This window comes from Pan troglodytes, chromosome 13, assembly GCF_028858775.2.
Source record: "Pan troglodytes isolate AG18354 chromosome 13, NHGRI_mPanTro3-v2.0_pri, whole genome shotgun sequence".
Taxonomy (NCBI): domain Eukaryota; kingdom Metazoa; phylum Chordata; class Mammalia; order Primates; family Hominidae; genus Pan; species Pan troglodytes.
Window position 1 is genome coordinate 93,031,168 of NC_072411.2, and position 280,841 is coordinate 93,312,008.

Genomic DNA, 280,841 nt, shown 5'->3' on the forward strand with positions numbered 1-280,841 from the left:
CTCTTAGTCCTGCGCTGTTGTTCTACGTCCTACAACACTGATTATGCCCAGTATGGATAGAATATACATATTAGCTTATTCATATGCACTATCTCCTATTAGCTAAGGCCTCTCCTCTGCTGAGTTTTAGGCAGAGGCCTAAGTGCTAGAACAGAAAGTCCTGCAACATATAGTCAACTTCAGCTATATATATATATATATATATATATATATATATATATATATATATACACACACACACACACACACACACATCCATGGATAGGAGCAGGATATCAGTGCAGGCGCAACAAATGTGTGAATAATCCTAAATAGTGAATAGTTAGTTATTTTTATTCTTGATACAAGATCATTTTATTTTTGTATAACTTTTTTAGGAGTTGGGATAACCTTCCTAATTTTACTTGCTAATCCTCATAGTAAAATGAGTAAATTCATAAATCGTATACCAGATGGCCCAGGGAAGCAGCCCATGAATGTGTTAGGTGGCACTTATAAAAAGGCTTTTTGGGAAAGGATAATCTTATAGTTATGCAAGGAAATGATGTGATTCACTAGATTATATGTGTTTGGGGATGAGAAAGATTAGAAAATTAAGGCAGTTTTTTAAAAAGGAGGCGTGAGATACAGCAAAACAACTGGATGGAAGGCATTAAAGGCAGAGACTGGGGGGTTTTATTTCTATTCTGGAGAATGAACCAGACTCCAGGCCTGTGTGCGCCCCCACTGTACCCCTTGCTTCCTTTCCAAATAGCCAATAAAAGGCTGCTATGAAGTGTGTCTGACAAGCAGTCCCAATGGCAAAAGAATATCAAGACTGTTTCAGTTATGTAGAAGAAATGTGGAAAGGCTGCAAACAGACACTGACAGTAAGGTATTAAGGTGTTATAATAGCTTTCTGAAATTTTATAGGAGAATTCAGAGTTTGATAATAGGTATTTGACAGCTTTGTACCTCTTAGATAGCTTTCTGTTCTCTGTAGACTCAAGATAACGTTAATAAATAAGTTTAAGACTGCTTAAGTATGGCTCTGTTGTTGTTTTTTCCTTTTTACAATAAATCAAGCAAGGTGTTTAATTTCTCAGTGAGTATAGCAAACACATAAACCAAAGTGAGTTCACAAAAACTTGGAAGCTGAGGATTATCATTTAAGAGCAATATAAACTGATCTTAAAAAGCTCTAAAAGCAATATTGTCTTCAGCTTTCCTAAAACTGGTTTAAATGTCATTTCTTTGAAATTGTATTTTTTAAATATAACATTTACATTATTTGTAGCTTCTGGCTGTTTGCATCACAAAATCTTAAGTTTTAATAAGGTGATTGCACTAGAAGGTATGATCCAGTGTCTCAGAATATCTTAAGTTCCATAAAAGCAGGGATCTTTGATTTTGTTTACCAATGTTTCCCAAACATCTAGTATAATGCCTGGCTCATGGCAGGTGCTCTATATAAATCTGATGAATTAATTAATGAATGAATCATAACTAACCAAAGGAAGCCAGTCACACAAATGGTCCTTACTTTGTTAGTGTCCCAATTCAAAAGGTAAGCAGAAGAGTTTTCAAAACACTTTCTAGCTTTTTCCTGTCCTTTCCCTGGGTTAGTCAGTGACAGGACTGCTCTGTTCAGAAAGACTTGCCTTCATATTCCACTTTAGCTTTCAGGAAATAAATAGATTTCACTCATTTCATGCCATCTCAGAAAACCCTCTTTCCTTTAAAATGAGACATCTGTCCCCAGTAGCACACATAAGCTCTATGCTTATAAAACACTTTTCAAACTTACAAACACCACACGAGAAATACTCAAACACAAACAAATATCCCTTAAGTTAGGATCTACTCAGTGACTTCTTATAATGGTTAATTATGTAGAATACAAACTTACACTAGTTAGCCAGGGCATATTTACTTTACTCCTTGGAGAGAGACCACTCTCAGTGTTCACTATAAATAAGCTTTATATTTCCTAGATGTAAATACGAAGATATGGAGATGAGAATAATCATTCTGGTTATGATGCCAACATTCATTATCAGGGAATAACACTATTCCATGATAATAGCTAAATACAACTTGACAGACTATGCCTAACTTGGTAATTATGCCTCTTCTTACCCTTTTTTCCCCAATACACAGTGTATTTTACTTTGAGAAGACCTGGCCTTCTAGCTTTTGACATCTTTGGAAAAAAATGGCAGCTTTTTGTGTGGGTGCAATAACTTCTCAGTAATAACTCATCTAATCATGGGGGTGTAGATTTTAGATGACTGCTTTGGAGACAAGACAAAGTCCCATTTCTCATGTATTTTAAAATTAAAAACTGCTAATTTGGGGGTATTAGCAATACCCAGATTCATTTTAAAATAAGTGCTGAATCATTTGTATATTTGGGGACAGCTGTGGTCGCAAAGAACCAAAATACTTTTGTTTGTTTGCTTTTTATGGCACCTATTACAGCTGTTTCCAATAATATTACTCCTCTGACCTCTTCCATTGACATATCTTAATCTGCCATTGCAATTCTGAATATGTGTAGGGCAGGTAAGGACAACATTTAGGAAAATAGTGTTATTGATCTTATTTTAAAATAAGGATTGAGGTACATGAGAAAAGCATCAAACCAATTCATAATGTCAGTAATTTTAAGAATCTTTATATTAAATACTATTAATGAGAGATTAATAGAATTTTAGAATTTTAATACTTCTTAAAAGTAAAGTCTCTTGGCTAGTGCAGTAAAATGAAACCATGCCGAATTCCCAAAGGGCAAAAAGAACTGACAGCTAAACCTCAGCAATTAGAAACAATATTGTTTTAATGTTGTCTTCTTTGTTTTTTAGTCATTTCAATTGTAAAATCAACTGAAACTTAGGTTCTCGCCATCTATATAAAAACTGAGAGAGGAGGCCTCAGATTGTGTGCAGTGCCACGGAAAGCACTGTGTGCATATTATATTTAATGCAATACAGATACTTTAGCTTTAATTTTAAAACAAAACTCAAGAAATCTTTATCTCCACCAAAGAAGAATACAGCATTTGCATGATAATATAGTTGTGGTAGCAGTAGTGGAAAAACAAGATACAGCCACATAGACAGCAGTATGTAAAAGGGAAGAACCTTGTCAAACCCATCTCTTAATCTACTTTTTGTGTCAGTGACAAGGAAGGAAAAAGGTAAAAATACAGTATACTTCAAGAAACATCATCCACTCAAAAAAGTGTCTGGAAAAAGTACAGGAGAGATAATGGAACCATTCGCAAATGTGAAAAACACATATATCAGCGAAACATATGCAGTTCTCAATGCAGTTACATAGGAAATGAGTTTTGAAATGATCTGATTCTCATATTATCTCTGGTGAATTATTCAAGTTGTCAGTTACTGCTTTTTCTACTCCTTTCCCAATTTTGTGGCTAATAGACTAAATACCACCCTAATAACAAAAAGGACAAAGTAGCCCATTTAAGAAACATGAATTAAATTTCTGAGTTTATCTACATCTATGGTTAATTTCAACTTTTGAATGAGTGGTTGTGAATAGCCTAACTCCCTTGGTAGAACTGTAAAAATAATTGTATGTGACCAAGATGAAAGCAGAATATATTCAGCTTTGGATATCAAACACAACTTGTGAATTTGGAAATGTACATCCTTCTATTGATATTAGCTAGTGTCATTAAGCCATAACAAACAGTAAAGCTAATATTCTCTTCTTAAGAGACAGAATTTGTCTTTGTCTTTAAATAGCCAATGTGAAAGATGTAATAAAATACACATTGTCCCCCTACCAGATGCATGATGGCTACCTTTGAAAGAGGACTGATATAATTGTATATAAACTTGGCTTTGAACTATTTCACAGGTAAACCAATGGAAAACTGCCAGTTACACTTAAAGCAAAGAAAACATGTAAGAATTCTCCCACAGAAATTTACCGTTCCTACGTCAAGCCGTTCCCTAAATAACCACTGATTTATCCAACAACCTATAACAGTTGGGCACTGACTTTATGCATAACATCTGCTAGATGTTGCTTAACTTCTCCTTTCCCAAAGGACCCTCATTCTCGTCCTGATACTTTGGGTGTATCTGGATGTTTTTCACTTGTGAAACCCACTCTTCAGAGAATGCCTTTCAATTTTACCTTCAGTAAGATGCATGATGCCCTTCAGAGTAACTGATGTTTCTGAGTTAGAGAAAAATTCACTTGCTATCAACAGGTTGCAGCGAATTTGCTGGCCTTTCTTTCATTTCCCTAGAAACACAGGATGTGAAGGAACAGAGTAGCAGGAGGGAATCACAGATGAGAAGGAAAACTGTCGCCAGAGAAGATGAAAAAAATTCATGCTCTATACTGTGTTCATCTGTAAAAAGACAAAATGTGGTTAAGTTTATTACACTGATCTTGTGAAATGCAGACTCATACATTAAACATTGCTTGTCTATTCTAGAATGAAGTAGTAGGAAGATACTTGCAATGGCAAATAAATACCGTGGAATAAGAGGGCCTTCAGCATGTACTGTGTATTATCCTGGGCTAATCAAGACCTTTTATATCACCTAAGCTGACGGATTATTACTCTGCTGCCCACTGGCTTAATTTTGTGAATCCATCCAGACTGTATAAAGCTTTTTGCTGTTATGCAAGTCTGGGGACAGAGCAATGTGTCAAATCTGCTCATGTGAAACGGGTGAGGAAATGCTGAGCCATATGCCAGAGGGAGAGAGGAAGGAGAGGGAAATGATACACTTCCCCTAAAGGCCACTCAGTGGGTAAAATCAATGACTGTGTTTCAGGTACAGACTAAAGAAGCAGAATTACTAAGAACGCCTTCACCCTCCCCACCAGTGCCTTCTGCCCAGCTGCCTTGACCAGGACAACTTATAGTAAGTAAACTGTTCATCCAAAGGATACTAGCCTGCCAGTGACTTCCTGTCTGACTTCCACACTGGTCTTTCCCCTTAGACCAGATGCTTTCAATCGAGGATGATTCTGTCCCCTGGCAATGGCTGAAGACATTGCTGATTGTCCCATCTGGCTGTGAGGGTGCATGTGCTTACTGGTATCTATTTGGTAGAAGCCAGAGGTGTTGCTGAACCTCCTACGAAGCACAGGAAAGCTCCCCACCCCACCAATCCCCAACAAATAATTCTGAAGCCCCGAATACCAGTAGCACCAAGACTGAGACACATGGCACTAGACTGGAAAGCCTCTGGAGAACTTTTTTTTAATCCCAAGTGCTCAATAGTGTGTGGTACATAGTGGGCTCTTAGGAAAATTATTTTGGATTGAAAAGCACAGTGAAAGTGTTGCCCCTATGTTTCAGTCTAGCTGATGTTTCTCTTTTCTTTCTTTCTTTTTTTTTTTTTTTAATTGGAGACAGAGTCTTCCTCTGTTGCCCAGGCTGGAGTGCAGTGGCACCATCTTGGCTCACTGCAACCTCCACCTTCCAGGTTCAAGCGATCCTCCTGCTTCAGCCCCCCCAGTAGCTGGGATTACAGGCACACACCACCATGCCCGGCTAATTTTTGTATTTTTAGTAGAGATGGGGTTTCACCGTGTTGGCCAGGCTGGTCTCAAACTCCTGATCTCAGGTGATCCACCTGCCCCGGCCTCCCAAAATGTTGAGATTACAGGCGTGAGCCACCGCGCCCGGCCTGGCTGATGTTTCAAATGTGTGCTTAATAGGGTGGACCGTGGGGGTAAAGAGAGGGAGGGAGGGGGAGATAGATAGATAGAGGAAGAGAGGAAGCCCAGATTCAGATCCTGTCACTGCGTGACCAGGGCAAGTGGCTTAACCTCTCTAAATCTCAAAGTCTTCATCGATCAAAAGGGGATTAATAGTACCTAGCAGATAGGCTTGTTAAATTAGATGGCATACGTAAAATGTTTAGTATAGTAGACAGAAAGTAGTAGACAATTAATAGCTAGTCCTATCATTATGAGCTTTGGCTAAAGGCCTCTTGGAGAGTAGACTGGTTCTATTACAGTCCCAGAGGAAAACACTGATTACATAGGAAATCCAGACTAAACAAATGCCCAAGTCATACTGCAGAGAACACTGGTGCTCTGGCTCTCTTGGACAATTTCCTCAGGAGCCTATGGTCCTGTTGCTCCTGAGGCTGCACCAGGCGTTGGCCCCTGGTACCACCCTCTTTCAGAGCTGCAACCTCCAGACTTGGCAGAAGACAGCCAGCTTGGGGAGAGCTGCTTCTGTTTCAGAGTATACACCCTGATTCTAAGAGTAGATGCTGGATGGAAGTCATGGCCAAGGGGCAGCACAGCAAACCATTGTGAAGTCAATCCAATTTAGAGACTGATTCAACTGTTGTCTAACCAGTGCCGTGCCTATATTATGAACTCTTTTTCTTTTCTTTTCTTTTTTTTTTAATTATAGCCTCTTTTAGCTCTTTAAGCCTTCTATGGGTTTAATGGGAGACTTTAGTGGTGTGTAGAGGGTGTGTGTGTGTGTGTGTGTGTGTGAAATGGATTTATTTTATTCTACAAATGAAATGAATGAAATCATCTGAAATGGAATGGAATGGCTACAGCGAGTGTCCAAAGACCACAAAACTGTTTCCTGACATGTGCTTAGCATATTTAAATTGTTCTCACAGTATCATCCTGAGAGCACAGAGAGCAGTCCAACTGCTCCACAGGACTGCAGAGAGGGAACCAATCCATCTATTTTCTCAATAATGGTGATGACAGAGATGGAATGCTGATTGCCAAATCCCAAACACACACGGGCCTCTCACCCAAAGGCCATGATGCCTTTGTCTTAATAACAGAATAAACCCAATCCTGTACAAACAGCTTCTTCAGGGTGCATGTTTTGAATGGGGCAAAGATTAGCTTTTTGTGGGAGGCTTTCCAGGATACCGGACAAAAGCATGCACTAGAGACTCACTAGGTAGATTCAAATATTCTTTCTACCATTTACTAACTGCTTGATCTCAGTCAAGTTACATAAAAGGGGCTGTGTGGGGAGGAGGGGCTCTGTTCCCACATCTGTCAAAGTAGGAATAACAATAACACCTAACTCAGAAGGTGGCTGTGAGGACTGAATGAGTTACTACCTGTGAAGTACATGGTATACTGTAGGTGCTTAATGTCACCTATTAATGGTGGTGGTGATGATGATGTAATTTGCTCAGGAACAACAAAGGAGGTATAAAAAATCCCCCCATTTTACAGTTCCTGTGATGTAACATATTTTCTGAATAGGGCTTTATATTTATTCCATTTTTGTGCCAGGCCTATAAAGCCCTTTATACCTTTATAGCAGTGTTGGGAGCGACACTCTAGCAGGATCCTTCTTACACGCAGAAAAGGTTCATTTTACACTTGCCAATAGGAATGAAACTATTTCGCTGCCACAATAGCTAACTGTTTTTCTAAATGGCCTATTTCGTCAACAACAATCAGGAAAGTGTAAGAAGGTACAATCTCTAATGATTGTAGCCCGTGCTTAAGGTGAGGAAAAAAGTCAAAAAATTACACATGAGAAACCTGAATCCAGGCAGATCTTACTGAGGCCTTATCATCGCATTCCCCAAATGTCTGAAGAGTGACGCCCTCTCATTCTCGCTCACCTTTCCCCTCCCTGCCTTCCTCTCTCTGTTGAGCACCTACTTTTTGCCAGGCACCGGGTATACAATAAGGAAGAAAGGCCAGTAATAACTCAGGATATTTTTTGAAGCATTAAATAAATTTTAAAAAATGAGCTGGAATAGCTCCATGTGGAAAACAGCTTAAAATTAAACAGCATCAGCAAAAATCCAGCCAAGCAAGCACAATCTTTAAGAGGAAGGATTTTAGGCTGAAAGGCAAACAATACTAGTTGATATACTAAAAAACACCCTCCAAAAGGAAGATGTTCCCTTTTGTGGACAATCATATTCCCATTTCTATCATGAATCTCATTAACTATTTCACTCCTTGAACCTTTTACTCTTGGCAAGCCCTTCACAGCCCCAGGAGCTACTTGTACAAATTAGCTCTCAAATATAAGGCAGATGAAGTAATCTCATTGCTGCTAAAGTATAATTCTCTCTAATTATTGTAACTACCAAGGGTTAGTCCCTCCCTTTCTAAAAATAACACTCCCTCCCCTAGACACAGTGATGAAATCGCATTCCGAAGAAAAACATTTGCTTATCAAAGAAATCTTAGTTCCTTAATATATGAAATTTCTACATGGACAACTTTAAAGGGGAGAGGAGGAAACCTGAATATTAGAAACGTCACTTGTTTTTGGAAGGTGCTGAATGCGAGGAATAAAAATCCCACTGATGATGTAGGTGGTTTAAATCCAGCAGCTCCAACTTGTCATGGCTCATCTGAGCACTGCACTCTCCTTGGCTCCGCCAGGGCTCCCTCCCGCAGACAGGCCCGGGATCTACCATGGTGCCCTCCCTGCCTCTGAGCACACACACTTATTGAGAGCTACACACAGGCCAGCCGTGGTACTCACCATACTGTCGAATTCTACAGAGCCCACTATCCGAGACACCTCGTCAAACTCCTCAGGAGACATGGGGAGCAGGTTGTCTGTGGTCTGAAGTCTAGAAGGGTGACTAAAATGGGGAAAAAGAAAAGAGCAATGTCAACATCTGAGTGATGAAAGCACTAGTGCATACTTACACACTTTATCTTTTGTCTGTAATTGAATTATCACGTTATATTTTTATTTTGGGTAAGTGCATACACTTGTAAAATACATTTGCAAAAGTACAGCTCGTGGGAGGCTCATGTCCCCAGCCCAGCCCCTTGGGAAATGTTTCACACTCCAGGGATGTGATAAGCAATAGCCAGACTGGAATCTGTGCCACTTCTGCCTGGGTAAGCCTAGGTGTGAGCATGTGCGGTGCACTACCCTGAGATGACAATGCCTCGTGGCTTACCCTGGACAGAAAAGCACCAGAGAAATGTCTGGGGAGTCCCTCATCCCTACCTTGAGGTTTGAATGCAGATAAAGCTGCTCCACACAGTGTTTTTACATGAAGGCTACATCCATTCACCCCAAGACAGTGCTGCAGGCCAAATAACTGACAATGACATTTCCAAAATTTTTTCTACCTTTTATAAAATGAAACAACAAAATCAAAGCAAGTGGAGACAATGTATCTCAATCATTACTTTGGCCTTTTCTAGATTGAAAAGAACTACTTTCCCACTCTGATCAACTTTTGCTCATTTTATTTATACTTTTTCAAAGGGTATCAGTTTTGGGAAAATTTATATACCTTAAATACAAATTTGGTTTTTGGCTTTTTTTTTTTTTTTTAAAGTAGTAAAATGCTGATAGGCAGTAACACAGGGATCTCAACAAGTTCAGCTGTGATGGCGATAGCAATTACAATGGAAAAGTAAAATACAAGCATCTTCAACAGGCCCCAGCCAGGAGCAAGGCTGGCTTGAGGTTTGTAAACATGTCACTCTTCTGTGTTCACTTACACTTCAGACACAGAAATCAACTCAGTCTTGATATATCCAGTTCCTTTAGGGCCATCAAGTTCCATTGGCTCTGGTGCTAGAAATAAACACATTGTGTACGCTTTCCATCAACCGAAATTACTTCAGAATAGAACATCAACTTTTCGGGGGGATTAAAGTTCTCCTGTGTTTCTAGACAGCTTAGCCTCCTAAAACTTTAAGAAGCTATAACCTCCCTGCCTGAGTCACCTAAAATTCTAGTGGGAATGCAGAAGCAACGAGAAGAAGGATCTGAATTCAGTCTGGGAATAAGCTAGTGTTCAGCAGGACACTAGCTAGGAGCTTTCTCTTTACACAACTTGAAATCTTACAAGAAGTTTGAGCCCAAAATATGCAAAGTTCTATCCAGTTTATTGGCATTAGCCTGGCTAATGAATATTCAGAGCTGTCAAGGTAAGCTGGGGACATCTTCATTCCAAAGTAATTGTCCTAATATTGAGATTTCTGATTCTGAAAAACAGCTTTGTTGGTGTGTTCCAAACAAAATAGGTCTAATTCGAACTTTCTCAAATGCAATTCATTGACAACTGAGAAGCAAGAGACCTGTGTTCTCAGATGAGGCCTCCTCTTAATAATTATCGAATAAAAACAGGATCTAGTAAGTAATTGGGCCACCCTAAATGAACCACTTCACTTCTCCCAGGCCTCAGTTTCCTCAACTTTAACGTGAGCAAGATGCCTTCTGTTGGTTGACCACAGTTCCTTATTCTTTACCCCTTTTCATGTGGAAACAGTGATAGTAACAAATACACAAGACCAGCAATGGACTTTTCCAACAACCCTAAAATAGGAAATTGTCCATTCATTTCTTACTAGCTGTATCAGGCCAAATAATGCATTATGTTTCACCTGCACTGAGTTTATGCCATCTTTTGAAAGCCTACTCTTACCAATTCGAAAACAAAACACTGCATGGGTGGAGTTTCAGAATAATCACCCCCTCATCAGGAAAGACTGTGCCACGCTGTTACCACCTGCTTGCCCCACTTACCTTCCTTTGGCCTGGAGTAATACTTTCCAAAGGCATGGTCTTTGTCAATATTTGGATACAGATACTTCAGGGGATTCTCAGGAATATTCTCAGCAGCCATGACTTTGTAATTGCGAATGATGTCAGGGAAAGTAACAGCAGAAAGTTCTTTCTTCGTGTAGGGTTCAACCGCATGGAAGTCAGGTTCTAAAAAGGAGAAAAGCTAAGTAAATCCCATAGAACATCCCAAAATGAAAGAGGACAGAGAAATAAAACACTGCAGAGTTGATGAATTTGAGTGAACCTCATAAGAACTAATCACAATCTAAGCATTATAACACATACAGTAGACTGCTTTATTTCTAAATAAATTATAATACTGTCTCAGGGAAAATAAAGGGAGGTATTATTCTCAATAACATTCTATTTGCCATTATTTGCTTAGATTTATAAATCTGGGCAAAAAAGATTTATTAAAAACCTTTAAAAGCCTGCATCTTCAATGATGTGCTGCCCATAGGCACATAAATAACTCACTACTAAGTGGATCATCTTGGCTTAAGCCACAGATTTAAATTACTAGAGATAAACTCACTTTGTTTTTCTTTTCATATTGACAAATCTAATTTTTTATTAAAATTATGATATATAGAAAACAACATTTCAAATTAAAAATGATCCTATTTCCTACATTTCCCTGTAACCCTTAATGTAATAAACCATGGTTTAATTTACTCCCGTTCTTATTCCCAGACTGAATTCAGATCCTTCTTCCTAGCTGATACAGAATCTCCCTTTGGGTGTCGACCTTCCAGAGGCCACGGTTCAGGTGTTCTGGGGAGCCTGCTGTGGAACATGAGACTATGCTGCCATCCTAACCCTTCCTGGCTGGTAGTGTCCTGCTTGACCTTTCCTGGTTGCCAAGGGTTTTCTTCATCTCTGCTTGGTCTACTAAATCTGTCTCTCAGCTGGTTCAGGAAGGGAACAGGATAAGAGGAAAAGGGCAGGTTCCAATGACTACTGCCCATGCCAGACTCTCGTCTCAGCCTCCCTGCTTTTTCCTCAGAAGAAAAATAGAACAAGAAAAGTATTCCAGAAAAACAAATAGAACAAGAAGAGTATTCCAGAAAAACAAATAGAACAAGAAGGAATACCATTCCAGAAAAAAAAATAGAAGAAGAGTATTCCAGAAAAATAAACAGAACAAGGGTATTCCAGAAAAATAAATAGAACAAGAAGAGTATTCCAGAAAAAATAGAAGAAGAATATTCCAGAAAAATAAATAGAAGAAGAGTATTCCAGAAAAATAAATAGAACAAGGGTATTCCAGAAAAATAAATAGAACAAGAAGAGTATTCCGAAAAACAAATAGAACAGATGTATTCCAGAAAAATAAACAAGAGCATTCCACAAAAATAGAATATATTCCAGAAAAACAAATAGAACAAGAGTATTCCAGAAAAATAGAATAAGAAGAGTGTTCCAGAAAAATAGAACAAGAGTATTCCAGAAAAATAAATAGAACAAGAGTATTCCAGAAAAATAGAATATATTCCAGAAAAATAAACAGAGCAAGAGTATTCCAGAAAAACAAACAGAACAAGGAGGGCAGAAAAACAAATAGAATAAGAGTATTCCAGAAAAACAGGAGAAGAGGAATATTTCAGAAAAATAAATAGAACAAGAAGAGTATTCCATTTTGTGTCTACCCACTGAAAGTATAAAAATTACTAAAACAAATCAGTTTTTCCTCCTGTCCTTCAAACAGATCAAACTCTAAACAACAGTGAAAAGTAATCAGTTGGTCTTTATGATTTTTTCATTTACGCTGTTGAGCTTCACCCTCAGAAACCTGCTTCATAACACCAAGGTTTCTGGAGTCTTTTAGCCATGGACTCATTTGATTAAATAGAAACCCAATATATGATAAAGATAAATTTGCAGCTGCTCTGTTTGAAGGCAGGGTAGAGGCTGCCACTCGTCCCAACAGGTCCTGCATCAACTCCCTGGCTGATGATGTGTATGAAGTCTTCTCCCGAAGCCTGTCTCATCTGCACACTCTACTCTGGGATGACCCTAAGAGAATGTGGATGCTTACTCCTGTGGGAAATGTGATTCCTCCCAAGAACGGGTTGCAGATTACATTGACTCACATCCTTGGTCTGCAGATAACAAACCTGACGCAAAGGAAAGAATTGGCATTGTCTTTTCAAAACCATCATTTCCACAATATGTTCCAGAGAGTGAACTACAACCACAAACATTTGTGGTGGTTTATTAAATCCTATCAGGGGCTCATTTGGGGTAAGTATAAGATCTGCAATTTCATGTCCCAAACGCACTATGAGCTGACTGGCGGCAATGAAGAGGGACTTCACACACATGGAATGGTGGGACTATGTGCTCAAACTCCCACTCACCGCCTCCATTCTGGGACCGCTCCACCCATGTGAATGTGATGGCCCCTTCCCGGGAGCTCTCACTGAACCGCAGCAGGAAGGTCCCCGGCTGCTGGTCCTTCAACAGGGCACGCTCTCGCTCCTTGCTGATGAAGCCCATGATGCACCTGGATATCGAAGAGATGGACGGATGGGCTTTTAGTTCAATCATGATTTCCATTTTCATGCTAACTTACAAACCAAGAAAATGGCTGGAATGTGAGAAAAAAAACCTACGGTAAAAAACGTAGACTATTTTAAAATCTGTTCAGTTGACACTTAAGGAAGCATTTCACTTATACATGTCTATACTAAGGTTTTAAAAAAAGCGATATGAACATGGTGTCAGTAGGATGCTACAGATGCTCAATAACACGTGTGGGATTAATGAGCCTTTTATTGTTCCTTTATTATTTTAAAGGCCATAACAGTGTCTGAATTTATACATCTTTTTTACTGGAGAGGAAGACCTAGGCAATATATTTTCATATTCTAGCCCTTCTGATCAAGTTAAAGCTTTTGTTGAAATATCAGCCGATCCTGGCAATAAGTCAAGATAGAAATGATTTACCCAGTTAAAAGGGTTTTTCTTCCTTCCTAGGGGCCACATAGTAGGTGTTCAAAAAATTTTTGTTGAGTGAATGAATGCATGAATGGCACTCAAGAGTTTTTTTTTTTTTTTTTTTTTTTAATTTAGCTTTGCCAATACATATACTTGTACTAAGAAAGTGTAAGGTTAATGTTATGAGGTTCTACTCTTCTGAAGCCCTGAAGAGGCAGCCTATAAATGCGCACTCCTGTGAGATTCACACACGCCTAGTCAAATACTGAAGCTGGACTCAGGCCTTGTCTCAACCTCGCAGCACTAAAAATATGTTTCAAAATACATCTATTGGTGGCCCTTACCCATCATTCCAGAGAGGGAGCAGGTGTTTTTTAATGAGTTCTAGGATGCTTTCAATCCAAAGCCAGAAGGGAAAATTTTTATCATTTATATTTTCCTGAAAGTATACAAATGCAGACATTATGAACAAAAATCTAAAACAGTGACTTACCATGGCGCCTCCCACCATCATTTGTAAAGACTCCCCAGGTGCCAAGGATGGAACTGTCCCATTCAGCACAGCAATGGGATCCCTCCCCTGGCAGGGAATATCAAGTTCCCTCCCCGCTCTTATCAGCATTCAGACCAGGAGCTCTCCAGAGCTCTCCACTTCCCTGGGCCGGGCTCTGCTTCCCTTTCCAAACAGTAGCAAGCTAGCCTGGGGGTGACCTCCAGCGTGACTCACGGAAACACAAGCTGCCCCACACTAGCAAAATCCAGCAGTGCAAGCTGGTCCACACTGTCTGGTGACTCCAGCAGAATCTAAATGTTCCCCCCAGTGGGCCCCTCTGCTCGAGCAGGCCGTTAAACTCGTCTGGCTGGTCAGGCTGCGCCACCCAGCCCAGAACATACATTTCACACAGAAATGGCTAAAACACTGCTGGGCAGGGGTCCAGTGTGAGTGAACAGAAGCCTCTTTCAGATATGAAAGAATGTTATCACTCAGGCAGGTGCTTCCTGTCAGACTCCCGCTCGGAGACCAACCTCCTGCACTGAAGAAAAGTAAACAACTTGCCCGAGGGGCTCCTTGGCCAGAGAAGAACACGCCAAAATAAGCAAACAGTTAAGTAACTATCACAGCAAGAAACATGAGAACCTCAACCAAGAGCAAAAAGGACTTAGAGAGCATAAAACCCAGACAGTCCTCACCTTACAAAACCTCGTCCACGGAATGAGACCATCGGGGCTGGCGTTAGGACCTAAACAAATAAAAACCAGATTTTTCAGCAAACAGAAACTGATTCTAAAGCTTTGGTTGGACGGATGGCTCTTGTATTTGCTCTCAAGGAAAAGAGCCAAACACCCAACAAAGATTGTATGTACACAGTTGACATTTTCGGATACCTTAATGCCAAATTAACTGAGCAATGATAATACGTGCTGTAAGAGGGCGGAATTTAAATGGTCTAAAATATGTATATGTTGGTTTGAGTTTAATGGCAGAAAGGAATGGATGGCAGATTCCTGGGCACCACGATATGAGAGTTTTTAGGGAAAGCGGAAACATCACAAAGTCTTACCATCTGCTCTCTCCCTCCCCAGCCCCCCTTTTCCCTCCCTCTCCTCTAAAGAGAGGACAGTCCTTTTAATGCCCTCTTCATGTTACACTTCCTTCCAAGACCATCAGCTGACTTTGCCTTTTGCACTAAATCAAAGGTGTTCTGCTGGGCCTCCTAGAGAATCCTCCCTATCCAGTGCCTCTTCCCACTGCCTTCCTCTGCTGCTCAGCAGAGCCCCCTCTCCCAAGGACCCTACAGAATTTTTTTCAAAGTTCAACCTGTGCCCAAGATCACCCCTAGATCTTCAATGTAACTGATACTTGACTTTACAAGTTTATTTTAGACATTATTTAGGCATTTCCCTCAGCTTTCCTCCAAATAGGACATGGGCTCAGGGAGTCTGACGCAAATCAAAAACCAAGTGAGAGAAATGAGAGGAAGAAGCCCAGGGGTTATTAGCTACACAAATTAAAGCAGCCCGGGCGAGAAGAGGTGGTAAGCCCATTATCGGTCTTCAAAGAGAACTACAAATAAGCCATTACAGCTAGAAAAGATATTCTTCTTAACTCTCACCAAATAAAGAAATGGAATAAGGGGATTTTATACTTGTATTAAACAGCACAAGACCACCACTGTGACAGCTGCATAGCCAAGAAAAGAAGGCACTGTTGAAAGTCACTGAGTTAGGAAGAGCCTACTGCTGTTTGGAGTAAATGCAGTGCTGCTCTACAGAAAGCAAATCTGGATACAAGTTGTCCATGGATTTTTAAAGAAATAGTTCAGATAGCCTCACTCACTGAAAGATCTGACCTTGAGACTAGTGGATCTTTGATTTGTTTAGTATGAAGGACTAATAAATGCACTGACATTAACCACTGAAAGGGAATTATCTACCACTGTCTAGACTCTGTCCAATCAGGCAAAACTGCAGATCAAAAGAGGCATCCTCTTGTGAGGACGGCATCCCCTGCTACCTGGGCCCCACCTGAGGCAAAGGCCCTGGGTTTATGCTGCAGTGGGCAAGCCCCAGGACTTTATTCTCATCATGTCAGGGACTTCCTTTTTTCTCCCCAAGGTTAATGGTTAATAGGCCTTCATCTTTCTCATCCAGGAACTTATTTCAGCCACAAATAATATATTTTACATAATTCATAAAACTTTCCCTTGGGAATTCATCTCAGAAATCTTAATATGAGACAATGAGGAACAGATTCATTTAAATGTTATCAGGTCTATATTTCTTTCTAAGGTGACATATGATTCTCACTTAGCTATAATAAACTATAGCTTGAAAAGCTGACAGATTTTAGTACTTTTTTACCTTTAACAAAATAGCAGAGGGGAAAAGAGCAATTAGAGAGATATTTTTATGAATTTCAATTTTTATAAACATAACAAGTTAATATGCATATACCAAGAAGCTTCTCTCCCAACATGTTCAGCTGGTCCACATTGAGACCTCTTTTGGTGACAGAAGAAAACTGCCAACTGAGCACTTCTGAAAGCTGAGCCCATCGTGCACATGGTGGAGTCAGGAAGAAGGACAGATTCTAGAGAGAAAACACCCAAAATCTAAGGGTTACTACAGAGACACCAGTCACAAGTGTGGCACTAAAACATATGTCCATCCCAAAGTTCAATTCTAGTTTATATGACACACAGGTGCTTTCACAGTAGGGGAAGAGAAATACAGTCAATTTTCATTATTTACAGATGCACATTTGTGAACTTGTTTACTCACTAAAATTTACTTGTAACTCCAAAATCTAAATACATGGCATCTTTGGGGTCATTTGAAGACACACCCGTGCACACACAGCAGCACACAGCAGCAAAGAATTCGAGTCTCTTACCATGCTTCCAACTGAAGCCAAACAAAATGACACTCTCGTAAGAAAAACGTGTCCTTTTTGAAGCCTATTTAGCGCCATGTTTTTTGCATTTTGTGACTGCTGTTGGTGATCACTGTTTAAAATGGTGCCCGAGCATAGTGCCACAGTGTGGTCTACTGTTCCTAAGCATGGGAAGGCTGGGATGTGCCTTATGGAGAAAATACACGTGTGAGGCAAGCTTCACTCAGGCATGAGTTACAGTGATCCTAGCTATAGGTGTAATGTTAATGCCTCAACAAGTGTATTAGATAAGGTGTCTTTAAACAGAAACACACATAAACAATGTTATGCATTGATGGGTTGACAAAAATGTTGTGACCAGAGGCTCGAAGGAACCTAGCCTCGTAGTTCCCTTAGGAGCAACAATTCATTATTTGCTAGTTAAGTGTTCCTGGTGACTTTAAAAAACGTAAGTACTTTGAATAATTATAAATGACTGTAATTAATTAACAGTGAGTATCCACACTCTAAGAATGGAGCATGCTTGTTTAGTAGATGTATACATTTTAAAAATAATAACAATAAAGTGGTATGGAATCACTGACTGCCCTAGCTTACCCACATGGGAGAAAAATCATAATTCTCATTTCAAATACATATCCATGCTTCATATTCCCAGATTTACTCAAAAGCCTTAGAAATACCACAGGAGCTTTGTCACTTCTCCCTCAACAACTGGCCATTGGGGCTATTTCAGAGATGCAGCAGCGAGAGCATCGGGTCTCTGCTTAACCCTGGGACCAAAGCAAATGTGTTTTCCATACCCTGGGTTCCGCCACCAGCATGTTGTACCAAAGGATGGAGGCCCAACCGCTTGGGAGCTGGCTGACGTTGGAGATCACCACAACGGGCAGAGAGGTCGTCTAAAGGATGACAAAGACCTTGAAATCATCCGAATCACAGAAATGTCACCTTCAGATAACTGCTTAGCCTCAACTAAAAGCAGGGGATTATTTGTAAATTTGTACATATTTAATACTTGAAAATGAGAAATGTTAAGTTCTGTTCTTCTGTCCAGTTTAACTTGTCTTTGATGTATCTTTCAGTTAAGAAATAAGTCCCTAAAAATAATAATAGCTACAATAATTAATTAAGGGATATGCAATATGAGAAGATGAAAATTGTCACAATGAAAACATAAAATGTGGGGGGAGGGCAGAGCAAAATAATTAAGTCCCAATGCTTAATGTAAAAAAAAAATTAACATCAGCTATCTCAACTGGAACTTTTAAGTTATTGAATTTGAAGGTTAATTCAATTGTCTAGCTTTCTGGACCATAAATTAAGGTTAAGATAGTATTAGCTGAAAAAGATCATTTTAAAACAATTAGGTAAATACCTCTAAAACAAAAACTGAGAAATAAAAATACATGTAACAATTAAAAGTAAAAATGATGAAGTTTTCCAACTCGGGACCATAAAAGTCTTACCTCAAGGTCAATTACCAAACCAGGCTGGCACAATTGGGTTTCAAAACTAAGGGAGTGAAGCTCTTCAGTAACGATGAGAGGACCCTTGGAAGAGAAAAGGAAAGAAGAAAAGAATATAATTATTCACAGATCCTAAAACTTTCAAAAGCCCAATTAACATTGCAACAGGCCACAGAGATCCTGGGCCCAATCAGTGGCAAGTCTGAAGACTCAGTATTCAATCTCTCCCAGATTTAAGGATTCTTAGTATCTCAGTGTGCTCTGAAAGATAAGTGTCTGAAGTTACGGCAAGGGTTATAGATTCAGAGCAATGATTGTCAATGGGGAAAGAGCAACTAATGGCTTTGTGATCTAAGGCTTCTCGACCCTCAGCTCTGTCTGCCTGCCCAGTGTGGCTGCACATCTCAATGCAGATGGGTGGGGAGGAGGTGAGAGGGCTGGGAGTAAGTGCATACTTGTGACTGTCTACTGCCTACTGGAAGGGCTGACTCACATCAACTTGGCAGGTCACAAGTTGTCTTGGTTTCGGTAGAAATGGATAGATTTCAAAGTGCCTTCATAAACATTACCTCATGTGAGCCTCACAACTTAGAACTAGAGAGGTGCAATGGCTAGACCCAGGGAGGTCAAAACATAGTTCAGGCGCACACCAGGGCTAGAAGGCATCTTTGCACTGCCTGGGCCTGTGTTTGTCCCGCAGCTCCATGTGACCTCCACTGGTCCTGGTGTGGAAGGACTGCACACTGTGTGTGCATAAAGGACGAAAGTGTTCTCAACCAAAACAACTCCAGATATTTCATCCTTTGTCCATAGTTCATTTCTGAATGCATCACAAACCCAACTCCTTAAGGATCACGCTGTAGGAAGGAAACTGATGCAAGGCAATGCTTTTGGTAGGGGATGCAATGGCCGAAAAGCCCTCTTGGCACACAGCAAGGCAGTCATCAAAGTGGCCTCTCGTTCCAACTCTGACAGTAACTCTGTGCACCCTTAGCTAAATCCTGCAAACTTCTGTGACTCAATTTCTTCACCCGTAAGATGCGAAGAATACAAAAGCCCACAATAGCTACTCCACTGAGTTGTCCATGAGTGTCTAATGAATTTGTGTGCAAAATCGTTTGACAATAGTAAAGCACAAATGTGGTGTTTTTACTGTTGTCACAGATACACCAAGTACCCAGCTCCTTTGCCGCTCTTCCCTGATGGGTCTGAACTCCTCTGTGAGGTGTCCCCAGCCACCAACTGACCTGCCCTTGCTAGACAGACCTGCCTGATTTGGGCCCATTCACAACATAAAGGGACTCTCACCTCATTCGTTCTGGTGCCAGCATTTTTCTGTTCTTTCAATTGCTATAAAACAAATAATCATCTTAGTAAACACCATGGTAATGGTCAAAGTTGCTATCTTCATTTACAAATGAGAACAAAGTTAGGACTAGAAAGAATGACAGACGTGACTTTATCTTTAGAATGCAGAACATGGGACAAATTGGCCCTCGTTCAGGGTCCATGAGCAGAAGCACGTTTCCTCAGTGGCCTGATGGTGCGGACACCAGTCTGAAGGGATCTCTTGGAATCACAACCAGCTCGTCTCCTGCGTTCAAACTTTCCCTGAATGTTTCCCCATGCACCTTCGTTAACTGTTTCATGCCCTGAGGCTCAGGGGACAGCTTCTCCCTCCCCTTTCCCTCAGCAGAGTCCTCCAGGCTGGGCCCAGTGACTCCAGGTCCAACTGCCCTCAAGTGGACGTCAATCTCTGAGCTGTCAATCCCTGAGCTGATGAGGGAGCAGGCTGGGGCCCTGAGGGTGGCTCTGAATACCCTCAGGCACCTGAGTTGGGCTAAGCTTTCGAGTTAGGTAGAGCTTCCTAGCTACGAGGCTTGCTGGATCACAAAGTGGTCTCTAGTGAAAAAGGATGCCTTTAACCTCCTGCAGGTTCTGGGCCCAGAGAAAGCTTCAGACTCAGCACCCACAGAGCCTCACAGCAACTGGCAGCCCCCATGTTCACAGAGGAGGAAAGATGGTGCAGCCCACACAGAGCATCCCGCTGGGTCTCCACTGCCTGGCGAATGAGCCCTACTGCCCTGTAGAAAAGGTGGTAGAGTCAGGCTGGCGTGGAGGCAGGGGCTGTGGGCAGGGCCACCAGGAAGGGGAACACGGGGGCTGAGGAGTGAACCCTGGAGTACAGGACCACACTTGGATCACAGTCAGGACACGGGAGCCATAACCTTTGAGAAAACTGCAAGCGTCTACAGTGAGTGACCGTGGGGATCATGCAGGCAGCAAGTGCAAATCATTTACATAAACACAGGCTTAGGAAATATTTTTACTGCAAGTGATACAGCCCAGAAAACAGAGTGAACAGTCGTGGGATAAGGAGGAGAAACCAAAATGCCCCAAGTACTGGTGACAGGAAGACACCAGCCACAAAGTCTACAAACCCCAGCAGGGGGCGTCCTCCACATGGCAACATGCCAAAAAGGGCTGCTCTATTGTCAAAAGTCCTAAGAAACCAGAGACAACGTAGAGAGGAAACTGATGTCCCTACCAGGTGCCGAAATTCAGCCGCCAGACTGCCATTGGTGGACTCCTCCATGTTCATCACTTTTGTGTGCGTGCCCAAAATGTTGAACTTCCTAAATCTATACAATATAGGAAAGAAATGCTGAAAAGTCTTCCAACTATTAAATAAATAAAAATATAGCACAGTATAGCGTAAAGTATGTCACGTACCCTTTTACTGTATTTCTCTCATTCACATCTCTGCAAAAAAATATATATATAATCACATATGTGTATTTAAAATTTGAAATAAGCTTTAACAAAATTATAAGAGTATAAGAACATAAGAGTGTAAGTGAATGATAAATAAAAAATAAATCTACACCTGTGGATTTGCAGCCTTTCATTCACTCCCTGTTTCCATCTACCCATACTAGGTCTGGCAAGTATCACTGAATGACCTTTGGCAAATAAATGGTCTGGGCCTTACATTGTTCATTTGCACAACATACTAACAGTGCCAACATATAGGACATCATGAGGAATAAACTAGTTAATTCCTCACCAGTACACCCTCAATAAATGTAAGCACCAGCACCAGTACACCCTCAATAAATGTTTAAGCTATCATTATTGTTTATTGAGCAGCTACTTGGTGCGAGGCCCTGCACTAAGCACTGGGGATCCAGCCGACAGCACTGCCCAGTAGTCACAAAGCTCAGAGGACTGCCAATGTGACCATTTAATTCTCATTTTTATTCTCTATGATCTTTAATGCTCTCATGAAAGTACCAGAAAAGTCAGTTATCTGGGGAAAGTGGCAAGTTTAAGTTTTAAGTCTGAGGTTAAAATTTTGAAAGACCTTGCACTTCTATATCCAGTGATTACTTTGTCATGTTCTGGCCAAATAATGTATCCGTGAGTGTCCTAGATATAGACTAGAAATCATGGGCTCACTCACAGATCTATTAGTTCCCCTTCCTTTCCAATCTCAACCAGAACTTCAATGCTTTTGTGAATGACAATCACCATTAGCTATGGAAGGGACCTATTTTCCCATTTGGAAAAAAAAGAATTTAAAATAAAAGGGATAGTATGATAAAAGCTGACTTGTCAAAGCTAAGAAGACCATCAGAGCTGGAACCGACAGAAAAGACACAAGGGCCTGAAGCAGCTGAGAGGAGCTGAGCTGACGCAGAAGATGGTAAACTGCAATGGCAACACAACTTTTGTGCTTCCTCCGTTTAGGAAGTAGGATATATTTCCCCCTCCCCCGAATCTCAGCTGGCCTTGATTTGCTTTTAGCAACAGGATGGAAGGGAGTGATGCTATAGATGTTCCAAGGCTAGCACTCACAGGCCTTGTTCACTTGGAACACTGTCACCATGGGAAAAGCCCAGGCTAGCCTTTTTGAGATGCATGAAGAAGGACCTGGTTATCCCAGCTGAGTCCCAGTCATGCAATAAGGCCTTGCTAGAGCACCTGGCTCCAACCACACTAGCCCAGACCAGGACAACCTACAACTCACAGAATATGAGAAATAATGAGTTTTTGAGTTTTTAGCCACTAAGTTTTTGTTCATTTGTTTTTAGACAGAGTCTCACTCTGTCACCCAGGCTGGAGTGCAGTGGCATGATCTCAGCTCACTGCAACCTCTGCCTCCCAGGTTCAAGCAATTCTCCTGCCTCGGCCTCCCAAGTAGCTGTGATTACAGGTGCACACCACCACACCTGGCTAATTTTTTGTATTTTTCGTAGAGACGGGGTTTCGCCATGTTGGCCAGGCTGGTCTCAAACTCTGGCTTCATGGGATCTGCCTGCCTCGGCCTCCCAAAGTGCTGGGATTACAGGTGTGAGCCACTGCACCTGGCCTAGCCACTAAGTTTTGGGAGTGGTTTGTTAGGAAGCAAAAGCTAACCGATATACCAAAGATGATGGCAGGGAAGACAAGGCACAGACCATGCTATGAGGAAGAATATTCTTATAGGAGTGGGAAAAAGCAAAAAGCCAGAGGAAAATGATCTGAATGATCATAAATCATTTTTGAAACTTGCCAAAACAGTATGTGACACAAGCTAACAAAAACATTAAATATGGGAGGGGTGGGGGGGAGCCATCTTGTTCCTTAATGAGAGTGGCCAAGTTAGTGCCAGTCCAGGTCTAGGGTCTCAGGGCAAAATAGGATGAGGCTGCTCCACCTGGACCCCCAAGAGAGATGCCCATTCCTGGGTTCCCACTGCCCAGAAGAGACAAGAGTGAATCCCACAGGCTCCACACAGTCTCCCCAAGATGCTGCTGACCTCGCTCCAGAAAAAAACCCCCAAATGACCACAGAATCATGGCAGCCTGGACGTTCAGCCTCGGGTTGGATCAGGGGCCTCTCCTTTGGGGCTGACCTAGAAGGAAGGGGTAGCATGCCAAGTCCAGCCACTTTGAGACTTGCTGATTACAATCTCATATGCACAAAGAGACACTCACTCTTTTGTTCATTTATAGTCTAAAAAGGCACAGGAATGTTGATACCAGCTCCAGGGGAAGCTCCCAACATCCACCAAGGGAGCTGCTGATTTAAATCTGCTGGGATCGTTTGTGATGGCCCTGGTGGATCTGACTAGAAGTCTCTGCTCAAGCGCAGCATTGTCAGGACTCTGGGTTCAGCCCTGGGGCCCTAGGGAGGCAAACTTCCACCCAGTATAGACCCTTCCACAGCTAGTGAATCTGCTTATTTAGTGGAGGAATCTGTGCTTGAGTAACAAAATCAACATTTCAATAGTACATGTATGTTATATAATGTTAAAGATATCTTACTTATCAAATAAGACTTTGACTTTCAAATTATAATTCAGCTCTTGCAATTTCACCAACAGTCTGGAAAGAAAAATAAAAGCCATTACTTAAAAAAAATTATCTGTTACAATTTATTTATTATGCCAATTCCCTATTAACGTTTAGATAAACTACTCCCCCTCCAGTTTTAGGGTATTACTAACAAAAAAACTGACAGTTTTGTAGATCTACTTAAATTTTTGTAAGTGTATTTGTAAGAATAAATTCCTAGCTGTGGAACTGCTTAGGAAAAATTGTAACACTAATTCTGACAGGATGCAGCCCTGATTTTACATTCCCACCAAAAGTTAATGAGGGTAGCTGTTTACCTCTATAACCTTGCCAATATTGAGTTTCATCACAATTTCGACCTTTGGCCAATTTATATGGGTAAAATAGCAAACATTACTTTCTATTAAAACTTGTATCTAATCTTTGTCCTGTTGGGAGACAATAAAAACTATTGCCCATAAGCAGAAAAAATAGCGTCACATCTATAGTCACCCCAGGGTAGCGTGGAAAGATGGAGGGCAGGTGAGAGGGTGTGCCTCTGCTCCACTGAGCTGGAGACTTTGAGAAGGAGACCCCGGGGCTCTGTCTGCTCCGTTCAGTGGAGCAGGTGGATGGGATCAGATTTCTACTGTCCCTTCCAGCTGTTGAGTTCTAAAATTCCACGAGGGCTTCAGTGTGACATTGTACCTACCAGCCAGGGAGGGTTAACCACAGACTTAAATCAGCAACACCCCAGAAAAAGGACCCGGGCCAACTATGAAGGCCAGTCCAGTTCTTCAGCGTCTAGCTACTCATCATAAGAAGAATGCTTAAAGCAATGCGGCCATTCAATAGAAGAAAGTAAAGCCACATATTCCTGGAAACACTTCTACAATTATTATCGAGGAGAAAGACTACAAAACAATGTATGTAGCCTACTCCGAGTTTTTAAAAAAGAAATATGTCATATTTGTGTGTGTGTGTCTCTATATGAAATATTTGTGTAGACATGGAATCCTAATTTTTTAAAAAGGAAACATTATGTCATATTTGTGCGTGTGTGTTTTCATATGAAATATATATTTGTGTAGACATGGACAAAATCCTGGGAGGACAGACACTAGGCCATTTACTGTGGTGGTCCACAGATATTTATATCACGGACTGCTTTGAGAATCTGAAGAAAGCTATAAATCCATCCATCAGAAAAATGTACATGTTATAAATCCACATTCATACAGCTTCTGGGGTTCATAAGGCTCAGGTTATGAGCCTATGCCCAAGAGGGGTGAGGCAGCCAGGAACTTTTACTCTCTATTACACACATTTCTGCAATTTGGAATTCTGTTTTCCTGTGAACACGCATTACACTTATGATTGGAAAAAAACCAGGAGTGTGTACATATATGTATATCAGTTACATTTCTACTATGAATATATTAATAAAAGACTCTCAGATATTCTCAGTAAGAGTTCATATTAAAGTGCCCCCTGAAAAATTATTTCCTCAAAAGCACCCTATATAACAGTTTTTATAAAAGGAAACTAGGGGTACAAACTACGTGACAGGTGATGTATGGGATGCCATCTTTCCCTTGTTACCTCAACTTCACAGTGAACTGGACTCCGGTCTTCAAGACCAGCGGCCTCTGAGGGTGCGTTGGCATGCAGGGCTGTCTTTCCACCACAAACGAGCTGCAAATACCCAGCAAAGGATAGATAAGTGAGCATTTCCATTAAGGTTGAGGCAATTACAATGATTTTCCTGAAAGAAAAAAGGGGGTTAGAGAGTACGACCTAAAAAATAGTTTGAAAGATTCTGACAAGTTGGATGAACAAAGCGATATTTTCTAATTAGTAAAGAAATCCCAAAACCTAATAGGGACTTAACAGAAACAGAATAACTGTAATGATCTGTGAAACTATTACACTGAAACAAACATACAATGAAGGCTAGGCACAGTGGCCCATGTCTGTAATCCCAGCACTTTAAGAGGCTGAGGTGTGAAGATTGCTTGAGCCCAGGAGTTCAAGACCAGCTTAGGCAACATAGTGAGACCGTATCTTTACAAATTTTTGTTGTTGTTTTTTTTTTTAATTAGCCAGGCATGGCAAATTAGTCCCAACTACTGGAGGGCTGAAGTGGGAAGATCACTTGAGCCCAGGAGGTGGAGGCTGAAGTGAGCCATGATCACACCACTGCACTCCAGCCTGGATGACAGAGTGAGGCCCTGTCTCAAAAATAAAAAATAAAAACCCCGTATTTAATTATGTTCATTTACATGTCAGAATTAAGAATAAAATGTGCACTCAAAGTACAAGTAATGTTTTTAAATTTTAAAAAACCCAACATACAGGACTTCTTGTTTGAACATTAGCCATAGGGAACCAAGTACATTTTTTAAAATATTACTTCCAATAAGTACAATATTTATTAAACATATCTTCAGTTGTTTTGTTACATAGTATGCAACAAATTACAATATTCTGCAGCCACAAATTATATGCAGAGTATGAAGAAGCTATTAATCAGATAGTGTAATCTTTCCATTTATAACTCTACAAGGAAGAACTAGCAAATCAGATCTTACATATAACATCTCACTAAACTTTATGCATGGAAAGTGACAGACACTGCTTGTGCTGTTTGATATAAAATGGCTGAACTTCATCTTCAGAAGACTAGACCTGACATCTAAACACGCCAATATAAACATCAAAACAAAATATATTCTAACCAACCACGAGAAAACAGTCTGATATCAGGAAAATACATTATTTTATAAACCAGCACACAAAGGTTTAAGACAGTTCTGAAAATGAAGTTAGCTGTCTTGAGTCAAGGGAATAAAAAAAAAGTCAGTATTGACCATTTACAATCTCTGACCTCTGTGGATATGGTAAGAATCTGCTGTAGTGCAGCTACATACAGTACAATTCAGGCAATTTTGTTGCTTCACTTGGGTTCAGATTGCAAATTTATTACTGTGAGAAAAGGATGGAGGCAAATTTTAGCAGGAACCTCCACCTGACTGCTTGACCAGAGTGCTGTGAATTTTAACACTGGACTTCTCAGCACCACCAGCTGATGCTCCAGGACCCATTAGCTTTTTAATCTCAGCTGCCATCATCATGGAAGACAGTTCTACATTCATTGCATTCTTTTTTTTTTTTTTTTTTTTTTTTTGAGACAGAGTCTTGCTCCGTCTCCTAGGCTGGAGTGCAATGGCGCAATCTCGGCTCACTGCAACCTCCGCCACCTGGGTTTAAGCAATTCTCCTGCCTCAGCCTCCCAAGTAGCTGGGATTACAGGTGCCTGCCACCATGCCTGGCTAATTTTTGTATTTTTAGTAGGGATGGGGTTTCATCATGTTGGCCAGGCTGCTCTCGAACTCCTGACCTCAGGTGATCCACCCACCTCGGCCTCCCAAAGTGCTGGGATTACAGGCATGAGCCACCGTGCCGGGCCTTGTTGCATTCCTAGCACTAGTTTCCAAAAACAGAATTCCAAGGGAATCAGCAAATTCCTTGGCTGTTGTGTAGTCTACTACTTTCTCTGTGGTCAGATCACACTTGTTCCCTACCAACAATTTGTTGATGTTTTCACTGGGATAACGATCTATTTTCTGCAGTCACTGTTTAATATTATTGAAGGACTCCTGATCTGTCACATCATACACCACTAGGATACCATTGGCTCCTCTGTAATAACTGGAGATGACTGTTCGAAACCTTTCCTGTTCTGCTGTGTTCCATATTTGAAGCTTGATTGTTTTCCCGTCTAACTCTATAGTTCTTATTTTGAAATCCATACCAATTGTGCTGATGTAGCTTTCTGTATATGTTATCATCTGCAAACCTAAGAAGGAGGCAAGACTTTCCAACCCCAGAGTCGCCAATCAGAAGTAATTTGAATAAATAATCAATTTGGGATTCATGCTGGACATGTCACTGTAGCTGCCACCGGTGCCACGGCCACCCTTGCTGCTACAGCTGCTGCCCTGACTCTCTGCACCACGGGTAACTGAAGGAAAGGAATGAGATAGGCTGTTCTGGGAGAGCAAATGTCTTCCCCCACTCTGTCCCCTGGAACACAATCAGCAGCCGCTGCCACTCAGCTATTGCTTCCACCCAAAATCAAGTACATTTTTATCATGTCAAGTTTGCATTAAAAAAAAAAAACTTGCAATATGAACCCTTCTTTTCCACTCAGTGACATTTATCTATCTACTAAGTGTGTCTAGAGCGCCTACTGTTCACAAGGCACTGCGCTAGGTCCTGCTGGGGGAAAAGGGTGACAAAGGCATGTCTCTGCCTTCCAGAACTTTATGATATTCAAGAAATATAAAGAAATACATAACAACTATATAACAAAAGGCAGAGTAGGAAAGGAACGAAGGGTGACTGTAGGCCACGAAGGGAGACAACATCTGTTTGGGAAATCTGGGAAGATTAAATGATGAGATACAAGGTGAAGCTTTCGGGATGATACAATTTTGAAAGCAGGTACACGAAAAGAAGGCTCTGAGGAAGAGGAAGTATCCTCAGGAGAGCCACAGAAAAGCAAGTATGCGGCATGGCCCCTACAGGAATCAGCAAGAGGTCAAGTTTGCCTAGAAAGGGGCGTGTGTGGACGTGAAGTGTGGAGTGGTCAGCTAGGTCCAGGCTGCAGAAGGGGGGCCGTGAATGCCCAGTTGGACATTCACTTGGATCAGCAGGTGATGAGGAACCAGAATGGAACTCTGCTCTGGGATAGCACTGGTCACAGGGAGGAAGGACTGGGAAGGAGGACTGGTGGGGAGGCTGGGGAAGAGTCCAGAAAGGAGGATTTGAGAGCCTGAGACATGAGGAGGGGAGAGGAGGAGGTGAGGCATGTTAGGGTCATGGCGGAGACTCAGCCAAAGGGGAAGGAGGAGTGGAAGGTTACTACAGCTTCCAGCCTAGCTGGCCACAAGAGTGAAGAACCACTGGTATAACCAAATAATTCAGGAAGAGTCATTGTCATTAAAAAATTTGAGGCCAGGCACAGTGGCTCACGCCTGTAATCCCAGCACTTTGGGAGGCCGAGGAGGGCAGATCACCTGAGGTCAGGAGTTGGAGACCAGCCTGGCCAACATGGCGAAACCCAGTCTCTACTAAAAAAAATTAGCCAGGTGGGGTGGCATGCGCCTGTAGTCCCAGCTACTTGGGAGGCTGAGGCAGGAGGATTGCTTGAACTTGGGAGGTGGAGGTTGCAGTGAGCCAAGATCATGCCACTGCACTCTAGCCTGGGTGATAGGTGAGACTCTATCTCAAAAAAAAAAAAAAATTATATATATATATATATATATATATATATATATAAAACACCTATTAAACCCTTGTAAATCATCTGAATTACGGTAAAATGTTCCTCTGTATAGACTGATTACAGAAGGTACAAATAAATGTCCCTTGAGTTACCTCTGAATGAGCTGCTGGAAAAGACTGAAGGTGCGGTCCCATAACACTTGTTTGTTTTTTGTGATAGGGTCATGTTCATAGGTGTATTTCTGTTCCAATTCCTCCAACTTTTTAAGCTGCTGCCGAACTTGCTGCAGACTCTCCGCAACTATAGTGAACCTGGGAAGACACAAGACACAGATGTCTCTTTGAGAAACAGTCCAGAAGCAGCCTGGATTAAAGGGAATCACGGTATATTAGTCCATTCTCATGCTGCTAATAAAGACATACTCGAGACTGGGGAATTTATAAAGGAAAGAGGTTTAATTGACACATAGTTCCACATGGCTGAGGAGGCCCCACAATCATGGCAGAAGGCAAATGAGGAGCAAAGTCACATCTTACATGGTGGCAGGCAAGAGAGTTTGTGGAGGGAAATTCCCACTTATAAAACCATCAGATCTCGTGAGACTTACTCACTACCATGAGAACAGTATTGGGGGAACCACCCCCATGATTCAATTATCTCCACCTGGCCCTGCCCTTGACACATGGGGATTATTACAATTCAAGGTGAGATTTGGGTGGGGACGCGGCCAAACCATATGGCATGGAAACCAACAAGTGGTTATATGCAACATAAAATGTCACCTAGGATGCCATGCTCTGCCCTCTAGGGAAAAACAAAGGGAATGAGGCTTGTGCCAGCAGTAGAAGCTTTGTTATTTGAGGAGTAAAACTAACATGCACTGAATGATTACAGCCTAGATCAAAAACTTCTACACACCACTGAGGCCTATGTGAGGAGAGATGGGTGGAGGCAGGGCTTCTAGGTGATCTGTGACTGGTGCAGGGCAAAGAGGAGGCCAGAGGCAGGGAAAACAGCAAAGCAGGTTCTTCCAGGTGATGCAAGAGGCAGCAAGGAGCCACTGCAGGTTCTGTCAAGAGAGTGGCATCAGCAAGCAGTGTCTCGGCAGGACCAGTCAGAGATGTGGGGCAGAGGGGCAGGAGGAGAGACAGAGAGGGGAGGCAAGGCCGGGGACAGGAAGAGAGGAAGGAACGATGATTCTGGTTTCACTCAACTGAAAGGAGAAGGCAGTATGCTCAGTCTAGACCCTAAACATAAAAAGCCAATGAGTAAACCCAGTGATTGCTCTTAGTCTTCCTTCCTTACAGTCAACTGCTAACAGCAACACAGGCTGGGGAAACGCTGTTTTATTCACTTGCAGTAAATGACAGAAGAAAACCTTTTAAAAGTGTCTTCTTCCCTGGGAAAAGTATCTACTTCACTTTCTGATTTTACTCGATTCCAGTTCAAAGCCCTGACAGCAGCCCTTCATCAGGAAAGGAGAAGACAGGATAACTGCTGGCTGAGTTCCAGAGAAGCTAAACCAGTGTCCCCAACTCTGCTTGCACACGGAGAAAATGACAATCCTTAGACAGCACAGTGGGAAAACTAGAGGGCATGTGTGTCCCTACAAGAGGCTCCTGTGGTCTAGGAGGACCACTAGGGGGCTCTAGACACCCCAGGGCCTCCCTGGCCACCTGAAGGGCTTTAGGGTTGTATGTATCCCTCAAGGCACATGGGGTTCACTGGGCTCAGAAGCTCTGCTCTAACCCACAAGAAATCTGGGGTACCTACAGGCAATTCACAGAACAAAAATAAATGGCTGAATATTAATTGTGATTTTTTTAAAAACTGGCAATATAGAAAATAACCTCGTGAGATCTCTGGTCCTTGGACCCTTAGCAATTGTCCCAGGCCACCTTCCCTCATGTTCACTCTGTGATCCCAAGTTCAGCTCCTGTTGCCCCTCACCTGGACCACACTAATATGCTAATAGTATTCCAACTGGTCTTTCTGTCTCTATCCTATCCTCCAGGCTGTGGCCAGAGTGCCCTTTCTAAATCAAAGATCAGAGAAATACATCTCCTGCTTAAGAAAAAAGCCTGCCTTGGCTCAGCAGTACAGCTGCGTACATCCCCCATTCCTAGCATGGTGCTGAGAACCTGCACCATCAGGCTCCAGCATCTCCCACCGGGTCTACTTTCCTTCCCATCTCCCTGGACACCCCACTCTCCAGCCACCCAATACAGTCCCTGCAGTCTCCCACATGTGTGCCTTTGCACATGCTATGCTCTGTGCTGGAAAGCACTTCCCCTTGATCTACGTGGAGTAATCCTAGTGACTTTTGAGTCAGCACAAGGCCACTTCCTCTATGAAACCTTCCCTGGAGATGCTTTCCTTTGTCCTCCACAGAATTCTGATGGCCTTTTGCTAGAGCACCTGAATACTTTTACCACACGGAATTATTACCATGTCTACATCCCCCACTCCACACTGAGAACTCCTTGTTGGCAAGGGCCAAGAATCACTCATCCTTGTGTGCCCAGGTCCTACAGTGCCTGGCACACAGTAGGCATTTAATAAGTATTACTGGATGGATGACTGAATGTTTCCTAAAAAACTATTCTGTAAGCCTAGAAAAATGCCTCAAGCTATCTTGTTTTTAAGGAAACATTAAGAGTCAAGTCGTTAAATGTGTTCTATAATGACCATGTCACTGATGTTTTGTACAGTCAAATGACACATCCCATGGTACAGGAGTGCTCCAAACCAAGCAGACGTGGCTGAACGTGGCGAGAGTCATGAATAACACTATGCTTTCCAAGGGAGTGTTTCCAGGGTAAGCAGAAGCTGGACTATGTCAAACTCTATACTAACATTTTGACAGGGTCCATTCAACTAACACAGCTCAAAGGTACATTTATGTGTTTATGTGGTTAGCCAGTCAGCTGCCAGTTTTCCGCTTTGGAGAATCTTACCAGTTCTGCAGCTGATCCAAGCAAGCATTGGGCGGCCCCCCAATACATGCGCTCTGCTGTCTCCGCTTCCACTCTACTAGTTCATCATTAATCAGGGCATTCTGGGTAAGTTCAGTGACATTCAGCAACTCTATTATTTTGTGAACTACTTCCTAAAGGCAATAGAAGAAACAAAGTGAAATAAATTCATTTTTAATCACTGAATTTTAAAATATTTTTTAAAAGAAAAGCAAATATCATTTCATTCTCAACTGGGGCTCTAAGCCAGGTGGCTATAAAAATAATTTTTCCTCTCTTCTAAACTTTGAGTCCATTATTTACAGTGTATAACAAAAGTGGCATGCTATTCTGGAAAGTAAATAACTACCTTTCTCTTATTGTCAAGCATTAAATACATCTTCTTGAGTAACAGCTGTTCTTGTTTCTGATCACTCTTTGCCACACCATTGGTCTCGTGTTCTATAAATCGAGAGACAGCCAGTAAATATATTTATATAAAGACGACAAAACCAACAAAAGCCAAGATTCATATAAATTTAGGATAAATACGACACAAATGCTGCCTAGTGACAGGTCAAAGTTTGGCTTTCTTCGATCTTTAATGAACATGAAAAAAAGTCCTAAGTATAACAACTAGACACACTGAAACAAAATACTTGTTTTCAAAAATTAGCCGGGCGCAGTGGTAGGCGCCTGTAGTCCCAGCTACTCGGGAGGCTGAGGCAGGAGAACAGCATGAACCTGGGAGGTGGAGCTTGGAGTGAGCCGAGATCTCGCCACTGCATTCTAGCCTGGGCAACAGAGCGAGACTCCGTCTCCAAAAAAAAAAAAAAAAAAAAAAAATACTTGTTTTCAGTGACCCATGTAAATCAGACATAGTAGTATCTGCCACTTAAGACACTGTCAGGTAATTACCTAAATAAATGTAAATAACAGAATTCAGAACTTCAGATAAAAAATGTATACAAAGCATAGCTGTAGCTTTCAAAGAGAAGTAGATGAGTAGGAAGTGGTAGCTGAAGTTGCTGTCTCTCATACTTTCTACCCAAATCATACTGAAAACCTCTGCCTATGAACCATGGTATACCCCAGATGATGAATACAATAACAGCAGTACCCTACGTGTTCTACACAATGTACATTCTTGAGATCTTTTCTGTTGCTACTCTCAATAAAAACACGCAACAGTAAGAAAATACAGTAAAACTGCTTTAAAACATGAGAAAAATACTGAGCTTATCTGCTGTGTATACACGTGGACCTGCAACGTTTGAAGAAACCTGAGATACTAGGGCAGGGGAACTCCACATAACTATCGCTCTGTGTCAGTCAGTGGGCTAGGCGCAATAAATACGGTGAGTAACACATAACCAGTGGTTATCAAGTAGGGGTCACTGACCCCTAGGGGACTTTTGGCAATCTCTGGAGACAGTTTTGGTTGTCACTAGTGAGGGCTCCTGGGTAGTGCTACTGGCATCTGGTGGGTAAAAGTCAGGGATGCTGTTAAACACGCTACAATGCCAGGACAGCCCCAACAACAAACTAGCCCGAAATGTCAATAGTATTGGATGTTGAGAAACCCTGGTCTGGGTTATCAAGGAAGAATTCAGAGTCATAAAATACTCGGCAAATAGAAAGGAGTAATCTTCTTCATTGTCTAGTGTGAACAGAAAAAACTGCAGCCAACGGGCACCACTTCCGTTGTGAACCCTTACCTCTGTTCTGCAAGGTTTTGCATTTGAAGTCATATTCATCTTGTAAATCTTCCAGGCTCTTGATTTCATGCTCTATACACTACAAATAAAGATGTAAACATGTTTTCTACTGATCAGCAACTTCCAAAGACTTTAGGCAACAGAGTATTGCTTCTATGGAACCCAGAGAAACATGAAAACAATTCCAGCTCCCCCAAAAAGAGATTGGACTTGGACAGTTCTAATCATATACATGAAATAATTTTTGTTTCATTACTAAGTATGTCATAACATTTTTAAAAAAGCAAATGTACAATAATTCTCAAACTGATTTGTATGTCCTTAACCTGGTTCCAGCGCCTAAATTTTGATTCTTCCTCATCATTTTTGAGACTACCTCTGAGATATGATTTAAGAACTCCACTGTGAAGCCCACAGCAGCGGGGGAAAAAGCTCACAGAAAATTTCCTCATTCCTTCCAAGTAAGAAAAGTGACCATACATCCCTGCTTTACCGGGATAGACCTGGTTTCACACTTGCTGTAATTATAAACAGTGCCCTCTTGGCGGCTCAAATGCATCTCCATCTGGACAATAAATTGTATGTTCATTCTACAAATAAGCCTCATTTGTTTGGGATTTGGTCACATTTCCACATATTCTTCTCTGGATTTCCATGGCTATTTCTGGACTGGGCTCACTCTGTTTCTACTTTAATGAAATGTTTCCCTAGGAGACCGCAGGATGAAGTTGCTCCAAAGAATGTGGAGTTTGGAAAGATGCTGCCTGAAGCATGTAAGTCAAGGCCATACTGGTATTACCCAGAGATCCACAGAGGACCAAACCCCTAAGCTGGAAGGCCTTTTCCACAAACACGGGCCTCTGTGAAAAAGAACTCCTCAAACCCTCCCCACACCAGCCCTAACAGTGGAGAGGAGTAAATGCGCGCCATCGAGGACGCCAGAGCAGCCCTCTGCTTCCATAAATTGACTTGGAAGTTGTATCCTAAAATTGCTGTGGATGTCTTAATCAGAAATGTATCCAAATTTCTTTCAATAAAATGTATTTTTGTTCCTCTTCCAAGTCTTAGGATAAAACAGATGACTGGGAAGGATGGGCCATGTTTATCCTGGGGCACTGTGATTTGAGAGGTGTGGACATAAAGGCCCATTTAGAGCAGCAACATCTCATTTACTGGGTACTGGGCAAAGTCAACATTTACTGCATGATCTTTCAGGGAAGAAAAAGATAAACTCAGTGTTTGGCAGTTATAAGAGGCCATTCAAAAAGTCTATCTGGTCATTGATTTTACCAATTTGTTTACTTATAGCTTGAGACCTTCTGCAAAATTTTTCTTCCCAACTACTTAAAAGACTGAACTCAGTTACGAGGTTTACACCCCAAGCAATTGAAACCTTTTTTCCCCTACAGAAAGTTTCAGAATAAATGCATGTGTTTACTCAATACTCACCATAACCTTGTCCTTCACATTTCTGACTTTACTGTCAAGCTCTTTCTGTTTGTCTAACATCACTGTGCTCTGAATATTCCCCGACTGAGCCTGTAATGGGAAGGGCATGATTATAGCCATCGTTTTCTCCAGGGTGTGTACTTGCTGGTTACACTCCAAAGTCAAGTCCCCACCTGCCTTCCAGACCTTCTGACATGTACTACAGGCTTCCTGCTTATGTGTCAATATGAAATTTTTCCCAAGGCCCTGGAAAATGCTGGCAAACTGTTAACAAGGTTACAAAAAAACTAGGCTCAATTCATGTCTAAAATAAACAGTATTTCTGGGAGTTTCCATTAATTCATACAGTTGAATGGTACCACGTTGGAATTTAGTTCACGGTTTCTCAGATACTATACACAAGATTACTCTCATTAACTCTGTCCTTATTTATCTTAAAGCTTTCTGATTCAAAGTGTGGTCCTCAGACCAGCAGCATCTCACCACCTAGGATCTTGTTGGAAAATCTCAAGGGCTAATATGATTAGGGAATCAGAAGACCCTATTTTAACACAATTCCGGGTGATCCAGAGGTATACTGAAATATGAAATCACTCCATTAAGGCCATCAATGAAAATCTGCTACTATAAAGTCAATAATGAATATAAACCCAGACTTGCCTGGGAGTATTCAGTCCTATTTTTGATAATCAGAACACTCAGAAGTGACAGGGTCTCTACTTGCTTCATACACCAGATGTACCCTGCACATACTAGGTACTAAGTAAATGTCAGGCAATGCTCTAGGCTCGGGTGTTAGAGTGGTAACCAGTGGTCCCTGTTCTCATAGAGATTAAATTCTAGAAAGATGTTTTTTTTTTAAGAGTTAAATCCCCCACACAGCAAAAACTGTGCTTGTCAACCTTTCTTACACAGTGCCCTATACAGCACAGATTCTACGGGGGTGTTTTTATATGTGCAATTGTATCATCTTTTCTTCATGTCTGCAATTTTCCTTATATTAGAAAGCCTTTCCCTATTGACATTACATCATTCACTCATTTCCCTAGCACTTGCAAGGTTTCCTTTTTTTCTTTTTAACTTTTAGATCGCTGATATATTTGTTTATTCTCATGATCAGAGTGAAGTATGGGTCCACTTTTTGCTTTCACTTTCTTTCCAATTAGCTTTCCATTTGTCTTAACAGCATTTACTGAAAAGTCCATTATTTTCCCCAGTGCTCTGAGCTGCCAACTTTATCACATGAATTTCCATATGCACACGGGTTTCCTTCTAGATTTTTCTCTTCTTTCCCATTGGCCTTTTTATTCATAAGCCTGAACCCTTGAAGGATGTTTGACTATAGAGGATTTATAGTCTATCTAGTAGGGCCAGTCCCATTTCATTGCTCTACTTGTTCAGAAGTTGCCTCGCTACTCTTGCATGTTTATTTTTTATAAATTTCAGAACCAATTTGTGTAGCTCCAGAAAACAACTTGTTGGTATTTTTATTGGAATCACATTAAAATTACAGATTAACTCAGGGAGAGCTAATATCTTTATGATGTTGTTTTTAATTCTTATGCTTCTAATGGTTTTCTCTTGTCTAATTGCATTGGCCAATACCACCAATACGATGCTAAATAGCAGTGGAAACACAGCATCCTTGCTGTGTTTCTGACTTACTGGAGTTTTCCCAGTTAGGTAAGATACTGTCTCTAGAATGGAGATATATATATTTTTGTATGTTAAAGAGGTACCCATCAATTCCTACCTTATTCAGTGTTTTTATCAGGAATGAGTATTGAATTCTGTCAGATCTTTTCAGCTTCTGTGGAAGGAAGCTTTTTTCTCCTTGTAGCTATTAATTTAGTGAATTGCATTAATAGGTTGCCCAGTCATGGACTACCCTTGTAACCTATAATAAATCATATTTGGTCATGTCCTTTCTTAATGTAGTATTTAATTCTGATCCCTAATATCTTATTGAGGACTTTTATATTGATACTCATAAGTAAAATTGGTCCATAATTTTTTGTTTTATCTTTATCAGGCATACGTCATCAAAGTTATTCTCTCTTCATACGAAGTTTTCCTTCATGTTATATATTCTCCAACAGCAGAAGTTCAAAGCATGTGAATTGTATCAGCTGTAAAGTGTGTATTAGAAATACATGAATGTTACTGGTATCCTCTGTAAGTCCAAGGTGCCACATATCACTCAGTGACAAAAGGGGTTTCTCTGGGCGGTTGGAATAAGTTGTCACTTTGAGGAGTTCCATACAGCTTTCTGCCTGTGCAGGGAAATCTTTGCTGTTGTCTAATTCTGACATGGTTTGGATCTGCGTCCCCAACCAAATCTCATGAATTGTAATCCCCATTATTGGAGGTGGGGCCTGGTGGAAGGTGACTGGATCACGGGGCCGGTTTCTCATGAATAGTTTAGCACCATCCTCTTGGTACTATCCTTGTGATCACGAGTTCTCACAAGATCTGGTTAAGTGTGGAGCACCTCTCCCCTGCTTCCTCCTGCTCTGGCCATGTGATATGTGTGCTTCCCCTTCACCTTCTGCTATGACTGTAAGTTTCCTGAGGCCTCCCCAGAAACTGAGCAGATGCCAGCACCATGCTTCCTGTACAGCCTGCAGAACCATAAGTCAATTAAACCTCTTTTCTTATAAATTACCCAGTCTCAGGTATTTCTTTATAGCCATGCAAGAACAGACTAATACAACTTCTAAGCCAGCAGGATGTGGGCATGGTGTTCTGTGGGCTTTGTAACAGCTGGGACACTACACCTAGAGAGAGGGACCAGGCCACTGGAGAATTCTGACTTCCCAGGCGTCCTCCCAAATGACCAAGGCTCAGTTTAGAGAACAGGGATATAAACAATGGCTGTAAAACAGCAGCTACATCCCCAGCTTCTACATCCTCTTTCTACTGACTTGCTGGGAGATGCTTGGTGGAAAAACCTGGTGAAGGTGGCAGGGCTTAAGAAACCTCCTGCTTCCAACTTGGGCAGTAGTCCCTCCAAGTCACTCAAACCCTTGGTGCTCTCTTACCCCTTCCATTCATTCCTCCCTGCTTCCCTCCACCCTGCCCCCATCTACTAAGCAGATGCTTGGCTGCTCCTGTACACTTTAGTACTGATACCACTTTCACAGTGAGTCCTTAACTTTTTAACTTTCTAAGAAACCAGGAGTACTGAAACCACAGGAATTTCAAACACTGAAGTTGGAAGGGACTTCGGCTGTCATTGACTCTTACTTTCTCGTTTCACTACTGTACCTCTAGAGACCTTGTTTGGATGGGAACTTGGTTACTCCAGACCCCAGACCAAAGAAAAGTCTTCTGCTCAGGAAGGGGGTCCTTTTCAATAGAATGAGCAGTTGTCCAAGTAAGGGAATAGGCACTCCATGGGTGTGAGAAGTTCCAGCCAGAAAGCCCTCATATCCCATCCCACAGATTAGAAAACTGAAGAGTGACTTCTCCAGTGAACTAGTTTTAGAGTTGGACAATACTGGGTTTAAATTCCAAACCTACTTCTCATTAGCTCTGTGGCCCTGAGTGAAGTACCTGACCTCTAAACCTTAGTTTTCTCATCTTTAAAATGGGGATAAGAATACCTAACTTCAGTGATAGTTTCGAAAGTATTTACTCAAATGAAATAATGTTTATAAACTGCTTAGCACAGGGCCTGAAACATGATAAGCACTCAGCATATGGTAACCATTAGTCCTTAAGAACACAAAGATGGAACAGCAAAGGAAGCTTAGAATCCACCTCATGTCTTTCCCTCCCACCTGAAAGAAATTCTCCCCATCCCTTCAGACCCTATGGACCTAAATTTTTGTCCAGACATGCAATTAGCTTTTTCACCACAAAGAAAAAAAGAAAGAAAAAAACGTAGTGTGCTGTAAGACAGCACACGAAACATTTATAGTCTACTACAGTGTGTATAGCATAATATTCTCTTAAATGTATTTTCTAAAAGCTCTTATATTAAAAAACAATGGGAACAATAATTTCCCATCTCGGCATGTCTATAGAATTTTGTGGTCTCTAAATGATCTGAACTAACTCGGAATTTTGCATGTTTTTAACTTGTTGAATCTGTTGAATCCCCATGTACCTATCACAGTTTCAACAATTAGCATTCATGGACAGCCTTGTTTCATCCCTATTCTCCTTACTCTTCTAGTCCCCAAATGGGGTTATTTGAAGCAAATACCAGACATCACATCATTCCATACACAAATACTTAAGCATGAATAGAATATACACAGTCATGTACCACATAACAATGGTTCAGTCAACGATGGACCGCGTATATGACAGTGGCCCCATAAGATTAGAATGGAGCTTTATGGGGGTACCATCTTTTATCTTTTACACACTATCTGTACTGTACCTTTTCTATGTTTAGATACACAAATAACATTGTGTTACAATTGCCCATAGCGTTCAGTACAACTTCATATTGTACAGGTTTGTAGCCTAGGAGCAATAGGCTTTACCATATAGTGTAGGTGTATAGTACGTTATACCACCTGGCTTTGTGTAAGTGCACTCTATAATGTTTGCACAAAAACGCGATCACCTACTGATGCATTTCTCAGAATGTATCTGTGTCATTAAGTGATGCATGACTGTATTAATAAAATAAAGTTACTTCAACAAGGGGGGAAATGGTGAAGAAATGTTTCTGACCTACCTAGCCAATAGTTGGCTGGATAACTTTGGAAAGGAGGCACCTATTGTGCCTTTTCCCTTTCCCTGACATCCCCAGACACCCAGAAACTTCCCTCACACCCTAAGAAGGCTTTGCAAAGGTGTTCACGGACTCAGGTGTCCTCTGAGAGGCTCAAAACAATCCCCAGATTACCTACATTTTTAATGGGGAGGGAGCTCAAAAGCTGGTAAACCTTCAAGATCCAAAGCCAGGGGATGGGGTTCATGTGGGAGAGCAGGGGTCACCTACTCTGCTGCCAATGCCAACTCTGGGCCAAGGGGCCAAAAGTGAGGACGACATGCTTGCAGCTGGGGGAAACAGGTTGTCCTTCTGCCCATCTTTGCTCCTGGCTGTCCTTTCAAGTCTATTAGAAATACAGAGGAGGCCCACGCATACTACTTTTAGGATGGAAGCCCCATATAATCAAAACTGCCGGCTGAAAATCTCCCAGGTATATGCCAGGTTAGAGACAGGCACACCTCTTTCAGAGGAGACAACCTGGCCAGCTTCTCCTCCAGCGTTGATATACACCTTTGTTCCCTAGGCTGGGTACCAGATGAGTTAGCCAGCTTGAGTTTAGAATAAGCAATACGTATCTTTACATGCTCAGTTCAGCAAGATGCTATCAGTGTGACAAGAAGATGGGAACTATACGCCTAGGGAAGTGACAGGATTATAAGGACTGGGACAAATGCTCAGGCAGTGTGTGGAGAATGGCATCCTCCACCACACCTAAACTCCCTCCCTCTCCACTGTCGCACAGTTCACTTCGCTAGTTATTTGTTGGTGAAATGCACACAGGATGCATACTGTGTCCTCTGGCATCCATATAGGAATGGGCTCCTCCAGAACAATCCATAACATGGTGGCTTCACACTGCCTGCCTGTTGGCTTGTTGTCACCACCCCAGTGCTCAAGAAAGGAATACTAAATGCCATAGCAAATTCAAAACTCTGCTGAACCCTGACAACTAGGAAGGTTTGTATTAGGATTAATAAAACAATGATCAAAATTCTTGATACTAGTACAACTCTGACTCATTTACTGTTTGATGTCTTGAATATTTAATAGGTATCTTGATCTTGCTCAAAACAAAGCCCTTGATTTTCCCATCAGCCTCCTTTTCTCTCCACAAACCTACTGTGTCCTACAAAACTCCTGCCCCTGCCCCCTCCTTGCCTTCCCAGCTCCGTGAACAGCATTACCATTTTTCAAGGGGTTCTAGTAGCTGCTACAGAGCCATCCTTGACTTTCTGCTCTCACTCCTGCATCTAATCCTTCAATATAAGGATCCTTCTATACTGGTATCACATCCAAAGCATACCCTGAATCTGTCCACCTCTTCCTACCTCCACTGATTCTACTGAGCGCAAGCTTCCACTGCCTCTACCTTGGACAGCTGCAAGAACCCTCTATCTGCCTGCTTCCATTCCTGTGCCAGCAACTCAGAGGCCTTTCCTGACCCTGATCTAAAGGAACAACCCCACTCCCAGCCACTCCATGAATTCAGCATGTTATTTTCTCAGCACTTTATGCTACCCAGAAGTATCTTGTTTATATGTTCTCTCTCCTCATTAGAACTTAATTCCATTAGATTAGGATCCTTCTTAAAGCCTGGTTCTATAAAATCTCTAAATCTGATTCTCCCACTTCTTGGGGCTATAAAATTAGAGAGATATTCATCATTGCTTTGACATGGGCCTCAATAGTATTTGATGAATGAATACATTTTTATTTTATTACAGTTTTTGTGTTCAATGAGAAAAAAGTACCTGATTAAATCTCTGGGCGTTTTCCAGAATTTTCCTTTCTTCCTTCAGACAGCTGTAAATGATCATAGACATCTGGATTGGGTCTTCCTGAAAATTATCCTAGATTTGAGTGGTTAGAACAAAAATAAATTAAAATGCAGAATGTTTACTTTATTGTGTATTGTAAGTTGATATGAATTTGTTTATATTCTCCGGGAAACCTCATCTCTCATCTATTAAATTCTATATAAGCTATGTTTGTTAAAATCAAAATATTTCTTTCACGAATTATGACAAAAATTGCTTCAACTTTCTAAGTGCAGGTACCTAAAGTACTTTTTGATTTAAAAACAAGTATTTTCACATATGGTTCACATAATATTTTTACTTTAATATCTTTCCATATTTCTTAAGGCCAATTATCTTCTGTTAGGATCCCCAGACAATGCAAATGATATAAAAACTATACATGACATTCCTCAATGAATGCATCTGTTGGTCTAAGCTTTGAACTAGACCAAAGATATTCATCTAGGGTTTTCTGTTGCCATTGTCAAAGCTAGTTTGCAAAACACTAGCAATAGCAATAATGGCTCTTTATACAGGTACATTCATGCAAGGTCTGTATGAGAACAAATTTCTGTAAAGTTAATTTGATTTCCCCACTCACTAGTAAATAAAATCATAAATACATTCACAAAGGAAAAAAAAAAACTTCCAATTACCTAAGCTGAAAAGTTCAGTTGTATTGTATGAAAGAAGAAAATGATAGCTTTCACCTCCATTAAAACAGAAAAGTTCTGTTATTACACGACATAAATATGATAGCCACCCCAAGGGCATGCTGGGAGTACATTTGAAGAACCCCTAAAACTCTATAGCACGTTCTCTCATGTCTAGATCTTTCTTTGACTTTCTCTTCCAGGAGAGGCCAACTCCACCAGAAGCAAGGCAAGGTGGAGTCTAGTTCCTGAAGTCACCTGACTTCCTTAGGTGAAAGTCAAATCTTTCCGGTTTTATTCTTCATTTGCATAGCAAGGACCTGAACCTAACCACTAACGTTCCCTGGAGCTTTAATGTATTACTATAGATCATTGCTCTTAAAATGTAGCCCCTTTTCTTTGGTTTAAATATTGACAATTTTTAGTAAAACAAAATTATAGCATCACATTTTTCTCAGGATTACTGATACCTAAGAGGTGATACATTTAACCCTAAAAATTCCTTCTGTGTTTATAAAATAAATTGGTATCTTATTTTACTTATGCTATATTTACTGATGCTGTAGATAACATAAATGGAGTTAGTCTCTATTACTTCTCTAAATACCAATAAATGTGTGCTCAATTGTATTTGCTGAATGAAGAAAACTGCCTTCCGTAAACATGAGAACATTTCAACTAAAATACAAAAACCAGGTCATACCTGAAGATTACGCTTGCTTTTCCTTATGTTATGCTGTAGCAAGAAGTTATTCTCCAAAGAAAAGCGACTATATTGATCATCCAGCTGTGACAGGAGGTCATGAAAACGGATGGTGGCAAATGAAACATCATTGGCAGCGTGCTCCCTAGGAGATTTAACATTTACACATTTCATTCTAGAACTAAATGTCTATGTAAAACAGACAAAACAAATGTTGGTTTCCTTATTGAAATTATTAAAAATAATTTAAGTATTTTCTTAGGTTTATTTTCTTCTTTTGAAACTGACATTGCTTTTAGCAGCAGTTTATGTGGTATTTCTCTTACGTGCAATTAGCACAAAAAATTCTAAACTCTAAGAGATTGTGCATGACAGTGTTCATGGTGACTACCTCTGAAGGGGGAAAAGTCAACAGGGGACCCTTCACTTTCTATGTCAAATACTTTCAGGACGTTTTTAAATTAGCAAATAATAAATTTTAAAGTAGAACACCTATCAGTTAAAAAAAATCCCCTTAATTTTACTACCTTCTTCATATTTCTAATCAATGTTTAACCATTAATTTGGCTTTATTTCTTTTAAATTACTTCTTTCTATAGTCTGGATCCTAAGTTGGAAAATAATCGGTGTCAGTATTCCGTAACTTGTCCAAAGCATTTAGGAGTATCTATCATAAATTAAATTTGGCAAAACTGTATAAAAGTGCTTAGTGACTAATATACTTAACTTTGTTGAGACACTTTTTGACTCAACTTTGTTGAGTCATTTTTTAAATCAACAAACTTTTCTACAACAAATAATTCCAGTGGCCATTGATGGAATTCATCTTCCAGTAAACATGGCCCCAACTCACTTAATCAACCAGTACTTTTAAGGTGTAAACTTCTTCTTCTGTCTAGTGAATTTTCCTTACCAGTCTTGCTTTTCTAACCACTGTGCCAGGTACTGTCTGATTTCCATGGGAAAACTGTCATCATAAAGCTGGTGAACCTGCTCCAGGAATTTTGAGTCAAGCTGCTGAAGTTCGTACCACTGAGACATCCTACAAGGAAAAAGAATATACATTCTTTCTATGTATATGGAAACCATAGCTCCAAAGAAAGCCTTCCTGGCATCAGCTTGTACTCTTAAATATCTTGCTTAATCCAAAACATAGTTTTTCCCAGGAATATTTTATTTAAATGGCATTTATAGTCTAAAGCCTGTTTTTAATTGAGTTTGGGGATGAACTTTTTTTCTCCTCCACGAAACACATCTTCATGTCTTTGCTTATTGTCAACATATCAGGGCAGCCTTCTCTGGCCTCTTTATTTAAACTGCAACCACCTCCCACCTGGAAACATGCTCTCTCTTTTCCCTGGTTTATTTTTCTTCATAGTACTTACACCACCATCTGACCTACCACATATTTTATTTTCATTATTGTCTGTTTTCACCACTTGAAGGGATGGATGTTGGTGGAGGATTCTGTGCACTGGTGTATCCCTAGAACAATGTCAACCACATAGTAGGTATCCAATAAATATGCCTTTAAAATGAGTTTGTGATTTTATCAAATAAATACATGAAAAACATTATTTTAATTAGACTTGCTTTAAGACAAATCACAAGACTCTCCCAAAATTGCTCTCCTACAAATCACAGTACATTTGTAATTTAACTCAAATATTTTCAAACTTCTATTTTATATTTATGATTCATATGGTAAAATTCATTATTTTTCTTATACACATTTAAAAAGATATATTTTCTTCTTTGCCTACTACAAACAATAAATCTGGCATAAAGAAGTAATGATTTTTAAAGATTAAAACATCATTAAATGTAATTTAAAAGGATAAAGTAACACTTAGCTTTTTGGGTAACTGTTAAGTCCATTTTTATATAGTGATCCTAAAGATTCAAAATCACAACAAAAACTTGATATAAGCAAGTGCTAAAATTCATTAGGAAAACGGAGAGTCTCCCATGACCATCATGTAACTTAGGATTTATATCAGCACACAGGTGGCAATATGCAGAGCAGACACAAGTGAATCTTGTCCTGCCAGACCTCTGGGGAAGGAGTCTGGATTTTCAAGTAGGGCATGGAAGAGTGTGTATGCATACTTGTAGCCGAGCACATGTATGCAGGCATGAGGTCACGCCTACTCCACAAATGTCCTTCCAAAGGAGTGTGAGGAAATGTCTGGACTATAAAGCTAGTTATCATCATATATACCAGTAGAAACGGACCCAAGCCCAGCCCCTTGGCACTCCTGCTGAAGCAATTTGATTTTTCAATTCAGTTTTATTTTACCTGAGTGGAAAAATCTGTGGCCGTCTCCCTCCCTGCTTGGTAACTAATAAGGATGTACCTAAAGCAGATATGCTGGACCGTCAGGCAATGGGAGCTGCAACGCCTCTTATTAGCCAAGCGAACCCAGGTAACTTACTCCCCTATCAACAAGGTGTGTGTGTGTGTGTTTAGTAGACAGGAACTTGCTCTGTCATCCAGGTTGGAGCGCAGTGGCAGTGGAGCGCAGTTCACTGCAGCCTCCAACCCCTGGACTAGAGCAATCCTCCCACCTCAGCCTCCCAAGGAGCTCAGACTGCAAGTGATATGGTTTGGCTCTATTTCCCCACCCAAATCTTACCTCGAATTGTAATATAATTCCCACGTGTTAAGGGCGGGACCAGTGGAGGTAACTGAATCATGGGGGCAGTCTCCCCCATGCTGTTCTCGTGATAATGAGTGAGCCTCATGACATCTGATGGTTTTATAAGCCACTGGCATTTCCCCTGCTTGCATCTATTCTCTCTCCTGCTGCCCCGTGAAGAGATGCCTTCTGCCATGCAGAACTGTGAGTCAATTAAACCTCTTCACTTTATAAATTACCTAGTCTCGGGCAGTTCTTTATAGCAGCATGAGAACAGGCTAATACCATAAACACGAGCCAAGAAGCCTGGCTAATTTTTAAATTTTCTGTAGAGACAGCCTCTCGTTATGTTTCTGAGGCTGGTCTCAAACACCTGACCTCAGGCAATCCTTCCACCTCAGCCTCCCAAAGTGCTGGGATTACAGGCGTGAGCTTCCGCACCCTGCCACAGTTGGTTCTTAAGGCTGGTTGAGCTAGTACATATGTAGCACCTGGCACAGAAGAGGTGAATTAATAAGCTCATGTTTGGGCGGGCCAGGTGGCTCACGCCTGTAATCCCAGCACTTTGGGAGGCCAAGATGGGCGGATTGCCTGAGCTCCGGAGTTCAAGACCAGCCTGGGCAACGTGGTGAAACCTTGTCTCTACTAAAATACAAAAAAAAATTAGCAGGGCATGGCGGTGTGCACCTGTAGTCCCAACTACTCGTGAGGCTGAGGCAGGGGAATTGCTTGAACCCAGGAGGCAGAGGTTGCAGTGAGCTGAGATCGCGCCACTGTACTCCAGCCTGGGAAACAGAGAGAGACTCTGTCTCTAAAGAAAAAACAATGAATAAATAAGCTCATGTTCACAAATCTGGAGTCAGTCTCATCTACTCACAAAACCTGTTACCAACTCAGGGAGTGGCATGGCCATCTCCCAGTCACTGAGCTCAAATCTCAGATTTAGGGTTGATTCCTTCCACTCCATCCCAAGACCTGCTCCTTCCTGTCTCCAACATTCTACCTTCCCAATCCAGCCTCTGCTGCCCACAGATTGGACCACATCAATCTCCTGTGCAAAAATCCTATGATCTGTCCATTCCTAGGCAGATTTCCACCCCACCCCATCTTCATCCATCAACAAAGCAACCCAGTCACCAAATCATTTACTGTTTTTCAACTGTGCCCAACATTTCTGCTTTGCTCCAGCTACTCGCCCTTGGAAACAGCCTCTCCACAAATTTTTGCGTCTCTAAATCCTATAGCATTCAAAGCTATGTACAAAAGCCCCTTCTTTCATAAAGTTGTCTGAGACTTACTCACAATTAAGCTTTCTTTGACTTGCGTCTCACTGAATTCTGTACCTCTATTAGAGCATCGGTTCCAGTTTTCCTTGTAAAGCTCTGTGATGCCTCCAGAGTCCCTGGCGGGGGAAGGTGGGTGGGGAGGGGGTGGAGTAGTGGGGTATTTTGCTTTTTAACATCTTATGGACCTTGGACAGTGCCCTGCATATACTATGTGCTCAAAACAGTTTGTTGAATTGAAATTATGTATATTTCAGATGGAATTAGAAAGTAAAAAGCAAACCATATTATGATCTCACAAGTGTGAGTCCAGCATCCTCATTAAGTAATGGTCGCACAATGGACTGTGCTGGAGGCTCAAGTCCTGTTTCTGTTCTATGAAAATAACTCCTTATCTATACAAACAACATTCAAAGCACAATCAACCACACCTCTGCGTACCTACCCCAGAACTCTTCAGTACCGGCCAGAAATTTTTTAAAGACTATATTATTTTGGGGTGGGGGGTCTGCAAAAACTAAACATCACTTTTAAACTCTAGGAAGACATTAAGCCCTTCCATCTTTGAACACAGAAACATAATTAAGATTCCGAAGTCATGTACTCATTCATCTGATTCCATGAACATTTACTGACCTGCCACCTTGTGCCCCAACAAGGGCCTGGGGATTCAACCAAAGGAGCAGCTACGCACAGCACGTTAGGTGCCAAGACTGTCGAGGTTATATACACAGAGTGCGAACGTTAACCTAGACAGCTCTCGAGGATGGCATACAGCAAATGAAACTTTCTGCGAAAAGAAGAAAACGTGACTGATGGAAAGGGGTGGAAACGGGAGAAAGTGACGGTAAATGGGAAGGTGCAGTGCCTTCTAGAGGAAAATTATATTTCACAAGTCCTCTTCACTGCCAGAGCACGACTGGCAAGGACAATCGTGCTGAGCAGTGCCATCTCCGAGAACAGGTGGCACTGCTCGCACTTGGAATACTCAGGACGCGTTCTTTCTCTGGGATCACTATTCGCGGGTCAGCACAGACGGCCCGTCCTCGCCCGGCGTCCAACTGCACGGCCCGAGGACTCTGTCCCTGCGCGTCCCACCCCCGGCACCCGGAACCTCACGGCCACTCACTCTGCGCGCAGGATCCGGAAGGGCTAGGCGGGGGCGCGGCGGTGCAGCCTCTCCCGAGCGCGCCGGGTCGCCTCTGCTCGGTCTGGGGTCTGCCAGGCGCGATCCCCCCGGTGCAGCCGAGCCCCTCCGCACACTCTGCGCAGGAAAGCGAAACTACCCTGCAGGAGAAAAGGCAGCGCTGGCGCCCGGCCCCCTTCCACCCCCACCAATCACCGGGCGGCTCCGCGCTCAGCCAATTAGACGCGGCTGTTCCGTGGGCGCCACCGCCTCCCTCTGCGAGCCGCTGCTCCGCCCACGCGCTGGGGTGTTTCCTCCGGCTTCCGGCGGGGGCCGCCGGCTGGGTGAGCTGCAGCCCAGTCCCTTGTTGCCACGCTGGGAACTGGCGTTCTGTTTACATATCTTAGAGAACGACCAGAAGGACGTGCTGTGTTTGGAGAAGCCCAAACTTGGAGGTCTCTGTAGTAGCTTCATCGCCGAGAATCCAGGCAGAGGACAGATTTGGCGACGTCGTCATTCTAGAAGCTCCCTTTAGCAACTGACCTCCGTGTTGCTAAACCCAGAGAACGCTTTTCCGTTTTTCTCACTTTACTTGACAGCTCGGAAGCATGGGGCACAGTTGACGCCTTTGTTCTTGAAACACGTTTCTTCCTTGGTCATGATGATAACACATCCTCCTTGCTTTTTCCTGCCTCTGGCATTCTTTCTACATTGCCTCCACCTCCACTATCAAACCATTATATGTTAAGGTTGTCAGGGTCCAGACATTCGTCAGCTTCTTTACCTGGGCTTCTCCTAAACGCTGTGCTGTGATGACCTCACCCACAGCTTCAGTTTCCTTCTAGATGGAGGAGTCTTAAATGCTTATCCCGTCCACACCTCTCCTCTGGGCTTCACCACCTACAACTCCCACTTGCCTCTCCACTTGTATGTGCAGTGAGCTCTACAAACTATGTTCAGAACCAAACTCATCTTTCTCCACAAACGTGCTCTTTTTCTGGAAATGGCACATGACAGATACCTAGGATTCATAGTTGACATTGCCTTCTCCCTCACCTCGCAACACCTGATCCTCAAATCTTAATTGATTCTTCCTCCTAAATATTTCTCAAGTCTCATTTACTCTGCTCCATCTCTTCTGCTGCCTCCTTCTGCAGCAGATTCCCGAATGGCTGCCTCACTTCAGCCCTTATCTCCCTTTTAATCCATTCTCCATACAAGAGTGTGAGTGTTTTTTTTTTTTTAATTGAAAAGCAGATCATGTCATTTGCCAACCTGAAAATCCTTCCATGGCTTTTCTTTGCTCTTATAAAATTCAGTTTCTTAATACATACTATAAAGCCCTGGTTTCCCGATCTCTTTGTCCAACCCCATAATGTGCCACTCTGCTTTGCTTACTTCAGCACTTAGTTCTTCAAATAAACCACACTCCCCAAACTCAGGGACTTCTCACCAGCGACTGTTTGGAAAACCCCTTGAGCCAACATCTGCTTCACCCAACTCTTTGCTGGCTAACTCATCTTTTAGATCTTAGTTAAAAAATCTCAGCTTAAATGTCACTTCTCCAGGTAGGCATTGCTGAAGCCAGACAAACTAAATCTTTTTGGACTATATGCTCATAAAATCAATTAGTTCCTTCAAGTAGACGGGATTTGAGTCAAGCCTTGAATAATTAGGCACTTTGGGGTAGGAGAAGGATCTGAATAATTTCCCATGGATATGCCTATATGTGTGTGTATGAGTTTTTTTTCTTTGCACATCTATTTGTTCTTCTTGTCACAAATGCACCCTCACAAAGCAAGTTAGCAGTGAAATTAGACTTCTCTGCCAAGAGATGCCACGGCACCAAAAGGGTCCCTTCTGCTCTTACTCACCCAAGGACCAAGACAATGTTTTACTGTTCTCTGAAAAAAGCTGTATTAATCCATTTTTAACGCTGCTAATAAAGACCTGAGACTGGGCAATTTACAAAATAAAGAGGTTTAATGGACTTACAGTTCCACATGGCTGGGGAGGCCTCACAATCATGGCAGGAGGCAAGGAGGAACAAGTCACATCTTTCATTGATGGCAGCAGGCAAAAAGCTTGTGCAGGGAAACTCCCATTTTTAAAATGATCAGATCCTCGAGACTCATTCACTGTCACAAAAACAGCGCAGGAAAGTCTCGCCCCCATAATTTAATCACCTCCCACCAGTTTCCTCCCATGACAGGTGGGAATTGTGGGAGTTATCATTCAAGATGAGATTTGGATGGGGACGCAGCCAAACCATATCAAAAGTTGACTCTAGGAAGGGTAGATTACACGTTAAAATTTTTTTTTCTGGTACTATAAAACTTGCACAGATATTAGCTTCAATATTGATGAAGGAATGAAATAATCCTAACATCTGCAAATAGGATTATTTGGCACTCCAAATCCCAATTTGGATCATCAAGATCTGTGGATGCTTCCTTCCCTACCCCCCCTTTATTTTAGCATCCACAACAATACCTACCATAGGCCTTCATCACTTGAGAATTGGAATGCTATGCTAATCTCTAGGTATACTACCTTTTTCTTGTCTCTTTCTCCTTCACTATATTTGCCAAATTCAATTCCTTAAAATACTGCATTGATATAGTCATTCCCTGCTCAAAAGCCTTAACAACTCTCCTTGCACATATGATAAACACAAATGTTGTCTGCTAGTCTGGATCCTCCACAAAATGTCTCTTTCCTTCTTTCCAGCCTTTTCTGTCATTGTCGCATTTCCCAACTAACCTCGTCTAGCTCCAGCACTCCCCCCATGCTTTTAATTCCCTGATTTCTGCCCCTTTGTACACACCGAATGGCAAGTCTTGCCCCTTACTCTCTTCACTTACCAAATTCTTATTCACCTGTTAAATCCCAGCCCAAATACTATATTCTCTTTCTAGAACCACCTCAACCTGTAGCAATTAATCTGGGGTCTCTGAATGACCAAATAATATATGTGTCTCTATTTATTTGGACAATAACTATACACTCTCTAATATTATGGTTTTTGAAGTGTCCAATCCTTATGCCTCCAAGATTCAATATTCCTGAAAGATAAACTATTTATATTTTCTTACTGTGTAACATATTGACTGCTTCAAAAAGCAATCAAACCAAAGCCAAACAAAAACCTAGAAATCCAGAATTTGACAGATACAAATGTGTGACGGTTGCCTTATAACAGTCAGCTTGGAAAGCTATATCTCTATATCAACAATGCCAAATTTGCAAAAGACACAAAACTAGAAAAAACAGCTAACACTATGTCTGTAGACTGTATTATTTTCAAATCTCTTCTGTCCCTTCCCACTGCTTGCCATGGTTCACTAAGGGTGGAGTATACCTCTCTGTGTGCTGTAACTCTGACCTTGGCCATGTGACTTGTTCTGGATAAAGGAATATGAACAGTTGTGATGTATATACCATCTGTCCTGAAACTGCGTGTTCTTTGTAATCAACTTGTTCTTGTGTGCTCCTTTCCTCTGCTAGGAGACAGCATGCCTCAGGTTCCCACGCTAAATCAAAATTCTAAATAATCTAAATATTCTAACGGACTGCTGCTGGTCTGAAACCAACTGGATACTATGTATGTATGTATATATGTATGTATGTATGTATTGATGACAGAGGCTCGCTCTGTCGCCCAGGCTGGAGTGCATTGGTGCAATCTCGGCTCACTGCAATCACCGCCTCCTGAGTTCAAGTGATTCTCATTCCTCAGCCTCCCAAGTAGCTGGGATTATAGGCCTACGTCACCAAACCCGGCAAATTTTTTATATTTTTAGTAGAGTCAGGGTTTTGCCATGTTGGCCAGACTGGTCTCACACTCCCGGCCTCAGGTGATCTGTCTGCCTTGACCTCCCAAAGTGCTGGGATTACAGGTGTGAACCACTGTGCCTGGCCTCAACTGGATAACTTTTTTTTTTTTTGAGACCAAGTGTCACTCTGTCGCCCAGGCTGGAGTGCAGTGGCGCGATCTTGGCTCCCTGCAACCTCCCCCTCCTAGGTTCAAACGATTCTCCTGCCTCAGCCTCCCATCAACTGGACAACATTTAAAACAATAAATGCAACTACTTGTATTGGATTTAAAAGAGCAACAAATGACAGGGTACACTTTGTCACCAGCAATCAATCAGAAGCAACAGGTAAGGTGAAATTTCCTATTTGCCACCCCTGAACTGGTGTACAGACAAAGGAGAGTCAAGGACAGTGAGGAATCCAGAAAATACTATCATATGATGAGTAACTGATGTGAAGTCACCGGAGTAACTCATAAGTTCACATGATGTTACAGTAGAAAGACTTAAGAACTACTCCACACTTCCCATTTGGAGAAACTGTATTTTGCTTGGAGAAAAGACAGTATCATTCCTATTCTTCACTCACTGTTTCTTTTATACCCAAATCATCCAGTTGTATTTACTTAGTTTATCTGCCTTGTTGCACAAAGCATTTTAAAGCAACTTATAGCAGAAATATCTACAATAACTAGATAAAGAATACAGTACAGCCTGCAAACCAGGGCAAAAAGATATCAGTTATGTAGTTTTCATTATATGAAACTGAAACTAAGAAGGCTCTCCTGATCAATGATTTTCAATAATGGCCACATTATTCCCTGCTCTGTTACTTCCCCGCCTTGCAGCAGATGTGACATTGTGACATTTAGAGTCTAGGCCTCAAGAGGCCTTACACACTTCGCTCTCAAAACCCTGCCCAGCCTCCATGAGAAGTCCGGCTAGCTTGCAGGAGCATGAGAGACCACACAGACCACAGTTGAATCACAGTAGTTGTTCAAGTTTAGACCTCAGATTTATGAGAGAACCCAGGCAAGATAAAGTGGGGGCCTGACCCAGGTGAACTGAACTCCCCAGCATACCCTAGATTCACAAGCACTGATAAATGGTTGATGTTTTACCAAAGTTTTGGGAATAGTTTCGTCTGTTATGCAGCAATAGATCACTCATAAAGAATTTATGAAATGAAGCAAAACATCCTACAACTGAATTCTAAAACAAGTAAGTGGAACTTAATTAAGTGGAACAGGTCCATTGCCCTTCCCAACCATGGGAATTTCCCCTGGAGTCTCTCATCCTTAAGGAATACTTTATCTGTGTCCTTACCACATTCCTATTAAAAAATACTTACTGGCTCTGTGCATTCTTTACAGCCTTGATCTATTTCAAAATGACAGCTACAAATCTGATGAACCAATCTATAGTAATATGTTTTAACTTTCCCTCTCCTTCCAGCTACCATTTTGCATTTCAGCTATATTGTCCCAATGTTTCTAATAATGTTATAAGCTAAATATCTGATAGTAGGAATTTCTAAAAATTCCAGTCAATGCCTCTTCACTTCTCCTCCTTTCTGTAAGGCTTGCTATTATACTGTGAATGTCACTTCATCAGTGTAAACTGTATTTGTTCATCTGTAATATAATAGAATTGAAATAAAAGATTTCTATCATTTCTTGTAGTTCTCTGGATTTGGGTTTTGTACAGTCACTTACCTGTCTTGGTGTGTGTATTTTCTTTCCAGTTAATAAGTACAAGAGGCCTCCTACATAGCAGCTGGTTAAAATGCAGGGATGCATATCACGGTTTGAACAAAACTGCAATATGTACATGACATATTTCATCCCAATATGGAGGAAAGCTATGAATACTTTTAGGAAAATGGCCATATGCAAGCAAGCTGTGTTCTTTACATGAAGGAAAAATAACACATCTACCAGAATTATATTGACGATTATAATGTAGGGAACACAATCTTTTTTTGGAAGTTTTTATAATATTCTTGAACTTACGGAAATCTGCTATAAGGAAGTGATCAGATATAGATGAAAGATTTATGCAGAATGATGTTCATAGCAGCTTCATTAGTAACAGTGAAAAATCAGAAACTGAATTTTCCAACTGACAGTTAAAGCACAATTCATATAGTAGAATATCAAAGTTAGGCTCTCAAAGACTATTTAATTTCACATTGGAAAATATCCACGTATAAAATTAAATGAAAATGACGGAAAGAAAACATAGTATTATCTTATTATTGTAATAATATATAGAAATGTAAATAAATGGAAACAGAGAGGGAGAAAGGAAAAATATTCTAAAATGTTAATGTGTCTGGGTAGTAAGTTATGTCTATGTAATTTATTTTCAGTGTTTACCATAAGCACTATCACATTCGCGGTCAAAAACCGCTCAGGAACGCTTTGGAGCCCTAGCTTTCCGAACGCAGGTAGAGCAGCCCGGGCCCGCCCACGCCCCTGGCTTTGCGCGGTGCAGTTTGAACCGCTTCGGAAACAGCTGGCCCGGCGCGCGCGGCGGGAGGGACGCGAGTGCTCGGAAGAGCCGCCCCACGTGCTTTCGGGGAAACTGCCCGGGAGCGAGAAGGACTGGGATTGAGAGGAAACCGAAAAGCGAAAGTTAGAGCCTGCGGGAGCAGTACGCAGGCGCAGCGGGGCTTTCCGGCAGCCCGCTTCCTCCCAACGGTTTCTGCCTGGCGGCGGGCGCACTGCTCGCACGCTCGCCCTGGGGCTGCAGATCGGCTTGCGGGACGGGGTCCCAGAGAGGCCGGTCCACGCGGCCCGCACGCGCGAGTGTTAGCTCTGCACACGACGGAAGGCGGAGGCGCGAGTGGCTGCCATTTCACCTTAGAGGGAGGGAGGGAAACGTGTCCTGATTTCTGCACCTAAGGTGCTGGAAACCTTACCCTTGCACTTCCACCGTTTCTTTGCTTGTCCTGAAAAGGTCTCTTTTACCCGCTTCACTTCGCTATCTACACAGTTTGCACTTGCACTAACTCAGATCTTGTCCTGTCTGGTAAGCTGTGACCCTCAGCCAGCCTGGGTAGCTGCCCTTGAACCAGAGGTTGGGGTCTGGCAGTTTCTATAGGCGTCCTTAGGCTCGGTCTGCAAGGGGCTTGCCTCTTTCTTCTGGGGTCTTCTCGCCCCCATGCCTTCTCAGTTGTGGTGATTATACCAGAAGGAACGTGGGAGAAGTATAACGGAGAATGCTTAGTCACTGGACAATGATTTCGAAAGTTCGGCTGGCCGAGGAAACAAGAGTTTTGGGTAATGTCTGTGACTTACTCAATGGTTCTAGGAGGCACGAGACTGAGTTTCTTTGGGCTCTGCTCGCCTACTCTTAAGGGGCTCTACCTTCTTAGGGTGAACTCGGCACCCACCTAGAACCTCCAGTGTGTGAAAGGGCCTACCTACCTCATTGGGCCCCAACCTCCAGCCTCTTGTGAGAGTGACGACCAGCCCCAAAATGGCTGCACACAAACAAGACCCTAAGGTACAGAGTCCTACTATGCAAATAGACGTTTATTTTCCCCTGTTAGAACAACACAGGACCAGCTATGTAATTTGCAGGGAGGGCCCGTTGCAAAATGAAAATGTGGGGTCCCTTACTCAAAATTAATGAAGAATTTCAAGAAGGCAACAGGAGAGCATGAAGCCAAGCGTGGAGCCCTTCTGAGTGCCTGCCCTGTGGAAGCCAGACCTAGGTGGGGAATTTGGGGGCATTTCTTGTATAGCAACCTTGTTCGATGTTCACTTAAATGAAGAAACAAATTTTATAACACCACTCACCTGTTTAAAAGCCTCTGCTGGCTTCAATTTGCAATAAGAATCCAGGGCCCGCCAATTTGGGCTCACCTACCCCTCTTACTCATCTTATCTCACCCCATACTTCACTAGGCTCCCCTCAATCCCCTTAGCCTCTTTCTGTTCCTCAGATACCCCAAGTTTTTACCTGCCTGAGCCCTATGCATACATACACTGGTCTTTTGGGATGCTGTTTTCCTGACTGTGTTCATGGACTGCCTCCTTCCCATTCTCTAGGTCTCAGTTCAGTCATCATCTCCTCAAAGACACCCTCATTGATTGCTTCTTCCAGTGACTGTATCACACTTGCAATCCTCATAACACTTGTTAAACCTATCCCTGTTTATTATTTGTCTGTTTTCATCTCTCCTCGCCAGCGTGTAAGTTCACAACAGGAGGGAGTTTGTTCTGTGTTACAGCCTTTTCCATCCAGTATTCCATGAGACAATTCAGTCTAATCCCCCAGGGTATCTATGTGTGTAATGAATTCCCTGCTCTCCTGTATATCTAGAATGTCACTGTATGCCATCCCTGGGAGAACTGAGAAAATCGTCAAGCAAATCACTTTCTGTGTCTTGTGGTTCAGAAACCCTGGTTAAGCAAAGCAATGCCTGATACAGGCATTTTCAAATATTTCAAAAATATTTTTTGAATGAATAAATGAACGTCACTGACCAACACTGAGATCAGGAATCACAGGTTAATTCAGCCATTCAGATCTCAGCACTGGCTCTAAGACCTATCGAGCCACAATTGAGGGGGGAAGAGAATAATGAGCATGCATAGCGCAAAAAACTTCCCTAAAGGATTTTTAATGAGAGCTCTACTCCTTCACACCCCTTCCAACCTCTCCCCTCTCTCTGCCCTCTCTGGACGGCAGAGTTCTTTCCGTTTGCAGCAGTCTATCAGTCTGTGAGATGTCTAAGAAGATGACTGTCAAGCCTGACATAAGAGTGTTGTGGAGGACTTTTTTTTTTTTGAGTCGGAGTCTTGCTCTGTCGCCCAGCCTGTAGTGCAGTGGTGCCATCTCGGCTCACTGCAAGCTCTGCCTCTCAGGTTCATGCCATTCTTTGTGGAGGACTTTTACTAGGGGCAGAAGTAGTAATGCCCTTGAGTGTAATGGAGAGTTTAGGGGAAATTTCAGGAACACTTGGTTCATCTATGAGTAGGTAGATGTCTAGGATGTTAGGCATGCATGAGATAATACCTAGCATCAAAGAGAAGTTAGAGTGAGCTTATAAACTGTAATTCTAGACAATGTCTATTGGAAGTTCAGGGTGAGGTAGGGAGGAAGTCCTCTCTGTGTGATCAAAAGCAAGTGTGTTTTGGTTAATCAGGATGAAGCATAACATTGGGGGCTGTTTCATGATTTTAGAGTTTGGAGCTGTTAGGAAGAGAATTTCAGCTTAGTTTTGCAGGCAGCCCAAGGAGCAAAGGAAAGGAAGGAACTAATGACTGTTCTCGATGTGTCCAAACACCAAATCATTAATAAATATTTATTCAGGGCCAGATTGTACTAGATTCCAGGGATATAACTGTGAGCAGGGCTGTCTTGGTCCGTGTACATACAGAGCTTGCTTAGAGTCTATTGAGGAAAATAGATGATATCATTTACACCAAAGGAGATAAGCACTGTGCCGGGGATGTAGAGGATGCTATGGAGGAAGCGTGGCATGACCTGAGCCATGCGCACACATGCGTGTGTGTGTGTGTGTGTGTGTGTATGTGTGTGTGTTTGGCAGGAAGGCTTTCCAGAGCCTGAAGAATGCGTAAACATTATCCAGGTGCAGGGATATATGGGATGGGGTTGGAGAATTGAGAGGATGTAGCAGGGGAAACAGAGAGAACATGGGCCATCAAAGAAACTGAAAGTAGTTCAGTCAGTCTTGTGTGCAGATGTTTTGGTGGATAAGAAGCTGTTGGGGAGGAGTGAAGAGAGATGAGTTGAAGACTAAGAGGGGACTAAATAATACGTGACTTTGGAAAGATCTGATGCGAATTGTGGTCTTTATCCAAAGCTGGGATTCTTAACTAGTTTTTGTGACATGGACCTCTTTGGCAGTCTGATGAAACCTGTAAGTTTTTCAGAAAATAATGTTTTTAGTTGAATAAGATAAGATGCATAAGATTCAAAAGAAAACCAATTACATTGAAATACTGATATCGAGCCAACTTTGTGATATATTAAAACCAACTTTGTGATATAGTAATATAAATGATTCTTTTTTTTGAGACAGAGTCTCACTCTGTCACCCAGGCTGGAGTGAAGTGGCATGAGCACGGTTGGCTGCAGCCAAGACCTCCTGGGCGATCCTCTCACCTCAGCCTCCAGAGTAGCTGGGACCACAGGTGCATACCACCACACCTGGCTAATTTAAAAAAAAAATTATATATATTCTGAGTAGAGATGGGGTCTCCTTGTGTTTCCTGGACTGGTCTCAAACCCTGAGGCTCAAGTGATCCTCCCACCTCAGCCTCCTAAAGTGTTGGAATTACAGGCATGAGCCACTGCACCTAGCCATGCACTTATTTACTAATGGCATTAAATAATAGGATTTAGCAGTGGGTCCAATTAATGCAATTTCAAAATTGTGCTTAGCATAAACAATATTTTGAGATGACTTTAATAATTATAATATGATATAAATGTGGTATGGGTTATGGTTTGCTGCCCATATAATTGAAGGAAATTAACTGTAGTTAGAAGTTAGTGGAAGTAAAACTGTAACTTTTGCCATCTAAATTCATGAGCCCTTTGAATTCTGTCCATACACCCCAGACAAGAACTGCTAATGCAGAGCATCATGAGCCGTTCAAAAATTTTAAGTAGGGAGTGAAATTATCCAATTTAAGTAGAGCCCTCTGTCTACATATGAAGCTGCATGAAATTGTTTTTTATATTTACTGTAAGGAAAGAGAGAATGTCCTTCCCCATGTTTTTATGGCATCCTCTTTGTGAGTGCTCTTGTAGAAATCTTCTGTCTTATAGTGGTGGTTATACAACTATATGAGTTTGTCAGAATTCATAGGCTGACACACCCAAAAGGGTGAATTTTACTGTATGTAAATTATATGCCGATAAACCAGACTTTAAAAAGTGCATCAATAAAATCAATAAATGTTCCTGGTCAATTTGGAAAAAAAGATATCTTTACTCTGTGTCAGAAATTGGAGTGTGTGTGCACAGAGGCCAAATGCTAAGCATGGACTGTCTGTCTACAGCTAGAGCAGAATACTGGGATGGCTTGACCTTTAATTCTGTTTCTTTTACTGTGGAGAGTTGCATGGGCCTCCCAAACTGCATGAGGTAAAGAAAGATCCCTTGAATTTGCCAGAGGTATATTCATTCTTTATGATTCTTTGGTGGGGTGGGGTTCTTGCCACCTTAGATTTTGATGAAATTCATTGGCTAGTTGCCTTCTTTCAGCATTTATTACAGATGAAGGCGCTGATAATCAGAACAATTAGTTAAAGTGATTCTTTAAAATAAATTTGAAAAGTCATTAGCAAAATATGTATCTGTGATTGATCTGGGATGGGTGAAAGGAGAGGTGAAAATGTGATTAATATTTTGAAACTAAGTTTCAAATATTTTGAAATTAAGAAAACCACGTGCCTTCCCTACTCCTTCTTGCTTCCTCTCTCACCATGTGATCTCTGCATATCCCAGCTTCCCTTCCCCTTCCTCCATAAGTGGAATCAGCCTAAGGCCTTCATCAGATGCAGGTACCAGTGCCATGCTTCTTGTAGAGCCTGCAGAACCATAAGCAAAATAAAGCTCTATTGTTTATAAGTTACCTAGCTTTGGGTATTCCTTTAGAGTAACACAACACAGACTAAGACAGAAAATTGGTACTGAGGACTGGGGGTTGCATTAAGGATACTTGCAAATGTGAAAGTGGCTTGAAACTGAATAACGGGCAGAGGTTTGGAAGAGTTTGGAGGACTCAGAGGAAGTTTGGAACTTCTTCTTTTTTTCTTTTTTTTCAGATGGAGTCTCGCTCTGTTGCCAGGCTGGAGTGCAGTGGCACGATTTTGGCTCACTGCAACCTCTGCCTCCTGGGTTCAAGTGATCCTCCTGCCTCAGACTCCCAAGACTGAGACTACAGCTGTGCACTACCACGCCTGGCTAATTTTTGTATTTTTTAGTAGAGACAGGGTTTCACCATGTTGGCCAGGATAGTCTCGATCTCCTGACCTCATGATGCACCCGTCTCGGCCTCCCAAAGTGCTGGGATTACAGGTGTGAGCCACCGTATCTGGTTGGAACTTCTTAGAGATTGATTTAGTGGTTGTGACCAAAATGCTGATAGAAATATAGACAATAAAGGTCATGCTGAGGAAGTCTCAGATGGAAATGAAGAACTTATTGAAAACTGGAGCAAAGGTCACCCTTGTTAAACAGTAGCAAAGAAGTTGGCTGCATTGTGTCTAGGCCCTATGGCTTTATAGAAGGCTGAACTTAAGAATGATGACCTAGGGTATCTGGCAGAAGAAATTGCTAAGCAACAAAGTACTCAAGAAGTGGTGTGGCTACTTTTAAAAGCCTATGCTAAATTATGGGAGCTAAGGAATGAATAGAAAGTGGAATTTATAATTAAAAGGGAAGCAAAGTGTAAAAATTTGGAAATTTCATAGCCTGGCCATGTGATAGAGAAGGAAAGAGCATTTGTAGGCAAGGAATCCAAGGGTTTGAGGAATCTGAGGGTGCTACAGAGCAACCATTGCTAAAGAGATTAGTGTGACTAAACCAGAGCCAAGTGTTACTAGTCAAGACGATGAGAAAAAGGCCCTGAAGGCATTTCAGAAACCTTTGAGGCTGACCCCTCCATCATAGGCCTAGAATCCTAGGATGACAGAATGGTTTGGGTAGAGGACAGGCCTAGAGACTGCTCCCTGTGACTAGTCTGCTGCTTCCTGTATCCCCACCACTCCAGATGGCACAGCCATGGCTCACATGGCCTCAGTGGCCCCAGGTGTGAGTCATGTCACAGCTCTGGAGGGCATAAGCCATAAGCCTTGCTGGTGTCTACACAGTATTAAGTCTGCAGGTGCCCAGAATGCAAAAGTCATGGAGGCTTGGCAGCTTCCACTTAGATTTCAGAGGATGTATTGGAAAGCCTGGATGCCCAGGCAGAAGTCTGCTGCGGGAGCAGAGCCAACACAGAGTGTCCTCCCTGGGGTAATGCCTAGTGGAGCCATGGGATTGGGGCTGCTGCTGCAAGGACCCAAGAATTATAGTCATCAGCAGTGTGCAGCCTCAGCCTGGAAAAGCCATGGGCATTCAACTCCAACCTGTGAGAGCAGCCAGTGGCCTTGGGAGTAGGGCTGCTTGAGACTGTGGGAGTCCACTCCTCATACCAGTGTACCCAGGATGCAAGACATGCAGTCAAGGATTATTTTGGAGTTTTAAAATTTAACATCTGTCCTGCTGGGTTTTGGACTTGATGGGGACTGTTACTCCTTTTTTTTGGAATGATTTCTCCCTTTTGGGATGGGACTGTTTATCCAATACATGTACCACCATTGTATCTTGGAAGGAAACAACTTGTTTTTGATTTCACAGTTAATTCGCCTTGAGTCTCAGATGGGACTTTGGATTTTGAAGTTGATGCTGGAACAAGTTAAGACTTTTGGAGCTATTGAGAAGGGATGATTATATTTTGCAGCATGAAGAAGACATGAGTTTTGGGGGGCCAGGGGAGGAATGCTATGGTTTGGATGTTTGTCTCCCCAAATCACATGTTGAAATTTGATCCCAATGTTAGAGGTGAGACCTAGTGGCGGGTGTTTGAGTCAGAGGGTGGACTTATGAATAGATTAATACCCTCCTATGGTGCAGGGCATGAATAAAATTCTTACTCTGTTGGTTCTTTTAAGAGCTGGTTGTTATAAAGAGCCTGGCACCTCCCCACTCTCTCTCTTGCTTCGCTTCTTGCCATGTGATCTCTACATACACCGGCTTCCCTTTGCCTTCTGCCATGAGTAGAAGCAGCCTAAGGGCCTCACATGCAGATGCAGGTTCCATGCTTCTTGTGCACTCTGCAAAACCAAATAAATCTCTTTATGAATTACCCAGCCTCGGGTATTCCTTTATAGCAACACAAAATGAAATAAGACACCCCCACAAAAATGATTTTTGGAGTACAAGATTCACAATCTTGAGAAATAACTCTTAACTCTGGGGTCAATAATTTAGTTTTGATTTTCTGAATCTAAATAAAAATAGCCACTTATTGAACTTTTATAACGTGGCCATTGTCCATATTATGGAAAATGAACTACAGATGTCCTTCATTTTCTACCCCCAAATAACAATGATGACTGTGATCACATAGAAAACCTTGGCAGTCTGCTACCAGGCTCTAAATTGACAAGTTTTTAAAACTTGTAGGAGTCCATTGTACTTTTGATAAATTCCAGGGAGCAAAGAGCTTCTGCAACCTATTTTGTCTAAATCCAATTGTTTAAGAGCACTTCCTGGTAGGAAATTACTTCTTTAAAGATAAAACTGTAATAGTCATGCTCCAGTTTAAATTATTTCATCCAATTCTGCTGCCAGTTGATACACATGTGTCAGACAAATTTTAGAAAACCGGGTTTTGTGGAGAGAAGTAGAGACTGGGAGGATGCACCTCCAGTTAGATGCACCCTTCCATCAAACAGATGCCTCCACCCTAAAAGCATTTAGGCGCTCACAAAGGAGTAAAGGAACTGGCCTTGGGGCAGGTGGAGAGTTTGTTCCATAGGAATAATCTAGGAGCCAGTTGGGCACATGTGGGTGTGATGAGATTGCTCAGATGGAATCTCTCTAAGGGAAAGGGCAGGTTATAGTAAAAGCTTTTTTTCCTTTGAACTCTTTTCCATCAAACATTAGCCTCTGCCTATTTGGTTTGCCTGGAGGACAGGAGGTGGGCAGAAGGAATGAAATAAGAGCCCTTCGGAGGGGGCTGCCATCTCTGACTTTGCAGTCAGGGCTCACCTTGAAACCTGGTTCTGGATTTTTCTGCAGCTGGCATGGCAGATGCCTCAGTAGCCTTACTTCCTCAACGGATTCAGCAGCATCCCCAGGGCTCAGCAGGCATAGAGAGCTCTCCAGGTCTTGAGCACTGGAGAGCTCCATGCTATTACTAAGGACAGCAGCTGGGCAATGGCACCACTAAACATCCAGTAGGGGTGAGGCAAGGACCAAAATAGACTTGCAATTCACATACATTACTATCCAGGAAACCAACTACCCTTCCTCTTTACTAGAGAAAATTGAAGGAATGGAACATCTCATCCTAAACCTCTTTCCCCAGTCTCAGGTTGGATTCTTAGGACCAGAGAGACTATTAGAGCTGGGAAAGATCATAGAACCCACATAGTCTTACCTCTTCTAGAGATGAAGAATGAGCAACCTATGAATAAAATCAGTTACCCAAGGCCAGAGTTGTTATTCTCCTAGTCCTCATTTCATCCTCCTAGTCCTCATGAGTTTTTTTTAATTATTATTTTTTTAACCCATGTGTCTGCTTACAATACCTGTAAAATCAGTGCAGTTTGCCCAAGATACCACCAGGAATGCCTCTGGATCCCTCCTCCTTTGGAACCAGCAGCTGTTGAACCCCATAGTTGGAATAACATTGACATGGCACTAAGGAGGCTTCATAATTCAACCCTGGATGCCCCGTGAATTTCTGCTAATGTCCCATCACGACTTTCCTCTTGGATCTACTGTGATCACCATGCCTGCTAGCGTTCATCATACTGATTGGCTGATTTGGCTTTTCCCTCACGCCTTCTTGCTGAGGTGTAGGTGTGACTTTATTATTCTTGACCTACCCTGAAACATTAACACTTACATCTTCTAGCTAAAATCGTAGTAACACCAGAGAGACAAAATCAGAAATAAACCAAACACAGGCAAGCGAGTCTTCTGTTAATATTGTTATTAACACTGGTTTCTTAAAGTTGTCTTATCTTGCAAGTTTATCTGAAGCTTTGGTTTCAAGCATTTCAGTCACAACACTCCCAATTGGGGAGTGCCACGGGAGTGTGAAGAGAGCTTCAGATGTCAAACATTTCCTAGAACGTGGTATTTACAAAGCTGAAGAAATAAAATGTGGTTATTGGGCAAAGAACAGTCTTTAAACTTTTTCATTTGCTTCCTTTCTTGGTGTGTCAGAGTTTATCCTGTCATTCAGCAGAATAAGGAGACTTCATCTAAAATTAAAAATGAAAATAATCTTTGAGGAAACTACTGGTTTTCAAATCAATCACTATTTCTTGTGCAAATAAACGTCCTCTTTTCTATGAATTACTCCATAATTTTTCTATTACCTAGTTAAAATACTTAAACTAAGTATTTCCAAAAGTAATTGGGGTTGATCAGTCTGAAATAAAAGGTACCTTTCAAGGAGACAGAAAAGTGTTTTAAGAAAAAGGCCTGTTTATCCACCAAAAACATAATGAGGAAATGGGTGCAAAATGTAGCAAATGTTCAGTTAGACATAAATAACTTGACGATTTAAGGGAACTAACATTAGAATAAGCTATCAAAGGAAAGTGAATTTTTCATCTATGGAGATCTTCAAGAGAAGGACTAAAAGCCAGCCAGATAAAAATTTTTTGAGGCTTAGGGTCTCTCCAAGTTTCTATTATATTATTCTGATGTATGTTCACTTTCATGTAAATTGGGGGTTTGAACCCATTGACAGTATTGGTGGATAAGAGCAAATAGCATGCATCCCAAATAACATTATTGCATTAAAGATTATGACTCATTTCTCAAAAAGGAGAGCATTATTATGCCATTGACTGTTATTCATATATTATTGATGAGGCTCCGGGTTCTAGAAATGCAAGTCACAATCAAGAAAAATTGCAATTTGTGATGTTTGCACTGTTAAGATAGCAAACTGGGTTTACTAGATAGTAAGTAACTAGTAAACTAGATAGTATACTAGGTTTATAAATATTGACCAATAAATGCTGTTTGCTAAAGTAGAGAGTGGTGGGGAGTGAGGGGGCCCATGGTGCAAGTAGGGATAGTGTGCTTGAGTAGGGTATAGGAATATTTTGCCCTCTGGTGGTTTCTGGTGGAAACAACGTAAAGCAGTTTAAGTAAGTGAAGGTGTCTGCTTTCAATACCCATAATATCAGCAACACGCAGGACCATCCAGACACCTTTTGTGTTATGCTCATGAATTTGTTCCAATAAATGTGTTTTCTCCCTACCCAGGCAGTATTTCAGCCCCTTTGATTCACACACCACCTTTGCATCATTGGAAACACCTTTGACCAGCAATGGAAAATAAAGGGAACATACTGCAGTTTCAATTGTTGTGGGACTCAGGTTTTCTCTCAACACCGCATACACACTTGGAGACATGGGAAGAAGGTCTGATGGAGAATGTGGCTCCGTTGAATCACTTCGGCTTAAAGAGATAACAAGGTCAATATGGACAAGGATTAAAAAATAATAATAGCTCACGGTGACTTACTATGTCAGGAACTCATTTCTAGGGCTTCATCTATTTGTGACACTGAGTTATCTAATTCATCATTTCATATCAGAACACTCAACTTACTGTGGCATATATGGCATATAAAAGGGGAATTTTATAATTTTAGGCACAATAGATTGTGGTAAGTGTGCCCTGAAGGCTAGCTTTATGTATTAAAGGAAATGGGACATTGCACATTACAATGCTTTGTTCTCAGTTATGTGTACTCTGCTCTACCTTTAAATCTCCTATAGGAAAGCTTTTTATAAAAATATTTCACATGTGACTAACATTACTCACATTGTTGAGATGGGGATAAAAACAGAAGGAACATAACCTTTGTCACCCCTTTCTGTTGGTCTTGAAACTGGAAAACAAAAAGGCACAATGTTGGGGAAAAAAATGTCAATATTATCAATACAACTGGGGAAAAAAGAGTCTAGAAAAATATTAACAATGATAAGAGGAAGAGAGATAACGCAGTTGTTCGGTGATACACAAAAATGTTTTGTTAAATAGGGGACACAATCTTTTAGATAAGCATAAAATGTGCAAGAAGAGAAAAACAAATCTCTTGGCAGGCCTAATCTGACTTTACATATTAATGCCTCTAAACTGTGTGGGAAAAATTGAGAATCAACTCTATTACCTGTTTTCTACGTTTCATTTATGTTTGATTATAAGGACTGATTGAGTCATGTTTTGGGAGATAACCCAAACATAATAACCCAGTTCTTTTCATTGAAATTGACACCAATCAGAATCTTATGATTGCAAACGTTCTTGAAGTACAGACGTCAGTGTTCCCAAAAGTATCATTGTACTGTAGTAACAGTCATGTGCAAACCTCACCTTGGAAAAATTCCCCAAACTTCTCTGGTATACCATGTTGAACTAGTATTTGTTCCAATTTTCCAACCCTAATTTGTTGCATTGATATTTGTTATTTCATTTTTATCAGTTGTTGAAAGTCACTGAAAAGCCACAGGTTTGTTTGATTTTATTTTCTTTTGTATTTTTGTTTATTTCAGAGGGCATGAAGTCAGGTGGCTGCAAGTCTGTAAGTGACAACTGTAGGATATTCTACATGATGGTGCCCAAAGATTTAGTGCTATAGATGAAGATTTTTATGGATTGTATACACTTTCGTTAAAGAAACAGAATGGTGAACGTACCTTAAAATTGCATAGTAATTTAACAAATTTTCTTTTATGTATTCAACAAATATTTACTGAATGCCTGTTTTAGCCAGACATTGCTCTAGGTCCTAGGATACAACTAGGAAAGGTAGGCTGGGAGTGTGAGGGAGGGAGAGGATGAAGCAGAGATCCACAGGTCCCCTCCCTGGCAAATGAACAAATACCCTGAGTTGTAAGACTACAGTAAGGTTAAAAATATAAAACTTATAAACCCTGGGGTTCCTTTGCAATATACAGACTTGTTTTACTATTAAAAGCTTCTCATCATTACCCCCTCTTTCTTTTCCTTTCCCTCAGTCATAGACATGAAGCCTGCACCACTTCTGTCTTACAAAGGAGAAAACTGAAGCTCTCCAAGTGGCTATGAGAGGCCCCCATGGCCATGGTGAAGTTTAGTTACAGCTGCTTACTCTGCTAGTGTTAGAAAGCCCAGCGGTGCCTTTTCAGGAACTGCTGACATACCGCTTCATTTCTAAGGCTTTGACCTCCACATGCCCTTAGATCTTACAGAAATCAGAGTAAACAAGAAGGGGAACTTCATTTACTTTGCTCCAATATGAGGTTATTTTCCAAAATCTTAAGGAAAAAACAAAAACAAAAACAAACAGAAAAACCTAACCTTCGCAAGGCTGAGAGCTGTAGTGTTTACCGAAGGCTTTGTCTTTGGGAATGTCAGGATATAGATACTTCAGAGGGTTTTCAGGAATGTTTTCAGCCATAATAACTTTGTAGTCTCGCAGGATGTCAGCGAATGGCAGAGCAGACAACCGGCCTTTATTGTAGGGTTCTACAGAGTGGAATCTCACTTCCCCTTGAAAAACAGAAATTGGAGAAATATACAGGTTCCTGTACACATTCCTTGTGACCATTTCTTCCCTGCCCACATTATCTTCATGCCACTGGAGTGACTTGTCAGTTCATGTCACTTCAATGTCAGACCTTCTGCTGTCTGGACAGTATAGATTGTGCATACGATAGACTTTTTGGAATTCATAGGTGCCCTGTTCTGAGACAACTGCAACTACTAATATTCAAGCCCACTGAATACATCACAAACAGATCAACACACCATACACTTCCAAAAACTGAAATCCCAGTAACCAAATTTAAGAAAACTAATTTCACATGAATAAACATTAGTGAGTATATACCACTTTCAGAATGGTCCACCCAGGTGAAAGTTATTCCTCCGAGATGGCTTTCACTGAATCTTAATAAAAAGGTGCCAGGCATTTTATCCTTTAGCAACAGCCGTTCCTTCTCTTTGCTAACAAAGCCCATGACATACCTAAAAATAGAACATGCATTATTTCATCTGATCATTATTGGATTTTCACTTATTGCATTTACAAAGACCTACAGTTTGTTTTGGGTGTAATCAAAAGTCATTCTTACCTGAAATACTCTTATATAGATTAATATACATAGTGCTACTCCACAAAGAATAAGAAATTGCAACTTTTTTTTTCTGTGGTACTAAACATGCTTAAGAGAAAAAGAAAGAAGAAAACCAATAACAACAGAAAAAAAGAACATAATTAACTCATATGAAAAATATAGCCTATAACTTACCCATCAATCCAAAGGGGAAGAATGTGTTTCTTAATTAGATCCAATATTGCTTCAAGCCATGTCCAAAAGGTAAATGATTTACCAGGTAAATGTTCCTACAGGAATAGACAAGCACATTAAGACGATGATTATTTAAGTAATAATGTTGATATAATAATTTAAGTTCAATTTTTCACCAAAATATTATCTTTAAACTGGACAACACCTTAATTTCTTTAAAAAATATTCTTGGCCTGGTGTGGTGGCTCACGCCTGTAATCCCAGCACTTTGGGAGGCCAAGGCGGGCAGATTATGAGGTCAGGAGATTGAGACCATCCTGACTAACATGGTGAAACCCCATCTCTACTAAAAATATGAAAAAATTAGCCGGGCGTGGTGGTGGGTGCCTGTAGTCCCAGCTAATCAGGAGGCTGAGGCAGGAGAATGGCATGAACCCGGCAGGCAGAGCTTGCAGTGAGCCGAGATTGTGCCACTGCACTCCAGCCTGGGTAACAGAGCAAGACTCTATCTCAAAAAAAAAAAAAAAAAAAATTATTATCTGGGAAATTCTCAAAACCCCACATAGTAATAGACTTAGAAAGGAACATTGTATTAAAAAAATGTATCTAAATGATGTTTCCCCGACCGTTTGTACCTTGCAGAACTTGGCCCAGGTGAGGTGACCATCACTGTAGCTAGATTGGACTGAAATGAAAGAAAAGAATGAAATTTTTCACTGGACAATGAGATGCTTCGATTTTGTGCTCAATTTAGATATTTTGCCTCTTCCCTTTCAAGCATTTCTTAAGCACTTGATATGGGTTTGCAATGTACTGAGTGCTAGGTACAGTACAAATACAAGACATCATCCTTGTTCCTAAGAAATTTATTATCTAGAAAATAAGCTTTTTGGTGGAGGAGCTAACAATGGCTTTAGAAAGCAGGTGGGTATCTAGGATATGTATGGGTAGAATATAAATTGTCAGAGGAGATGAAGGAGGCCACTCCAGAGAGCAAGAGTAATATAGGACGAAGCATGATGGATATGGAGAAGGCTCATGTTGGAGACAGGAAGAGCTGCCTAATGTCGGTAAATGAACATTATAAAACAAATTTGTGTAAGTCAGGTATAGCTAGATTACCAGGAATGTTGCCTATTAAGATGGAAAGAATGGACTAGAAATCTATTAGATAGTAGCCATTGGCTGTTTTGATCCACAGCAGTGAAAGGATGCAAGAGTTTCCATCTAAATTTTTAAGGACATTATACTCATAAGAATAATTTGATAAAGGTCTGAAAGGATATGGTTTCTATCTATACTACATGTTTAAAAGCTTTAGTCACTCTAACAAATGTTTATTGAATGCTATTGCTGCTTATGAATTAAATAAGGATCAAAACATGTATTTCCATTAAGTAAATTTTGTGATATTTTCCAAAGTCCTAATGTATTTAGGTACCTATTGATCCAAGAGTAGATGCAAGTGGCAAGCATCCCAGCACCATGTGAGTCAAGCTTAAATCACACATGATTCTACTTCTGCACAAATGGATCTTTGGCCCTAATTTAACTAGAAATGCATATAGATCTAATTTTAACTCTTTTTTTGGTGTTAAATATGTTAAACCCCGACTTGTCAAAATACAGATCTCTTAGAGACTTTTTAGAAAATGTTTGGATTATAGTTGGCACATGTAGTACCAGTGACTCTATTTTGCAAACTTTAGAAATCTCAGTCAAAGCTGAAACTTTCTTGGTATGCAGAATTAAGTATTGCCCAGGTGGTTTAAAACTTCTATTACATTTCCTAGACCTAGTGAAGAAATCAGTCATTTTCCAGTTGGTTAATGTCAATTGAGACGTTCGTATGAATGATCATATGAGGCACCATTAAGGGTTCACCTCATATTTAGTGGAAATATACCCTGGAGACTGGGGTGGGGAATAGACAAGGAGGGGCTTTAGACCTGGACAGGTCTGGCCTGCGGCTTGGTGCTGCTGTGTACTAGCCATGCAGCCGTGGCAAGTCACTTGACTTCTGCACTCCAATCCAGTCATTTATAAAATTGGTAGAATAAGCTGAGCTTTGCAGGACTTTCCTGAGAATTAAAAATAATATAACACTTAGTTCTGTGCCTGGCAATATAGTAGGCATTGAATAAATTATGATTATCATCTTTATTATTAGTAGTAGTAATAGCGTCCTGGTTATTTAAAAGCCTGAGGGCCAAAAACAGAGGCAAATCCTCTCTATCTACCAGCTCTCACCTGTAAGCTTCTCTGCCAGCATATGGAGTTGATCTGAGTTAAGACCACGACCAACGTACGATGAAAACTGCCAGCTCATCACCTCCAGTAGTTGACTCAATGTGGCAGGTGGAGGATTATTAAAGAAAACCAAGTTCTGAAATAGAGTCAAGATGATAATTTGTTAATTATCTTACAGCGGGTAGCTAGTGAGGTGTGAGCAGGGCAAGAGAGGTCTCCCCCTCTCCCCACACACATACTAGGAGTGTTGGGTGACCATTAGGTGATAGTCAGGCAGTTAACTGTTTCTCTAAAGTCATAATTGGTCACAGCTGGTGCCAAGGAACAAGCGTGTCCTAATAGAAAACACCTAAAACTGTTCAGCAGCTTCCCAGTATGATCTCAGGAGTGGGGAGAAGTAACAAGACCTCTGAAGAATGCCAACCCCAAATCAAGAGGTCAAGCTGCACACTTGGCTTCTCAAGTTGCCCGCTTGGCCCTCTTCCAAGTTGTACTTTCCTTTCCTTCCTTTTCTGACTGTTCTAAAGCTTTTTAATAAACTTTCACTCCTGCTCTGAAGCTTGCCTTGGTCACTCCTTCTGTCCTATACTCCTCAGTTGAATTCTTTCTTCTGAGGAGGCAAGAATTGAGGTTGCTGCAGATCCATACATATTCGCCACCAGTAACAATTACGCTTATGACACTGTAATTCAATATATAGGATTCCTAATTTAAAGTCTTTTGGCCAACCTAAGTAAACATAAAATATCATCTCATCTCTGTTGTTCTTAAGACTGATGTGGTCTTTTCCTAAAAGTCTCCTTGTTCTTTGAGTATAATATAATCAGGGCTCCATCTTTCTTCAGAAGCATCGCTTGACATCTCTTTAACTTTTCCGTATCAGTCTACTCATGCAAGTACTTAACATTGTCCAAAAAGTAATTTGACAGATACTCTTTTCTAAAACAATATTCATCCTAAACAAAACTTATATCATATTATTTAATTGGTTTATCGTGGGGTTGGCACAAGTTTTACCTTGACCAGACCAATCATCCCAAAGTGCTAGAAATGGTAAAGTCCCAGGCTAGGGAAGGTGACCCTACAATATTATGATTAACCTCAAATACCTATTTTATGGACACCATAGTAGTCTTTTCTTATTTGCTCTACATAATTAAAAAAAACAAAAACAGAGAAATGATCTCGCTCTGTTGCTCAAGCTGGACTTGAACTCCTGGGTTCAAGAAACTCTCTTGCCTCAACCTCTCAAGTAGCTGAAACTACAGGTGTGTACCATTGTGCCCAGCGAAATAAGAGAATATTCTGTGTGATCAACTACAAACGAGATTGTGCCAGAAACCAGGTCAATAGTGAAACATAAGACTCTGTCCCAGATTACTGGAAAACAGATGTGTGAAACTCAAGAAACATGTTTCAAGAAGAGGAAAGGAAGAATTCAGAAATCCAGTGCGGTGCCTGGAAAAGGCCGTTGTGAACAAGAGCTAAATTGGGCTTAGATTAATCAAGAAAAAGAACCAATTCAAGAGATTTCAGAAGGTGGGAATGAAAGAGGACACAGCATCCAACAAGGAATGGGCAATAGGAAGAGGAGGAATGAAGAGAAAGAATTTCTAGGGAGATGGTTTTTTGTGAACCTGAGAATGGTGCCTGGAAAAGACCAGAAAGCACAGAATACAATCAAGGCCTAAGGGCTTAGGTTTCAAAGCAGGATAGAATTAAGAGGAGAAACCAGGATTAGTTGTTTAGACTGGTTCTGTAACTAGGCTGTGAATCTGTGTTTTAGGAGCTGTATATTATCTATAGCTCTAGATTCTCATCCTAGAGCCATGTAAATTTGGGATGATGGGTGTGATGACTTTGGTGCCTTTCTTACAGAAGGAGGTTGCTGAAGAAAGCTAAGTGCAGCACTGCTCTGTGAGGCTGGAGGACAGAGAAGTATCCCATCACTCCTTCTACTCCCTGGAGTTGGAAGAAAGCTGAACATGTGTAGATCTAATGGGGATCAGCATTTAATCTCAGGGGCATTGGCTGTCCTTCGCCTTAAAGATCAGGCGATTTCTCTGGTAAGTTCTGCTCTTTTGGGGGCACCCTGCACAGTCTTCCTCTCTGCAATTAGTTTGTCTCAGATGCTAGGGCACTTGAGGAGGAGAAGGAGTAGGCCTGAGTCATTTTCCTCGTTGTTTCCTTCTTAGAACATTGAATCAAAGGGAAAGAACACTAACAGCTGATTCATTATGATCTTGTTCTTACTACTGGGATCTAAAGTAGAAGAATTCTTCCCTTTGGAGGGAACATTTGCTCTGAATTAAGAAGAAATGTTGTTATTTACATCTGACCTATTTTCTCTAGACCTTAGTGGTTTCCAGGACAACACACTGAGGTTTTGAAGGAGGGGTGCAAGGGGAAGTGCTGACTCATATTTTTTGCCACTCCCTTCCCTGGTTGTCTTATAAGAAGAGCATCTATTCACTGCTTGCTTTATGACTTGAGGCCAATTTTGGGTCAGTGTCACAACGACCAGATAGCATTAAAACCCAGCTTGAGCCTAGGATGGATGAAATCTGTAATCCACTTGAAAATGTGCACTGTCAGATTACGATTAGGCAAGATTGATGAATATTCTACTTACTTACTTGGAAACCAATTCTCTACCTTTGTAGAAGAGACTGCATGGACAAGGTGGGACCAGAGCAGCTGGGGAGGTAAGAAGTTTCCTTCAGCTTAGTTAACAGAGTCATAGGATGGCCCTGGAACTCTCTGGTACGCACATAGTTGGGAGCTGAGCAGACCCTCAGAAATAACAAATCCCTGTTACTTTTGCTAGCAGAACTCTCTCAGGGTCCACATATATCAGAACATACTACTTTAAATATGACATGAGAGGAAACATACAACTAGAAATACTAGAAATAAAGCAACTCTCACCCCACACCCCACTGGCACACACATGTTTTGATGCAGATGTGTTTGTTGGCAATAAAACAAATTGAATAGCATTAAAGAAGTTGAGGTAGAAATAGAGTCTACCTGGGAATCGTTGGTTGACACGTTGTACCAAATGATGGATGCCCAAGCATTAGGTAACTGACTGACATTGGAAATCATCACCACAGGCAATGAGCTGGTCTGGTTTGGGGGGAAAAAAGCGTAGTTATTACAGGTAGTCCCACCTTACATTGATCTTATGCTTGACCCTCGCCTCTAAAGGGCCAATCTCAAGCCAGCCCCACACCTCCAGTCCTGATGTCCATGGTGCCCTGGTCACTGAAATGACTTGTGAAGGCCATGGAACTTTCTGACCATGCATGAGTAAGGGCACAGAGAGGAAAGAGCAGGAATCCTTTCAGAGTGCTCAGTCAGGCAGCTTCCCAGTATCTCCCCTGACATCACGGACACATTTATACTTTTTAAATGTCACCCACTGTCTCAAGTGCAATATATTAGAGAGTCTATTGAATTAGCAACAATCTTCTCTATAAGTTAAATAAAAGAATCTATTTTAAGTTTATCTCTGGAATGAATCGGTACCTTCAAATTATGACCTAACACCTAATTAACATAAACACTGGAAGTGGGAGGTTTCTATTGTAAAAATAGGAGAGATAAGCTATGGGAGATAGAGCCGTCTGTGCTATTGTTACAGAACTAACTCAATTTAGTACTCTTGGTTCTGTGGTTTTCTACTTTATGAGATAAACAGGCTTTTACAAATTAGCTTGGGAAACTAATCAACTTACAGTACTCTTTTCCCAATAACAGACATCAGATTCCTGTAGATGGTAAAATACCCATTTGAGGAACTTTAACAACTCATAAAAACAGAGGTTTAGGGAAAGGAGGTGAGGAAGGAATCTATGAAAGCTTTTGCAAACGTATTACCATCATTAAGATAAAAGAGCAAAGGCAGAATTCTAAAACAATATACTCCACAATAGGATCATATTCAGGGTGTGTGAGATTGTGTTTGTTCATTCATGCACTGATTCATTCATGGTGTCCTGCCTTCAAGGAGTGCATAGTCAATTCATGTTCAATTTAATTCCAAAAGTTTCTTTATTCTTTCTTTGAGTTTAGTGGTGATTGTTTTATGAGGATCAAAGCAACATACTGTAATGTTCCTATTATTTGTCTTTGCTCATTATGTTAGATAAATCTTCCTTCTGTGAGTTTTTATGTAAAGTTAAATTTTTGAAACTATATTACTACAAAAAAAAGAAAATATATCACTACATGACATAAGTTCAAGGATTCTTATTTCTCTTTAGGCTTTCCACTGAGTGTTCATGACTCAGGAAATCCCAGAAAACAAACAAACAAGAACTTGAGCAACAAATTATTTAATGTATATAAAGTTCATAATACTCTTGAGCTTTTTATTTTATTTTATTTTATTTTTTATTTATTTTTTTGAGACTAGGTCTCACTCTGTCACCCAGGCTGGAGTGCAGTGGCATGATCAGCACTCACTGCAGCCTCCACCTCCTGGGCTCAATCAATCCTCCTGCTTCTGCCTCCTGAGTAGCTGGGACTACAGGCACATGCCACCACACCCAGCAAATTTTTGTATTTTTAGTAGAGATGGGGGTTTTCACCCTGTTGCCCAGGCTGGTCTCAAATTCCGGGGCTCAAGCAATCCACCCACCTTGGCCTACCAAAGTGCCGGGATTACAGATGTGAGCCACTGCACCCAGCTACCCACAAGCTTTTATCATATATATTTAACTAAAATATTATGTTAACTAGTGAATATTTGACATATTGACTTTCTAAATTAAAACAAAATAATGAATATGGAATGTACTAAAACCTAGAAAAGACCGAGCTTACATCTATTAATGCTGACCAATTCTTGCAAATGCCATTAGTAAATAGTGTATGTTCTTAAAACACCTACCTCCAAATCTATGGTCAGGCCATAGAGGCAGATCTGTGTTTCAAATGTTATGGAATGAAGTTCTTCAGTCACCATGTGACAGCCCTAAGGAAGAGAGAAATAAATTGTTACCTCACAAATGCATACTATCTAATAGAAGACTTGTTTCTATATAAATTAATATATTTATTAATAAATTAATAAAGTAAATACCCCCAAACAGTCTCTATTATTGAACATTCCCTCTTATTGTTTTAAAAGTTATATACAGTTTGGAAAATCTTCATTTCCCCAAACAGAATGATTTTAAGTCTTCAGAACAAGATAATTTCTGGCTTTAAAAATTCTGGCATAGTTTTTTTTCAGTTGAAATTTAGACAAGTTTTTCCTTATTTTAATGTTTGAAAATTGGTCCTTTTGATTTACCAAATGTTAATAAAAGCAATCCATATATGCATAGGTATACAGATACAAGTCTTAGTGTCACAATGAATCTGTTCAAAAAGAATGCAAGACCTCCTTCTGGTTTAACATGGTAGGCGGAGTACATGTATTTTCCTCTGTTCCCTCCAGACACTCCAATAAGGTAATAGCTGGAGTTTTATTCACTTTCCAATAAAGTAAAACTGTAATCTAGATCCCTGAGTGATAGGTAGGGGAGTGTAGAGTGAGGGTAGAAGAAAGAACCCAGAGGTTGAAAGCACTGAGCTCCCTGAGGCTGCAGAAAAGAAGACTGCAGACCAGGATGTGCTGTAAGAGCCCCAGCTCAGGCAGTGAGGTCTCCACCCCTCCAGACCTGGGCACAGGAGGGAGGTTTGCTCTTTGGAGTGGATGAGTCAGAGGAATTACAGAGGCTATCTACATTCTGGGAACAAGGTCAAGCTGCAGTCAGGGGTTAGGTGCTGTGTGTGCTAAAGAGTGGAAGGTCCTGTTAAAGTTTACGGTTAAGCCCATGCTTGCCCCTTCTCCGACATCTAGAGCCAGGCTTAAAAGCTCCTGGAAAGGTATCTGGGAAGTTTGCCAGACCAAGGGAGGTAACATACAGCTACTGCCTTCTATACCCAACACCGTCCTCCAACAACCCTTTGAAACAGCCAGATTCTAATAATCACTCTAAGTCTACAGTTTTCAACATGCACATAGAATTTTCAGACTGTTTTTTAATGCCCTTCTCTTAATTATTAACAGCAAGCTAATGATCATCAGGCATTTGACAAAGACTTTCACATGAAATAAGAATGCAAAAACAAAAAACTCAGAGGAAAAGCAAAAAGTAAAAATAAATAAATAAATGAATAAAAAAACAGTGAAAAAAGTCTACTGTATTCAGCTCAGTTTATTCAATAAATATATGGCATGTTGAAGGCGCAGATCAACCATTTGTAATGGGAAGATAGTGCTTAGATACTGATTTGAACAAACCAACTGTCAAATGGCCTTTTTTGAGACAATGGAGGAATTTGAACAAAAAATAGGATTTTATTAAGGAAGCATTTAAAAAAAATTATTATTTTGGTTTTTGCGATAAGGGTATTGTGGTTAGGTTTAAACATTTCTTATATTCTAAAGATACCTGCTGAAGTATCTATATTATACTGTACTATCTAGAATTTGAGAACTCCAGGAAAAATGTATGTATAGGTGAAAAATAGGTTAAATAAGATAGGCAAAATATTAATCATTGTTGAAGTTAGGTGATGCTTAAATTCATTCATTGTATTCTCTTTTTATTTTTTCTTTTTTGAGACACAGTTTTGCTCTTGTTGCCCAGGCTGGAGTGCAGTGGCACGATCTCGGCTCACTGCAACCTCCGCCTCCTGGGTCCAAGTGATTCTCCTGCCTCAGCCTTCTGAGTAGCTGGGATTACAGGCATGCGCCACCATGCCTGGCTACTTTTGTATTTTTAGTAGAGATGGGGTTTCTCCATGTTGGTCAAGCTGGGCTCGAACTCCCGACCTCAGGTGATCCACCCGCCTTGGCCTCCCAAAGTGCTGGGATTACAGGCGTGAGCCACTGCGCCCGGCTGTATTCTCTATTTCTGTATATATTTGAAAATGCACATTAAAACACTTTTTAAAAACTATATAAAACAAAGATTACATCAGTGTAATAAGAATAGAATATTATTGTAAGAAACATTCTGAAAATAATAAAGAACCACTTAAAATATAATAAGAGAAATAGACAAGTCAGTAAAAAGATTGGAAATAAAGTAGAGGAAATTTCCCAGAATGTAAAACAAACAAAAAAATCCCACAAAGATATCAAAAATAGAATAGAAAAGATAGCAAATAAAGAATTAATACATGAACTGCAGCAACAAACTAACACAAGTTCTGGAAAGAGAACAGAGAAAATGGAGTAGAGGAAATGTCAAAGACATAAACAAATTGTAATTCTTATATACCATTTATGCAATTGTTACAATCACTTTGGAGAACAATTCCTCAGTATCTAGAAAAGTAGAAGATGCACATTACCTATACGTAACAATTCTTGTTGAATCATCTGATTCTGACTCATCTGCTACCAAATATATATAGGTCAAAGATTTTTTGCACTCATTAAAAAAAAAAGACATGTAGAAGAATGTTAATTGAAGAATGTTTATAGTAGAACTGCTTAGAATGCTAAAATGATTCATCAATAGGAGAATAGCTAGCTATACTGTGTATATTTATAGAGCAAAAAACTATACAGCGTTGGAATAAATGATCCACAGCAACATGAATCAACGTAGGAATGAGTCTCAGAAAATATTTTGTTGAGCAAGAAAAGCAAGTTGTGATAAAATATATACATAAGGATGCCATTTATGTAAAATCTAAATTTATAATACAGAATAATATAAAGTATATAGAAACATATTCATTCATAGAAAAAGTATAAAGGCATTCTTGAAAACAATAAACATCAAAATTCAAGGCAATGGTTATTGGGAGGTGGGTGGGTACAGAGAGGAAAAGGATTAAAGGCGGGGGGGGGGGGGTACCAGGTGTCTTCAACTATATTTGCAAAGTTTGAATTTTTAAGCTATTTGATGGGTGTTCATGCTATTATTCTTTATGTTTTTACATGTTTTCAATAGTCTATAAAAATGAATAATACAAGAAAACTTCTCAAAGTAAAGGACATGAGTGTTCAAATTGGAAGGACCCATGAATGGCTGGCACAATAAATAAATGAAGGACCACACCAAAACTCATTGCTGTAAAATTGCAGGAAACCAGTTTAAAAGTTTCAGGAGTGCAGGAATAAAAAGGCATTTATAAATGATTAAGAATCAGAATACAAGATAAGTAGAAGACAATGGAAAAGTGCTTTAAGAATTTGGGGGAAAAATGATTTCTAACCCAGAATTCTATATCCAGCCAAACTATTAGTCAACTATGGATGGGAAACACTTTTTCAGATATGCAAGTCCTCTGGAAATTTGGCTCCCTAGTACTTTTTCTCTGGAAACTACTGAAAGAGTCTCTCCAATAAAAAGGAGACAGTAACCTAAGAAAGAGGAAGACATGAACCCAGCCAGGAGAAGGGGGTGGGACTCCCTAGGATAACGGTGAAAGGGAGTTTCAAAAACAAACGAACAAAACAATAAACAAAAAACAACTACCCCACAATTGCACAACAGGATCAGAGGGCAAGTAGCCAGGACTGGAGCCAGAAGATGGAGGGCTCCCAGAGCGATGTTGCCAAGAAAAAAGGAAGAAAGGAACTCATAGATGGACATGTTTGACCAAATTGTAAGGAGTTTTCTAGTTCTGATGGAAAGTTTGGGGCTTAATTAGTGACAAGTATGTAAATTAATCAAATAAAAAACTCAGGGAAACTATTAAATCCAGAGAAAACTAAAAGTAATACAAGAATGGAAATACAATCATAGTATGCTATATGGCTTAGCTGTTAACAATTTTTATATAATCATAGTAAGGTAAACATCGAATACATTGAGTAAACGAAAATATGTTATATAATGATATTGTGAAGATGGGGCAGAATTTCTACATATGGAGAGCTGTAAAAAGAAAGACATAGCTTAACCTTTTATAGAAAATCAGAAGTTAGACATATAAAATTAAAAAAAATCAAGAGATATCAGTATTAGCATGATATTTACAGCTCAAAAAATAATCACCTCTGGGGAGGAGTTTGACATAGAAAGAAGTAGGAAATTGCAGTTAGTCCCTGATGAAATTTTATAGTAGGTAAAAAAGGACCAGCAGTATTGCCATCGCCTAAAAGTTTGTAAGAAAAACAGGATCTCTGACTTCATTCCAGGCTTACTGAATCAGACTCTGCATTTTAACAAGAATCCTGGGTGGAATTTGGGAGGAATTATTCTCAATGTGTGTATCCTCATTGTGTTTAATCTCAAAAAGGAGGTGGAAATTTGGAGATATAAAGCTTCAACAGTTTATAAAATGAGCCATGGGAACATGTGAACAAGTAGGATTATCTACACCAGAAAAGTCAGGGTGGGGGGTTGGAGGTGGCAGGGTCACCTGAAAAGAAAGGAAGGTCAACACTAAATATGCATTACTAAGTCAGAATCCTGTTTGCATTTGAAATCAGAAATAATAAAAACAGTCTAATGTGATGATATGAATAACAATTCTGTGATTATGTGGGAAGACTTCCTTGATAATGAGAATGCTACATTTAAGATTCATTATTGAGAAGGAAGTAGATCTTTGTGATACCTTACATTGCCTGCAGGTAGTTATATTGACTAGAGTGGAATCACTTCTTACTGGGTTAGTAGAAAGTTATGTTTAATAAACATTCTGCTTAAAAATCCCTAAACCACCCCTAAAAGTACTCCCAGCACGTCAACACATCAAACAGCCAGTTCCTCTTCCTCAGCCCCTTTATGTTAAATAAGTTGCTCTTTCTTTGGTTGCGCTTGAGACGGACTAGTTGTCTTGAGTATAGGCACCAAGAAGGTGTATTTTTGAACAATAGAAAATCTCACTGCCCACTAGGGAGGGGATGCTTACACTATGCAAAACACGAGACAACTGAAGAATCTACAACTTCCACTTCATGTTCACTAATGGGGGTGCCTTTCACATTATCTCTGAGTTCAATGGTGCAGAACATTTGAGAGGCCTCAGGCAAGTGCACAGATAGAGATCCAATACTGTATATAAAACATTTAACCATTATCAATCAAGTTAACAAACCGTTAACATATGGTCTAGCCTCCTGCCTTGACATATCCTTCACATAACCGAATTGGCCAGGTTTTAGCTCCTTGAAGTCTTACTGGAACATGGTGGCATGGGTAAAGATAGCACAGCCATCTTGAGCCATTGCCTGTCCCCTTTGCTTCTACCTCTGTGAAGGGCCTCGCATGACCAGTGTGGCCTCTAGGTCTCTCCTGTGCCTAGATATGTTTGCACTGAAGGTGTCATCTGTGCTTGGGAGAGTAGACCTGGAGAGGCCTACACAGGCCCTGGAAGTGGGCTTGAGGTCTTCTGGGCTGAGAATTCTGGGGTCCTGGATTCTGGGTGAGCACATTGCCTTAACCCCACAGAAGACTTTCTTTGTAGGGAGGACTGCAGCTGGAGGATGGTTGAAGGAAAACTTTCGGAGTTGAGGTGCTATGATATTGTGATATAATAAGAAATCTATATTTGGTCCCTGCACCTGGTTACTGAGACAGAGCTCCTAAGACCTATCTAGATGGAGATGCCAGGTGAGTCTTCTGTTCTAAAAATTTGGTCTTTGATCCTGGTTCCTGACACGGGTTCCTAAGACCTTTGTAATTTCCTTAGTGATAGGATTGTCTGACACAGAGCTCCTAAATTCCTGGAATTTTCTGGCATTTTCTGTCCTAATGAAGTGTATCTTGGTGGGCTTCTAAATAGCCTCAGGATGAGGGTTGGTTGCTAGGGGAACCAATCATGTGATTAGGAGTTGGAACTTCTACCCCACTCCCTGACCTCTGGGAAGGGGAGAGGGATTGAAAGTTGAATTCACCTACAATGGCAAAGGTGATCAACTTTGTAATGAACTGTATGTAATGAAGCTTCCATAAAAACCTCAAAGAACAGATTTTGGGAAGCTTCTGGGTTGCTAAAGACATGGAGGTGCTAGGAGGGTGGCGCACCTGGACAGGGCATGGGAGCTCCACACCCCTTCTCCATGCCTTGCCCTGTGCATCTCTTCCATTTGGCTGTTCATCTGTATTCTTTGTAATATCCTTGATAGTAAACCAGAAAATGTAAGTAAAATGTTCCCCTGAGTTTTGTGAACTGCTTTAGCAAATTCATTGAACCTGAGGAGGGAATTGTGGGAACCCTCAATTTATTGCTAGTTGGTCAGAAGTGCAGATCACAACCTGGGACTTGCAATGGGCATCTGAATTGGGGGCAGACTTGTGGGACTAAGTCCTTAGCCTGTGAGTTAAGGTAAAGAGTGTTAGAATTGGGTTAAATTGTAGATGCCCAGTTTGTGTCTGCTGGAGAACTGGTTGTTAGTGGAGAGAAATCCCCACACATATTTAGGTGACCAGAAGGGAGGTATGTAGAGTAAGAGTAGAAAAAAGTTTAGTGTTTCCTCTTATAGGTCCCATCGCTCTCACATTCCAGCCTCTATAGTTTAATTTCTTTTTTTTCTTTTTGAGACAGAGTCTTGCTCTGTCACCCAGGCAGGAGTGCAGTGGCATGATCTTGGCTCACTGCAACCTCCACCTCCCGGGTTCAAGCGATTCTCCTGCCTCAGCCTCCTGAGTAGCTGGGACTACGGGCGTGCGCCATTATGCCCAGCTAATTTTTGTATTTTTAGTAGGGACAGGGTTTTATCATATTGGCCAGGCTGGTCTTGAACTCCTGAGCTCAAGTGATCTGCCTGTCTCGGCCTCCCAAAGTGCTGAGATTACAGGCATGAGCCAACACGCCTGGTCTATAGTTTAATTTCTATGAATAAATATACATATGATAATTCAGTACTGATAGCTTCCTCAGCTCTTTGAGTTATGGAACCTGTGTGTTCACCACCAAATATCAGGGTCTTAAAAGTGTGAGAAACCAGGATTCCACAGACAGAGCAATGACACTCAGTGTTGTCCATTAGCTTTGGAAAAAGACTTTACGCTTTATATAATACTTTACTGAACTGAAATGTGGGTGGTGAGAGGGTGATTATTTTCTCAGTGATTCAAAATAATGTCTAATGTTTACTTTAAATCTCTGATGCAATTGTGAGGCACATTTAGAACAAAATCCAGCAAGGAAGCTGACATACTATACACAAGACTGGAGGAAAGACGCTCTGACCAAATAAAGCATTATTAATTTTCACAGCTTGCATGACTGTCATAGTCTTCATTATTTCATCAGTGTAGTCTAAGCTAGAACACTATTCAGTCTCACATTCGCAGGTTCCATTCCTCACAGAATGGAAAAACATCATAGATAAGATGCACCATTAGGGCCGGGCACAGTGGCTCACGCCTGTAATCCCAGCATTTTGGGAGGTTGAGGTGGGTGGATCATCTGAGGTCAGGAGTTCAAGACCAGCCTGGCCAACATGGTGAAACCCCGTCTCTACCAAAAAAAAAAAAAAAATGCAAACAATTAGCTGGGCATGGTGGCGGGCGCTTGTAGTCCCAGCTACTCAGGAGGCTGAGGCAGGAGAATTGCTTGAACCCTGGAGGTGGAGGTTGCAGTGAGCTGAGATCACGCTGCTGCACTCCAGCCTGGGCAACAAGAGTGAGAAACTCCATCTCAAAAAAAAAAAAAAGATGCACCATCAATGTTTGTATCAAAGCCATCCTAATCATCCAAGATGATTACAGATACAAAATATCCATATTAATGATATTTACATTATATGGTACATCACATTATATGACACTGAATATAATAGCTGGATTGACTGTATTGTACTTCTAAAGAAAAATACCCATTGGAAAATCTGCTAAGAAACTAGAAAACTGGACAACCAACTTAACCAGGGCTTCACTTGGAAAAAAAAATACAATCCGATGAAAGGTAGGTCTAGATGTCACCATAGTCTTCTCTATCTCCTCTGCTCAGTGTCTAATAATACACCTTAGAAACCAAGAATATATTAACAAATGGTAATAGCTTTTTTTTTTTTTTTTTTTTTTTTTTTGAGAGATGGAGTCTCGCTCTGTCACCCAGGCTGGAGTGCAGTGGCGAAATTTCAGCTCACTGCAAGCTCTGCCTCCTGGGTTCATGCCATTCTCCTGCCTCAGCCTCCTGAGTAGCTGGGACTACAGGCAACCTGCCACCACGCCTGGCTAATTTTTTGTATTTTTTAGTAGAGACGGGGTTTCACCGTGTTAGCCAGGATGGTCTCACTCTCCTGACCTCGTGATCTGCCCACCTCGGCCTCCCAAAGTGCTGGGATTATAGGCGTGAGCCACCATGCCTGGCCAACAAATGGTAATAGCTTTTAACTTGACAGAAACCTCTGCTAAGAAAAATATGACTGGGATATAGGGTGATTTTCATCCAAATTTCTTGCTCATCTCTTAACAATCCATAATTTATTGTAATGTCCCCCATGGAAAACTATGTGGAATAGAAACAATTAAAATAACCCTTTCATTTAGTGAATATTTATTGAGCATCTATTATGTGCTAGACAGTGGGTTAGATCCTGGGAAACAAGAAGAAGAGAGGGAAACAGTGGTCTAATCACATGAGGGATAGCCTTTAATCACAGAATCACAGAATCAGAAGAGAGGAATGTAAAATGACAGCACTGCTTAGCTCATAAAGCCCTCTGCTGCATTCTACAAAGTCTAAGGTTTTAGTAATATTTTTGTACAATTTCTCCCTCAAAAAAGTGTTGCAACTCTTTAAATTAGTTCAGCGAGAAATCAACTTGCTGTGCAAATGCTTGGGCTAGCTGGGGTGTGAGTAGCGCGTCTGTGTTTGAGAATACTGAACCTTGAAAGAACATCTGTTTGGCTACTTTGTTAAATGAAACTCAAGTCACCCAGGCTTTACTAATAGCTTCATTGTGCTTCATGACTTTCCACCACATAAATAAAATTACCTAACACCTCAGTCTGTGGCTAAAACTGTCATTTATCAGTTAAAGCCCACTGACAAAGAGCAAACTGGAGAAACTGCAATTCCAGCTTCTCTATTCAAACAGTTTTCACATTTCAATAATCACTCTCTAGCTGGCTCCCTGCTAGATAAGTACCTCCAGGGAAAGGTTGCTTCCTGGGAATGTTTATTTTACAGGAACAGATTGATGGCCTCAAAGTCTGGCCACTTTCTAGGTGATGAAATCGTTTATTCACATTGACTCTTCCCAGGAGACAATAGAGTGGAGAGAAAGGCAGTGATTGCTAAAGTTGATTTTATGATAGCGTGTCTACAGATTCCTCAAGGAATGTCGTGAAATTCCAAAGCAAATTCTTAAAGTTAAATTCATTTTTAAAAATCTAAAGCTCCTACCCTATGTTGCACTTCTGAGGATTAAAGAATCTTAGTCAAAGGGACTTCAGAGATTGTCTAGTCCAATGAGTCCAAATGTTTTTTTTTTTTTTTTGACCTTGGTACATATTCTTGAAAGTAAACTTCCCACCAGAGTTTCCATCTGTAAATATATAAAATAAAGCTGCCTTGATGGAAACAGGCATGAGGGAGCCGGAGTTCCACATTTCCCCAACCCCCAGGGCAAATGGGGTTCCTGAGGTACCTCTTTGGCATCTCTGGGTTTTCTGGGAAGAAAATGGGTCTTGTGCAACTTCCTCCTTTCACCCAATCCTAAAGCCAGGAGCCCCTGTACGTCCTGACAGCTCAGCTCTTCTTGGGTAATCTCAAACAGTCACAGGGTGCTGCAAATATAGGGAGGTCTGGAATGGCAACTTAGTGAAACTATCATTTATGACATCTTTGTCCATTGTCAATCATTTAATAACTATCTGATACAAACTCTTACAACCACAAAAGTAGAATGCAGCGATCCAAAATTGTGTGTGTGTGTGTGTGTGTGTGTGTGTGTGTGTGTGTGTGTGTGTGTGATGGAGGTGAAGAGCATTGGAGTGGTAGCAGGAATTCCAGACATGAAATCCCATAAAGGGGCATACACAAATGGTGACCTGAGGTTTCAAGGAACTGGAGCTGGAAGAGGGAAGTGCCAGGGTGCCCTGAAAGGGACCACATCTCCAGCAGAGCACTTGACAGGTGAGCAGAGAAGGAGAAAGATCAGCAGTTGTCTGAAGTTAGGTATTACGTTTTAGAGCCCAGTTTTCCCATCTGTGTAGACACCTGCTCCCTCCAGAGGAAGCTGATCTGTAAATGCCATCACCAACATCTACACAGCCCACCACCACTGACTCACACACAGCTCATTCAGTCCTCACAACAACCCTTAGAAGTGTAGGTTAACATTAGCACCATTTTGTAGATAAGGAAATTGGGAGTTAGAGAGGCTAAGTGGCTTGTGCAAGCTCAGATTGCCCGAAGAGGCAAAAACCAACACTGCTAACTCCACTATCTCACTGAGGCACGACACAAGTGCAAAAGGAGACACAGTAGACAAGAGAGGTCAACAACATTTTCTGAGGAAGCATTATTTTAAATTATGGTGTGAGACAGACATGATTTCGGAGCAGGTGGGTGAGGTGCAGGCACTCTGTGAGATAGATGGGGTGAGGTGATGGGGCAGGAGGAGTGCCAACCAGCTCGCCTCTCCCAGGGAAGGTTCTGCGACCCAGAGGCAGCATAGCAGAGGGGCCAGGAGCAGGGACACGGGATCAGACTGCCATGGTTTTATCTTGGCCCTGCCATCAACTGCCCCCGCTATCTTGAGTAAGCTGTGTGACCACTCTGTGCCTCAGTTTCCATAACTGAAATAAGTATGAAGCTAATAGTACCTACTTCACAGTCTTGTTGCAAGAGTTACAGAAATCAGTATTAGTGAAGCTCTTAGTGTCCAGTATATAGTAAATGCCACACGAGGATTGTTGAAGACATTCTTAGCAGGCTACAGGTGCTCACAGACAAGCAATAGCAACTTTTTGAAACTTGAAAACGAGGTTACGATATCCTAGCTTCCTGTTTTCCTGTAATTTGTGACCACAATCCCTGGCCTCATGACTTTATGAACTTCACTTTATTGCCCGTTCTTTCCTCACTCTTTCCTAACCTTTGTGTGATCATCCCTACTGAATGGCCAAGCCCCTGATTCCCGGCTTATCTTCCTTCATGTATTTCATGACTAGTCAACTGTTACTGCTGCACACAAGACACGGTTCAATCTGTGGTTTGTTTTTAAATGTACCTAGGAGTCATACTAAAATTCTGCCAACAGGTGGAGCTCAAAGAATAGCTTAAAATAAAATTAACCCGATTCGGCAAACCTGGAAAAAAAGGGAAGAAATAAAATCATTCTGATACGACTGTATGATTTTGCTATTCATCAGAAAATAAGAGGAAATAAATTGAAGGCAATATAAGTAGACAGTGTTAATAAGACAGTGGTTGGTTTTTCTACAGTGGAAGATGATTTACCTAGATTTCCGTCTCTAGGGAAATTCAAGTGAAGATTTTCATTTTACATTCATAAAGATGACAATATACTACAAGAGTTGAGCTATTTGGATTTATTCGATTTGCTTTACGTAAGACAAGTTCAGGATAATGATGCTTAGTCTGTTCAGATTCATAAATAATACTCAAGATGTCAAACTGAATGAAATGTTGCAACTCTGGCCAGAATTCCAAGGAGATGTGTGAAATGAGCTTTTATTTAAAATGTGCCAATGTTTAACTAGGAAGTTTAGAAAACCTTTATGGGTTTCTATAAGCTGGGAAGAATATCTTCCACTCAATCGTTTTACTAGAATCTCCTTAAACCCCAAAACTCTGCTCCTGTGATTTCTTTGACTGCAGAGACCTGCTTAGGGAGCTGTGCCCTGAACAGCGATTCTACCCTGGAAGACTGAGCTCATCTTCGGTGAGGCTATGATGTTTGGCAAATGATCTTTAAGACACAATTAAGGGAATGAAGAATTCTTGGAGGGCAAAATGGTAGGGCATTAAATCTTTTGTGATGGATCTTTATGGTTTTGTGAGGTGTGATAAATTGGATGTCATTGGATGCTGGATTTATAAAGTGCTTTTCCTCCAAACAATTCAAAGATCTTTTTCATGGGAGCTGTGACTATAAAGCCAAGAGTTTGGATCCATATGAACCACCCCAGAAATAAACCTCACTGCTTCAAAACTGCATCACGTAGGTGGTTTTACACCTGCAGCACCTCTGAGCACGGGCTGTTGAGCACGACTATCCTGCTCTCTTAGAGGAAAAAAATGCAGTATTTCTTCATCAGTTCATTTGCCAAACGTCACATTTTCAGGCCCTGGCAGAGCATGTACTCAAACCCAGGTTTTCTAGTTCCAAATATATAGGTCATTGACTTATGCCTTAGTTTCGAGGTCAGCTCAATAGATGTTCTCCAAGGTCATGTCCAGTTCATGATTTGACTACTCTAACATCAACTAACTCAACGGAGTACTCAGACTGCATCAGTTTGTTCTTTCATTCAATTTGTCTAGTGAAATGCAAACATTAGAGAGCGAGGTAATTGATATCTCAAAATAATAGGGTTGTTTTTTGCCCCACATATCATAATTTTTCAGCCTGACTTCATATATGTGAGAAAAATGAGTGAACAAAAATGAAGAATGACAAAGATATTTCTTGATAATGGACTGACTAAAGAAACTATGGCACACCTATAAAATGTAATGTAATGCAAGCAATGTAAATCATGTTCTCCAAGAGTATTTAAAATTATGGAAAACTGTTCTCCGGGCCGGGCACGGTGGCTCACGCCTATAATCCCAGCACTTTGGGAGACAAGGTGGGTGGATCACTTGAGCCAAGGGGTTCAAGACCAGCCTGGGAAACATGGTGGGACTCCGTCTCTACGAAAAATACAAAAACTAGCCAGGTATGGTGGCACATGCCTATAGTCCCAGCTACTTGCAAGGCTGAGGTGGGAGGTTCACTTGAGCCTGGGAGGCAAAAGCTGCAGTGAACCAAGATCTTACCGCTGCACTCCAGCCTGGGCAACAGAGTGAGACCCTTCTCAAAAGAAAAAGAAAAAGAAAAAAAAGATACATTGCTATGTGAAAAAAGCAGGCTATGAAGCAATGAGTATCATATATTTTTAAAGTAATATATAGATAAATAAAAGACTGGAATGATGTATACCAAGATGTTAATAGTTATTTTCTCTGGAGGGTGTTGATAACATATAATATGTTATTTTTATTTTCTCTTTTTGAAAAACTTCCTCATATTGTCTGCAATTATCAAGCTTTACATCTATAATGAGAAAAACATGAATTTGATTTTATATGAAGTCAAGCAGTTTAAAAGGTTTGTAAAAATAAGATATTATAAGATCTGTTTCCAGAAAAATTCTATAGGAGAAAACATTTCCTACCTCATTTCCTTTACCTCCAGCACTGGACTTCATTTCCTTTGGTTGCTTTGTAAAAGAAAACAACAATATTTAGATGGAAAAGCATTATCAGCTACATATTAAGTTGGTCGTACCTGTTGCGGTCATTTTCTTGGCCACAGTTTTGACTTCTAGAACAGCAACATATTTTCAAACTCATTGAAACCTGACACAACTGCCCAGATTTGACAGAGAGGAGTTTCCTGTCTCACCCCATGGGATGCCACTTTAGAAACTTGGAGTTGGCATATCACTAAGACTTTAGCTTTCAGTCAACATTTTCGAAAAAGGAAATCATGCTGGGAACTTTCAGAATCTATATAGCACTCCTTTGCGCCTGGAAAGCATCATTTTAGCTAAGCTGTAGGTGATGATTCCCAATCCCTGAGAAACCAAGTCTAACGAAGACTAGAAAAATAAACTACAGGGCAGTGTGTACCATATAGCATAGTAAGCTATTAAATGACATTACAGGGGAAGAAGACTTGCTGACACAAAATAAATGTGCATTGATGTAGATTACTGAATGAAAAAAAGAGGCAGAAAACAAATTTTATAGTGTGTATTATTTGATCCCACTTTTAAAATACATATATAAATATTTTAGAAAAAAGAATGAAATTATAAAAATGAAGAAGTTAATAGCGTTGCAAAGTGGTAGAATTATAGGTGACAATTTTTAAAATTTTTCTTTTTTTTCTTTTTTTTTGAGATGCAGTCTGGTTCTGTCACCCAGGCTGGAGTGCAGTGGCACAATCTCGGCTCACTGCAAGCTCCACCTCCAGGGTTCATGCCATTTTCCTGCCTCAGCCTCCCGAGTAGCTGGGACTACAGGCGCCCGCCACCAAGCCTGGCTAATTTTTTTTTTTTTTTTTTTTTTTGTATTTTTAGTAGAGACGGGGTTTCACTGTGTTAGCCAGGATGGTCTCGATCTCCTGACTTCGTGATCCACCCGCCTCGGCCTCCCAAAGTGCTGGGATTACAGGCGTGAGCCACTGCGCCAGGCCAATTTTCTGTATTTTTAGTAGAGACGGGATTTCACCGTGTTAGCCAGGATGGTCTTGATCTCTTGACCCTGTGATCCGCCCTCCTCGGCCTCCCAAAGTGTTGGGATTACAGGCGTGAGCCACCACGCCCAGCCGATTTTTATTTTCTATATTTATTTTTGTATTAAAAAGCAAAGTTATTATGCAGAAGATAACCAATGTGAAAACGCTTTGCAAGAGCAAAAGACCACTGTAAAAACTGAGGTTTTGTTATTTTATATATTGTACCTGCTGAAATAAAGACCTAACTGATTTTTGGTGTGTTCCTTGTTCTTCCTTTTCCATGTGACTTTTTTGGGAGACAGACATTTCTAAGTTAAGGGCTCTTCCTACTTTACTTATTACTAAACATGGCCCCTTGTTGACAATTCCTGGATGGTAGGAATTGAGCCTAAGAAAAAAGAGTGCTAGTTACAAGGATGTTTATAATACATTATTCTTTATTACATTTTATTTATTTGGCAGTTTATTTGACAGGAAGGATTAAAAACAAAACAAAACATACTCCTCAATACTAAAAACCAAACATTTTATCTTTTAGAAAGTAGACATTTTATCTTTTCATCTTTTAGAAACATTTTATCTTTTAGAAAATAGACTTTTATCATTTTAACATTTTATCTTTTAGAAAGTAGACTTTTTGAGGCAGATTCAGTGGTGCCCAAACATTCAGTGAGGCAATTGCTAAATGTTAATAAGCAGAAGGAGTAACATGGTTTCTGGCGAGAAAAATAGTAGGGTCTTTGGGAATCTTAAGAATTATGCAGAATTAGAAAGAAGGCAGAAAGAGAACTCTAGGTCAAGAGGAAGTGGTAAAAGCAAGAAGCAACAGGATGAGGCTGGGTCAGAGCTTTCTAGACATGACAAGGTGAACTGTGTACAGCAGCTATACCAAGGAACATCCTATTTCCCCAAGCTAGCCTCCTAAAATGAAAGCGCTTTTAGCCAGACATGGTTTTGGAGATGTAAAAATGAAACCAGGAATGCCTATCCATTATTGCATGTGTGTATGTGTGTGTGTGTTCCTTTGTACTTTTGTATTTATATATCATAGTTGTACATATTTTTGTGGTACATGTGATATTTTGATACATGTATACAGTGTGTAATGATCAAATTTGGGTAATTGAGATATCTGTAACCTATCTTTTCTTTGTGGTAGGATCATTACAATTCTTCTCTTCCTGCTATTTAAAAATACACAATAAATTATTGTTCCCTTCTACACTATTTTTTTTTGTTTTTTTTTTTGGAGACTGAGTCTTGCTCTGTCACACAGGCTGGAATGCAGTGGTGCTATCTCAGCTCACTGCAAACTCCGCCTCCCGGGTTCAAGCGATTCTCCCTCAGCCTCCTGAGTAGCTGGGATTACAGGCAGTTGCCACCATGCCGGGCTACTATTTGTATTTTTAGTAGAGACGAGGTTTCACCATGTTGGCCAGGCTGGTCTCGAATTCCTGACCTCAGGTGATCTGCCTGCCTCAGCCTCCCAAAGTGCTGGGATTAGAGGCGTGAGCCACCGTGCCCGGCCCCTTCTACGCTACTGAATATCAGAATTTATTCCTTTTATCTAACTGTATCTTTGTATCCATTAACCAACTTTCTCTTATCCCCCTGCCCTGCTTCCTTTCCTAGCCTCTGGTAACCACCATTCGACTGTCTGCCTCTAAGAGATCTACTTTTTTAGTTCCCACATGAGTGAGAACATGAAATATTTATCTTTCTGTGCCTGGCTTATTTCATTTAACATAATGACCTCCAATTCCATCCATGTTGCTGCGTATGACACAATTTCATTCTTTCAATGGCTGAATAATATATTCCATTGTGTAACACCTCTCCATTTTAAGACAGATTATCTTTGTAATTATCAGCAAAATATACTGACCAACTACTATGTATACTTAGGTACTATGTCTTCATTGTTTAGAACTCAGACCTTCTGAGTCAAGGTTCAGTGCTCTTTCTACCATTTTAATTCTTCACTGATGGCATGTTTTATTTCTCAGCATGGTTCCTAATTTCTTTTCTTTTTTTTTTTTCTTTTTCTTTTTTTTTTTTTTGAGATGCAGTCTCGCATTGTGGCCTGGGCTGGAGTGCACTGGCACGATCTCAGCTCACTGCAACCTCCATCTGCCGGGTTCAAGCGATTCTCCTGCCTCAGCCTCCAGAATAGCTGGGATTACAGGCACCTGCCACCATGCCTGGCTAATTTTTTGTATTTTTAGTAGAGACGGGGTTTCACTATGTTGGGCAGGCTGGTCTTGAACTCCTGACCTTGTGATCCACCCACCTTGGCCTCCCAAAATGCTGGGATTACAGACATGAGCCACCGTGCCCAGCCGGTTCCTAATTTCAAATAAGAAATATTTAAGCACAAAACATACTGAATTATAAGGCGTATTAGTAAAGATGTCTGATTTTGGGGAAAAAAAAGCCTGTTTAACTTTACTGCCAAACTTACCAAATGTCGAAATTCTACTGAGAGACTCCCATTGGAAGATTCTTCAATAGACATAGCTTTGACATTAGTTCCACAAAGTACAAATCTTCGGTTGCTGGAGAGGAAATCTTAGCTATTTACATGGTCTCAGGTAAAATAAATTTACAAGAGCAGCAACAAAGTTTCCACAAAGTAAATGTCTTACCTTAGAGTTGAAACATTCCTGTAAAACCAAGAAGATTCTTTAAAACAAGCTATTTAATAGATCTAGGAATAACTTTCTATGATAGTTTATTTTATTTATTTATTTATTTATTTTGAGACAGAGTCTCGCTCTGTCGCCCAGCCTGGAGTGCAGTGGTGCAATCTTGGCTCACTACAACCTCTGCCCCCTGGGTTCAAGCGATTCTCCTGCCTCAGCCTCCTGAGTAGCTGGGATTACAGGCATGAGCCACCGCACCCGGTCTCTATGATACTTTAAAGGATAGTATATAAAATTGATTTCAAGTTTTTATAGTAAAATTTTAAATTTAGGATACCATTGAATTTTGTTAAATGTTTGAACTTCAAAGTCAAATATTTGAAGTACATTCATTATATAATGTTAGATAAGTAAATTTAAAAGTTCAAAATTATTCTATAAAATAAAGGCCATTCATTTTTAAAAGTCTTACATTTGGAATTGTAATTCAAAACGAAATTAGAAAACTTACTTGTCAATTGATGCCTTAACCTTTACCTGATAGTTTAGTTCTGGCAATTTTATTAGTAGCCTGGAAAGAGATATCAATAAAAAAAAAATCAAAGATAAAAATTAAAAGTGTTTAAAAACCCTTTTTTATATTTAAACATTTAAATATACTATGAAATATGCATATAAATAAACCTTACATTATCTACAGTTATATGTTAGTGTGTTTTAAAAATGTATAATGCCTCTTTAGTTTGCCATGTAACTAATGTTGACATCAGTCACTTAATAGCATTATTGGCAAACATTTGGAAGTGTTTCCATATTGCTTCAGTTGATGTTTGCTGGATAATACGTTGGCCAGGTCAGAAAAAAAAAGCTATATATTTTGGCTAAAGCTCAAATGTGGGTTAAATGTACAGATATAAAAAAATTCTTATATGGCTTCATTTTATCCTCATATTACAAAAAAGCACTTTGTAAGCTTTAATGATAAGTGTTTTATGGTGAACATACTAAGACAGAACTGTAGTAAAATATGGAAAATCCCAACTCGAATACATTTGAAACACTTTCAAAACACTATATTTAAGTAACAGCAAAAACGTTCATTAAAAAAACAAACTTCAAATGAACAAGTAATTGAAGTTCAGTATAAAAATTCCTTTAATTCATTCTGGTGTCAGCCCATCCTTTATTCTTTTGCTTTCTCCAGCTCCTCAGATTTCTGTCCTGTGATGTAACCTACCTGTGGGTTCAGTGCAGTTTCAGAGATAGTCATTCAATCCCTCACACATTCATTCATTTACTCATGCCCTCATCCTAAACTTTGCTCATTCACTCAGCATGCACTGAGCTCCTCATATTTATGCAGTACACCCTTAGGTACTAGAGAACTGATGTAGCAAAGACTGCAGAAGGGAGAAACGTGGACGTGGCTCTGCATAAAAGGAGGGAGTCCAGGCACACAAATGGAAAACAGAGAATATGGTGATAAGCAACTCACTGGCATTAGAGAAATGAAATCATAGCTCATGGGCAGCCCAAACAAAAGGGTGGGTAGAATGTTGCAAAGGCTCTTTAAAAGTCCTGTACAAGGCACAAGATTGGTTCAGGATCTGGAGTATGTTGAGTGTGCAGTCATTGGTGGTGAATGGTGAGAAGGGGGCATAGTCACATAAAATCAGGCCAGATGTTTTTCCTCTCCACCTTCCTTTTTATACCACTTCAGGAAGGATCTGATTCACTGCAAGATGCTGACAAAGTGCCATGGAGTCCAAGGTCATTCTTCCTTTTGAAACAGGAGGATGCAAAAGTATGGCAAAGAGGGGTTTTAGGAAAACCTTGAGTAAAGGATCACCTATCAAGATGGTGGGGAATAGGGTGCAGAGGAGGAGGATGGGTACCCAATAGGTAGAAGAGGAAGACAGAGCCTACAACCAGGGGCTAATGTTCTATGTCCCTGGCCATCAGTTCACACAACATGCAAGTGGTGCTGATTCAGAATGCCTCTTCCACTTAGAATTTTTTTGCTAGGCAATCCCTACTCATCTCCCCTTTTGTCCCAGAGAGCATCTTAGACTTACTATATCATCTATAGGAGTGTCTCAAGGAAAAGTAGAATGTCCACCACTTCTCCATCTTATTTCACTCTCCTCCGAGTTATACAGAGATGTCGGAATGAGGAAGGAACAATTTTTGAGAAGAATGCTTATTTTTTTATTTTACTTTATTATTCTGTTTTATTTTTTGAGATGGAGTCTTGCTGTTGTTGCCCAGCCTGAAGTGCAGTGGCGTGAGTGCAGTGTACTGCAACCTCTACCTCCCGAGTTCAAGCGATTCTCCTGCCTCAGCCTCTTAAGTAGCTGGGATTACAGGCATGAGCCAACATGCTCAGCTAATTTTTCTATTTTTAGTAGAGATGGGGTATTGCCATGTTGTCCAGGCTGGTCTTGAACTCCTGACCTCAGGTGATCTGCCTTCCTCAGGCTCCCAAAGTGCTGGGATTATAGGCGTGAGCCACCATGCCTGGCCAACAGTGCAATTTAAAAAGGAACCTGGCCTCTGCCTTTTGTTTTCAGTTCTTAAATCTTGGTGCAAAATTCATACAAAGAAACTGATTAAGAATGTTAATGGTGTCTTAAAAATGCAAACTGAAGACAAATGCCTTCTCTTTAAAAATGGAGTTCCAATAGTGATATGTGATCAGCAACCTTATCATAGAACCCTAAACTGCTCTGTACCATGGCATCACCACCTCTTGACCCGTTAGTCTGTGGTTTCAGCTTTCCAGAGGTGACCTAGTGATTAGTCCTTTACAACTTTAGTGCTTGGAGTTTCAGGCATGATGAGAATCTTTGAAAGTAAGAACTCAAACTCATTGTTCTCAGCATCATTAGGGAAAACTGTAAGTTTTGACACTAATGCTAATAGGATCAAATTCACAGAGAAAGCAACAATAACACAAAAGTTATGTCTTTAAATCAGGTACACAATAGGGACATATGGAAAACTGTGGTATTGGGAGTTTTTGTGGAAAGTCTAATAAGCCAGTTACTGGGTAATCTCAGGAGATGAATGTGCCCCTGTGTTTCCCGGATAGGATATTCAAAGCCTTCCAGAATCTGTCCCCAATCTGTCCTCTCAATTCTGTCTCTTCCCTGCTCCCCACGATTACCAGAGCCAGGAAGCCATTATTTCTGTATTCTCACTCTCCTACAATCCTCCTCCCCTCTCCCAATCTCTCCAGTCTTTTCTCAAGTCAACCTTTTCAGCAATTAATTTCATTGTGCCTGATATTATGATTCCATACTTTCAGGCTAATATCCCTCATGTCCTCATCTGCACTGTCATGCTCTTGACAAGCAGGGCTCTCATCTTCACATTTCTGTGGGTATTTCCCAAAGCTCAGAGCTGGGCACACAGCAGATGGTTCAATAAAGAACAGCTGAATGCAAGCCACAGTGAGAGAAATTGGCCTTGATCATCCAGAGACTATAGCTCCACAAACACATGAAATAGTAGAAAACATTTTTGCCTACCTTAGTTTTACAGTGAACTGAATTAGGGTTTTAAGTACCAACGGCCTCTGAGGGTGGGTTGGCATACATGGCTGTCGCTCAACCACAAATGAGCTAGATGAAAAGGAAATAAAGCGCGTCATTTGAAAACATTGAAAATATTGAGACTGAAAACCACAGAGGAACAGGATGCTATCCACTCAAAGTCCAAATTTTCTACACTTAGAAGATATTCAAACCCCCAATTAAACTCAAATCTTTACAATGACTTTTTATAAATCATTTCACAGCAGTAAATGATTCTTAATTGTTATAATTGAGCCATGAATAAAAGCCCCAGTCCATTTAGTAATTTTTTTTTTCTTTTGAGAAGGGTCTCCCTCTGTTGCCCAGGCTGAAGTGCAGTGGCACGATCATAGCTCACTGCAGTCTCAACCTCCCGAGCTCAAGTGATCCTCCTGCCTTGGCCTCCTGAGTATCTAGGACTATAGGGATGTGCCACCATGCCTGGATACATTTTTTATTTTTTTGTAGAGATGGGGGTCTTTTTATGCCGTCCAGGCTGTTCTACAACTCCTGAGCTCAAGCAACCCCTTGCCTCAGCCTCCCAAGGTGCTGGGATTACAGGTGTGAGCCACCATACCTGGCCAAAAATAAATTTCATGACTTTTTTTGGACTAAATATTAGGATTTCTGGTACATATTAGTATTTTTTCTTTAGCTTATAAACATGAAAATGTTCTCCATCCTTCATTTCATGGATATGCACGTAAGAAAAAACCCTTGAAATTTTTTCTAAGATGTGAAAACTGAGCTGTAGGTGAATGACATGACTTAGCTTGTGGAAAACTGAGCCAGTTGGTGAGAGAAGTGTTGGTGAATAAATAGTGAAGAGTAGAAATGTGGTTTCTAAAACTTTCTGGGGTTCTATTCACTTCTCCCTAAGGCTCGTTGTTGAATACTTCCCTGCCACTCTTCCACCTAAACACCAAAACCTTAGGAAGGGTGTTCTTACTTCACAGAATGGAGGATGCCATTGATAGCACTTCACTTACTTCTTGAAAAGGTTGTAGATCAAGAAGGTGACTCTTTCTAGCATGTGAGTTCTTTGCATTGGAATGGGATCACCTTCATATGTCATTTTGGTAGATTGCTCCTCTAGTTTCTCCAATTGCCTTCTCAGTTGGAAAAGACTTTCTGCCAATAGTGTAAAGCTATTGAACAGAAAATGAAAATCAAAGATAGTTTTTCCACTTAATAATAAAAAAGCATTGTAACAATGGGTCATAGTTAATAAACATTAAATTATTAAGTAATTATTAAATTAATTAAATGAATCAATTAATTTGATTTAGGTTAGTGACAGTTTTTATTTTTATTTTCCTAACCCATTTTTTTCTTGAATATGCATATGTTAAATGTTTTCAACGTTTTCTCATTTAAACCTTCAATTATATATGTCATCATTTATGAAATTTTATCAACATTTGGAACTAAATCCCTTTTAACCATTCTTTGTTTAAGCTTATTAAGCATATATATGTTAAAAATGTGGCGCTCACTAAAGGGCAAAAAAAGAGCAAATTTAAAGCCATAAAAAATCCCATGATTAATGTTTTCTTATGTAAGCATACTGAAAGAAAAACATATGTAACTGATCTTCCCACATAATATATATTTTTACAAGTCCTAAGTACTAGCCAAAAGTGATCAATGACTCTCTTTAGAGTAAGGTATATTTAGAAATGCTTGCCTCTGATAACTGCTTGGAATTTTATTCACTATGTGGTGATCTCACCTCAGAAACGGAGGTGGCAGTGTGGGCCAGAAGCCTAGGAAAGAGTAAGATTGAAATGGACACGGAAGGGACCTCCAACTACAGGAGACAGAACATCTTATCAGACTTGGAAAGTCCACCTCGCCATACAGTAACTCTTTCTACTTTAAGTATTCCACATATAAGACTATGGCAAGAGTGGTTGAATCCCTGCTGAGTTGGGGTATGAGCTCCATTATAGGTTAAGATCTTTATTGCTCCCTTTATTGTTGTTTTCACAACAGAGTACAGTGAGTTGTAAAATCAAAGTGTCTTCCCAAGGAAAATCAATGTTTTAAAATGAGTCAAACTCCTTACATTTCTTGACAAGTAGGCCTGGCAGGGCAGAGCTTTTAGTGAGGGGGTCCCCAGTTACTACATATTCCATTGTTTTGACTTGTTCTCTTAGGAATCAATTTTAGGTTTTAACTGAACAGTTTCTTTCTTTTTCATATTTTCCAATTGTTCCTTCAATCAAATAGTTTTATTTTGCATTTATGACATGGAAAACCCTATGAACATTTTAATCTTCTAATGCAAAGGATAGTATCTACATTTCATTGCATGTGTGCGTACATAGATCGGGAATGCCGGCTTGTATTAACCATTTGTGATTTTTAAAAATTGACACATAAAAATTGTATATATTTGTGGTATACAACATGAAGTTTTGATGTATGTAAACATTTGTTGCATAGTTACATCAATGGAATAACATGCATTATTACCTCACATACTTACTTTTCTGTGGTAAGAGCTATTAAAATCTACTTTCTTAGTAATTTTCAAGTATACAATAAATTGTTATTAACTACAGTCACCATGATGTACAATGGATCTCTTGAACTTATTCCTCCTGTCTAACTGAAATTTTCTATCCCTGACTCACATCTTTAACAAAAGAAATCACTATGTTGAAAACACAGAACTAACATTTAAAAGTTGAGATATCTATTTTCAAGATTTTGAAACTAGTGCTTCTTTATTCTGTCCTTAAAGAAAGTATATTGCTGGTTTCAAAATTTATTCGAGTCTTTTACGATTGATATCTTGCATGTGAAAATTAAGCATTCAATGGACGCTTTCCTTGATTTCCCCATGAGAATGAAAACTAAGAACACTTATACTATTTGTTTTCAACTGTAGATTTCTCAGCTGCTAATAAGCCATCAATAAACTGAATGAACTGATGTTGCAGTCTAAACCTGCGTTCTCTGGCTGAGTGACACTGAAGTTTTGTGTTTCCTGTGGTTTTCACTAGAAACTGCAGTCGATTCGTTTTACCAGTTCTGAAGCTGGTCGAGCCCATTGTGGAGTGGACCCCCGATGCAGGCTATTTGCTGCCGCCGCTTCCAGTCTTGCAGCTCTTCTATGAGCATGGTGTTCATTAACAGGTCTGTCTCATGGATGATTTGGGTCATTTTACTGAGAGCCTCCTAAAAACAAAGGGGACTACTGAAGAGAGTTTCATAAGAAATAAGTCACTTAGAATTCAATTTACAAAACTATTTGACCTGGTAGACAAAGGCTTGGTTAAAATTTTGACCAAATATTTTACTAAATGCTAGCTTCTATTTGCCAGGCCTTTTCAAACAATTAAATTATTGACAATAAATGATGTCATGAGAAAAGAAGAATGGCCACAGTTTAACATTCTCATCGTGTTTCAGTATAAATATATTGAATGTGTAACTCCTGCGGCAACAATATTGAATCTTGTAGTAACAAAACTGTATAGTTGCTTATTAAAAGGATATTTATATATGTAATTTATTTTTTAATAAAGATGGTTATTCATTTATATTAAAATGAGCTGACTAAAATTTGAGCCTTTCTGTGTTAATTTTTCTTAGGACTTTTTCTGGGTTTTGGGAGGCATAATGGAGAATTATAACTTTCAAAGGGCTAGGGGTTAGAAGATATGAATTTCTGTTCTGGCATTATTGTAAGCTATATGAACATGAACAAAGTATTTAATCTTGCTGAAACTTGGTATTCTCATTTATACAACCAGTTGAATGAACTGAATTATTGTCAAAGTTCCTTCTCTTTTTAAAATGTTATTCCTAAAGTAGAATAAGATGTCATGCATAAAAATATATAGCATAGATTTATTATGCATAAAAACATTAAATTTTTTCTTGGATTAACTACTTGCATACTTAAAATCTGATATATAACTAAGTTTATAATTAATTTAGGGTGAAAATAAATGTTATACTTGTTTGTGCTCACCCAAATTCCTGCACAAAAAATTGAGCCGAACTTTTAGAAATGAACTACTGATTTATCAGTGACTGGTTAAATTTCAATTGCATGTATTTTTCAAGAGATGTAGAAAAGTGAAATAGAGATGTTTCCCCTCCCTAAAAATATTTCATTAAACCAGAAAAAAAGTTCTTGCTCTCCTTGGAAGAAGTTAGATTGAGTATGTTCAGTTGCCAATGAACTATTTTGAAATCTAGGAAATTGCTTAACACTACGTCATTTCTCAGAGTAGAAACTAGAACACTTATTTTTCCAATAAAATTTTAGTAGTCATCAAATACTATATTAATTATATATGTGCAGTGGAACCCATCTCAGCATATTAAGTACAGCAACTGAAACAGCCACGTCTGAAATAATGACAAATAAAAATTGGGTAAAATTTCCACCTTGAAATTAATGTTAGCTACAGTAAATGTATCACATAAGCAAGATAAATAGGCTCTAAAGGGGTCCAGCATTGTAAACTCATGAAGGGAAGCATGGCAAACAGCGTGGGACTGTTCCTAGAAACCTTGCCGTTTCTTCATTCAGTAAATGGAACTGATAAAAATCTGACAGCTTGATTATTTTCAGTTAGTCTAAGTTTAGAAAAAAGGAGAAAAATAGGCAAAAGCCAAAATTAAAATTCTTCACTAACCTTTCTCTTGAAATCGAGGCTGTTAAGCATTTCCTGCAGTGTCAAAACTTCCTGATTCACCATGGCACTATTCTTGTCACTCTGATCTGCAAAGGTAAAGAGATCAGATTTAGAGTTCTCTCTATTCCTGAAAGTCAAGTCAGCCTCAATCCACCATCCTAAAACAGCCTGGCCCGGAGAACTTATGCGGTAAGAGACTAATTGGGTTTACTAGAGGTGAGCTTGGAAGTCTGTCTGCTCATTTTGCCAGGGAGAATCACATCCAAGCATGCAAAAAAGGACCTCTTTATTTTAGAGCTTCAGGAAAAACCATTCTGCACTGGGTGTTTTGTTTTGTTTTGTTTTGGTGGTGGTGGACAGAGGAGATAAAGTTGCTGTAATGGATGCCTTACTATATACCTCCACATTAATTATTTACTTGGTTATTTGGTAAAAGTAAGGAAAGCAGGGATCACCCTTTGTGCCCCTGATTAAATCATATTTGACTCTCTGTTGCCTTCACCTACCCCTCCCTGCTCTGCTTCATATGCAGGTTTTATGAGAAACTGCCTGATAGAGTTACAGTCTTATCTACCTAGTCTCATGAACTAATAAAGACTAAGTTCTTTACTTTCCCCCACTTTTTTTTTCTTTTTTTTTTTCAAAATGCGCTCGCCTCATCCTAAAACTAGCAGTGGGCCAGAGTTGTAACTTAGAAAAATATCTGACTGAAAAAAAGGATTTATCCTTTTTTACAGGGGGATACATGCAATAAATAAACATTATATTATTTAATTTGAACATTAAACTTTATTGACATAGTGGTGGGGCTCAGAAAATGACACCCCAAAATAATGGAACTAAAGCAGCAGCCTCAAGGTCTCTCTCAATCTTCTGTCTCTCCATAGCACACATGAAGTGCTCAGAAGCTCCCTGATCTACCTAGAAACTGGACCCCTAAGAGGAACACAATTGCCTTTGATCCCTTCCCTGAAATTTCATTAACCAGAGAAACTTAAAACTCATATCACAGAGGAAAAGTCTGAAAATTAAACACCACACCTAGAGCCCAAACTTCGTCCCAAACCGTTGTTTGTTCTCCAGTCAATTCTCCAAGAATACTATTTATTAACCACTGCCTGAGCATTGGGTCCATTCATTAACTTTAAAAATAATTTGCTTCTACATTTCCAATCTCCCTTTCCCTTATGAAGAAGGGCATATAAGCATCTGTACCTCACTGGATTACTGGGTAACCACTCTCCTGCTATTCTCCCATGCTGTGCATGTTAAATTAATTTGCATGCCTTTTTCTCCTACTGATCTACATTTTATTAGTCCATATTCAATCAACCTTCAGAGGGTGAAGGGAGAAGATTCCCTTTTTGCTCCTACAATGGCAAGTGCCTGTTTATACCAACCATTCATGTTCATGAAAAATGGGGGCTGGGAATGCTGATTTGACTTGTGTAATTGTGAAAAAGAGGCCCCAGAACAACACTGTGGCAAATTTCTCTACAAATTAGGACTAATCTCCAGGAACTTATTTCTGGTTGTAATGATTCACAAATTCACTAACTCCTAGATCCCATACATAGCAAAATCTTGTTTATGTAGCATTTTGGCAACTGAAAACTTCTTTAGCTAACCTTTCCCGTCTTCACCAAGGATATAACAGCTTGTTTCCCTTGTATTTTTCTTTTCACTTACAACTGGATGGGACAAACAAAATAAATATTTGTGGATTCAGGTGATAAAAATGATCATTTTAATTCATAATGGACATGAAGCACTGAAAAAGTGACTCAAATCATAACAAATTAAGTTCAAATAATCTAATTCTTAAAATTAGTAGTTTGCATATAAAATTTGGAATAAGGCTGCCTTCAATGAACATCACTTGATTAAATTTACAGTTGTTCTAAACCCTTATAGGGTTATGGACTCCCCTTTGATAATGAAACCCATGTTTGTGCCATTTCTTCTGAATGGAAAAGTTGTATGTACAAATAATTGTGAACATTTTGAATAATATTTCCTGGAAGTCAAGGCATCTTAAGCATATCAGGAGAAGAACCCAAAACATCTCATCTTCATGTAGAAAAGTTAAATGTTTGGCCACAATCATTCATATTTCCTTCAAGATACATTTTAGGCCAAAATTTGAATAGTCGAAGATGATTCTGTAAATGGAAAGTTTATATCTGATTATTTTTTTGAATTATTTTGAAATAATTTTAGAGGTACAAAAATGTTGCACAAATAGCACAGAGTTCTCATATATCCTTCACCTAGTTTCTTCTGTTCTCTTACATAAACATAGTAAGCACAATGATCAAAACAAGTACATTAACATCAGCACAATTCCATCAACTAAATTAGACCTAATTAGAATCTTGTCAATTGTCCCATTAATTGCAACATACTTTAAACTATTCTTCTATTATTATTTGTAAATCTTAGGACTTGTAAATGTTCTCTTCCCCTTCATTTTTAAAAAACACCTAGTTGTAAACAATTTCAGTGTTTAACCACAGAAAAAATAGTAAAATAAATTGCAGTGACCTTACATTTTGACATTTATGCAATTACTGAAATTATGTTTTTGGAGACTTTTTGACATGAGGAAATACTTAAAAAATAAAACGTTAAATGCAGTACACAAAATTATATACAATATGATTTCATTTTTTGAAAATAAATACATAGATGTGTATGTATGTGAACATACAGAGAAAAGGCTGGAAGGAAATATATTTTGACAGTATTTATCTGTAGATAGTGCGATTTCATGAGATTTTTATTTTTTTAATGCTTTTGCCTATATTTTATGCTTTCTTCTATGAAACACATTTCTATTTTATAATCTTAGAAAATTATATTATTAAAATACTACTTGTAATTCTCTGATCATGTTAGGCAATTATTATTACTTTTGTTTCTGTGATAATTATATTTTGATTCTATAGGAGAAGGTTTTTATTTTTTAGAGACCTATGCTGAAGTAGGAGTAATTCCTCATGCAGTTTGAAATTTATGTTGAATTTGTTGGTAATTTACTTGGAATTGGTTGGATATAGATGGGTACACACACAGTTAAACACGCACACACAGACATATTTATATGCAGAGATAAGGAAGAAGCAAAACAAGAAAATACTCCCTGTATTTCCCTAGGCTCACCTAAGGAAGTAGATCAAATTTATCCACTCTGTCAGTGAGAAAACTCTACTCAAGATGCCTTTTTGTCTCTATGCATAATTATAGAAAAAACAAAAACTTACCCATTGTCTGAATTGTTTTATACCTGTAGTCAAATTCGTCTTGCAGATCTTCTAAGTATTTGGTATCTTGTTCTGTCATCTTTTCACAAAAGAAAACATACTCACTCTGCTGTCACAATTAAGCATGTCAATCAAACAACATCATAAGTATTTTAAAAAACTGCTTGGTGCTTCCAATCTCCAACAGCAACCAAAGACCATAATGAACCCACGCTTCTAAAGAGCTAATTCATATAAAAGTTGGATAATGTTGGAAGAACCAGATTGAACTTGCCCTTCCAGCTATTCTCTCTTTTTACTTGCCTGGAAGTCTTTCAGCATCTACCTGCTCATTTCTTAATTACTTCCAAATGATGCTATGCATATAATCTTTTTTTAATTGGAGAATATGAATATTTTTGCCCTTTTAGAACCCTTGGGTATTTCATATAACTCTGTACTAATGTATCAATGATCACTTTTTGCTGAAATCTTCATTTAAATATGCTGTAGCTTATGACAATTCAGCTTAAATATTTTTTTCTTTCTATTTCTTGAAATATGCCTATGCTTCTTCTGTGTCTCCCGTTATTCTGTCTTTGAGATTTTTACTTTACTTTTCCCCAAACCTGGTGATGTTTTCCTGTTCAGATATAATAGTAAATGTCAAGATCTGGGCTAAAGGCTTTTTTATATTATCTCCTTTAGTCTTCACAACACCCATGAAGTGGGTTATCCTCACTTTTACAGAGGAAGAAGCAGAGGCCACGAGATGTGAAGTAACTCACTTGTCCAAGGTCACTCAGGTGCTCAGTGAGAAGTCTGTGGGAAATCCAGCAGTCTAACCTTGACCCCACCCTTAACCAAAGATAGACCCACTGCACTTCCTAGATTCAGACTACTGTACTTCCTTTTCTTCTTAGAAAAGTCAAACTTTCTACTGCCTGCTTATTCCAAGAAGTCTTCTCTAAGGAAACATATATCTACCACAGCAACGCTCTCATCACAAATTTTAAATTTTAATCAGAATAAAATTTAATCCGAATTTTAAATGATTGGTTACAAAAAGTATAGAATTTGGAGGAAGAGAGTCTGAATTTGTGTCCTAACTCTATGACTTATTAGCTGCATGGACTTGGGCAAATGTCTTTGCATTTTAGCTTCTTCGCCTGTAAAAAGGGGTGTGGGGGTGGGACGAAGAAGGATAACAGTATCTACTTCAAGGAGTTGTTATAAGGATTACATTAGTTCGACTGCTTAAAACAGTGCCTGGTACCAAATATATGCTTCATAAGTAGTAGCTATTATTACTCTTCTAATCCCTGTTATCTCATTCTCTTAATGACATTCTCCATACTTATAAACCTTAGAAAAGAAACAAAGTAGTAGCTATTGACTACATGATACACTGTCTACCCACCCGTAGTAATAACAGCTACCAATTTTGAGCAACCTGTGCTGTGCCTATACCTTACATAGATTATCCTTTCGGCAACCTGCAAAGTAAACTATTTCCATTTTTCATGTGAGGAAACTGAGGCCCAAAGTCATATAATAATACATACTCAAGCTAGAATTCAAATCTAGTCTAGTCTAGCTTCAGTCTTTACTCTTTCTTTTCAGTATACCCCAATACCACTTGTAGCATTTTACTTTGATGCTAAGTTTCTGCAGAACAAAGTCTCATGGAAGGCTCTGAGCTACTAAACTCATGGAACCTACATGCATGAGAAAATGTACAAAATAAAATATGATAGCTTTAAAGCAGAGATATACTGTGGTTCCATCTTTTGATCTCAAAATTAATTAAAAGCTAAAAGAAGGCAGTATCTTGCAGAATCTTCTAATGAAAAGTGTATTAAACCAATGCCAGATCTCTGAAAAGTCAATGCTATGGTAAGTAATTAAGGGGCTTCTAGAGTATATTGTCATCAGTAATTGCAAAAGGTGAAAATACCCAGCAATAATCTTCAAAAGCTCTCTGAATGATCTGAGAGCTACATTCCAAATGTTCCGTAGAGAAACTGAGGTTATGGCATAAGTGGGGGAATTACATTGATTGAAAAGCATTGCTTTGCCTAAAAGTCAGGCCAGGCTTCCTGGAATCAGGCCCTGGGACAGGGATCAGGTACAAGGGATTTGTTGAAGGAGTCCTCTTAGCAGAAAGGACATACAAGAGAGGGAAAAGGAAGAGGATGGAGCTAAGTGAGCATGTGGTCTTCACTTAGGTCTAACTTTGGTTTGAGAAACCCAGGAGCATAACATGCACCAAAGGTTAACCCCAACTTGAGGCAAGATGTCTGGCCTCTCTCCCCACAACTCCCTGTCACTCAGTCATTGTCTGAAGGCAGCCGAAGTCTCCCCGTAGAGTCAATTCACCAGAGAAGCCATTGGCTGTCAATACTCAAAACAGCTGGGGATCCATGTACAGGCCTGGTAAAGATCTGCTCGGGGGTCCAAAAAATGTTGGCCTCTGCTGCATCCTACTCCTTAGGATTTTAAAAGGAATTTGTGCTGGATGCAAAACCCATCTGTGCACTTGATTAATGTGCTTAAGTATTCTTACTGTAGTAAAATAATAATCTCCTGCCTTGCATGGCAGATTATTAATAATGGTAGATTATTAATCTACACACTTGCAGAGTGAGTAGAGCCATTGGTTTTGACATTATAATGTGCCAAGGTATTTTGTCCTAGGTCTGTCTGATTCTTTCTCACAACAGTGTAAGCCCAGACTTTTGCATTCATGTTTTACTTGTTATGGAGGATCACTAAATCAGAAGTCTGAAAATAAATTTAAACCCTCTGCCTACTATTCAGATAATATATGGGACTGTTGATCTTTAAATATTTATAGTTTATTTTGATGGAATTATTATTTTTATAAATGGCAAGGAAATGAATGCTATGTAAGTTTTGGAAGGGAAATTAACATCCTATTTTATATACAACATGGCAGAAAGTCTTATTTAAGACATCTTCACTAGATCAATAAAATTGATAAATCTCTAGATAGACTGATTATGGGAAAAAGAGAAAAAAATTTATCAATATTAAATGAGAGATGTGATGTTACTACGGATTCTACAGATATTCAAATGACAATAAACATTATGAACAACTTTATGCCAATAAAACAACTTAGATCAAATGCACACATTTCTGGAAAAACACAAATTACCAAAGCTCATTCAAGAAGAAATAGATAACCTGAATAGCCCCATATCAAAGAAGTTCAAGTTGAAGTTAAAATGTTTCCCATAAAGAAATATTCTTATATAAACATAGTATGTGAGAGATATTTATCTTATTAACAAATTGCCCTATGATTTCTGTATACACTAACTTTGGGTGCATGGGAGAATGGTGCATAGTTATATGGGGACAGTATCTAGACTTTCTAGGTATCTGTATAAAAGCACTTACCTGCACACTGTTTTTAATGGCAGCCACTTTGTGCTCCACATTCCTCTGTCTTTCTGAAACTGAAGAACTTTGTAAGGATTTCTCTAGAGGCCCCTGGAAAAAGAATGTCTTGAAATCTCTCTGGTTTTGAAAAGGTTTATGATGAATGCAATACATACCGCATACAATTCGACCTGAGGTCTGGATCAATGTGATATGGATACTCTATAGTCATTAAAAAATCATGCTGTAAAAAAGTATTTAATGACATAAAATTTAAAGGGTTAAAATTTGAAGACTAGAGCAGATTATAAAAACACCATATATAGGACAGGCACAGTGGCTCACGCCTATAATCCTAGCACTTTGGGAAGCTGAGGCAGGTGGATTGCCTGAGCTCAAGAGTTTGAGACCAGCCTGGGCAACATGGTGAAACCCTGTCTCTACTAAAATACAAAAAAAAATTAGCCAGGTGTGGCGGTGTGCGCCTGTAGTCCCAGCTACTTGGGAGGCTGAGGCAGGAGAATCACTTGAACCCGGGAGGCAGAGGTTGCATTGAGCTGAGATCGTGCCACTGCACTCCAGCCTGGGCGACAGAGCGAGACTCCGTCTCAAACAAACAAACAAACAAACCCACCATATATAAATATAAACATATATATATTATCTCTATTGCTTGAACATATATACGCATGTATGTATAAATACATTTGCAAGTACATGGACAGATGTATAGATATGTAAACTCAAGTACATGTGACTGGGAGAATATATACACCAAAATCTTACCAATGTGTTCTCTCTGAATAGTGAAATTACAGGTAATTTGATGATTTTAAAAATTTTGTCTCTAATTCTCTATAACATCTATATAACTTTTGAAATTGTATAAAACCAATACGTGTAATTTTTAAAATGGTATAATGAAACTACATTAAATTGGCCCTAAATTTAGAATTGGGGATGTTGAATCTGCTGGGATGAGATTTGTTTTTACTTTAGAACAAAGGGAGTTTATGAAAGAAAACATAAAAATGTTAGCCTGGTTAAGCAAAAAGACAGTTCCTCCAAGCAGAACGTCTTAGCTACTCTAATAATCTGATACTGGGTGTGTTCCTTAGATAAAAAGTTCTATAACTATTAGAGATGTAAGCAGCCCCTTCATCTTAAGTTGGGTGGGGAGCCATGGTTAGAAAGGTTGATAACTAAAATCCGCAGCAAATTCAGTGCAGTAACCTCAAGTAGAGCCCATGTCCTTGACTCTTGATCAGATGTTCTTCCAGTATACCACACTCTTACAATTGGTAAAGCCTTTATAAAATTCTCTTTCTCTCATCAGCCTCCATTATTTGTCTACCTAGTTGAAATTTAATAACCAGTACTTCTTTTGTGGTAGTATGTGGTACTAGCAAATTATTTTCAGAGTGACTTTGATGAGCATATACTCAAACAAACATTTTGACTGATATCTGACATTGGAAGAGAACACGCTCTCTCACACACACACGTGCAACAGACGAATAACTAGATATAAGAAGGGTTCAAAAAAGGACAGCTGAGAATACATGTGAGAATACCATATATTCATAAAAGTATCTTAATTTTTACCCCAAAGGCACTAAATCAAACTATATGTACTTTAGAAACTTACTATAGTTTTAATATTAAATAAAAATGATACCATCCTTCTTCATCTAAAAAATAAAGTTGTCAAAACTTCAAAGTCCTCCCAAAACAGCCATAACCTGACAATAACTAAACATGAGAATTTTTTAAGAGTTAAATAACGATACTTTTGGCCGGGGGCGGTGGCTCACACCTGTAATCCCAGCACTTTGGGAGGTCAAGGTGGGAAGATCACTTGAGGTCAGGAGTTCAAGACCAACCTGGGCAATGTAGTGAAATCTGTCTCTACTAAAAATACAAAACTTAGCCAGGTGTGGTGGCGGGTGCCTGTAATCCCAGCTACTTGGGAGGCTGAGGCAGGAGAATTGCTTGAACCTGGAAGGCAGAGGCTGCAGTGAGCCGAGATCACGCCACTGTACTCTAGCCTGAGTGACAGAGCAAGACTCTGTCTCAAAAAACAAAACCAAAAAAATACTTTTGTTGGACCTTCAAAAATAAATATAATGGTATGATTTATTGAATTATGGAGGATGTCACTTGGAAAATTAATTACACACCCTTTCCTTTTTGTAAGGATTAACTGAAAAAAGTATTCATTAAAGACTGCATTGATTCCTCTACTCGTCTTTAGTGGGGACTCTGAATTCATCCAGGAAAATGGGATACAATATAATCTAAACTATGTTAGAGTAAAGTACACTCACACAATTAACAAGCAAGTATTCATGGAACTTCTGTAAGACAAAATTCCTGCTCACGGACTGGTTTACACTGTGAGGTAGGATATGGAAGCAACTGACAGCTGTAGAGCAAGACCAGAACATATAGGAAGAGGCAGAGTGGGAATGACAGGAATTCAGCTTGGAGGTGATTACTATATTTCTAGGCTAATATTGTAGGACCCTGGAACAGAGTGTGGCCAGTACAAACAGGAAACGATGTATAGATAAGATTCCAGACATACACTCTGGAAAGACATGGTAATTGTCTTAGCATGGGGGTGAAGAAAAGGAACTACGCAAAGATGATACTAAGACCTTGATTGCAAGTGACTGGAAGGATGGTGGCACCACTAACATAAGTAAAAGAAGCTGGAAAAGGTTCTTTAAAAATGTCTCCTTTCTTTCTTTCTTTTTTTTTTTTTTTTTTTGTTTTGTTTTAAAGACACAGAGTCCCTTTCTGTCACCCAGGTTGGAGTACATGGTGTGAACATAGCTCACTGCAACCTTGAACTGCTGGGCTCAAGTGATCCTTCTATCTCAGCCTCCACAGAGCTAGGACTATAGGCATGTGCCACCATAGCCAGCTAATTTTTAATTTTTTTTTTTTGGAGACAGGGTCTTGCTTCATTGGCCAGACTGGTCTCAAACTCTTGGCTTCAAATGATCCTCCCACCTTTGCCTCCCAAAGTGTTAGGATTACAGGTGTGAGCCACTGTACCCTACCAAAGATAATAATTTCTGTTTCAGAAAAGTTGAGTTCAAGGTGATAACAAGATCACAAGGTCAGAAAATATTACCTGGACAGGCATGTTGGCTGCAGCCAATATTCTCCTCTCTTCCCTTAAACAGTTTGAAATAACCACAGCTACATGCATTGGATTTCCATGAAATTTTCCCTGAAAAAAAAACAATGAGCAAAAATAACTAACATAAAGCTTAAATATATGTATCATAAGAAAATATCACCTCTTGAAAAACAACAACAATCTCCTATTAAATATGTGAAATTACTTGGGATTTGTTCCAATAATCTGTTCCATAAGAAAGTTAGAGAAACTCATACTGTAAACGTAGACCCCTAAAGAGAGCATATTTATCTCTTTGTCCTCAAAAATAACTTTTAACAATGAAAAATGGTTCTCGAGCACCTTTTTAGGAAAGATCCTGAACACACACTTAGGAGGGTCAGTTTACTTTAAGTTTTGGGCAGGTTTTTTTTTTTTTTTTTTTTTTTGAGACAGAGTTTCAGCCTGTTGCCCAGGCTGGAGTGCAATGGTAGAATCTCGGCTCACCACAACCTCCACCTCCCGGGTTCAAGTGATTCTCCTGCCTCAGGCTCCCAAGTAGCTGGGACTACAGGGATGCACCACCATGCCCAGCTAATTTTGTATTTTTAGTAGAGACAGGGTTTTTCCATGTTGGTCAGGCTGGTCTCGAACTCCCGAACCCAGGTGATCCATCTGCCTCAGCCTCCCAAAGTTTGGGCAGGTTTTACATAAAAGTTACTTTCCTATAAATTATCATGAATGAGGTGGTCTCAATTTTTCACTTGTTAACTGTGTGTCATGGTTTGCTTAAAGCATTTGTTTCTGTCCCTATTTGGTACTGTTTGTGTCAACTAGCTCATAACTGCATTAGTATACTAGAGTGAAACTATATCATACATTGTTTCAGCAACTATATTTTTGACATCTAAGCATATACATCTTTTATTACCAAGGTTAATGATGCAGATACTGTAAACTGGCAGCCTGTGGGCCTAATTCAGCCATCAGTTACTTGGTGCAAATTAAAATACTGGAATCCCTTTGGAGAAAGTATGTACTACCCAGGGTTGACATAGTGCCCACCAGTGAGTGTCCCAAACACTCATTTACCTTACCTGCAAGGCCTCTGTAGGTGTCTGAGTTTTCTAACCTTAATGTATAGAACTAATCTGAACAACACTATCAATTTAGTCAATAGTATTAAATTTCTTTGTTACTGGACTTTTTCCAGGGCAGGATTAACAGGAAGCACAGTAGAAAAATGCATTTATTTAGTTTTCCTCAGCCCTCCTCCCTGAAGCTGGTGTGAATATATATGAAATGACCAAAAGGTTAGCAGCAGAAAAAATAAAACAAAAATCCACAAAGTGGAAAATTAACAATCAAAAATAGACTATACAGATATAAACTAGAAGATTTTTCTAGAGAAAAAATAGGTTATTGGTTGTAAACTTTTTTGACTTTGACTTTGCTGCCACAATTTTATTAAATGATGTCTGTTATTACCACTTCTATTTGTTTTATTAAATGATGTATGTTAATTACCACTTCTATTTGTAAAACAAGAGTAAGCACCAACTATCTGAATTCCTGCTCTTACATATTTTACAGTCGTCCAAAATCTTTCTTTTTTCTCTTTAAATCAAAAGTCTCCAAATGAAAAAAACAAAAATAAATTGACTGAAACTCAGAAGGTAAAGAAATAAAAATGATCCTATTTATGAAGCGGAGATACCATTTTTTCCATTTCCGCGTGTCGACAATTTCAGATTCTCTCTAGTTAGAATTTGTTCCTGATGTTAATTTTCCCATGTATAATTTTTTTAATGTAACCTATATTCAACGCTCCAAGAAAAGCTATGTTTTCTCATTTTTCTCAATTTATTTTAATATTATTTCATTGTTAAAAATAAAGGGCTTCTCCTAGGGCTAATTTGGAAGCTCTGCTATTCATGTAAACTTGAAAACTCTTGCCATCCAAGATTAGGATCCTTTTTAGTTCTCAGAGTTCCTCTAAGAACCCAAGAATTACCATTATTTGCCTGTTTTTCTCACTGTTGCAGGAATATTTCTATGCCGATCATTCAGATACTACCTTTTAACATTTCTCAGTTGTGTTGTACACTTTTTTCATTTTCCTTTCTTACTTGAACTTCTTTTACCTTCCTTTTCAGATTCAGTTTCCCCCATACTTTTATGGTTAAATTACTCACTTTTTCTTCTTTGTTAAGAGCCAGGAATCACCGCTGTTTTCATCCAGGATATCTTTTCACTTTCCTTTTGCATTTTTCCTAAGTCCCTCACTTAAATGTATGAACAAAAACATCTTATGGAAAATTGATCATTATAGATTCAGTAACAAATGAGCACTTCTATTTTCCTAAGTATCAAAGACATACTCATATTTACCTTTCAGCAGTTACTAAGTATGTGAACCTCAAAATAACAATAAAACAAACCCTTAAGTGTGTGTTAGTGGGAGGAAGGAAGAAGCATGCCAGAAAAAGAGAAACTGCTCATTTTCTGTAGTGTATCAGTTTCTCATGCAAATTTATTGCAAATACCTTCTACTCTATGGCTTATCTTTTTCCTATCTTCTAGTGTCAATGAAGAGGTTTTAAATTTTAATAAATCATTTATTAAACTTTATGCTTCTTATGATTTAAGAAATCTTTCTGTAAGCTGCAGGCATGGAGATTTTTCTTTGTGGTTTTGCACCATTGATTGTAATTAACTTGGAGCTTGTTAATAATGAGAGTTTTCTTTCATTTTTTTCCACATGTCTACCAAATTCCAATAACATTTACTGAACATCTTATTCTTTTACCACTGCTCTGCTGGGCCAGCTCTGTCATAAATCAAGTGTTCCTTTGTGGGTGGGCTTGTTTCTGGACTCCATTCCATCTTATGGTTCTCTCTCTGCTTCATCAATAGATAATCTTTTTGTGTTTTTTACTACAGCTTTATAGTAAGTCTTGATGTCAAGTAGAATAGGTCTTCTTTATATTTCTATATACATTTTAGAATCAACTTGTCAAGTCACACACACACACACACACACACACACATGCACACCCTGGTTGAGAATTTGAATGACACTAAATCTTTAGGTAAAATTTAGGGAGATTTGGTATCTTTATACTTGTGTTCTAATCTATTTATTTATGTCTTCTTTAATGTTTCTCTATTAAACATTATAATCTTATATGTGTTTCACTAGGTTTATTTCTGTAGATGGTATTTTTTGATACTAGAATAAATATCTTTTTCCTCATTGTTTTTGCTGTTATATAGAAATATAATTAATTTTTGTATATTGATTTTGAATCCAGCAACCTTGCTAAACTCTGATTCTAATGCTTTTGTAACATCTCTTATTAATTCTAAAATTATATCTGTATATTCTTTGGAATTTTCTGCATATACAAATCATATATCATGTGGATATTGATAGAATTTTCCTCCTTTTTAATCATCTAACTTCCATCAGGATTTCATCTTTGTCCTAAGGTGACTTATTTAAAAATGTATTTGTTAATTTCTATACATAGGGATTTTCTATTTATCTTTTTTTTTTTTACAGATTTTTTAGAATAATTTAATTTTAATCAGAATACATTCTCTGAATGACTTCAATCACTTTAAATTTGTTGAGACTTGTTTTATGACCCAGCATATTAATATCTTGTAAATGTTTCATGTGAGCTTGCAACGAATATGTATTTTGCAGTTGATGGGCACAAATATTTCATACAGGTTTATTAAACCATGTTTGTTAATTGTTTTGTTCAAATTTCTGCATCCTTGCTGATTTTTCTTTGCCTGATAGATTTTTGCAGTCATTGAAAAAGGTAAGTTAAAATCTACTCTGTGAATTTTTCTTCTTGTGCTACTGTCATACACATTTAGACTTTTATATATTAGTGGTCAATGAAATCTTTTATTACCATGCACTGACCTTTATCTCTAGTAATGCTTTTTGCCTTGAAACAAAAATACAAAGTATACCACAATGCTTTTTATCACTTAGAATTTTTATTTTTTTCTTTATTGGTAAAACTCTTGATTTATTTCAACATATATATATTTACTAATATATCAGTATTATGTACGTATATTAAAAGGGAAGTATATGTGTAATAAATTGGCTAATGTCTTCCTAAAACTACTTCACTTTAGAGTTCAATTTTTCTGAATCTCCTTTAAACTTAGATTTATTGGCACTCATATTTTTCCATAAAATAATGTCTTCTGGGCCATCAAGCATGACAGCAATGCATATTTCTGTAGAGTGTGCACAATTATTGTCTTCATTTTGTAAGTTTTGATGCTGGCACTTTCTTGATCTCTCCAAAATTTCTCAGTAGAAGGTTTCAGACAAGAACCAGGACTCATATTTTTTCTACATATGGTTAAATGGTTTGTTGACTGAAACATTAAAGAGATGTAATAGTCTAGTCATACCATCATGATAAACAACCACATCACTAATAGATGAGATTCTTATTTAACTTTTCAGGCAGATGTCCATGGAATCATTGAGAACCAGAATATATGGTAGATTCTCAGATGTCTATTCCAGAAGACTTCTAATCAGTCGTCTGTCACCACAGTCATTATCCATCCACTATTGTGGTTCACTCTTAATAATACCTTTGAAAAAGTTCTTTAAAATTTTTTTTGTTATACTTTAAGTTCTGGGATACATGTGCAGGTTTGTTACATAGGTATACATGTGCCATGATGGTTTGCTGCACTCATCAACCTGTCATCAAATTAGGTATTTCTCCTAATGCTATCCCTTCCCTAGCCCCCCATCCCCTGACAGGCCCTGGTGTGTGATGTTCCCCTACCTGTGTCCATATATTCTCATTGTTCAACTCCCACTTATGAGTGAGAACATGCTGTGTTTGGTTTTCTGTTCTTGTGTTAGTTTGCTGAGAACGATGGTTTCCAGCTTCATCCATGTCCCTGCAAAGGACATGAACTCATCCTTTTTTTATGGCTGCATAGTATTCCATGGTGTATATGTGCCACATTTTCTTTATCGAGTCTATCATTGATGAGCATCTGGGTTGGTTCCAAGTCTTTGCTATTGTGAACAGTGCCAAAATAAACATATGTGTGCATGTGTCTTTATAGTAGAATGATTTATAATCCTTTGGGTATATACCCAGTAATGGGATTGCTGCGTCAAGTGGTATTTCTGGTTCTAGATCCTTGAGGAATTGTCACACTGTCTTCCACAACGGTTGAACTAATTTACATTCCCACCAACAGTGTAAAAGTGTTCCTATTTCTCCACATCGTCTCCAGCATCTGTTGTTTCCTGACTTTTTAATGATTGTCATTCTAACTGGCATGAGACGGTATCTTATTGTGGTTTTGATTTGCATCTCTCTGATGACCAGTGACGATGAGCATTTTTTCACATTTGTTGGCTGCATAAATGTCTTCTTTTGGGGAAGTGTCTGTTCATATCCTTTGCCCACATAAAGTTCTTATTCTTAGACATTGTTTTACAGTTACACAAATTAAATATGGTGGTGACTTCAGCAATCAGCAGTTAGACATAAGATCATAGTGACATGCTGCTTTTGATACCCCAAATTCATAATCCTGGACTCCTTGAAGTTCCATTTGTATTGGCAGTATGATTTTAAGTCTTGCCAAGGAAAACCACTCCCTCATCCCTAGCATTACCTCTTTAATTAAACACATATTATCATTTTTCCTCACTTGCATCATGCTGGAAGTTAAGTGTACCCTGCTCAGTCAGCAGGATGTTTCTGATAAATTGATGTTGTACATCTTAATGATAATACTGTGCAATGCATGAATCATTCACTCCAGGGTCTTATTGTGCTGAGATTTCTTTCATCTATTATGAGGAATTTGGCAATTTCTCTTGCCACTGTTGCTTTGTGTATGACAGGCAATCTTTTTTGCATTAATTTCAGTAACAAAATATAATACAACTTTATCTACTTGTGAGCATCTTCCTTTCTTACATCCTATAAAGGATTTTATTGTTGCTTTCCAAGAAAACTTGGAATTTAGGGTCATCCATCTAGTGACAAATGGTTGCTTCACAAATATCAAATTTGTACCCTGCTGATTTGTTCCCATCCCTTTCTGCATACATAATAACTATTTGTTTCAATCCTAAATTATAGTGTTATATTTTGATGACATTTTAAACAGCAATTAAGATCAACATATGTTGCACCAACAGTGCACATAATTCGATTGAAGTGACAACAACATGATAGCTTTGACCCAGTTTCACATCACAGGCAATGACAACGATGTTGTGATTGCCACATGGCAACAGCAATTAAGAGGTGTTACTGATTATAATATGCATTCTATTTCAGAGATTTAAAGATGTTAAAATGTGGAGAACAGTGTCATAGAATCCATGAACATGCTATTTATTCTTTTTGCTACTTTATGCTAAATTTCTTGGCTTTCCTTCAAATTCCCCTTCCACTGCCTTTCTATCTAATTTCCAAATTTGACTTGTCATTAAAGAGTAACTAGTTCATCTGCTCTTTTTCTTCCAAATGGTCCAAGAAGTTCCAGAGTCAGAAGTAATAGATGTGAGAAGGCCTGTTCAAAATAATCTTCTTCATACAGGCGACATGGAGCCTGAAACTTCACAATTAGGAATTCACTCCTCTGAGTTCTTTTCCCAGTGGTCCTCTTAAAAATGTAAACACATTTGGAGGGTTAATACCACATTTAACAAATTTCTTCTGTATTGTGAAGGATTTATCAGATGATGTTCTGTGACTGTAGTGACCTGGCAACTGCAGGATGAGAATGATAGGTCCCAGGTCAAATAAAGGGAGAATTTTCTAGAGGGCCTGAAACAGGAGGCATTAGTGACCAAAGGGGATATAGGATTCTGAGGAAACACATAACCAACAACTGTCCTAGCTTGGGTTTCTTCAGAAACTGACCTTGAGACAAGGATTCCAGTGCAAGTCGTTTAAGTGGGAGTTGGTCCCACAAAACACTGTTATGGGAGTGGGCAAGTGAGACGAGGAAGAGAAGGGAGCCAGTAAGGGTGTGCTGTTAGCCATTTGCTAAGATGGGCTGAGAACCCTTGAAGTTGGCATGGAATATGTGACAGAGTTATCTACTCAAGGACTTTGGGAACTGGAGTATTTTCACATCAGCTCTTGTCATCTATCATTAGCGATGAAAAAAGATGGGATACTGGCCGTTGGATTTCTACTTGACTAAACTAAAATGATAAGGCCAAGAAGATGTGAACAGGACAGCCCCACCTCTGCTGTACCAGCTCTTCTCCTAAGCCCAATTTGAGAACTTTTTGACTTCTCATTTTTTTAACTACCTACAACCATACTTCTCTCAAATGTAGATATTTATTCTTTGTGGTATCTCTGGGATATGAAGCATTTGTCTCCATTTACAGAGTAAAATATTTTCATTCCCATTTTTGAATTAGAAATGTGCAACCTACTGTGTACTTCTGGTTGCCAACTAGCTCTCTCTCCCTTTGCATCACAAATACTGCTGTTGAATCATTTTTATCTTTATTCCTCGCCAATGTCAAACACACTGGCCTGTGTGGGTATCAAACTGACTTACTCATAAATTAAGTAAATAAGCCCAAATGCCTTTCAAGTTCGCATGATTTTAGTAATCTTTGATGAAAAAAAGACAGTTTTAAAATTATTGCTAAAATAAAATAGCAATGTCTTCAGAATTTAGACATTTGGCCTAAATTAGTCCATCTTTGATAGGTGTTTTAAGATATAGAACTTTGTGGCCAGGTGTGGTGGCTCACGCCTGTAATTCCAGCACTTTGGGAGGCTGAGGCAGGCAGATCATGAGGTCAGGAGTTCGAGACCAGCCTGACCAACAAGGTGAAACCCCGTCTGTACTAAAAATACAAAAATTAGCTGGGCATGGTGGTGCGTGACTGTAATCCCAGCTACTTAGGAGGCTGAGGCAAGAGACTCGCTTGAACCCAGGAGGCAGAGGTTGCAGTGAGCAGAGATCATGCCATTGCACTCCAGCCTGGGTGACGGAGCAAGACTCCATCTAAAAAAAAAAAAATAGAACTTTGTTTCTGACACTTGTTTAACCTGTCTATAAGCTTATGTTCTTAGAGTTGAGCCATTAGGATATGATGAAGCCTAGTTCTAGGCATGGTTCTTTGATCTGGGCTCTGCACCTGGTACATAATTAAAATTACTTACCTCCTAAGTTTTTCACTAAAAATGAATTATTAAGAATTGACATTACAATTAATACATGTAATTAAAACTACTAAATACAAAGTACATAAAAAAAAGGTAAAGCGTATTTTTCATAAAGTTACAAGAAGGCATGGGAAGGTGGTTTTATTAAAGGAAAATTAATTTTCTCTAGTTAAAAAGTGTTTAAGGATTGTTTTAAGTTAAAATAAGGAGAAAACTGAAGGTTTAAACAAGTTGTAAAAGGTTTGAGAAAAATTAATCTTATAAAAAAATTCTATATGTGAGCAAGTTAGCTAAAATTTAAATGGACTTTTTTAGTTTTTCTATAAATTAAACATTAAAATAAAAAGCATACTGACGTAGGGCCAGAATCTAGGCCTTTGTGTTAGAATCACAGGATTTTCTTGGAGCATTGATCTACTCTTTAATAAAAAATTATAAAAATATAAAAAGTTTATGAAAATCTTACCTTATGGCTCAACTGATTAAGGTTTATTTATTCATAAGTTTTTATTAAAAATAGCTTTAGCATTAATAATATACTATACAAAGGTAAAGAAAGTAGTTTTTCTCTCGAACAAGATTTTTGTGTAATATTAGAAAATAGTAAAATATTTTTACCTTTTGAGTAAACTACCAAAAAAAAAAAAAAAATGGGAGAGAGAAAGATTTTGTTGGCCTCATGCTATCTTTATTAGATTTTATTGTTTGGGAAAGTAAGTCTCCTCTCTGCCAAAGAGTAAATGTTTCTGTTCTTTTGAAATCTTTGAATTATCATTTTGGCTAAATAAATTACTTATTTTATAGTAACTTGTGGTCCTATTTGTGATATGAAGTATTTAAAACCTTTCATATTGGACAATTCAAAATCAAATTCTAAATTCAGTCTTTTGTCCTAAAACTAACTTTTCAGAAGTCCAAGAGAGACATATTGATCTTACTTGATATGTTAAAGTCATATAGGAAACATTCCCAAATATAAAATGGTGTTTAACTTTCTTTGGGTTATATTTATATTAATGTGTTATTAGTATGTATTCCAAATTGTATGAGATTCTTATGATTCTGATATGTCTATGTTACCAGTAGTAATTATAATTATTATGTAAAATTGTTGAAAGCCACAGAAATAACCAAATTTCCTTGGCAATTGTGTCTTTAACTGTGGATGTTCTAAGACTTTTGTCATCCACAAACAATTGTTTTATGTTGATCCTTTCAAAATTGGTTCAAAGTCATCTCAGGATTCTGACAGGTGCTCTTGAAAGCAGGTTTCTGATAACTTTGGAGACTGTGCCAATGGAATAGAGAAAAAACTTCCAGGACTCTCAGGGAGAGCTGATGTGTTCATGAGAATTGCTAACCCAATATCAAGTAGAACAGAAATTAATTGCATGGACTGAACTAATAGAAAATTTAAATAATTTTATTACTTTTTTTGTTTCAAACTTTACTGATTCTTTTTTTGTTTTTCAAAGTCAAGAAAACCTTTTTTTCGTTTGAACTATTTACAGCTTTTAACAACTGAGTAAAATATATTCTTGTGAGCAAAATTTGAAACATATTTCTTTCTCCAGAATTTGGAAACTATTTGTGAGTACTCTTAATTTATTTTCTTAATTTATTTTCTTAAGTTATTTTCATAAGTTCAATAATAATCTCTTTTCTTCTGTAAGAGGACACACTGAAGACACTGGCTATTTTACCAAGTCTTTGGTTGCAACGATATTTTCAGATATGAACAGATGGCTTTGAGGAATTGGGATTGATGTACAGAGCCCATAAAAGCCCTTTGGAAAAACTGGCCTTCTATCTTGTCCTTCACAGGGTTCTTGACCTGTGACAAGTAAAGATTGTCACTTTCTGACAGGCCCAGGAACCTCACAGGACCTCAAGAAGAGAGGAATTCACCCAATTCATACAACTATCTGCAAGCATAGATAAATCCTTGGCTGGGCTTGAGGCTTTTAAAAGGTCTAATTTGAGAGTCCTTATTTTTAAATAAAAGTTCCAGCAAAGCTAATTTTAAAAAGAGTCTGTATAGCAAATAATTACTCTCAATGCATTTTATACAAATAATCAGACCAAGTATAATTAAACTAAAACTTACTGTGCAAATAAATTACTCCTGCTATGATATTGTCTTTAGTAAAATTGGGGGATTGGAAAGAGAAAAATTATGTTCCAAAAGAAACTATAGTATACTTGTTATTAGATTCTAGCCTTGTCTATTCTTTTTCAGTTTTTAGTATTTGCTACAATTTAGATTGAGTTCTGAATTTTTCTCCTGGCTATATATCTCCAAACTAATATTTTCCATTTTTTTCTCCCATGTTTCTGACTTGAAATTGCTAGAAATTAAAACTGCTTTTCTTAAAGCTTCTCAAACTGAAGCTAGGCAATTTAAACCTCAGGAGAAAATAACAGCAACTGTTATTTTAACAACCCTTTGTATCTGCCTGCTCATATTTGGACTTCTCAGAAAGTTCACTTGAACATCTGGTTTGAACTACAATCCAGAAGAATCTGGATTGCAGTGGCAATCTGAAGTGCCTCAGAGGCTCTAGAAAACTAGTATAGAGACTGATTGCTCTTGACATTAACCTTTGATTTTCTTATGTTTTTATAGAAATGCCTCTTATTAGAGATCTGATTGTCTACATAATATAGAAGCCTAACCCATCTGCAATGTCGCCTCCTGGAATGTGACACAACTGTTTAACTGAATTGATCTATTCTCAGGACTAATATAGTGATTAAAGAAGATATGAGACAATATATTTAAATTTGCTCTTTTCTATTTATCCCAATTTTTCTTTCACTCCATTGTCTGTCTCCATTTAACAACCTCTAAACCTAAATCTCTCCAAAGCTATCAGCTTGCCTTTTAATGCGTGAAACCTGTTTTAAGTTTCAAAGTGGGGACTGAAGGAAATTAAAATATTTTACTCCCAAATATATTTCTTTGATGTGTTTTAAAATGGTTGCAGCTTGGCCAGCTAACAGAAGTGGCCTTGCAAAGCTCTTTTGTGGGAAAAATTTGCATCTGTAGAGAATCTCCATTAATGCAACCACGCTCCCTCCCCTTTCCATCCCACTACCCCATCCAGGACAGAGTAAGAGTCTGAGGCCTTTAAAAATCTGAAATGAAACATTGGAGGCTTCATTTACATAACAAGGCCACCTTTGCTGGTCTTGTTATGACCAGCTTCTTATTATTTCCTTCTCTTTATTCTGAGTATGTAATTTTTCTTAATGGCTTCTACCTAATCTTTCCTCACCAGAATCAAAAGGCTATGTCTACGGTGAAAAAAACAAACCCACTAAATTGAAGAAGAGCTGAACTAGTTGTCTTAAAGCTGATTAAAATAGAATGGCTAGTCTAATAGGTTTTAAAAAGCAATTGACTTTCATGATAAAAACTCTGAGTATACTAGGAATAGTGAAATTTCTCAACCTGATAAAAAAAAAATCTACCAAAAAATCTACAGGTAATATAGTTAATGGTCAGAAACTAGGTGCTTTTCTGCTAAGACAGACAACAAGGCAAGGTAGGCTGAACTCACCACTCCTATTCAGCATCATATTGCAAGTAGTAGCTTAATACAATAAGGTAAGAAAAGGAAATAAATGGTATACAAATAGGGAAGGATGTAATAAAATTTTCTTTGTTCACAGGTGAATTGTCCACGTGTGTCCATAGACACAGTGACTGTCTATATAGAAAATCCCAAAGAACAACAACAAAAAAAGCCTCCTGGAACTAATAAGCCATTAGAGTAAGGTTATAGAATGTAACATTAAGACACAAAAGTCAATTGCTTTCCTATTGAACAGGAACAAATCATTGGAATTTGAAATTGAAAGCACAATGCTACTCATATTAGCACAAAAAATGAAATACTTAGGTATAAATCTAACAATGTATGTATAAGATATGTAAGGAAAATGATAAGACTAATGAAAGAAATCAAAGAAGAACTAAATAAATGAAAAGATATTTCATATTCACTTTAGGCAGAAATAAGCAGAATAAAGACTATATTGTCAAGATGTCAGTTATTCCCCACTTATCTATAGATTCAATGGAATTATCTACAGATTCCAATCAAAATACTAGCAAGTTATTTTCTGGATAATGAGAAACTAATTTTAAAGTTTATATGGAGAGGCTAAAGAGCCAGATAGCAATGATATTGAAAGAGAAAACCAAAGTTGAAGTGACTCCACTCAACTTTGGGACTTAGTATAAACCTATAGTAATCAAGACAGCGTGGTACAGGTAAAAGAATGGACAGATAGATCAATAGAACAGAATAGACAGTTCTGAAATGGATCCACGTAAATGTACTTACCTGACTTTTGACAAAAGGGCAAATGCGACACAACAGAACAAAGGTGGTCTTTTCAACAAGTGGTGCTGGAATAGCTGGATATTCAGCTGGATATGCAAAAAGTGAATCTAGACACTGACCTTTCACCTCCCACAAAAAATAAGTGAAATTAACTCAAAGTGAACCATAGACTTAAATGTAAAATGCAAAACTATAAACATCTTAGAAGATAACAGAAAATAATCTAGATGACCTTGGATTTAGTGATGACTTTTTAGATACAACACTAAAGGCAAAATTCATGAAACGACAGATTGATTAGTGGAAAAATTTCTGCTCTGTGAAAGACACTGTTAAGAAATGAAAATGAAAGTCACAGGCTAGGAGAGAATATTGGCAAAAAACATATCTGATAATGAATTATTATCTAAAATATTTTTAAAAAGCAAGAAAACAAACTCAATTTAAAAATGGGCCAAATACCATCATAGATGTCTCACCAAAGAAGATATATAGATGAAAAATAGGCATATGAAAAGATGCTCCACATCATATGTGGTCAGGGAAATGCATACTAAAATAACAATGAGATACTGCAATGCATCTATCAGAACAATCAAAATCCAGCACACTGATCACACCAAATGTTGATGCGGACGTGGAGCAACAGAAATTTTCATTTGTTGCTCGTGGGAGTGAAAAATAATACAGCCATTTTCAAAAACAGTTTGGCAATTTGTTATAAAACTAAACATACTCTTGTAATATGATCCAGCAATTACACCCCTTGGTATTTATCTAAAGGAGATGAAAACTCATTTCTACTTGAAAACCTGCACATGGATGTTTATAGCAGCTTCATTTATAATTGCTGAAATTTGAAGCAACCAAGATACCCTCAAATAGGTGAATAGATACACTGCAGTGCATCTAGATGATAGAATATTATTCAGCACCAATAAGAAATGAGCTATCAAGTCAGGAAAAGATATGGATGAAATTTACATGCATATTACCAAGTAAAAGCAGCCAACGTGAAAAGGCTACATATTGTATGATTCCAACTATATGACATTATGGAAAAGTCAAACTATGGAGACAGTAAAAAAGTCAGTGGTTGCCAGGAGTTAGAAGAAAGAGAGGGAGTGGAGGATGAATAGGTGGAGAACAGGGGATATCTAGGGCAATGAAACTATTCTGTATAATACTATGATACTGGATACGTGATATTACACATTTGATAAAACACATAGAACATATAGTGAGCCCTAATGTAAATTATGGGACTTTAGTTAATAATAATATAATATTGTAATAATATAAAATTGTAACAAGTGCATCACACTAATGTAAGATATAGGAGAAACTGTCTGGTGAGGGGTGTGAGAAGGAGACTAAGGGAGTAGATGGGAAAGTATTCTCTGTACTTTTTGCTCAATTTTTCTGTAAACCTAAGATTGCTCTAAAAAACAAATCCTTTTTATTTTCTGAAATTGTCTTACTAAAAAGTTTCAGTTCTCATATGCCCTCCTTATGCTATTCCTCTCACCAGAAATGAATGAATTCGAATGAATGAAGTTGTTCGCCTCCTCACTCAAAGTTAGCTTTAAATTCTCTCATCATTGCAAAGGTTTTCTTGATAAAAGAAAGGTACAGTATAGACTGTTGATGGATCTAAATTAACAATGCTCTGTTATTATTTATAATAATAATAATAATACATCTATCTTAAACTAGCTAAAAATTAGCTGCAGGTATATATAGCTTGTCTTACCTTATTTATTTATTTTTAAACTACTACTTGGTTTGTTTGTTTGAGACGGAGTCTTGCTTCTGTTGCCCAGACTGGAGTGCAGTGGCGCGATCTCCGCCCACTGCAACCTCTGCCTCCTGAGTTCATGCCATTCTCCTGCCTCAGCCTCCCGAGCAGCTGGGACTAGAGGCACCCGCCACCATGCCCGGCTAATTTTTTGTATTTTTAGTAGAGACAGGGTTTCACCGTGTTAGCCAGGATGGTCTCGATCCCCTGACCTCGTGATCCACCCACCTTGGCCTCCCAAAGTGCTAGGATTACAGGCGTGAGCCACCGCACCCGGCCTTAAACTACTTCTTAAAGGCATCAAGTATGTCTTCTACAAGGTCTGAGTACATTTCCTGCAGAATGATCTATGTCTACGAAGACTTAACCCTTCTGGACAATCACTCTGAAAAGCAGCTGGAGAGCCCTTTGTACAAAGTCAGAGGACCTGGGTTGGTGGCTCAGTAACCTTTACTCTGTGATAAGAACAGATATCTCATCATCATTAGAAAGTGTTTAGACAAGATTATAAGGACAAGAAAATGAAATAGTAAATGTAAATATTGGTAAAGGGGGTATGCACATATCTCTCTTGCTGATGATAAAATTATATTTCTAGAAAAAAAGAGACTCATACAAATTCTAGAATGAATACACAAGATGACATGATTTTCTCTACATTGGCAATAACTATCTAGAGCTAGAAATAAAAAATAAGAAATAGAAAATAGATTCAAAATAAGAAAAATAATTTTAAAAACATAGGAACGAATTTAACAAAGAAGATACAGGTCTTACATGAATTAAATTAAACTAGGGTCACACTGAAAACTTTAAAATCTGAGAAGACACAAATTAAAAACATAAATTCTAAATGTGAGACACTTGTTATTATAAAAATATTAATTGTCTCAAAATGAGTATGTGTGTTTAATGCAATTAAAGTTAGAGTCCTAACTTTTGGAGGGTTTGAGGTTGAAGGAAAGAGTCAATGAAGTGATCTTAAAGTTCATATGTGAGAGAAAATGTCTGACAACAGCTATGACAGTCACAAAGACTAATTTCTTACTGCTTGAAATCTGTCAGGGAATTTTCTAACTGCTCTGTTTAGTTTCATTTAATGAACTCTCAAAGCTGTCTGTAATAAATGCTGTCATCCTGAGTATACAGCTAGGTAAACTGAGATAAAGAACTGTTAAGTAACTTTAAGCCGGTATTCACTTTGACTCCAGAGTGTTGACTTACTTTTAACCAATTAACCATCAAGTTCATTGTCTCTAAGCTGAAAGGAGGAGAACTTGTCTTATAATATACTGAAATATACCATAAGGTCATTGTATCCAATAGTAATGACATATAACTAGATTAGCAGAGCATAATAGAGAGTTGTGGAATAAAATATTAAATAAGAAAATTAATGTATGAAAAGGTGGTTTTTCAGTTCAGTAAAAAAGTGCTTATTTTTTAAAATCTTGCTTGTATAATTGTCAATCCAGAAGTAAAAGTTGGATCTTTATATAAAGAATTCCATGTAGAAGCCCGGGCGCTGTGGCTTATGCCTGTAATCCCAGTACTTTGGGAGGTTGAGGCGGGCAGATCACGAGGTCGGGAGTTAGAGACCAGTCTAACCAACATGGTAAAACCCTGTCTCTACTAAAAATACAAAAATTAGCCAGGCATGGTGGCATGCGCCTGTAATCCCAGCTACTCAGGAGGCTGATGCAGGAAACTTGCTTGAACCCGGGAGGTGGAGGTTGCAGTGAGCTGAGATCATGCCACTGCACTCCAGTCTGGGTGACAGAGCAAGACCCTGTCTCAAAAATAATGAAATTTCATTATTCATGTCTCTGCTTTCCAAATTTTATGTAACAGATATCCCTTCATTTTAATGGTAGGAAATGGTCCATAGTGTGAATGTGCTACAGTTAAAAAAAAAAAAAAGAATTCTAAGTAGATTTTTAAAGATTTTAACTTTTAAAAACTCTTAGAGGTTCCAAGATGGCTGAATAGGAACAGCTCCAGTCTGCAGCTCCCAGTGTGATTGATGCAGAAGACAGAGATTTCTGCATTTCCAATGGAGGTACCTGGTTCATCTCATTGGGACTGGTGGGACAGTGGGTTCAGCCCACGGAGGGTGAGCCAAAGCTGGGCGGGGCATTGCCTCACCCAGGAAGTGCGAGGGGTCAGGGGATTTCACTTTCCTAGCCAAGGGAAGCTGTGACAGACTGTACCTGGAAAATTGGGACACTCCCACCCAAATACTGCACTTTTCCAATGGTTTTAGCAACTGGCACACCGGGAGATTATATCCCACACGTGGCTCGGTGGGTCCCATGCCCACGGAGCCTTGCTCACTGCTAGCGCAGCAGTCTGAGATCCACCCGCAAGGCAGCAGCATGGCAGGTGAAGGAGCATCTGCCATTGCTGAGGCTTGAGAGGTAAACAAAGCAGCTGGGGAAGTTCAAACTGGGCGGATCCCACAACAGATCTGCAAGGCCTGCTGCCTCTGTAGACCCCATCTCTGGGGGCAGGGAGTAGATGAACAAAAGGCAGCAGAAACTTCTGCAGACTTGAACAACCCTGTCTGACAGCTCTGAAAAGAGCAGTGGTTCTCCCAGCACAGCGTTTGAGCTCTGAGAATGGACAGACTGCCTCCTCAAGTGGATCCCTGACCCCTGTGTAGCCTAACTGGGAGACACCTCCCAGTAGGGGCTGACTGACACCTCATACAGGTGGGTGCCCCTCTGGGATGAAGCTTCCAGAGGAAGGATCAGGCAGCAATATTTGTTGTTCTGCAATATTTGCTGTTCTGCAATATTTGCTGTTCTGCAGCCTCCGCTGGTGATACCCAGGCAAACAGGATCTGGAGTGGACCTCCAGCAAAATCCAACAGACTTGCAGCTGAGGGACCTGACTGTGAGAAGGAAAACTAACAAACAGAAAGGAATAGCATCAACATCAACAAAAAGGATATCCACATCAAAACCCCATCTATAGGTCACCAGCATCAAAGATCAAAGTAGATAAAACCACAAAGCCGGGGAGAAACAAGAGCAGAAAAGCTGAGAATTCTAAAAATCAGAGTGCCTCTTCTCCTCCAAGGGATCACAGCTCCTTGCCAGCAACAGAACAAAGCTGGACGGAGAAATGACTTTGACGAGCTGACAGAAGTAGGCTTCAGAAGGTCAGTAATAATAAACTTCTCCGAGCTAAAGGAGGATGTTCGAACCCATCGCAAGGAAGCTAAAAACCTTGAAAAAAGATTAGACGAATGGCTAACTTGAATAAAGTGTAGAGAAGACCTTAAATGATCCGATGTTGCTGAAAACCATGGCATGGGAACTATGTGAGGCATGCACAAGCTTCAATAGCCGATCCAATCAAGTGGAAGAAAGGGTAACCGTGATTGAAGATCAAATTAATGAAATAAAGCAAGAAGAGAAGTTTAGAGAAAAAAGAGTAAAAAGAAAAGAACAAAGCCTCCAAGAAATATGGGACTATGTGAAAAGACCAAATCTACATTTGATTGGTGTGCCTGAAAGTGACAGGGAGAATGGAACCAAGTTGGAAAACACTCTTCAGGATATTATCCGGGAGAACTTTCCCAACCTAGTGAGGCAGGCCTACATTAAAATTCAGGAAATACAGAGAACGCCACAAAGATACTCCTTGAGAAGACCAAATCCAAGACACATAATTATCAGATTCACCAAAGTTGAAATGAAGGAAAAAATGTTAAGGGCAGCCAGAGAGAAAGGTTGGGTTACCCACAAAGGGAAGCCCATCAGACTAACAGCGTATCTCTCAGCGGAAACTCTACAAGCCAGAAGAGAGTGGGGGCCAATACTCAACATTCCTAAAGAAAAGAATTTTCAAACCAGAATTTCATATCCAGCCAAACTAAGCTTCATAAGTGAAGGAGAAATAAAATCCTTTACAGACAAGCAAATGCTGAAAGATTTTGTCACTACCAGACCTGCCTTAACAAGAGCTCCCGAAGGAAGCACTAAAAATGGGAGGGAACAACCGGTACCAGCCAATGCAAAAACATGCCAAATTGTGAAGACCATTGATTCTAGGAAGAAACTGCATCAACTAATGGGCAAAATAACCAGCCAGCATCATAATGACGGGATCAAACTCACACATAACAACATTAACCTTAAATGTAAATGGGCTGAATGCCACAGTTAAAAGACACAGACTGGCAAATTGGATAAAGAGTCAAGACCCATCAGTGTGCTATATTCAGGAGACCCATCTCATGTGCAGAGACACATATAGGCTCAAAATAAAGGGATGGAGGAAGATCTACCAAGCAAATGGAAAGCAAAAAAAAAAAAAAAAAAAAGTAGGGGTTGCAATCCTAGTCTCTGCTAAAACAGACTTCAAATCAACAAAGATCAAAAGAGACAAAGAAGGCCATCACATAATGGTAAAGGGATCAATTCAACAAGAAAAGCTAACTATCCTAAACATATATGCACCCAATATAGGAGCACCCAGATTCATAAAGCAAGTCCTGAGAGACCTACAGAGACCTAGACTCCCACACAATAATAACTTTATTTTTAAAGTTGGAGACTTTAACACCCCACTGTCAATATTAGACAGATCAACGAGACAGAAGGTTAACAAGGATATCCAGGAACTGAACTCAGCTCTGCAACAAGCAGACCTAATAGACATCTACAGAACTCTCCACCCCAAACCAACAGAATATACATTCTTCTCAGCACCACATCGCACTTATTCCAAAATTGACCACATAGCTGGAAGTAAAACACTCCTCAGCAAATGTAAAAGAACAGAAATCACAACAAACTATCTCTCAGACCACAGCGCAATCAAATTAGAACTCAGGATTAAGAAACTCACTCAAAACCGCACAACTACATGGAAACTGAACAACCTGCTCCTGAATGGACACTGAGTAAATAATGAAATGAAGGCAGAAATAAAGATGTTCTTTGAAACCAATGAGAACAAAGACACAACACACCAGAATCTCTGGGACACATTTAAAGCAGTGTGTAGAGGGAAATTTATAGCACTAAATGCTCACAAGATAAAGCAGGAAAGATCTACAATCGATACCCTAACATCACAATTAAAAGAACTAGAGTAGCAAGAGCAAACAAATTCAAAAGCTAGCAGAAGGCAAGAAATAACTAAGATCAGAGCAGAACTGAAAGAGATAGAGACACACACACAAAAAAACCTTCAAAAAGTCAATGAATCCAGGAGCTGGTTTTTTGAAAAGATCAACAAAATTGATAGACCGCTAGCACGACAAATATAGAAGAAAAGAGAGAAGAATCATACAGATGCAATAAAAAATGATAAAGGGGATATCACCACCAATCCCACAGAAATATAAACTACCGTCAGAGAATACTATAAACACCTCTACACAAATGAACTAGAAAATCTAGAAGAAATGGATAAATTCCTTGACACATACACCCTGCCAAGACTAAACCAGGAAGAAGTTGAATTCCTGAATAGACCAATAACAGGCTCTGAAATCAAGGAAATAATTAATAGCCTACCAACCAAAAAAAGCCCAGGACCAGACGGATTCATAGCCAAATTCTACCAGAGGTACAAAGAGGAGCTGGTACCATTCCTTCTGAAATTATTCCAATCAATAGAAAGAGAGGGAATCCTCCCTAATTCATTTTATGAGGCCAGCATCATCCTGATACCAAAGCCTGGCAGAGACACAACAAAAAAAGAGAATTTTAGACCAATATTTCTGATGAACATTGATGCAAAAAACCTCAATAAACTACTGGCAAACTGAATCCAGCAGCACATCAAAAAGCTTATCCACCACGATCAAGTCGGCTTCATCCCTGGGATGCAAGGCTGGTTCAACATACGCAAATCGATAAACATAATCCATCACATAAACAGAACCAATGACAAAAACCACATGATTATCTCAATAGATGCAGAGAAGGCCTTTCACAAAATTCCACAGCCCTTCATGTGAAAAACTCTCAATACACTAGGTATTGATGGAATGTATCTCAAAATAATAGGAGCTATTTATGGAAAACCTACAGCCAATATCATACTAAACGGGCAAAAACTGGAAGCATTCCCTTTGAAAACCAGCACGAGACAAGGATGCCCTCTCTCACCACTCCTGTTAAACAAAGTGTTGGAAGTTCTGGCCAGGGCAATCAGGCAAGAGAAAGAAATTAAGGGGATTCAATTAGGAAAAAAGGAAGTCAAATTGTCCCTGTTTGCAGATAACATGATTGTATATTTAGAAAACCCCATCGTCTCAGCCCAAAATCTCCTTAAGCTGATAAGCAACTTCAGCAAAGTCTCAGGATACAAAATCAATGTGCAAAAATCACAAGCATTCTTACACACCAATAACAGACAAACAGAGAGCCAAATCATGAGTGAACTCCCATTCCCAGTTGCTACAAAGAGAATAAAATATCTAGGAATCCAACTTACAAGGGATGTGAAGGACCTCTTCAAGGAAAAATACAAACCACTGCTCGACGAAATAAAAGAGAACACAAACAAATGGAAGAACATTCCATGCTCATGGATAGGAAGAATCAATATCATGAAAATGGCCATACTGCCCAAGATAATTTATAGATTCAATGCCATCCCCATCAAGCTACCAAAGACTTTTTTCACAGAATTGGAAAAACTACTTTAAAGTTTTTATGGAACCAAAAAAGAGCCCGCATTGCCAAGTCAATCCTAAACAAAAAGAACAAAGCTGGAGGCATCATGCTACCTGACTTCAAACTATACTACAAGGCTACAGTAACCAAAACAGCATGGTACTGGTACCAAAACAGAGATATACACCAATGGAACAGAACAGAGGCCTCAGAAATAACACCACACATCTACAACCATCTGATCTTTGACAAACCTGAGAAAAACAAGAAATGGGGAAAGGATTCCCTATTTAATAAATGGTGCTGGGAAAACTGGCTAGCCATATGTAGAAAACTGAAGCTGGATCCCTTCCTTACACCTTACACAAAAATTAATTCAAGATGGATTAAAGACTTAAATGTTAGACCTAAAACCATAAAAACCCTAGAAGAAAACCTAGGCAATACCATTCAGGACATAGGCATGAGCAAGTACTTCATGACTAAAACACCAAAAGCAATGGCAACAAAAGCCAAAATAGACAAATGGGATCTAATTAAACTACAGGCTTCAGCACAGCAAAAGACACTACCATCAGAGTGAACAGGCAATGTACAGAATGGGAGAAAAGTTTTGCAATCTACCCATCTGACAAAGAGCTAATATCCAGAATCTACAAAGAACTTAAACAAATTTCCAAGAAAAAAAAACCAACCAACCTATCAAAAAGTGGGCAAAGGATATGAACAGACACTTCTCAAAAGAAGACATTTATGCAGCCAACAGACACATGAAAAAATGCTCATCATCACTAGTTGTCAGAGAAATCCAAATCAAAACCACAATGAGATACCATCTCACACCAGTTAGAATTGCAATCATTAAAAAGTCAGGAAACAACAGATGCTGGAGAGGATGTGGAGAAATAGGAACACTTTTACACTGTTTGTGGGAGTGTAAACTAGTTCAACCATTGTGGAAGACAGTGTGGCGATTCCTCAAGGATCTAGAACTAGAAATACCATTTGACCCAGCGATCCCATTACTGGGTATATACCCAAAGGATTATAAATCATGCTACTATAAAGTCACATGCACACGTGTGTTTACTGTGGTACTATTCATAATAGCAAAAACTTGGAACCAACCCAAATGTCCATCAATGATAGACTGGATTAAGAAAATGTGGCACATATATACCATGGAATACTATGCAGCCATAAAAAAGGATGAGTTCATGTCCTTTGCAGGGACATGGATGAAGCTGGAAACCCTCATTCTGAGCAAACCAGCACAAGGACGGAAAACCAAACACCACATGTTCTCATAGGTGGGAACTGAACAATGAGAACACTTGGACACAGGGCGAGGAACATCACACATGGGTGCCAGTCTTGGGGTGGGGGCCGGGGGAGGGATAGCATTAGGAGAAATACCTAATGTAAATGACGAGTTAATGGGTGCAGCAAACAAACATGGCACATGTATACCTATGTAACAAATCTGCACGTTGTGCACATGTACCCTAGAACTTAAAGTATAATTTAAAAAATACATCTTAGAATAGAATTTAGGAAAACAAAATATCTAAGGATCGAGGAGATCTTTTAAGCCAGGATAGAATCCCTAGAAACTATACAAAAAAGATGCACTTTCTCTACATTTAAATATTTTTGTGTGGAAAAAGATGTCATAAAGCCTAAAGACATATTATAGACTTAGGAGAACATTAGTAATTCATAAAAAAGAATTATTAATATATAAAATATTCTTTTAAGTAATATTTTAATGTAGATAAGAGCCCTTTGAAATTGATTTAAAATGCCTGATAGAAGGAAGTGAATGGGAAATTCACAAAAGAATACATCCAAATGACCAATAAATGTGGGAAAGGATGCCCCACCTCCCAAATAGTTAGGAAAAAAGCAAATTTAAAATAAAGACAGAGATAGTATTTCCCAAAAAGTCAGGTTGACAAAAATAAAAAAGAATGATAATATCTATTGTTAATGAAGATATGGGGATGAGGGTCCTAGTACACTTTGCTGATGGAACTGTGAATTTTACAACCTATTAGGAAAGAAATCTCAAAATATCAGAATTTAAAATGCTTATATTTTGACTAGCAAGTCCATGTCTAGGAATCCGTCCAATAAAAATAAAAGCACTGGCCCATAATAATATATGTACAAGATCGTTTGTTTCAATCCTGTTTATAGTGGAGAACCAAAAGTAAAGTAATTTCTCATCTAACAGGGATGGTTCAATAAACTGTAACACATTTCCTACCATTAAAATGGAGGGATTTCTGTTACATAAAATTTGGAAAGCAGAGATATGAATAATAAAATTTCATTTTTGTAAATGACAAAATATTTCATCATTTACAAAATTTCATAAACAACACACATGTACACATTATATTTTTAAAAATATACACAAATTATATCTTTTCCATTTTTTTCCATTTTTATTTAATTAGGTAAACATAGATACACATATGGAAAGGTTCACACTTGACTGTTAATACAGATGTCTTTGAAGGTAGTGGTGTGGATGGAGGTAAGGAAAAAAGAAGTGGGATAAAAAGAAGTTTGTAACTAAAAAGCTACATGTATATTATGATCTACTTTATGGAAAATTACATGAGTGTGTATGCAGTAAAAGTATGAAAAGTTGGTGACCAAAATGTTAATAGTGGTTATCTTATTTCAGTGGAATTTCAGGGGATTTTTCTTCTTTCTTCTTAGACTTTTCATTATCATTTGACTTTTTACAAAGATTTGCATTATTTAAGCAATCAGAAAGAAATTATAAAGCTATTTTCATCATAACAAAAATTCCATTGGTAAAAAATTTTTAATTAATTTACATAATGTGCAAAAATTAGAAAATTAGAACTCCTAAAGCAAGAAGTGGAAAAATTATTCCAATCTGAAGAAATAAAACCATTCTCTGATGACTGTTGACATTTACGAAGCAACTCTCAAAGTGTCCCTGTACATTTTCCATGGAACAAAAATCTGAAGTCTATTTGAACTATGTGGCGGAAGTATTAATACCGTCCAACTACTGAGAGAAATGGAAACTGAAGGGATTGCTAATAGCTCATAAATAATAGGTTAGCGCCTAAATGACCCGTAAGTCAACTGTGGGCATGAGGATGGCCCAGAACCACTTCCAAAACTGTGAATCCTGGATTTGACTTGCAGGTACACAGAGTCATACCGCAAAGTAGTCTTTGGGCTGGTCTGAAATGCAAATCACTGTCATGTTTATATTTAAAATGACCTTTTCTTTCAGGGCCACTCTGGAAAAGATGCTAACACCTACAGGTGAGATTTGTTCCCCAAGCATCAGAGCCTTTTCTGCTTACTGGTTTTGGCTTCCATGACTATTTCTACCTCCAGCTTCCATCAAAATGTATTTGTCTCATCCCCTCAGTACCTTGCTCATTTGGAGCTAATTAGTGGGATATATCGACCTCTTTCTCCTATCACCTTGGATAAAAATCATATTTATATATTTGATTATATAAATATGTAAATTTTATATTCACATATAAATTTTTATATTCATATTATATAAAATATATGTGACTTTATATATTTTATAACCTCTGGACTTGATAATGGACTTGACACCCTAAATCAGCAGCATGTCAACAGGCCTTTGTGGTGACATGGTTTACCCAGAAAAATGGACTGGAAAGTCCTCAGGACTGGAGGTCCGAAGTCAAGGGTTTTAGAACATGTACTGTCATTAACTATGACATTTTTTTTAAGCCACTTTTACCTCTTTTAGCTTTGATTTCCGCTCCTGTCAAATCTCTACCCTGCCTTTCTCTCCTAAGGGGTGAGAAACAAGTGGGATGTTCATAAGATCATAATCATTAAATAAAGGTCAATTATATTTTTCTCTGATTGCAGAAGTAAAAATGTTCTTTGCAGAAAAAATTTTAAATGCAAAATCCCTAAGATTGATAAAAATAACTGAGAAAAAATCTCCCACAATCACAAGATCTGGAGATAACCGATGTTAACATTTTTATATGGACCCATTTGGTTTATTATCTCTGTGTGCATTTTTATAAACACTTACGTACACTTTAAAAATAAAATTCAGAGCATACTCAATGTATCATTATGTATCTGCTTTTTCATTTAATTGGTAATTAATACTTCAATGTCATTAAAAATTGTTCAACAACACTATTTTATTTTATTTTGTTTAAAAGGAATAAAAGAATGGCCACTCCATAAGCCAACAATATTTTAGCCCTAGTCTAATTTAATAAATTATCCACTGTTGATGTTTAGATTACTTATAATTTTTTTGCCATCAAAATGCAATGACATATTCTTGGTTAAACCAACCTCATTAAATTACAGCATTAACATCTCATTCATTTATGGTTTTCATATTTGATGTCAGAAAACTGAGAAATGTGTTAAAGTGTCCTACTACTGGTCATTTTTTTTTGTATTTATAATTTTTACTTTATATGTTGAGTTAATATTACTTGGTACATACTGACCCATGAGTGTTCGCTTGAAATTGTCACTTTATAGTATTATAATATTTGTTCTGGTTATTGATTTTGGGCTGGAATTTGACATTATCTAACAACCTCATAGTTATGAGCATTAACTGAGATATGACATGTCCTTAGGACTAAATTAATGTCAGCTATTGTATCTCATTTCTATTTTATTATTATGTCATTATTGCATAACATATAGTGACCATATTTTCTTTTTGTCTTCATTAGTTTGATATATCTTTGCCCAACCTTTTTTTTTTTTTTTGAACTCCTCTAATACCTCATTTTAGGTGGTTAGTTTTAAACAGAATGTGGTTGAATTCTGTATTAATTTTAACCCATTTATGCCTGAGGTTGCAATTTTTTGAATTTTGGCAATCAGACATTGGCGATGACCTTTAGCAGCAGGATATAAATAACTCCCACATGCTTACCGTTCCAATAATGGAACACTAGGCATAAATGGGCTATGTGAGAATTTTCTTATTTTTAACAAGAGCACTTAATCCACTCACATGCATTGCTATATTTAATTTAGTTTTACTTCATCATTTGTTTTATTATTATTGTCTTTGCTTGTGGTTTGCTATATAGTCTATTCCTCTTTTGCTCTTCTCTACTATTTTGGAAGGTATTTATATAGTTGTTCATGCTTATAGCAATTACCATTGAATTTATCAAAAGTATTTTTGCACCCAGTGGTTCACAGCCTTGTTTTTACCACAACTGCCAGGTAGATAACCTCACATTCACTACAAGCTCCTCCCGCTGTGGGCTACTGTGCTAATAGAATGAGCTCTGCTTTATGCACAGTTCCCACTTGCACTATCTCCAATTTCACCGTTTTTCACTTGCACCAATCATAATCCACAATGAATGCATGAAACTGCCATTGAAACCTAATTTTTGTTGTCTGGAGTAAAAGTTAAGCTTTTGAAATTTCCATGTCAAGATAAGGAATTGAACATACTTTAATCGAATCTCTCAAGTCGACAGTGACAGGCTTTCTTTGTTAACTCAGGAAAGTCTTCTAAAATATACTTTCAGTTGTCATTTTTGTTCCTTCCATTCGCTTTTGTGTCCATCAATTATCTGTGTGTTGGCGCTTCTGTATCTCATTTCCATATACTATTTTCTTTCATATCACTACATGATGTGCTTTAACTGTGACATCCACGTATCATCCATGTTCCATGGTATCAACTATGCCCAACATGGATTTAATTCTACTCCTGTTTCTTTCTTTCTCACCATAGAATCCTTTCCTATCCTAGTCACAACCTCTCTCTTTTCACATCATTCTTTAAAATTTTTCATTTTAACCCATTTGCTCCTTTTAGTTTTCTGCTCCTATTTTAAACACACAGTTTCCTGGAAATCCTTCATAAGATGGAGTAGATCATTTTCAGAAGTATGTTGTTCTCTAATTTTTAAGCTATGTTTGCCAGTCTCTTGTTACGTGGAATTTTTTTAGGTCCCGGGCATGTGTTTTAGGTAATGTTTTCGTTAGAGGAAAGTGGGGTTGACTTCCTGACTTAGTTTTACTTGCCTGATATTGATGTAGATTTCACTCATGTTCTGGCACTTAAATTCCCAGTATTCTTAGGCTTTAATGCTGTGTGTGTTTGCCTTTTTGTCTTCTTATGTATTGTATCTAAAAGTCTGGAGAAGAAATTTTTATATCCAATTATAAACCTGAAGTCCTTATTACCAAAGTCAAGAGCATGAATTCCAGGCACTGTGGCAGAAAAAGGATATCTTCAGGGAGCTAAATCTCTTATCAGAATCCATAAAAGCAAAATTTAAAAGTCCAAATTCTCTTAATCATAGAGTTGGTCCTATTTCAAGGAGAAGCATAATTTAATTTTTAAAAAATGGTAGTCATTATTATGGTTACCAAGAAAAACAAATTAGATTTTAATATATGGTGTCCTCTTCATTTTTATGAGAATTAAATAAAAAGAATATACAAGTACTTTCCCTATTTCAACATACACTACAGTTTGTGGTTTTCTATATTTCCCTTTTTCATATTATTTTAATTCTTTGACTTTTAAAAAGTCTCATTGAGCTACTAATATGTTTAATGTCTATTATTCTCTATTTTAACTTGAAGGAAATTGCTCAGACAATGGGACATCTACAGTTTTTTCCCTAGCTTATCTACATTTATCATCACCCTGGTCTTTAAAAATAGATGCAGCTTCATTTGCACATTTCTGATGAGCAACCAAGGTTTGAGACTATGAGTAATAGGTTGCTAAGTGTTCTAGGTATCAAGGCCTTTGTGATAGCTTTTTGATGTACAATACTGAAGAAATAACCATATAATCCCCATTTTGTGAAAAAATATATCTATTCATCTCTAATACTTTTAAAAAGACAAGAAAAAATATACTAAAGTATCAACAGTGGTTGCAAATCTGGATGATAGAATTATGGATAAATATTTTTTTCTTTTTGTCCTTCTTCATTTTCCAAATTTCTTGTAATTAATTTGCATTACTCATATAATTTTTAAAAACACTCTTTTTTAACTGAACAAAGCTTTGATAATAAAGAAGTTAAACTAATGAATTAGTTTTTCCCACGTTTAGTTCTCACTAACATTTATTTTCTAGGAGAAGATGAGGTAATATTGTAGATAAAAAGCTTTAGAATCAGTGTTCATTTTTTGTTCAATTACCAAAAAGATTAAATTCACAATAGGCATATGTGAAGAAGATTTTGCCACACAGACTCACACTGTGTTTTTAAATTTGAAGATTTAATAGACCAGAAAACTGCCATAGAAGTCTTTGAAGCTGAAATAAAATTGTCAACTTTTGATTTTGCTAAATAAGTATATATTAAATAAAGCTCCACAACCACCATACACATCATCATCATTTTATAAAACATAAAACACTCCTCCCCATATGATTTGAAAGGATATGTATTGTCAAAGAATAAAGAATGATCCTTTTTAAGGGAATTTTGACTTTGCAAAAATTCTCTCTATTACTCTTTTATTTTGCTGCCAACTGGTAAAAACTTTATTAAGGATGGGTCCTGGCTGGTGTTTGAGACCTTCTGGACTAAGACTGAGACCACCTGGTGCTTGAGCAGAAAAAAGTCCCAATGGCCCATCTTATCTGGCCCCACAGAGACAGGGTAACTGTTGGAATAGGGGCAGCTGTTTAAAAAGGAAAGGTATAATCAGAGTTGGCATTATTTTCAGGGAGAAGACCTGCTATACCCAAGGCTTTTTAGATTCATCACAGGTTCTGTGGATAAAAATACAAAATAAAAGACATATTTAAATCCCCATATAATAAATAACAGATCGTGGGAAAATAGTTTTCAAAGTCTAACACTGTGATAGATAACTAGCTGGAATCCAACTCTTCTCACTCCTTGTACCACTACCCTCCTTTGTAGCCTGGCTTGTCACCATCTTCCTCGTTCCCTGCTTTTGCCCTTGCTCACCAGAAGGTTACTCTCGACATGGCAGCCAGGGTGATCCTGTTGAAATCCAAGATGAATCATGCCATTCCTCTACCCAAAACCTTCCAATGGTTTCTCGTTTCAAAATAAAAGCCAAAGCCTTTACATTGTTCTACCCACACCAAATTTATGAAGGGATGACACATACAGTATGCAACCTATGCATGTTTGCTCGTTCTTTTTAAAAAGGTGGTCTTTACAGCTATAGACTCCTCTCTCCTGATTATGAGTACATCAGATTATTTTAAACAGTATTATTTGTCTTTTACATTATATTGTCTTTCAGAGTACTAAAATCCATATCCACTGTATAAAATACATAAAACACAGCAAAAGCATAAGTAGAAAAATAAAAAGCCAGTCTTCATTTTACCCACTAAAGATAAGCATCGGTAACATTTTAATATATTTCCTTCCAGTTTTAAAAATTTAAAATCAGGATGAAGTTTGTATTCCGTAGTTTTCACTTAATGTATTTCCACATCATTAGTCTTCAAAAACACAATGCTGAATAAATGCATGGTACTGAATTATCTGGCTTGGTCAGATGAACGTATGAAGTCATTTCTCTGTCATGGACAGTTAGGTAGTTCCTGATTTCTAAGTATAGTAGTTAATTATCCTCGCCGATGGATATGAACAGAAAATAAATAACCAGAAGTTCTGCAGAGTGTTGGCATCAGCACAGGGGCCTTGTGGAGGATCTGAGATTGTGGGTGCCTCACTGGGATTTGCTGTGAAGACGACAGGGGAAAGAGCAGGGGCTGAAGAGGGACCTTGCGGTGGCTTTTCTGTTACTAAGAAATTTTGGTCAGGTCATTACCGCCCCAACTGAATCATCAGTAATATTAAGAGTTGAATTAAATGTCATTAGAATTCCTTCTGTCTTAATTTTTCTGTTCTGTTGTCAGCCTATCTCATGCTAAAAATAAATTAGCCATCCATCAGAATACAGACGTTACAAAAGAAACCGTAACCCTTGGGATCTCATTTGTGCTTTTGTGGCTTTTTTGGCAAATAAATCACTAGGTATTTGGAAGTTTTCGAACTTGGCAGAAGACAAATCAAAACACATGCCTAATTCTGTTTAAATGTCATGGTGTAGTGTCTGCTTAGAAAAAAAAAAAAAATTAGGCCGGGCACGGTGGCTCATGCCTGTAATTCCAGCACTTTGGAATGCTGAGGTGAGTAGATCACCTGAGGTCAGCAGTTCGAGTCTGGCCAACATGGTGAAATTTCGTCTCTACTAAAAATACAAAAAATTAGCCGGGCATGGTGGCGCATGCCTGTAGTTCCAGCTACTTGGGAGGCTGAGGCAGGAGAATCGCTTGAACCTGGGAGGTGGAGGTTGCAGATGGCGCCACTGCACTCCAGCCTGGGCAACAGAGTGAGACTCCATCTCAAAAATAAAATAAAATAAAATAAAATAATAAAATGTACTCAATTTGAATAGCTCTCTGGGGAAAAACGTGCATGAGTCAATAAATCATTTTAGAAAAGTGAACATACAGCCTTCAGGGACAGAGGAAGACTGCACAATCCTGTAAGAGTGCGACCTATTAGAATTAGGGCAGATCCTGTTGTTAGGAATCTTATAGTATGTGCAGAAAACCTGTTTTCATAAGGTAATATTTCTGTAATACTCTAGGTGAGAAGGATACTGTAAAGTAAATTGAGCAAGAATGTTGCTGTCTGGGGAGGTGAGATATTGTATGTTTGGTAATACATTTGGATTGTCAGTCAAGCGATATTTGGACTTGATAGACACATGTATGAAATTCAAGTACTCTACACATTAATGTCAGCAGTAGAAATGTATGGTTGCGTGAAATGAAATATAGATGTTTCTTACACAGTGTCCAGTGAGATTAGTAAGATGAAAAATGGTTAAAAGCTTCAGGGTTTGAGGTGTCTTGTTTTGTGAGGTCTTTGGTATGATAGTAGTCATTTTATCCCCAGGGTCAAACCTAGCATGCTGACCTCAATATGTACTTGAAGCATGTTTACTGACTGAAATCCAGAGTCCATCTTTATTTCTTCCTTACAATTTTCCTGCCTGTTAACAATCTTAAAGAAAAATATTCACAAAATAATATTTATTGAGCACTTTCTGAGTGTCAGGCACCACACTAAGCCCTTAATTGAATTGTCATTTGGTACCCACAACAGCCCTATAGTAATGGGCATAATACTATTACTATCCCCATTTTACACAGAAGATAAAGAGAGCAAGGTTCAGGGTAGGCTGGGTTTATGTAACTTGCCCAAAATCATGTTGCTAATAAATCTGAGGCAGGGTTTTAACCCCAGGTATCTGATCTGCAGACCCATGTACAGTTAAACATTATGCTATTACCCTTAAATTCTGTGTCCATCTTTTGGTTTTGATATAGTGTTTTGTTTGCAGGGTTAGCAAATATGGCATCAGTTTACAGGCCAAGTGAAAACATTCAGGACATAATTTATTTTTTCAACCCAGATTACTACCATACCTTCCTGATGTCCTAACGTATGGTCACAGGAAGAGAATCTCGATGATAGTTTTAGTTTTTCAGCAAGTATTTATTATGTGAAGAAGTCCTAACATTTCTATAGGATGAAGGGCCCAAAGTTTCTACAGAACATTTCTTTCATTGATGCCCATATTTTACAAAATGGAGTAATTTTCATGATCTCTGAAAACTATTACTATAATCCTTGAAGCACACCAAGAATGAAAGAAAGACATTATCCATTGTTGGCCGGGTGCGGGGGCTCACGTCTGTAATCCCAGCACTTTGGGAGGCCTAGGCAGGTGGATCACCTGAGGTCAGGAGTTCAAGACCAGCCAGGTCAACATGGCGAAACCCCATCTCTACTAAAAATAGAAAAATTTGCCAGACATGGTAGGGGGCATCTGTAATCCCAGCTACTTGGGATGTTGAGAGAGGAGAATCTGTTGAACCCGGGAGGTAGAGGTTACAGTGAGCCGAGATTGCGCCACTACGCTCCAGCCTGGGTGACAGATTGAAACTCTATCTCAAAAAAAAAAAAAGACATTATCATTGTTTACCTTACAGAGAAGTAACAGAAAATAAGAGAACTTAGTGAGAAAAAAGTAAACATTATAACTATAAACTCGATAGTGACAGTCTTGTTCATTAAAGATGAACATCCTTTTGAAAACAGATTCTTTCACTTGCACATATGATGCGCTGAGAAACAGATTCAGAAACTGACTGTGAAGTGTTCAGGACAAATAAGTCAAATATGAAATGAAGAGGAGGAGGTGGTGGTGGGGGAAGAAGAAAAGGGACAGGTGAAACATTGCTTATTTCACTTCAGCACTTCATGCATGCAAGTTATACAGAGCTTAAAAGCACATGGATTTTTCTTACTTAGAAAAGGAAACCTTTTGGTCAACATCAGCAAAACGGTGATGAATAGGTTAAAAGGAGAAAACAAGTGCATGCTCTGGGACCGTGATTCTGTGGTTGGGCCTGACGGATTTAAACCAGCTAAAAGGTCAGAACCAAAATAAGTGCTATTCCCTAATGGAAACCTCCCTAAATTTCTAAAACACTGTGTACATGCCCTTCAAAATTTGATAAAGATTCACTAACAAAACAGTTTTTCTTCATTGAATTTTCCATGTCTACTACACTTTCTGAAAAATAAAACTGTTTGTGTGACAAACCTTTTTTCCACTTGGCAAAAACAGAAACCTCTTGGTTTCTACTGGAAAAATTACAAATTATTAGCTTTATTTACTTTCCTATTTATCAAAGACACTTGCCAACTATCTGAATTGCAATGCACTATTAAGTGTATCTGCTACTGAGAAGAGAAGCATTTTAGATGTTTGCTGAGTGCTTTCACTGATTTCCTGTGGGTCGCAGGGCATCACTAGGAGGCAGGGGGAATTATCTCCATTTCTACAAGCGAAAAACAGAGGCCAAAAGGAAATTCTATTCATTTTGATGAAAAATCTCTCAACTTTTCAAAGAAACTTATAAAATATAATGACAGGTTTTTTGTTTTTTTGTTTTTTTTTTTTTTTTAAAGACAAGTGGGGAAGCCAGAGTGATGAGTTCCATTTGTATAGCTAAGAAGAGAATGTCTCCTTCAGGCATTCACTCAGCAAATATCTACTGAACACCTACTATATCCAAGGCTCTGTGTTCGGTTTGTCTATTCCCACTCTTATCTCATGTAGTCTCCCTTCAAATAATTCAGAAACATAGATGCTATGAATTCACCAGTTCACACACGGGAAAATTGAGGATTTGTGAAATGAGGTGGCTTTGTTGGGGTCATATGCCTTGTTAAAGGCTGACCTGGAACTCAAACCAGGTCAAAGCCCCTCCAGAAGGCTTTCAGTAGTGTAGGGAGAAGTTTAAACATTTTAATGATCCTTCCTTAATGTTTTAGCTTGCATTAGAGTTCTCTTATTCCAGTGGTACTTAGAATGTTTTCATTCTATTATTTCCCATGTCTATCCCTCAAAATGAATCCCACTGTTGGTTTTATGTGATCATTTTTTAACTCAACATGGTCAATTTTCTAAGCACTTCAAGTCTCCAAGGGTCCCATGATGGGGCTCCCTGGCAACTGCGTTGGGCAACTCACAACTGCAGGGTACTTGGTTTACTAATTACCTCCTTTGAGGGAATATCAACGCTCTAGCTAGTCTAAACAGTCCCTTAAGGCTGTTAGGTTTCTCAGGGGCCCCCATTCATTAAGAAAGGCCACAATATGCAAACTCCTGGTTTCCAATATGAGTTGTCACCTCCCACCTAGGATCCAACCACTGCACCTTCCACAGGGCCCTGCATCAGATGCTGGCCGCACAGCAGCCTCAACCACTTGAGGAAACACTACTTCATGTCCCTATGGAAACATGACCACAAAACCATTCCTCAGTCTGCACAAACATAGATTTGTGTTGATGTCAGCGCTAAGAAGAAAAGGTCTTCTTCAGGCCTTTATTCAACAATATTCAGGTTTCAGCTATGTGTCTGGCTCTGTGATCGGTGTTGGGAGGCATATGAAAGTTCCCAGGGAGGCTAAAGTCTTCCAAATAAGGGACATGGGAGGAGCTAGCACTGGGAAATAACATTTGTAAATGTCTTCTATATGCCTTGTGCTCGCACATATCATCTCATTCAAAGCCTACTGTAGCCCTTCAAGATAGCTATTATTCCTATTTTACGGGCAGGGCAACGGGCTGAGGGAAGCCAGACTCTAGCCTATCTGACATCCACGGGTATCTCTAACACACCATTTGGAGCTGGGTGCCATACTAATTCCAATCTGAAAGTCTGAAAGAGACTTTTCTTTTGTCTTTCTTTAAAGTGCTTTTTGTTTCGTGGTATACATGTATCCAAGATGGGGAATTTATTGGCCACTTATAACTATATTGCCAAGGAGAAAATGCATGAATTTCAGTTGATACAACTGAAGTACAGTATCACTGAGTTTCTAAAATTTATAGCACTACATTGAATTATATTTTATTTTTAAATTTTTGTTTGTTTGTTTGTTTGTTTGTTTTGAGACCAAGCCTCCCTTTGTCATCCAGGCTGGAGTGCAGTGGCGCAGTCTCGTCTCACTGCAACCTCTGCCTCCTGGGTTCAAGCGATTCCCCTGCCTCAGCCTCCTGAGTTGCCGGGATTACAGGCGGGTGACACCAGGCCCAGCGAATTTTTCTGTATTTTTAGTAGAGACAAGGTTTCACCATGTTGCCCAGGCTGGTCTTGAACTCCTGAGCTCAGGTGATCCACTTGCTTCAGCCTCCCAAAGTGCTAGGATTACAGGCATGAGCCACCACGGCCAGTGAATTATATTTTAAATATAAAGTTTCAAATGTAGAATATTACATATAAAAAGCAAAAATATAGATTTTATATGCATGCACGCAAGAGTCAGGTTTCAAAATTAATTTAAGATGGGAGTGATGTCATATCTGGGGGACAATGCCTTATCCTTTTCCTCTCTTCTACTTAACTTCTTATCCCATTCTTTTTCAATTTAGAGATATAGTTAACATTTTAGGAAGACACGCATAACAAGTTTTAAAGTAAATATAAATTAAGAAGCAGAATATTAACAATTTAAGAATATAATTTGCTTTTTCAGTTCTTGAATATTTCGGAGTATAACTTTTTTTCAAATGATCATAAATAAACAAGCTGTAGTATATCCTTACAATGGAACACTACTCAGTAACAAACAGAAATGAACACTTGATTCATGCAAAAATGTGGATGAATCTTGAAATAATTATGCAGAGTGAAAGAAGCCTGTTAAAAAGAAGTGCATGGGGCCGAGTGTGATGGCTCATGCCTGTAATCCCAACACTTCGGGAGGCTGAGGCATGAAGATCTTTTGAAGCCAGGAGTTAGAGACCAGCCCGGGCAACATAGTAAGACCCTATCTCTATGAAAATTAAAAATAAATAAAAAATTAACCAGGAATGGTGGTGCTCGCCTGTAGTGCCAGCTCTCAAGAGGCTGAGTGGGAGGAGTGCTTGAACCCAGGAGTTTGAGGCTGCAGTGAGCTCTGATTGCATTACTGCATTCAAGCCTGAGCAACAGAGAAAGACCCTATCTGTTAGAAAAAAAGAAAGGAGTGCATACTGTATGATTCTAATTGGATTGAACTCTAGAAAATGCACCCTAATCTATAGTGAACAAGAGCAGATCAATAGCTGCCTGGGGCTGGCAGGCAGAGCACGGAGAGGTAGGAGGGAGGGATTAGGAAGGGACATGAGGAAACTTTCAAGGGTGCTGGATATTTTTATTATCTTGATTGTGATAATGGTTTCATGGGTATATACTTATGTCAAAACTTGTCAGATTGTACACTTTAAATATATATTTATTGTATGTCATTATACCTCTGTAAGGTTGTTAGAAATTATCATAAACTACATGTTTTTGGAGAAATATAAAGACAAAATTTGGAGAAATTACCTACATATATGTAACATTTGGGGCGTAGACGCTGGATTCAAAGAAAACCAAATCATATCCAAATTGTCTCATTTCCTAGCTATGTGACCTTGGGCAACAGCGTGACCTTTCCAAGCCTCAGTTCCCTCATCTGTAAAATGGAAGAAATAACATTACATACCTGCCAGGATTGTTGTGAGGATATAATGAGGTAATGAAAGTAGCACTGTGTACCAGTGTATCTAGTAGTAAATGGTCATCATTGTTCTAAGCCGCATATATGCAAATGGATGAATACATATGGGTATATGTATGCATATCTATTTTTTACTAAAACATGTCCTGTGGCACAATCTATATGTAGTATAGGATAGTGATGAAACCAAAAGAAGCAATGAATCAATCTAAGAAAAAAGAAGCTTTTGTTATTACTGTTATTACTTTCCCAAGTACGACCTCATTTTTGACAACTTTGTGAGGTGTTATTATTACTCCATTTCTGCAGTGAGGAACACTGAAGCCTAGGGAGGGGAAGGTCGCCCAGTTACAAATGGTAGATGTGGAAGCAGAACAATGACGCTCTGTCTTCAAGTCTAGAGCTCTTTGGACAAACTACAGAAGGAAAATTCAGGATAATTTCTTGAAAGCAATAATTATTCTGTGACTCAGAATTGAACATACAACGTTCAGTCCTATAATAGAGCAAATATATTAAGAAAAAGAATCTTTTAGCCCTGTGCTGTACTGCCAGTTCACTTTGCTCCCTAGCAGGAAGGGCATTCCCATAGCTCTCTGCTGTTCTTGCCCATCTGGGAATACTCACACGAGTAGGGCAAGTGGGCCCATCAGTTGTGCTGGTCTAAGCTCCCCATGTCTCATTGCTTTCCTGCCTCTGTGTCTTTGCCTACATGGTGTTGCCCACTTGTAACACCTGCTCACACCTTTGCTTATGAAGATCCTGCCCATACAATTACAGCCAGTGCTGGCAGACATTACTGGTGCCACCCATTCATTTGTTCCACAAATTTGTACTGAACAGCAATTATTGCCAGGCACTGATCTGACTGCTGTGAGTAATCACACCGAACAAGCATTATCTCTCCTATTTTTTCCTTCTTTGCATCTGAACTTGTCTCTTAGTACCTATATTACAGTTGTTCCTTTGATCTTGAGAGCTCCAACAGGGTTATAGTTCAGAGCTTGGGACACAGGAGAAAGCACTTTTTCAAATTTATTGGATTGAAGAGAAGGAAAAGTGCTGAATTTGACAGAATGAAACAGCATTGGATATAAATATGCTCAGAAACTTATACAAGGTAGTCAAACTTGAAGAAGGCTGAATTGGTTTAAGAGATTCAAGGAAACTTTTGGCTTCACAGGGAGATGTAAGAAGGCAATTAGGTACCATTAGGGCCAAATTTGTTTTTTGTCATCATGCGGAAGAAAGATTAAAAAGGTTAAAGATGAAATTTAGAGAGTGTTCCGAGTTGGAGTTTCAGCAAAAGGAGCAGGGAAATAGGATAGAGAAAAAATAATTACGGAAACCAGTATAAAGAAAATCTGTGAAAATTCCTTATTTTTTAAAAGTACACTTTTTGTACAGGGAGTACTCCCAAGAGTAGCAGAGAACATTACAGAAATGTTACAGAAATAGAGAAAGTGATTTATATAAAGAACATGTTTTCATATGTATCATTTTTGATATGCCTCTCCCTTCTGCTCAACCACCACAGACAGGAGGTTCCCCTAGAGTTTATGGCTGATCAAATCTGATGTTTAAAATACATTGTTTCTGAAGAAAACTGTGGTCTGATCTAAGATGTGATATACAGGAAGCTGCTGTTATAATTTAATCTGGGCCATAATTGTTTTACAACTTAGGTAACTTTTTAGACTTAGTGTATCTACCTGAATTGTGGTAGAGACAGGAATAATTTTCAGTGAACGTAATGAAAAGCTCAATCCTTAAGTGTTATAGTATTCAATACTAAACTGCTAAAATAATTTTAAAGTTGGCCAAGGCATAAAATTTATAGCCTGAAGTCTTGCCAAAATCACGGTAATGAGACCAGAAATCAATAGAATGTCCCTAAAAATAAATTTTGCTGGTTATTTGTTGCATACATATTATTATTAAGGTTCCTTGCATATCTAAAATATTATTTTCCTTATGCATATGGTATATAATAAATGGATACTGTGGTACATTTTGTGTGCAGTATAGAATAGTGGTGAAAGCAAAAGAAGAAACGATATATTTAAAAATAAGCATTTCAGTATCGTTTTTCTTACTGTTCTATTCTCACCTCCTCCGTTAAGTTTAACAGGAAGTCACAACTCTCAGTTGCATAACTTGTGTTTTCCATTCTCTGCATATTTTTCAGCTGAGCACTTATTAGAAATATGAAGTCACTTCAAGTGACAACACCATCATGACACCTCCTATCAAAAGTGACGTCACTTTTGTCTATAATCAAAGCACTGGGGCTCTCCTACCAAATCATTTCACTTGCCATAGGGCTACTGCTGTAGATCATGCTTCTTTACGGGCTGCAGAGCTGGGGGCTGCCTTTGGAGTGGAGAGACAGCAATTATGAACGTTGAAGAGGATGGAGTTCTGCTTTCAGTTCAGCTCAGCAGCCACATAATGTATTGTTGAAACAGTGGGAAGGTATGTTCCTACCCTCGCAGGCAAAATTTCACAGACTTTTATGTGTTGTCATTATTGCCATTGTTATTTTTTTGTTTCCAGAACTGATGTACTGAATCGCATATTAGTTTACGTGATAAAAAAGGTAAATTTGTTTTGTTTTTTCCCTCTATATTTGGTATTTTGATTTTTTTTTACAACAAGTATGAAAGTGTGTTACTTTTATAAACAGAAAAAAGTATCTGTTTTTCAATTCTACCAACACTTATGGAGGGTCTGCTATATGCCACACACTGTGCTGAGTATTGGGAATCCAAAGTTGAAAGAGATAATTCCACCTCCAGGTCATTTCATCAAAAACCCATTCACCAAGAACCCATTTGTCAAGGTGATTCCTGGTCCTTTGTTCTCAAAAACTCACAAGCTAAAAGAAAACACAGACATGTAAGCAGTCATGAGATGTCTGCTTCATTGGTGATGAACAAAGCTATTGTTCAAGGCTCAGAGAGGAAAATAATTCTTTGGAGGTTAGGAATGGATCCAATGAAATAAAGCAAACTTGGTGTCTCACACTAGGAGACATAGCTTCATAAGAGGGTTGTGGGTTGGATTCCATCACCCACTCGTCCTTCTGTCTGGTTCATTTGTGCAAGACATAACCTGTCAACCACGCTTCAATGCCTTGGAGAACTCTACTGTTTTGAAAACATCTGCTTTGGTCTTGATGCTATCTTATCAGATTCTGCAAAAGCTGACCAGCCATTTCCGTTGTGTCTCATCAGGTCCTTAGTCACCTATTACAATTGGACCGAATGCTCCTCCCACAAGCAAAATCACCATAGCTTGTTTCCAATGAGAATCTTAGGTTACATTAAGTACCTGGGTGATTCAGCTGGTACCTGACCTCAGTCCTCAGAAATACTGACTTTCTGTCAATGCATAGACAGTGAAGAATAAATTTTGTATTTTCCTGTATATGTTATGCCAGGATTATATTCATCAATAAACTTCAATTTGGGGGGTGGAGAAGAGTCCAAAAATGTACTCTTATTCTAAATACTAGGTCCTCTTTCTGACTATTCAAGTAGGGCTACTTACAGAAGGCCAGATACAACTATATCTATTCTACATTACTGCTTACTTCCTGCAGGAGTAAGGTATTAGTCATATGGTACGTTTGGTTGAAATGAACATTATGACCACAGAAAAAACTTAGAATGTGTTGGATTGTCAGAAAAACTTCATTTGCTTGAATTGTGCTCTAATCATTACATGGAATGCTTTGGTAAGGGCCGTGATGGACAGAGTCAATGGTACTCTTCCATTCCCAATGTGAAGCTAAGATCACATATGTACCCTTTGTTCACTGATGCTGACAAGAGGGAATTGGTTTGATAATACAGTGCTTTTACACCTATGATATGACACCACCTTCTCTGCAGAATCATATCACCTGTACATTTCATCCTAAATTAATGCCCTTGTCAGCTGGTCTTGTGGCTGTGCAATTACTTTGCAAGCTAAAATTTAGATAAAGAAGAATCAGCCTAGTTATAATAAAATAGCCCAAGGAAAGTTGAGAAATGCTAATTCAAGTTAGAAAGAAATACCCGAGTAGCCTAGAAAATAATCTTCTAATAAAATCAGTGTAGATTTACAATAAGTTAAAAGGAATAACCTTATAGATTTAGAATTTTCTTTAAAGCACATTGCATGAAATTTAGACAAAGGTGGCATGCTTTGGGAACAGTCCATCCCACTTAACTTTCTCGGTTAAAGCAGGACACCACTGAAGGCTGCTTGAAGACTCAGCTCCAGTATAATTACTTGCAATTACTTAATTACTGTCCTCTTTGGTTCATCACATACCTCATGGGCAGGAGACACCTCTGTCTTATTGCCTGTTGTATCCCAACATCAGAAGTGTTCCTGGCAGAGAAACTCCCCAACATATACTTGTTGAATGAATAAATGACTGAAAGTAAATTTACTCAAATGTCTCAGAAATGACAAGATGCTTGAGGTGGACAGTAAATAAATCTTTGGGAATCCATCGCTTCCAGTAAGAAAGCAACTCAAATATCCCTCCCGTTGGAGTGGCAAAGAATAATGAAATATATGTGAGATCTCCATGTGATTCTTTTTGCATTACTTTGAGCAGAGTCTCAATCTTGGCTACATCTTACAATCACCTGGGGAGCTTTACAAAATCCAATAGGAACAGAATCTCTGGAGTGGGGCTGCGCATGGCTAATTTTCAAATGTGTCATTAGGGATTCTAATAAAGCAGGCAATGCTGAGAACACTGAGTGTGGGGTATTCTTTCCCAAACTTGTCTGATTATTAGAATTACCTGAGCTGCTCAGTCCCACAACAAATCAAAAATGGTATCAAGGGATTTTCATCTTTGCCAGTTTGGAAGATAAAAAGTAGCTCTTATTTTAGCAGAGAAATACAAGTTTCTAATAGCTTAAGGCTGTTCTGACTTCAAATTTCAAAGACTTGCCATTGTATCTAATTTAGTGCCAACACAAATGTAATTCATTGCATGATTATCTTCCAGGACATCCTCGGGCATTTCTTCTTGTCCTAAAATAATACTTCTACAACTCTCATTAGACTCTATCTTTATTACTGTAAGTCGATTCTCATCTATCTAAAGTAATTGCAGCATGTGATTAAGTGTCAGGATGAGTTGTTTGGACACTAAGTGCTGTGGGAGTGCGGAGGAGAGAAAACTCGATGTGGATTTTAATGACACATAGAGCAGGACGTGGGCTGCAACTTGAAGGATGGTTGGGGGAGTAGGAAATTGCATCCTGGGCAGAGGGCATTGCAAGCAATGAGCAGAGTCCATTCTAAGAATACAAAATACCCACATCCTAAATCCACCATTGCTTATTTTTCTTCCGATGCCTGGATGCATCCCTCCTTTGTGAACTCCCTGAATCCTACCTCTCCGAGCCACATTCCCAAATTCCACCTTTGACCTATTCAGTGAGAATTGGAAATGGGGGCTGGAAATCTACACTTTTAACAAGTTCCCCAAGTGATTTTTGTAATGAAACACAAACTGAGAAGGATGTATCTATCTACACTGTTCAAGAGGAAGATAGATGGGACACAGTATCCTCCAAAGAGAACCAAATGCAACAAACCAATGCTTCTATCAAAATAAATCAGACCTGGCGTTTTTCATCTATCAAACTGGCAAAGATTAAAACACTTTATACCACTCAGGTTGATGATGGAATGAGATTTTATGCACTGCTGGTGGGAATGTGAATTGGCACGTTACTAAAGGACAATTTGGCAATTCTTATAAAAAGCCTTAACATTTTTCACACCCTTTGACATAGCAATTTCACTTTTAGAAATTTATCCTAAGGCTGTGGTCTCAACCTTGGCAGTTTATCAGAATCACTTGTGAAGCTTTATGAACTGCAGATTTCTGTGTCACATTCCTTTGAGATTCTGGGAGTGAAGTCTGGGAATCTGTTGAATCTGTTTGTTTGTCTTTTAATACTAATATAATTGGGGCCTATTTTTTAAAAGTTCAAGTAATAGAAAAATCAAAAATTGGTGAGATCTTCATCTTTCACTTCCTCCCTTGATTCCCTGCAGGTAATCATACTAGACATTGTTTTGTGTTTTTTCATTTGATAACATAATATAGTCATTATTCCATTTCAGTGTATTCAGATATAGTTTTTAATAGTGCTATAAGTTGCATGGAGATACTTCAATTTATTTAATCAATGTGGACATTTAAGAATAGACTTTTTAAGATCATTTTTGCATTTTTATTATGAATAATAATACAATGATCTTTCTTGAATGTATATCCTTTATCTATGTGAGAATTTCGGTAGGATAATTATCTAGAAATGGAATTGCTTTGTCACATTAAACTTGGATTGTTATGATCGTTTTTTGAGTTGGGGTCTCACTCTGTAGACCAGGCTAGAGTGCAGTGGCTTGATCATAGCTCACTGCAACCTCAAACTGTTGGGCTCAGGTGATGCTCCCACCTCAGCTTCTCACGGAGCTGGAAGTAAATGTGCATGCCACCATGCCTGGCTAAGTTTTTCTATTTTCTGTTTTTGGAACTATGAGGTATCACTATGTTGCCCAGGCTGGCCTTGAACTCCTGGCCTCAAGTAATCCTCCTACCTTGGCCTCCCAAAGTGCTGGGATGACAGGTTTGAGCCACGATGCCCAGCCGAACACAACTGGTTTCGATGCACAGAGTTAAGACCTATGGTTCTGACAAAATAATCACAAATATGAAAGAAATTTTAACAACAGGTATGCGTACTTCACCTGTGTATACTGGTGAAAAATTAAAAAATTAATAAACGTCCAATTAGTGGGTGAATTAAAATATGCTAAAAAGGGTCCCGAAAGATGGGACACCCTTGGGGTCATTCTTTGCCCTTTGACTTCTTGCTGGTCGATCAGAATATAGGAGAGGAGAATGAGTTGTTTTAGATATCAATTATGGCACTTTAAAATAATTTAAAATACATGTGAGGCTTTTAATTTCATTGTGCTTATAAAGATAGAATGGAGTAAGAATGGAAAAGGAATGCCCATTTCTAGAGGGCTAGTTAAATTATGGTACATTCATAAGACGTGAAAGACTTACCTAAGAGCACTGTAAAGCATTGCTAAGAGAAATTGAAGACCTGAATAAATGAAAAGATGTTTTGTGTTTATGAATTGGAAGATTCAAAATTATTAAGATGTCATTTTTTCCCCAAAATTATCTATAGATTTAGTGTAATCCCAATGAAAATCCCTGCAGCTTTATTTGTTGAAATTGTCAAGCTACTACTAATATTTATATGAAAATTCCAAGGATCAAGAAAAATCGAGGCAATTTTGAAGAAGAACAAGGTTTCTAGACTTTTACTATCATATATCAAGACTACAAATCTATGGTAGTTATCTATAATGTGGTACAGGTGCAGGGAGAGACAAATAGACTAACATACTAGAGACTCACATAAATAAAAGTCCCCAGATTTGTGTCAAAAACACCACTGCAGTGCAATGAGGAAGGGATGATCATTTCAAGAAATGGCTCTGGGTCAATTAGATAACCACATGGATCACTTATCAGCCTTTTGGTTAAGGTCAAGTGTAGTATCCACATGGAAAAAGCCTACTTTACCCCTATCTCGTTCCAGATATAAAAGGCATCCAATGGATCATAGTCCTACATGTAAAAGACTAAAACACTAAAGGTCCCAGAAGAATACCTAAAAGAATGTTATGATCTAAGGCAAGAAAAGTTTCTTTAAAAAAAGACACAAAGAACGGTAACATTTTAAAAAATTGAAAAATTGAGCCTCAATTAAAACTAAGAACTGTTGTTCATCAAAAGACACCATGTAGAGGAGACTGAAAAGGTAAGGCACAGTGTAGAAGACATTAGCGATACATATATCTGACAAAGACCCACTTGGAATATGTAAAGAATTAAAAATTAGTAAAACAGAGACAGACAAAACAATTTTAAATGATCAAAAAGCCTAGGCAACATACGGAGACTCTGCCTCTACAAAAATAAAAATAGAAAAATAAAAAAATTAACCAGGTATGGTGGCATGCTAGTGAGCCGTGATTGAGCCACTGCACTCTAGCATGGGTGACAGAGCAAAACCTTGTCTCAACCAATCAACAGGTAAAGGAATTCAAGAGGTACTTTAAAAAAAGAGGATATTTCTGAGGGTTCTGTTCTGTTACATTGGTCTATATCTCTGTTTTGGTACCACGCATCTACAACCATCTGATCTTTGACAAACCTGAGAAAAACAAGAAAAGGGGAAAGGATTCCCTGTTTAATAAATGGCACTGGGAAAACTGGCTAGCCATATGTAGAAAGCTGAAACTGGATCCCTTCCTTACATCTTATATAAAAATTAATTCAAGATGGATTACTTAAATGTTAGACCTAAAACCATAAAAACCTTAGAAGAAAACCTACACAATACCGTTCAAGACATAGGCATGGGCAAGGACTTCATGTCTAAAACACCAAAAGCGATGGCAACAAAAGCCAAAATTGACGAATGGGATCTCATTAAACTAAAGAGCTTCTGCACAGCAAAAGAAACTACCATCAGAGTGAACAGGCAACCTACAGAACGGGAGAAAATTTTTGCAATCTACTCATCTGACAAAGGGCTAATATCCAGAATCTACAAAGAACTCAAACAAACTTACAAGAAAAAAACAAACAACCCCATCAAAAAGTGGGCGAAGGATATGAACAGACACTTCTCAAAAGAAGACATTTATGCAGCCAACAGACACATGAAAAAATGCTCATCATCACTGGCCATCAGAGAAATGTAAATCAAAACTACAATGAGATACCATCTCACACCAGTTAGAATTGCAATCATTAAAAAGTCAGGAAACAACAGGTGCTGGAGAGGATATGAAGAAATAGGAACATTTTTACACTGTTGGTGGGACTGTAAACTAGTTCAACCATTGTGGAAGACAGTGTGGCAATTCCTCAAGGATCTAGAACTAGAAATACCATTTGACCCAGCCATCCCATTACTGGGTATATACCCAAAGGATTATAAATCATGCTGCTATAAAGACACATGCACACATATGTTTATTGCGGCACTATTCACAATAGCAAAGACTTGGAACCAACCCAAATGTCCATCAATGATAGACTGGATTAAGAAAATGTGGCACATATACACCATGGAATACTATGCAGCCATAAAAAGGATGAGTTCATGTCTTTTGTAGGGATATGGATGAAGCTGGAAACCATCATTCTCAGCAAATTATCGCAAGGACAAAAAACCAAACGCCACATGTTCTCATTCATAGGTGGGAATCGAAAAATGAGAACACTTGGACACAGGAAGGGGAACATCACACACCAGGGCCTGTTGTGGGGTGGGGGGAGGGGGGAGGGAAAGCATTAGGAGATATACCTAATGTAAATGACGAGTTAATGGGTGCAGCACACCGACATGGCACATGTATACATATGTAACAAACCTGCATGTTGTGCACATGTACCCTAGAACTTAAGGTATAATAATAATAAAAAAGAGGATATTAGTGCTTGCTTCAGCAGCACATATACAAAAATTGGAAAGATACAGAGTAGATTAGCATGGCCCCTGATCAAGAATGACACACAAATTTTTAAAGCATTCCATATTTTTTTTTGTTTGTAACTCAAAGGGGAAGTACTTGAGGGGATGGAAATACCTTATTCTCCATGATGTGCTTATTTCACATTGCATGACTGTATCAAAACATCTCATGTACCCCACAAATATATACACCAACTATGTACCTACAAAAATTTAAAAAAATAAAGAGGATATCAAAATGGCCATCAAGCATAAAATTCTCAACATTATTAATCATCAGGATAATGGAAATTAAAATTACAATGATTTACTACTAGACACAACCTGAATTCATAAAAATGAAAAAAAAAAAGACTGGCAATAACATGTGTTGACTAGGAAGTAGAGTAACTGAACTCTCATATACTTCTGTGACAGTGTTAATTACCACAACCACCATGGAAAGTTGTGTGGCAGCATCTCCTAAATCCACACATCTTAATGCCCTATTACCCAGCCATTGTACCTCTGGGAATATGCTCAAAAGAAATGAGTGCTTATGCCTACTACTAAAAGTTACAAACAAAAATGTTCCTGAGATTCGTTCATAATAAGCAAAAACTGGAAATAGTCTAAGTATCCACCCACAGAAGAATGAATAAATAAATTGTACTATAGTTATACAATGGAATACTAAGCTGTAATTAAAAACAAAACAAAACAAAGAAAAATACACATTAAACAGCATGGATAAATCTCATAACACAGAGTGAAAAAAGTCTAACTCCAGAAAATTATTCTGTGAAATTTCACTCATATGAAGTTCAAGATAGCCAAAACAAATCTACAGTGATGTAAGAATAGTGGTTACCTTTGTGACTGGTGTTGACCAGGAAAAGCATGGGAGAGACTTCTACATCTGGAACTGGTGGTAGTTATATGGATGTATATTAAAAAAATTCATTGAGCTATACAATTAAACTTTGTGTGTTTTACCATATGCTTATTTTGCATCAATAAAAGCATCTTTAAAAAGTGATGCACAAAAGTGATGCACTTTGCTCTAAGTGCCTTGTATTAAAATATGACATAATATTTGACCTCAGTCTACACCTCTTTCAGTTTGACTGTATAATCTTCTCATGAAACAGAGTGTGCAGTGAAAAGAAATGGCTCTCCTACGCAATTTCTAAGTGAATCTCGACCACTTCGTCATTGTACTGTGTTTTGTTTGAGGAACTTCAAGATCTTCTGTATTCCTGGAGTCCAGAGTGTCAGAGCTCCTGACTTAGCTCCTGGGGAGTTGGGGATGGTTCAGAAAGACCAACTCCCCCGCTCCCTAGGTGAAGGCTAGTTCTAGGTGTGTCTTGGACTCCCTTTCACTTTAGTCTTTTCTCCTCTCCAGAGTGGGTACATTTTCTCTCAGCTTCCAGAGGTTTAGTGTCTCCCTCCTTCTGCTAAAAGGTTTTCTCCACCCTTCCTTCTTCTGGTCCCATCCAGCCTGACCTTCTCTCACATGTACCATATTCTCGAAATACAGATGCTTCTCCACTCATGAGGGGGCTACGTCCCAATAAACCCATCATCAGTTGAAAATATTCTAAATTGAAAATGTGTTTAATACACCTAACTTACTGAACACCATACCTTAAACATGCTCAAAACACTTACATTAGCCTAGAATTGGGCAAAATCGTCTAAAACAAAACCTATTAGGTAATAAAGTGTTGAATATCTCACATAATGTATTGAATACAGTACACTGTAGAGTATTGGTTGTTCATCCTCATGTTTGCTTAGCTGGCTGGGAGCAGGGGCTCGCTGCGACTGACCAGCATCGTGAGAGTATTGTACTGTGTTATTATTGCTAGCCCCAGAAAAGATCAAAATTCAAAATTTGAAGTATGGTTCCTACTGGGTGTGTATTGCTTTTGCACCATCATAAAGTTGAAAAATTGTAAGCCAAACCATCCTAAGTTGAAGACCATCTGTACACTTCTTTGCAAAACCAATTCCTTCCATCCTTAGAAACTGCTGATTTCAGCAAGGAAAATCTTAAAATCTAAATTGCTCTTATGAACTCTAAACTGAATTTGCAATAATGACATGACATTTGATCCATTTAGTTAGGAATATTGATTGCAATAAGGCAATATTCATATTTTCAATGTTAACTCAACTTCTCATTTATTAAAAAAGATACTGAGGCCGGGCACAGTGGCTCACGCGTGTAATCCCAGCACCTTGGGACGCGGAGGCTGGCGGATTGCGAGGTCAAGAGATGGAGACCATCCTGGCCAACATGGTGAAACCCTGTCTCTACTAAAAATACAAAAATTAGCTGGGGGTGCTGGTGCATGCCTGTAGTCCCAGCTACTCGGGAGGCTGAGGCAGGAGAATCACTTGAACCCAGGAGAAGGAGGTTGCAGTGAGCCGAGATAGCACCACTGCACTCCAGCCTGGAGACAGAGCGAGACGCCGTCTCAAAAAAAAAAAAAAAAAAAAAGACACTGAGCCCTTGCTATATGCTGGGCTCTGTGTTAAGCAGTGGAAAGCAAAGATGAATGCACTCAAAGAGCTCACAGTCTTATGCAGGAGGCAGGCAAATATGTAGACACATTAGTTCCAGTTATTTCCCATTATAATAACTTCCTACTGTACATCACATAGAGTTTATCAAACTCATCTTGTTATCCCACCTCCTTCCCTAAACCTAATCTCCATTGTGCATCAACATCTGTGTCCATCTATGTCAATAATCCAGGATAAAACCCTCAGCCATCTCTTATTTTTCACTTTCTCACATTTACTCATTACATGTCAATTCTTTCACCAAATTCTCTCACAACTCCAGAACATATTCTTCATTCCTGTGCCACTTCCTAGATCAGAATCCTAATTTCCTTTTCCTTGCACTATGACAATAATGTTCAAACAGGTCTCCATGCCTCCAGTTGCACCACTGCTATTCTATACTCCACAGTGTTGCCAGAGAAGTCTCTGTCTCTATAGTTCTATGTCTCCACCTCTAGGAAGACTTCTTATTTGTTAGGAATACAAATGTAAGAATCCGAGGGAAAAGATTTGGTGAGTTGATGATTTGCTTAGCTACAGAGAGCCAATGAAATATTAATTATTTCTAACATAAATCTTCACATATAAATAATGGAAACCTGGTAAGCTGTGAAAGGCAGCTGTTTTTTTAAAAGTTTGATATGGTACAGATTATCTTCCCATTCCCGTATCTTTCTACTGAGGCAGAGGTCACAGATTAAACGATAGAAATCAGGCAGGTTCTTGATGTCACAGGCATTTACGAGGTTCTCATTTTTTAGGCGCCAACACAGCTCTTGGCTACCTGCGTAACTTTACACCTCATTGTGCACTTAAAAGCCCACTGGAGGTGAGATCACTACGTTCTTGACAGAAGTAGCCAATCAGAGCATATGGTAATAGACAACTGGAAATTGACTATCTACTGAGCCATTGGCTGTGGATCCTCATTATTTATTATTATTATTATTATTATTATTATTATTATTATTGAGACAGGGCCTTGCTCTGTCACCCAGGCTGGAGTGCAGTGGTGCAATCGTAACTTGCTGTAACCTCAAACTCCAGGGCTTAAGTTATCCTACCACCTCAGCCACCCAAGTAGGTAGTACTACAGGTGTACGCACGCTACCATGCCCAACTAATTTTTTGTAGAGATAGGGTCTCACTATGTTGCCCAGTCTGGTCTTGAACTCCTGGCCTCAAGCGATCCTCCCACCTCAGCCTCCCAAAGTGCTGAGATTACAGACATGAGTCACCATGCCGGGCCTGGATCCTCATTATTGAAAGGGAGTGTGGGGAGAGTTAGGTTTAAGTCGAGCAAATCTTTTGTCCCCAGGTCATCTCTAGGAAAGGCAGCAATGAAAGGTCAGAGGGTGCATGGTGACTTGACGAAAAAACCAACTTCCTCCCTGAGTCATGAACTTCTTGTTGGTAAATTAAAATGGATACATTTGAAGTTATTTGTTTGGACCCATTAAAGGAAGCTGTTCAATGCCTACAAATTAAATTTAGAGATCTACTAAGTTTAGGTATCTACTTGACCGTTGCTCCCTTCAGTCACAATTTTAAAGCTAAACATAAATTAATTTTGAACTGATTTGGATTATACTGACAAACTTGTTTTCAAGTAGATCTATTTATTTTTGCTCCCATTTTTATGCTTTTGCTTATTAAACCTACTTTAACAAAATTTATATTAAAATATGTTAGAGGCCTATTTAAGGTAAAAAGTCTTGTGAGCTGTCTCGGTTTTGATTAAGTATCTCTTTGAAAGTTTCCAAATCACAATGGGTTTAGAACAGTGTAGATGGCTTTCTTATAGGTCTTCATCTCCATGAAATGGGGACAAATAAACATTTTCTAAAAACTTAGTTGAAAGACACAATTATCCTACTTTTTATGATTATCTGCCCAAATTTTGCTTAACAACCACCATGATGCTCCTAGCCAGTGAAGCAATAGATAGTGAAAATCAACAGCTGACTTTGAACACCTTCATGTCGTCTTTCTCTACCAGCATCTGTATCTCCCCACCCACTTCCTCAGTGGTATGGTTAGTTGTCACACTAGAGGCTGTAGAAATCTCATTTTTTTTTCCTGGCCACAGACTGCCCTCTGGGTTGGCAGCTTCTCTGCAAGCTTCTGTTACAGCTGTCAGGCCAGCAGATTCACATGCTGGGGTTTCCATGACAGCTCCTGGACAGATTGGGTGGGCTTCTTCTGTAAGTACCCAGGATGACATGGGTCTTGGACTTGACTTTTCATCACATGAAATAGTTTCCCCTCACCTTGGTATATTACAGCTAATCTTGTTTGTTTGTTTGACATTCTGGCTCTGTCATCCAGGCTGGAGTACAGTGGCATGATCACGGGTCACTGCAGCCTCTGCCTTCTGGGCTCAAGTCAGCCTCCCACCTCACCCTCCCACTTAGCTGAGTCTATAGGCACACACCACCATGCCCAGCTAATTTTTAAATCTTTTTTGTAGAGATGGGGTCTCCTTATGTTGACCAGGCTGGAGGCTAACTTTTGTGTTATGGAAAATAAAATCCATCCAGTCTCTGGATGATTTGATGAGAGGGAGAACAGAGGTTAGAATGAGAAAAAAAAAAAACAAAAAAAACTCAGTGTCAGAATTCTCCAATATTCTTTTGCCTACAGCAGACAAGGGGTGGGTCTTCCTAGAGAGAAAATCAGCTCTGGATATTTTTCAATAAAAACATATTGAAATCTTTGATGGTTCCCTATTAAGTCCAAACTGCTTAGCATGGCATTCAAGATCTTCACTTAAAGTGCCTCGCTTGTTTGTGAGATAGGAAATCTCATGTTGTCATGTTCTTGCTCTTGCTGTACCAGATACTCTTTTTCCTCTACTCCTCTTCAGAGAGTCCTGAACTATGCTTTTATAACCAACCCACGTGTTTCTAACTGTGAATTATGATTGCATATGCCTCTACCACGGTGCTTACCACACTACATCATAAATATTCATTTGCACTTTGTCTCCATTCTAGGTAGCAAACTCTTTCAACCTAAGAATTTTATCTAAGCACTCTTCACTTTATGCCTTTGCCAGTCAACACTATCCTGATGTTAACATCCATATGATGTAATCAATATTCAGTCAACAAATATCTGGAGTAGATAGCCATTGTACCCCAAAGTAAATCATATGAGCCCTACTTTTAAGAAATCCAAGCTGTCACTGGAATAAAAATGATGTTTCATCATCCACAAAGTAATTATTGCATAAAGAAGCCCCATACTCTGGCATAAACTTTACAAAAATAAAAAATCAGGGAAAGGATGAATCGTCATGGACTCGAGTACTAAATTGTCAAAGAAGATTTAATCAAGAGGAAGATCAATCTAGGATAAAATAAAGGCTTGGAGGGATATGCACAAAATGACTCACGATGAAATTTCAGGTGGTTGGAGTCTTCCGTTGATCATATTGGATTTCAACTTAGTGCGATATGCACAAATTGTGATGCACACCATCCACCTTCTGTTGATGATCCCATATTAGGCATCAAACAAAGTCTTGACAACTAATTCACATTTCGTCTTAAACAGCACAACACAGAGTTCTCTAACCTTTCGAAATATGAGTGTTATGATACTGACATCATGGTATTATCTTAAAGGGAGACAGATTTGGGGGTGTGCGTTGGGGAATTGGGGAAATAACTGTGGAGTGCTTGACGAATTGACTGCTACCCATGTGTGGCAAAATGGCATGAATATTGATCCCTCAACTGAGAACTCCTTCAGAGTTAACACAAAGTGGCTACACATTCTTCTCAGGTCTCAGGTTGAGGTCATCTCTTTTTTTCTCTTTGTGTGTGGTGTATAGAGGGGAAGGAAGAGGAGGGAACTGAGAAAGCAACATGAGTTAGAAGACAGGATCTGACAGACTCAGAGCAGCTCTGCATTTCGAGCCACTTTTCTTTCCTCTTTGGTATTGCAAAATGTGTTTCTAATGCTTTACCTTGTCATTAAAAATCTCACTTCGTGGGATATTCAGAACTGAAAAGACATTTTTTACAGACTGAACAAGAAGGAACTCACTTATGGCTTGATTTTTGAGGTACTTTCAGCTCTAACATATTTTCGTTCAGCCATACACAAATGACCCCTAAGAAATAGGCCATGGTGGTTCAGAGAGTAGAATATGTGAGGTGCAGGTGATACCCATGCCCCCTCACTCACTGAGTTTAAAACTCTCACTAATAGTCATTACCCTGGCTTGTGAAAAATACTGTATAGGCAGTGAGATTACTAACCACAGAGTTAATATCAAAACCCTGAGCAGAGCTTTCTAATTGATAGAGATTTTTTTATTTTTCTAATATCAGACAAGATGGCCTGTTCCCTCTACTTTCCTAACACTACGTTTTGAGGAATAGCCATAGAAGTTCCCATAATTTAAAAAGCAAAACATAGGAAGCATGAACTTTTTACAGTAGCTCCTCACTGAAAGGCTGAGAAGCAATTAAATGTGAACTTTTTCGACTGTGAGCTTCATAACTTCCTCCATTTCTCTTCTTAATGCTTAAAATGTGATTGATAACATAGAGAGTGCTCTTTAAATATTTGTTGACTAAATAAAATTTGCTGCATGATATTTACAAAAGGCATACCCAGTAAAAAATAACACAGAAAGTATAAAAATGAAGACATGAATTCATTTACCAGTTAGTAAATGATAATAAAAATAAAAGCATGCAATGAAATTTTAAAATAAAAATTAGTAAATGGGTCAAAGGAGGATGCTTTAGATGGGCTTTTAAAAATGTCAATGCACAGGCATGGTGGTGCATGCCTGAAGTCCCGGCTACTTGGGAGGCTGATGTGGGAGGATCACTTGAGCCCAGGAGTTCAAGTCCAGCCTGGGCAACACAGCAAGACCCCATCTCTGAAAAAAGAAAAGAAAAGAAAACATCTCTTAAAAAGCTTCAATTCACCAGTAAGATGTTAACTTCTACTTGTGCTGCTTACAACATTGTATCAAAACACATAAAGCAAAAACTCCAAGAAGATTAGGAGAGGTGATAAATCCATGGTAATAGAAAAAGACTTTAACGTGTCACTTTCCAAAAAAAAGTCAATGGAATTTTCTAACACATCTCCTTACTTCTTTCTTGACTCAAAACAGTTCATTTAACCGCCAGAATGAGCTTTTTAAAACAAAAATCAGTTCATGTCACTCCCTTGCTCAAACTCCTCAGTGGCTTCCCACCACACAATAAGTCTCAGATTTCTTATCCAGGTCCACAAGTTTCTTTATGAGACAGCCCCAGCTCATCTCTTTGACCTTGTCACCCTTTTATTACTTCATGTTCTGGGTGCACTATTACCAAAAAAACATAATTTGTCTTATAACTGAGGAGTTTTGTCAATTTAATATATATTATTTGGATTTTTTTGACATTTTTGTGCTTTTAATTTCTTATGTAGTCTATTTCCACTTGCTTTAGTGGTCTTTTTGAAATTTTGCCAAGTATGCTTAGTTTCTGTGCTAATTAATTTCATTTAGGAATTCCTTCCATGAAGGTATCTTTGTGGTGAAGTTTCAATCTTGTATAATAACTGGGAATAGAATTAGCTAATAGAATTAGCTGGGAATAGAATATTGATAGATAGTGTATTGAAGTTCTGTGAAGAAATTATTCTACCCTCTTCTCACTTGTTACTGTTTTGGCTTTCAGTCTAGCTCCCTTTTTTTTTTTTTTTGAGACAGACTCTTGCCCTGTCGCCCAGGCTGGAGTGCAGTGGCACAATCTCAGCTCACTGCAAGCTCTGGTTCCTGGGTTCACGCCATTCTCCTGCCTCAGCCTCCCAAGTAGCTTGGACTACAGGCGCCTGCCACCACGCCCAGCTAATTTTTTGTATTTTTTAGTAGAGACAGGGTTTCACCATGTAAGCCAGGATGGTCTTGATCTCCCAACCTTGTGATCCGCCCACCTCGGCCTCCCAAAGTGCTGGGATTACAGGCTTGAGCCACGGCGCCTGGCCTATCTCCCTTTTTTAAATAGATAATATATTTGTTATTCTCTGTTACTTTTAGAATATTTTCTTTCTAGTGTCCTGCAGTTCATTTGCTTTTTAAATTTATCATGCTGGGGACCTGTATTTCTAAAATCTAAGAATGCATGGAAGCCATCATGTGAGCTCCTACTTAAATTTTGTTTTACAGGTTTTTCTTAATTTTTGTTTCCGTGATTTCTTTTAATTTGTGGTGAGCTTATCTGTGCATTTAAAAGCCTGTTATAATTTATATCGCATTTCTATGTGTTTATAGTGGAATGGTTTTTTAATTTATCTAGCCAGAAATAGAATTCAAAACTGGAATTATGGATTACTTAGATATGAACAATGAGAGCACTACATATGAAAGCATACAAAATCACCTCTCAAAAATATCAAAAATTAAATGCATTTATTAAAAAAGGGATGAAAATTAAGTATCTGAGTAAAGTTAGAAAAAATTAGAAAAATAATAAAAAGTAAAATGAGGAAATAAGGCGGATATACCACCAGATTGTATGATCCATGACCATAACAAGTGTAGATGAGAATATTGAGCCAGAACTCCAGCCCTATAAGGAAAGTGTAAATTGGTATAACCATTTTTAAAAAACAATTTGGCATTATATAATATAATTAAAGATGCACATAGTGCATGATTCAGCAATTCCACTCCTAGGCATATATTCTAGAGAATTTCTTACACATGTGCCCCAAGGGACACACCATAAGAATGTTCACAGTAACATTGTTTGCAATAGCAAAGAAATACAGGAAATAACGCAAATGCCCATCAACAGTAGAATGAATAAATTGTGATAATTCACACAATGGTATACTATGCAGCAATGAAAATGAATAAACTACTGCTACACACATCCGTATGGATGAATGTCAGGAACCATGCTGAGTGAAGAAAGCAAGTTGCTGAAGTATAAATATAGTGTGATCTCACTCGTGGATTTAGCAGCTTTCAAACCTAGACACTTTATTGTTTAGGGATACAAATGTATGTGGTAAAATGGCAACAAAAAGAAAAAAAATGACAAATGCAAATTTTGGGTCAGTGGTTGCTCCAGGCGGAAAGAGAGCAGAGTGGTGTCAGGGAGGAGGCACAAGAGGCTTCAAAGGTAATGGTAACATCTGGGTATAAAATGTCAACAACAGTTTGCAAAAGCCAGAATTCTCCGATGTTTTGTATTAGAAGGAATAGATGGGTACTAAATTCCTGTATCTTGGTTTCCTCAATTAGTATCATCTGAATGTCCCAGGTGAAGAAGCTAAGTCCTAGGGACAAGATTTGGACCTTTGAATGCAGGTTTCTCCATGTCGATCCAAGGGCAGCTGTGTTGTAGCCAACCCTGGGGACTAAAGCAAATTAGAGGTCTGTTTATTCTCTACACTTGTGGAGGTGTGTGTTATCTAGATTTACAACTATTCCTGAAGAGAAGACAGCATGCAACACGCCATTCATTCCACACTAAATTACAATTGGAACATAACTGAAGAGAAACGTTTCTTAAGAAACGAGGGACTTTCATTCTTCACATTAAATCCTTCTGTTCTCTTTGACTTTTCACTATAAGCAGAGCTTATATTCAGTGGGTATGCATCAGTAGGGCTAGTAAGTTGTTCGATCCTAATCTTTTCTGATTAGTTATTGCTCATACTGTCTTGGTTGTAAAATAGCTTCAACATCACTCCTAACTGCAAACAAAAACTGCAGGTTGGCCTAATACTTCTCCCGTATTGATAGAGCAATGTCTACAAATAGTTGAGAGAAAGAAAAAGTAAACCAAGAACTTTATAGCAAGTCAGTGTGTCCTTTACAGTACCAGATATTCTTAAGCATGAACGTTCTCAAAGATTACAGCATCATTGAGAGCTTCTTGAAAAACTACTTGATGAAATCTAGGCAATTCAGAATGAAGCAAAATTTGAAACCTCAGGAATGGAGAAGTAATGGTGAAAGAAGTGGTGATGAGCACTGAATCTACCTATACACAAAATTAAAGAAATGTGTGGAATTGCCATGATACAACAAGGATAATGTAACTAACAAAATATAAATGATGAAAATTGGCAGGTGGGGATGGGAACGACAAGTGGAAGCAAATTTAAGAACGTTAATTTCTCCTCATATTTAATAGCATGGAGTGAACAGACAACTGCCTAGAAGTGAAATATGTGGTTTCTGTATCTCATCATCTCTTAATGGTTTTCTTTTTTTTCTTTTTTGAAGACGGAGTCTCGCTCTGTTGCCCAGGCTGGAGTGCGGTGGCGTGATCTCGGCTCACTGCAAGCTCCGCCTCCCGGGTTCACGCAATTCTCCTGCCTCAGCCTCCCAAGTAGTTGAGACTACAGGCGCCCGCCACCATGCCCGGCTAATTTTTTGTATTTTTAGTAGAGACGGGGTTTCACCGTGTTAGCCAGGATGGTCTCGATATCCTGACCTCGTGATCTGCCCACCTCGGCCTCCCAAAGTGCTGGGATTACAGGCGTGGGCCACTGCACCTGGCGGTTTTCATAGTTTTAAAAATTAACTTGAGTGGAATTTCTTTTGGGAAAAAATATTTCTTATGGTAAGGAAACATTTAATATTTTAAAATAATATTTAATTGAATTCAAATAAAAATAAACTTTTATTTTAAAATACATATTAATAATATGGTTTCATTTTTTGATCTGATATTCCTATGTAGGTATTCATTTATTCATAAGTCACTTATTGAGCACCTAGTATGTGTCTAGGCACACTGTCCAGGCACTGGGGATATAGAAGTAAACCAAACAAAATCCCTCCCTTTATGAAGATGGTCTTCTAATGGCAAGAAAAAGGCAAGTAAATATAGAGGAGGCCAGAGGTTTATAAAAGCTATGGAGGAAAATAATGTAAGGTAAGAGATATGGAGCGTTCCTGGTGTGTGTGTGGGTGGGTGGGGGCAGGGGATGGGAGCAGCAGTAGCAATTCCACCTTCCATCTGCATATATACATGTATAAGGGGATGTCTGGAATGACACCTATCAAATATTAATATGTTTATTTCCAGGCCATAGATTTTTTATTTTTTCATACTTTCTTCTTTGCACTTTTTGTGTTGCTTTAATTTAAAAAAATTTTGAATATGCACTGTTTTTATTTTTCTTAAGTCATTCTATCTGAGGGAGAAAGACAAAAAGGAAGGTGAATAAGGAAAAGGGGTTTGCAACAGTAAGTCCAATAATAATGATTCAGAAATCATGCTTCTAGATATTTATCCAAATGAGTTGAAAACTTACTCCTACACAAAATCGCATATGAATGCTAGTAGCAGCTTTATTCATAATAGCCAAAAATGAATAAACAAACTGGGGTACATCTGTACAAAAGAATATTATTCAGCAGCAAAAAGAAATGAGCTATTAAGCCATGCAAAGACACAAAGGAACCTTAAAAACATATTGCCAAGTGAAAGAAGCCAGTCTAAGAAGGCCACGGCCTATATGATTCCAATTACATGACAGTCTAGAAAAGGCAAACTGTAAAGTGGGGCTCATACAACCCAGTCTACCACCATTCACACCTGAGCAATCCTTCCAAAGTCTAAGGTTGGGCCCATCCAACCTGCTGCTACAACCACAGCTGGCACCCACCCACATGTGCTACCTATAGGCCTGGGGACTGGCCCTCCCAGCCCATCACAACTACTTCCAACATCAGCATAGCCTGCATGGGAGCAAAGGGTTGTCCCATCACTGCTACTGCCATTGCCCATGCCATACTGCCTGCCCGGGGGTCCAAGAACCCACACACCTGCCTGGCCTACTGTTGCTATATCCAGCACTTACGAAAGCCACCTAGAGGCTTAATATTTGGCCCACCTGGACTTGCTAACACTGGTGCCAGCATACTCCACACTGGGTCCCAAGGACAGACATGGTCAGCCCACTGCTGCCACCCCTAGGGCCTAAATACTGGCCCACCTGGTGTCCCAGTCCCCAGAAAAACTTCAACACAGCCTCCACTAACAAATGCACCCTAAGCCATCAAGGAAATCATAGACACCACTGATGTTGTTTATAGCCAAAGAAATTACACAGAGACTACACTACTGTACACACTCAGAATCAAAGCCAAAGTATACTACCCAATCAAGATCATAGGACAAAAGGCAAGTCTCAAAAATTGTTCTAAAAATCAAAATTATATCAGATATCTTCTTAGACCACAATAGAATAAAACCAGAAATCAACAACAAAAGGCACTTTGGAAACTGTACAAATGCATGAAAATTAAACACGCTGCTACTGGATAATCATTGCATCAAGGAAGAAATTGAGGAAATAAAAAAATTCCTTGAAACAAATGAAAATTGAAACAACATATCCAAATCTATGAAAAAGCAGTGCTAAAAGGGAGGTTCATAGAAATAAACACCTACATAAAAAGATAAAAAATTCAAATAAACAATCTAATCATGCACCTCAAGTAACTAGAAAAGCAAGAAAAAAAACCCCAAATTAGTGGAAGGAAAGAATTAATAAAGATCAGAGCAGAATAAAATGGAGACTAAAAAAAGATACAAAGGATCAACAAAATGAAAAACTAGTTGTTTTGAAAAGATAAAATCAATAAACAACTTGCTAGACTAACCATAAAAAAGAGAGATGACCCAAATAAATAAAATCAGGAATGAAAAAGGAGACATTACAACTGACATCACGAAAATATAAAAGATCATCAGAGACAATTATGAAAAATACACTAACAAGCTGGAAAACCTAGAAGAAATGGATAAATTCCTGGACTCATGCAACCTAGCAAGATTGAATCAGGAAAAAAAACCCAAAAAAACCTGAACAGACTAATAATGAGTAAGGAGATTGAATTAGTAAGTCTTCTGACAAAGTCCAGGACTGGATGACTTTACTGTCGAATTCTTTGTTGTTGTTGTTGTTATTGTTTTTGTTTGTTTGTTTGAGATGGAGTCTCACTCTGTCGCCCAGGCTGGAGTGCTGTGGCGTGATCTCAGCTCACTGCAACCTCCGCCTCCCAGGCTCAAGTGATTCTCCTCCTCATGAGTAGCTGGGACTACAGGTGATCACCACCACGCCCAGCTAATTTTTTGTATTTTTAGTAGAGACAGGGTTTCACCATGTTGGCTGCACTGGTCTCAAACTCCTGACCTCAGGTGGTCACCTGCCTCAGCTTCCCAAAGTGCTGGGATTACAGGCATGTGCCAACACACTTGACCTTTACTGCCAAATTCTATCAAACTTTCATAGAAGAACTAACACCAATTCTCCTCAAATTATTCCAAAAAATTGAAGAGGAAGAAATTCTCCCTAGCTCGTTCTATGCCAGCACTACCCTGGTACCAAAACCAGACAAGGACACAACACAAAGAGATAACTATAGGCCAATATCCCTGATGAATACTGATGCAAAATTTGTCAACAAAATACTAGCAAATCAAATCCAACAGCATCTCAGAAAAAAAAAAAAACCAAAAAACAAAAAACCAATGTGATCAAGTGGGATTTATCCCAGGGATGCAAGGATGGTTCAACATATGCAAATCAGTAAACGTGATAAATCACATCAGCAGAATGAAGAACAAAAATCATATGACCATCTCAATAGATATAGAAAAAGCATTTGGTGAAATTCAATGTCCTTCATGACCAAAACTCTCAACAAATGAGGCATAGAAGGAATATACTTCAACATAAAAAGGCCATACATGACAAACCTACAGCTAACATCATACTGAATAAGAAAAAGCTGAAAGTCTTTTCTCTGAGAGCTCTGAGAGCTGGAACAAGACAAGGATGAACATTTTTCAACTACTCCTATTCAACATATTGCTGGAAGTCATAGCCAGAGCTATTAAGCCAGAGAAGGACATAAAAGGCACCCAAACTGCAAAAGAGGATGTCAAATTGTCTTTCTTGGCCAGGAGCTGTGGCTTATGCTTGTAATCCCAGCACCTTGGGAGGCCAAGACAGGCAGATCATTTGAGGTCAGGAGTTCGAGACCAGCCTGGTCAACACAGTGAAACCCCATCTCTGCTAAAAATACAAAAATTAGCTGGGTGTGGTGGCATGTGCCTGTATCCCAGCTACTCAGGAGGCTGATGCAGGAGAATTGCTTGAACCTGGGAGGCGCAGGTTGCAGTGGGCCAAGATCACACCACTGAACTCTAGTCTGGGTGACAGAGTGAGACTCTGTATCAAAAAAGAAAAATTTGTCCTTCTTTGCTGATGATATGATTTTATACTAGAAAATCCTAAAGAGTCCACCAAAAATCTCCTAGGTCTGATAAATAGGTTCAGTAAAGTTGCAGGATACAAAATTAACATACAAAAATCAGTAGCGTTTCCATACAACGAAAATGAATTAGCTGAGAAAGAAATCAAGAAGACAATCTCATTTATAATACCTATAAAAAATAAAATACTTGGGAATAAATTTAACGAAGAAAGTGAAAGATCTCTACAAGGAAAACTACAAAACACTGATTAAAAAAATTGAAGAGGGCCAGGTGCGGTGTGGCTCATGTCTGTAATCCCAGGACTTTGGGAGGCCAAGGTGGGCAGATCACCTGAGGTCAGGAGTCTGAGACCAACCTGGCCAACGTGGTGAAACCCCATCTCTAGTAAAAATACAAACATTAGCCAGGCATGGTGGCACACGCCTGTAGTCCCAGCTACTCTTCTCGGGAGGCTGAGGCAGGAGAAACGCAGAGGTTGCAGTGAGCTGAGATTGTGCCAAGGCACTCCAGCCTGGGCAACAAACAAGGCTCCATCTCAAAAAAAGGAAAAAAAATTGAAGAGGACACAAACAAATGGAAAGACATCTCTATGTTCATGGATTGGAAGAATTAATATCATTAAAATGATCATACTGCCCAAAGCAATCTACAGAATCAAAGCAATCCCTATTAAAATACCAATGTCGTTTTTCACAGAAATAGAAAAAACAAAATAGTAAAATAGAAAAAAAAATTTGTATGGTACCAAAAAGGGCCTGAAGAGCCAAAGCAATCTGAGCAAAAAGAACAAAGCTGGAAGCATCATACTACCTGACTTCAAAGTATATTATAAGACTATAGTAACCAAAACAGCATGTTACTGGTATAAAAACAGACACATAGACCAATGGAACAGAATAGAGAACCCAGAAATAAATCCACATATTTACAGCCAACTAATTTTTGACAAAGGTGCCAGGAACCTACACTCGGGCAAAAACATCCTCTTCAATAAATCGTGGTGGGATATCCATACACCGAAGAATAGAACTGGACCCTATCTCTCACCATATATAAAAATCAACTCAAGATGGATTAAAGATTTAAATGTAACACCTAAAATTATAAACTGCTACAAGATAACATAAGGAAAATGCTTCAGGACATTGGTCTAGGCAAAGATTTTATGCTTATGACCTCAAATGCACAGAAAACAAAAACAAAAATAGATAAATAGAGCTACATTAAACTAAAAAGCTTCTGCACAGCAAAGGAAACAATCAGCAGAGTGAAGAGACAATCTGCTGAATGGGAGAAAATATTTGCAAACTATTCATCTGACAAAAGGCTAATATCCAGACTATAAAAGGAACTCAAACAATTCAACAGTAAAAACCAAATAATCCCATTAAAAAGTGGGCAAAAATATGAATAGACATTTCTCAAAAAAAACTAAATCCAAACCCAGCATAACACAAGAAATAACAAAGATCAGAGAACTAAATAAAATCACAACAAAAAAATACAAAAGATAAATGAAACAAAAAGCATGTTATTTGAAAAGATAATATTGATAGACCATTAGTGAGATTAACCAAAAAAAGAAGAGAGAAGATCCAAATAAGATTTCATTTCGCATCGAGAAATGAAACTACAGCCAATACCGCAGAAATACAAAAGATTAGCTAAGGCTATTATGAACGCTTTTATGTGCACAAACTAGGAAATCTAGAGGAGATAGATAAATTCCTGGAAATATAAAACCCTCCTAAATTAAATCGGGAAGAAACAGAAACCCTGAACAGACCAATAGCAAGCAGCAAAATTGAATCAGTAGTTTAAAAAAAATTGCCAACCAAAAAAGTCCAGGACCAGATGGATTCACAGCTGAATTCTATCAGACATTCAAAGAAGAATTGGTACCAGTCCCACTGAAACTATTGCAAAAGATAGTGAAAGAGGGAATTCTCTCTAAATCATTCCATGAAGCCAGTATCACCCTAATACCAAAACCAGGAAAGGGCATAACAAGAAAACTACCGTACCAATAGCTCTGATGAACATAGATGCAAAAATCCTCAACAAAATGCTAGCTAACAAAATCCAACAGCATATCAAAAAGATAATACATCATGATCAAATGGGTTTATATTAGGAATACAGGGATAGTTCAACACACACAAAGTCAATAAATATGATACATTACATAAACAGAATTAGAAACAAAACCATATGATCATCTCAACAGGTGCAGAAAAAGTCTTTGATAAAATCCAGCATCCCTTTATGATAAAAAACCCTCAACAAAATAGGCATAAAATGAACTTAAAATAATAAAAGCCATATATGACAAACCTACAGCCAACATTATACGGAATGGGGAAGAGTTGAAAGCATTCCCCCCGAGAGCTGGAACAAGGCAAGAGTGCCCACTTTCCCCACTTCTAATCAACATAGTACTGGAAGTCCCGGCCAGAGCAATCGACAAGAGAAAGAAATACAAGGCATCCAAATTGGAAAAGAAGAAGTCAAATTGTCACTGTTTGCTGATGATATAATCGTATACCTAGAAAACTCTAAAGACTCATCCAGGAAGCTCTTAACTCTGATAAAGGAATTCAGTAAACTCTCAGGATATGAAATCAATGTACGCAAATCAGTAGCTCTGATATACTCCAACAATGACCAAGCTGAGAATCAAATCAATAACTCAATCCCTTTTACAATAGCTGCAAAAAAGAAAGAAAGAAATACTTGGGAATATACCTATCCAAGGGGGTGAAAGATCTCTACAAAGAAAACTGCAAAATACTGCTGAAAGAAAGCATATATAACATGAACAAATGGAAACACATTTCATGCTCATGAATGGGAAGAATCAATATTGTGAAAATGACCACTCTGCCCAAATCAGTCTACAGATTCAATGCAATTTCCATCAAAATACCATCATCATTCTTCATAGATTTAGAAAAAACAATCCTAAAATTCATATGAAACCAAAAAACAACCTGCATAGCCAAAGCAATACTAAGCAAAAAGAACAAATCTGGAGACATCATATTACCCAACTTCAAATTATATTAGAAGGCTATAGTTACCAAAACAGCATGGTACTGGCATAAAAGTAGGCAGGTAGACAAATGGAACAGAATAGAGAACCCAGAAACAAAGGCAAATATTTACAGCCAACTGATCTTCGACAAAGCATGCAAAAATATAAATCACGGAAAAGACACCCTATTCAATATATGGGCTGGGAAAACTGGCAAGCCACATGTAGAAGAATGAAACTGATTTCTCAGCCTATACAAAAATCAACTCAACATGGATCAAAGATTTAAATCTAAGACCTGAAGCCATAAAAATTCTAGAACATAACATTGGAAAAACACTTCTAGGCATTGGCTTAGGCAAAGAATTCATGGCTAAGACCCCACAAGCAAATGCAACAAAAACAAAGATAAATAGATGGGACCTAATTAACTAAAAAGCTTCTGCACAGCAAAAGAAATAATCAGCCAAGTAAACAGACAACCCACAGCGTGGGAGAAAATATTTGCAAGCTATGTATCTGACAAAGGACTAATATCCATAATCTGCAAGGAACTCAAACAAATCAGCAAAAAAACTAATAATAATCCCATCAAAAAGCGGGCAAAGGACTTGAATACACAATTCTCAAAAGAAGATATACAGTCAACAAACATGTAAAAATGCTCAACATCACTAATTGTCAGTAAAATACAAATTAAAAACCACAATGAGATACCACCTTACTCCTGCGAGAATGGCCATAATGAAAAAGTCAAAAACCAATAGATGCTGGCATGGATGTAGTGAAAAGGAAACACTGTTAGACTGCTGATGGGAATGTAAACTAGTACAACCACCATGGAAAACAGTATGGAGATTCCTCAGAGAAAAGCAGAACTGCTATTTAATCCAGCAATCCCACTACTGGGTATCTACCCAAAGGAAAAGAAATCATTATATAAAAAATACACACACACAACCATGTTTATAGCAGTACAATTCACAATTGCAAAGATAAGGAACCAACCTAAGTGTCCATCAACCAATGAGTAGATAAAGAAAATGTGGTATATATACACTATGGAATACTACTCAGCCATAAAAAGGAATGAAATAATGTCTTTTGCAGCAACCTGGATAAAACTGGAGGGCATTATTCTAAGTGAAGTAACTCATAAATGGAAAACCAAATATCATATGTTCTCACAAGTGGGAGCTAAGCTATGAGGATGCAAAGGCATAAGAGTGATATAACGGACTTTGGGGACTTGTGGGGGAAGGTTGGGAGCGGGGGGTGAGGGATAAAAGACTACATATTGAGTGCAGTGTACACTGCTCGGGCGACAGGTGCACTAAAATTTTAGAAATCACCACTAAAGAACTTATCCATGTAACCAAAAACCACCTGTACTCCCAAAACTACTGAAATAAAAATAATTTAAAAATTTAAAAGACATACAAATAGTCAACAGATATAAGAAAAAATGCTCAACATCACTAATCAGGAAAATGCAAATTGAAACCACAATAAGATATCATCTTACCCCCGTTAAAATGGTTATTTTATACATACATGTATATATATCATATATACATATACATATGTATATCACATATACATACACATATGTATATCACATATATACATACACATATGTATATCACATATATACATACACATATGTATATCACATATATACATACACATATGTATATCACATATATACATACACATATGTATATCACATATATACATACACATATGTATATCACATATATACATACACATATGTATATCACATATATACATATATGATATATATATTTTTATATATACCATATATGATATATATATTTTTATATATACCATATATGATATATATACATATATATGTGTATATACACACACACACACATATATATGATTATATATATATTTTTTTGAGACAGAGTCTTGCTGTGTTGTCCAGGCTGGAATACAGTGGCACTATCTCGGCTCACTGCAGCCTCCATCTGCTGGGTTCAAGGGATTCTCCTGCCTCAGCCTCCTGAGTAGCTGGGATTACAGGCGTGCATCATCACATCTGGCTAATTTTTGTATTGTTAGTAGAGACAGGGTTTTGCCATGATGGCCAGGCTGGTCTCAAACTCCTGACCTCAGTACTGGAATTACAGGTGTGAGCTACCACGCCCAGCCTAGAATGGCTATTTTTAAAAAGACAAAAAATAACATGCTGGTGACAATGCAGAGAAAAGGGAAGTCTGTACACTGTTGGTAGGAATGTAAATTAATACAACCAGTATGGAAATGTCTCAAAAAACTAAAAATATAACTACTATAGGCTCCAGCAATCCCACTACTAGGTATTTATCCAAAGGAAAAAAAATTAGAATATAAAAGAGATGCCTGCACTTGCATGTTTATTGCAGGACTATTCACAATAACAAAGATTTGGAATCAACCTAAGTGTCCATTGATGGAAGAATGGATAAAGAAAATAAAGAAAATAGATATATATATATACACACACACACACATGCATACACACATATAATAGAATACTATTTGGCCATAAAAAGAATAAAATCATGTCATTTGCAGCAACATGGATCGTACAAGATGTCATTATGTTAAATAAAATAAGCCAGGCACAGAAAGACAAATATCGCATGTTCTCACTCATATGTGGGAGCTAAAGAAGTGGATCTCATGGAGATAAAGAGTAGAATATAGATACCAGAGGCTGGGAAGGGTGGGTGGATGGAGGGAAATGAAAAGAGCCTGGTTAATGGGTACAAACATACAGTTAAATAGAAGGATTAAGTTCTAACATTCTGTAGCAGGGTTAATATAGTTAACAACAATGTAATGTATATTTCAGAGTAGCTAGAAGAATGGGTTTGAAATGTTTCCAACATAGAAATGATAAATTCAAAGATGATGAATAATCCAAATACCCTGACTTAATCATTACACATTCTATGCATGGAATAAAATATTTCATGTACCCCATAAATATGTAAAGTATTGTATATCAATAAAAAAAGAATTATCACACGGGAGAAAAATCCAGAGAGTAAAAAGATCAGTAGTGTTCAGGGGCTCCGTGGGAAGCGAGAGAAGGATGAATATTGGAGAGGACAGGAGATTTTCAGGGGCCATGAAACTCTGTAGTATGATATTGTAATGGTAGATATATGACATTAGGCATTGTCAAAACCCATAAAATTATACAACACAAGGAGTGAATCTTAATGTAGTCTTGAAATGTAAGTTAATAATAATGTATCAATATTATTTCGTCAACTGTCACAAATGTATGCTACCAATGCAAGACATGAATAATAGGTGAAACTGGGATGTGGAGCTGGGAAGGAAGTATATGAGAACTTCACTTTCTGCTCAATTTTTCTGTAAACCTAAAACTACTCTTAAAAATAAACTGCACTAATTTTTTTAAGGTCCATTAATTTTCTTAAAGCAAAGCATTCTTGAATTATCTGGGGCAGATATTTATTTTTAGCAAACCTTTAGCAAAAGACTGTGGTTCTTGCTGCAGGTTTTAGAATCAATTATCTCCATACTCCTAACATTTCTGTGGGGAAAGTACCAGTGTGATTGCCCCTTACACTGCTGAGGAAACTGAGGCCAGAGTGTGTGAATATCTTACTCAGGGCCACATTGCAAGCGGCAGGGCCAGGATTCAAGTAACCCTTGCTCCTGCGTGTGAGTCTGCCTCCCCTTAAATAGGCCAAGGGCTGCTGAACGATGGTGTTTATTGCTTCCACCTTGGAGCTTCTTGAATTTGCCATCGGGAAACTGGTTTTGTTTTGTCCTTTATAGCAAGCCATTCCAAACTGTTATTGGAAGTAGGTGTAATATAAATAATAAAATACTGAAACTAGAGATCTCACCTGTTCTATAAAGAACCAAAATAAATCTACCTTATACATCCCTTAGTTCCCCAGGTATCATATTGTTTACTCCTTTTTGCTGTAATTGTCAACATGGTTTGTATTTAAAATCCCAGAGGATGAAAATATTTAAACCAGATAAGCACAGCGTCAACAGCCTTTTGATAGGGAATTTTTTTTTCTTTTTTGTGGGGAAGAGAGGATCTTATTTTTTAAAAAAGACTCATCATACCACCCTTCCCCGCAAAAAACACACACAACTTAATGGGATTATAGTAGGTTAAAAGGAAGCATAAAACGCAGGTTTGTTTAGGTGTAAAACCATAGCTGACAATGATTTTTACTACTAGCTTCTGTGTTGTTAATACAAATGCCCAGTAAGCACAATTTATAAATTGATATATATGGAAGCACAAGAAAGAGCAAGTGTTTTTTTCAACTCAAATACCTTAATTCACCAAATTGTTTTTTGAATTCCTAGTGTGCACTAGAACCATATTGAGTACTGAGGGTGAGGGAGGGGGGTCAGAAAAGGAGATCAGCCTTTTACCCTCAAGGACCTTGTGACCTGGTTTGACACACATGCAACACAGATGAAAGGGACACAAGGAGATGCTGCTTACATTGTAGTTGTTGCTGGAGGGCTGGAGGATGAGAACACAGACTAAAGCATGTGGTGAAGGTTTTCTTGTTGCACTGGAGCCTACATAGATTCTTTAGGGATGGATGGGAACTAGACTGGTGGAAGAGGGATGGAAGAGCATTCCTGGCCATAGGACCATCATGGACAAGGCTGAGTCATTCAAGAGTGTGTGTGACATGTTCAGGAACAAGTAGTAGATCTATTTTTCTGAGGTAGGGATGTGGAGGAGCTCAAGGAAGATTGCTGGGAAAGGTCTAAAGAGGAAAGATGCTAGAGGGCCAATTAACACATGCAGATGAGTTTGTGCTCGAGCTGAAGCGTGACTGGGGGTAACTGCAGGTTTTTGAGCAGTGGCGTAGTGAAATAGAAGTGATGGTTTAACAAGGTTCGTCTGATACAACTGGCCAGAGGAGAAGCTTCCCTCACAATCTTATCCTCTAGCCCACAAAAGATGGGTTGTTTTCTTACCCCTGATTTACACTGAGAAAATCCTGCTATTTTACCTACCAACAATAAGAATCATTTATTGAATGCCTACATTTTGTCAGAAGAAAAGCTCCAGCCTTCCTCACAATTCCAAAAGGTAGATAATAATTATCTTTGTTTACATTAAAAGATACAGGTCAGAAGATTAAGTGATTTGCTCAAAGCCACATTTGAGGGTCAGATTTTTAACCCAGACCTTCTTGGTTCCAAAGACCATGCATCATCTATTAATATTTTCCCCATCTGTGCTTATCTAGCAAAGTGACCTATAGACTCTTTACTAGTAGGCTAAGAGTTAGCAAACTTTCCTATAAAAGGCCAGATAAATGTGATATACATATATATCATATGTAAATATGAGACACATATATACACACATATATAATACACAGACATATTTTTATTTTAGGCTGTATAGGTCATGCTGTCTCTATCACAACTTCTGCCATTGTAGTGTAAAAGCAATCATAAACGATATGTAAACCAACGAGTGTGGCTGTGTTTCAATAAAACACAGAAATTTGAATTTCATATAATTTTCATGTGTCAGAAATATTATTTTAAATTTTATGATCTATTTTATTTTTATTCTTTTCCAATCACTTAAAAACATAAAAACCATTCTTAGTCATGGGCCATATGAAAATGGGCAGTGGCCTTTTGACTTGTGGGCCATGGCATGCCAATCCCCATTTTAGGTTTATAGATTAGAGCACTAAGCTAATAAAGCCACTGTTAAATGATTTGTCTCCATAAAAGACAGATTGCTGTATGCTGCCAAAAATCCTGTTTTGTCGGCAATATGCTATTGTCCTGTTTTTAGTCAAGTGTCTTGCAGATTTACAGGGGATTACAAGGGCAAAGATAGCTCAGCGCAATCCAAACAACAATAGGAAAAACAATATATTTGTCCTTCTCACAAATGTAATGTCAAGAACATTTCTATTATAGTCTAGTTAAAATGTTCTAAAAATGTGTTAATTGTAGGTTTTGGATTCTAAAAATGTCTCCATGAAGAATGGCACAAAGCACTTTTTCTGTTATCTAATACGTTGTATGCACTCAGTAAATATTATAGCAGTCCATGGTCAGGGTTTATTACATTAGAACTGCTGGGTTTAGCTCCATATTAGCCTGCTTTTAATTCTTTAGATCCCTGATTCACTTACTTGATTTACTCACCCCTTAATCAGTAAACATTGCACATCTACCACAAGTCCAGACTTATGCTGGGTGCTGGAAATTCAAAGTTGAACACTAAAGTCCTTGCCTCAAGGAACTCATGATAGGGAGAGAAGTCAAACACATAGAAATAGCAATAATGTCGAATATACTAAATGCCACAGTATCGATGTGTTCTGGTGCTGAGGAAACACACAGAGATGGGCTCTGCCTGGGTGAACCAGAGAGTACCAAAGAACACTTTTAAAGGAGTGTGAGATCTGAACCAAATCTGTAAGAATACATTCACTCATGATGCTCTCATTTAGGAATGAGAACAATACTAACTCTAACTTGTTACCTAAGAGACAAAGGCAAGGGAGGGCTGCTGGAGAGCCATGAAACTGTGGTCTGGTCAGTGTTGTTGAACTGGATCATAGCTAGTAAACAAGATACATGCAAGTCCCACATGCAACACACTTGTAATGTATTTTATACACTATACTTTTAGTGTATTTTATTTTCAACATTTCATGAAAAATGTTAGGTAATAAAATTGAGCACAAAATTTGTAAGTGGTAAGATAACTCAATTTTTTCCCCTAAATTTCATTTGAAAATAATATAAGGGTACATATTTAATTTTTAACTAAATTTAAGACTCATATATCCAAATATTTTGGAAAAGTAGAATGCATTCTTACCTGAAGGACCTTCCTAATTCTTTTTAGATTGTGTATCAAGAGTAGGTTTTTCTCTTTGGAAACACGACCTAACTGTTCATCCAGTTGTATTAACAAGTTTTGAAGAAGAATCGTTGCCATGGTTTCATTGTTAGAAGCTGCCTCCCTAAAAAAAAAAGGATTATTACACAACAGAAAACAACTTTGTAAAATGTCTACTTTTTTACCATACTAACTTTAAAACAATAAACCTATTACATGGTAATAAGCATTTAAAAGTTTTAAAAAATTAAATTGTTAACATGAAGAGATGCTCAACATCACTAATCATTAGGGAATTTCAAGTGAAAATCAGAGTAAGATACCACTTCATACCCATTAGGGTGGCTATTACAAAAAGGAAAAGAAAAAACAGAAAATGAGTGTTGGTGAGTATACAGAGAAATTGTGCAATGCTGGTGGGAAGGTAAAATGGTCAATCACTGTGGAAAACTATATGACAGTTACCCAAAATATTAAACATAAAATTGCTATATGACCCAGCAATTCCACATCTGGGTATATACCCAAAAGAATTAAAAGCAGGGACTCAAACATATATTTGCATACCAATGTTCCTAGCAGGGTTATTAGCAATAGCCAAAATGTTTGAACAACCCAAATGTCCATTGGCAGATACATTTATAAAACAAAATGTGATATATACAAACAATGGAATATTATTGAGCTTCAAAAAGGAAGAAAATTCTGATATGATACCTGTTAAACATGAATGAATTTTGAAAACATTACACTAAGCAAAATAAGTCAGTTACAAAAGGAAAAATATTGTGTGATTCCAATTATCTAAAGTACCTAGAGTAGTCACATTCACAGAGACAGAAAATAGAATGGTGATTGCCAGGGGTTGGGGGTGGAGGACTAGGGAGTTACTGTTTAAAGAGTACAGAGTTTCAGTTTGGAAAGATGAAAAAGTTCTGCAGATGGATGGTGGTGTGGTGATGGTTACATAATAATGTGAATATATGTAATGCCACTGAATAGTACACCAAAAACAATGGTAAATTTTATGTTATGTGTATTTTACCACAGTAAAAAAGATGGCTGAAAAAAATTAAATGGTATAAGGTGAATAGAGCTTTGAAGAGTATAAATCTTACTGAGAAAAAAATATTGATTTACATTGAGTCTGTGATAGAGAACTGACAATCAATTGATTTGCTTCTTTTTTTAATACATGAAAAATTATTTGGGTTTTTGTTTACAGAGAAAAGAAGCACTGGAACCATTAACTTTTCATTTACAATGAATGGAACCAGAAAGGACAATTATTCCCCTTCTTTGGGAAGGCTTTCAAATCCTTGAGAAAGATCTTTACTTGAAAAGAATGCATCTACTGAGTAAAAAGTGGACCATAAAATAAATTCACATGGATAGAACATCAGACATTTGTGCATCAACTTCTAGGGAAAATATGTTTGATCCTACCAGTCTTGATTTTCAATCCACTGGGCCAACAGATGCCGAATTTCCATGGGAAAGTTGTCATCATAGAATTGATCCACCTGCTCCAAAAACTTGATTTCTAACTGTTGGACTTGATTCCACTGAGACATGCTATAAAAGAAGGGGTAGAATTAGAGTTTTAAAATATTGTTCATAGCCCTAGTACATATTTTCTTCTTTCCTTAGAATTAGTCAATGTTATGACTGAATTCCCATATATCCAAGGATACAAAAATTTCACTAAGGTTTTTTTTCATAATTCAACCCTAATGAAGGGAGCAGCCTTCTTTCTGTGCCCCTAAACTACAGCCTTCCTTGCTCTAAAATGAACTCCTGTTCTACCTGCTCCAAAAAGTTTTCACTCCCACTCCGCCAAACACCCCACATCCTGCCCACAGCTGTCTATGTGAATTTCTATTATCAACAAGCTCTTTCCCTATCTCTTGTCCCCTCAACACTTAGACTTGGAGCAACTTGAAGGCAAACGTATTTGACATTTACTATACCTCCTAAAACCCTCTAAGACTTTATATGTGAGGAACAACCCCCCAAGAAGCTTCTTTTATATGAAATTGCCAAATTTCTTTTTTCTTTATTTCAGATTTGTCTGGCTTCTAGAGTCAGCTTTATGTTCTTGACTTCTAGTCCAATTTTGTCTTAGCTTCATGAAGAATTTTATGTATGCATTTTCGTAGGCTCCAGTTTTTTAAATTAAAAATATTTCTGAACCAGTGAATGTGTTTCATTTCTCTCTGTGAGGATCCATTATAGGTGGGCAAAGCTCTTAAAGGATGTAGTCTTTTTGTCTCTGAGAAACATCTGATAGTGGTTAAACCCTCAAGTTACTTAAGGAGTAAGAAACCACACTTGATACCTATTTGGCAGCCTGTCATAAAAGAAAAGTACGCATTTCCCCCTTGTAACCCCACTCTGGCCAATTTAGAAGCTGTAGACACATTTCCTAACTCAGGAAAATTAGTATGACGCTGCCTCCTTGAAATTACAGCATTTTATGTTTTCCAAAGTCAAATTTTTGGTTGTTTTCTCAGCAATTCTAAGTCAAGTAAAAACACCAAACCCCCTTTTACATGATTAATCACCATAACATTTCAACATATCTCATAGATAGGCTAAGGTTTCCTTTTGCCTATAGAACACCAGGGTAATTTCATATATTTCATATACATATTCTTTGGGTTTTAAGTAGAATCATTTTGAGCACCTTTTCCCTGAGCTCCTGGTAAATGACTTAAAATTTATAGAAAAACGTGTTGCCAATGTTTTGCTAAAGAGAAAGCAAGTGGGAAAAGAAGTAATGTTTTATTTGCATATCATTTTATATTTATGAAAACCTTTACACTTTACAATTCTAGGCATATTGTAAATGCTCAATCAATGCTTGTTAAATGAAGAATGAGCGGCACTCCTCACATTGCTATGAATAGGGTAGGTGGATATAAGTAGTATGTCAACTTTAAAAAGGAAAAACTTGAAGATCAAATAGGCGAAATGACGCCTGCCTAATGTGTGAGGCTTCTAAGGGGCAACCTGAGGTTTCCTGAGTCTGAACCATTTGTTTTTCCAGATATCGGATGTATATATATTCCATCGGATGTGTATATATTCCACACAAAATTGGAACATTTGTTCTCATGCTACTATCAACATTGTCCTATCTATCAATTTATTTTAGCTAATGACAACAGAGAACATGAGTTGAAAATAGCATTACAGTTTTTCATCATACTATTGTTAAACCCCCGCTATGATTTGGATGAAAATCTATTTTCTAACTAAAACTTACAGGTAGATAGGAGGAATAAGTTCTAGTGCTGTAACACTAGGATGAATATGGTTAACAATAACTTAGTGTATATTTTCAAAAAGCTAAGAGGATTTTGAACGTTCACAACACAAAGTAATGATAAATGTTTGAGGTGATGGATATGCTGAATATCCTTTGATCATAACACATTGTTCATATTTATTGAAATATCACTGTATATTCCATAAATATTTACAATTGTGTGTCAAATGAAAATAAAAGGAAAATTAAAAAAATAAAAATAAACACCGAAAAAAATCACTATTAAGATCTGAGTCTTTCGGAGAGCTGAATTCAAAGCTGAAAAAAGGAAGAAGGAATACATAGTCCTAGGACATTTTCTATTGCAGCCTCTGGGAACGCCTTTAGACATCCTTCAGCAGGTTTCTTTGCTTTCACTCTCTAGGGGCTACTTCTTTCTCGTGAAAACTGTGACGTTGCTTCTGAAAACTGAGTGCCTGTCTGTCCTTTTTGCGTGCAGTTCCTAGAAGATCCCACTAAAGGGGCATTTTGTCCCACCGTCTGTGAGCTGGTGGTGCCGCTTTGGCTCTGTGGCCTGTAGCTTGCAAAAGGAGATGACCTGCCCTAAAATGTCACTCGCGCCCATCAAAGCCACAGTCACCGGCTGCCATAGCTGCAAGCTTTTTTCTGAAATCCAGGTACGCTAATCTAAAGTCAGACATCACAGCTCTAGAGAAGCTGGCTAAGAAAGTGAAGAGGGGCTCACTTTCAGCCTCCGCGAGGACACACCTCCGCAGCCGCCGCAGCTCCCCTGGCCCCCGCAGGGAGATTCGCCCGGGCACCGTGGCGCGGGCCTGCGGAGCGGTTTCCGCGGAGAACCCGTGCCAGGGCGCATCTGTGGGTCGTGGAGTCGGGCGCTTCCTTCTATAATAAGCCTCCTCAGGAAGGTTAAAATGAAGCAATTGTCAAAACGCCAAGGGAAAGCAAAGCTTCAGAGTATCCTGCATAATAAGCATGTCCTCCTTACAAGAGGCAGCCAGAAGGTGTGGTCTGGCCACTTACCTAGCGCTCTCTCAGCACAGGTCCCAGGCAGTGCTCAAGTCCAAAGTCAGAAGCGCCCCTCACAGTCCCTAGGAGAAAGCCGCTGACGCCATCATCAGTAGGGGATTTGCATTTCTCCTCCCACTTGAGGCTTTCCTGTGCGTCAGTGTTCGAGTCTCTGGGACTTTACTTGGGTCAGTTCCCACCCACTCTATTCTAGAAATGCTAACACGCAGAAACTGCCAGGCTGGAGCCCCTTCACCGGGCGTCCTCTTCCCTCTTATCCCTCCCAGCGGCTCTCGCAACTGCAGGTGGCTCAAGAGTGCCAGGAAAAAGGGGAGGGGCGGGGCATACATTTTCTTCAGTGGTTTCCTTAGACAATCTGAGATCCTCTGCAGAGTTACTTACCTGGAGCCCAGTTCTTCAGCTTCCTCTCTCACTAGTATAAGGCTCCACTCAGCCTGGTGAACCACCCCTGGGATGGAAGGGATGGGTAGCCAGGATCAAAACACCAAACTCATAGACCTTACTGGGCTCCAATTCCAGCGGGGTCCGCTCACTCCGAGGAGGGTGACCTGACCCAGAGGTTTGGGCCAAGTCCTGGGTAGGCCACCAGTGCTTGCCCTTCCTGACCTAGCCTCCTCCTACTCTCCTTGAGTAGCCTTGCCCCTGGTTGCTACAGTGCGTTCTTCTCCCTTTGTGACATCAGCCTGTTCTAGAATCACAGAGTTGGAGGAAGTCTTAGTCCCATCTAATGCTAAATCCTCTTTCATATCTGAAGAGACCCAGTGAGGTGACCAAGAGGACTCAATAAGTTAGCCACGGAGCCCGATAATAGCCCAGGTGTTTCCCTTCCCACTTCAGTGGTCTTTTCATTTCATCTCCTTGTAGTTAGCTCTTAACCCCTTGATTCACAGTAGGGGTTCAATAAAATAAAGAGAAGTCCAGGCGTGGTGGCTCACACCTGTAATCCTAGCACTTTGGGAGGCTGAAGTGGAAGGACTCCTTGAGCCCAGGAGTTTGAGACCAGCCCAGGCAACACAGTAAAATCCCACCGTATATTAAAAAATCAATAAAAATGTTTAAGAAAGTAAAAATAGTAAAATAAAGACAAAAATAAAGACAGACAGACAGACTGAAAGGTAGAAAGTGTCACTGAATTTGGTTATACACATGCTTAGAGCAATATAGCAAGGTGAAAGGCCTGCCTCCCTCTCCCCTGACGGGTTTCACACAGGTACACCCTCTGGATTCTTCTCTCCCAGGTGACATTATTATCATGTGCTTAAACTTACCACCCACCCCCAAATAGGTCAATCAATCCAAAGTCACACTTTCCATATCACTGTAAATTTCCTGGTTAGGTAGGCCTGGTCCCCACTGCTTGTTGAGCAGGCAGTTTTCAGGAGCTTATGCTGCTCTGACCCTACATAAGAAAGTGCCAATTTCAGGCTATTCCATAAGCTACTAAGCAAAGTCTGATTTTCTTCTGGAGAAGCTGTCACTGCCTATAGGAAAAAAATCCAAATTCTTGGCACTTTAAGTTCTGTACAGTTTGGTCCCAACCTATCCAGGAAACTTTTCTCCCCTATAAGAGCCCATGATGTGACCCAAGAAGTCACCTCAGCTGCCCAGATTAACCTCATATTTCACTACCAAGGCTTTCTTCAACTGGATATTCCTCCCTGAGCCTACCTACTTAGTGAAATCCTATAGTTCTCAGTGAAGACTTCCCGATGACCTGAACCCACAGCAATGTTTCCCTGCTCCAAATTCTTCATACTTCCTGTCCAAACCAGCACTCTCCAAGAGAAATAAAATGTAAGCCACATATGTAATTGTAAATTTTCTCATAGCCACATTAAAAAGGAAAAAAGCACAGGTGAAATTAATTTTAATATTGTAAATAACCCAATATATACAAGAATCTTAACATTTTGGCATATAATCAATATAAAAAATTATCAATAAGATACTTTGCATTCCTTATTTCATACTCAATCTCTGAAGTCTGGTGTATATTTAGCACTTACAGGGCATGTCAGTTAGGACTAGCCACATTCCAAGCCACATATGGCTAGTGGCTGCCGTGTTGGACAGTGCACATCTAGACCACTTATTTAGCACTTTTCACTTCCTGCCTCATAGTGTTAGTCACACTGGTTTTACATGTCCTTATCATTATCATATTCAGTTGTTGAGTGCCTGCTGTACAAAACAAAGTTTGTTCTCCTCCTCCTTTTCAGGGCCTTACCTTGCGCCTTCCACAGCAGTTTTTAAACCTTTTGTTCTCAAGATACCATTATTCCCTTAAAAATTGTTGACAAACCCAAGGAATGTTTGTGTATTACTGCTCTGGATGAAATTTTTATTTACTGTGTTAAAACTTAAATCTGAGAAAAAATTAAAATATGTATTTATTCCTTCAAAATGACAATAATAAACCCACTCCATGTTAAACATGTTTTAAGAAAAACAAATATATCTTCCAACATGAAAAACGTAATGAGAAGAGTGGCATTTAAAAAATCTCTTTAATGTCTGGTTTGAGAGAAGACAGCTGGATTCTCATATCTGTTTCTGCATTTAATCTGCTGCAAAGTATTATTTTGGTTGACATATTTGAAGAAAGTATGGACTCACACATTTATGTAGTTGGAAAAGGGGAGTATTATAATGACCTTTTCAAATAATTATTCTTCTTTGATACCACATCAAAACTCAGTGAGTGGTAGTTTCTGAAGGGCTAGTTGCATTGTGAAATCTGAAACCTTATCAACATATACTTTATGTATACTTTATGTAAAGATATACTTTATGTATACTGTTACATTCAAATCTTTTGTTGTATATATTTTGAATGAAACTATTACCCACAAATTATTTTGCAACGTCAGACACTGGTCATTTAAAAAACATTGGTCCACTGAAGTATGCAGATTTTCTAAATGCTGCCTACTTCATCATACAATGAATACAACATTTCATCATACAGTGTTCAGAAATTCATGTCAGGTAATATCAATGTTGATCTCATCATGTAAGTATTTTAAATACTGGGAAGCAGTCAAGCTCAAATTCTAATTTTTGCTTGAAAGCTCAGTTTTATTATTGGCAGCAGATACTACCAGTTGTTTTCCTTGAAGTGACAGGCTCGTCTTGGCAACTCAAACAATCACGCAAGTGCTTTTCCTCGAGATGACCATCATCCTTTAATATGTGCCTTTTCCATGTCATCACAAAGAACATTAAAAAGACATGTACTTAAGGTCTGAGATTTAATAAAATTAATAATTTTTACTGCTTCATCAAAAACATTCTTAAGTCAAACTGGCATTTTATTGTAAGTGCATGGTGGTGAAATATACAACTGCTAGTATAATTTGGCACCACTTCCTTGCTTTGCGCTAAGGCCCCAACAGTTTCACCCACCTTTGCTTTGGTACCATTGGTGCAAATGTCAGCAGAGTGAAAAGACAAAACTGTATTAGTATTATTATAAAAATAGTTTAACCTTGCAGATGCTCTAAAAAGATCTCGGGGACCACTCCCAGGGATCTGCAGGTAACACTTAGAGAACCTCTGCTCTATTTGCCATATGTTGCCAACTGTAACTCATTTATCCAGAGATGTCTATCATGAGGGACTCTCTGCTCAAATACGCACTTTGTTCTTGGTTAAATCTTCTGCCTTGAACCTCTGTCTTCCTTCTGTATTTCATGAGTGGAGGAAGACATCTAAGAAAGGGCACTTCTATGTCCAATTTGTTTCTCTTTTTTAGAATCAAAACTAAATAAGCAGGTCTGCAGTTTCTTGACCCTACACTGGCCCTGGCCTCGTCAGTCCCTCAGAGACAAAGACATAAAAAAATTCGAAGTAAAATGAAGAACAAACCAAATGCTAAAATGAAACCCCTGGAAGGTTTTCCAAATTCAAAGGCCCCCACAGATTCCTGTCTCCTTTCTCAAACAGCCACCCAGTTGCCCTGGTGATAAGCCCTATATCTAATTTTTTGCTGCATCATCCTAAGAAGAAAATCCCAGATTAAAGACTTTCAGAAAAGTAGCTTCTAGTTCTGGTGTGTCAATTTCTAGTGGCACAAAGTTGTATCAGTTACCTAACTTCTCTAACCCCAAAACTCCCTGTCTATAAAAGTGGGGATATTATGTCCCACCTGAAATTGCTGGGAAAAGTCAAAGATATAAGGTAAGAAATGGGATCAGGTTAAATGCTGAATCAATAGCTGTTAATAATAGAATAATAAACAAGTTATGGGTAACTTTGGCAGTCACTAGGTTAACCCTCCAGCTTCCCTGCCACCTTGCTGTACAGAGCGGAAATGGAGATGAAGAGAGTCTGGGTGGGATAGGCAGGTTCACAGTTGTAAATAGAAGACAGGGTGGATTCAAAATCGGTTCTGATTGTGCTTTTCCCACTCTGCCCAGTGGAGCTGCTTCTGTGGGAAACAGAGAGAGGAAGAGAGAGGATATCACTCTTGCCGCTGTAAGGGAGGTAAACCAGCTCCACCTTCTCCCAATTTTTGTACAAAGAATATAAACATTTGCTAGTTTCAGTTTTGTGATATCACCATACTTCTCCTCTCCCCTCTTAAGTGTTCTGAGGAAACTGGGGTGAGCTGGAGTTGGAGGTTGGACAGACAATATGTACACGCAGAAAGATGCGTTGAGTTCCCTGGTTGCATATGCTAGTACCACATGAGTGGGACAGCAAGGATTATTGGGATAAGATGGCCTGGTGCGAATCTCATCGACTCATCTGTGTGCAGGTTGCTCTAGCTCCATCAGAACAGGAACATTGTCTTGTAAAAGGGTTTAATATCAATCTTGCTAATTTTCTGAAGTCCAGTTCCCAATGACTCTGCTCCCTCTACTGCCATCTCAGAAGCACTGCAATTTACAAATCATAGTCATATACCTCCATGCCAGACATAGTGCCAAGAACTTCACATGCATTGTTTTAGTTAATCCTCACAGCACTCCATAGGATTAAATATCATGATTATCTCCAATTGGCAGATAAGGGGACAGAGGTTTAGTGAGCTTTAGTGAGGCTTATCAGAGGTAAGGACAGATTTGGGATTCAAACTAAGGACTGTCTGAGCTCCAGAAACAAAGCCCATAACCATTCTGCTTTACTAAAAATCTTATCTGCTCTTATGAGAAAAGCAATAACTTGCTCAGAGAGCTATAGAGGAAATAAGTTTGATGACTTAAACATGAATTCCAAAAAAGAGAGGATCATTGCATAGTCCAATCTTTTGGCTTCCCTGGGCCACATTGAAAGAATTGTCTTGGGCCACACATAAAACACACTAACGCTAACAATAGCTGATGAGCTTTAAAACAATCTCATAACGTTTTAAAAAGTTTAAGAGTTTGTGTTGGGCCGCACTCAAAGCTGTCCTGGGCCGTATGCAGCCCATGGGCTGGACACACTTTGTCTACAGTTTTCTTTTCTTGTAATGTCTTCTGGAAGCTTAGGTAGAATTGGTATTATTTCTTCCTTAAATGTTTGAAAAAAATCACCAGTGAAGTAATCTCTGACTGGAGTTTTTTTCTGGTGGGAAAATTTTAAACTACAAATTCAATTTATTAGATCTAGGACTACTTAGGTTACCTATTTTCTCTTGAGTGAGCTTTGCCAGTTTGTGTCTTTCAAAGAATTTATATATTTCATCTAAGCTGTTATTATATACATAAAGTTGTTTATAATATTCCCTTTTAGCAAGTTATTCTTTTAATTCCCTTTTATTCCAGTTATTCTTTTAATAGCTGGAAAATCTGTAATAATCTTACCTCTCTCCACTCTGATATTGGTAGTTTGTGTCTTCTTTTTCCCCCCCCCAGGACAGTTTTACTAAAAGTTTATCAATTTTATTTATATTCTCAAAGAACAAACTTTTGGTTTCATGGATTTTTTTCTATTGTGTTTCTGCCTTCTGTTTCATTGACTTCTACTCTTCGTTTCCTTTTATTTACTTCTGTTTCAGTTTGCTTTCTTTCTCATATATATATATACATATATTTTTGAGACAGAGTCTCGCTTTGTCACCCAGGCTGGAGTGCAGTGGCACAATCTCGGCTCACCGCAACCTCTGCCTCCCGGTTTCAAGTGATTCTCCTGCCTCAGCCTCTGAGTAGCTGGGATTACAGGCACGCACCACCACGCCCAGTTAATTTTTGTATTTTTAGTAGAGACGGGGTTTCACCATGTTGGCCAGGCTGGTCTGGAATGCCTGACTTCGTGATCTGCCTGCCTCGGCCTCCCAAAGTGCTGAGATTACAGGTCTTATATATTTTAAGGCAGAAACTTAGGTCATTGATTGGATCTTTCTTCTTTCCTGATATAAGCATCTGCATATTTCTTCCTTTCCATTGTTTAAACTACATCAAACAAATTTTGATATGCTGTATTTTAATTTTCATTTATTCTACTTAAAATTTCCCTTGTGATTTCTTCTTTGATTTATGATGTTTGGGTTTTAATTAATTAATTAGAATTGTGACTTTTGTTTTCCAAACATTTGGATCATTTTCCAATATTTTCCTCATATCCATTTTTAATTTAATTCCATTGTGGTTAGATAACATACGTTTTTGTTATTTGAATTATTTAAAATTTATTGAGTCTTGTTCTATGGCTGAGAATGTTTTGGTCGATGTTTAGGACACTTAAAAGAATGTCTTCTCTGCTCCTGTTGGGTGAAGAGTTTTTGCAATCTCAGTGAGGTCAAGTTGGTTGATAGTATTATTCAAGTCTTCTATATCATTCCTGATTTTCTTCCCATTTATTCAATCTATTATCAGAGGAATATTTAAATCTTCAGCTATAATCCTGGATTTGTCTGTCTTCTTTCAGTTCTTTCACATTTCATTTCATGTATTTTGAAGCTCTGTTATTAAATGCATAAACATTTATAATTGTTTTGTCCTTTTGATGATTTTCCTTTTATTTTTATGAAATGACCCTTGTTATCTCTGTTAATATTTTTGGCTCTGTAGTCTACTTTGTTTTATATTTATATAGCCACTGCAGGTGTCTATGATGAGTGTGAGCATGATGTATCATTTCCCCAATATTTTACTTTTTACTTATTTATTTATATTTGAAATGTGTTTCTTGTCTGTAGTATATAATTGGGTCTTGCTTTTTTATCCAATTTAACAATTTCTAATTTCTGCTTTCATCAAGTATAAAGAGCTTTTTCCACTCTGGCTGTTGAGAATATAAATTATGCCTAGCCTTGTGTGAGCTCCAGAAATTTTTCCACCTGCTCCTCTTTAGTGAGTCCTCCCCACATCTTTGAGTAGTTCCTTTGCAAACATGGACTATTCAGTACCCAGCTGAAGAATCAAGGGGAGCCCTTTGCAGTCTTCTTCCTGGTACTCTGCCCCATAAATTCTGACCAAACTCTCAACTCTCCCTCTTCAACTCTGAGAGAATGCCAGGCTCTATTTGAGCTTCCTCTTTCTCTGCTGGAGCTTGGAAACTTTCTCCAGAAAGTAAGCTATGAGAATCATAAAGATTGCCTCATTTGTTCACTTCTCTTGCACTGCCTATTTGTCAATTTCTGAAAAATCATTGTTTCACGGTTTTTGTTTGTTTGCTTAGCTGTGTGTTTAACATGAGCAGGTAATCCACTAGGGAAGGGTTGCCAGATTTAGCAAAACAAAATAAGACTGCCAGTTAAATTTGAATGTCAGACCAACAACGAATAATTTTTTCAGTCTATATATGACCTGTATTTATAGTATAAGTATGTTTGAAATTCAAATTTCAGTGGGCTTCCAGGATTTTTATCTGGAAACCCTAATCCCTGTTAATCTATTATGTCCAAAAGCAGAAGTCCCCTGAGACTCTTTTAGGTGCTAGAGCTTGTAGTTGTTGGAAATCTATTCAATTCAGTGTGAAATATTTACTGAGCTCATACATCACAATGAGAATAATTTAGGGTTGAATTGGCAGAGAAGACAAAATAAGCATATGAAATTAATAATGCTCAGTTGAATGGCAATGCCAAATGTAAATGCCACAGGAATTCAGAAGAATGACCACAATGAACTGAAGTGGTCAGAAAAAGCCAGAAGACGAGATTAATAAAAAAAGTGAAGGATGAAAGAACTGTATTCAGGTATGGAGAAGAACAGTGATGCTCAGCCTGCTTAAAAAAGGTCAGGTCCTGATCCAGGACTAAGACCGGCATCCTTCTAGACAGGGAGAAGAATAATCTAAACCAAAGATTTATAGAGGGTCATTATAAACAAGATTAGTTGGTATCAGTGTCTCTAAGAATAGCTGTTTAGTTTGCTCATTATGCAAGAGTGACTGGTTGAGGGGGATGAGTGAGGACTGAAATCTAAACTGAACTTCAATTCCCAAGACATAAGCATTGGTGCAGGGCTGCAGCCAATTGGAGGAAGAAATGATTTTTCTAACTTGAATGTACCTTGTGGGGCATCTGAGGTCTTGGTGGGAACTTCAGTGTCTTCCTTCTGAGTAGCTGTGATATGATGACTTCTGTAACTTGACCCAGACTTTTTAGTGCTAGAGTCACTATGGGGAGAGATGGGTGGAGAAGTTAGAAGATACATCATCTCTGAACTGTGAGCATTCTGTACTGGGCTATTGTGCAGAAGAGGGTGAGAAGGGACAGGATGAAATTGGTTTTATAGTTGGGGGGAACAAAGTAGGTGAAGGGAGATGGAGCTGATAGGGCTTTAGATGAATATGTGATAGAACACCTCCGAAGTTCGGCACCAGCACCCAGAGGTCTGAATATCAACAGTCTGAAATATTGGTGCCATCCAATAAAGAGTGGCCCCTAAATCAAGCACTGTGAACTCAAAGCCCTCCTGGGACAGCCAGATGATGGGCCTGTAGAGAATCAATCTTTCTTTCTTTTTCTTTTTTTGACAGAGTCTCACTCTGTCACCCAGGTTGGAGTGCAATGGCGCAATCTTGGCTCACTGCAACCTCCGCCTCCCGGATTAAAATGATTCTCCTGCCTCAGCCTCCCCAGCAGCTGGGATTACAGGCCTGCATCACCATGCCTGGCTAAATTTTTAAATATTTTTAGTAAAGATGGGGTTTCACCATGTTGGCCAGGCTGGTCTCAAACTCCTGACCTCAAGTGATCCACCTGCCTCAGCCTCCCAAAGTGCTGGTATTACAGGCTTGAGCCACTGTGTCCAGCCAGAGAATCTCTCTAACAGGAAGCTGGAAATCTGGATGTTTAAGAAAAAAATCACCTGAATTTCAATTGCTAGTATAATTCAAAGAACTTAACCACACACACACACACACACATGCACCAAAACACAGTATAGACCCACCACACTGTTCTAACTAAATAATACACATCTATAGGTGTGAATGCTGCCAAATTTCCTTCTCTGTTTGAAAGCAATATTTCCCAGCCCTAATCATCCTGTGCACTGTCACTGTTATCTACTGGGAGTCTCCCAAAAATTGGAAAGAAAGGGAAGAGGGAGGAAGAGGAGAGCCAAACCAAATATTACTCTTTAGAGCCAGGTGGGTGAATGTAAGTACTTTGGAGGATGTGAATCCGAACAGTTACTTTCACCCCTCTTATCATTCAGCAGTTTGATCTTTTTAAAAGGATGAGGCAGCATAGGAAGAGCTCCGGTCTATAGCTCCCAGCGTGACTGATGCAGAAGACACGTGATTTCTGCATTTCCAACTGAGGTACCTGGTTCATCTCATTGGGACTGGTTGGACAGTGGGTGCAGCCCACAGAGGACAAGCCGAAGCAGGGTGGGGCGTTGCCTCACCCAGGAAGTGCAAGGGGTCAGGGGATTTCCTTTTCCTAGCCAAGGGAAGCTGTAACAAACCGTACTTGGAAAAATGGGACACTCTAGCCCAAATACTGCGCTTTTCCCATGGTCTTAGCAACCGGCAGACCAGGAGATTCTCTCCCATGCCTGGCTCAGCAGGTCCCACACCCATAGAGCCTTGCTCATTGCTAGCGCAGCAGTCTGAGATCGACCTGCAAGGCAGCAGCCTGGCAAGGGGAGGGGCGTCCACCATTGCTGAGGCTTGAGTAGGTAAACAAAGCTGCCGGGAAGCTCAAACTGAGCAAAGCCCACCACAGCTCAGCAAGGCCTCTGCCTGTATAGACTCCACCACTATGGGCAGGGCATAGCTGAACAAAAGGCAGCAGAAACTTCTGCAGACTTAAACATCCCTGTCTGACAGCTCTGAAGACAGCAGTGGTTCTCCCAGCGTGGTGTTTGAGCTCTGAGAACGGAGAGACTGCCTCCTCAAGTGGGTCCCTGAACCCTGTGTAGCCTAACTGGGAGACACCTCCTAGTAGGGGCTGATAGACACCTCATACAGATGGGTGCCCCTCTGGGATGAAGCTTCCAGAGGAAGGATCAGGCAGCAAAAGTTGCTGTTTTGCAATATTTGCTGTTCTTCAGCCTCTGCTGGTGATACCCAGGCAAACAGGGTCTGGAGTGGAGCAGCAAACTCCAACAGACCTGCAGCTGAGGGACCTGACTGTGAGAAGGAAAACTAACAAACAGAAAGGAATAGCATCAACATCAACAAAAAGGACATCCACACCAAAACCCCATCTCTAGGTCACCAACATCAAAAACCAAAGGTAGATAAAACCACAAAGATGGGGAGAAACCAGAGCAGAAAAGCTGAGAATTCTAAAAACCTGAGTGCCTCTTCTCCTACAAAGGATCGCAGCTCCTCTCCAGCAAGGGAACAAAGCTGGATGGAGAATGACTTTGATGAGTTGACAGAAGTAGGCTTCAGAAGGTCAATAATAATAAACTTCTCTGAGCTAAAGGAGGATATTTGAACCCATCGCAAAGAAGCTAAAAACCTTGAAAAAATGTTAGACAAAAGGCTAACTAGAATAAACAGTGTAGAGAAGACCTTAAATAACCTGAAGGAGCTGAAAACCATGGCAGGAGAACTTCGTGATGCATGCACAAGCTTCAATAGCCCATTCGATCAAGGGGAAGAAAGGATATCAGTGATTGAAGATCGTATTAATGAAATAAAGCGAGAAGACAAGGTTAGAGAAAAAAGAGTAAAAAGAAATGAACAAAGCCTCTAAGAAATATGGGACTATGTGGAAAGACCAAATCTATGTTTGATTGGTGTACCTGAAAGTGATGGGGAGAATGGAACCAAGTTGGAAAATACTCTGCAGGATATTATCCAGAACTCCCGCAATCTAGCAAGGCAGGCCAACATTCAAATTTAGGAAACACAGAGAACACCACAAAGATACTCCTTGACAAGAGCAACCCCAAGACACATAATTTTCAGATTCAGCAAGGTAGAAATGAAGGAAAAAATATTAAGGGCAGCCAGAGAGAAAGGTCGGGTTACCCACAAAGGGAAGCCCATCAGACTAACAGTGGATCTCTCGGCAGAAACCCTACAAGCCAGAAGAGAGTGGGGGCCAATATTCAACATTCTTAAAGAAAAAATTTTCAACCCAGAATTTCATATCCAGCCAAACTAAGCTTCATAAGTGAAGGAGAAATAAAATACTTTACAGACAAGCAAATCCTGAGAGATTTTGTCACCACCAGGCCTGCCTTACAAGAGCTCCTGAAGGAAGCACTAAACATGGAAAGGAACAACTGGTACCAACCACTGCAAAAACATGCTAAATTGTAAAGACCATCAATGCTAGGAAGAAACTGCATCAATTAATGGGCAAAATAACCAGCTAACATCATAATGACAGGATCAAATTCACACATAACAATATTAACCTTAAATGTAAATGGGCTAAATGCCCCAATTAAAAGACACAGACTGGCAAATCGGATAAATAGTCAAGACCCATCAGTGCACTGTATTCAGGAGACCCATCTCACGTGCAGAGACACACATAGGCTCAAAATAAAGGGATGGAGGAAGATCTACCAAGCAAATGGAAAGCAAAAAAAAAAAAAAAAAAAAAAAAAAGCAGGGTTTGCAATCCTAGTCTCTGCTAAAACAGACTTTAAACCAACAAAGATCAAAAGAGCCAAAGAAGACCATTACACAATGGTAAAGGGATCAATTCAACAAGAAGAGCTAACTATCCTAAATATATATGCACCCAATACAGGAGCACCCAGATTCATAAAGCAAGTCCTTAGAGACTTACAAAGAGACTTAGACTCCCACACAATAATAATGGGAGACTTTAATACCCCACTGTCAATATTAGACAGATCAATGAGACAGAGGTTAACAAGGATATCCAGGACTTGAACTCAGCTCTGCACCAAGTGGACCTAACAGGCATCTACAGAACTCTCCACCCCAAATCAACAGAATATACATTCTTCTCAGCACTGCATCACACTTATTCTAAAATTGACCACATAGTTGGAAGTAAAGCACTCCTCAGCAAATGTAAAAGAGCAGAAATCACAACAAACTCTCTCAGGCCACAGTGCAATCAAATTAGAACTCAAATTAAGAAACTCACTCAAAACTGCACAACTACATGGAAACTAAACAACCTGCTTCTGAATGACTACTGGGTGAATAACGAAATGAAGGCAGAAATAAAGATGTTCTTTGAAACCAATGAGAAAAAAGACATAACATACCAGAATCTCTGGGACACATTTAAAGCAGTGTGTAGAGGGAAATCTACAGCACTAAATGCCCACAAGAGAAGGCAGGAAAGATCTAAAATTGACACCCTAACATCACAATTAAAAGAACTAGAGAAGCAAGAGCAAACAAATTCAAAAGCTAGCAGAAGGCAAGAAATAACTAAGATCAGAGAAGAACTGAAGGAGATAGAGACACAAAAAAACCTTCAAAAAATCAATGAATCCAGGAGCTGGTTTTTTGAAAAGATCAACAAAATTGATAGACTGCTAGCAAGACTAACATAGAAGAAAAGAGAGAAGAATCAAACAGATGCAATAAAAAATGATAAAGGGGATATCACCACCGATCCCACAGAAATGCGAACTACCATCAGAGAATGCTATAAACACCTCTACACAAATAAACTAGAAAATCTAGAAGAAATGGAGAAATTACTGGACACATACATCCTCCCAAGACTAAACCAGGAAGAAGTTGAATCCTTGAATAGACCAATAACAGGCTCTGAAATTGAGGCAATAATTAATAGCCTACCAACTGAAAAAAGTCGAGGACCAGACAGATTTATAGACAAATTCTACTAGAGGTCCAAAGGGGAGCTGGTACCATTCCTTCTGAAACTATTCCAATCAATAGAAAAAGAAGGAATCCTGCCTAATTTTATGAGGCCAGCACCATCCTGATACCAAAGGCTGGAAGAGACAAAAAAGAGAATTTTAGACCAATATCCCTGATGAACATCGATGCGAAAATCCTCAATAAAATACTGGCAAACTGAATCCAGCAGCACATCGAAAAGCTTATCCACCACGATCAAGTCAGCTTCATCCCTGGGATGCAAGGCTGGTTCAACATAAGCAAATCAATAAATGTAATCCATCACATAAACAGAACCAATGACAAAAACCACATGACTATCTCAATAGATGCAGAAAAGGCCTTTGACAAAATTCCCCAGGCCTTCATGTGAAAAACTCTCAACAAACTAGGTATTGATGGGATGTATGTCAAAATAATAAGAGCTATTTATGACAAACCCACAACCAATATCATACTAAATGGGCAAAAACTGGAAGCACTCCCTTTGAAAACCAGTACAAGACAGGGATGCCCTCTCTCACCACTCCTATTCAACATAGTGTTGGAAGTTCTGGCCAGGGCAATCAGGCAAGAGAAAGAAATAAAGGGTATTCAATTAGGAAACGAGTAAGTCAAATTGTCCCTGTTTGCAGATGACATGATTGTATATTTAGAAAACCCCATCATCTCAGCCCCCAGTCTCCTTAAGCTGATAAGCAACTTCGGCAAAGTCTCGAGATACAAAATCAATGTGCAAAAATCACAAGCATTCCTATACACCAATTACAGACAAACAGAGAGCCAAATCATGAGTGAACTCCCATTCCCAATTGCTACAAAGAGAATAAAATATCTAGGAATCCAACTTACAAGGGATGTGAAGGACCTCTTCAAGGAGAGCTACAAACCACTGCTCAACGAAATTAAAGAGAACACAAACAAATGAAAGAATATTCCGTGCTCATGGATAGGAAGAATCAATATCGTGAAAATGGCCATACTGCCCAAGATAATTCATAGATTCAATGCCATCTCCATCAAGCTACCAATGACTTTCTTCACAGAATTGGAAAAAACTACTTTAAAGTTCTTATGGAACCAAAAAAGACCCCACATTTCCAAGACAATCCTAAGCAAAAAGAACAAAGCTGGAGGCATCATGCTACCTGACTTCAAACTATACTACAAGGATACTGTAACCAAAACAGCATGGTACTGGTACCAAAACAGAGAGATAGACCAATGGAACAGAACAGAGGCCTCAGAAATAACACCACACATCTACAACTATCTGATCTTTGACAAACCTGAGAAAAACAAGAAATGGGGAAAGGATTCCCTATTTAATAAATGGTGCTGGGAAAACTGGCTAGCCATATGTAGAAAACTGAAGCTGGATCCCTTCCTTACACCTTATACAAAAATTAATTCAAGATGGATTAAAGACTTAAATATTAGACCTGAAACCATAAAAACCCTAAAAGAAAACCTAGGCAATACCATTCAGGACATAGGCATGGGCAAGGACTTCATGACTAAAACACCAAAAGCAATGATAACAAAAGCCAAAATTGACAAATGGGGTCTGATTAAATTAAAGAGCTTCTACACAGCAAAAGACACTACCATCAGAGTGAACAGGCAACCTACAGTATGGGAGAAAATTTTTCCAATGTACCCATCTGACAAAGGGCTAATATCCAGAATCTACAAAGAACTTAAACAAATTTACAAGAAACAACCAACCAACCCCATCAAAAAGTGGGCAAAGGATATGAACAGACACTTCTCAAAAGAAGACATTTATGCAGCCAACAGATACATGAAAAAATGCTCATCATCACTAGTCATCAGAGAAATGCAAATCAAAACCACAATGAGATACCATCTCACACCAGTTAGAATGACAATCATTAACAAGTCAGGAAACAACAGATGCTGGAGAGGATGTGGAGAAATAGGAATGCTTTTACACTGTTGGTGGGAGTGTAAACTAGTTCAACCATTGTGGAAGACAGTGTGGCGATTCCTCAGGGATCTAGAACTAGAAATACCATTTGACCCAGCCACCCCATTACTGGGTATATACCCAAAGGATTATAAATCATGCTACTATAAAGACGCATGCACACGTATGTTTATTGAGGCACTATTCACAATAGCAAAGACTTGGAAGCAACCCAAATGTCCATCAATGATAGACTGGATTAAGAAAATGTAGCACATATACACCATGGAATACTATGCAGCCATAAAAAAGGATGAGTTTATGTCCTTTGCAGGGACATGGATGAAGCTGGAAACTATCATTCTCAGCACACTATCGCAAAGACAAAAAACCAAACACCACATGTTCTCACTCACAGGTGGGAATTGAACAATGAGAACACTTGGACACAGGGCAGGGAACATCACACATCGGGGCCTGTCAGGGGGTGGGGGGCTGGGGAAGGGATAGCATTAGGATAAATACTTAATGTAAATGATGAGTTAATGGGTGCAGCAAACCAGCATGGCACATGTATACCTATGTAACAAACCTGCACGTTGTGCACATGTACCCTAGTACTTAAAGTATAGTAACCCTCCCCCGCCAAAAAAGAATAAGGCAACCTGCAACTGGTCGGGGCAACAGATTCATCCCCAAAATTGCAGGCCAGGATCCTTATCTGGAGACAGCGAGGGTTGTAATAAATCTTTCCAGGAAAAGGCTTTATCTGATCATCATCAGCTTGGAATTCCTTGCTATAGCAAAAAAAATCTCCAAAGAAAATAACCACTTGAAACAAATACCCAAATTGTGAAACATCTGTCATTAGAAGAATAGAACATTCTTTCTTCCATATGTAGAGATGATCAGTGGATGTGCAGTCCAAAAACTAAAGGAAACCAAGCTAAACTAAATTAGTTCATTCCACAGAAGGTGAACCTATGTCTGTAGCTTCACTGGGAATGAAAATAATGATCCTTCCACAGAAGATGAACCTATGTCTGTAGCTTCACTCAGTGTAAAAATAATGAACTCAATCTTAAAAATGAAGGGTTGGTATCATCTTTCTCTTGAGAATCGTTTGGCTTCACAGAGTCACATCATTGTTGATGAGCTGGAATAAATGCATGTTTTCCATTTGACTACTGCTTCCATCTTTCTGGGTGGAGTACAAATTCTCTGTTTTATGCTAGATGAGAGCAATGGTGAATAGTCTTACAACAAAGAACACAGTTTTAAAATGGAAAAGGAAAGCGCTATTTGAACGATAGTCAGTCTTTTTGCATAAATTGTTAATGTTGGTCAAATTGCAAAGGACTTCTTTTCCTTAGCCAGTTCTGGAGGCAGGAACTTTAAAAAGCACCAGAGGGCACTATTCTCACGTGAAAGCCAACTCACGGAGCGACTAGAAACCGAAGCTTCTTTTGAGTTTACTGTAAGAGAGTGCCTTTCACATTTAAACAAGACCAGTATTAGTCTCTAGCCTTTTGGCATCTGTGATTGTATAATCACTTGTCCTGAGATGTCACAGGTTTATAGGATTAATAAACTAGACCCCTACCAACTTGCTCTATGGTTCTCTCAAGTGTATCGGTCTTACTTTACACCAGGATGAATGTGGCAGAAGGAGAGAGGATGCAAGCAATAGTACTCATGTGAAAGGATTGTGAGGATTTATTCTTGGCTTTGTTTAACTTGAGTACCCGAATGGTGACATTGGTCAGATTCATACCTGAGTATTTACTTATAATTTAGATAAAGCCTTTGTTCCTTAGGTATTTAGGTATGTCAAACTTACACAGGGTGGTGATGACAAGAGATGGCTCAGAGGTCTCTTGCCTGTCTCCAAAATCCATCATACCACCCCATATTATCTAGGTAAAGGTGGTTTCTTTGCTACACAACTTTAAGACAAATTCCCTGGCTGTCCCAATAAGTTGCCCCGTTTAACTCCTTTATAGAAATTCTAGAGCCGTCACTGCTTGCTGGTTGGTTTTCCAGAGAATTTTCTCTAATAATCCAATTCACTTCCCATATAAAGGCATAGACTCTGTATTCACTTCCTCATTGCTTCGAGGTTTAGAAAAATCCACGAGGAAATCACAAGGGCAGTAGTCATCTATATCAAGTGCTGCTATATATATAAAAGATTAATAAAAATCAGGGACAAAAAGATCCATGGTAATGTATCAAAGAGCTATCTATTTAGGCTCCCTTTTAGATGGCATTCAGTCTGCAGATTCTCTCAGAATGGAGAAGCTTGTCATGTTTGGCCCTGTCAGAAGCAGCCAGTTAATCAGCTGTAACATGAGACTTTGACAGAACCAACTGCACAGTGGTAGCTTGTACTGTGAGTGCATTGTCCTCTCACCCACACTCTGCAATACTGCCCCATTGTAAACAAGATGTCTGGCTTAAATGGGATATCCTCTAAAAGCATTTAGGCTAAAACAGAAGCTGACATCATACGGGAAAGCTGCGTTCCCTCTGTTTGTATTTCTAACTTCCTATACTATTCCCAGAGAATTCCAGTGGATGTTGCTTAATAATGATAACAATGGATTACATACAGGTTGGCAAAGGGGGCAAAATGATTAGATCATCCAGTCAATTGGTCTTTCCAGCAAAGGGCAGAATCTCCAGATAGGGAATCTAACACTTCATTTAAGGCAACGGGCCAAGTAGTAGGAACGACACTGACTTTGTTGTCTTCTCTGCAATACTGCCAGAGCATTGAATCTATTTTAGTTGGCTGTACTTGTGCCCTACTTAATTCCTTAAACACGAGCTTCCAACACAGTGTTGCTCTTTCCTTTGGAGATAACCAGTGGAGTAAATGCTATCTGGTGGAAGGCAATTAACTCTTGCAAATGATGCCTGTGCAAAACCCAAGGTCTTGTTACCACTGAGAACACCTTGACAAGACAAGGCCAACACAGGAGAAAAGTCCTAAAGAGTCGGACTTTTCTGTGGAGAGTCTCTCACCTTTGCTATGTACTGTATTGTATAAACTCTGGCTCAGAAAGGGCTATTGTTTCAGGCTTATTTATTCACCTGATGGAATTTATTCAATAGCACAGCTGAAACACTTCGTTTCTCACCTCTGGGTTTTGGTCTTTATAATAACCTTATTCCTGGATATATTTTCTTATTATGTTCAAATATATGGCTAATTCAAATTCTCAAAGTGGATTTTATAATATCTGGGAGTAAGACACAAATTATCCAGAATGGGTGCTGGATACCTACTTCACTTTGGTCTTTGTTGTCAAGAAACCAGAAGTCTCAATCTAGCACTTTATTCCTACAGTGACTCATACTTTTGGACCGGTGTTAGGACCCAGTCTCTCTGACTCTCTCTCTTTGGGAATTGTGTACGGTAAAAACCATGTAGGCCTGAAGCTTTCAGTGGCCTCGTCCCTTGTCTATAAAAGACATTATTGAGTAAAACCCACATAGGTCACTAGATCTAGTCATATCTTTGTACCCTTGATTAATACAATGTAAGATAGTACCAAACTATGGGCCAGATACGGTGGTTCATGCCTGTAATCCCAGCACTTTGGGAGGCAAAGGCAGGCAGATCACCTGAGGTCAGGAGTTCAAGAACAGCCTGGCCAACCATGGCCACCACGGTGAAACCCCGTCTCTACTAAAAATACATACATTAGCCAGGCACGGTAGCAGGTGCCTGTAATCCCAGCTACTCGAGAGGCTGAGGCAAGAGGATCACTTGAACCCGGGAGGCGGAGGTTGCAGTGAGCCGAGATCATGCCACTGTACTCCAGCCTGGGTGACAGAGGGAGACTCCATCTGAAAAAGAAAAAAGAAAAAAAGATAGTACCAAACTATGGACTAGAGAGAAGGACAGAGAACCCCAGAAAGAGAGCAAGAGACAAACACTAGAGTGGTTATAAAGAAGTTGTGTTCAAACTTATAAGGAGTATGACTTACTTCACAGAGTACTTGATGAATTGGTTGAAGCCTTTGCTGGGTTACATCTGTTACTCTTTAGCGTTTCTTGGGGAACTAAGGAAGTGCCAGGACACTGGGAAAAGAGCCAGCATAAAATGGTTGTGTAATAAAAGGGTAAAAGGTTTAGTTCTGAAAATTAAAGACCTCTAAGCTCAACTTTTATAGCAAGGGAAAAAAATTGTCACACTGAATAAATAATGGGAATAGAACAAGATACTGACTTTACATGAACAACATTTCCCGTCAGACTAATCTAACAATTTAATCTATTGACAAAGGATAGGTAAATTGTATCTGTGGATTAGAGCTGGGACCAGAGGTATCTGGGAGCACAGACACAGAGCAAAACCTAAGAAACCATGGCAAGATTGGAGTCTCAAAGCAGGAACAAAGGAGGTAGAGGTCAGAGATGGGGACAGACCTGGAACCAGGGGCCTAATGCCCAGAGAATAAGATGATGTAGGGGTCAGGTGCGGTGGCTCAAACCTGTAATCCCAGCACTTTGGGAGGCCAAGGCAGGTGGATCACTTGCAGCTAGGGGTTCGAGACCAGCCTGGCCAACATGGTAAAACCCCGTGTCTACCAAAAATATTTTTTTAAAAATTAGCCAGGTGTGGTGGTGCTCGCCTGTAATTCCAGCTACTGGGGAGGCTGAGGCAGGAGAATCGCTTGAACCTGGGAGGTGGAGGTTGCAGTGAGCCGAGATCGTGCCACTGCACTACAGCCTCGGCAACAGAGTAAGGCTCCATCTCAAAAAAATATATATCATCTAGGATTTTGTGTCATTTTCTGTTCCTTAAAAAATTGAATTTCCAAGCATGAGCCTGTGAAGATTGTTTAATTCCTTTGAAAACCTGAGCCCATCATTCAAAGAACTGTCACTCAGCGACAGTATCATTTCTTCATTCTTTATTCATTCATTCACTCATTCACCAAATACATATCAAATGCCTTATTTTTGTAAGGTAATTTACTAGGAGTAAATAAAATAAAAATGATGGACATTAGTTTGTTATCTCCTGAGTCATAATAGAAGAGTTGAAAAACATTTTGATCATTATCTAATCACAACTGCCTTTTCTATTTAAAAAAATTATCAAAAGAATAACAGTTAAGATGTAACTAAGTCCCGACTACTTTGAAGATTTGGTATAAATTAGGAAAAAAATTCAAATAAAATTTAATGTTTTAAAACAGCCCTTTTACTAAAGACTTGGCTTCTTTTTTGGCTTTTTAAAAAACTTACAGTTGCAGCCTTGATTAAAGACCTCAGGTTTCCTAAAGTACTTTTAAACTCATTGCTTTATATAGTTTCAATATATTGCTGCTAATCAGTGCCCTGTTCTTACCAACTAAAGGTGCTATCTTTTATCTGCAACTTCGTTTGTGTCATGTCCAGAAGCAAAAGCAAACATAAAACAAAACATATGGAGGAAAAATTATTTCAGTCTTTTCACTGTTCACTTCTATTTTTTACTCTTCTTATAAATCAGTAAAATGTTACTCTTGAACTACCATCACACCCACTTACTGTGGTTTTCCATTATTGTATAGGATTTTAAAAAATAACTCATTAAATAAGCTTCATTTGAAGATCTCTGACAAGCTTGCTTTTCACTTATGAACCTAATGTAAAACATCCAATTTAGATACATTTTAAGCAGTTACTAAATAATTCCCTTACAGCTATATAGGGGTGCCTATAAGATGAGTCAGTGGGTGGTTTATTTAGTCATCTATTTATTCAGCAAGTTATAGAGTGCCAACATTGAACAATGAGCCATCATAGGTTAAAATCAGGTAAAATACCAGCTTGTGCAAGAGGTGTGCCTGCCATCACATTTGAACCCAATTGCTGGAAGAGACAAGTCATAGTATGGAACATAAATACCTCAATACAAGGTAATTTATGAATCATATTAGGTAATTTGAACAAACTAAGAAAGACTGAGTGAAGAAGATGGACCCTAAAAGAATGGTTAGGATTTTTGATAAGGACTAGAGGAATGCATAAGTGAAGAGAAAGATATAAGTACAGGCTGAATAGGCAGGGAAACCCAGTGTGTATTCAGGGAAGGTCAAACAGAACATATTGGCAGGAGCAGAAGCTTCATACTGGAAAATAGAAGCAGGTAAAGCTGGTGATGCGTGGAAGTGCTGTGGTGTTTTAAATGCGAGGTGCCTGAGTTTGAAGTATTTCTACGATTCAATTGCCACTCCCTTGTCATTCTTAGCCACTCCAGCCTATCCTCAAGCTGCTGCCAACATGATTCCTCGAAAAGATAAAGTTAACACATAACTCCTCTGTTGAGGATTTCTCAGTGGATTTTAGAAGGGTATGGGTCCCTAAGCCCACTCAAGTATGGGGGTCTATGAGACTGTTCAGAACTGAGTACCAAGACACAGGTTCCCTCTGGCTGAGCTCAGCCTGGAGGGTCACCACTGGCCCTGCCTGGTCTCATAGGGAGCTGGATAAACAAGAGCCCTTTTTGATCCAAGCAACGGTCTCAGACAGAGGTGAAATAGCACCTGGCAACCCATTATGCGATGGCAAATAATGGCAAACAGGCTGAGAGATCTCTGGGTTCTGATTAAATTCCAGGACACTTACACAGTGGAATTTGATGTTACTGGCTTACTAAACTCAAACAAACTTTCAAATTCACATTATAAATGCATTTAATTTCAGCAAAACAACATCCATTATCTTAAGTTTACATTCAAATATTATAGATTATATTTTTGTTTTAATTTTATTTTAAAAATTAGTGCTGTGTATGGTGGAAAGTAGGAATATAGATATAGATATCATATGGCATTATCTAATTTAGTTTTAAAATGATCCCTGCAGCGTAGTTATTATTATCCCATATTATAGATGAGGAAATTGAGGGTTAGAGGGTTCAATAACTTATGCAAATTCAAACAGCAATTAAGTAGCAAATTAGGGATTTTAAACCAGTTCTATTCAATGCCACTTCTTCTGCACATGCACATTCAGATGTTATCTTCAGAGACATCAAAGTAGAATTTGTAAATGACAGAAGCTGAGAAGTGCAAGGACCCAGACTCATCTACAATATCTACTTCCTGGCCCTGACTCATCAGAGGAAAACTACGAATTATGGTTTTACTAAATCAAGGAGTTATATTCGATGACTTTTCAAATCTTCTCTCATCCCCTTGAGTCTATGATCCCTTATCAAATTTCTACTGCTCCCTAAACATTTCAGATTTCAAGAGCTCAGTTGAATCAATGAGGAACTCTTACCCATATTGAAGGAAATGTCTTTTATAGTGATATGTTCCTGTTTCCCTAAAACACCACGAGCAAACTTCAAATACCATTCCAACTTTTGCTCTTTTTTTTTTTTGTCCACACCTCTTTCAAAAATAAGTAACAGCATTAACAAAAACCAACAAAATTTGGCCCTAGCCCAACTGAAGTTTCAGCCAGATTTGTGTTTAGTTCCCCAGACCAAAGTAGGAGAAGCAGTTAGCTGGTTACAAGCCCTTCACAGTGCTAAAGAACAATGAATGGAGGGCTTCAAAATCAAAACCATACGTTTGGTAGGAAACAGCTCCAACTGGTGCTTGATTACTAACTAGGCGTTCTGCTTCTAACATGATTAGGACAAACACAGAAAACCCTGTAGGGTTTGAACTGATGGACTGATGTTTCCCTCCCAGGAAGAAAAAGAGCAGTATCCAATGGCATTGAATCACTGTGATTCTGGATACCTTCAAAAGCCAGGGCTTTGAGGGGGTTCTCATTTCTATGCCACACAGTGAGCCCTTCTCTTTCTCAGGAATCCTCTCCAGAGAGAGAGGCTTTGTGTAGAATTTTCCTGAATGCAATGAATGTCAGCACATTCCCAGCTAGAATGTGCATTCTATTCTTATCAAGTGAAACTGACCTCCCTGCCCCAGCATGCTCTCCTTGTTCATCATGATGATTAATTTCAATGATGCAGGTTTCTAGATGAATTGCACTAGAATTTGCATCCACTCCAGATGGCAAATATGTACCTCTGGAATCTCCTCACCCTTAGGAAAGAGGTCATGTGCTAGCTTGCAAGAATGAGGATTTTTAAAATAGTTGGCTTACAATCAAATCTGTGTCCTACAAAATGCTCTGTCCAGACTAGCCTCTCTCCTTTTAGTTGGCAGCGATCCTCTCCTTCCTACTCATTTTCCATCTGATACCATCTGACTCAAGTAGGAGTCACAACCAAAATGAATTTTTTTTTACTGCAAAATTCAAGATTTTACAGTATTTTTTCAGCCAATGGAAGCAACCAGGATTCATAAGAGTCTGCAAGTTGATGTTCAATAGGCCCCTGAATCATGTTTATTCACAGATTTCCAAGTTAATTGCCCTGATACATGCTACTGAGCTTCTTCTAGTGAACAAAAATCTTACTCCATTAGTCATCACTGTCAAAAGGAATACAGTACGCAAAATAAAAGCTGGTCCTCTTTTTGTGTGCATTTCTGCATCAGAGTGATTGTTTCAACATTGATTAAATACAGATTTCCCCTCAAAGCTTTGTTGGAAGCGCTAAGTGGTTCAGGTGATGGAAAGTGAGTTAATTCATGTGCTCCCCTAAGTATTTTTTATTGAGGCATTTTCTTAGGATTCAAAGCAAAAAGGAAGGAAATTGCTCTTATGTGTATCAAGGAAGTCCAAATACTCACATGGACAAATAGCTGCCCCACTTCATTCCCCTTCTTTGCATCCCAGAACTGTCACCTCCAGGAGCCTCTGCTGAGGTTACCATGGAGCTGTGGGGAAAATTTTGTTTGGAGCTTTCAGAGGATCTGTGGGGATAAACGTGGATGAAGACAAAACCCTGAAAATCTAGGGGCTGGCTCTGGGTTGGGGCAGAATCATAAGAGCTGGCCCACCCACCCAGCAGTGTCCTGGCTCCCTCATTACCTGAAATTCCACAAATTTAGTTCAAGACAACGCACATTTGCTGTGTCCTGGGAATTCTGAGATAACTAAAAAAAAAAGCTCACGGTATAATGGGAAAGGTAGGAACTTTGTTATAAGATAACTCTGCCTGAAAGAGGTGAAAAGGCATTACTGAGGTATTTTTGAGCCAGATTTTGAAGGCAGGATGGAAGATTGCCAAATGCAGAAGAGAAAGCCAAGGGAATCCCATTTACAAAGGTCAGGGCCTGATTTGCCGTGGCAGAAGAATGGGATCTGGAGGAACCTAGCACTCACAGGAGAGGAGATGAGGCAGGTTTCGCCAGGCCCGAAGATGTGGCCACCAAAGTGTAAGATAGTGTGATCTGCAACAGTCCTGGAAATAGACTGGGGTAGGGAGAGACCAGTTGTGAGGTTTTTGCCATAGTCCCAGCAAGTACTTATGAAGATCTGGACGGCAGTGACAGCAGGACTTAAAAAAAAAAAAAAAAATCACATCTTAGAAATGTTTTTTTCTTTTTTTTTGAGATGGAGTCTCTGTCTCACAGGCTGGAGTGCAGTGGCTCAATCTCACTGCAACCTCTGCTTCCTGCCAGAGTGGCTCACTGCAATCTCTGCCTCCTGCCAGGTTCAAGCTATTCTCCTGCCTCAGCCTCCTGAGTAGCTGGAATTATAGGTGCTTGCCACCACGCCCAGCTAATTTTTTGTGTTTTTAGTAGCGATGGGGTTTTACCATGTTGGCCAGGCTGGTCTCGAGCTCCTGAACTCAGGTGATCCTCCTGCCTCAGCCTCCCAAAGTGCTGGGATTACAGGCATAAGCCACCATGCCCAGCCCTTAAAGACATCTTTGGAAGGTAGAATTGACAACATTGGATGTGGGTGATAAGGGAGATGTTTGCAGAGGTTTCTAGTTTGGGGGATTAAGCTGATGGTGGCAGTTCTGAGTGAGGTTTCTATCTACCTCTATCTCTTCATCTGCCTGCTTCTCTCTCGGTCTCTTTCTCTGCCTCTATTTTTTCTATTTCTGTTTTTCTCTGAGACACTCTATACCTGTCTTTTGTCTCTTGCTTTTTTATGGTATCAGCTTCGTTCTACACATCAGTTCCATTCTCCTCTCCATAATGACCAACTTCTTCTGCCCCCTGGTAACTCAAGATGACACATGCCTTTGACTTTCCATAGCTTTCATTCCCTTGAAATTCTCTCACTTCCCATTCCACTGTTCATTATAAAGTTCGTTCCATATTTTTCTGTTCAAATTTCCAATAAAGAGAATCTAATGAGAGGCAGCATCTGGCTCCCACTGTCATGGCTACTGCAGTACATTGAGCTCCATAGAAATAGTGCTGGGGAAAGTGAGAATTGATAAGCACTGGGCCACTCTGTTGGTGGCTAAGGAAAAATTACTAAACATGCGCAAAGGAGATCCTAAGAGGCCATGGGGCAACATGTCATCATATGCATTCTCTGTATAGACTTGCTGGGAGGAAGCACAAGAAGCAGCATCCAGCTCCTTCGGTCAGCTTTTCAGAGTTGTCTCAGGAGTGCTCAGGGAGGTGGAAGGCCATGTCTGCTAAAGAGAAAGGAAAATTTGAAGACATGGCAAAGGCAGACAAGACCTGTTATGAAAGACAAATGAAAACCTAATCCCTCCTAAAGGGGAAACAAAAGAGGAGTTTAAGGAAACCAGTGCACCCAAGAGGCCTCTTTTGGGCTTTTTCTTGTTCTGTTCTGAGTATCACCAAGATCAAAGGAGAATATCCTGGCCTACCCATTGATGACATAGCAAAGAAACTGGGAGAGATGTTAATAACACTGCTGCAGATGGCAAGCAGCCTTATGAAAAGAAGGCTGCTAAGCCGAAGGTAATATGCAAAAAGGATATTGCTGCATACCGAGCTAAAGAAAAGCCTGATACAGCAAAAAAGCGAGCCATGAAGGCTGAAAAAAAGCAAGACAATGAAGGAAGAATAGGAAGATGAGGAAAATGAAGAAATGGTGAAGAAGAAGAAGATGATGTTGAATAAGTTGGTTCCAGCACAGTTTCTTTTCCTTGTCTATAAAGCATTTAACCCTCCCATACAACTCACTCCTTTTAAAGAAAAATAAAACGGAAATGTAAGGCTGTGTAAGGTTTGTTTTTAAACTGTAAAGTGTCTTTTTTTGTTTAGTTATACTATCAATTGTGTAGTTAGATAGCCCTCTTCTAGTGGTATTTTCAATAGCCGCTAACCTTGCCTTGTACAGTATGTGGGGTTTAAATGGCATGGAAATTTAAAGTAGATTCTTCTTGGTCCATAGCACAAATTAGTTATATATGGGGATGGTCATTTTTTCATCTTCAGTTGTCTCTGACGCAGCCTATATGAAATAATTGCTGCTCTGTTAACTGAACATCACTCTGTAATTGCAAGAAAAAAAAAAGTTGTAGCTGTTTTGTTGACATTCTGAATGCTTCTGAGTAAATACAATTTTTTAAATTAAAAAACCTTTTTTAAAAAAGGGAATCTAATGAAATCAGCTCTTCTTTCCATGCTACTTCAGAGAGTCATTTACACTGGCTGCTTATCAGAACCACCTGAGGGACTCTAAAAAAATACCAATGCGTGGAACCATCCTTGACTTAGTGAATCAGAATCTCTGAGGATGGAAAGCTCAGCATCTGTATTGTTTTAAGTTCCAGTGGCAATACTGATGCACAAATCGGACTGAAGCCACTGCCATTAGTGACAGGTCATAGGTCATGGTTCCTAGAGAAGACCTTGGGTCAGCTACTCATAACTACTCTGGTCAGTTTCAATCAGAGGTGGGAGATAAGGGGCAGGTAGGGCCACACTGTATGCAACATGGCCAGCCAGGGACCTGTGAGTATCCTGGCCATAAAGGCACCATGAAATGTTTGCTACATTAGTCTTGTGAGGGGTAAAATATTTAAACATAGGTTTACAGTGCTCTGTGATGTGTTTTGTGGACAAACACAGATGAGGGGCCTCTAATCCAGATGCGGAGAGGAAGGGAAGATTTTTTCCCAGGTAGGCGACATCTGAGCTGAACCTTGGGGGAAAGCCAAAGATTAGTCAGGTGAAGAAAAAGAGAAATGAGACCACCGGTGAATGAAACAGCATATCCCAGGCAGAGAGGAGATGTTTGGGCAGCATGGTAGCATGGTATTACAGGTTCACACTTCAAGCATCCTCTGCCACCCTTCTGCAAACTATAGCAAGGCTTCAGAAAATGTCTCAGTTATTTATTCTGGAAGTGATTTAAGTCTCTGCCAGACATTTAAGGGCTACCCAAACCAAAATAAAGTGAACTGTGAGAGGATATTGAGAGATTAGACCAGAGAGGTATGCCAAAGCACGATTGTGAAGTTTGGTGTTCAATATTCTAGAATAGTAGCTGCTATTTATTAGTTATCCACATACCAGGTACTTTATTGCATTATTTCATTTAATCCTCACAGAACCCATAAGGTCAATATTATTGCACTCACATTATACATAAGGAAACAGAAGCTCAAATAGCTTCATTTTACTTGCCACAATCATAAAGCTGGAAAATGCAGAGCTGGAATTTGAACTTAACAGTTAAAGTTCTCAGACTTTAAATTTAGAAAAAGGGGAGAAGGAGAGTTCTGTATTTGAAAATGAAAGAAAAAGGTACCAATGTTTATGTGGTTGACGATTTGCATAGTGGGATCATTTCAGTACTCAAATGGTTTAAAGAATTTATAAATACATTTATGCAGGTAAATATTCTGTATCCTTTATTTTAGTTTATTTAAAACATTACAGCAATAAAAAGAACACAATCTAGACAAAACCTGGTGTGGATGCCCAATATGTAAGATAAATGAAAGGGAAGCTGCTCAGTTCAGCAGGAGGTGGGAGGTTCATAAAGCATCAACATCACCCCATCTCTCCTCTCAGTCTTTTCAAAATTCAAGGACCCCCATGGCTCTCATATATGGCCCCAAATAATTTTTAGACTCATAAACTTTTTTTCATACCACAAGCAAATGCCTCCAGGAAGCAAGCAAATGTTATATGAGGTGACAGAGGTGTTCTTGGCCCTTGTGGAAAATTGTGGCTGTGCAGGAGGGCTCTGGCCACCTATTGAACCCACTCCTGTGCTGTCATGGGTGCTCCTATGACCTAGAGAAGGGCAGAACCAATCATGGACGGGGTTTAGTGTCAGCTGCAAGCCACCTTCATAGAGAGGCCCTGACCTTTAGCCCACAGAAACAAATAAAGAGATTAAACCTTATTTTGGAAGAGAGATTGCCAAGACTGTTTCTGGCAAAGTCTGCCCACAGGAGATGATAAAGTCACCCAGGGATAACGCCCCCTTGCTGGTCCTCTGCTTATTTTAAGGTTCCTTCCAAGGGGCGATAGAAGGCATCATAAAGTGATTCACACCTGTTCAAACACAGATCATTTTAGGGCTAGCACTGACCACTCCTAAATCCCTGCTCATTTAGGGAAGTAGTAAGGATTTTAGCACAGCCCATTCATTATGGCAATATTTGCCCTGGTTTTCCCAGGACTGAAAGGTCTTGGAGGGCATTGAATTTTCAATACTAGATCCAAGAATGTTCCAGGAAAACCAGGACAAATTGGTCATCTTACTACAACCCAACACACCACAAAACTTTAGGGTGTTAACTGATCTATAAAACTTAGGGCCAGACGCTGCCATAGGAGTTCACAGGGTACAAATAATTTTTGTATATTTTAGATGTGCTCTTTAACAACCAAGTCATAGCATTTACATTCTTCCTGTTACAAACTCAATAAATATACTCATTGTCTCAATGCAAAAAACCCAAGTGTATAATCCAGTTAAATATACATGAATACTCACAGCTTGTGGTGGTTAATTTTATGTGTCAACTTGGCTAGGCATGGTAGATATTTGGTCAAACATTATTCTAGATGTTTCTGTGAATATATCTGTAAGATATTAATATTTAAATCCAAAGACTTTGAGTAAAACAGATTACCTTTCATAATGTGGGTGGGCCTCATCCAATAAGCTAAAGGCCTTAATAGAAGAAAAAACTGACCTCCCTTGATGAAGAGAAGATTCTGCCAGCAGACAGCCATCAGACTTGAACTGCAACTCTTCCCTGGGTCTCCAGCCAGCAGATTTTGGACCAGCACTGCTACAATCATGTGAGACAATTTCTTAATATTTATCTTTCTATCCATCTCTCTATCTATCATCTATCTATCTATCTGTCTATATCTATCATCTATCTATTCATGTACCTATTACTGATTAAGAAAAAGATCTTACTAGAAACCAATAACCTGATAAAGTTGTTTGTTTGGACTTTTAAAAACTTAAGAGGGAATTTCCAGCATTACCCCATAATTTTGCAATAACCACTTTTATTCAATATTTGTTGAGTCCTCCTGTAGCTGATCACACACTTGTGTACTTAGAATACAAATCCAACATACTGTATGAACAGAAGACATGGGGGTACATACTGTGCAGGGACATCCTTTACAGACACCCAGCTTACTTCACTGAATCTTGACTCGTCACATAGACTGGGTTACTTCTTGGCTCCTTAGGTTCATAATTTCTACTTTCTTAGTCCCAGGTACAGCCCCTTTCATGGCCACCTGAATCTCAATCCAGTGGCTTATCAGCTTAGATTAACAATGATTAACAGAGCTCTAGCCCTTCTTTCCTCCTCTTCTTCAGTTCATCATCAAACTGATGTGCATTTATTATCTTCCTGGAATCTCCCCAGTGTGTTCTTCTGGATTCTTCTGAGAGGTAAAATTAAAGTTTTCTTGCCTTTACCCTGTAACACTATTGTATATGTATACAGACACATAGACACACACTATTTGAGTTTTTATTTAATATGAACAAATGTGGAAAAGCTTTCTCCTCATTTTCTTCATTCCACATCCTGGTTCCGAGGCAGCTGATCTAGTTGGCAGGGGCTGTTCTTTCCTCAATGACTCTGTCTTTCTTGGAGGAAACAGGATGAGCAGCCTCAGAAGAGTCTGCCTCACTGTACATCAAGAACACGAGAATCTTAGCCAATATACACCCCTGGGGCAGCACGTGCAGGCTGTTCCGAGAATCAATGTTGGAATCAAGATGTGACTCTTGAATCACCGCCATGCCCCAGTGCTTTTGCTAGTTACACTTCATCACGATGTACTCTTTGGACTGGTTTCACAGAAATGTCTTAGTTCTCCCCTTGAGGGTGGAGAGACATCATGATAGAGCCTGAGGGCCAGTGTGAATCTTGCACCATGAGTACTGTTACCTCACAGGGAGCCTGAAGAAGAGCGGGGGAGAAGCTTGTCAAAATTTCTTTCTTGTGCCACTCAGACCTGATATCTAGATCTCATATGATGACAGGAAGTTCCTACTTAAAGGGAAGGCACAAGTCCAGTCCTTCGAGGTAATGGTCAGTTGCAATCTCTGTAAAGGCTTAAGGAAGGTTAGCAGGCCAAGGCACAGTCTTACTGCTGCAGCTGGTCCCAGGGCACTACTGATATGCATTTCCTTATCACCCATTCTAGACTTTCCTCATCCTTGACCAATATTTTCATCTGGTTTGCATTCTTGCCCTGTGTGGTGATAGAGACCTTCATCCCTGAGGAGTTTCAGCCTTTAATTGTCTTATTCCTGTCAAGTCACTTTTGATACAATTTCCCTTTATTTATTTATTTATTTATTTATTTATTTATTTATTTGAGACAGAGTTTCACCCTATCCCCCAGGCTGGAGTGCAGTGGTGCAATCTCGGCTCACTGCAACCTCCGCCTCCCGGGTTCAAGAGATTCTCCTGCCACAGATTCCGGAGTAGCTGGGATTACAGGGGCCTGCCACCACACCCACCTAAATTTTTTTGTCTGTTTTGTTTAGTAGAGACAGGATTTCACCATGTTGGCCAGGCTGGTCTCGAACTCCTGGCCTCAAGTGATCTGCCTGCCTCGGCCTCCCAAAGTGTTGGGATTACAGGCTTGAGCCACTGTGCTCAGACACAATTGCCTTTGATAGATGAGACTGGACACAGAAGAACTAAGAGAAGCCCGTGAATCCTGTGGGTTCTAGACATACTTCTCTCTGTTGCAGCAACCCTCATTCCTCAAGGGAATCATCATCAATTATGCCTGACAGTACGGTAACTCCTTTTTTTGAACACTGGCATATAGAGTCCAAGGTGGCTTCAGTGGATGTCATGGCAGAAGAGTTTCCACCCTGGGAACTAGGATCACTAATCTAGCAGAGACTAAGTTTGTGAGAGTGAGGAGCCCAAATTCTGAAAGTGGATCATTTGGAGTTACAGTGGAACAAGGTTGATCTTATATCCTGTATCTATCATCCTTCTAGCACCCCTTTGTCTGTCTACCAATCTAGCTATCTAACTAATATGTATCATGTATTACATATGCAATCTATCTGCCTAATATATATCATCTATCTAATATTTTATTTATCTATATATTATCTCTTATCTATCCAATCAATCTCACCATGAAGGGCAGCACCCCAACCCCACAAGGTGTGATCTCTTTGCAGGTACTTATGCTGAGCCTTCCATGGGTCTTTCATTAGTCTCTCAAGCTAGTTGCTTCTGAGGAATAGAGTACACTTTAAAACTCATGACTCCATAGCCACGAGCCTGTCGCTGCACTTCCTCTAGTTCTTTACTCCGAGGAAATGTCATGTGTACAATGTTAGCAGATCAGGCATTTTGCAGGTCCTTAGATGGTGGTGTTGGCAGAGATAACACCTGCCACTTCCCTGTGGCAGGGAAGACAGATCCTTCTCCAGAGTGTCAGTTCAGGTAAGTGTGAATCACTGCTCTTCTAAGGTGAAAGGGGTCTGATGTATTTGACCTGCCGGTAGCTGGCTGGCAGGTCTTTCCAAGATTGGAGCCATATCAAAGGCTCAGCATCCGTCTCTGATCCTGGCAGGGAGGGAATTCAGCAGCAGTAGCTAGAACAGCCTTAGTGAGAGGGAGTCCATGTTGTTTGATCCATGCTCAGTTTCCATTCTTGCCACCATAACTTGCAGCCCCATTGCACAAACACTGGGATGACTCAGTAGGAAGCTGGCTGACATTCACAGGGCAGGTCATGCTGCCAACTTGGTTGTTGAGAACTTTGCATGAAATTGCTGTTCTCTAATGGGTATTCATATGAAATAAAAGGTCTGCATGTATTGTTTCCACTCCCTAAGTCTCTGTACATGAATATCTGCTAGACATCCTTGTCCCATGTCCTTGAGTCTTGACTATTTGATCAAATCATTTTCATTGCTCAGGACTCAGTATATATTCTTTCCTCAGGCCACTTCTCCTTCAACATGAAATGATAATCAATTTTATTGCCCAATTGGAGAATTTCTCTCAATTACTTTTCTTCAGGGTCAATCTTTGGTGAGACTTTAGTACAGCAAAAGTTCATTTCTGGCTAGCACCAACATATTTCACCAAACTTTGTGTAAACCAAGCCCTTTGTCCTTCTGTCAGTTGGTCACAGGAAATCCTCAGTGATGACATAGGAATGGATTGATGGAAAGATGCTGGCACAAGAGAGATAGATGAAATGGGCCTAGGCTACCTGCTGATACAATTTACAGAGGTGTCCTGCATTGACATCAGTCCAGTCTAGTCCAATCCTCAATGTACCTTGTCCATCATGTAATAGATTGCTGCCATAGCCCCCCCTGCCCATATGATTTGGTAGATCTGATCAACTCAGCTCATGATAAGCAGCTCTGGTTTCATAGAGACTTGGTGTTCCATGATGGGAACTAAATTTTTATTTGTGACTAGTGTCATGCTGTTTTTCAAAGGGAAATTTATTCTGTTATATATATTTCAAAGCCATATAGATATGTCTTCACTCCAGAATCTCAGTGGTCTGTGCTATGATTTTTCTAATGAGATTTTTTTCAGAGATTCTACACAGCATTCTTACCCCTAAATACCTTGAAATGCTTCAAACTAGATGAGACATATGGCTCAAGAGGCAGGGCAGCTTGTATTGCAACTTGGTCTTTCTGCAACTCCCTATCTTCCTCTGGACCACATTTGAAGCTGGCTCTGGTCTGCACGTGTGTGTGTGTGTGTGTGTGTGTGTGTGTGTGTGTGTAGAGAGAGAAAGAGCGAGAATCCAACATTTAGTTGGCTGTCTCTCCAACTCACTCCTAGTAATGTTATAATTCATTATCCATCACTACAGTCTCTGTGAATCAAAGCACGCCCCTGGAAAGATTGTTCTGAGATGTTACCATGATCATTGGCCTGGAGGCAATGAGATGTGGTGGTAGGCAGATTGTGAAGAGAACAAGTACTGTCTTATAGTACATCGAGTGATATAACTGCATAGTCTCCAACTGAGGAGACTGCATAATCTCCAGAGAGGCAGGGAAATTTGGACATTCAAGATTATTAGATTTGTCCACTCAAATGTCCACTTTGCAGGTTTCAGGTTCCTACTCTTTCCCTATCAAAACCTTCACATTGACATAGGAGACATTTTAAGGCTGTGAATTTTTTCTCCTTTGTAGGTTTGCAACCCTATACCATGAAACTCTGAACATGATTTTCTTCCTCCATCATTTGCCCTGCAGCTGCAGTAGATAAGAGGATTTGGAAGGCTACCATAGAGGCCCTCTGACTTTCACAGCATATTTTAAGTGGGCAATTAGCTTTCCTGAGTCTGTTATGCCTTTTTGCAAATCTTCCAAAGCCATCAAAGGCAGCCACCATGTAACACAATCCTTATGATTATCGTTCCCTCTGTACTGATCAAGTACACAGCCACTTGATATGCCAATACCTTGCCTTCTGCCTATACCACATAACATATTGGCAATTGTACTATCACTGCATGCCAGGAATCCGGGCCACCCAGTTTGCCACCATCGGTGGAGACCCAAAGTTCTCTTTTGGAGGTCTGCTTTCTAAGGACACCCATTGAACCATGTCTTAGCCTGGCTTCCCTAGACAACAGAACTTGAGACAAAAATTTGTGTGCTATTACTTCAGTGTAGGGTAGAATCCCAGGGAAAAGGAGACATGAGACAAGGAACGAGGAAGAGCAAATACAAGGAAGTGCATTACCCAGCTAGCCAGAGCTTCATAGCAACACATTGGCTGCTCAGTCTCGAGAAGACATCTCCAGAAAGACCATAGGAGAATGACTGCATCTTGGAACAGTCCATCAGGCCAGGAAGTCTAAAGGGCAAGCAATTTATGTGCAGGCATTCCCTCATGTCTTGTCTTCCATTGGTAAGAGTTTACGAATTTTGTCTACTTTCTCTCACATCTGAGTTGCATCAACTCAGCACCACCTCAGGCAGTCCCTGGAGCTTCTGGAACTCCATTCCAGGCAGTGTGTGGCTTCAGTGGTTTCTTCTTTAGTTGGTGATGTCTGTTGAAGCTTCTCCTCTGTGGGGATGACCCGAGCAGAAACAGACTTTGGACTGCAGCAATGGAATGAGCTATTGCTAGGATATTCCTGGTTAAGGGAGAAGGACTGTAAGTAAAGCCAGGCTCTGGGGGCAATAAGTGAGAAAGAGTGGATCTGAATGGCACATAAACTGGGCCTGGTATATTCATTTTCTCTTTAAGGAAATAAAGCTGAATGTTAAAGTTAAGCCCACTTCCTAAAGGTGTAACAAGTTTGTGCTCTACCTCTCTAAATAAGAGCCTTCCCACATTTTAGAATTTCATAGACTCACAGGACTGGAAATTTCTGTGCAAATCATTTGGTTCAGCCTCCATATTTTTCAGATGAGAAGCACAAAGTTTAGAAAGTTAAGTGACACTTTCAAGTCAAACAGTAAATGGGGAAGCAAGAAGGCCTGCCTTCATTCCAGTCCTCATTCCACAATATCACACTGATAAAGCAGATGAAGGGGGAGTCATTTGCACTCCACTTTTGCCTTTATTAAAGTCTTTTGAAGGTGTTGGTTTAGTGAGGTAATGTCTCAAAGCAGTTTTAAGAACACTGAAGGAAAGATGTTATGTACTTTTGAAATGCAATTGTTGGTTTTGGAACAAAAATTTTTAAGACAATGCCAGCCTACTTTGTTGATGAATCAGAGTGAGTGTTATAAGCCTCTACATTTCCAGAGGCAGAACCTCATCTTTGGAAGTGAAATAGAATACAACACAAAGAAAGAATGCCAGCAAACAAAAGTGAGTATGTCAGATCACAACTACCTCCCTTTAATTCTGAATCTATTAGGTTGGTGCAAAAGTAATTACGGTTTTTGCTACCATGTTAAGCAATTCACAAGGATTGGCTCAGAGATCTTCCTGTGATCTTTGCATTCACACCTAAGTGGAAACCTAGTACCCTATGCCCTCTTTAGGACAGCTATCAAGGTGACATTTGTAGCTGTGGTAAGGATCAATAAGCAGCTAGAGCAGAAGCTGCCTGTTCCTTGAAAACAGCCTAATTTCTAGCAAATCTAGTTGCTTTGCTCTTGGTGGACACATTAACGACAGTGACATCTGGAAATTCTTGCCCTCCTGACACATGTGCTAAAGGGTATAAAGATCTGAACTCCACCTTCTGACAGCCTTGATTTCTGTGGCTACTGAAGCTGCAATAGAATGAACCAATCTTCTTCCATGTTCCAAATATTATCCTAGAAAATTTCTTGTTTTGGTTTTCTGTCTGAGAAAATAAAACAAATCTGGCTTGTTAAAATCCATTTCCTATCATGTCTTAAATTAGCCTGGGACCAATTTGTTTGAATATCTGCTCCACCTCTGTAGGGGAAAACTGATGAGCAGGCTTCGAATTTCCACAAGTGGGTGCCAACCACGGTGTGCCCTGGCACTGGCTTCGGATGCTTTCTGCCAAAGGCGGGGTTTCACTTCTGATTTCATGGCAAATCAAACCCTGAATGAGAAGACAGCTATAGACAGGAGGGAAAACAGTCTCTTCAGTCTGTCAGCTCTTCTCCTAATATTCCTCTCCACCCCAGAAGGATCCACTGATATGTAACAGGAAAAATACAGACTACATGCAATTCGGGGAAGTGTGAGAAAAAGCTTAGGTAGTTTCCAGGCAAGACTATCATATCAGCAATGCAAGTAAAGCATTTGAAATAGTGATTCTACTGTGGAAATGGTACTCACTTCCAGGGCCTGCCAGGTGCTACTCTTGATGCTGAAAACAACCTCTCCTGGAATGGAGGTAATAGTGCACTTACTTTTGTGTATGTAGATTAACCTATTTTACCCCTTTTAGATGGAGAAAGGCTATTGCCCTCCTGTGGTACCATGAGGCTGAAGACTGACAAAATATATAATCACGCATTTTTTGTTGTTTCCTGAATTATGCAGGATGTTTTTTCCAGTGAATTCTACTGTGGAGGCTTTTTGAAGTGTCAGAGTCTATTACCTGCTGCCCAGGAAAATCTATTACAGGCATGCACAAGTGGAGCTGAAAAATAGGTCTTTACTCACTAACAGAGACTGAGCAAGAACTGCCAAATTGTACCCTCCAGCAGTGTGTTCTCGGCTTTTTCTCTCCTTCTTTGTGTATGCTTAACAAGGAAACTTGTTTGAATGCACATGCTTCTCAAACTTGGGCTCCCCTGGAGGTGCAGTAAAGCCTACAGAAATCCAGAAGGGGCAATCTCCAAGTCTTTAGTAAGTACTGGAGGACTTTCTGCCTCTCCTTTAAGATACATCCTTAGTAGAGCAACTTGAGTAACAGCACTAGCGATATTCCTGGCATGTCTGATATTATAATAGTTATTGTCTCTGAGTGCACGTTGAGGGTCCCAACCTCCTACACAAACATGGATGCAAAGTTATCACCAAAATGGGGTCCAGGAATATTTTTAGCACTATGCATTGAAGTAGAGAAACCATGTCTAGCACATGTCTGTATAAATGCAGAAATGCAGAACTGTAGTATAATATCATAATGAGGATACTGACATTGGTACAATCTACTGATCTTACTTATATGTATAGAAATCATGTCATTAATAAAATATACATTCTTTAAAAATAATAGATTCTAAGAAACAAAACCTCAGCTATTCATGAAAGCATATGCATGGGTGCATTAACTATGATACAAAAATGGCTAAAAATAAATTATGTCACACCTCTTAAAGCATACTATTCAAATTATTATTGGCTGATGGAATTAGCATGATCTTTGTTTTATTTTACTTATTTTGATTTCTACATATTTTCAGATCTACCATTTAATACCTCTTTTATGATAAAGACAAAAATCTTTTTAAAAGAAAAGAAAACAAAAGGTTTCTTTTGGCATGCCATGAACACACAGCCTGAGAGTAAACATTCCAGTAGCTAGAATGGGCCAGGCATGGTGGCTCACACCTGTAATCTCAGCATTTTGGGATGCCCGAGGTGGGCAGATCACTTGAGGTCAGGAGTTTGAGACCAGCCTGGCCAATATGGTAAAACCTCGTTTCTACTAAAAATACAAAAAATTAGCCAGGCGTGGTGGTGCACACATGTAATCCCAGATACTCGGGAGGCTGAGGCAGGAGAATAGCTTGAACCTGGAAGCCAGAGGTTGCAGTGACCCCAGATCTCACACCACTGCACTCCACCCTGGGCAAGAGAGTGAGACTCTGTCAAACAAAACAAAAAACAACACAAATCCTGAATAGCTAGAATGGTCGGAATTACCTTTAAGAGGGGCTGGTTTAGTTGACTGACATGTGTTGTTGATTTGGTTGTTACTCCATCAAACTATATATGTAAATAAATATTATACACATAGTTTATATACAATGTTTATATGTATATAGATAATTTTACATATTTTGTATATAATTATGTAATATACAAAAACATAATATAATTCTATATAACTAAAATAATTATAAAATAATATCTAATTAAATTATGATAATTATGGAGTTATACGAAGTTGTATGAAACCAGACAGAGAGATCCTTAGTACACTTTACCCAGTTTCCTCCCATGGTAACATTTTGTTAAACTGTAGTCTTTATATAATATCACAACCAAAATATTGACATTGATAGAATCTACTGATCTTATTCAGATTTTCCCAGTATTCCCATATTCATTTGCATGTGAGCACGTGTGTATTAAATTGTATACAATTTTATCACCTGTATAGGTTGGCGATCACCACAGCCAAGACCTGAACAGTTCCAACATAAAAAGGGTCCCTTACGTTACCCTTTTATAACCACTTCCACCTCTTTTGTGTTACTCCCCCAGTCTAATCCCTGGCAACTACTAATCTGTTCTTTACTTCTGAAGTTTTGTCATTTCAAAAATGTTATGCAAATGGAATAATGCCCTACGTAGCCTTTGGAGACTGGCTTTTTCCACTCGGCATACATCCCTGGAGATTCATTCAGGTTGTTTTAGATATCTCAAGGGTCTGTTTCTTTTTGTTGTTTTGTTGCGCTAACATGTTATACTTGTACCATGGTTTAACCATTGACCTGTTGAAGGACACTTGGGCTGATTCCCATTTTTATAAGTAACAGCTATTTACTTTTATAAGTCAAGCTGATTTACTTGTAACAAACGTTTGTACATGGGTTTTTGTGTAACCATACGCTTTCATTTTTCTAGGATAATGACCCAACTGCAATTGCTGCTGGATTATACGGTAGTTGCATGTTTAGTTTCATAGGACACTGCGAACCTGTATTCCAAAGTAGCCATATCATTTTACATTCCCAGGAATGTGTAAGTGAGCCAATGTCACCACATTCTCCCCAGCATTGGGTATTGTCACTCTTTTTCCTTTTAGTCATTCTGATAGGTGTGTAGTGATATATTACTGTGGTTTCAATTTGTACCTCCCTAGTGACCAGCGAGGTTGAATATCTTTTTATATGCTCATTTGCTATCTCTGTGTCCTCTTTGGTGAAATGTCTAATTTTCTAACTGGAGTGTTTGTTTTTTCAAGTCCTGCATTTTGAGAATTCTTATTATAGATACCAGTCCTTTGCAAGATATGCAGTTTGCAAATATTTTCTTCCCAGTATATAGCTTTTTATCTTCTTACATAAGCTTTTGCAGCAAGTTTTACATTTTATTAGGTTCAATTTGTTGATTTTTTCCTTTTATGAATTGTGCTTTTAGTGTCACATCTAAGATCTCTTTACCTAGTTCTAGGTCCCAAAGACTTTCTACTATGAGTTTTTTCTGTAAACATTCTATAGTTTTATGTTTTACATTTAAGTCTATGACCCATTCTGAGTTTTTGTTTGTTTTGTTTTGTTTAGAGAGGGGATCTCACTCTGTTGCCCATGCTGGAGTGAAGTGGTATAATCTTGGCTCACTGAAGCACATTATTTTGAGTAAATTTTTGTGTAGAATGCAAGACTTTTGTCAAATATCCTCTTGTGTGTGTGCTGATAGATGTTCAGTTGCTCCAGCAGCATTTGTTCAGAAGTTACCTCCATTAAATTACTTTTGCAACTTTATCAAAAATCAGTTAAATACATTTGTGTGGGTCTATTTGTGGATGTTAACAGCCTTTTGCCACAGCATCTACTTCCCATGGAGAGGTGGAGAATGGAGAGTTACTGTCATGAAAGAAGAGAAGTGGAGTTATTCAGGTAATTGATCCTAATGGAGAAGCAGTGAGTGAGCACAGACCCTGGCCCTTACAGCAAACATCTGTCTGGCAATTGTTGAAACATCAGGCCTGAGCTTTTTAAAAAATCACTCTTGTTTAAGGCATGCAGCAGGAGATTGTAGTGAAGTCTCTGCCTCCCAATAGTCTCTCGCTGTTTTATCACTTAAAGGAAACAGGGCTCTTTTGATTCCCTACATCTTCTGTGACACATAATCAAAGACTAATTTTTAGTCTTTGAGCTTTCAGTGTTTGCCAGATGTCTTAGTCTGTTCCAGCTGCTATAACAAAATACCATAAACCGGGTGGCTCACAAACAACAGAAATTTATTTCTCAAAGCTCTGAAGGTTCAGAAGGCTGGGAAGACCAAGATCAAGGCACCAGCAGATTTGGTGTCTGGTGAGGGGCCTCTTCCTGGCTCACAGACAGCTGCTTTTTGCTGTAACCTCACAGGGCAGAAGGGGTGAATAAGCTATCGTTCTCTTGGATAACAGCACTTGAATCTCTTGGATAACAGCACTAATCCCATTCAGGAGGGCTATATTCTTGTAAACTAATTGCCTCCCACAGGCTTCACCTCTTAATACCATCACATTGGGGGTTAGGATGTCAACATATGAATTTTGGAGGGACATGACATTCAGACTATTGCACCCGAGACTACAATTACCACCTCCAAAGTACTATTTCCCCCACCCCAACTCCCGGGTGCTTATGTGTTTGCACGTGCTCAGACTAGGTGTCTGAATGGGATGCCTCTTAGGTTTTTCATGCTGAGAGGTCATTATGAACCAGAGGAATCCCATAAATCATTTTCGTGAGGAGTAGCCCTGACTCACCTTACGTCAGGCAGGTACTTCACTGTATTTTCTCTGAATCAGTATGATCAGATGGCTTCTCATATTCTTTGATCATTAGGAGCAGTGTTTGGAGGATGAACTGACTCTAATCTGGAATTCTCCCCAACCACAGTTACTTTCACCTTCACTCTTTCCACCTTTACCTTTCTCTTAGATACTAAACTCTTTTTAATCAGAATAATCTACAACATAGACGGGTATACACAATAAACACTTAAAATGGCTTGGCGCGGTGGTTCATGCCTGTAATCTCAGCACTTTGGGAGGCTGAGGTGGGCAGATCACAAGGTCAGGAGCTTGAGACCAGCCTGGCCAACACAGTGAAACCTTGTCTCTACTAAAAATACAAAAAAATTAGCCAGGCGTGGTGGCGGGCGCCTGTAATCCCAGCTACTTGGGAGGCTGAGGCAAGGAGAATCACTTGAACCTGAGAGGTGGAGGTTGCAGTGAGCCGAGATCATGCGACTGTACTCCAGCCCAGGCGACAGAGCAAGACTCCATCTCAATAAATAAATAAATAAACAAACAAATACTTAAAATGTTCTTAATTAATCTTGAGAAAATGAATCACCTCTTTCTCCTCCTGCTCCGTAAGATATTTATCCCATTCTGTCCTCTGATGTCTCCCACAGCAGCCTCTTACTTCCCATGGGAAAAAAAAAAATCTCATTCTCATTCTGTCTCTCTCTCTCTCTCTCTCTCTCCCACTTCATGTCTTCCTCTTCCTCATTATATTTTAATCAAATTTCTTCTTGTCCTTCTTTCAGTTGTAGGAATCAATTCTAATTTTTGTAGTTTGAAATATTTGTGAAGACCAAAGCACCTATTTTCATCACAGATCCTTGAAATTTTAGCTTCTTAGACTACATGAAAATAGTTTCCACATGCAATAGCAAATCTATTCTCAAATTTTTTTTTAATTCAAACTAAAAAAAATTTTTTAGAGACAAAGTCTTGCTATGTTGCCCAGGCTGGCCTCAAACTTCTGGGCTCAATCATTCCTCCCACTGTGGCTTCCCAAGTAGCTGACACTATAGGCGTGAGCCACCACACCTGGCATATTCTCAGGTTTTTGGCAGTGGTAAATAGCATATGTTTATTCTGTCAGTCACCTAATAAATATATACTATCTACCTACTATGTACAAGATACAGTGCTGGCACTGGATGCTGTCAACAGTTTCTGTGCATTTTTGACTTATCACAATCCAGGCCAGGTTCATTGCCGTAAGCAACACGCATAGAGGCCAGTGAAGGACCCACTCATTATGGGGCACTTCAGGCAAAGTGTACAAAAGAGCTCCTTGCTCACACAGGAAAACAGCTGTGTGGCCCTAGGCCTTTCTGCTTAGACCACATAGTATTTATTTTGCTTTCTGAATCACGCCCTATGGTGATACCTGCAGAGTTTCTTTGCCCCCCATAAATATGTCCACCAGTCAAATGAGCAATTATTTCTCAAGAGATAATTTTCAGTCCATAACAATTAACATGCTAAGGGCTTTAATACATAATCTCATTTCATTTAATCCTTACAACATCCCTCCAAAGCTGTTATTATTATTATCCCTACTTTTACAAATGAAGAAACTGAAGCTCAGAAAATGTGTAAATAAATGAAGATCACCCAAATGATAACAAGCAAAGACTGTTTACTGAGAACTTGCTACAGTGAGGAAGTTGGCCACCATCACTTGCACTGGGCAGAGATTCTAGCAGGCAGAGGAGTGGGAAAGCTTTATAGCAGAAAAAAGGGAAGGCTTCAGGTGCGCCCCAACTGGAGGCTGTTGGCATGGGGAAGCTGTAGGTGAGACAACTAGAAGTGGGACATCCTATGTGATTGTTCAGATGTACATAGTTGGCTTTCTCTAGTTGGTCGTAAGTCGAAAGCCGGGGTGGGTGAGGGACAAAAATGTGGAAGTTGTCAGTTATTAATCAAACCCTGGCCATTTTGGGCCAATGAGAGTTATTGTTTATTTCATGGACTGCCTGCTAGACATAGTAGTCTGACTTCCTGAACTTGTTACTGTAGATAGTAGACTGACTTTCTGGACTGGTTTCCTCGGGTTGTGGGTCAGAATTTTATTTTCTATGTGTGGTGTGGCCATTGTCCTTTTGTATATCTAGTCTCTCAAGTTTTGAAACAACTTGCTCATGAACAGATTTCAGAATTAATATTGAAATTCATGATGCAATGGACAGTATGAATTTTACCATCTCAAAACATTGTCTCTGTGGAAGGACCCCAAGGAAAAGGGTAGCGGAAACAACCAAGTTGGCAGATGTGATCATGCTTCAGCTGAATACCTGCCAATAGTGGACACTGTCCATTATTTTCCCATCAAACTTCATCCTCCTTGCTAACCAAAGGCTGACTTTATTCAGTTATTAAATCACCTAGTTAGCAGTAGGATTGACTCAGGAGAAATTTACCCTTTCTCCAACTCTAGGAATCTTGGTTTTTTCTAAGACAAACAACATGTGACATTGCCCTGGTTTCCTTCCCCTCCACCCTCCAGGCATGAACACGTGACCTGATTTGGCTCAGAAAGAATGGAAGAGGATAGGAGTATTTCTCTTTCTGGCTGGGTAGCAACAAAGAAGAATATATGTGCCCCTTGTATCTGGTTGCTATTATTGACCATAGGGCAACCAGCCTTAGGTGAAGTCAGTGCTGTGGATAACAGAATCAAAAGGCAAAAAAGAACCTGGGTTCTTTATGACATCAATAAATCACTGATTCAACCAATTTTGTAGCTGTCCTTCCTCTGGGCTTCTGTTCCATGAAATAATACATTTTCTCATTGTTTAAGCCAGTTCGAATTGGGTTTTCTGATACTTAGAGCAAAAAGCACCATAGATAACACAGCAGCCTAGCCATGAGTCTTTGCCTTCATACTGTGTCCCAAGTCCAGTGGTAACACCTGTGAACATTCAATGGCGCAAGGTGGTTAAGAGACATTGCACTAGACTCAGAATGCCTGCATTTGAACCCTGCTCTACCTCTTTTAATTGCTGACTTTGGGCCAGCTACTTAGTTTCTCTGTGCTTCACCCCTTTATCAGTAAACTGGGGAAAATGATAATACCTAACTTATAGGGTTAGGATTATAATAAGGGCTAAAATATGTCAAGTGCTCAGAAGAGTGCTTGGAACATTATAACAGCATTAAAGTGTTCGTATTATTATTAAACACTTAGCAAATATTTTCTTAGCTTTCTTCCTTCCAGAATTTAAAAAAACTATATTTACATCGTTGAAACTTCATTTTCATTACTGAATAATTACATAATGATTCAAAAATCATTTTTATTACTAAAGCCACTTAAGTCCACTTTATTTTTTACCTCTGCTTCAAATGCATAGCTGGGCTTCAGCATCACAGAAGCAATCATAAAAAAAGGATCACTCTTTGCCTCCTTTCTCTAAACCCCTCATGTTCTGACAATTGACATTTCCACCCTGTGTGGAACAGACCCATGTTTGCTTTCACTTAGCCTCTTCTAATGTCTTTTAACCATCTTTTTTTTTTTTTTTTTTTTTTTTTTTTTTTGAGACGGAGTCTCACTCTGTCACCCAGGCTGGAGTGCAGTGGCGCGATCTTGGCTCACTGTAAGTTCTGCCTCCTGGGTTCAAGCCATTCTCCTGCCTCAGCCTCCCAAATAGCTGGGACTATAGGCACCCAGCACTATGCCTGTCTAATTTTTTGTATTTTTAGTAGAGACTGGGTTTCACTGAGTTAGCCAGGATGGTCTCTATCTTCTGACCTCACGATCCACCTGCCTCGGCCTCCCAAAGTGCTGGGATTACAGGCGTGAACCATCTTAATAACTGCCATGTCAATATCTTCTTTTAAAATTGTTGAAAAGCTACTGCTATAGTAGCAGTGGCAATGCATTCTGAGGGAGCTGCCACATAGCCCATTCCTGATCGCACCTGTGGTCTGCACCCCTCGTCTGTGATGATATCGAACCAAGAAAAGGAAAACTTACTACCCAAGAACTTGCTCTGTGTTTAGTACTATCCTAGTTGTTTTCACTAGCTCTTGAAGAATATTTCTATTAATAGCATGCATACAATTTAAGTGATTTTTAAAGAGTTTTGTGTCAGTCAGAATAACCTAAGTTATATACAAGTAACCAAAAAGCCCCCAATTTTTGTTGGTATAGAGTAACAAAGGCTTGTCTTCCCCTTCAACCTACATATCCCCTTGAAGTAAGCGAGGGTGGGGGATCAGGGTCTATATAAGGAGTCTGCAAATGTTTTCTTAAAAGGCCACTTAGTGAATACTTTAGGCTTTTAGGCTATATGGTCCCTGTTGTAACGACTCAGTTTTGCCATTGTCATTTCAAAGTATGCATAGACAAATGGGTACGGCTATGTTCCAATGAAGCTTTATTTACAAAAACGGGTGACCACGGGCTGTAGTTAGCTAACTCCCACTGCATATCATCCTCACTCCAGGACCCAGAGTGTGAACGCACCATCATTTGGAATACTGTCGATCATGGTGGCAGAAGGGAAAAGGATCATGGAGAATCTCTCACTAGTTTTTAAATGTTTCACCTGGAAATGACCCCTGTCACTTCCACTCACATTTTACTGACATGGAAAATCATATGACCACACCTAACTTCAGTAGATTGGGGAGGAAGCTGTCCTCCTTCAGCCTAGAAGAAGAGAACAAGAAACACCAGTAAGCAGCCGTAATGTCTATCGCATGTTGCATCATTCTTCTGTTCATCTCTTTCTGTGGCTTTTTGTTGAACTTTATGTTCCTAGTTAAGGAAATGAGTTGCAAAGTTGTGGTTTACTCAATGTTCTTACAGGTGTATTGCTCAGTTTCTGGATAAGCTGGGCCTCTTTACCTCCTTTTTCTGCTTTTCTTGTCCAGGCTGTAGGCTTGTTATTACTCTTCAACCAGAGCACTACAGAGTTAGAGGGAAAGTGAAGCATAATGCAAATTCATTCACCTCAAGTGTAGTCTCTGGGCCTTGCCTTACCACACAGGAAAGTCCCTTCAGTGGGCTTATTGTCAGACTTGTCTGAAGTTTGCATATTATTGACTATTAGCTAATTCACACAGTCTATTCAGGGTAACTCTTCTTAGGGGCCAATGTCTGGCCCGTGTTGGACAGCTATATATATATATTAGAAGGGCGTGTGTGTGTGTGTGTGTGTGTGTGTGTGTGTGTGTATGTGTGTGTGTAGGGATGAAGATTAGAGAACCTAATTTGGTCAACCTTCTCCATAGCTTCAATTGCATCTCATTACAGTTTTCTGCTATTTCCTCTTTACATTTTCTCTCCTTTTCTTCCCAAGGAACCCCAATGTTTTCAGAGAATAAAAGTTAGGTTGAAGAGAGTAAGAGATAAAGATAACTTTTTGGTTAAATTTCCTTTGCCTTTTATATGCCTAATCATACCCTCCTCCAAATTCCTTTCTTGCTTTCTCTCTCCCTCCCTCCCTTCCTTCCTTCTTCCATTTATCTATCCATCCAATGTCCAAATGAGTGTCTATTGTTTGCCAGGCCCTGTGCTAGGCAAGTCATGGGTATATATAAATGCGGCTGACAGAGACTCAGTCCTTTGCTTTATGGAGCTAATAACTTTAGTGGGCAAAAATTATGATAATTGATAAGAGACCTGAAGAATACTGGAAACTGGAGGATTCCAAGGGAGTAGGTGGTGATGGCATCTACCTTATGGAAGGTCTTAAAGCATTGGAGGGAAGGGTTCCTGTTGTTTTGCATGAATGAAGATAGTATGAAGGGATTTTATTCAAATGTTTTTGTTCTTTAATCTTTTGCTTCCATTGTTTATGCTCCTGCCATCTTTAGTCTTGTTCAGAGAATGGCAAACAGCCAGCAAGTTCTCAGTAGATTTCCCATTTGTCATAGGTTTCTCATGTATCCGGGTTTGGCTTAAAGATCAAATTGCCTTTAGGTTGACTTCTGATCCTTGCCAGAAAGAGCTGACCCTTTCTCCACTCATCTGTGCAAACCTTTACTCAGGTGAGACTTTCACACAATTTGAATAAAAGAACAAAAACTCTCCAGTAACTAAAAGGAGTAAGAAAGGCATAACTGTTTTATTTTGTTGGCTCCAAAGCTCAAGCCTATTATTTGAAATTTTTATGTTCTCTTATCATTTTGGTTTTATTTCGTTTTAATTTTTTATGAAAAAATGTATGTCTAATTGGAATGCAGACCAAAATAAAATTATTAGAGTGGAAAAAATATTTTAAGAAAATAACGTTTACATAAAATCAGCACAATGTCCAAACAAACAAAACCGTGTATGTACAGTGAAAACACATTTATTTTAAATACTGAAAAAAGTGCTATTTCATATTATAGGATTTCCAGAAAGTATGCTCCTTTTGTTTGCTCATTAGGAAAAATTTTTGTTTTAAAATAAGATATTTTGATTTAAACTATTTCTATGTACTCTCTTAAACCAAACATAACTTGCTTTTTTCTTGATGACTCCGAGCCATGATTATTAATTCAGGTGATTCTGATTTTCTATTATGTATTGATGCCTTCATTGCCTACGAGAGAGTTGTAGGACAATTTGCCTTAATAGGAATAACAGAATGCTATCCTTTAAAAGTGTTTCCATGAAAACTTATTTATAGGTTTGGCTGTTTGGGAGTTTTGTTTTATTTAATGTCTCCTTCATTATTAAGGATGTCAGACATCCTTCCTCCCACATATTATCGTTTCTAGTAACCAGAAAGCTAACAATTTACTATTTTTTATTTATGTTGAGCATATTTATTAGGATAAACTTGTATGCACAGGTAAACATTTAGAATAAACTAACAGTGGCTAAAACAAAAAAAAGAAACTTATTTACGTGCCATGCATAAGAATTCCAGAGATATGTAGCACAAGACCAGTATGGCACATTTTGAATTTCAAAGGCATTCAGGCTCCTTTAGCTCTCTGCTGAAATATCCATAGGGTGTAACTCATGTGTCCAAGATGGTTCCTAGAGACAACAGACCAGAGTTCCAGGCAGCAGACTGGAAGGCAGGAAGGCAGGAAGGCAGAGGGCTGGGTCCCACCATGGTGGGGTACAACCTAGACTTCCTTTACAACAACATTTCTGCTTGTATCCCATTGCTCAAAAGTTTGTCACACTTATAGCTTTAAGAATACTGAGAAATGTAGTTTCTACCTGAGTACATGAGTTCCTTGAATAAAATTGAGTTTCTGATAACAAGTAAAAATAGAAGAAGGGCTGTTGGGGTCAACCACTAGCAGCTTCTGCCATATTCCAATATCAAATATCCAAACCTATTAGAAAATTATGGGCCGGGCCTGGTGGCTCACGCCTGTAATCCCAGCACTTTGGGAGGCCGAAGCGGGTGGATCACAAGGTCAGGAGATCGAGACCATCCTGGCTAACATGGTGAAACCCCGTCTCTACTAAAAAATAGAAAAAATTAGCCGGGCGTGGTGGTGGGTGCCTGTAGTCCCAGCTACTTGGGAGGCTGAGGCAGGAGAATGGTGTGAACCTGGGAGGTGGAGCTTGCAGTGAGCCGAGATTGCGCCAATGCACTCCAGCCTGGGAGACAGAGCGAGACTCCATCTCAAAAAAAAAAAAAAAAAAAAGAAAGAAAAGAAAATTATGTAGGGATTTTGAGTAATGTGGATTTCTTCTAGGAAGTAAAATGAATGGCATTTAGTGCATGGACTTACATATTTTAATCATTGTAAGGCCTTCATTTTTTTTTCCAGATTCTCTGGGTTCTGAATACATTTGCTACATAAACGGCATTTGGATAACTGAGGTAGTACTGTGGCTGAAATGAATACTTCTATATAAAATCCTGTAGCAGAATTCAAGATATTCTACTTTGCCATATCACGCCGATGCATTCCAAAGTTTCCTCTCAAAATATGTGCTTCCAGTATGTGCAAGAATTATATATGGCCTGAACAATTTGGATTGGATCCTTACATTCAGTTACATCCACTTCCTTTATCACTGTTTCTCAGCTTACACAATTTATGCCAGGACTTACTAGAAATAATTTTTTCACATTACATTACATAACTCCTAGAGTATAAACAAAACCTTCTATTTGGAGTATTCCCTAGATCTCTCTAAATTGATTCCTTGCAATGTTTGAAAGCTTGGAGTGAAGAAGGTATTCATGAAAATAAGATGTCAATTTGTGTGTTTGATATATTTGTGTTTGGCAAGGATTGCTATGGGCATTATTTCTTTGGTTCCCCAATATTTGGTTTAAAATCAGAAGCAACATTTGCATTAGTTAAACATGGATCCGATTTAGAGCTGGGTCTTTTGCCGCCATCTTCTTAAGTGAATTAGTTCTCTGGGTAACTCTCATGGTGGCACTCATAGACCTTTGATGAATTGCACAGGCTGGATTTGAACTGCCCTGATCTAGCTGTGCCCACGAATGTGGCTTTTGTGTCTGAAGCAAATGGGAAAATTGGAAATAATGTTGAGCTCACTGCAGAGCTGATGAGCAGCTGTTATGAACTAATACAGCTGCATGGGTTGTGTACAACTACCTTACCAGGTGTCAGATATTTTGAGTATCTTCCTGCTAAGGATGGGTAGATCATTCTAGTTAAATGTCAGGGACTCCTGATGTAGGATTTCCAGCCTTCTGAGAAGAAAGTGGCTCCCTGGCCCTCCTGCCCCACAACCATCTCCTGCATCTCAAGCTGTCCACCATAGTAAGAGTCTGCAATCCCAGCCAAGCATGAGGAGACAGGTGCCTGAGCTGGGGCAGAGGATGCAAAGTTCTTTGTCTTCTACATTTGACATAATAACCTGTGTTCACTCTGTTTTGCTCTGGCATCTTAGCCATTCCTTGCCTTAGTGAATTCACATGATGTTTTAGCAGTGAGAGTAGATGCTTTCTTAATGTAGCATTAAAAGTAAAAGGGGATGGACACCCTAAATACCCTGACTTGATCACTAAAATTATACACATGTAAAACAATTTTTATGTACTCCATAAATTTGCACAAATATTTTAAACAAGTAAAAGTTGAAGTAACAAGAATAGCACAGGGGCTCCCCTGCCGCACCCTCTACAGCCATGCGCCATCACTGTGCACTCACTCATGACTGCAGGGGAAGAGCCTGCTCAGCACTGGGGCATGATGAGAGTGGCTGAGACCCAGTCCCTGCCTCACGTGCTATAAGCTAGTGGTGGAGATGGGAAGAAGCTATGGTGAGTACCATGAGGGACTTATCTTGACCTGATCCAGCTCCAGCTGTGGAGGAGCTTGGGTTGACATGGGGCAAGAAGGGAAAGGATGGGTGTATTAGTTTGCTTGGGCTGGCATAGCAAAATGCCACAGACTGGGTGGCCTAAACAACAGAAATTCATTTACTTGCAGTTCTGGAGGCTAGAAGTCCTAGATCAAGGTTTTGACTGATTCAGTTCCTGGTGAGAGCTCTCTTCCTGGCGTTCACTTGGCCTCTTTCTTACCATGTCCTCACATGGTGAAGCAAGACAGACATGTCTGGTATCTCTTTTTATAAGGACACAAATCCTGTTGGATAAGGGACCCATCCTTAAGACCTCATTTAACCTTAATTACTTCTTTAGAGGCTCCATCTCAAAATACAGCCACACTGGTGATTAGGGCATCAACATATGAATTTGGGGAGGGACACAGAAATTTAGTCCATAATAACAGGTTTGAGATGAAATGCCCAGATGGATCAATCCACCTCTGAAATTTCATTCTTGTTGTCTGAAAGATTTACATAAAAACCAATGGCTTATTCACTTCAATATTCTGACTGGCATGGCTCCCCCACCTCCTAGCTTAGAACCTCAGCCTCAGACCTACTTCCACATGAGGAGACGGAGGATGCTCATGCCAGTTCTAGAAGGAGTGACTGCCTGAGGGGGGAGTTGAGATAAAGATGTCCTGATTGAACTCGAGACTGCACTCAGGAATGACCCCATGTCCAGAGCTGGAACCAGACAGACCTTGGGACTCAGATAATAATATTTAAAATAGGAAGTTATCCAAAAAATATGTCATATGTGGTTGCTGTAGAGTGGATACAGGGGACATAAAAAAAAATAGAGGGCTGTGTAAAGGTAAAGATGTAAGGAATAAAGGAATCTGGCTGAAGAGCAAGATCCAACTGAAGAGCAAGACTTACACCCTACACAAAGACCCCCTGTCTGTCTCTCCCCTAGCCATCAAAGCTGCCATCAGGGTTCACCCAACAAGATTTTTCATGTCTCTTTGTGCATGTGAACAGACACCATGGGAATTTCTTGTTCTCCTCATTCCTCCTGATATGGTTCAGCTGTGTCCCCATCCAAATCTCATCTTGAATTGTAGCTCCCATAATTCCCACGTGTTGTGGGAGGAACCCAGTGGAAGATAATTGAATCATGAGGGTGATTTCCCCCATACTGTTCTTGTGGTAGTAAATAAGTCTCATGAGATCTGATGATTTTATAAAGGGTTTCCCCTTTCACCTGGCTCTCATTCTCTCTTGTATGCTGCCAGGTAAGCCTTCTGCCATCATTGTGAGGCCTCCCCAACCACGTGGAACTGTCGGTCCATTAAACCTCTTTTTCTTTATAAATTACCCAGTCTCAGGTATGTCTTTATCAGCAGCATGAAAACAGACTAATACACCTCCCCAGCGGGTCATCCAGAGCCAGCACCTGGAAATGGGGGAAGCAGGTGTGGTGGACTGAACCAACAGTGGACGGAACTTTGACCTCTGGACATGTGTTATAATGCTTTCTAGGTCCTGGTTCCTAGAGAGAGGTTAAGAGTTCTACAACTCCAGAAGAAATATAGCCCTCTCCTAGGTAAGCCATGTAGCACAGCTCCAGAGGGTGCAATTCCCACTGAAGTCTGTGAATTATGCCCATGGTGTTGTGCAGTGTGCATGCTGCATGAACATTCACAGTGACCCTGCCTCTCCCGGTGATTCCTAGTCCCAAAGGAATCAATCACTGTACTCACCATCTCTGGCAATAGCAGGAATGGAAACAGTGTTAATAATGACAAGGCCAAGATTTATTCAAGTGCTTATGCAAAGATATATTATTTTGCATACCGTTTTATTGCACATATTGGAAGTGACTTTCACGGATCTCCACTTTTCAGATTCCTTCCAGCTTTGCCAGGGGTAATTTGCCCAAGAAGCACAATTATTTATTCCAATTAAATGCTAATTTCACTCCCTTGAATCTAAATCTAAATCTTCTCTAGGAAAACGAGGTTAATAATTCTTCTATTAACAAGGATGACTTGATCTAGTCTACAGTGGGCTCAAAATGTGCAAAATTATTTAAATTAGGGCGGGAAGCTAAAAAATATCCCTGATGTCTTCAAAGCAACAAGATTTTTCCTTAATTATTTAAAATTTAGCAGTGGTGTGTACTATTATTGAGTCTCTAAACCAATGGTTCTTAAAGTGTGGTTCCTAAAATTGTATCATCAGCATCACCTGGGAACTTTGTTAGAAATAGAGTCTCAGGTCCTACCTAAGACCTGCTGAATCAGAAACTCTGGGAGTGGGCCCAGCAACCTGAGCTTTAGCAAGACCTCCAGATGATTCTGATGTACATGCCAAGTTTGAGAAGCAGTGTTCTGGATCTAAGATAGTGATGCTAGTCTTGGCTGTATGTTAAGATCACTTGGAAAGTTCTTAATATGATGCCCAGGCCACAGCCCAGGCAAATCAGAATCTCTGGGGGTGGAGCCCAGATGGAATTTCCCCAGGTGATTGCAACGTGCATCCAAGGTTAACAACCATTGCTTTACAAGCAATAATTCTAAAAGTTAAGTGTGTGTGAAAAAGACTTGAGATACTTGTTAAGGATAAGACGTGCTCCTGGGGATTCTGATTCGGTAGATCAATGGTGAGGCTCAGGAATTCATATTTTTAGCCAGTAGTCCAGGTAATGCTGCTGCACAAGATGCATGGGCCACCCCACAAGGAACACAGTATACTTAAGAGCCAGACCGCTTAAATAGTCTTGAGGAAGGACTGTGCTTACTAGTGGGAAGTCAGAAACCGTAGCTCTGAGGAGTTAGGGTTGTATGTCAAGAGACTTTGACAGATGACTGCATGAACAAGGTAGGAAATGGAACTGTAGGTGCAGAAAGGTAATGAGGCTGTTTAATTGTGATGTACTTGTCAACCAGTACCTTTATTTGTCTTGGGAGCTCATGAGCTCTCTTTGTGAGAGAGACTGACCCAAATTACCCCTTCCATTGTATGGTTCTGTGCTGGACACCTTGGCTGGCACACCCTAACAAAGTGAATCCAAAAACAAGAAGCAAAGTAGTCACATGAAAATAACACAGATGGGTGGGGCATGGCAGCTCATGCCTGTAATCCCAACACTTTGGGAGGTCAAGGTGGGTGGATCACCTGAGGTCAGGAGTTCGAGACCAGCCTGGCTAACATGGTGAAACCCCCATCTCTACTCAATGATACAAAAATTAGTCAGGTGTAGTGGTGGGCGCCTGTAATTCCAGCTACTCGGGAGGCGGAGGCAAGAGAATCGCTTGAATCTGGGAGGCAGAGGCTGCAGTGAACCGAGATCATGCCACTGCACTCCAGCCTGGGTGATAGAGTGAGACTCCGTCTTGAAAATAAAAAATAATAATAAATAAATAAATAACACAGACTTTGGAGTCAAGCAATTTGAATTTGGATTTAGACTTGAATCTGCATGTCACCACTTGCTGTCCGTGTGGCCTTGGAAAGTTACTCCTCTCTCTGACTCTGTTCTGATTTGTCAAACAAGAATATTGATAACTACCTTACAGAGTCATTATGAAGATTAACATGAAAAGCACTCAGCACCCAGTTGGCTCACAACAAAGGTTGATTGTTATTTTGAAGTGTTAAATGTCCCATCACCATTTATCAACCAGAGTCTGTGTTCTAATTTACTGTACCGGATGCTGTCCAGTAGTTGTGACATCTGGGAAATTCCTCCAGCTCCTCTGCATTGACTCACAGAATTCACAACAGGAACAGACATGAAAACTCGCCATAATCTTTTAAACTAAGTAAAAACAACTAAGACTGGATAATGTAGGCAATGTTTTTTATCTACATAAGCACTGCACTTGATTAAGTCCTCTGAACTATTCTCCTAGCATCAGTTGAGCAAACTATACCCATAGCAATTTGGCTGGTAAAAAGTTAACTTGGGAAAAGAATCTTAAGTATCTTCCCAGCTGTGTTCTAATTGCATGTTTAGAAAGAGTATGCATACATTTTTTAGTGTGGTAACATCAAGGATAGATGTTGCTAAAGAGAATTTTAAGTGATTCATGCCCTGTTTTCTTATTCAGGAAAGCTTTTTCTAACTTTCTTCTGATAAGCCTACAGAAATAAAAGAGAATATGGCAGAGGAAGGCATTAAGAATTAAAGTTGGGAAAGTATTCAAGAAGTTACCCAGTTTATTTTTTGAGTTTCAGACAGAAGGGTCTAGCCTGACCCTCATAAGGATCAGATGAGGCAGATGGAGGCACCTCGTCTCTCAACCTAAATTCTTAGTGAAGTCCCTTATGGCTCAGCTGCAAGCCTCCTGCCACAGGACACGCACATTTCCTCTAGTGGGTTTGGGGGTGGAGAGCAGCTGGTATCACTCTCTTCATAATTACCCCGTATACTTAAAGAAGACAATTGAGTCATCCTTTATCCTCTTTTTTTCCAGGAAAACATCCAGTTCCTTAAAACTTACCTCATAGGTTCTGTTTTCCAACCCTTTAATCATTGTGTCTTTTGTGTGCCCTGGCCAAGTCCCCTGCTTCCTCTTAGACCTGGACCTGGTCCCTGAACAAGGACCTGACTGTGCTGACAGGAATAGGAAAGCCCCCCTGTTTCCACACTCACTTGTAAGCCAAGAAAGTAGGGAACAGCCATCCCTGGCATTATTCTAGGTGTGGGAAACTCTGCTGTCCACAGGGACAGGCAGGAGCATACACAGCATGGGTGAGGATCGTGTCAGAAGGAAGAATGTGCACAGCCTGGCCAAAGAGGCCGGCCCTGCTTGGTTACAGTGGTCTGCTGCCCTGAGGCACATTGTTGCCAGGTCTTCTGATTTTTCTAGAAAAGTTCAAAATCTGGACTTTAAAAGTATCTTCTTTTTTTTTTTTCCAATGTTGTCTACCATCTCAAAAATATTTAAACAATCTGTGGGCAAATAAAACATGTCTGGAGGCTGAATCGGGTTCCTGGGCCTCTTAAGAAATTCTATTCTATGGCTGCATAGTATTCCATGGTGTGCATGTGCCACATTTTCTTAATCCAGTCTATCATTGTTGGACATTTGGAATACTATGCAGCCATAAAAAATGATGAGTTCATGTCCTTTGTAGGGACATGGATGAAATTGGAAATCATCATTCTCAGTAAACTATTGCAACAACAAAAAACCAAACACCGCATATTCTCACTCATAGGTGGGAATTGAACAATGAGATCACATGGACACAGGAAGGGGAATATCACACTCTGGGGACTGTTGTGGGGTGGGGGGAGGGGGGAAGGATAGCATTGGGAGATATACCTAATGCTAGATGATGAGTTAGTGGGTGCAGCGCACCAGCATGGCACATGTATACATATGTAACTAACCTGCACAATGTGCACATGTACCCTAAAACTTAAAGTATAAAAAAAAAAAAAAAAATTCTATTCTAGTTAATGTAGTATAAACAAAGGCCAGTCAGGTGTGGGTGGGAGCCTGGGGACAGGTGAGGAACACAGATAGAAGGGCAACTCATGTTTAGCAAGAAAGAACCATAATAATGAACAGCTGTAAACACTCATTTAGATGAGGAAAAAAGAATTATTAATAAAGTATTGAAATAATTACCATTTTAATTCAGTGCCTGGAGTATAGTAAATGTTCAATAAATGTTTGCTAATAAATACCTTGCTTTTTAATATTGTTTTGCTTTTATGAAATACTTTATAATTTCTCTGCTTCCTTAGAACAACCTGAGAGGTAAGACTATTATTCTTCCCATTTTCATTACCTGCAGAGGTCATGCCCCTAGGAGCAGCAGAATGGGAGCTTCAATCTGCATGCTTGATTCACTATTTCTCCCTCTCGGATCTTGTCTTCCCAAAACCTTACAGGTGGGTATCAGTGGACACCTGGGTATGTAATGTGATCTGAGAGCCCACCCTCCCCTCTTTCCTACAAAGAACCACTTCTCACACGTAGTTAAAAAACAAAAACAAAACTGAAAGCAAATAAAAGGATCATGAAAATTAGGAATTCCCCTCTACTCTCCTCCAGCCACCAAGCTCTACAGGAACTCTCTAAAGACAATCCCCTTTTACTTTTCTTTATTATTATTATTTGTACAGACAGGGTCTTGCTCTGTCGCCCAGGCTACAGTACAGTAGCACGATCATAGCTCATTGGAACCTCAAACTCAGGGACTCAAGGATCTTCCCACCTCAGCCTGCCAAGTAGCTGGGACTACAGGTGCTCACCACACCTGGCTAATTTTTTAATTTTTTGTGGAGACGAGGTCTCACTATGTTGCCCAGGCTGGTCTCAAACTCCTGGGCTAAAGTGATTCCCACAACCTTGTCCTCCTAAAGTTCTGGGATTACAAGCATGAGCCACCACACCCAGTAAAGACAACTCTTATAATCAGCCTATGTAAATGTATAGGTATTTTATGGGGTGTATGTATGTGTTTCTGTGTGTGTGTTGGTACATAAACAGTAAGATTTTATAATTTCTTTTTTTTCTTTTTTTTTTTTTTTGAGACGGAGTTTTGCTCTCGTCACCCAAGCTAGAGTGCAATGGTGTGATCTCAGCTCACTGCAACATCCGCCTCCCAGGTTCAAGCAATTCTACTGCCTCAGCCTCCCGAGTAGCTGGGATTACAGGCGCCCACTGCCATGCCCAGCTAATTTTCATATTTTTAGTAGAGACAGGGTTTCACCATGTTGGCCAGGCTGGTCTCAAACTCCTGACCTCCTCTGAAACATGTGCTGTGTCCACTCAGGGTTAAATGGATTAAGGGCAGTGCAAGATGTTTTTGTTAAACAGATGCTTGAAGGCAGCTTGCTTGTTAAGAGTCATCACCACTCCCTAATCTCAAGTACCCAGGGACACAAACACTGCGGAAGGCCGCAGGGTCCTCTGCCTAGGAAAACCAGAGACCTTTGTTCACTTGTTTATCTGCTGACCTTCCCTCCACTATTGTCCTATGACCCTGCCAAATCCCCCTCTGCGAGAAACACCCAAGAATGATCAAAAAAAAAAAAAACTCCTGACCTCAGGTGATCCGCCTGCTTCAGCCTCCCAAAGTGCTGGGATTACAGGCGTGAGCCACCGCACCCGGTCTCTTTGCTTTCTTTTAAGTTAAGACTGTAATTGGAATAACTTTCCACATCAATACATATGGAACTGCCTTCTTTTTAACCAAATCCTTGATGGATTTAGGTTTTAGTCTTTTATTAATAACGTTTCAGTGAATAACCCTCACTGTGCATCATTTCACACATGTGGAAGTAAATCTATGGAATACAGTTAGAATTACTAGATTCAAGGATGTGCAGGTTTTTAGTTTTTAAAAACTAAATTGCCAAATTGCCCTTCATAAAGCCCACATTATACCCTCACAATCAATGTATAGAGTGCTATCATCCTATTTCATAAAAACTTTACTTTTCGGTTTATTCATCCACCTCCACGCTCACACACTCAATAGCCCCAAACTGTTCAGCTTCTGAAATGCAAAATTCAAACGTACACCTCGTCCATAACTTTTATCCAACTACTCCCATTACACCCCCACGCCTTCCCCAGTAGTTGGTTGCTGCATTCCCTTCCTCTTCCCATCACACCTAGCTCTGTGATCTGTCACTTCATCCTGAATCAGGCCAACCATTGCCACCTCCAAGCCAACATCCTAGCTACCAAGTGCTCCTAGAGAGAAATTACTCCACCTGGGCTGCTCCAAATTCATATTCCCCAACCTCACCTGGGCCCTCTGCACTGCTCCTTGTGATCAATGCTCCCTTCCCCGGAAGAGTTTTCAAAGCTTTCCATTCTCCTCGGAACTCCCTCCCCACCAACGGATAGCCACCCTTCCAGCTTCCTCGGGGAAATGATAATCCCATTTTTCTTCCCCCTCTCCTCCACTCTTCCTCTCTCCCTTCTCCTTTCCCTTATCATTTAAGCCTCTTCTAGCCTCTGTCATCTAAAAAGCCTCTCTCTTGACTCTGCTCTACCTCTTCCTGTCACTCTCTCGCCTCTCGCCCTGTTCACGGCCTCACTTCCTGTGAGAGAATCCACGCCGTGATTATTCCACCCCATCTCACATTTAGTCTCCAAACCTCTGAAGTCTGACTTCAACCATCACAATTAAACTTGCTCTCGTATGCACCCAGTAAGCTGACAGTAATTACTGTCAACCTTCTGCCACTTGACCTCGCTGCAGCATTGGACACTCTTCCATCCTCCTTCATGAAATGGCCTTTTGTTCCTTTAGCTTCGGGCGCCTCATCTCTTGCCACTCACCACCTCCTGTCTGTGCTGCAGCCTTATTCAGCTCTTGACACTTCCTCATGTGGTGGATGGGGTGTTGACTCCTCAACTCTCCAAGTGATTAGTGTAAACCAAACATAGTGATCTCACTCCCCTAGCTAGCAATTTGATCCGGAAGAAGTATGTGACCCAAGCCTGGCCAATAAGAAGTTGTCTGCTTGGGATCAAAAGAGATTTTTTTATTATTATTATTCCTAAAGGGTCATGTGGGAAAGACAATATATCTTCTTATGCCAAGGATGGAGCAGAACACAGGGAGGAGGGAAGAGCCAGGAGAACACAGAGCAGAGGAGCTCAGCCATGTGGACTCTGCCTGAGGCCACACTGCAGAGGACCTCTTGTTATGTAAGATCCTAAATTGGCTCATGGCTTAGCCAGCTTGAGTGAGGCTTTATTTGCTTGAAGGCATTTGAACCTATACACCATATTCACCTCTCCATTTGTATGTGTTGTTTCTTCTGCCTGGAACCTTTTTACGACCATTTATCTCCTCTTTCCTACTCATCCATGAAGCCTCAACTCAGGCATACTTCTACCAGGGGGCCATCTATGGTCCCTCAAGAGAAGGCATCTTTCCTTTGTGCTCCTATAGTACTGCGTGAGAACAGAAGTATAATAACTTACTTGGGCCAGTGTGGTGGCTCATGTGGGTAATCCCAGCACTTTGAGAAGCCAAGGTGGGGGAGAACTACTTGAGACTAGGAGTTCGAGACTAGCCTGGGCAACAAAGCGAGATGCCCCCCAACCCTGTGCATTTCTATACAAAGTAAAAAGAAAAAAAATAGCCTAGCACAGTGGTGTGCACCTATAGTTCCAGCTACTTGGGAGGCTGGGGTAGGAGGATTCTTTGAGCCTATAAGTTGGAGGCTGCAGTGAGCTATGATTGTGCTACTGCACTCCAGCCTGGGTGACAGAGCAAGATACTGTCTCAAGGAAAAAAAAATTACTTGAACATAACTCCCACTAGACTGTAATTCTTTGAGGAGGGAGATGACTTTTAGCACCCAACACAGTGCCTGGCACATAGTAATTGCTCATTAAATATCTGCTAAAAGAATAAATATTACTTTCATTGATCTAACCATCACTTTTTATGGTAATAACAATATTGGCAAAGACTCATGGAAATGAGCACTTCCCACACTCATAGCTGATGGTAGAATTTTTCTAAATTGCAACTTGACAATATGTTTTAGAGTACAAAAAAAAGTATGCCAGAATGCCACTTCTAAGAATTTATCATTACAAAATAATCAAGATTTATTTATATATATGTGCAGGACTGTCTTGTTCTTAATGGTGAAGCATCAAAAGCAATCTACAACAGTAGAGTGGACTGGTTAAATGAATTCTAGTATATCCAAATACTGCAATACTATGCAGCCAACATTTTGTGTTTCTGAAAAATATTTAATCATTTGGGAAAATATTTACATTATATCATTAAGTGAAAAAGCATGTAACAAAAGCTATAACCAAGTGTGGTTCCTATTTTTAAAATGTACATGAACAAAGAAGACTAAAGTAAGGAACAGTGGCTGACACCTGTAATCTCAGTTCTTTTGGAGGCTGAGGTGAGAGGATCACTTGAACCTAGGAGTTTGAGACCAGACTGGGCAACATAGTAAGACCCTATCTCAACAACAACAAGAACAACAGCACAATCAGCCAGGCATTGTAGTGCGTGCCTATAGTCCCACCTACTAGGGAGGCTGAGGTAGGAGGATAGCTTGAGCCTGGGAGGTCAAGGCTTCAGTGAGCCATGACTGTGTCACTGCACTCCAGCTTTGGTGACAGAGAAAGACCCTATCTGTGAAAAAGAAAGAATGAAAGAAAAAGACTAGAAACTGTGTACTAATATTTCCATAGTGATTGTCTGAATGGTAGGATTGTAATTTTAATTTCTTCTTCATGCTTTTCTAAATTGTCAATAATAAATATGTATTTTTAAAAGCTGTTAAAATTAATATTAAGAATAGAAAAGAAAGGTGAGAAGAAGGAAGGAAGAACAGAGAGAGGTGAAAAGAGAGGAGAGAAGGAATAAGACGGGACTCTGAATCAGGATAATTGAGTTTTAATCCTAGCTTCACCATTAAGAGGCCATCCAGTTCAGGCTAAGTCATTTAGTCTTTATTCCTCATATCTCACTCAGCAAATGGGAATAATAATATTTACCCTACCTTATGGAATTTTTTTCAATACAAAAAAGTATATGAAGGGGCTTTGAAAAAAATGTATATATTTTGTAATATCAGATGGCATTTTTATTCACACAGATACTGTTTAATCACAGCTACCCTTTCTATAATTTAAGCCCTTAAACACATTTTTTATCTAAATATGAAATCTAATCCATTATTTCCTATGTGGCTTTCCAAGCATTTGAGAGATGTCAAGAGTTTCATTCAGTCAATAAAGGTGTCTGTTTTATTGAAACAAAAAAATAAAAATTTCTTCCACTTACCAAAATGTCTGCAATCCCCATCTTCCTCATTCCTTTAAGTTGAAGTACTGATTGTTGCATGCCAAAATAAAAAGTTATATAAAAACTGGAGCATTTCTTTCATGCTTTACATTCTGTAAGATAAAACATGTGACCAGTGGTTTGTAAAGAGAATAGAGAAGATGCCTTGAAAAGCTAAGTCATAGATCACCACTTTGGGGAAAAGTACTTTCCATTTCAATGAGAGAATCTGAATATCCAGAGGTTACCTTACAACCTCAGGTACTTGGAATTACACAACTTAATAGCATTTAATATTCTCTATGGGTTAGCCTCAAACTGCTGTTATAAGATTATTATGTAAAACACATACTACCCTTTAGCCAAACTGGAATACATTAGACTCTTATTGCTTGAAAATATAACATTTATTTTGTATTTTTGCCAATCAAATAGGTATAAAATGGTATCTTATTGCATTCTTGATTGGTATTTCTCTCATCACTAATGATACTAAACATATGTTTGTATGTTTGTATTTGTTTCCTTTTCTGATAAATGTCTTTTATTATCATTTCTTTTTCTTATTTTGTGTATTTTTTCTTGTCGATTGGTAGAATCTATGTATTCTTGATACTAATAATGTGTCTATTGCAAGTATCTTTTCTCAATTTGACATTTTTCTTTTTATTTTAAGATATCTTTTGATAAACAAAATATATTAATTTTAATACAACTGATCAATGTTTGTAGCAGACATTTTTGAATAATCTTGCATATCTTTCCCTATCCTAAGGACTAAATCATATTTATTTATATTTTCTAATATGAATTTTAAGGTTTTATTTTTCAAATTTAAGTCCTTAATCCATCTTGAGTTGATTTTTGTATGTGGTAAGAGTAGGAATCTAATATCACTTTTTTGCATATTTTTATTTTCCTACTGACCTGATATACTACTTCTGCCATCATCAAATTTTGATTCACGTGGAGGGATGTTTCTAGGCTCTTTATTCCACTGGTTAATTTGTCTGTCCCTTCACAAATACAAACTTATCTTAGTAACTGTAGCCTTATAATATAATCCTTATATCATTTTTTTAGGCACCTTAGGGTTTTCTATGCAGACAGTTATTGTGCATGTGTGTTTTACCATCTTCCTTTGTAATTCTGTAGCCCTCTGATTTTCTTTTCTTCCCTTATTACATTGGCTAGGACCTCCATTATGATATTAATTAGAAATGGTAACAATGGACACCTTTACCTTGTTTCCAATCTTAGTGGAAAAGTATTCAGTTTTTCACCATTATGAATGATGTTATCTATAGGTTCTTTGTAGATGGCCCTCATCAATTTGAGGAAGTTCCCTTCTATTCCTAGTTTGCTGACTATATTTATCATGGCCCAGAGGTGAACTTTTTCAAATGCCTTTTCTGTATCTATTGGGACAACCATATGATTTGTTTTTTAATACACTTATGTGGTGAATTGCATTTATTGATTCTTGAATGTTACAGTATACTTACATTCCTGGTATAAATTCTACTTTTTCATGATGTATTATTTTTTTAAAATATGATTGAATGTAGTTTACTAATATTTAAAAATAATTTTACATTTATTTGTCTTTGTATTCTATTTATCCCATCTGTTCTTGGATTCTTTTTTTCTTCTGCCTAGAAAACTTCCTTTAACAGTTCTTGTAGAGAACATCTATCTGCTGGTGATGAATTCTCTCAGGTTTTGTTGGTCTGATTTTCTGGATATAAAATTTTACACTGACAATTTTCTTTTTCTTTCAGTACTTTAAAGATGTCAAATCATTTTCTTAGTCTTATGTAGTTTCTGACAATGAGTCAGTTGTTTTCTATCTTTGTGCTTCCATGTCTTCTTTCCCCTCTATGCTTACTCTTCTTTTTTTTTTCTTTTTTTCCTTTTTTAAAAATTATTATTATACTTTAAGTTTTAGGGTTTTCTGTCAGTGATTTTCAGAACTTTATAATGTGCCTTTGTGTAGTTTTTTGTTGTTGTTGTTGTTTACTCTGCTTGTGTTTGATGTAATTTTAAAATATGATTGTTTATACTTTTCACTATATTTTATATTTTTTAGTCATTGTTTCTCTAAACTTTTTTGTCTCTCCATGTCTCTCCTATCCTTCTGGAATTCCAATTGCATATATTTTAGAAAACTTGATATTGTCCCACAGATCAATGATACTCTGTTATTTTTTTCTTCAGTCTTTTTGTTCTCCATGTAGTTCATTTTGGATAGTTCTGTCTTCAAATTAACTAACCTTTTCTTCTGAAGTATCTTGTCTCTTAGTAATCCCATGCAGTAATTTGCATTTCATGTATTATAGTTTTCACTCCTAGAAGTTTAATTTTGATTTCTAAAATATCTTGTATTTATCTTCTTATCATTTTAATGTTCACATTGGGGACTGCATTTGGAGTCTCATACCACCAGGCTCAGTTTGGGCTTTTTCTCCCCGCACTATGGCCTGGAATCTCGTTCTGAAATAATCACAGAGGTTACCCTGACTATTGTTCAGTGTCTAAAAACCATCAAAGTATATATATTTGCCTGTTTTTTTAGTGATTTAATGCAGGAGGGCAACCCAGTCCCTGTTACTTCATTATAGCCATAGCCATCATTTGGGAAATATATTTTTGCTGGGTATAGAACTCTAGGTTGACAATATTTTTGCTTTCAACATGTTAAATTATGTTTTGATTTTCAGCAGGTTAGAGATGTTATCTTCTGGCTCATGGTTTTGACAAGAAATTAACTATTATTCTGTTTCCAGTGACTTTTATCCCTGGGAATAGGCCAAATTTTCCTGCTGCTTCTCATGTCTAGTATTTTTTATTGGATGCTGGACATTTTTGTTCTACATTCTTGTATGTCTGGATTTTGTTTTCTTTCCAATTTCTGTCTCCTCAACTTCATGAGATATTTGTACTTTGTTTGGATTCTCCTACCTGTGGCATGGTCCAGAGTGTGTCTCCATATAGAAAGCCAGAATGATCATAGGACCACTTTATTTGATTTCTTTTCCTCAGGGATCACTTACATGTGCTGCTTATTTTCCAATATCTGAAGGTATTGTTTTTCTACATCATGTTCAGTTTTCTAGTTGCTCACAGTCAGAGTGCAAGTTCAGTACCAGTTACTATGACACTTTTGCCAGAAGCAGAAATTTCATTACATTATTAAAAATAACTATCCAACTAAAAGCAAATAATAAATAAGAGTTTCCACACATTAACCAAAGAAGAGTTTGTCATGAAGCATGAATTATCATTAATCCAATCCCACACCCCTGAAGTCCTTTTCAAAATAAGTTTTTTAAAAAGCAATTTCACATTTGTGTTTCCTAGTATTGCACACAATGCTGAAAGCCCACATCTTTAGCAATATATAATTTTTGCTACAACACACAATTGTGGGGCTGGTATACAACCTTTATTTTTCTCTGTCATGGCCTAATTCCCCTAAGTATTATAAAGAGGTATTATATAGAATAAGAGTATTTGTTATTTGGGACAGACTCAACGATTTCTGGACTAACTCTTCCAGAAGGATAAGGGTGTACTATGAACTAAGTTTTCAGAATTTACTCCATGCTCACACTATTCTTTCTCCCTTGCACATCTCATGTCATTCTACTTCTGTTAAAGTTCCATCCCTTCTTCAATATTCAGATAATATGTCACCTCCTTTATCTATCCTTTTCTTGTCAATATATTTAAATCAAGACTTAGCTTTTTCTCCTGTGTTTCCAAATCTCTTTGTTTGTGCTTCACATGGGATATTTATCACATTCTAATTTGTTTTGTAATTATTTATGTACATGTCAAGTTTTCTCCCCAGTAGGTTGTGAGTTTATGAAAGGCAAGGACTAAATCTTAATTTTTAGGCTGTTCCAGCACTTGTACTGTGCCTGTCAACAGTGCTCAGTAAGTCATTATTGAATAAATGATGGAGGAAAATAAAAGGGCCTACAAGACAATCTTCCCTTAATCCACTGCTTTTTCCTAATCCATTGAGTCCAGTAATGCAGGCATCACTGTTCTCTGAATGTGTGCTTCAAAGGTCAATGCTCCTGATGTGGCTGAAGCTCATGCCAACTTCTCTTACTCTGCATTGCTGTGGAGAGTGAATATTCACTGCACTGGTGGTAAGCCTTCATATTTTTTTCTCCCTTTCTTCTGTTATATTTCTCTGCTAGTCCCCTACCCCATTTCCAGTATCCCTCAATCACTAAGGGTCTGAAAGTTTCTATAAGCTAAGGTTATAGATGGCAGTTTCCAGTAGTTTCTGTATGCATACCTACCCATGGAGAGTGGGAGTGTGTGCGTTTCAATGATATTTTTTCAGTCCCTCTTTGGTGCAGCTTCTAGCATTGAGCATGCTGGGCTCAGTGGCATTTTGTTTCTTTAATCTTTCTTCTCTTTAATGTGCTTGTTTACTTGTCTTTGACCACACTCTGATTATTCTTTGGAAGGCTAAGTGAGCTGAGGGTCATGAGTGCAACTCAAGCAGAGGAGGGCTTATTAATGCACTTTAGGCTATTAATTGAAATCAGTTCCTCAGCTGTTTATGGAGAAACACCTTCCCAATATCATGTTCTGTCCTACATACTGGACATGCCAAGTTGAGTAAGCATCGGTTTTAAGGAATTTATTGTTTAAATGGAGAGATTGATAAGCAAACAGAAAGTGAACATATGGTGCCAGAGTACAATAACAAAGGGTGGGTAACAAAGAGGATGCCCTGGAAATGTAAAGCGGAAATAACTCTGCCTGAGGGAAGTAAGTATGGCATGTCAGTATCTTGGAGAAGGTTATGTCTAAGCTGGGTCTTCTAGTATGAGTAGGAGTCCATTCAACAGAGAAGTATAGATAGTTCAGTAAGAAGATATAGAATGTGCAAAGGCACAGAGGCATGAAAGATTATGATTTGTGTGGTATGTTTGGGAGGATGGCAGTGAGAGGAAATTGTTGGGAAAGTGAACCTGAACCAGACTTTGCACTTTTTATGGTCTAAGAAATATGCATTTGTTCCCATAAGCCAAACTTTCCTAATTTTTGGTCATATAATTTCCACTTTCACATATTTGTATAATATCTGTACCAATGTTTACTTAACACTTTAAAAAATCAACTTTAACTCACTTCACTTAAAATAGTTTATCAGGCAATATTGGATTATTTTTAAAAGGATGGATATCACATATATGAATCAGAATAGTAGAACGAATACTTGCAAACTCATTATTCAGTATAAGAAGTAGAACGTTATTATCCAACTTAAGAATGAAAACATTTCATTGCTTTATTTGTATGATTCTTCCCTGTGTCATCTCCTTGTCTCCCCTAAAAGGTTAGTACAATCCTATACTTTGTATTCATTGTTCCCTTGCTTTTTGAAGAATTGTCTTATTTCATATGAATATATCCACTAACAGCATATTGTTTAGCTTAGTTTGGTTTTGAATTTTAGATTTTGATTTGTGGCAGCCTTGTGGAAAAAAAGATGGGTGCAGGAGCAAGCCTGGAGGAAGGGACACCTTGCAGATGATTGTCAGAATTAGAATCTAGAAAAGACTATGTTTTGAAGCATTTAGATTAAGGAGGGGAGAGCGATTAAGCAGAGAAAGTGAAGAATGGCTATGATCTATTTCAAAGGCAGAATTGCTGAAATCAAGGAATTATTTTAAAGTAATATATTTTATTTAGTAAGAGCTCCTTTAGAAACTGCCCTTTATAATGTTTCTTATGGCAGAAATATGAAAGTGTTTGTTTAGTTTATTGACACAAATAGTTTGTATTTTGACCTTTGTTGTGCTAGTGGTTCCCTGTGGTTTCCAGGGAACAAAGAAAAGCAACTCATAGGTCTTCATCCTAGAAGGTCTGCACGGTGACTTTTAAAGACTAGTAGGTAAAAGCCATCTTGTGTACTTTTGAAGAGTATTCAAGGTGTGGTATTTTACGATCCAACTAGGCAGCTGAACCAATATGCAGATCTTGGTTTTTTAACTATAAAACAAGTCTTTCTCCCTAGGCCATGTCTTGAATTTGTTTTTTAAGCTCACCACACCCAGCCTTTCCCCATATTTAGTTTTAAACAAAAATCTCACCATATTTCTGTAATTAATCTGTACAATATTGCTACTGTTTTCAGAGTAACTTTGGAAAGCCCCAACACTTTGGGCAATATTTGCAAAATGCAGTTAATTTAATGCTATCTACATTAAGGGAGATTTTAAACTTTAAAACAAGAGACTGAATTAGCCAGTTTTATTGAGACTAGAGCAATTAACTTGTAATTTATGGTTGGCTCAAAAAGGTCACTCACTAGAAGTGGGTGTCTGGGTACTCCCCAAGTCCTCAAGCTGACCTGGATTGGGCAATTTGAGCAAAGCAGAATGGTTTGGAAGAAGCATTCTCCAGCCAAGAGGACACTCATGTTATTGCCAATTAGACTTGGAAACTGGTTCAACTTGCTGGGTCAAAAACAGCTAGACGGCAGGAGTTTAAAAAATACAAAATGATCACTTGTGAAAATGCAGGTGGAATACAATAAATGTCAGGTTAATTTAAGCCATCTTTGGAGAGTCAATACTCTTCTCACTTCCCAAAATCATTATTTAATTGAGCAATTTCTTTAGTTCAAACCAGACTGGTTGTTGAACAAACTGTCTTACAGACTAGGAAACCCAGTCGCTAGGAGATAAAATGTCTAGGATAAATTAGCATCATTCAGCAGTAGTGGGATTCAAACAGGCCCCAGTGGTTCTACATATCATCACTTGGCTGTAGGCCTCTTAGACTATTTAATTCCATTAAACTAACATTTATTTAGTGCCTATTATGTAAAAGTTCTGTACTCAGCACCCTGATAATGCCACAATGCTTTCCTAAGGGACTGGGCAATTTGGGGAAATGTCAAACAGTTTATAACAGGGTCCTCTATCTATTCATCTCCCCCAAAGCTGAACTGATTGGAAAAAGGAGGGAGGGTGTGGGTCACCGTGATCAGAGAACTTGATGGTTGTGACTCCGTTGTCCCATTCTCCCCCATGGAAATTTTCAAAAACTTGGGGTGGGGAGCCTAGTGAAGAAAGGGATTTGGTGGTTTGAAGGATTTTAAAAAATGAGATCTTAGCATCTATTATTTGATCCTAGATCTATGACCTAATCCTAACAAGACATAATGCATTCAGGATTTAGTGGCCACTTTTATGGGTTGGCACATATTTCTTCTGCATCCCTATTCGCCCAGCCATTTTTATTTTAATATATACTTGTACTCTGGCATTTTCTCCTCTGAATATTTTATTTGTATTTAAAAATTTTTTAACCTCCTGATGATTGATGGGGAGGAGGGGAAGGACAAGACACGAAGCAGACAGATAAGCTGACAAAAATGACAAAAAAACCATTTTAATGTTTAAATCAGAACAGAAAACTGTTTCTGAGTTGTGATCTATTGTTTGGTACTGAAAAGTAACAGAGGCATAATTAAATCTTTTACCCAATGCTTTATCCAGAGAGATCTTTTCAGAAATTTGGGCAGTATTTATCTTATAAAAGCAACCCTGTTTTTTTTTTATGGAAGTCATTTATATGACTTCTATGATTTATATGACTGCTCATTTATATGATTGTTTAGCTTAGTTTGGTTTTGAATTTTATTATAACCATGATGTCTGGACCTAAGGTCCCAAATTGAACCTCTCAATATCCATGGCATTGCAAGCATGACTATGCATGCAGTGGGGAAAATAATATAATGTATTTGCATAGGTTTTTCTCCTTTTTAAAGCCCTTTCACATCTACTAGTACATGAAATTGTGCCACTTACTAAAATTCATTGTTAATTTCATTTTTCTAATGAATATTTGGCCACCATCCTGTAGACCAGGTTATAGATGCTTCACCTATTACCTGAGGGTTTTGTTTGTGTATTTGTTGAGCTAACTTTTTAACTAAAAATTTTAAGGTCAAAAAGTACATTTGGTGGTCTTTTTATTGGGAGCCCAGACTGTGAGAAACTCTTCTAGAATCCTCTCTTAAAATCCAGATACTCTTTTGAAGGATTATGTAACTAAGTAATAGCTTAAAAGGTAATAGTTAATATCTTGGCATGGATTAGTTGGCAGTTGTTGAAAAGGAGAGGAATTTTAGGTGGTAAAGTAAATTACCTGGAAAGGGAGGATGCCTCTGGAGGAGGGGGAGCATTAACCACGACTACTAGGAACAAACTCCACCTCTCCAACTACAACTGTGACCTCATCTCTCACTAACCTTCCCCATAAAACTGCTTAGGCACCCCTGGTGGCAAATAAAATCTGTCTCTAGACTCTTAAGTTATTTGGGGGGATGAACCCTTGTCCCTCACCATTGCTTTCCAGCCTGTCTTAGCATACACTAGAGAATCAGGAAATATATGTAGAATAAATGAAAACTTTAATCCATAATTTGATGCCTAGTTGTAATATTTAAGCTTCTCTCTTGTGCTATCTTTGTTTTCAAAAGGAATAATGCTGGAGCATCCCAGAAATTGAAATGTTTATCTTTGTCTTAATCTCTAGAAAGGAATCCCATTTTTCTGTGGGATAATAAAAATAATAGACAACACTTACTGAATGCTTATTGTGTCCTGGGCACTGTCCCATCATTTTATACAGTCCCTCACTACCAGCCCATTTTACAAATAAAGAAAACATGGCAGATAATTTAAGTCTACTTGCTTATAAGTTTCCTCTCTTAGTGTTAAAAAAGACAAAGGTGCTGAACGGCGATGACAAAAAAAGTCCCTTCTATTTGTTTTTAATTAAACTTCATTGTAGACTCAACAAAAATTAAATGCAAACAGAAAGAGAAAAAAAGAGGAATTCATCCCTCAGAAGCCCATCACAGTGCCTAAGTTTATCAATGCATAACAGTCTATTTAATTCATTCCTACGTGGATGTTTATGTTGGAGCTACATTCACAGTTAAATACGTCGTATTGTGGAGGAGTTAAGATAGCGCAAAACTATGTCCACCAGGTGGCACTCATCCCTCTAGATGAAGGGCAGAAGTTGAGGGGGAAACACTTCTGATTGTGTTGTCAGCACCCTTGGCAAAAAGATTCAAGTACTGACCTTTAGTTTCCTGGGCCTACAGCTTTTTATCCAGGGTGAGTTGAGGAGCTGTCAGACACCCACAAGTGCATCCTGCCTATTTTGCTCTAAAGGAGAGGAAGTTCTCAGCTGCATAGCAGTACGGTGTAGTTGATGGATGTAGGGTTCTGTTTCAAATCCAAATTCAAATACAGGTTTCTTCAAATCCTAGGCCTACCAGTCACTAGTTGTATGACTTGGGCAAGTTACTTAACCTTTCTGTGCTCCAAGATCCTCATGTGTGAAATGGGGACAATCATTATACCTACTTCATTTTCAATTGCCTGTTTTAACAGTCCTCTCTGCTCACAGAGGGCCCAGATAAATGTTCTATGAAATGGAATTAATTATGTGACCCTTTAGTAGCTGGGCATTAAAATGCAATTAAAATTTTACTTGGCTCAGAATATATGATCAAAGAGATGAACTTGAGTTTCAGGCTTTTTTGTTGTTATTGTTTTTTTATTTTCTAGAGATGGGGGTCTCACTCTGTTACCTGGGCTAGACTGCAGTGGCACAATCATAGCTCACTGCAGCCTTGAACTCCTGGGCTCAAGTGATCCTCCCACCTCAGCCTCCCAAGTAGCCAGAACTATAAGCATGAACCACCACACATGGCTAATTTTTATTTTTTGTAGAGATGGGGTCTTGCTATGTTGCCCAGGCTGGTCTTGAACTCCTGGCCTCAAGTGATCTTCCCACCTCAGCCTCCCAAATTGCTGGGATTATAGGCATGAACCACTGCACCCTACCAAGTTTCAGTTTTAAATGGTAAAGTAAAGCTATGACTATTTACTAGATGTAAATTACTCATAAGAGCAAGAAATATTGATTTAGCCTCTCCAGTGAGCCAGTTTAGTCACTTCTCTAGGTGCTTTTGCTGCAAAGATGAGCAAGACAGGTCCTATCCCCACTCCCATTAAGCATATAATGTAGCAGGGAAGATAAATAAATAATGACATAAAAGTAAACAATTACAAATGTACAAAGGAATGTAAAGTAGATGGACCTAACCTAGTAAGGGGGGTTAGGGAAGGCTTCCAAGAGGAAGTGGTTGTAGAGAATCAGGTAATGAAGCAAAAAGAAAGTGGGTAAGCATTCCAGGCAAAAGAACTGGCATTTGCACAGGTCTTAAAGTGGAAAAAAGCCTGCTAAAATCAAACACCTGAGAAAAGTCCAGTGTACCTGAAGGGGAGAAAAAGTGGGACAGAGAGGCTGGCAGATGGAGAGGTTACTTACTGGGCAGGAAGAAGTATTAAAGGGTTTTAAATGGAAAAGTGACATCAGATGCTGTTACTCTAAGAACTGCACTTTTCAAGAGGTCATTATGCAACTTGGGAGGCTGCGGTGGGAGTATAGCTTGAGGCCAGGAGTTCAAGACCGGCCTGGGCAACATGATGAGAACCTATCTCCACAATTTTTTTTTAAATTAGCTGGGTGTGGTGCCACATGCCTGTATTCCCAGCTATTTGGGGTGGGGGGCTGAAGTGAGAGGATCATTTGAGCCCAGATGTTTGAGGCTGCAATGAGTTATCGTCATGCCACTGCATTTCAGCCTGGGTGACAGAATGAGACCCTGTCTCTAAAAAAATTAAAAGAAAAGATCATTATGACTGAAATGAGGAGATAAAGAGGCTAGTTTGGTGAGGTAAGACTGTATTGAGAGCGTCCAAGGCAAAACCTTTTGTATTATTTCAGCCTGATTATGATGGTAGCCTGAACCAGTGTGGCAGGAAGTAAATGGCTTTGAGAGACTCTTAAGGCATGTGGACTTGACAAGATTTGTTGATTAGATGTGTGGAAGGGAGGAGTCTAGGTATCTGACTTAAACAAGAGTGTTGATGGTATTACCATTTCCCAAGACCCAGAGAACATTGGAGAAATAGCAGTTTTGGAAATTTAAGTTAATGTGTTCATTTCAGGATAGGATGAGTTTGAAGCCAAAGACATATTCAAGAGAAACTGTTAAGAAAGTACTTCTATGTATGGAGCTCGAAAGGAGACTGGGGTTGTTTCAGTAGATTTAGGAGTTGTCACCATAGCTATAAATTGAAGCATGATGAGACCTTCTAGGGAGAAAGTGAAGAGTGAGAAAAGAAGATGTCCTGGGTCACAACTCTAGGGAACCTCACCATTTTCTACATTAGTAGAGATGAGGGATCAATACTCAGTAATGAAAACAGAAAGAATAGTCAGAGGTGCAAGAGCAAACTCAGAAGGCTCAGTGCCCTCCCCCAAAAATAATAAAGAAAGAGGAAGTGGTCAATGGTATTGAAAGCTCCTGAAAAGTCAAAGATGATGAGAACTAAAACATATTCTTGGTCTTGGGGACAAGGAGGCCATTGGTGACCTTAGCAAGATCAGTTTCTACGGAACACTAAAGGCAGAAGCCAGATTGCAATGAGTTGAAAGGCTAAATGTAACGTGAGAAAATGATGATGATAAATGCTGAATATAGTTGGATTCATTCACTGACACATTTTTATTGTGTGTCTGCTCTGTGCCAGATGCTCTGCTACATACTGGATTTGATATGGTTAGGCTTTGTGTCCCCACCCAAATCTCATCTTAAATTGCAATCCCCAGGTGTTGAGGGAGAGACCTGGAGGGAGGTGATTGGATTGTGGGAGTGGTTTCCCCCATGCTGTTCTCGTGATAGTGAGGGAGTTCTCATGAGACCTGATGGTTTTATAAATGGCAATTTCCCCTGGGCTTTTCACTCCTCTCTCTCCTGCTGCCTTGTGAAGAAGGTGCCTGCTTCCCCTTCCGCCATGACTGTAGGTTTCCTGAGGCTTCCCCAGCCAGGTGGAACTGTGAGTCAATTAAACTTCTTTCCTTTATGAATTACCCAGTCCCGGGTAGTATCTTTTTAGCAATGTGAAAATGGATAATACAGCGTTCTTCTGGGTGGATGTCATAGAAACAATACTGGGACAAGGTAATTTCGGATATTAATGAGAGTGGTTTAAGTGATGGCCACAGGATCTTAGCTAGATAGAGAGAAAAGTGAAGGGATCAGGGACTGATGAGTATTAGACAATAGAGTGAGGAAGCTACTGGAGGTGTCAATAAACTTAAAGAACCAGAACTCCTGGAGTAATTGCTACAACCATGGAATAGGAGGTTGTGTCCAGAGACTAAGATTTCTGAGTTCTTGATGTGAAATGTTGATGTGGCTCTAAGAATGGGTGGCTGAAATGAAGGAGAAATGATGACGCGGCAACCAGTTATCTTTTAAAATGCAAGTCTGGATATGTCATGCTTACATATAAAACTTTCCAGTTGCTCTGCGGAAAAAGATTTTTTAAATCCTTAACATGGTCTATAACGCCTGCTCATTCCTTCTGGCCTCGCCTCATGATGCTTCTTTCCAGTTACTGGTCTTTTCAAGGGCTGTTTTCTTGGCCTAAAATACTAACGCCCTCACCTAGCACAAAAGCTTTATCAAGTTAACCCCTACTCAACCTTCAGTCTTTAGGTATCAGCTTAATGTCACTGCCTCAAAAAGAGCCTCCTTTTCCCTCAGAGTGGCTCCATGAACTTTTCCTTCACAGCAATCATTATAAGTTATTTGTGTTTGCGTGATTTTTAAAAAATTATTTTTGTGTTTCTCCCACAAATGTATAAGCCCCAGAAGAGTAGCAGTTATGTAGGTTTTGCTATTTGTTATTTTCCAACAACTAGCACTGTACCTAGCACATAGTAGGTGCCTAATAAATAATTGTTAAATGAATGGACAAATAAAGGGGTTAAGCAATTTGCCCAAAGTCATTAATTGAACCTACTAAAAGTAACATTAATATTTATATTAATATTTATAAAATATATTCATTAAACTTTATGCTTCTGTGACATTTTTCATGTATGTCATAATGGGTGAAGGACACGAACAGATACAACAGGTAGTGAAGAAGACAAAAATTTAAAGAGATGGTGATAGAAAACAGGAAGGAACACATCTTGGAGGTTTGGAGGTTTGCTACGCCCTGAAGTCTCCCCTGGGGTTTCTGCCACGGAATGAGTGTTGTGCCAGAGCCAGATGGCCTCTTCCACAATTACAAGAGGCCTTATTCTATTCCGGTCTCTCCTTCTGCCTGACCATTGTGGAAACTCTAACCACATGCAAGCCTGTACACAAGCAGTGAGTGCAGAGCAACCCCTGCACTTTCTGAGTATTGGCTGCCAGACTAAGTGAAGAGAAGGTCAGTTTCTCAGCAGGCCCAAGCCTGTCTCAAGTCTAGACCTGCCCATCTCTTCTGTGAGTATATTGAACATTCATTGGTATCAAGATGGCTTAACCTACTAGCTGAGGATTTTGTGTGTATTTTCTTGTAACCCTATGGCCTTTCTTCCATTTTGCAGCTAGACGATGGGCCATCCACTGGCTCAGAGAAAAAAAGAAGTGTTTCTCTGACTTGAGTTCAAATATATAAAGCCTACAGGGAACAAGGCATTCTCAGGAGAAGTTAGTAGATTTGAGAGGATACGCAATGACGCAGGAACAAGATTTCCCACTGCAAAGGATCATTTGATGGGTCAAGAGTAGTAAGTGTCCCTGACTATCAGAGGGGAAATAAAAAACATGAGCTGCTGGTTTGTTTTGGCTGGGAGACAACAGTAATCTCAGGAGGGAAGTAGAGATTGCTGCCCCTAGTTGCACAGAGAGCTTGAAGAGGCTTCAAGATGTCAGAATAGAAATGGCTATGGGGTGTGGCTATGGAGTTTGTCTAGATGCATGGGCCTGAGGCTGCCTCACAGAGTGCCCCCAGCCCAACTTGATGTGCATCTAGGGGATGATTCCTGTATGCTCATGAAGAACACAGAATTGCTGAAGGCCCTTGGATAGCCCCTCAAACCCCACCCCAGGCCCAGTGACATGCTGGGGCCTCAGGAAGAACTTTGTCAGCAAGGACAGTCACTGGACCAGAAGGAGCCCTTTGGATGGGTGCAAGGCCCATCCAAGCAGCAGTCTGAGTAGTTCAATCCCTGCAGGCCAATGGGACAACAGATCTCAGTAGATGCCAACTTGGATACCTGTCTATTTTTCCTAGCATCTTGATCCCCTCAAACTTAGGCCTGACACCATGGAAAAAGAGAGAGGGAGGTCTTTAAATTGCCTAGGATTACATTTCTGCCACTCAGATGAATCTAAACCTGATATGAACTGTAGACATTCACTATTTTCTGTATTAAAGAAATGCACCTTTTTAAAATTAGAAATGGACTCATATTTCTTGCCCACTTGAGTCTGTGGACAGAGATTCACATTCTACACACATATTGCTAGTTATTTTTTCCTGCATTCATGTCTGGTCTCCAGAGCTAGACTGCAAGATATTCAAGGCTCCAGAGTAGCCCTCTTTTCTTTCTACTAAGCACTTTGTACATAACAAGACACATTTTGAGAGAAATCCTATGGAATAGGATGTGAATAATTGTTTTGTTTATACATTATTAACTAGAACATCAGTTCAAGGGTTTCTCAGCTCTGATTTCATTTATAAGTTGTACAGTTTTCCCCAAGTATTCATTTTTCACATTAAGAAATAAATATTGTCAAGCACCACCACAGGCAAGGTCTTACTTCTACCTCTTCCTGGGGATGTAGTCCTATTCCTCAAGGAACTTGTTATTGGAGATGTAGACAAGTTGTAGCTGATTGCATTGAACATGCATTGAGTTTAGGACAACACCTAGGAGGTTTTGTTGCCTGTTTTGAAATACATGGATAATCTGATTGCAAAAGTGATAAATGTTTAATTGAGAACACTTGCAAAATATAGAAGTAAACAATTGTACCCATAAACTCAGAACCTGTAAAATTAGAAATAATCAATGTTAACATTTTGGTGTATATCATTATATATGCCTCATAAAAGTGTATCATGATCTATTGGAATTTGTTATTTAAAGAAATCCCTGATATACTACAGTGAATGAGTGTGTGTGTGTCTGTGTGTGTGATTTTCATTTTCTCCTGAAAATGGGAAGATGTTATTATTAGAGTTTCACTGACCAAGTGTATACCATGACCAAATATAGTACACAGATGAAATAAACTTGAAAATGTATTGCAATTAAAAAGGGTGAAATTCAGGTTTCTGGCAGCTGGGTAGGGAGGGAAACCAAATAAAATATATACTTGAATCTGATCCGTGATATATCCATGAAAATACTTCTGTTGATTAACTCAAATGTCACATCCTCAGTGACGATCTCCTATAGTCCCTCAGGCAGATTAGCCAGCTAGTCCTTCAGTGCTCCCAAATATTTGTGCTATCTGTATACAATAATATATTCATTATTTTAATAAAATAATATATATTATTATTTATATGTAATATTTAAGGGAAGAAGAGTAGTGTTATGATTAAGAACATAGATTTTGGATTTAAACAGCTGAAGTCTAATTCCAGCCCTGCCAGCTAGCTATGTGACCTTGGACAAATTATTTAGCCTTTCTGAACCCATTTCCTCATCTGTGAAACAGTAATAATAACACCTACTTTATGGAGTTGCTGTGAGAGCAAAGTAGGACAGTATTTGTAAAGTGCTGACCCACCCCAAGACATAAAGTCAATAAATAATAAGTGTAATTACTATTATTACAGAACTTGCCATATTGCATTTCAATGACGGGTTTAGGAATGACTCCCTCTTTGGACTGTGAACACCTAGACAGCAGGCCCTGGATCCTGGCCTCTGTCTTTCCTAGCAGAGTAGCTCATAAACAGTAAGCAATCACAGGTGTTTGCTGGAAGATACAATAGCTATGGAAAGTGCCAGACCAAATGCTTCCCCCACCCCCAGAGTCTTGTATAATTACTGAGCTATCTAGAACAAATTCTAACAGCAAAATATTAATTCTTACAATCAACATTATAGAAGGTCATTTCTACTTTTAACACAAACTAATATTTACTGAGCACTTAATATGTGCCAGGTTTTGTTCCAGGGCTTTACGTTTTATTTAAACTACTTAATGAAGTGGATTTTGTATCTTCTTTAACAGATTGGGATACTGAGGCCCAGAGAGGGTGCTGTGAACTCTGTGATTCCTGAGATTTTGTTAAGGTAAAGTCCTGGCTCTTTGTCCTTTCCTTTAACTACCGAGGCAGGAGGTGAGGTAGAAAAGCAACCATATATTTTTTTTTTTCTTTAGTAAAACATTTTGAAGAGCATCTCTCTTTTCTTTTCTGGAAAAACAAACAAAAGAAATTCTTGCTTCACTCATAATTTTACCCCTGCTGAGGGTTCCAAATGAGGTCCCTGGAAGGATTTCTCTCCTGCAGAACCCTGTTCAAGGATGCAAATGAAGGTTACTGTACTCCACTGAGAGTCAGAACCATCCCAAGCAGTAACTATTTTTATTGAGAGGGATTTGAAATAGGCTTTTAATACAACTTTAAACATACATAATTCAAATCTCATCTGTGTGCATGAAAACAATGAAATCACCTGTGAAACCATAACATTATCAATAAGCTAAATAAAATTGAGAGTAGAGGACATTAAGAATTTAAAAACAAACTTGCTCTCAAAGAGAATATTTTATCCCATATGATCCATACTGCTATGTTCATGACATTTACCAATTATTGTCCATGTTGCCTACATGAGTGAAAGATATGTTTTTAAAATAAGAAAAGCCTTGGAATTACTTCAAGTAAGCTGATTGGAATCCTTCCAGATTCCACATGTGTTCCTATTGACCAGAAGTCTTCTGCCTTGGGAAAATATTTTTATTTCCCTCTGCCGTTCTAGATGTCCTACAAAGACCTGTATTAGGATGGGAAGCATTTTCTGAATCCCAAAGGAGTCCCCCCATTTGCCTGAAAGAGACAGCTAAACCATGTGTTGAGAGAGGCCATTCAAGAAGATGATGTCTCAGAATAATTTTTTCAAACATTCTATGCATACTTTCTTCATTCAGAGTAACAGTTGCCATATGATAGATAAAATGTGGTTCTAAAGCGCATCATATCATTTTTCTTCTTCATACATCACAAAAGATGCAAAAAAATAAAAATGTCCCGTTTAAGAGAACAACTGCCTGGTACCTAGCCTATTTATTCTTTAAAATGTTTTCTTAAAGTTTACCTCCAGAATTAGACACAGAAACAGCAGAGGCCACTACACTGGCTTGAGATCAATTGCTACTCTTCTCTGGGAAAGTAAATTAATTAAAAGGAAGGGGGGAAAGACTAGGTCCTTGAAATATGAATTTTGCCTGATTTTCACTAACATTTCTGTAACAATAATAACCTAAAACACATTAAGTAGAAAAACTACTTCCATCTAGTGAAAGTATCTTCTGATGTACTAATAAGAATTATATGTGAACTATATGGTAAATTTTTAGGCCAATTAATCATAAAGGTAGTTGGTGCCTGCTCAGGAGTGCTTTCTGTAGTAAAACAGGCAGCCCTTCCCTGGAAAAATACTTTGAGAAATACTAACATTGTGGAACTTTGTTCTGGAACTGAGAACAGGATTTCTCCGGCTGCAACTTTTGTAGGGAGATGATGTTTGAAGAGACGAAATGAGAAGTGGAGTGCACTAAGAATGGCAGGTAATGCCTTCATTACACGCAAATACTAAGCACTCATTAGATGTTTGATGAATTACATGTTGGAGAATGTTACTAGTGTTGTGTTTAGAGCCATTAGGGATACTCCAGAAGTAATGAGAATCATTTAATTCCCTTAGCTGTGAGTTTATCACTTCTTTCCTTCATTCATTTCATAAGTATTTATTGATGCTTACCATGTGCCAGGGTCCATCCCTGGGGCTGAGAATACACTATGAACATCACGGACACTGGAGCTTATGGAGCCGACAGGCTAAAAGGTAGAGAGAAACAGGCCAGGCGTGGTGGCTCATGCCTGTAATCCCAGCAATTTGGGAGGCTGAGGCAGGTGGATCACTTGAGATCAGGAGTTCGAGACCAGCTTGGCCTATGTGGTGAAACCCTGTCTCTACCAAAAATATAAAAAATTAGCTGGGCATGGTGGCAGGTGCCTGTAATCCCAGATACTCAGAAAGCTGAGGCAGGAGAATTGCTTGAACCTGGGAGGTGGAGGTTGCAGTAAGCCAAGATGGTGCCATGCACTCCACCCCGGGCAACACAGCGAGACTCTGTCTCAAAAAAAAAAAAAAAAAAAAAAAAAGGTAGAGAGAAGCAAAACAAAACAAAAAAGCACAATCATAAGCTAGTCAATAACCACAAGTAGTACAAATCTTCCTGGCTCTGGTCCTGTCTGCACTGAGATTAGGACCTGCACAATGTGAGAAGCAACAAAGAAGGCTTCTCTTGGGAGCTTTGCCCACCCTGTTCCCTGTCTTATGGGGCTGACCAGCCCAACCTTCAACATCTGAAGCACTCAGTTAAAAAATGAGATTTAGAAGAGGACCACAGCACTGGGTGGGGGAGGGGGGGGACCTGTCAGGATAATAAACACATGTTTTATGCTTCTGTTGAAAATACTCATTTAGGTGTATTAGGTTTTAGTTGGCCATATCTGCTATCAGAATAATCAGACAATTTAAAGTGAATTGGTTTCCTTGAGAACAACGGATTTATGACTGGTTCTGTAGAACAGTGATGATCATACAGTTCTCCTGACTTTCCTCTCTCCCCTCCTCCCCACCCTTTATCATCACTCTCCTCCTTTGTTTTGCCTTATATAGTTTAGTGAAAAAACAAAGTCTGGAGTCGACATTTTCAATAAGCTTAGCCCATCTTATTCTCAGATATAGATAACTTCCACTTCATTTGTGGTTCTGTTAAAAGGGTGCCATATTCCTCTAATTTTCTATGTTAAAGTGTAATAATTTGCTTTTGATATATAAGGTTTCTTTACCATGCAGAAGGAGGAAGCTTAAGTTTGGCTTCATCTATTCCCTGTGGTCCTGGTTAGGCATGCCCTTTGGGTATTATATATGTATGTTGAGGGAAGTCCCCGAGCAAGGGATTGCTTGAAACACTCTGAAGAGGTTTAAAATTAATTTTAACATTGCACCACATATTGGAGGACATAGGACATACTTTTTTTTTTTTTTTTTTGAGACAGGATCTCACTCTTTCACCCAGGCTGGAGTGCAGTGGCACCATCTCAGCTCACTGCAACCTCTGCCACCCCAAGATGATTAAAATCAGATGCCTAAAATCTGACTTTAGGCATTAGATTTTAAATGTCTGTGCTGTTGAACTGGAATTCACACTTAGGATTCAGATGTTTGGATATTATTGCACAGCCTGTGTTGAACCTATTTTGCAAGTGGATCCATTGTTGCATGTGTGAACCATTGTTACCTCTCCTATTAACCGGTGTGACCAGATCCTGAAGAACATGGGTATGGGATGGAGCCAATCTGGCAGCACTTGGGGATGGCTTGCTTATTCCTTGTTACTCCCTTGGGCAGGATCATGCAGAGTCAGATGATAGCAGAAAAGCCAGGCAGCTGTAGGACAGCAATGCCAGGTGGCCCAGTTCCATGCCAGGCAGGTGGAAGAAATGCTGTTGGAGCACACTGGGGTACAACTCCAGGCCACACAACATAGGCGTGGCAGGCCGGAGAACACCAAGAGCAACAGACTTCTCAATTAGAAAGGAGGTGGCTCTTGTGAAAGAAATGTGTCTGTTTGTCTGTGAATTAATAATCAGGACAGAATGTCAGTTGTTACAATCAAAAGCTGTGGCTCAAATTAAAGAAAGGCCTTCACACAATGTAGAAAGAAGACTTTTGACACTTACTAAAGTGCATTGTTAACATGGCCCCTAGAATAAAATACCTCTGCCGGGCACAGTGGCTCATGCCTCTAATCCCAGCACTTTAGGAGGCCGAGGCGGGTGGATCACCTGAGGTCAGGATTTCGAGACCAGCCTGGCCAACATGGTGAAACCTCGTCTCTACTAAAAATACAAAAAAATTAGCTGGGCATGGTGAGGGGCGTCTGTAATCCCATCTACTCGGGAGGCTGAGGCAGGAGAACTGCTTGAACCTGGGAGGCGGAGGTTGCAGTGAGCCGAGATGGCACCATTGCACTCTAGGCTTGGGTGACAGAGTGAGACTCTGTCTCAAAACAAAACAAAATAAAAGAATAAAATGTCTATACACTCTGAAGAGATTTAAAATTAATTTTAACATTGCACCAAATATTGGAGGACATAAGATGTATTCACCTTTTTATAAAATTTTTTTGAGACAGGGTCTCACTTGTTTGCCCAGGCTGGAATGCAGTGGCACAATCTCAGCTCACTGCAACCTCTGCCTCCCTGGTTCAAGTTATCCTTCCACCTCAGCCCTGCAAGTAGCTAGGACCAAAGATGCTCACCACCATGCCTGGCTAATGTTTGTATATTTTATAGAGATGGGGTTTCACCATGTTCCCCAGGCTGGTCTCGAGCTCCTGAGCTCAAGCGATCTGCCCACCTCAGCCTCCCAAAGTGCTGGGATTACACCGTGCCTGGCCATATTCACCTTTTAACTGCATATTCCTCTCATTTTTTAAAATTCCAGCGTTCTGTGATGTAGTAGTTATCTAATGATTGTCTGGATGGTTCTGTCTCGGGGTCTCTCGTGAGCCTGCATTTGAGCCCTGGACTGGGGGTGCAGTCATTTGAACGTTTGTCTGAATGCTTCTGAGATGGCTCACTTAACACGGCTGCTGGCAGGAGGCCTCAGTTCCGTACCACATGAACGTCTCCAAGGGTTGCCTTAGTATCCTCACAACATGGCGTCTGGTTTTTCCCAGAACAAGTGATCCAAAGAGCCAGAAGCCACCATGTGTTTTATTACTAATCATGAAGACACACACACACACACCACCACTTCTGTCATATTTTAGAAGTGAGTCATTAGGCTAGCCCACACTTAAGTGGTGGGTGGGAATTAGGTTCTATCTTTTGGAGGAAGAACTGTTGAAGAATTTGTGGACACATTTTAAAACCTCCACATATAGTATTCATCTAGGATGTCAGGAAATGTGGTGTAGTCAAGACTGGGTACAAGAATTATGAGACCCAGAGCAAAATAAAAACGCAGGACCCCTCTTTAAGAGTTTCCAGACAGTGGTAACAGAGCATTAATCCAAGTGTGGGTCTTTTGAGGCATTGGGCCCCGTGCTATGGCCCAGGTGCCACCCCATGAAGCCAGCTCTAGCTATAGTGGTTAAGGGCATGAGCTTTGAAATTACGAGTTTGAGTCCCAGCATACAAATTTGAGTCCCACTGCATACAAATTATGTAACTCTTGGGAAATTAATCTAGCTGAAACTCAACTTCCATTTCTCTAAAAGGGGTATGATTAATTTATCTATCACTTCGGATTCTTGTGAGCATTAAATGAAGTCAGTATTGTGCCTGGCTTATTATTGTAGGCATTTAATAACTTGTCAATATTATAATGATTACCTTTAAGGAGCTTTAGTGGTAGAGAAGAAAAAAGGATTGAACTGATAACTCAGATTGGTGATTTAGCGGATTATCATAAACTCCTTAAAGTGGGAATAGCACCTTGTGCTCTCTGCAGTACCAACATCTCTTTGAATTAGCATGGATTCATGCATTCATGAATTTGAAAAACATGGCCTGTAAGCTACAATGAAAATGGCTAAGAAGATGTATTTCAGAAATGGCACATTTTCAGCATTCTAAAAGGTAGGACCAAAGCGACTATTTTAAGAAAATCCACATAAGAAGATCAATATTTCATTGGCTGTTGTAATATTAGGCATTTATCAGCACATTAGAAATGGTTGCCATGAACTACTTTCTATTAATAACTTGGTTGAGACTGAATATTAAACGGGAAACTTCTCATAGCAATATTCTCTTTGGGTGGCTCAAACAACAAAAACAAAAACTATTCCTGGATGAAGTCTTCATACTGGCAAAATTATTTCATGAAACACTTTATAGCTTCAGACAGGCCTCTGCTTCCTTTCTTATGCTGCTGAGCACAGCTCAGTAAAAGCCAGCAACAATCCTATGGCATTTGTACAAACTCCTCAGCCACAGCTCAGGTGTGCCAGGGCGGGCGCTCTAGCAATCCCACTTTGAAGGTTCTATTTCAAACCAGATAACTGGCCTTTTAAAAGTTGATTGTTTTCATAAGGACTTTCTTCTATTAAGCTCTTAACCAAAGCATATTGCTGGGCCAAGACATCTTTAATCATCTGACAAAATCCCATGCACCAGCCCATGAAGTAGAGTCCATGGAACCCAGGAAGTATAGTGTGGGCTTTGAATTACTACTGACCTGCTGGGAGAGTTAATGCAGGTTCCAGAGGTGCTGCACCTGCCTCTTCTGAAAAGATGGTCTCATCAAAGATTTGAGTAAGGAAAGCAGGCAGAGGTGCTGGTTATTTATCTGGATGAGCAGCCAAACAGGAAACATTAAGAAATATAGCAAGAGTTGGGTTCTTTTCACAAACACATTAACATCAAAAAAATACACAAGCCAACTTAAGTGTGATTAGAGGTTTTTTTCCCCCTTAACTCTAGGCGGCGTTGTGTTCTTAGCAATAGTCTTCTTTTTCTCAAAGAACTTTATTTATTCCCCAATCCAAAATTAGTTCCTTAATTTGAAACAGCCATAAACAAACATTACTAAAGAAATCCCTTGGGCTCTTTTCTCCCACACCCTATCCCCCCACACACATTTTTTCTGCTGCTTTGTTTGTTCTCAGTTCTTTTTCCCTTTGTGCTGAACAGAAGGGCCTGCAGTGATTTGGCTTTCTGAAATCCCTTCATAAGTTTCTTGAAAGATATTTAAATTCCATTTTGACAGGAGAGAATTAAATTCACATTAATTTCCATCAATAATGAATTCAATCTAAACAAACTTCAGTAACATCAAAGTACGGATTTTAGTTCTCTACTGGTTCCTAAGGTTGCTTGCAGCTCTCTAATTCTTTTATCGGCCTATTCTAGCCTACTGCTATTCCTGGAGTATGAATGGAGCCTCTAATCAAAGCAGCTGTCCCAGCAACCTTGGAGAGATTCCCTTGCACCTTTTCCTCCACTACTCCTCTTCTCATTTTCTTCTTTATTTCCAATCTTTGCCAACCCCCTTTTTCCTCCCTGTCTTTCTTTGTTTCACCTCCATTTCCCACTCCATATCAATGAAGAATCCCATAGTGATTTGGCTTTCCTCTTCAAACCCATCCCAACATCATCTTCATAAAAGGGAATGTGCTGGTGATGTCCCTGGTTGCTCTGGCCTTTCCCCTGCTCTGCTGTCTATCACAGGGGACTGCATTTTCCAGTTCCCTTGCCCTCTGGCTTCCACATAGGCTGAACCAAAGGGAAGCATAAACAGAAGACTGGAGAGTGGGAAGAGGGAGGAAGTCAGGGAATTTCACCTCCTCTCTGTCTGTTTTGATGGTGTCTCTGGCAGTGGCTGCTTCTCCTCTATGATTTTAGCTGCTGGCGAACAGCCCCTCCCTTCATTGTCTCAGCATCTGTCAGGAATGCCCCACACTGTGCTTCTGACTTCTCCTATCTTCCAGGCTTTGGTAACACCATCTTCTCCCTGAGTTTCTCCAGCCCTGGGGGAGTTAGTGGCTTCTGACTGTTGTTATTCTGTTACCCCACTTCTTAATTCCTGGGTTCTGCTTCTTCCATCACAGGTATGACAAGTTCCTGGCCAGGCATGGTGGTTCATGCCTGTAATCCCAGCAATCTGGGAGGCCGAGGCGGGAGGATTGCTCGAGCCCAAGAGTTTGAGACCAGCCTACGCAACAAAGTGAGACCCTGTCTCTACAAAAAACTAAAATATTATCCAGGTGTGGTGGCGTACATCTGTAGTCCCAGCTACTTGGGAGGCTGAGGTGGGAGGATTGCTTGGGCCAAGGAGGTTGAGGCTGCAGTGGGCTGTGATTGTGCCATTGCACTCCAGCCTGGGCAACAGAGCGAGACCCTGTTTCAAAACCAAACCAAACCAAACAAACCAAAAACACCAAAAAACAAGTTCCTGCATTAAACCCGTTTGAGACACCTACAGTGGTTTCTGTTTTCTTAATTGGGCCCTGACCAAAATAGGGGGTTCAAGATTACAAAAACATCTCAGATAACAGTTCTCTAGAGCGGAACGCTGGACAGCATTACTTTATTAATTTGCAAGTCACTTTCCCTTTCATTCCCATCTGAGTGGGCACGTCCTGTCTGCTTCGCACCAATGCCTCTGTACTCCAGTAATGTGTTTTTCATCATCACATGTCCAATAATTTTGAATCTCACCTGATAGCAGCATCCCCTGGCTTATAAATGTGGGAAATATTTGCTATGGAGGAGTGATTTGTAGCATTTTGTGAGTCAAAGGCCTTTTGGGAGAATCTAAGGGATGGTCAAAATGCTTTCCGCAGAGAAAAATGCACACGTACCATGATTGTGAGTGAGCCTGTGTACATCTATGTGTGTTTATGTGGTGCATACACACACAACCACACACACTTTGGCATAAAGCTTGTCAATCCCAGATTCAGAACCCTACCCCTACCATGTATGGTCCTTGGCCATATAATATTCTTCTATCCTCATTCAGGATGCCCTGGGTGGTGCCTATTATGTAACTACAGTTTTATAAATAACTTAATTTCTTCTAGTTTACCTCCTTTTAAGTGATGAATTAAACTTCAAAACATGAAGTCTGTCAGACACTATTTTTGTGTCAGATACTTTGGACTCACCCTAAGGAAGATAGTTCCATGTTTTACTTGTGTAAAAAGATGTCTCTATAGTGATATTAAAGGATTCTGTATGTGAAACTGTAATTTCCTCCTGCTGTTTTAAGATATTCCTCTTTCTTATTGGCACCACATGAGATAAAGTTCGGTGACTGGGGCAGAGATTTATGAAGTGTTATTGTTGAATATATGTGTATGTTGCTTTCCTGTGGTGAAAGACCCATAACCCAAGACTTCCATTTTGGGATTGATTTGGGGCCTAGTGTAACATGTATGCTGTAATAAGCCATGGCAGATGCTGTCTATTTACTTCCTGCTGTCCCATGTGGGTTTCAGAGTGGATAATTTTGCTCATTCTTTTGGCCTTTGCTGTGGCTTGTCAAAAACTGGACTCATGTTCATAACTCTGAGAAGTGCTCAGCTGTGAAATAAGTACTGAAAAGATGAAATACAATTGATTCTGAGTCATTGTGATCATTCAATCCCATGTAAGCAAGAAATAAGTATTTAAAGTGTCCCAATAAATCTTCTCTTTGAGCTTAAACATTTAGAAATTTAGAATACTTATAGACTGATTTGTGCAGGAAGATTAAGAAAAACATATGTGTTGGCTCTGAAGTAGAGATAGAAGTTATTATGAAACATTAGTGATAAGTTGAGTGGGGTCAGCCTAGTGCATCTGTTTCTGCAGAAGTGGGAATTCTTTAGCATCAAGGTATGAGAGTGTATAGCAGAAGTACAGGAGATGTCAATTAATCACTGTCTAGAAATAAAAAATCAGCTTTATTTTAAACAGTGTAGCTATTTGTTATATTTTTGCTTTTTACAACTATTATGCAAAAATTATTGGGGTTTGCTATAAGAAGATGGGGCAATCTTTCAAAGTGAGTGATAACAGCTATGAAGGAGCCATGAAAGAAGATACTGGAAACACTTGGTATTCATTCAGTGTGCACACATGCATACATGCATGCATGCAACAAGCATTATTGAGTGCCCACTATATTCCAGGACTTAGGTTACACACAGCATTGGAAAATAAATAGACATGATTCTGCCCTCAAGTTTGTCTCAGTGTAGTGAAAGAGACTGATAATTGAATAGGTAGTTTGATCATGGTGTGATATACTCCATGATGGAGGCAACAGAATTTTATCAGAGCACTGAATAAGTGCTCTTTTCTTGTTTGGGGGATCAGGAGACCTTTTCAGAGGAGGTAATGTTTTCCGTCTCAACTAAAAATACAAAAAAAAAAATTAGCTGGGTATGATGGTACACACCTGTAATCCCAGCTACTCAGGAGGCTGAGGCAGGAGAATCGCATGAACCCTGGAGGCGGAGGTTGCAGTGAGCCGAGATCATGCCACTGCACTCCAGCATGGGTGACAGAGAGAGACCCCATCTCAAAAATAAATAATAAATAAATAAATAAATAAATAAGAAAGAAAAAGAAGGCAGTAGGATGCCAAGTGTCAGAGGAGTCAAATGCTACGAGGACCCAAAACTGCCTTTAAGATGTGGCAACTGGTGGGGTGTGGTGGCTCACACCTGTAATCCCAGCAGTTTGGGAGGCTGAAGTGGGAGGATCACTTGAGCCCAGGAGTTCAAGACCAGGCTGGGCATAGGGAGACCTCCTCCCTACAAAAAATAAAATTAGCTGCCAGATATGGTGGCGTGCGCCTGTAGTCCCAGCTACTTGGGAAGCTGAGGCGGGAGGATAGCTTGATTCCGGGGTTGTACCACTGCACTGTACACAAAAAGCCTTGGTGACAGAGTGAGACCTCATCTCAAGAAAAAAAGAGAAAAAGAAAAAAGAAACGATGTGGCAACTGACAGATGATCACTGCAGACCTTGGCAAAATCAGTTTTAATGTAGTCATAAGAGCAAAGGACTAGGGTGTGAAAGTGAAGTGAGAAAGTAGACAGAAACCATATACTAAACTTTAAAAAAACTTGACTGCTGGGTAGAGAGCTGTTAAGATCCAGGCTTCTTTTTCAATAAACATACAAATTTCACTTTGTCACCCCTAAATTCTGATCAGATAGAGCCCCCTTCTCCCAGAAGATCATAGCTCAAATTTCTGGATACTTCCACCTACCAAACTGATTTCTTAAAACTTTACTTATTTATATTATAAAAGCAATCTTTTTTCCCAAAAATATATTTATCATATAGTATACTATAAAGCATCAACCAATACTTAAGACTTTGATATGCCCATCACACACTGAGGTTACTAATGAAGATAGAGTTCACCTGGACATCTCAGTGATAGGGGTAGGAGGGGGTATAATCTTTAAGTTCCAGAATTTATTTCAAAGGCAAGAAGTTATGGATAAACTATTGAACAGAAACCAGGTAGAACTATGTTGTTTGCAATAGCAACTAGCTTAGGAAACAGCTGGTTTGGAGTTTGAAGATTTCATATGTATTGGCTTGGGCTGCTATAATCAAAATACCATAGGCGGGGTGACTTAAACAATGTTTATTTCTCATGGTTTTGGAGACTGAGAAGTCCAAGATCAAGTCATTGACAGATCTGGTGTCCAGTGAGGGCTTGCTTCCTGGTTGGTAGGCAGCCACCTTCTTGCTATATCCTCACATGGCTGAGAGAGTGAACGTTGGTTTTTCTCTTCTTATAAGGAAACTACTCCCATAATGGGGGTTCTACCTAATCACCTCCCAAAAGTCCTACCTTCTAATACCATCCCACTGGGGGTTAGTGTTTCAACATACGAATTTTGAGAGGACATAAACATGCAGTCCATAACACCATATATAAATCCTCACATATATGTAGTGGGCCAGCCATTTTTGAAGGCTCTAGCAGATACATGCACCACCCCCTCCCCCATCTCTATCAGCTCTACCTAAAATCTTGACTTTATTCTCTTTTTTGCATTAAGGCAAGCTCATCAAACTGGCCCAAGGATCTTGGATGCATCGCCCTTGGCAGATTGTGTTTCTTCTTTGAAATTCTCCTTTGAAGTGGCCCTCATTGCCAACCACCAAGCCTGCAATGGGGAGACTTCCCCCAGTACTCCTACCGATGCCTCCCACCCTGCCTACTACCTTGGACACATGACTTCATGATATGGAAAGAAGAATCTCTTCTGGAAAAGAGTGCAATAAAGAAATCCAAGGACTCTGCACTCAAAGCAAATGTTCTCCGTGGGTGATTAGTATAAACCCTCATTCAGCATGAGTTGGTTATTAGATTTGCCAGTCTCTAACATGACCTAACGGGAAAAATCACCAAGTACTGAAATGTTCTGATGGAAGGGTATTAGAAAAAACCACTCAAGCAATATTTATTTATTTATGTTTTCAGTTGGGCCAATTCAGAAAAACAAAAATTTGCAGGCCACATATTTTGTCCAAGATGAAAATAGCTTTATTACTTTTTCCTGATTATAAAAATAATACTCATTTATTATTACAAAACTTGAAAGTTATTTGTATGAAAAGAAGTAAATATAGCTTGAAATCTGAAAGTTCATAGTGGGCCACAGTTTAAAAGGCAATTCAAGTAGTTTCTTTTTTATTTGATTGGCTAGAAAAGTGTTGATGAGTGACTTTTAGTTACTAAATTTTGAATATTTGAAATTCAATATTTAAATGTTTGAAAAAGAGGACCATAAAGGCCGTTTTCTAATCTTTTACTCAGAATTGAAATCCTGGATTGTGCTGTAGCCCTTGAGCCCCAGGTTGCACATTACTGATTTAAAAACACTTGGAACGACACGAGAGGTCAAGAGGGCTGGTGAGGCCTGGGGGAGCCTGGAAGCAGCATCAGGGTCCTCGTTGCCTTGGGACTGGGGAGACGTTACAAAGGAACAGGGAGTATATCCGAGAAGACAAAGACCTGAAGCTAGACCCTACCTTCTAGGAAGTCACAGACCATGACCGTCATGTTTACCATCTTGTTGTAGTGACAGGGCTAGCACAGGACTAAATAGATACTCAGTAAATACTTCTTGATTTAGGACAAATTTTATCTACTTCACTCTTTGGCCCTGGGGTAGTGGTGCCTGATTAAAAGTCACTAGAATGGAAGAAGTCCTCAGGAATACTCAGTAAATACTTCTTGATGTAGGACAAATTTCATCTACTTCACTCTTTGGCCCTGGGGTAGTGGTGCCTGATCACAAGTCACTAGAATGGAAGAAGTCCTCAGGGTTGAGACTGTTATATGTCTGATAATCTAGAACAATTACAACACCCATCAAAGTTACCCAGTGGGACTAAAAGTATTTAGGCACCAAGGAACTTATGTACCAAAAATAAAGAGATTCTTCTTCCCCTGCCCAGGGTAAACCTTCAGGGTGATAGCTGCTTTTGACTGATAAAGATTTATAAGGCAAACTATAAAATTATAAAACATGATTTTCAATTTAATGAAACTGTGGACTTGAAGAAACATGCAGGTCTTTGAAGGAACCCCTCAGGGAGTAGATAAGAGTTTTGAGGAGACTAGGAACGAATGACTTTTTGAAGCAATTTATAGACCCAATGGCCCTGAGGGGAAAACCTTTGGGGCCTATGTGCTGTGTCAAGATTATCTCAGGTCCAGACTCAAGATCTATGGGAACTTTGCAGCACTCCCAGTCACTGAGAGGGGGGCTGGGGACAGATGAGGTTGGGGCCTGGCAAGAGGGCCCATAAGAATGTAAGACAAGCTTCTGCTCTCTTCTCTTACTCATATTGGCATGAATGGGTTTCAGGAAAAATACCCAGAGTATAGCATGTGTCTAATGGGAAGGATTATGCAGGCATCTTTATTTAGCAAAGGCCATGCTTGTCTTGGGGAGTTGGGTTGCTTGTCAACACCCTGACCTCCATGGTATGAGTCTTCCTCTGCATGAGATGGGCTGTGCTTTGGTGCTACTCTCTATAAACTTTTTCCAGCTTTATTCAAAGTTTAAGAACATCATTCCTGCAACTCCATCAGCAAGAACTGCTTTTGTCCTACCTTGCACTCTGGAAAGTCTTTAATGAGATATCTGAAATTCTTGGCAGAGATTATAGGCTAACTTGATTTACCTAACATAATAATAACTCATGAAATTAGTTCCTCAATCTAACACTACTGAGTACTTTCTATGTTCTTAGGCTCTGAGAACACAATAGTGAACCAAACTCCACCCTCATGGAGTTTCTCATGTTGTACAGATGTCAAGATTGAGAATGCAGCTGAAATAATGGGCAACTAACCTTTTGTTTATATTTCTAATTTAAATTTTGGTTTATTCTGTCAATGGTCCCTAAACCTAGAGTTATGCCATTTTGGTTGTTAATACAATAGGATATTTTTGAGTTACACACAATTATCTTTCTCTACAGCATTTTCATATGCTAACACCTGTGATGAATGTATGCACCAGATCAAATATATGGATTTAGTTTTAGGGACTGAAGCAGAAACAGACTATTACGTCATATGTTTGCTAAATTACTTTTCATTTGGTATAGGTGGCCAATATTTTTTTTCCTTTGCCATAATATTTGCTTTTCCTTGCAGTACTCCTAGGGTCTCCCCAGCAATGAGGTGACAGCTCCCCAGTTATCATTAGAAAAATGAAAATGATTTTTTAAAAAGATTGGGAAAAAGTCTAGCCATTTTTCAGATTGATTTATTGTTTCACAGCTAGGTTTTGCCATCATAGTACTAACCTGCTGTAGCATGAGAAGAAATAAGAGACAACTATTTTACTAGTTGAAATGACAGAATGCTAAATTATAAAATGTCAAGGGAAAAAATTTAGGCAATTTAAATTTCCTGGCAATGGGTCTATAATTTATTTGTGGCTCAGAGTACTCTGAGCTGTAGAGAAATGCATTTTGTGGAGAAAAATTATACTTTTTCACTGCCTGATTTTAGTGCTCAAATTACATTTTTTTAAAATAAAGAATTGTTTTTGATTTTCAAATAGTCTAGTACAGTACCTAAAAGGGACCCTATTTGTGAGCTTTTCGAATTACTCTTTTTATCCTCAAATAGCTTTAGTAAATTTTCTCCCTGCCTGGGATAAGTTCCATCAGTCTTTTTACCTTCAAATATTCTTGATGTAATTTATCTATAGTTTGTTAAATACTTAGAATAAGAGTTGTGTTTTTACCATTGAGTCTTGGACACCGATAATGCTATAGAAACATTTTTTTTTTGTAATACCTAATCTGAATTTCAAATAATACTTTAAACATGAAGCACTTATTTTTAAAGCACTCTTTAAATATATTTTAAAATATTTTATTTTGTATGAAGCTATTTAAGAAATAGCTAACTCAGTGCTTACTGCATTTGGAGGACTATCCTAAACTAAGAGACATATGCTAAAGAAATAATACAGTACACTTGACCCTTGAACAACTTGGAGATTAGGGACGCTGACCCTCCATGTAGTCAAAAATTCACGTATAATTTTTGACTCCCCAAAATTTAACTAGTAATAGCCTACTGTTGACATATCAGCCTATTGATAACATAAATGGTCTATTAACACATATTTTATATTGTATCATATATTGTATTCTTACAAAAAAAGTAAGTTAGAGAAAAAGGAAATGTTATTAAGAAAATCATAAGAAAGAGAAAATATATTTGCTATTCATTAAGTGGAAATGGATCATCAAAGTCTTCATCCTCATCCTCTTCATGTTGAGTAGGCTGAGGAGGAGGAGGAAAAGGAGGAGTGGGTCTTGCTGTCTCAGGGGTAGCAGAGGTGGAAAAGGTGGAGGAGGTGGAAAGGAGGCAGGAGAGGCAGCCACACTCAGTGTAAGTTGCCTGCCTCAGCTCCACCATCTCTAAAATGGGATTATAATATAACCTACCTCATTGGGCTGCTGTGCAGCTTCAACGAGTTAACACATATGTAGAGCATTTAGAATATTTCCTAGGATAGTCAGCTCTCTAAAACTGATGTTATCTCAGTCCTGGTGTTTTCAAACTGATTGACTAGTTTTATCTCGAGGCCTACTATCTAGCTGGAGAAGTCAAACATCCAGAAGAGGATGAATAAAAAGATTTCATGACCTGGGGCAAATTAATAGGTACTGAGAGGATGTGGCATTCAGATGCTACCATAGGAAAGAAGGCAGAATCTAATTCAAGATGATGGTCAGGAATAGGTGAAAACCGAATTTAGTTTGAAAGGATAAGTAATGCCTGGGAATAGTGACCCACACCTGTGATCCTAGTGCTTTGGGAGGCCAAGGCAGGATTATCACTTGAGGCCAGGGGCTCAAGGCCAACCTGGGGAACAATAGTGGGACTCCTATCTCTACAAAAAATACAAAGAAATTAGTCGGGTATGGTAACATGCACCTGTAGTCCCGGCTGCTTGGGAAGCTGAGGCAGGAGGATTGTGGGAGGATTGTTTGAGTTCAAGAGTTCAAGGTTACAGTGAGCTGTGATTGTGCCACTGCACTCCAGCCTGGGTGACAGAGCGAGATCCTGTCTTTATTTTATTTTTTAAAAAAAGATAAGTAAAGCAGGTGAAAACTGTTTGGGTGGGTAGATGAGAGACAAAATACGGCAAAAACAAAGACTGAGAATTTTAAAGATAGAGTCTTTAACACATTCAACAAGATGTAAAATACCTAAGGACAAACAGTATGAGCCTCTTCGTAAACTTAGTTGAATGAAGACAGAACCAGTGAGAAAATCTAAAAGTATGACTTCCAGTCCACTTTTATGTTTGCTACACCAAAAGGCAGTCATACGGTTCTTTCGTCAGTCTTCTTGTCAATGTTGAACTCCTTTTAATTTTCTTGAAAGGGCTCAAGTAAAACCAACTAAGAAAAAATAAGTCTTACATGCCTAGTGGTAATTACCTTCCTGGGATACATAGAGATATGCTTTTACTTCTGTATTTTCCACAAGGATGGCAAGATTTCAATTGAATGAATTTAAATTGTTGCATGTTTCCATTGAGGCAAAGCACACTTCTTGTATTCTTTTACTGCACTCTTGTAATTTGATAATTTATGTTTTTCACCCTAAATCTCAATAATAGTTTTCTACTTCTTATTTCTTTCTGTTTCCTCCAAACAGACTGAGGAGAAAGTAAAAAATGCCTTTGTAGTTGATGGATTTATTATCTATTCTTTTTTTTTTTTTGAGATGGACTCTCGCTCTGTCACCCAGGCTGGAGTACACTAGCGCGATCTTGGCTCACTGCAACCTCCACCTCCTGGGTTCAAGTGATTCTTCTGCCTCAGCCTCCCAAGTAGCTGGGACTACAGGAGCGTGCCACCACGCCTGGCTAATTTTTGTATTTTTAGTAGAGATGGGGTTTCACCATATTGGCCAGGCTGGTCTCGAACTCCTGACGTCATGATCCGCCTGCCACAGCCTCCCAAAGTGCTGGGATTACAGGTGTGAGCCACTGCACCCAGCCTATTATCTATTCTTGACAATTGTGGGAATAACTTTAATCTGCTTTTAATAATTTCAAAAGTGGTTGATTGATTGGTTTTTGAAAAAAATGGCCAGGAAGGTAAAAGTGTTTTAAAACCTCATGGTATGTCTTCAGAAACTTGGATTTTGAGATTTATGAAAACTAGGTAAACAGTATTTTTAAAAGAGAAGCATGATTTTTCTCTAGAAATATTTTTGGCTAATAACTTGGTTCATTTTCTTAGTGTTTATTAGGATAAGTTCTACAGTTTCTATTATTTTCTTTTTTGAACTTGCTAAAAACCTGGAGAAAGTCTTAATTGTCCTCACTATGAGAGGTCCTTCTAGAGGCAGAACTGTTCTGACTTAACTGTGTCCTATCCCTTTCTTGAGTCAGGAGTTTCAAAACTTTACTTCTAGTAGCTAGCTATTTCAATAGACCTACTCAGCACATAGTTGTCTCAAACCTACTTTTTCTAAAATGTGGCCACCTTCCAAGATCACAAGTTTATAGAATTCCCCCACTCTTCAATTTGTATACATCTTATATTCATGAACCTGCCATCTGCATTTCTGCTATTTTTGAAAGGCTGAACTGGACAGTGGAGGTCAGAAGCTCCATGAACTGCCAAACTGCTATAAGCAGTCACTTCGGAACCTAAACTCAGACAAGCAAAATGGAGAAGTGAGTCTAACACATGTCACCAGGTAGCAGGTTCATATGTTGTCTATTGTGAAGGCTGGGATCTCCAGGGTTTTCATTATGCTAGGTTATCAAGGTCTGAGGTAGTGTGCTTGATAGTGAAGACTATAGAGTCAGACTGTCTGGGTTCAAATTCCAGCTCTGTCACTGTTCTAGGTGTCTATTGCTATGTAACCACCACCCAGATGACAATCTTTTATTATTATCACTTACGTTTCCGGGGCCTGATTTGGCTCAGCTAGGTTTTCTCTCTAGGTCTCTCAGGCAGCGTGGTCAGTGACTGTGGCTGGAGTTCTTTCAAAAGCTCGCCAACTCACATGCTTGGTATAAGTTGTACTGGCAGTAGACCGGGTCCTCAGCTGGCACCATCAACCCAAACACCTACACATGGCCTTCCCTGTGGCTTGAGCTTCCTCACAATATGGCAGCTGGGTTCCAAGGGTGAGTGTCCCAAGGGAGAGCCAGGTGAAAACTTCCCTGTGGCTTGAGCTTCCTCACAATATGGCAGCTGGGTTCCAAGGGTGAGTGTCGCAAGGGAGAGCCAGGTGAAAACTTTATCTCCTTTTATGACCTAGGTTTGGAAGTCACATAGCATCACATCTGCTGTATTCTATTTGTTACAATCAAATCACTAAGTCCAGACCATATTCAAAAGGAGGGCAATTAATATCCACTCTCTAATGGGAGTCTTCAAACCACCATAGCCATGTATTCCCTGAAGACCTCTCTGTCCTTGGCTTTGCTGGTCTGTAAAACAAGGATAATGAGAGAAACTTACCTCAGAGCTTTTTGTGAGGATTAAACAAAGAACAGTCCCTGGTACCCAGTATGTGTTAGTTTCGGCCATTATCACACCACTTGTACATCTGAAGTGATGCTGATGGTGACATCAATGATGAGACAGTTCCCAGCAGATATAGTCTGTGAAGGTCCCACCTTTCCAAACTCTACTAGTGGCATTTAACAAATCCCAGCGCCTGTGGTTCTTACGCCAGTGGGAACAGTTACTATATATGGTCTGAATTCTTTGGTTCACCTCACTTTAGTGACAGCTTCCAGATACAGGTCAGTCCATTTAAACCTGGCCCATTTATGGCAATTTATTTCATTATAGGATAAAGTAGTTAGAACCATGAGTAATAATTACTGTGTCTACAGTGCTTTTAACACCTCAGCCAAGTAATCCTCATCTCACCCAGTGAGTAAGTTTGAATGTGCACCCTTCCCTGTGCGAGGATGAAGAAACCAGGACCTGGGTCAAGAGGATTGTTCTAAATTCTCCAA

General features: G+C 39.2%; 2 protein-coding genes, 1 non-coding gene and 2 pseudogenes across 14 annotated transcripts; 2 read left to right on the forward strand and 3 right to left on the reverse strand.

The window, feature by feature from the left end:
* Positions 1-2,917: 2,917 nt before the first annotated feature.
* STAT1 (signal transducer and activator of transcription 1) lies at positions 2,918-48,175 on the reverse strand. 3 transcript variants are annotated; one of them, XM_016950217.3, is made up of 25 exons: positions 48,005-48,175; positions 47,512-47,665; positions 43,867-43,995; positions 42,954-43,098; positions 41,550-41,648; positions 35,067-35,156; positions 33,618-33,696; positions 32,270-32,361; positions 31,903-32,054; positions 29,098-29,256; positions 25,258-25,350; positions 23,647-23,706; positions 21,071-21,100; positions 20,886-20,979; positions 19,646-19,687; positions 18,338-18,421; positions 17,672-17,770; positions 16,430-16,565; positions 14,666-14,715; positions 13,819-13,913; positions 12,895-13,040; positions 10,496-10,681; positions 9,466-9,541; positions 8,483-8,585; positions 2,918-4,369 (listed from the first exon to the last, which is right to left on the reverse strand). In XM_016950217.3, exons 3-25 carry the CDS (start codon positions 43,992-43,994, stop codon positions 4,355-4,357), a joined length of 2,253 nt encoding a protein of 750 aa, XP_016805706.1. In that variant the 5' UTR covers position 43,995; positions 47,512-47,665; positions 48,005-48,175; the 3' UTR covers positions 2,918-4,354. The 3 variants fall into 3 exon arrangements, with proteins under 3 accessions (XP_016805706.1, XP_016805707.1, XP_063647473.1); XM_016950218.4 differs by lacking the exon at positions 47,512-47,665 and having other exon boundaries at positions 48,005-48,164; XM_063791403.1 differs by lacking the exons at positions 47,512-47,665; positions 48,005-48,175 and adding an exon at positions 44,356-44,846.
* LOC107973875 (ras-related protein Rab-1A-like) lies at positions 25,735-27,750 on the reverse strand (annotated as a pseudogene).
* Positions 48,176-63,551: 15,376 nt separating the features above from the next.
* Positions 63,552-208,938, reverse strand: STAT4 (signal transducer and activator of transcription 4). 10 transcript variants are annotated; one of them, XM_063791396.1, is made up of 27 exons: positions 208,852-208,938; positions 204,133-204,226; positions 203,845-203,991; positions 182,141-182,269; positions 180,674-180,818; positions 110,207-110,305; positions 107,083-107,175; positions 103,678-103,756; positions 102,043-102,105; positions 100,415-100,500; positions 98,791-98,942; positions 96,746-96,904; positions 95,712-95,804; positions 92,693-92,752; positions 92,185-92,202; positions 92,001-92,094; positions 88,473-88,517; positions 75,044-75,127; positions 73,177-73,275; positions 70,147-70,282; positions 68,532-68,581; positions 67,897-67,991; positions 67,476-67,612; positions 66,944-67,135; positions 65,426-65,492; positions 64,948-65,056; positions 63,552-63,842 (listed from the first exon to the last, which is right to left on the reverse strand). In XM_063791396.1, the coding sequence occupies exons 3-27, from the start codon at positions 203,949-203,951 to the stop codon at positions 63,816-63,818; spliced, it is 2,418 nt and encodes an 805-aa protein (XP_063647466.1). In that variant the 5' UTR covers positions 203,952-203,991; positions 204,133-204,226; positions 208,852-208,938; the 3' UTR covers positions 63,552-63,815. The 10 variants fall into 10 exon arrangements, with proteins under 10 accessions (XP_063647466.1, XP_063647468.1, XP_063647467.1 ...); XM_063791398.1 differs by lacking the exon at positions 102,043-102,105; XM_063791397.1 differs by lacking the exon at positions 88,473-88,517.
* Positions 155,894-156,000, forward strand: LOC112208562 (U6 spliceosomal RNA). Its single transcript, XR_002943022.1, has one exon. It is a non-coding gene; the product is annotated as a U6 spliceosomal RNA (small nuclear RNA).
* A 1,563-nt stretch (positions 208,939-210,501) lies between the features above and the next one.
* LOC129143428 (high mobility group protein B1-like) lies at positions 210,502-211,083 on the forward strand (annotated as a pseudogene).
* The last annotated feature ends 69,758 nt before the right edge of the window (positions 211,084-280,841 follow it).

Coding starts and splice junctions, on each gene's coding strand:
- STAT1 (XM_063791403.1), bottom strand. Junction 43,099..43,866: donor TGGTTAGAAAAGCAAGACTG/GTAAGGAAAATT, acceptor TAAATCTCCTAG/GGAGCACGCTGCCAATGATG. Junction 19,688..20,885: donor CGGCTGAATTTCGGCACCTG/GTAGGGACATCA, acceptor TTTGTTTTATAG/CAATTGAAAGAACAGAAAAA.
- STAT4 (XM_063791396.1), bottom strand. CDS start 203,951: ATGATCTCGGCTCACTGCAACCTCCGCCTCCCGGGTTCAAGTGATCCT. Junction 182,270..203,844: donor TGCTACCGTGCCTGGCTAAT/GTATGTATTTTT, acceptor CTTCTTTTATAG/CATGTCTCAGTGGAATCAAG. Junction 67,992..68,531: donor CCTGGGCCAAGTTCTGCAAG/GTACAAACGGTC, acceptor CTATTCCTGTAG/GAACATTTACCTGGTAAATC.